General features: G+C 46.3%; 1 protein-coding gene and 1 long non-coding RNA gene across 8 annotated transcripts in view; both read right to left on the bottom strand.

Moving 5' to 3' along the window:
- LOC133075716 (uncharacterized) overlaps positions 1–3,564 on the bottom strand; it is a 7,355-nt gene extending 3,791 nt beyond the window's left edge. Inside the window, exon 1 of the long non-coding RNA XR_009697394.1 lies at positions 3,396–3,564. This is a non-coding gene — a long non-coding RNA (uncharacterized LOC133075716). The remainder of the gene's footprint in view (positions 1–3,395) is intronic.
- Positions 3,565–91,923: 88,359 nt separating this feature from the next.
- ZNF516 (zinc finger protein 516) lies at positions 91,924–205,342 on the bottom strand. Of its 7 annotated transcripts, none has more exons than XM_061169013.1 (7): positions 205,257–205,342; positions 157,543–159,486; positions 111,288–112,688; positions 105,749–105,790; positions 105,351–105,455; positions 104,444–104,511; positions 91,924–96,038 (listed from the first exon to the last, which is right to left on the bottom strand). In XM_061169013.1, exons 2-7 carry the CDS (start codon positions 159,314–159,316, stop codon positions 95,979–95,981), a joined length of 3,450 nt encoding a protein of 1,149 aa, XP_061024996.1. In that variant the 5' UTR covers positions 159,317–159,486; positions 205,257–205,342; the 3' UTR covers positions 91,924–95,978. The 7 variants fall into 7 exon arrangements, with proteins under 7 accessions (XP_061024996.1, XP_061024994.1, XP_061024995.1 ...); XM_061169011.1 differs by lacking the exon at positions 205,257–205,342 and adding an exon at positions 204,860–204,944; XM_061169012.1 differs by lacking the exon at positions 205,257–205,342 and adding an exon at positions 201,673–201,738.
- Positions 205,343–288,358: the final 83,016 nt, after the last annotated feature.

Below are 288,358 nucleotides of genomic sequence, written 5' to 3'. Positions count from 1 at the left end.
ACAAAGGCCTATACAGTATATTGCCTTTATGCTATTTATAGAGAAGCACATCCTATTTATAAAAGCAATGCAGTGAAACTGAAAGGGGTATAATAGCCACTCTGTATTATAAAGCTCTTCTGTTGAGAGAGCTGGACAAAGTGCCTTGGGTGATTTGATTTCTTTCTTCCTCTCCTGATGACGGTCACAGCGTTTGGCACTCTACGCGATGACAACAATGAACACTTCGTGGTGTGATGACCTCCCCAGGAACCAGACGCTCAGAGGTTTTACTTTTGTTCACTCATTTAATTACCAACCCTTCATTATACCTGCACTCAGACATAGAAACTTCAGTTAACCTGTACGTTCAAATGGGACAGATCTTCAATTTGCCTACATCAGAGGAAGACTCCTCTGAATTGTAATTTCTGCACAAAGTCGTCTGTAATTTCTGCACAAAGTCGTAAGGATCATTCTTTATTCCCCTGAGAGCTTGTGCAATAATACAATGCAAACTTTGACAAGAGAGAATAAGGGGCAAGCATGTGGGGTTTGGTATGAAAGGACCCGGGTTCGAGCGTCTGCCCAGCCTCTTGTTAACTGGGAGAAGTCTTAACTCCTGTTTCCTCTGCTTTAAAATTAGAATAGGAAGATGCTGGGCCTACCATAGGAGGGGCTGGAGAAAATCCAATAGACAATGTATATAAAACACTCTGTGAACTGCAGAATGCTATACACAGGTTCTCTCTTTTAAAAAAATTTTAAGTAGTTTATCTAGATGAAAGCAAATTCCAGAAATAATAACAGAATAAAGTTGTGTTAAATCTCAAAAACTTAGTGAGAAGGGGAAAAAAGCCAATAAACCTTAAAATTGTAATGCTTCTGGCCTTACAGAATCTAAGTTTTATAAAATCCCCAGTTATTTAAGCCTTCTGTCTTGTCAAAGCCATTTCATTTACGTCATTCTTTCAATTTGCAAAGGAATGGTGAAAATATCCCTTGAGATTTACAGCAGTGAGAACTGGATAATGGAAGTCACGTGGTGAGTTGACTATTGTTTTGTTGGTAACAGGAAACATACTCCTGACAGAGATGTATTTGGGGAGAAATTGCATAAACTTATAAAATCAGCCCATTTCTTTTTTTTTAATTGAAATACGGTAGATTTACAATGTTGCATTAATGGCTGCTGTACAGCAAAGTGATTCAGTTATACAGGTACATACACTCCTTTTTATATTCTTTTCCATTATGGTTTATCACAGGATATTGAATATAATTCCGTGTGCTATACATTAGGACCTTGTTGTTTATCCATTCTGTATACACTAGTTTGCATCTGCTGACCCCAAATTCCCACTCCCTCCCTCCACCCTCCTCCCCCTTGGCAACCACAAGTCTGTTCTCTATGTCTATGAGTCTGTTTCTGTTTCGTAGGTAAGTTCATTGGTGTCATATGTTAGATTCCACATGTAAGTGATATCATATGGTATTTGTCTCTCTGTGTCTGACTTCCTTCACTTTAGTACGATAATCTCTAAGTCCATCCATGTTGCTACAAATGGCATTATTTCATTCTTTTTTATGGCTGAATAGTCTTCCATTGCATTTATATAACACATCTTCTTTATCCATTCATCTGCCGATGGACATTTAGGTTGTTTCTATGTCTTGGCTGTTGTGACTAGTGCTGCTATGAACATAAGGGTGCATGTATCTTTTTGAATTAGAGTTTTGTCTGGAAAATGAGCCCATTTCTTAAACACACAAAAATAGTGGAGCTAATAAAATTCCTAAGGTCAATTAAAAGGTCCCATTATTTCCTTGTGTGTCTGGTTTCAAGTCAGATTTATTGAGGTATCATTTCACCATTATCAAGTGTGATACACACATGCAGTCATGGACCTCCCACCAGAGTCAAAGTATAAAGCATGTCCATCACCCTTAATCCCCTCTGTAGCCAGTCTTCCCCCACCCTGATGACTTCGACCACCACCACCCCAGTCCCTAGCAACCACTGCCTCATTTCACATCTCCATGGTCCTGCCTTTTCCAAAGTTTCATATAAACGGAATCAGAGTATGTACACTTTGAGTCTGGCCTCTTTCACTCCGAATGATCCACTGGGGAGCCTTCCATGTGTCATGTGAATCAGTAGCTCAATTTTTTTTACCTGTTAGTAGTATCGCTCAGGTATCCCACGGTCTGTTTATTTACCAGTTGATGGATGTTTGGATTGTTTCTAGATTTTGTCAATTATGAATAAAGCAGCACACCTTCGTCTTAGCCCTACACATCTGCAGCTCCAGAGTATTTTGTCCCCTCATACTCAACACAGGCAGGCTTTTCTATGAATGTATATTTTCATTTCTCCTAGATAAAAACCTGGGAGTCAGATGGTGGGTAATATATAGTGGATATCTCCTTTCGGAAGAATCTGTTAAATTGTTTTCCAAAGTAGCTGTACCGCTTTGCATCCCCCCCAGCAATGTATGAGACTCGGGGAGTTGCTCTGCATCCTTGACAGCACCTGATGTGCTTTTGTAGCCATCGTAGTGGGTGTGTACTAGTATCTCATCATGGTTTTGATTTGTATTTCTCTAGTGACCGATGATGTTGAACATCTTTTCATGTGCTAATTTGCCATCTGTATAGCTTATGCGATGAAGGCTTTTTCAAATCTCCTGCCCATGTTTTTTATTGAGATGTTTCTCATATTATTGAGCCTTGAGAAGCTTTTATCTAGTCTAGATCCCAACACTTTATCAGATACGTGTGTTAAGGATATTCTCTTCTAGTGTGTGCCTTGTCTTCTTTTTTCTAACAGTGTCTTCTGAAGATGTTTTTAACTTTGATAGAGTCCAGTTTATCAATTTGTATGTTATGACTCATTCTTGTTGAGAGATTTTTAGGATGCAAATGACTTAGAAAGACTCATTCACCAATTAGGGGATCCTCCTCAAACAAACAAACAAACAAAATTGATCACGAGAACACCTCAATACAACATCTTCCATTCTTTTTAATGAACTTGTGAAATTCAAAGACCCACATGAGGAATGTGGCCTGATTGGGCTCCAGTAGGGTAACTGGTGGTTTAGGGCCTAAGATTCATAGGCTGATGAGGCTAATCCTTACCTAATTATTAAGTGTTTGGAATTTGGTGAATTTAACAGTAAAACGACTGTAGGCAACTTGGTTTTTCTGCTTTCTCAGTTCCGAAGGTTCCTTAATGCATCGGTCCCCAACATTTTTGGCACCAGGGACAGGTTTCATGGAAGACAATTTCTCCACGGACCCGGGGTCGGGGAGCTGTGTGGTTTCGGGACGATTCAAGCTCATTACATTTATTGTGTACTTTATTTCTATTATTATTACATTGTAATATATAATGAAATAATTATACAACTCACCATAATGCTGACAGGAAGTGGAGCTCAGGTGGTAATGCGAGCGATGGGGAGTGGCTGTAAATACAGCTGAAGCTTCACTGGTTTGTCCACCACTCACCTCCTGCTGTGCGGCCCGGTTCCGAACAGGCCACGGACCGCTATCGGTCTGTGGCCCAGGGGTTGGGGACCCCTGCCTTAATGGACTCTGAAAAAAAAGAAATCGATTATAAAGAATTTTTTTAAACTCTGTGAATGACTAATAGACATATTTAATGAACAATTAGGTTATGTGCATATACGACTCCTTAATGTATAGAACAAGTATCTCTTTTTATTTGTTTAACTGCTCTTTTTTTTTTCACTTTGGAGGGGGCAGGTTGTAAGATTCTTCTTAATTAACATGTCGGAATCATCTTTGAAACACAGACGGGCAGATCCCTGTCTCCGTGTGAGATGTTGTCTTTGGCATCTTCTATTTCTTGGACTTCCCCTGCCCTCAATGGCTTGATCACCACCTGTATTGCTGGAATTTTCTAGAACTGTGTTGGTTTGAAAGTTCTTGGCCTTTTGGCGTCAGATCTCTGTTTCCATTCCTGCCATTGTTCCCATGCTGTTGCTTGCAGCATTTCCCTTCCATATCTTTATGCTTTTCATGACACCTGTAAGTAGACACTTTCCTCTGACCACTCAGAAAATAAATGGAGTTTTTCTTTGAATCCATTAGCGATTCTGCCTTTTCAGCACCCACACAAATCCTAGCTCAGCTCCGGTTTCTCAAGCCACAGCGCCCACTGGGCTCCGGGCCTCTGGTATTTTCTCCAGTTTCTCCCAGCCAGCCTTCTCACCAAGGACTGGGCAACGTGTATCTGCTGTGTGTTCTCCAGGCCTGGGCATAACCACGTCTCTGGCCTCTCCTCTGCCTCGTGACTCAGGAACTCATCTGCTCTCTGCATCTCCAGCAGATGCCACAGAGGGCAAACCCAAGAAGCCCCTGATGTCTCTGGCCTACGATCTAAACCCCTATTGTCCTTTCATCCCAACACTGAAGGCTGTTCAGTGGGGGACCCCTGACCCCATTCCTCGGACAGATGTGCGCTTCTCAGTGGACACCTGTGGTTCCAGAGAAAAGCCCGCCAGACTCCCTGATCCACTGTGAGTGGCATGAAACCAGCTCCTCAGGATTCAAGGCTCTGGTACAGGAAAGGGGATGGAGGCTGCCGCGAGGCCAGGTGGGCTCACGTGCACGGCCAGGCTGGACCAGCCTGTGTGGCTGCGGAGGATTCACCAGATGGGCTCGGTCATCTCATGCTCAGCAAGACTCAGCCCCAGCTCCTCTAGTGGAAGGGGATCGGGGAGAACTGGAAATGTTCAGAATGACTGACCAAAATGGTTTCGCAATTTCTAGACCAAGGGCCATTAATCTGAAAACAGTTCTGAGTCTATCTGATTTCAATAGAAAGAAAAGACTCCTCTCGAAATAGACAGCGACAGCCAAGTTCAGAGATAACAGACTGGCAATGACAAGGCTGTACTTCTGAAAACAAACAGCAGAAAACCTTTCCTAGCTGGTTTGGAGAGCGTCGCTCAGTTGGTTTTTCAGGCCATCATGAGAGGGGCTCGTGTGCCCCTCCCCAGTGGCTCCCCTGCCCTCTGAACTCACCCTCCTGGGGAAGCGAGGCCAGGCTGATGCAACAGGGCAGAGGGGCGTGGGGCCTGGAGGGCAGGAAGATGGGGGGATCAACACAACAGGACCAGACAGGTGTCCCCCATGCCAGTCTCCCTCCACACCCTCCACGTGCAACAGAAAGAAAACATTGCGTGAAAAAGGGCGATGCAACACAAAGCAAGGAAGGATGGTGAAATAAAATGATATATTGACCCTAAGGAGAAGTGTGTGTGTGTGTGTGCGCACACACACCTGTGTTTTAGCACCAACGTTTGGACGATTGCTAGAAGGACAATGGGACAAGGTCATGGGAAAACGCTCCTTTGAATCACTCTTAAGCAGGCCAAGGAATTAGGACTGATTTATGAATGTATTTCCACAATTTACTTGAAAATTTGTAACGTCTGTGCAGCCTGGCAAGGAAAGAAAGGGGCGGCTACTGTGAAGGAACGCTTCTGTTCCACTTTATTGTAAAATTATCCCATTCTACCTGCTCTAATCCCCTGAAAACAAATTAAATCCTCACTAAGCTGACTTTAAATCAATAGTTTCATTTAAGAATAGTGTGACTTAATAAAAATAAAAAACTAACTGGTCCAGCCAATTTAAGAGGGAAATAAATCATTGCCCAAGGAAAAATAGCAGATTTGACTTGTATATGGCCCAGGCTCTGTTTAGTGGGGAGAGCCTGTGTCTAATTTAACTCTGGCCACAGATGAAACTCATCGACCCCATTCAGAAACCTGCTTCACTATGGGCACCCCAAGAGCTGGGATGCCTGCCACCCCCAAAAGGAGAAGCAGTATTGCAGTCTGTATTCTGAAAAAAATAATCACTAAAAAAATGCAAGATGACACTCCATGGAATCCCTCTTCAGCAACCCTGTCTTAACAGTCCGGGGACACCATGTGTGGACTAAGAAATACATTCTTGATTCCGGCAGAGACAGAAAGGTTCCTGGTGAAGATGTGTTGGTTAAGTTGATACTTTCCTCAACCATCCAGGACAAATGTAATAGGGGCTGAGGATTAACATCATTAATTGTAGCAGATGAGCAATCTATTTGCAAATCTTCTTCTAAAAAATCTAAGGGTTAAGTAGACTTTTTTGGGTGCAGTATACAAGAGGTATGTTGCCATTTTATGAAAAAAGAAAGTCATCCAGAAATAAAGACTAAAAATTTACTCAAGAGGTCTTTGCAAGCGGTTACAGAGAAAACTCTGCAATATGGTAATTCTGAACTAGTACTTTATCCATGTAATGGAGTACTGGTTTACTAATCATATAAATGAGAAAAATGCCGGGGACTCAATGCTTGCCTACTTAATTTATTATTATGTACTGGGGACACATAAACATTAAAGTGAGTGCTTTCAGACCATGACACATCAATATTATCAGTGCCACTATTACCACATGAACATTTTTAAATTTTCATAATTATAAAATGTCAATGCCAGTTACTTACTGATGTTCGTTGCCGATAGGGTGCTTTTATTTATCATGTTGACACTGACAAATAAGAAAGCATATTCTTTCCAATGTAAGATTTAAACCCAAAACGCCCAGCAAGACCACTTGTTCCTCCCCATAGTCCCACTCTTGGGGACTAAATTTAATTTGTTGACTAGAAAAACACTTGGCCAAATACCTAAAGAAATCAGTTTCTTAAGGCAGCATAATTTGCAGGGAAACAGCACTTGGGCTCAGATCAGGCTTACATTATGCTCCCATGTCTATAATTCTAGGTCATCTATCTAGTTATTTGACGTTCCGGCCTCAGTTTTATCATCCATAAAATGGGAGTGATAATACCTGCACAGTTTATAGAGTTATTAAGAGGCCCTGACTAGGCAATGATACTTAAAGGTAAGGAATGACTGGGCCTCCTCTCTCTCCAAAGAAGAGCTTAGAGATTCATTCCAACACAGAAAATATTGGCTTTCCTGTGGCATTTAAGTACATCTATCCGATGTGTGGAAAAAATCCCATAATCACCCTGTGGATGCGGGTTCTAGGATGGAAATACAGCAACTAACTGAAGAGCTTGTGATCCCAGGGCTAACTACGGGGTCCTCGTAACTGTGTCCTTTTTAAGCCAAGTCCGCAGTTCGGAGTAGAGAGCCCCTGCCTCAGGAGACCTGGAAGGGATTTCTCCAAATGTGTTCAAATTTGAACAGTGGGGGAGGTGAATCAGTGTCTGTTTCATGGCCCCGGGCTTGACCCCCTGCAAGCAAGTGACCTGACAGCTACAAACGAACAATGTATTTGTTTCTATTTGTGGTAAATTAGGAGTGTTTTCCTTTCCAGGAAGGTCAATCCTTTGTTTTCAATACCCACTCAAGTGAAAACTTCACTATTATGAAGCAATTCTACAGCAGGCTCTCCTTGAAAAGTGCTTTAAAATCATTCTGTGAATGACTCCTCTCCATTACCCTGGGAGGCAGGTGGGCGCTTTACAAATGGACAAACATAGAATGAGCAGGAAGACCTGCCAGACCGCAGGCAAACGACAGCATGGCCCAAAGAAGGGTTCATTATGCCTTTTTGCGATTCCCGAACATCCAGCCTGTGGTCCGAAGTCTCTGCAGTGTAGACCCAGCACCCGTCAGCCCAGAGCAACGTCACCACTATGAGAGCCAGCCTGGGAGTATGTTACCTAGTCTTCAGGTAAAATTCTACTACACTGCTGGGCTGAACAATGGTTGCAGAGCAGCCCAATCTCATGGTCCCCATTTGCCCTTTAAGAAGCCCTCGCCTGTTCTGAGCCTATGATCGTGGCCGAGTGACTCAGAAAATGCCTTCTGAGACAGAGAGTCGCCCATCTTCTCCTGCCAATCAAGCTGAGCCGACATCTGCGGCTGTACCAGGTCTGGAGGACCCACATCCTCACATCCTAAGTGGAGCTCCATGAGTTCTGGGCCCTCAGCCAGAACATCTGAACCCCGGCTTGGCAATTTCGAAGGCAGAGGCCGTTAGAGAAGGGCCCGGGCTCTCCCCGCCCTGCCTGGGAATCCAGGGACGCGGGTCAGGTCCTGGAAGCTGAAGCTTGCCTCGGGTTTCTCAAACTTCCTGGTGACAAGGATTCCAGGGCCTCTGGTAAGCACCCAGACCCTCAGGTGCCTGCCCTGGAGATTCTGTTGTTGCCCTGGGATGGGGCGCAGGGCTCTGCAGTGGGCACGGGCACCCAGGCCATTCTATTCACCAGAAAAGTTTGGGAAATAATAACCAATAAACCTGATTGGAAGCCAATGTTACAACCTGGGCAGGAAGTGAGCAAGTCATCAGACCTCTTGCAGCAAGATTTGCATACGTGCTGAGCCCCTTCCTTGCCCCAGGGACTGGGCCACAAACACTCTCAAAATACCTGCACCACCACCCAGCGTCCCAGGGAGCTCCACGGGGCTGTCAAAGACTCCTAGGGCAAAATGTTTCAAGATAGAACAATTGCAACTAAAGGAAAAGGTTTGCCTACGAGGAAACGGAGACTTAGTGTTAGTGCATACTTGGTATAGCTTAGGCTCAGCCAGGCAGCCCGAGTGTGGTACCCGCATCAGCAGGCGTGTGTCAGCGCCCCGCTCAGGGGAGAGGGTGGTAAAAGGTTGATGAGGAAGTGCATCTGTTTCTTGAACAAAGACGGCCTCACATCCTACAATCTGGTGACCCCTAGTTTCTGGAGCTTGTTAAACTTCTGAACGAAGCTTCCCACCCAAACTGTACACACGTTTGTTTTGATAAGTGACAAGAACACAAGCTTATCTTCATGGATAATTCTGAAATAATGCTAATGTGTCCTTATTATGCATAGTTTGCCTACTTCCAAAAATATTTTCAGGGAGCTTACAACTGAAATATATATATATATATATATACTCGTGAAAATTTTTGAAAAAAGTATTTAAGATGGAAGTCAGGTAAAAATGTAAAAGTTAAGTTTAAACAATGTAAAGTGAGTAAATAATTATACAAGCAGCCAGGGGTTTGATATTTACCCTAACTGAGTTCTGAACTTGGCTCTGAGCTTCCTGGCAGTCAAGGCAAAAAGTGAAACCTGCTATATTCTAAGGATATTAGAGTTGTCAAGAAAGACAAATATTTTCCCAGTTGTAAAGTTCTACACTTAATTTACGAAGCAGACACTTAACATAAAAGACACTGAATAGGACTTCCCTGGTGGTGCAGTGGTTAAGAATCCGCCTGCCAATGCAGGGGACGCGGGTTCGAGCCCTGGTCCGGGAAGATCCCACATGCCTCAGAGCAACTAAGCCTGTGCGCCACAACTACTGAGCCTGCACTCTATAGCCTGTGAGCCACAACTACTGAGCCCACATGCCACAACTACTGAAACCCTCACGCCTAGAGCCCGAATTCCGCAACAAGAGAAGCCACCGCAATGAGAAGCCTGCACACCGCAACGAAGAGTAGTCCCCACTCGCCGCAACTAGAGAAAGCCCGCGCGTAGCAATGAAGACCCAACGCGGCCAAAAATTTTTTTTAATTTTAAAATAAATTAAATTAAAAAAAAAAAAAAGACTGAGTGGATATAGAAAGCTGCAGGAGGTTGGCAGAAAGGGAATCCAAAAAGGAACGCAAACTCACCTTAGGATTTTGCCAAATCTGGCTTGGTTTTGATGGGTTTACACCTAAGGTTTTCAAAAAGAGCTGTGGTTCCTAAAGAATCAGTTATTACAGTGATGCAAACCTAGGGTTTGGTTTCCTCTCTGTGAAAATGACAAAGTCCCTTAAAAATATATGTATGTAATTAACCCTATTTACAATCCTGACCAAACATTCAGCTCTCCTTGCACATTTGCAAATTAGTACAGACCCAGAGTGAGACAGATACACAACTAAGCCTAAAGATTTCAGATAACCAAACATTTTAGTAAAAACATAAAGTAAAATCTGGACCTTCCTATTGGTATTGCTTTGGGACTATATTCCAGGTCCAGGTTAAAACAAATTTGCATTTGGTACACTTTCTAAAACCATTTCTTTTAGGATCAAGCCAACCAGCAAAATGCATCACTTTCCTGCTGACAAAAGTTTAAAGATCTTGACTTTTCAAGTTGCCAAAAAACCTTCATACATCTTCCACTCACTCGTACATCGTGTGCCCAAATTTCATATTTTGCAATGGCAGGATACTATTATTTGAAATATTTTGCTATTTATTTTTTCTGGTAATTCATTGCTTTCCTTTGTGTTTACCCTATTCAAGCACCTATGCTGTTCTGTGTTTATTGCCTCAGGGGAAGAATTCCACAAAGGAAGAAGAAAAGAATCTGTGAATGTCTTCTGGCTCACTTGCTCCGAAAACGTAGTCCCTCAGAGGAACAAATAAGCAAGCCAAGACACACAGAAGATTTGGAAAAGAGGTGGGAGGTAGGCGTCTCTCCCCAATCATCCACTGCAGCACACCCTTAGACTGGATAAAATTTTACTAGCTTGTAGGGAAAGAGAAGAAAGATGGACAAGAAAAGATGAGAGTACAGTTGCAGGTAGGTTCCTGGGAGGCTGTAAAGCCTGAAAGAAGTTTGTAAGATGCAGAGTTTCCAGACACCTAAGGTAGGTCGTCAGGACAAGACTCCAGAGGGAGCGTATGCAAAGCAAGTCTGGGTCAGCAGGTCCATGGTGCCCCACAGAGATTCCTGTCCTCTGGTACGTGGCAAAAGCAAGGAAGAAAGATTCCTGTGCCCTAAAGTGCCATGGGAGTCACAGCAGAGAGAGACCATCAAGGGGAGCCCCAGATGGGACCACGGCCAGCACAGCTGCTCCCAAGCGGGCGGGTGGCTCCAGATAGAGGACGGAGAGGACCACAGGCTTTCCTCAACATCTGGGCGATGCTGTGAAGAACGGTGGGGTGGGTTCAAGGGGCCAAGTGACTCTTACTAAGTTTCTGCCGCTACCAGAGAAAGGGCAGTTGACTTGGAAACTTAATCAGTTACTAAAAACTAAAGACTTTTCTATCTCTTGGCCAAGATTTTGGGAACCAAGAGTTGTACCTCCTACAAGTAACAGTCAACAGCATCGAACCTGCTGGAGGCAACTCATCGTGACCAGTGAGTTTCAGTTTCATTTCTGGGCAGAACAATCCACAAATTCAAGTGTCCCTTAGCTGACAAGGCCAATGCTCTCAGACCAGAACGTCCCGTTCCTCATACTTGAACCGCCAGACCCACATCCACTTACTTGCTTTCTGTGTATTTTGTGGTCTGGTGCCTAGAGCAAGAAGTGCAGACACGGAGGGCAGGGGTCACACCTGCATCCAAACACCAGCTCCCCTCGGAGCCCTGTTTTAATCCTCTTCAGCGTTCATTTTCCCTTCACAATGGTTTTATTAATAGTTACCTCTAGGACTTAACTGGACATTAAACAATGTCATGGAGAGATCTCTGGGGAGGGATAGCTTCCGGAAGATCTCCTTCCTAAGCCAAGAATTCTTGGAGCGGGAAAGGGCAGCTCTTTCTCTCTTACAAACCCACTGTTCCATTCCAGCTGGGAAGCAGCGTCTTCTTCAGGATGTGCTTCTCGGGTGATGGATGGCCGGCCACCTCCGAGGTAGGGATTGAGAGTTCTAAGCAAATGTGATCTCTTAATCCGCATACTGAAAACCTCCTGCTTCCCCTTTGGAAATGGCACACGAGGTATCCCAAGAGCACTGGGGAGACGGAAGAGAGGATGAAAATTTCCAGGAGAATCACAACCGAAAACCAGCTTGGAGGTGCTGGTCCTCACCAGTGCTTTCTTCAGAAAATTATTTGGGTAAATCACAAAGCCAGACACGTGGATTGATTTTGTTGGTTGTCGTACTTTTCTTTCCATGCTCATTATTATCCTTCAAGTCATCACTGCCTGATCATTTCCTCTTACAATAATCATCGTCCACATTGAATTGGTAGGAAGTGAAGATTTGTTTCCTTCTGGTCATAGCCCGTCAGTGCCGGTCTTCTTGCCTGTTCACGTATCCTACCCCCTCCTTCTACTCCCAGCGCCGTCCGACTAATCATCTCAAACCTGGATCCAGTAACAACTCATCTGCCTCCCTCCAGCCCCCTCTGCATCCGATCCGCTCTGCTTTCAACTCCGAGGTCACTCTCCTCTAATCACTGCCTGATCTCACCACTCGTGATTGCCTGCCATAAGTAAATCAAGATTTTAGGCCAAGAGACCTCTTATGTCCCTTTATGAATGCTCTGCTCCAACCAGACTAGTCGACGTGCTAGTTGACTAGCACCTGGAGACTCTCATCTCCCTCTCTCCCCCAGGGTCACAGAGCAAACACTGGGGAGGCTAACAAGAGTCTCCAGGTGGCTCCCCCAGGACACCTCATGGCTTGAGGCAAGTGGCAGATCCTCCTTGGGTGTTCTCTAAGACCTGTTTCCATTGCAAAGCTGTAAGTCCCCCTGCCATGCCTCTGCTCATGCAAATTTCCCATCTGAATGTTCCCCTGCCTCAGTTTCCTCATCTACAGAATGGGTATCATAACAGCACCACCTTGAAAATTGACCAGACTTCAACAAAACTATTCATATCAAGCATTTAGAACAGTGCCTGGGTCATAGTAGGATCTCAGCAAATGATAGCTTTATTATTGTTATTATTATTATTATCTCACTATCACTTCCTTCAAACACCAGCCCACCCACACCACTTCCGGGAAGTCTCCCACGACAACTGTCATCTATGGTAATCTCTGCTTCTCAGGAGCCAACAGCATCAGTTGCATCTTCCTTTCACTTGACAGGCAATCATGCACACTCTTCAAAGGCTATTCTGGTACCCGGATGCTATCTAACTTGTGATGTAATCCCTCTAACCAGATCCTGGAGGGCGCCCCAGGCTGGACTGTTCTGTAAGCACCGTAGTACCTTCCATGATGCTGCATCCATTGCTGCACAGCTGGAGTTACACATACTTGAAACTCTCAAGGGAATGTCAAGTGTCCCACTGTGCCCAGAAATGGGCACCTCAGGTGAGCTGTGAGCTGAAAACCAAGAAATTGACTTCAGAGAAGGTAAAATGGTCACTGACACACCCACTTCCTGGGGGCTGTTCTGTGAGCAGAGGGTCCCCTTGGCTGCTTGATCCACTTATGGGGGAATAAAGCCTGGAGACTTGGGGGAACTTCAGGTTTGGGGGCCTTCTTTAAATTCTGCATGCTATTCATGGTTTCCCTTCTCTAACCAGTGAATTCTGTATCATCTGTCAATAGCGACCCATCTCAACATATAATGTGCTTGAAAGAAAGAAGGAGGGAGAGAAAGAGACCAGAGTGCGAGGGTGGTGGTCATTCCTGGAGTTGAATGCGACTCAAACACTCGGTGCTCAGTGTGTCCTCAGGGAAACATCAGTCTTAAAAGAATGACAGGGACTTCCCTGGCGGCGCAGTGGTCAAGACTCCGCGCTCCCAATGCAGGGGGCCCGGTTCGATCCGTGGTCAGGGAAGTAGATCCCACATGCCGCAACTAAGAGTTCGCATGCCACAACTAAGGAGCCCGCCTGCCACAACTAAGACCCGGTGCAACCAAATAAATTAATTAAATTAAATTAAAAGAATTACATCAGTCTCAGAAGACACCACTGCCAGGAAGAAGCACACCATAGCAGCCAGCCAGCAGGCTGGTTCTACTTACCTGAGAAGATCAAACGCACAGAAACACGTGAATCATCCACCCAGATCTTCTACTGAGCAGAGCCTTGTGGGAAGACTGACAAGTCTGAAGCCCAAGGTTCTTTGTCCATAAAAGTTGAATAAGAACGGCAGCTTCTGCTTCTCTTGACCTCAATTCTGCTTTAGCAGAAACAGCTTAAAGAAAAACACCTGACACTAATATTTTCCATAAGCAGCCAGAAGTCCTTTGTAAAACCTGCTGCAAAAAAAAGAAGGAGCCGTTTACCTCCCGGGACATGCATGGCGTAAACACCTTTCAGACAATACATGTCAGAGCCCACAGGTAAGCACCAGATTATCCCAGGAGAAAGCCCCCTTTCTCAGGGTCTTCATTTTGGTCAATTTTCTGGTGGATCTTTCCAGATGATCATGTCTTTACTCTATAGTGATCTTAGGAAGTTGGAAGCCTTAGTGCTTTAAAATGGAAAGAAATGATCATCCCAGCAACAATATACTGTCACAATAGGTGGTCCATTGTAGTAATAACCCATTGAACTTGGGATAAAAAGAGGACTCTGCTTTTCCACTATGGTGATGGATTTTCTGAAGCCCTGTTGGGGAAAACAGTATAAAGTTTTGCTGTAGCTTTCTGGGGGAAAGCCTTTGGCCATAACAAAAGTAAAAACAACGAAAAACAACAAAAACAAAAACAAAACACAGCCCATGTGAGATCTCCTTATCCAGCAGAGCTAACCAAGGACCTTTCAGAAGAGCCGACACAGATATTCTGAAGACAGAATGTTCTCAGTGGTCCTGGAAGATTAAGTCCTTGACAGTGAGATCAATGGCTTGCAAAGGAGCCCCTCAGTCAGGATTCCTCAGTCTTGGCACTCTTGACACACTGAACTGGCTGATTCCTTGTGTGAGGGCTGTCCTGTGCATTGTAGGAGGTTTATCAGCAGCCCGGGCTTCAACCCACCAGATAGAGTAGCGCCTCCTAGTGGTGACAACCAAAAGCGTCCACAGCGCTTGCCAAATGTCCTCCGAGGGGCAAAATGGGCCACCTGTTGGGAACCACTGCCTTAAATTAACAGGAAGATCTCCTTCCTTTGTGACACCAGACTTCAGCCAATGCCTGTCACCTGACTAAATGAAGCAGCACTTTTTACCACTATCACACTTTGGCTTTGGGTAAAGGGGATGGAAAGACTATCCCCTTATGTTCTTCCAAGAGACTTTCCAACAGAACTTCCTAATAAACCGGTGATCCCATGGGTTCCAGGCCTCCTCATGTTTCATGCATGGGACGTGGCCCAATGGCACTCGATCCCGCCTTGTGAATAACTCTTTCATCCTCCCCAGGGAACAAATCCTCTGGCTTTTGAAGGACACCCAGACAGGTTGCTTAATGATCATTGGGACATTGTGGCCCAGATTTTTTAAATGAAACACACATAAATATCCTGAATCTGGGGGTTATTTCTCTCTAGTCCTGGTGGCCTCTCTCATCTTAAAATAATTTACAGGAATTCTGCAACGATAGTAGGGCCGGGGTTGTTTTTCCTCTCACCACTTTACAGAGATACTTATCAAAAGCCCAAACAAGGAGCCATAAATCGCTGGCTTCCCTGGTCAGCGCACAGCATTCTGAGTCCCATGTGGTCCATCAAAGGGTCACTTGGTGAGAGGCCAAGCTGCCAGACATCCTCCCTCATCCCTTTTTTAATTTCCTCTCTTCCTTCCTTTATTCTCAGAGATGCTACGTCTTTAAATAAAAGGCCATGCACGACTTTACAGGGGATTTCATTTTAAATAAAATATTCCTGAATTTAAAGAGGAAGAAAAAGAAGGAAAGGGCGGAAAGGGGGCGGGGAAGAGGAGAAAAAGCAAAGCCTTTTCCTGATACCTTGCCTGGATTCTCGGCTCGGGCGTTGGCCGGGTTCCCACTCCGTTAGTCTGCACAATCGGTGACTTCAGACACCTCGTCAGTGGCACCAACGCCAAACAGAAGGGGACGGGCTCACTGGCTGTTTTCTGGAGGCCTTGCTGTTTCCAGGAGACGCGTTGCTTCTGCCTTTCGAGGGCTCTCCTCGTTTGATGGCTGGCATCTTCCAGGAGAACCACTCTCCCTCTGGAGCCGCCTCCAAGTGCGGGGCGCAGGTGGCCGAGGACACATCCCCGAGGCGTCCCCCTCCCCCTCCAGAAGCTCTCTCTCCTCCAGCTACTTCACAATCTATTGTGTCCAAGGCCGAGGACAGCCCAGGCCCCTGAGGATAACTCCTTCACCTTGAACACCTGAAGCCCCGTCAGTAGGAATCAAAACCTTCTGCCTGACAGATGACCTGGTTGAAATTTCATCTCCTTTTTCGGATTTATGAAGAATCAGGCATCTCATGGCTTCCTATGAAAGCAACCTGATACGGAGATGTCATTCCTTCTTTAGACACACATTGCTGGACCAGGAACTCTTGGTCTTCTCACTTCTACCATCTGTGATGTTGCGACCTGGTGGGTAGATGAACCCGTAAATGGCTGCTATGGAAATTCTGAGCAAGAACATTTTATTTTAAGACACCAAGTGATCCCACATGTGTGCTGGGGTTCTGTTTTCTACAGAGTGCAGTTTCCCTGAGGACAAGGACTTACATGGAGTTCTTTATCCTTTTTTACGGTGTTATTGGTGCGCTATGTCTATATTTCTTTTCCCTTCAATTGGGATGTGGGTGATAAGTTTCCACTCCTAGTCTGAATCAGGTTCACAATGTACAGTAGTCCCTACAGGGTGGTCCTTCAGTCCGTGGCTTCAACCATGTCTGTAGGAATGCCTCTCACACGGGCAGAGGACAATCTGTCCCCAGTCCATGGTCGTGACGAGATATGACTGAAGTGAGGAAGGAATTTATGTCCAAAACTAATATGGACTCCTCCCCTGTTTGTTAAAACACTGTCAATAGTGTACAGAATTTTGGCAGAGAGAATATAATGATGTAAGCTTTTTTTTTTTTAATGAAGTAAATTGTTTTTGCCTTTTTTCCCCTTTATTTATTTTTTAATTGAAGTACAGGTTTTTGGTTTTGTTTTTGTTTCTTTTTGCACGGCTTGCAGGATCTTAGTTCTCCTACCAGGGATTGAACCCAGGCTCCTGCAATGAAAGCACCAAGTCCTAACGACTGGACCACCAGAGAATTCCCAGTACTGATGTAAGCCTGAATTAAAACCCAAGAAAGTAATTATGAAGTGACTGGAAAATTCAAGGAATGAAAAGATGGGCCATAAATCTGGGTGAAAGGAGAGAAATCGGAGGGCACCTTATTAAAATCCTACTTGCCTGATCTTACTTACTGTTACCAGCAATAAACTCAGTACTACAGTCACCTCCTATTGCACTCAGCTAATCTTATCCCTGGGACAAAACAAGTATGAATTCTACATCTAAAAGTAGCTCATTTCTCGTAGGAAGGAAGACATGAGACAGAGGGGGGTATCTGTGCTTTACTGAAGGGTGATGTGAATGAGGTGATGACAAAAGGAAATGCTGAACATGAAAGCTGCTGGGATTGTCAACACAAAAATAGAGTCAAAAGCAATCAATCATCCTCAAAAACAACAGCAAAAGGTTTCTTGATTTAGAAAGTGATCATTTCATCAAAACTTGTCTCTCTTTTTTTATTTAGGGCTCTCCAGCCTCACGCTAAGAAAGTATAGGGTAGATCCAGATTCTTCCAAACCAGATGAAATCACTGGGATACGAACTTTTCACAGGATTTAGGAAAACGCAAACATTTTAACTCCGAAAAAAAATTTTAAACAATTTTATTAGTATCTGCTGTTATTACCTGTTATTAAATTCTTTTTGAAAATCAAAAGAAGCAGGAGGAATTAAGGAAATTGAGGGACAATGGGGAAGAAGTAACGAAGGGAAGGAGGACAGAAGAAAACAAGGAAGGAAGGAAGGAAGGAAGGGAGGGAGGGACGAAATCGCCTTCTAAGCTGCTTACAAGGACGGGATTCTGTTGATCTGGAAGCATGACAAAAGGAACAGATAATGTAATAACATGCTCAACCCTTTTAAAAATTACTCTAGACACTTACACTTCCAGAAAGATGGAGTAGACATAATTTTTACTGTTCCTCCTGCTAACGACACCTAAAATCCCTGCACATTATCCCTAGAACAAACATAAGAAGACTCTAAAAGTTAGAGAGGAGAAAGCAGACCAGCGGGACCTGGGAACCCAAAGAAACACACAGTGGTATCATTTTTTAATTTTGTGTGTGTGTCTGTCTTGAATATACTAAACTGAGTATTAGACTAGAGAAGCCAGGAACCCAGAAATACCCATAAGCACAGACGAAAAAAGGGACCAAAAGAAGCCTGTTCTCACTAGACAAAGGGGCAGTTTAGTAAAAGTGAACACTTTTAACAAAACTCATTCTACTCCAGCCAAACACCTCAGTAAATAACTGTACTCACCCTCACCACTGCCAGCAAATGGGGAGTGTAGATTCCCACCATCACTAGGCTATCACAAGGCATCCCAGCCTCCCCCGCAGTGTTGTCAAAGGCCCCATGGTGAGGCCTAGACTTCCAGCTCACCCCAGCCACCCCTCCCCACCAGGGTGTATCAGAGGTGAACAGTATAAACAAGGTCACCATGCCATGATGTCAGTGAAGGCCATGTAGGGAGAGTGACAAGGCACCCTGCCCCTTGGTACCAGCAGAGGCCAAGTGGGGTGTCTGAGCTCCTCACTCCATTCTGCAGTGATAAGGGGCCCCCACCTCCCTGTCTTCCTATATCAACAGAGACTGAGTGGGGGGCAGAGACTTCCACCCAAGCTGGTATAACAAATGGCATCCCTACCTCTGTTACTCTGCCAGAGCAGCATTAGATGAGGCTTGCCAAGTAGAAGGCTTGAATATGATCCGGAGACTCATAACATCATACAAAACATGCCCAGGTCTCAATCAATAATCATTCATCATAGAAAGAAACAGAAAAAATCTCAACTTCAATGAGAAAATACAATCAATAGACACCAACATTGAGATGATAAAGATGCTAGAAGTATCTAGCAAGGATTTTAAAGCAGTCATCGTAAAAATACTTCAATGAGAAGTTACAAACATGCTTGAAAAAGATAAGAATAGAAAGTCTCAGCAAAGCAATAGAACATATAAAAAAGAACCAAGTGAAAATTTTAGGACTAAAAAAAACATAGTAACTGAAATTAAAAACTGAATAGATAGGGTCAACCGAAGAATGGAGGGGACAGAGGAAAGAGTCAGTGCACTTGAAGATAGAACATTAGAAATTATCCAACCTAAACAATAGAGAGAAGTAGATTGAAAAAAAAAATCAACAACAACAAACAGAGCCTTTTGGCTGTGACAAAATATCTGACATTCTTCGCAAAGCCTGAGAAGGAGAGAAGTTAAGATTGAAAAACTATTCAAAGGTTAATGACTGAAAATATCCCAAATTTAGACAAAGGCATAAACCTACAGAATCATGAAGCAGAGAAAACCCCAGACAAGATAAACCCAAAGAAATCCTTGACTAGATACATCATAGTCAAATCCTGAAACTTAAAGAAAAAAAAAATATCTTGAAGTAGCAAGAGTGAAATGACATCTCACCTAAAGGAGAAAAACAATTAGAATGATAGCAGATTTCTGATAAGAAACCCTGGAGGCCAGAAGAACTGCCGTGACGTTTTTCAAGTTCTGAAAGAACAGAACTGTCAACCCATAATTCTATATCCAGGAATGAAGGAGAAACCAAATATTTTCACATAAAGGAGATCAGCTTGGTGCTTTGTGACCACCTAGAGGGGTGGGGTAGGGAGGGTGGGAGGGAGACGCAAGAGGGAGGAGATATGGGGATATATGTGTATGTATAGCTGATTCACTTTGTTATAAAGCAGAAAATAACACACACATAATTGTAAAGCAATTACACTCCAATAAAGATGTTAAAAAAAAAAAAAGTAAAGTGATAGACTTGCAACCTAACACACCAAGGATTATATTAGATGCAAATGGTCTAAGTATCCCAACTAAGACTGAGATTTCCAAGATGGATTAAAATACATGACTCAACTACATGATATCAACAACAAATTCACATCAACTCTAAGAATATAGGCAGGTTGAAAGTAAAAGAATGATAAAAGATATGCCCTGCAAAACTTGATCAAAAGAAAGCAGGAGTGTCTATTAACACCATACAAAGTAGCCTTCAAGGACATTATATAATGATAAAGTACTGACCAACCAAAAAAAGATAACAATCCTAAATGTGTATGTACCAAATAACAGCTGCAAAATACGTGAAGCAAAAACTAATAAAATTGAAAGCAGGCATAGACAAATTCAAAATTATAATTGGAGACTTCACTACTCCACTCTCAAAAGTTGATAGAAAAACTAGAGAGAAACGCAGCGGGAATATAGACGAACTTTGCAACATCATCAACCAATAGGATCTAATTTACATTTCTAGAACACTCCACCCAACAACAACAAAACACACATTCTTACCAAGATGGAGTATATCCTGAGCCATAAAAGAAATCTTGCCGAATTTAAAAGAATTTAAATCTTAAGGCATATGTTTTCCAATCACACTCAAACTAGAAACTAGAATCAAATTAGAAATCAATAACAGAACAATAACAGGAAAGACTCCAAACATTTGGAAACTAATCAAAAAACTTCTAAATAATCTATAGGTCAAAAGTAAAGTCTCAAGGGAAAATTTTAAATACATAGAACTAAATGAAGATGGAAATATATCAAAATTGGTGAGATGCAGCTAAAGCAGTACAGTACAGTAAACGTATAGCACTAAATGCTTACATTAGAGAAGAGAAAAATTCTAAAATCCATAAACTAAGGGGCCATGTCAAGAATCCAGAAAACCAAAGAGCAAAATAACCCAGATCAAGCAGAAGGAAGGAAATAATAAAGACAAGAGCAAAAATTAATGAGATTAAAAGTAGAAAAACAATAGAGAAATTCAATAAAACAAAGAGGTAGTTCTTTGAAAAGATCAACGAAAAATGACAAACTATTCCTATTACATTACTAATATTATTAATGGAACAGGGCCTTTCACTGTAGACCCTGCAGACATAAAAATAATAAGGGAATACCACAAACATCACTACAACATAAATTTGACAACTCATGAAATGACCAATTCCTCAAAAAGTACAAACATCATATTTAGTGATGAAATATTGAATGCATTCTCCCCTAAGATTGGGAGTAAAGCAAGGACGTCTGCTCTCCCCACTACTGTTCAACCCTGTGCTGGAGTTCTGGTCAGCTCAGGAAGTCAAGAAAAGAAAATAACAGACATGCAGGTTGAAAAAGAAAAAATAAATTATCCCTATTTACAGATTTTCTATGTAGAAATCCCATGGTATCTACAAAAAGAACTCCTATAACTAGTAAGTCTTGGTTTTCCCCTTAAACTTACCCTGTAGCACCTGAAATCCTCCTGCTCATTAAAAGCCTTCCACCCAATTACTCAAGAAAAACGGGGCTGCGTCCCCCAAATATTTCTCACATGTGCCCTCTTCTCTCCATCTGCATTCCTTCCACCTCAACAAAAACTGCACAAGTCCTTAAACGCTAATAAACCCTGCCACCTACCTCAATCCATTCTCTACACAGCTGTGAAAGTTACCTTTTTTAAAACACAAACTCGTAAATGGGATCGAATCACTTCTTGTTCAAAGTCCTTTGATGATTCTTCTTTGTGCTTCCTTCCTCAAGTTCCCCAGCCTCCCTCTCACCCACTGTATTCTTTTCCTGTGGCTGCCATGACAAACAAAAATGACAAACAAGATGGCCTGAAACAGCAGAAACGTATTCTCTCACGGTCGGTCCTGGTTGTTAGAAGTTCAAAGTAAAAGGGCGGGCAGAGCCACGCTCCCTCCGAAGGCTCTAGGGGAGAATCCTCTTGGCTCTTCCAGCTTCTGGGGGTTCCCAGCAGCCTTGGCTTTCCTTGGCTTGCAGCTGCATCACTCCAGTCTCTGCCTCTGTCATCACATGGCCTTTTCCCTGTGTCTCCTGTCTGTGTTCAGGTTTCCTTCTTTTAAGGACACCAGTCACTGGATTATATCCCCCCGACTCCAGTGGGACCTCATCTTAGTTTGATGACATGTGCAAAGATCCTACTTCTAGATAAAGGCCACATTCATAGGTACCAGGGGTTGACTTGAGCATATCTTTTAGAGGGGGCACAATTCTACCCACTACATGTGTCTCCCCAACTTCTCCATACAGGCATCTCCTCCTCACCCACTGGCTTTCCCTAAAAGCACCCAGCTCTGTCCTACTGATGGCCCTTTGGGCATCTTCCCTCCTTGCCCTGGAATGTTTTCCCCACCTCCCAGTCTCCATGTGGCTAGCTCCAACTCCTCTTTTGGGTCTCAGCTCACACACCCTGAGTAAGTAAGCCCGCTCTGATACGTTCTGTCTCAGCCTCCTGTTAGTTTTTGTTATGGAACTTATTACGTCTTGAATTAACATTTCACTTGGGGATTGATTGGTTTGCTATGTAATGAGAAAGGGAAATGCCTTTTAAGAAACCCCATACCCCAGTACAGGTGCTCAGAGCTGTGGCCCAAAGTAGGTGCTGATGGACAGATGTTCACACTGGAACCCTCACCTCAGTGACAGCCTGAAACAGTGCATTTCAGAGTTGAAATAAAAGCCAACCATCGAGCCTGCCTTGCTGGCCAAGTGAGTCACTCGATCCTATATTCCAGTTTCTTTCTTCCTGCCAAGGAGATTCTCACACAGTGGCCCATAACCACATGGTCCTAAAGCCCAGGAGGAAACCCCAAATTAAGCAGCGGGTGTGGGAGGATAAATCATACCTTGTGGACCAACACCAAGGTCCCTGTGCCCGGACCCCCAGGGCACTCCAGCAGGAGGGGCAGAGCTCTAGGCTGGAGGGCGGACTTCTCACCACACGCCTGATGCCTTTCGCACCTTACCCACTGAACTCCAAATTACTGTATTTTTCACTGGAGTTTAATAAGGTTTCCTACTGTTGTGACACCTGACAGGCACTGCTTATGTTGGTGGGGGATCCAGATGTGAGCAATTCATTGTTGATGGTAACAAATCCCTGTCAATTTCAGACTGACAATTTCTACTTATGTTAAATGGCAGGAGAAAAAGATATAACACCCTCCCCTATGATGTTATGAAAAGAAATAAGGAAATATTTGATATGTGCTTTTACAGTTTTGAACAAAATCTCAAGCTTTAGCTTTCATACATTCTGAAAACAAAAAAAGAAGAAAAATGACTACAACAGAACTGACATAATATCAGACTGACGATTGCCTCACAAGGTTTTCTCTTCACACAGATACACATAGGTCCACATATTACATATGAACTGAGATTCCATCACATCGAAATGAAAAAAAAACTAGACCTCTTTACCAATAAAGTGAATTAGGAAAATGTTTCTGGCTCCAAAAGTCTCTGCTTCTTAAAATGAACGTAATTATAAGGGCTATAAACTTCTAAATCATTTCCTTGAACGTGTGCAAGTGCATACCTGGTGAATCTCTTCCACAGGAAACACTAGCCCTCTTCCTAATGGTACATTTTCTTAATGGCTTTGCTGTTCCTGAGTTCATTTCATTGCACTGCTACTTGTTATATCTGACATGAGTTAATATTGTACTTAAAAATACGGAAATGCATTTCTCCACCACATCAACTCTCTCCACCTGCAGGGGAAGAAGGAGAGGATAAGACCAATAGAAAGGAGACCCATCGGATCCAAATTTCCCGGAAGGACATTTAAAACTTGAATTGGAGGAAAGGGATGAGATACAGCAGGCTGCTAGAATAAATATCTCTCAACACATGAATGAGAAATAGCTCTCCCCTGCAAAAAATATACTGTAAATGTAAATAGGGAAATAAGATACCCACAGTGCTGGACAGAAAGATTAATGCTAGGGGGCCCTACATGTGCAGCCCCCTGCAGCCCCTCCAATAGTGCCTGAAAAGCGGAAGCCTGGGAGCCCACTTTGTAACCATCTCTCCCAAGACAGAAGCCCAATACTGAGAGGTGCGTTTTGCAAATATCCTGACGACCACAAGCCAACTCCACAAATTCCTTTTTTTGCATTAATGACCTTTTTTGCATTAATAATCTGGCTCTGTTGTCTATGACAGATTCACTAATTACATACCCATTCACTTAAATGTTACCAAGTGGATGCCTGACCTTATAAAAGGTGCCACAAAACGGAGAAATACTATGGGATGCATCCCTGGGGGTCGTCTAGACCTACACCCTAGTCTACCACAGATCTAGAGATGAAAAAGCCAAGGTCAGAGCTGTGCCTTCTTAAGGTCACACCATCAGTCCCTGTGAAACCCTAAACCAGTTCCTAAAGCCAAGGCCTCCTAACCCAGTCGGATCATTGTCCCATGACAGTGTATGGTAACTCTCATCTGATGGAAAACAGAAATATTTAGAAGGTCCTTGGAGGGTCTTATTTCTTGAATGGAAAGTGAAGACTTGACGTTCTTTAAGACTGCCGGCCCACTCCGGACAAGCCGTATTAAATCATGAAGTGGGAACAGGGCCTGTGAAAAAAATCGACTGGTAAGAAAAAAAAAAAAACTTTTTTCAAACAAATTGTGTAGATTTCAAAGCACTTAGAATTACTATTTTCCTTTGATATCCGTGGCTCCTTCTTGGATTCTGGTCCTGTTCAAATGTTAGTTTTACTGGAGTGTTTTACTGAGGCCAAACTAACATCCAAACTGGAATTAATGCTCACCTTGGTTCTGCCGACTCAAGACTCCCAGATGTCATTCAGGTGTGAACACATTTTAACACTCAAGAATATTTCACACCAGAAAAACGCATCGATTTACCAAGAGGCAGGAACCTCAAACTTTTAAACCCTAACCCATCTTGGCTGCTAGGCAGGGGTTCCCCCCACCCGCCCCTGCTTTCTCCCTGCTTGGGTGTTTCTTGTGTTTTGTGTTATCCTGAGCACGAGGGACAGGAGGACCAGGGTCTTTCCTACAACACTGTAATCCCTCAAACACTGCTACCTTCTTTATGTTCAGCTCCCTGGCAGAAAGAGGGAGATAAATCTTGTTCCCTGCGGGTTGTCACGTCGACGGGCGAGCTGGGGCCTCCACTGGCGGCCTCTGGGCATCTGAGTGCCAAGGCTCACCAGGGCTGAGTCCAGGGATCCCTTCCATCCTGGCAGAGACAGGGACTTCCCTCTGATAAATCAACATCGTTTCATCTCATTTTGACACCTTAGTGTCTTTTCCGTACACCTGCTCTGACGTTCTCGGGAAATCACTGCATCCCAATCAGCTTTGTGACACCACGAAGCATTCTGGAAAAAGTGGGTTATTTTTTGTATCTAAATATCTCGCCCTCATTTGCCTCTTAGGAGAGATAAATTCAAGATGGAACACCCTGCAAATTTAAAAGCTTGAAATACACCTATTTGATTTTACAATCCATGTACAACGTGTACCGTGCATAGCTGGATTCACACCTGGGCAAATGGCTAAATGTATAAAATAAATCAAATCGAGGACTTTCATAGAAAAGAAATGTTCCCATGTTTCAGCATTTTAAAAGTAAGAAATACTTCTCAATTGCCATTCCTGAAATTTCATATTAGAATAATTATTGTTGTTGTCATTAATTTAATGATAATATTCCTTGTTTTTGAAATGCTTTCACACACCTCCTACCGTGCATAGCACAAAAACTCCAGCATGATTTGTTTATTACTGGCTTAAATTTACAGGCAGAAAACTGATGTGAAGAGATGGTGTATGTAGCGTTGAAGACCCCAAATCTAATTAATGGTGGCGGGTGAGGAAGGATAAAATTTCAGTCTTTTGACTTCCAAACCATCATACCACAAAGAACATTGTGGGAACACCGTTTTTAGTGCATGCAGCACTCTGCATGCTGCTATTTCTAATCGTTTCTAAAATGAATTTCTAAATCCTTGAGTTTTTGCTTTATTTTTTTAATCAGTGTCATTTTGTGATCCAAGAAATAGCTAACCTAAATCATCCACGTGTGGGCTATGTGTAGTTAATTGAATGTTTAGAAAGGCCCACGCTGGATAATTTTTGTGTGTGTCAAATAATGTTGCTACAGAATTGGATGGTGTGGAAAGACTTTTTAAGTGAAGTCTCAAACTGTAGTGCCCCCTGTGTGTATCGGCCAGGAAACGTCTACAGTTTACCGATAAAGAAAAATGTAAAGCAAACATAATGGAAATTGTTTTCATCAGTGTAAAATGGCAGAGGTAGTTCTTTAGTTTGGCGGTGCAAAAACGCAATTTTAACGTAGTTGAAAGTAGTGTTTCTCTGCCTAAAATGCCTCATTACTTTCCACTGTCTCCTCATCCACCTCGAATACTTCTACTCATCCTACAAGAACTTAGCCAAAGCCCTTTTTTTCTACTGAGTCTTCCAAATGAAACTAATAATTATTAACCTTTCATGAATCCATTTTCACCAAACACATTAACTATTATACTTAATTCAGTTTATTGATTTCTGTATTCATGTCAATTTCCCATCCTCTTCACTCCCAAAATTTTGCCTGTAAAATCCTCCACGGCAGGAATCATATGTTATGATTTTCAAATCTCCAGTGATGAGCACGTGGAAAACCTTGTTAAATTTTACAGCAGCCTTCCAAAACTAAACATCACCTTCCCCGCTTCTGAATGATCTCCCAAGCTATATATTATGCAGGCAAAAAAAAAGCATGAAATCAGTATATATCTAAATAAATTCAACAAATATTGATTTCTGCATCTTGTTTAGGGATGCAATGTGATGCACAGAGCTCCATTTACCACCACCTTTTGCTAGTGGTGTGATCGTGTTTAAGCAATTAAAATATTTTAAGATATTTACCTATTTTGGAAACAAGTTCCTATGGGTGCATCTGCAGTTTAAATATAAGAAATTCTACATAGAATCCAGGAGCAGGAGGTGAATTCATTCTCCAAAGATCATTCCAACCTTAGTTTCTTCTCCAAGCCCAATTAGTGGCATTTTCTGGAGTTTAAGGTATGAACACTCACAAGGAGAATACACACAGGGAATTTTACTTCATTTTGCTCCTAACCCCTTTCAGGGCTATTTGCTCTACTGAGCTGTTAACTTCTCATACCTCTGGTAGTTCTAATGGGTGTAAACTTGATAGAATAAATGATATTTTTGTGGTGATTGTACATGGTTTAGCCTTCTCATAGTTTGCCATAAATAGTAAAGGGCTGAAGGAAGGATGATTTTTTTTTTCTTTAGGTGCTAGACTTTTTTAACTGTGGACATTGAAAACAAAGTGTTTAAGCAACAGAGATCATGGACCATTCTACCTAATTCCAGGGAGGTTATTTGTGTGGGCAATGGGTTGGGGGTGTCAGGAAGCACCCACAGACCCGTATAACCTGCACTTTCCTGGACGAGTGATGAGAAGGTTGATCCGTAGCTGATTTCCCAGGTGACGTCAGGTGTCACCTTGTCCATAAATATCCCAGTCTGGCCCAGTCCACCCAGGGCCCCGGTGTGGGAGGGACTCCCCCAGTCTCAGGCTCCACCCTGAGACTCCACCCTGCTCTAGGTTCTGATGCCACAGGAGGGAAAATGGGGTCCCTGACAAGCACCCAACAAAGCGAAATGCCCTACATGGCAAGCTCCTCACAGCTGCAATCATCAGCCAGGCCTCTTTTCAGGCTTGATCCCCTTTTGTTAGAAGCCAGAAGGTCAGTTTCCCCAGAAGTAAGCCCACCAGAGAGTCAAAGCTCCAGCCTCATCTCCACCCACCCCACCACGTGCTTCGAGTGGGCCGTGACATCTAGGCAGGATCCCAACCCCAGTAGAAGTAACGGAGCCAGTTTCCGAGGCATTAGAGCAGTGGTAGATAAACAACAGGCCGCAGACAACAGATGAAACCTCACCGGAGTTCCAATTCCCCTGCAGAGCGATGGCCGTTAGGCTTCTCGCCTCGACTGGGGTTTCCATTTTCATGTGTCTGAGCGATAATCTAGGCTTTTAAATTCCAAAGAGTTGGCAGGGGATGACGTTTGGCTTTTCAGCGACGTGAGCTTCTCCGCATGCGCGCTCGTAAAACATCAAATGAGAAACACACGTGTAGAGAATGACGAAGTGAGAAAACTGAAAACAGAACAACTTCAAACGCGAATGCTCCCAGAGCGTTTCTAAGTGGCTTCATTCGGGAGCCTCAGGTCTTCCTCCCTCACAAGGTGCCCCCCACCCCGGGCCATGTGCAAACCCAGCACTCCATCCAGGGCAAGGGCTGGGTTTCATCGTCAGTATCTAATGAACAAAACAATAAAAGTGAGATGAATTGTGGCCGGTCCTGACCCTGTTATCCCCCCTGGATATAGCAGGACGCATGTCTCGGGGGTTCCCATCTGGCTCAGCTGGGGACCACTTCCTTCCTGGCGTTCCGGAGAGAATACACGTTCGTCCTCTGAGGCTGCTGTTTATCCCAAATCTCATCAGTCTATTCATTGGAAATTCCAAGCATCAAATCGGCCCAATGACAGATAAATATCGGCTTGGTGTCAATTTGTTTGAGCCGAATTCTTCATAAGTGGAGGTGTCGTTGGTTTCTTTGGAGCCCTCCCAGCCACAGCTTCCTCACAGGTATCTGATGGTGAGACCAGAAATGGGCACAGTTGCCATCCCCCTCTGTTCTGGCTGCTTCGTGAGCCCAAAGCTGGGGGGCGATCAGGGCCTCCTGAAGACCATGAATGAGGAAGCTGCGTAGAACGATTCTGTCCACAGTTTCGGCTCTTTCATCTTGAAGACTGACAATGCAAGGTCGCTGCCCCGGGATAAGTCCTCTGATAACTGGCATTTGTTCATTATTCAGACCCTTTGCTGGCTGGTCATTGTTCAGCCAAGAGGCTAGCTGTGTAAGGAACGTGAGAGAGAGAGAGGGACAGAGAGAGGCCAGATTTGGAAACCATTTCACACCCTAAACGTGAACAGATTTGCAGGGGGATATCTTGGAACCATATGAGGTAAACAAGCTCTAAATTCCCTGCTTTGGGAAGGTAAGTGCTCGCGGTTCTGTAAGCTAAATGCACACTGCTGAAATTTGATTGAAAACTTCGTGATGTGAAGACTGAAAATCCCAAGAAGGAGGCTGGCAGCATTTAATCTTGTGTTGGATGACAATTCCAGATAGACTGATGGAGATCCTTCCCTCCTGATACCCTAGTCAATACTGTAGATGGTAGATATTCCAGGAAACAGACAACTCGGAAAGGGCCGGGGGGGTGGGGACCAGGGCATTCCTAGGTTGTCATCCAGCTCTCAGCTCCTTGCTAAGAAAGGTGAGACCTGTAACTTACTGTATTATGCTATCATACACCAGACCCCAAAACATCTAAATCCTTCCAGATAGAACATTCTTTTTTTTAAATTTAATTTTCATTTTATATTGGAGAGTAGTGGATTTACAATGTTGTGTTAATTTCTGCTGTACAGCGAAGTGATTCAGTTATACATATACATGTATCCATTGTAGAACATTCTAACCTTGTACATATATACTCTTCAGCCATGACGTTTGTCCGTTATGGACGATACATGTTAATCTATCCTAAATGGAGCAGAGAGTGGTCTTTGAAAGAAATCTCCCTACCTCAAGGAAAGCCAAATTTTCAGGCAGGGAATTTTCTAGTTAGTCTGTGCTTAAAATTCTTATTTTTTTTAATGCTCAGGCGGGAATCTACACACAAACACTCACAAAAGAATCAGAGAAATGGCTGTTTTAGCCAAAGGACTAGAATATACACATCTGCAGTGGATAAAACAAGATAAGGGTGCGTCTAGAGTTTTCTACTGTGTGTCAGGTGTGGGCAAGCGTGCGCCTGCAATGCTTACATATATGTGCCAGCTGCTGGTGGTACATTTATTGCTGCACTTATCTGAAGGAAATTTGAGAAGATATCTTTCAACATGGTTTTCTTAATGGATTTTATTTATTAAATAATTCACCAGGCTCCTCTTCCGGAAAAAAATTTCCAACTGAAACAGAAAGACAGCCAAGAGAGAAGAAGGTTTCTAGCAAGGAAGGGCTCTGCAATATATTTGCTCTGGATTCTTTATTAGGTAAAACTATGTCGCACCACCATTCCTGTTGGAAACTATTCATTTAATTTCCCTCTTTTGTAGCTATTTTGTTTTCCCTGAAATGTCAGGGCTTGCTGGGAGAAAAAATATATTCTACATTGTTTCTTTTTGAGCTTCTTGCTGTCTGCCCCCATCTGCTGGAAAGAAGCAGGCATTTTTGTTAAGTGCAGCTACAGAGGTGGATATTCAGGAATGTCTATTTTCATATAGACATTATAAACACAGACAACAGATGTTTACCTGTAAACATCCCATGTAAATTAAATATTATGCATCAACCTACCACAAAATTGCACAATCGAGGTATTTTACTAAATGTAGTTTGGATTGAAAATAACTTCATTTTAGGGAAAAGAGACTTTATGTTGATGCAAGTAATCCAGAGTAGTTATTGAAATGTAGTCAAAGGTGAAACATACATCGTGGCATCAAACTTCTGAATGTTAACAAATTCTCTCCATTTCCCAAGTGGCAGCGTATCATTTGTATCAGCAATTAAAAAAGAAGCTGGGGACTTCCCTGGTGGCGCAGTGGTTAAGAATCCGCCTGCCAATGCGGGGGACACGGGTTCGAGCCCTGGTCCGGGAAGATCCCACATGCCGCGGAGCAACTAAGCCCATGTGCCACAACTACTGAGCCTGTACTCTAGAGCCTGCGAGCCACAACTACTGAGGCCCGCACACCTAGAGCCCGTGCTCCGCAACAAGAGAAGCCACCGCAGTGAGAAGCCCGTGCACCGCAACAAAGAGTAGCCCCCGCTCGCCGCAACTAGAGAAAACCCACGCACAGCAACAGAAAGACCCAACGCAGCCAAAAATAAAAATAAATAAATAAATTTATTTTTTAAAAAACACGCTGCACAGGGGTCTACACGGAATGTCTGTTTTACACAATAGTACATTCTGATAGGTACCCATGCTCTGTGGCATGTGTATAAATTCAAAGAATTCATATAGTTCACCTGATAGATCAGGAGCCATTACAGTTGGCTGTGTAAATTCATATTTTGGCACTCTTTAAAAAGTGGATTATTATTGACCCAATAGACCATAACAGTTCCAAAGAAGCCATTACTGTCTGTTGTGTAAATCCTTCAGGGCATGTGTTTTATTGACCCTTTGGAGTCATCAGGGCCTGGTCTGTCAGTCCAGCTGCCACGTACGTGTACCAAATGCATGTGCTAAAGACGCCTCGGAAATTGAAGCCGTAGGTAATTTACCCTTGCTCGTATCCAACAAGCCACAGTGTAAAACTGGGTATTTCTACTGCATCTTTCTCCGCCTCCAGAATTTTATTTCCCTGCATTTATAAAGAGGTTGGAAATTTGAAATGTGGAAAAGTGGTCATTTGACTTCAAAATTTAAAAAAGAAAAGGAAAGAAGGCACGGAAAACACGGAAGACAATTTTTGCTTTGCGTGAAAAAACATCTCAAAGACTGCATACATTTGCCAGCCGCATCGGGAGCTTGGCAAAGACAGTGAGATTTCTCTACTTGGAGCCTTTTGGAACCCAGATGAGATCTTTATTTTATTGTCTCCATGCTTATTTTGTGTTTCTCCACCTGCCTGTCCTCTTCTTACATTAAAGAAAAATGCACACAGGAATATTTTGCCAGGAAAAGCTCTTAGCTATTTGTACCTTCAGGAAAAATAAAATGAGATAACTGCAGGGTAGGGCCTTGCTGTGCTCCTGGGCCGCTGACAGGTCTGAACTAAGCTGTCCTCACGCCCTCAGAGCGCAGACCAGCGCCTTTGAGGTGAGGATTAAGCTGTTATTCCTCTTCGCCAAAATTGCCAGAAATATGCAAATCAGCATGGATTCCCCATCTTCAGAGATAGGAAATATTCTAGAAATCAAGCTATGAACAACTGTACCGGCTGATACTACCCCCAGGAGATTGAGGCTTGATGTCTTTAGATATACATCCTTCCCTTCTGGCCTGAAGCAAACGGGTTGGGACGTTTTTGAAGGTAGACAATATTTATGGAATGACGGTTTCAAAACATACGATCAGCAAACAGACTTGCTAAAGAGACCAATATTCTTTCGCATTATAGAAGAGAAAAAAGAATAGAAAGGTGAAATTAAGTGCTGGGAAACTTTATTCTTTGCCCTAAGAAAGAGTGAACACACACGGTTTTACACTGTGTTGTTTCCACCTGTCATTGTTATCACTGATAGCTTAAAATCCTGAAGTTCAACGGTAAGGTGACAAAAGGAGGACAGAGAGAGTGACCTGGGTGGGCTGGATCTTGAGTCAGAGGAATGGGCAGAGCGTCAAGACCCGCAGATTCATAAGGCATCTCTGGTGGGATCCTCTTGGGAAAATCCCATTTATTTTCATGTTGCAAATATGTGCTAAGCACCGCGTTGCATCGCGTACGTGCCCAAGAAGAAAGAGCAAAGCCCCTGTCCCTGAGGCTGTGGAGAAAGCATGAGAAGCTCTTCCTGGAGCCAAGGCACAGCCACGGTGAATCCCCGACGGTCACCCAGCTTCATCTGGGAGAATATCCATTTGAACTCGTCCTGGGAGCTGGCTCTACCCCTGGAGGTCTCCAAGGGCTAAGATGGGGACGCAGCCCTGTCACACGAGCAGCGACACAGGTTGGCAGCCACCACAAAGCTGGAGCTGTACCACTGTGGCCCTCGTGAGGGAATCCCGACGCTTCCTGGCGTCCACTGGGGCCTGTGCAGCCGGCAGCTTGGGCAGGAGAGGGTTAACGCGGGGCTGCGGCCTGGCAGGGACCAGCTGAGACAGATCAGCTTCTGCGTGAATACATTAACCCTCCAAAACCATCCCGAGACCCTGGACAGATGACAGCCAGCCCTACTGCGTCTCCGATTCACTTATTCAGGACACACACACACACACACACACACACACACACACGGCTCCTCCTGCCCTGTGATCCCTTCACCTCTTGCCCTGATTTGAATAGGAAGTTCTACTTCCCAACGCAGTGTTTTCTTTCTAACAGGACTATTTTTGTAATACGGCATGCCAAGTTGCTGCCTTTTTTATAAAAAAATATTTGCACACACACACCAGCGTGGTGACCTCATGTGATGGTGATCCTACGTCTTGCCAAGGGAATCCCTGGGAAAACATCGCCCTGGGAGAGAAAATACCCTCTGGTTTTGCAGGTCTGGCCAGCCTGGCCGCAGCAGGGCTGAGGTCACGGATGACCCAGCAGGACAAGGTTCTCAGCTCAGCTGCCAGCAGGGCACCCGCCCCCTTATGAACACGGCTCTCCAAGCTCACAAGGGTAAATATTTACTCACCTGTTTACCAACAGAAAGCAAAATTCCACTGCTCTGTCACTTGGAAAGAAGAGGGTGGAAACCGGAAATTAATTATTTGAAATAAAACGTAACTCCAGGAGAATTAACATTTTTTCAGATCTCCTTTCTTTCCCTGTTTTTTGTTTGAATTCGAGTCTGGCTCGCACACAAGGAAACTGGCACTCTTGGTCCCCAACAAGCACTGGGGTGTTTGGCAAAGTTAGGATTTGGGTTCCTTCCCCGACAGCTGAATAAAAGAGTTACAGACCAGAAGTAAAGCAAGACATCCTAAAGGCAGTCACATCACACACATTTCCAAGGGTTTCTGTGCCTGGGGTGTTTCCTGCAGGGCGCATCCTCCCGCTGCACAAACGTGCTTGCACCATCAATAAGTCATATTTCTAACACTGCACTAATTACAGGGGCAACATGCATGTAATAAAATGTTGACGCCCGTCGCTGCTCTGGGAACGGCGGGGCGCATTCCCGATCTCTGGTTGTGAAGACGGCCGTCCAAAACGCACCTTCGGTTTAACGTCAGACACGAAACACATCTTCAGAAACCAGAGAGGCAGCATCCTTTCAGAGCACTTCAAGTCAGATCTGACTTTCTCCTCTCAGTTTTATTAGTCACTGTATTTCAGGCCCAGAGGTTGAGATTGATAGAAGCTGGAACTTGGCTGGAGAAGAGCACTGGGGGAGCCCTCCCGCCCCTTGCAGGAGAGGAAAGGGCCCGCGGTGATGTTTCTCACCAAGAACCTGTGATTCGGGCCGCGTAGAAATGGGCCCGCGTGCGCACTGCCACTCGGTCACTGCCAACTCCGCCACCCCACCCCACGAGGGAGAGGATCCCTTAACACCTCGAACGAGGAGGGCGCCCCGGGACCCCCGCTCCACACTTGCGCGCCAGAAGCCAAGGCGGGCACTGCCCTCCTCTCTCAGCCCTGCCTTTTCAGGTTTATGTTCAGAAGTTGTCTTGTGAATGATGGATGTGGACAGCGGAGACTTTTTGTTCAAAAGGAATTTTAAAAGAGAGGAAACACTTGGGATCTTAGAATAAGAATCTTGATTTTTCTCGTCTCGGTATCTGTAAGTGTGTGAAGGGTGTCCAAGCATGCGGAGCGTTCACCTTGTCCAGAGAGGAGAGAAACAAGCAAGTGTCTTCTGCATGGCCCTGTTCTGCCTGTTTAAGACGAAGCTGGTCTCTCCTGGGATGGGGGAAAGGAGGAGGAGGAGTCTCAGCAGGGTGGAGGCCTCCGCACGGCTCAGACGGCCACTCAGGGCACCAGGAGCGCACGTCGCTGGTCAGAAAGCAAGGAAACCAGCCCCGTTTCTGGAATTCTCTGTGCATTTTGTAGAGGCCAGCTGAAGCAAAGGGAGAGAGGGAAGCAGAGCCAGCCACGCGTCGCCAAACACACCCACACCTGCTGCTGCTGGGACCCAGGAAACCCTAGAGGTCTGTCAACCTTGACCCCAAGGTCAAGAGCAGAATGCAACAACGAACTGGTCTCCCAGGGCTGGGCCCTTACTTGGCAAGTGGGAGTGGATGAGGGACCCTGTTCACAGCCAGAGCCATGAGGGGCTGGTCCATGTCACAGGCATCCGTATTTTAAGTTCATGTATTGCCTTGCTGAGATAAGGGCTCTCGGGGAGAGCCTTCAAAAAGCCTGCCCTGCACAAGACAAAGGGTCTCAACCCTTTCTGAGGCCGATGGAATTTTTAAGGGTCCCAGAAGTGGAGACACTCAACCCCAGCTCTCCGTGGAGGTGAGGGTCTTGGGTGTGGCCTCTCCCCCAGGCACCCAGGAAGTTGCCTGTAAGCAAGCACCCGAGCGAGGATGACTTCCTGTTTCTCCACAACAGGGGGCATCATTTATGACCCATTGTGTGATGACACAGGCCTTACAAACGGAAAAAAATGTCTTCTACGATGTTGTCCGTAAACATTTGCGGAGAACAAACAGGGGCCAAGGAAAGGCTGGGGGAGGGAATATTACTCTGGTTCTGAGTTCCTCTCTTTTCTCAAGGTATTAACAGTAGGCCCTGATTCTAAGGAAGGAAAGGGGTAGAAGCAGGCAGAAAAGGGAAGGGGAGGTGGTGGGAGAAGGCAGATACCCCCCACCCCCCGACGCCGGTCCTCTGGCCAGGACAGAAGTCACCGACTTTGGGGGCAGACCTTTCCTCCACAGTTCATCTCAAACCTTCCAAACAGGTTAATTATCTACCTTACGGCTTCCTTAAATGAAGATTCCAATCCCTTCTCCTTACACCATGCACTTCTAAATGAAGCCAGCAGACAAACGGTACAATTTATAACGTCTCTGCTCAAATTCCCTGTGACCTCTCTTGCTTTTAGCCTGAATCTCTAACCTATTTTCAATGTGCCATTCCCGTCCCCAGCCCCCCACATTAGGAGAAGGGATCCTTTTTTCTCTTTCTGTCTCCTTCCCCTCAGTAGATGAACTTTCCGTGCAATCCTGTGCTCATCCTGGCTGACCCCCTGCCGGGAGTCATTGTCTCGAGGAGAATAGGGAATCCAAGAGCCTTTGTGCAAGGGAACAGAGAAGACAGACATTATTATGATTTCGTATTGGAAGCTCTCGTCTTTTCTTTCTTTCCTTTTAGTTTTTTCCCCTGGATCTAACAGCTGTTTCCCATCACAACTGGTGTTTGAAAGACATTGCAAAAATGAGTGTATCAGTATCACAATTAGTTTCACAGGCGGCTAATAACTTACTTGCCATCCATGCTTGATTTCATCAGGATGGCCCTGATTTATGGTTGTTTGTCCCCGTGGCCGCCGGTGCTACGGGGAGGGGCCTGCTGGCCCGCGGTGCCCTTGGGGTGCAGGGGTGGGACGCCCGCCAGTGGCTGGAGCTCCCCACGCCCGGCCTCCGTGGACACCACGCCAGCACCTGCCCCCCCCACCACCGGCTCCCTCCTTCCAGCTTATGGCCAGAGATACTTCCAGGCTTCACATTAGTCCAGACATGAAAGCACCGCACTTCGGTGTGGAGGCAGCTGTCACTGGTGCCAAACTATGCGTGTCTAGTTTTGGTGATGTGATCTACTACCATTCGTTAGGGACCGGGCTGAGACCATCGACGCATTTTTCTTGGGCCACCCCGGCCCCCCGAGCAGGTCTGCAGGGAGTCCCAGCGCCGGGAGGCCGCCCCATCCTTTGCTCACTCAGCAATTTGGCTCTTTGGATTTTTTTTTTTTTAATGAAAAATTTTCATGCAAAAGAGCGGAACCAGGCCTTTAACACAGAGTGAAAGGCTCCCATCTTGCCCAGATGGAGGGCGGGGATCTAGTGGAAGCAGTGAGGACTCAGAAACACTTACAAGTCTGTACTGGCGGGTCAGGGGGCCTCCAGGCGCCTCAGCTGGGCCTTAATGACACTCATAAAAAACAAGGCCAGGGACATAGCACACTTTGGGACTTTGGAATTCGCACTGAATTGTACGGAGCACCTCACGAAGGCCGTGCAGACCCAACGAACAGGTCAGGGCCTCCTCTCTTTGGTAAACGTGGGAGATTTGTGCGGAGAGTTAGGAAAGTCGCAAGCACCAGGCTAAAAGTAAGCCTTCCCGTTTCTCGGTGACCAAGAATGGACAAAGGAGACTCAAGGAAACCAGTGAATAATGCCAATGGAGCAATAACTAGGGGGTGGGGAGGCTGACCCCCGACTCCGGGCCCTCCAGCTGCCACGTCCCACCTTACAGCTCCCAGGGGCAGAGAGGTGACGTCATCAGGGCAGAGGAGGACACGCGGGGAGGACCGGAGGGGGCTGGCCTGGGCCCTATGAATCAACCGGGGCTCTCTAAGCCCCCATCTCCCCTCCCTTTCCCCACAGGGAGCCCCCTCCTCAGCCTTCCAATTCTGGGGAGCAGACGTCCTGGCCCAGGATCTAGAGAGTGAAGTTCCCAGGCCGCCAGGCAGGCCGGGACCAGAACACGCAGGGCCCCCGGAGGCCCTGGGGAGCAGGCACCGCCATCAACTTCCAGAAAGCCTTTTGATTCCAGCACAGCCACACACACCGAGCGCCCCCAGCTCCAGATGAGGCCCCGCTGGAACAAAGGTGGAAACCAACAGAGGCCCTCACGCCCCAGACGAGCCCCCAACAGCCACTTCACCTCCACCGAGCGAGGAAGGTGCCGGCTGTTTTACAGATTAAAAGAAAACCATAAAACCCCCGAAAACATGCCCTCAGGTGGTGACGGTGTAGACAGCTGCTGTTCCCCCAACTAGCACACAGTGACTTTCATGTGCACAAGCTTGGCAGGCACAAACGTAAAGAAGCAAAAACCCGAGTCGCCAGCATAATCAAAATCTGTTTGCAATTACCGAAAAAAGGAAAAAAAAAAAAAGATCTGAAAGATCTGTCCTCACAGTGTTCAACGGTGCTCTGCAGTTTTATATCTGTGCTGTTGATTATCCCAGATTTGGGGAGAAACTATAACAGAAACCGGCAAAGACTTCAACTTCCATTTGCTTTGTGTTTTTGTTATGTGTCACTTTTGCGGCGCGATTCCGGTGACTGGGACGTCGGTCGGTCGTTCCCTTGTTTGTTGGGAGGGGAGCCGAGCAGAAGCAGGTTTCACAAATGACGTAAAGAGAGAAAAGCCAGAACGCCATCAAATGCCGAAGGAAATGCAACTTTGAGGTGGCCTCACGGGACATTAGTTCTCCATTTTTCCGCACACTTTTTTTCTGCGCGTGCAAGAGACAGGCTGAGTTTGGCCAAGTCAGGGAAGCCCTGCGTCCTTGGTTACTGCAGTCAAAGAGGAGAAGATGAGAGAGAAAAGTGACAGCCCATCCATCTCACTCCGCATGTTTACATGTTCTGTTACCCCCCAAAAAAAAACTGTTTACAAAATGGAGTGTCAGGAACATTGTGTAAAAGAACACTTATCTGGGAGACTTTGATCTTTGTCTGAAGCACCATTAGGACACTGAAAGGATGATGGCTCTGTAGTGGGGGGTTGGGGGGAGGGAGGGAGTTTTCCCAGAAAAAAAGCTTATTGTCCTGCCTCCTGCTTGCATTTAAGACAAAAATCCTACGAGATCCCATGGGACCAGCTGGAGGCGGGCCAACGCGGGTAATGCCAGCGCCCAGGCGCACAGCACATGGGGAGCAGGCCGGCACCCCAGGCTGCGGGCAGCCCCGCTCACGGGGCTAATCGACCTGTCAGTGCCATGGAGGGAACCGGCCCTGGTGCCGGAGAATTAGAGCCAGAGGGCACTCCAGCCCTCCACCCCAGCGGTGAGGACACCGCCCACTAGGCTCCTCACAAGGGGGTCGGGAAATCAGAGACTTGTGAATTTCCGGGGATTGTCTATTTCATCTCCATCCGCTAAAACAGGCACAAAAAGAAAGAAGGCAAAAAAAGGGAGGAAGGGAGGGAGGAGGGGGCCAAGGAGTAGCGGGAAGACGGGAGGTCCGGGGGAGGAAACACTCCATGATTAGGATTTCCATACCCTCTTTGTTTTGTTTTGTTTTGGCTGCGTTGGGTCTTCGTTGCTGTGCGCGGGCTTTCTCTAGTTGCGGTGAGCGGGGGCTACTCTTCGTTGCGGTGCGCGGGCTTCTCACTGCGGTGGCTTCTCTTGCTGCGGAGCACGGCCTCTAGGTGCCTGGGCTTCAGTAGTTGTGGCTCACGGGCTCTAGAGTACAGGCTCAGTAGTTATGCACATGGGCTTAGTTGCTCCGCGGCATATGGGATCTTCCCGGGCCAGGGCACGAACCCGTGTCCCCTGCATTGGCAGGTGGATTCTTAACCACTGCGCCACCAGGGAAGCCCTCCATGCCCACTTTTTTTTTTTTTTTTTTTAAATGAAAGCTTCTTTATTTATTTATTTATTTATTTATGGCTGTGTTGGGTCTTCGTTTCTGTGCGAGGGCTTTCTCTAGTTGCAGCAAGCAGGGGCCACTCTTCATCACGGTGCGCGGGCCTCTCACTGTCGCGGCCTCTCTTGTTGCGGTGCACAAGCTCCAGACGCGCAGGCTCAGTAGTTGTGGCTCACGGGCCTAGTTGCTCCGCGGCATGTGGGATCTTCCCAGACCAGGGCTCGAACCCATGTCGCCTGCATTGGCAGGCAGATTCTCAACCACTGCGCCACCAGGGAAGCCCCATACCCACTTTTATTCTTTATCTTTTTATTGGAGTATAGTTGATTTACAGTGTTATGTTAGTTTTAGGTGTACAGCAAAGTGATTCAGGGATAGATGGATAGATCGATATTGATATATACACATAAATATATATATATATATACATATATCCTTTTTCAGATTATTTTCCATTACAGTTTTTTACAAGATATTAAATATAGTTCCCTGTGTTATACAGTAGGACCTCGTTTATCTAGTTTATATGTAGTAGTTTGTATCTGCTAATCCCATATTCCCAATTTATCCCTCCCCACCCCCCTTTCCCCTTTGGTAATGGTAAATTTGCTTTCTATGTCTGTGAGTCTGTTTCTGTCTTGCAAATAAGTCCGTTTGTATCATTTTTTAGATTCCACATGTAAGTGATATCATATGATATTTGTCTTTCTCTGTCTGACTGACTTCACTTGGTATGATCATCTCTAGATCCATCCATGTTGGTGCAACACTTTTATTCTTTATTTTTTACCTGTAAAGAGACAAACAAAAGTGAACCCAGAAAGGAAATTTTAGTTTGTACTATGAATGTTCCAGCTGGAAAAATTCAAGTAAGAGTAATTCTGCGGCCAGAGAGAATAATTCATGAGAAGGGTTTGGGCCAGATGTCCTCGCAGCTCACAGAGAACTTCGGAGCTTCCCAGTGAGTTTCTTCTTCATAAAATGATGCAGGTGACACTCATTTGCATGACTAGTATCACTCCTAAAAGTGCCGTGGAGGATTAGGACGCCCTTGGATCTGAGTTCTTCAGATGTTACTGATTATTTCGCCCAGTAAGACAATCTTGATTATGACCTTTGGGAAAGTGGTTCCGTCATGAACCATCTTCCATCAGGTCCTTGCCCGTCAACCTGCATCAGGGGGCATCTCAATTCCTCATGAAACCTCCACACCCCTGGAGAAGGCTCAGCACACTGGGCAAGATCAGAGGTTCAGTATGAGGTCCCTGACCTCACGGAAAAGGGTTTACTAAGCACCTACAACTATGGGTCAAAGGGGCTTAACCACAGAGACCCATGGAAATATAGGGCACAGTCCCTGCCCCCAAAACAAAGAACATTCTAGATAGAGGTCCAAACAAACCTCATGAACCAGGAAGAAATAATCCCATACAATAAACTGCAAACAATGTGGCCCATACAATTAAAACTGGGAGCCGATGGTGCCAGTTGGAAGCGAAATAAAAGAATCATGAAGGGGTGCCTTGGATGATGAGAAAGTCCAGATCCAGTGGGCAGCCCTGCCCTGGGCTCTCCGTGCACCTCTGGCCACACACACATCTAAGACCTGGGGTACACAAACGGAGGAAAATAAGGGCCCACTGAGGAAATAAACTCAGAAAGCCACCTGGCACAGCTGAAGGGTACACACCTTGACCTGGTAGGAGATTGGGGAAAATGGGTGTGTTCCTCCGAGCTTCTGTTGTCGACTGTGATGGGAATTCTAGCATCTTCCCCACTTACCTCAAAGGTGTGGTATAAACACAAAGTGACAAACGGTGGCTATTCTGGTTAGCGCCTCTTTGCGCTCTGCTGGAAGGCAGGCCGCCGCCTGTCTGAGCAACTCCAAGCAGCCCAGCGCGGTCAATATTTTCAACACAAGCCACAGAGAGCTAACTACGTTGCGCGAGGTCCACCAGCTACAGGGAACCAAGGACTTGAATGTGTTGTGTCCAAATTCTACGTTCCTTTTGCTACATTCTTCCATCAGTGATTCTTATGTCTTTTTATATCTTTTTCTAAATTTTATTGAAGTATAGTTGATTTACTATGTTAATTTCTACTGTACAGCAAAGTGATTCAGTTATACACATATATATTCTTTTTCATATTCTTTTCCATTCTGGTTTCTCACAGGATATTGAGTATAGTTCCCTGTGTTGTACAGTAGGACCTTGTTGTTTATCCATTCTATATATGAAAGCTTCTATCTGCTAATCCCAAACTCCCAATCTATCCCTCCCCCACTCTCCCCCCTCGGCAAGGAAGTCTGTTCTCTCTGTCTGTGGGTCTGTTTCTGTTTTGTAGATAGGTTCATTTGTATTAACAATTCTTAGACTTGAACAAGAGTTCAAACAACTAACGTCCTAAGATGTTACTTTTGAAAAACAGTCAGAGCATCTAATAGATTTCACCCCATTTCATCCTGGTGGCAAGTGGATGAGGGGGCAGTGCTAGCTGCTCTCACGAAGGATGAAATTAAGGTACAGAATCTTCAGCAAATCACCCAAAACTGCACATCCAGAAAAGAGCCAGAGTTCAAAGCCAGGTCTATCAGCCCCCAGAGCCCAACACTCATCCTCCTGTCACGACCCTGAGGACGTGGAGCTTTGCCCGTAGGGAGCAGGAAACCACAGCTGCCCCGGCACGCACGAGCTGTGTCGTGGTCATGGGCAAGGCATTCAGAATCCCTGATTCCTCATCTATGAAATGGGGACACGAATACTACCTACCTAAAGCTGCATGTGAATTAAATTAAAATGTTGAAATTTAACTTTTTAATAAAAATTAAATTAATTAAAGCTTAATTTAGTTAATTAAATTAATTTAGATTGGTTAGATTACATTAAAATCAAATTAAGCTGATATGAAAATACAGCTCACCTAAGCTATATGTGAATTAAATGAAATAATACAAGTACAGGTCTTAGAACAGTTTAAGCAGTTCAAGGCCCGTTCCTGTCATTCATGATGCTTGTAGGTACCAATGGTGTCGTTACCACCATCATCGCTATCATCATTTTCATCATAATTTTGCTTGTGGCCAGGAGACTTCACTCAGGTTCACACTTTTGGTCTGAAGAATATTCTGTGTAGCTTGTATACAGCGGTCAACATGAACAGGATTTTGAAATCATTTCTTTCAATGTCCTATGAATTTGACGTACATTTTCTATCTGTGAGTATTTAGCAAAATGATCGAAGTTTATCATCTGCCCTCAGGACCACTCATAGTTGTTCCAAATCCATCAACTCAACCCATTTCCAAGGTCATCATGTCTTGTTTGCACACTCACCTGTGGCTTTTGCCCTGAACACCCCTTCTTTCAAAATCTGACCATGTCCAGGGCCTGATAAATTGATTAATCAACTTGAATAAATACACAAGGAACTAGAAAAGGTTGCTTTGGGTTAGAAGGTAAACTGGAAAATGTCGAGCACGTGTCCAGAGCACGTCCCTTCCTTCCACACCTCCCTGACCCCCCTCATTTCCTCACCCCCCCAAGTCTTTCCTGTCACTCATGATTCGGCTCGTGCACCAGCCCCTCAGGGATTTTCTAACATTCTGCAGAGCTGAGCTAGGAGTTTCTCTGCTATGGAGAAACCGTGCAAAGTCTATCACCACGTGTTCCACACTCGGTTGAAATACTGGTTACTTGTTCCCTACTAGACTAGAAGCTTTTCCAGAGTGAGAATTATCTCTAAGTCATATTAGCATAAATGCATCCAAACACTCAACAAATATTCATTGGACATCTGCCATATCCCAGCGCTATGACAGATGGTCCATTCCTAACGCTGCATGGAACTAGCCACGTAGAAGGGAGAACTAACCAGACAAATCAAACTTAATGAGTATTGAAAGAATCTCAGGCATTGGTCATTTCCAAATAGCTTGTCAATCTAGAATTAAACTATTTCAATTTATCAATATTTTGATGCCCTCCTGCATGCATGTGACATGCTTTAGGGAACGCAAAGTAGAAAATGTACATATTCTGCCCTCAAAGACCTTTTAATCTCATAGAGATAAGATACAGGGAAGACATAAATATAATCGAATGCAGAACACACACGCTATGAGGAAAGTTCAGTGTCCTGAGGGAATTTAGAGAAGAGGAATTCTTCAGCATATGTAAGATCAGAGAAGGCTTCACAGAGGAGGCTTTTGAGATGGAGCTCGAATGATGGATGGGATTTTGGCAGGAGGAGAGGTGATGGGGCAGAAAGAGGAGGCAGAGGAAGGTTGCTTGGGGGGGCAGTGTGGAGCCCGGCCAGGGAACCTGATGGACCTGGGTTTCATGAGAGCGTAATGTATGTATAATGGGGTGTATTCCTTTGCTGGAGCTGCTGGAACAAACTACCAAAAGCCAGGTGACTTAAAACAGCAGAAACTTATTGTCTCATCCTTCTGGAGACCAGAAGTCCAAAATCAAGGTGTGGGCCTGCTCCTTCCAAAGGCCCGGGTGGAAGATCCTTCCTTGCTTCTTCAGCACCTAGTGGTTTGAGGCCACCTTCAGAGTACCACTCCGAGGTGTCAGCATCACTCCAGTCTCTGCCTCTGCCTTCCATGGCCACCCTCCCTCTGCGTGTCTCTGTCCAAACTGTCTTTTTCTTAGAAGCATTAGGGCCCACCCTACTCAGTTATGGCCTCATCTTAATCTGATTACGTCTGCAAAGACCCTATTTCCAAACAAGGTCACGTCCATAGGGAATCAGAACTTCAACAAATCTTTTTGGCGAGTACAATTCAACCCACAAGAAGGACCATCAGGAAACAGGGATAGAAAGGAAGTTTGGGGCCCTGCTGTGCAAGGTTGTGAATGACTTGGAGGGACATCACTGTTTACATAACATACAAGACTGAGGTCCCCATCCATCGTGAGAACCTAGAGTCCTTACGGGCTTTATCACGCTGCCCTTGGGAAAAGGGTGGCCCTGAAGAGGGGCCCATGTGACAATGCATCACCTTCTTCTGGGACACTAACACTTCTGGTTGCACTGTACATACTTCGGGGAAACCTCCAGGCCACAGCTGTACTCTGTAGCTCTGTGAAGCAATGAATCACAGAACGACTCAGCAGTGGCCCGAGGGTCTTGCTGCCCGTGGTGAGGATGGCCATCCTGACAAGACAAGGCCCACCATGACCTTGACAGATACTCGCGGGGTATTTGATCACCCAAATCCATAGAGGCCAAGAAAAATCCCGTGTGCTATTACAGGCAGACCTCAGAGATGTTGTGGGTTCAGTTCCAGACCACGCAACAAAGCAAATATCACAATAAAGCCAGTCACACAAGTTTTGGGGGTTCCTAGTGCAAATAAAAGTTACGTTCATAATGTCTATTAAAATGTGAAATAGCATTATGTCTACAAAAAAGGGCATACTTTAATTTAAAAATACTTTATTGCTAAAAAAATGCTAACCAACATCTGAGCCTTCAATGAGTCATAGTAGTAACAGCAAAGATCACTGATCAGAGACCACCATGACGAGTATAATAATAATGAAAAAGTTTAAAATATCATGAGAATTACTGAAATGTGACACAGAGGCATGAAATGAGCAAATGTTGCTGAAAAAAATGGTGCTGATAGAAATGCTCAATGCGGGGTGGTCACAAACCTTCAATTTGGAAAAAAAAATCACAATACCTGTGAAATGCAATACAGCAGAGCACAATAAAACGAGGTCTGCCTGGATGGTATGTTCAGTATTTTATTGTGCTTTTACTGTATACTCACTAGTCACGGTTCCTCCATCAAAGTACATGTACATTAGGCCTAAAAATATCCAATAGGGTGTTAAAAAATTGGATAACTGTCATGCAGAACGAACCCCAATCCACTTCTAATCAGGGCTGAACCACTCAGAAGAGGCAATGTGGCGCCAGGTGCACCACTGAACAACTGTCTCTTCAGGATGCATGCAAACCTTCAGAAAAGAAGAAACGTAACTACGCAGAAACTGATTTTGAACCCCTGATAGTTTGGTCAGAGTAAGAATACGCTGCTTAAAGATTTAACCCACAAAATATACGTTGTTTTGTAATTTTATTATATTATTTTCGATGTACACACTTTTAATAGCACCTCCCTCACCGCTCCCCATTTGGAAGGACACCATTCTGCACCCTGACACTGTGTCTGGTGTCCTATCCTCCTGCCATATAACTGTGTGAGCCCCTATGCCCCCTTTCCTGGGGAGACAGACAGATAAGCCTGCAGCCATTTTTTTCAAAAGTTTATCTATCCTGTCAAGGTGATCGGTTTAAAAGACAGGCTTGGTTTTAAGTGTGAAAGAAGATCCTGCCGCTTTGGGGAGCGTGATTTACAGCGGAGAGAAGGAAATAACCAGGAGACGGATCTCTGGCGGCCAAGGCCTCCATCACGAGGGTGGGGCCCCCTGTGCTGAGACCAGGAGGCCACCTGCCGGGACCACAAGTCTCACACTCAAGTCCCCATGAACTGCACAGCTCTGGGGCCGCAAAATCGCCCTTCTGCACTTCCCAGGAAAACTGGGCTTGAACAATTGTCCTTCTTGGGTGAGATGAATAAAATGTCTGTTATTCCCGGAGCCAGACTCCCCTGCTGGGTGGGGAGGAGAAGGAGGAAGAGAGGCCCCAGGAAGAAGGGCAAAGACACAGGGCCCCGGCCTGGGCGGCATGTCTAAAGGAGGGAAGGTTCTGGCACTTAGAAGCATGACTCGGAGCCCCGTTGTGTTTGTTATGTTTGCATTGAGATCCAGTACACGTGCAATGCTGACACCTAATTTGCCACCCTCTGATGGGACAAAACGTCCAGCCCTTGTTAACCCTCTGACCACCTAAACACCCCTAACATTTGAAGGTCACCAGGGAAGACACACTTGCATAGACCTTATTCACCAAAATGTAATAGAAGTTGTCGAATCCTACTCCTGGGACCAAAAGCCTCTCCACACACGTGTACAGTTGACCCTTGAATAACAGTGGGGATGCAGAGCCCCTCCCTTCCCTGCCCGGTCCTGCCAGCTCTGCCTCTGAAACAAAGGAATTGATGATAAATGACTCACCCGAGCACAGGAAGCCAAAACAGACCGGACAGAACCAGGACTCAAGCCCCAGTTCTTTTGATCCCAACATAGCGTGATCTCTAATCGAACACGATTTCTCCCCACACGTACTTAATGGAAAGATCTGTAAAATGAAAAGACAGGTGCTGTATTTATTGAACACAAATCCTCCTGTAAAGGGACTGGTGCTGCTCAAACCCGTGTAGTTCAGGATCAGTGTGTGTATTTGCTCCGTTTTGGTGCAGGTCACTATTTGCTGACACCGATTCATACTGCCCGTCGTTACAGCCCCTGCTGCGTTTCCAGGGTACCATACCGCGGAATTCCTAAATGATGTAGCGATTTACATGGATGTAGACAGGAAGAGTTCCCCCGCCCTCCGCCTGCACCCTGTGCCTCACCTCCAGTAAAGATGCCGGAGAGCCGAGCCGTGTACCCAGAAATTAAAGGCACCGCTGATCCCGGGAGCAGGACACGCGGTGACGCCGGTGGACACCGAGCGGTGTAGCGACACCTTGTGGCCGGAGCCGGCGACAGCGCTCCTCACGCCCTCTCCGTGTCATTACTCAGGGGCGAGGGGGCAGCTGGGCTTGGAGAGCAGCCGCCGGGACCCCCTCCTGCACCCGCTGGAACTTTCCCGCTTTCCCACTGGCCGAGCCTCACCATCCCCGGGTCTGCCAGCCCCTCTCCCACCAAAAGCCCTAGAACTGGGGGGATGATTTGTTTGCTGTTCAATCATAGTTATATACTCATTACTCACATTTTATTAAAATGATTTTGAGATTTTTTTTTTTAAAGCAGTGAGTTCTGGCTCTGGATAATTTTTGAGTTATTGACACTCAGAAAAACAAAGCATTATTTAATTAAAGCAAATGGTATAATAATGTGTTTCTTTTAAAGAAACCACATCTCACGTTCCAAGCCCACTAAGATACTGAACACAAATGAATCCGCTTCACTTCGAGTACATACTCTCTTTTACATCTGATCTACCAAACACACCGCATTGGAGTTCATTATTTCCAAAGATGATTATTTCAGCATTTCATCTTGACTGTACCAGTTTTACCATTCCAGGCGTTTTCATAACTATTGTTTAATTTACCATTCGATTTGCACAGCTGACATCCTGTGGTCTTGACACACAAGCAGTCCAAAATGGTATCACTGCTTTTTTTCTTCCAGAAACTCAGAGGCCTGGGAGGTTTGCAGGAGCATATTAGGAGTACTGTCAGACGAGCTTTACAGCTTTGACCTGAGTGGCTTTGCATATTTACAACAGACCCTGAAGTTAGTTGGGGGTTTAATTTCTACGACTCCCTGGATATGAATTTACTGATAACCTGGAACCTCTTGCTGGGATGAAGGGCTTTGAGCAGCACGTGGCCTGGTTTCTTCCCAGACAGCACTCTCCCGGCATCTACTGTGTGTGCAGAGAGATTCCCAGGCCTTCAACTTGAAGTCTGGGATAACTGCGCTGACCAGAATCCCTCCTGGAAACAGAATATTCATTTTTCTAACTAAAAGGATTCAGTTCAAATGTCAGCTGAGTCATCTGCTGATAGATAACTAATCTAACATTACAAAGAAACCGTTTTCAGTAAATAATTTGAATTTCTCTGTTCTGCTACAGTTCCAGTCAAGATGGCCACTTAAGAAAAATCACGTTTCACTCTCATGCACCCAAATCATCTGTTCTTCTCCATGTGTTGGTATCACTTATTCAGTCCCTGCTCTGGGCAGATGCTGTGCTGGGTGCAAAAATACTGACCAAGATAGAGAGGACACAGTCATGGCTCTTAACAGGCTTAAAATCAAGAGGAAGACAAGAGACACATGAAGATTTCACCTAGGATGGACAGTGAAAAGTGGGCCTCACCGGGATGTGTAGCAACAGAATACATCACCATGACTGAATATGGAAATGCAGCACTTCAGAGACCTGGAGAACTAACCCTGCCTCACCCCATCTCCCCACCCTGCCCTGCCCACTGAAAGACATGATGCTTCTCCCAGGCTGGTGGGGAAAGAAAGGGGAGCATGAAAAACAGAAGCTAAAGGAACCTAACCAAGCTCTTTATCTGCACATTTTAGATAAAAGACAAATCTATTTTCTTCCTTCAAATCAAGGTAAATGTGAAAAGAAATGATTTCTAGAGTTGGATGCTGACCCCCTCCACTCCCCATCTCGGTGTGCTCCATTTCATAAAGCATCACTAACCCAATGATAAATGATAAAGTCACTTGGGCAGTAGCCAGTAGCTCTCTCCTTCTGTTCTGAGACCTGCATCCAAATTTGAGCCTGTGAAATGGCTTGGGTGATCTTAATTTGACAGTTGTCAACATTTCAAAATCATTGCCAAGTTCAACCAAATGGAAGTCTTTGATCAAGCCTGGCTCTGTGTGTGTGTGTGCGTGCGTGCATGTGTGTGCCTGTGTTGTGTGTATCAGAGGGTTGCCAATCTGAGCCCGTATAATACACCTGTGCACCCTTCCCCAGTCATGTCTCATTAGCATCCTCTCTACATGACGAGTTCTGTGGGAGGGGGAGAGAAAATGGCACTTCACCTTCAGTAAGTTTGGTCCAAGAAGGAACAAAATTCGTAGATGAAAATTTTGGAGAGTGGATTCAGTTAATGAAACATTAAAATCTAAGAAAATTGTTGCACAGAATATAAACTTCTACATAAAAAAGAAGAGGATATAATTGTGGGCAAAAGGGTTCATAGTAAGCATTCCTTTTTCAGTGCATATATTTTTCAGCACAAACATCTCAGTCTAAGCGAGACTTGAGAACAATTTAACTGATTCCATGTCAACAGAAAAGCAACAGTGAAAGTAATGAAAATAATCAGGAAAATAACGAGACTTTTCTGAGATTTGCCATGTACGAGATACCTTATTTGAAAATGAAACTATTGGCACAGTAAACATGGACTCATCAGAGGGAAGTTATTGAAATAAAAATGCAAAGATATCTAAACCCTCCGTGTAGGGAACCCAGCTCTGAGCTGAGGAATCTTTCCCCTTTATTCTGTAATGTTTACTCGTGCAGAACCTAAAGGTCATTTCTATTAGTGCCAAATATCATGAAAGCATGAACAGAAGAGAAAGAATATGTTTTTGAGACCTTCTTTCCCTTTTTTCTTGTTTCAATATATTGGGATGACTGTTTGCCAAAAATTAAAGGCTTCCATGAAAGTGTAGATGCAAAAATACAAGGCCTTGCCTGATAATAGTGGGTGAGAATAACATAAGTATCAAATAAATGTTTGTGAAATAAATCAGTGGATGGTCAGGGGCCATAAACAAATCCATATTGTTCCATAAAATGAAATAATATTGTTAAAAGCTGAGGGTTTTTAAATTTCTGGTTAATACTGTATTTCCAAAACCATCACCAGCTAAATTGTGTTGAATCCTTATGTCATATAGATGTGTCAATTGCCTTTAATTTCCTGTAATCAGCTTGTTGTAACAGTAACTAAGCAAAAGTCTGTGGAAGGTTCTTGATCCTGTGGCAGAATCATATTTAGAGCCTTGAAGAACTCAGTCTCTCTGGTCACACACTTTGTTGCATAGGTGTGTTGACCTCACTGGGGTCCATGTGTCGAGACAGCTTAGAGTTTCCCCCACTGCCTTTTATATGTGGCCTTACATAGGTGGGCTAGAGGTGAGCGATTCTCTTTAGAATCGCTCCATGATGGCTGTGTGCTCCTACCCCGTGCTTCCATTGCGAGGGTCAAATCGGGTTCTGTGGAGGAAGAGAAGCCCATGAATTGTCTCAACAGTTTAGAGAAACACAGAGGTCTCTTCACAACCATTGCCCCATATTTCCTATTGGGGATAAGTGTTCATTTGAGTGCCTGCAGCCATGACTGGTTTCAAAAATGTCCATCAGCAACAAGAAAGGTTGGTCCCCAAATGGCCAACGAACTCTGGGCGGAAGAGAGACCACTTTCCCTGTGCTAGAAGCTCTGTGTGTCAGAAGTAGAAGGAACCTCGGACCTTCTATTGCTAATCATACAAATTGGTATACCCATACTTCTGTTGTTGTTGTTTTTAATTAAGCTTGTTATTGTGAGATCATTGTTAATTTGCATGCAGTTATAAGAAATACTACAGAGATCCCATGTACCCTTTACCCAGTTTCCCCCAATGGTAACATCTTACAAAATGATGGTACAATAAGCTCAAACAGGATACTGGCATGGATTCAGTCAAGACACAGGACGAGTCCATCCCCACATCCCCCCATGTCGTGGCCCTTTTATCTACAACCAGGTTTCTGCAGCCCCACCCGCTCTTTTACTCCTGGCAAACCCTAATCTGCTCTCCATTTCTATGATTTTCTCACATCAAGAATTTATGTAAATGATGCACACGATTACAGATGCAAACGATTATTATAGAATGGATAAACAACAAGGTCCTACTGTATAGCACAGGGAACTACATTCAATATCCCGAGATAAACCATAAGGGAAAAGAAGATTAAAAAATGTATATATATGTATAATTAAATCACCTTGCTATACAGCAGAAATTAACACAACATTGTAACTATACTTCAATTTAAAAAAAGAATTCATGTAAATGAAATCAAACACGTACGTAACTTTTGGGATTGCCTTTTTTGACTCAACAGAATTCTCTGGAGATTCATGCAGGTAGTTGCATCAACAAAATCCCATTTTATTCCTGAATAATGTCGCATTGTGTGGGTGGACCACAGCTTGCATAACTCTTCAGCCACTGACAGACACCCGGTCCCAGTTTGGGATTATTACAAATAAAGCTACTCTGCACATCCATGTGTAACAGGTAAGAGCAAACCTGACTCCGCACTGGATCATTTCCTTTGCTGTAACCTTTGTATTCTATTGCTTTAGCTACAAGTTAATCACTAAAGGAATGTTGCCTATGGCTCAAAGTATACATAATAGCCCATCTCCAGGAACCCTGCCTCCCATGCCTGTGCCTCAAGCTAAAATACCTTTGTTTAGCTCACAGGAAACATCCTGACCAGGCCCACCTGTGAATGGCTGCAGGAAAGAAGAAATGAACACATCCCCTCCGGAGTCTGGCCAAAACCAGGAAATATTTTAAGAAAATGTAGAAAGAGACTTACAGATAATTTTTAATGTTGACAACTAATCAAAACTCTTTAAAAATACTGGTTTAAAGAAACTTCCGTGTCTTTTAAAAGAATTGAAAATAGGGACAAAAAATTCAAGTTGGCACAGGTTCATAGCAGCTCTATGCAAAACAGCCGAACTGAAATAGCACAAGTGTCCATCTATAGATGAATGGTCCATCCATACAATATTATCCCACAATAAAAAACGAAGTGCTAACACACGCAAAAATGTGGGTGAACTTGCATCGGCCTACCAAAACCACTGCGCGGCCAGGAGTGGAGACCCCAGAGCAGAGCCCACCCCCCCCCCAGACTCCCAGGGCCACCGGAAGAAGCCTGGGAGCCTCGGGTGGAGGCGAGCATGGAGCCCACTGTTTACTGCTGTGCCCATAGTTTGACTCCCAGGCTGGTGTAAACCGGGAAACAGACGCCACATCAGCTTGCTCTTTTGTGCAGGAATTGGCTCACGTGTCCGCTCCAGGCCCCTCCCTGAAGCCTGGGGGTCACTGGAAAGAGCGGAAGCGCTTCTTAGGCTCATTATCAAAAGCCAATGTTAGCACAGCATTCTCCAGAGATTGGAGAAAGGGGCAGAGGAGGTGAGGGGCTGCAGGAGCTGAGGATGCCTGGCTTGGAGCTCAGCATTCCCCTCTCGGATCTGCTGCCTCTTTGGGGCTTCAGTTTGAAGCCACATTAAATGAAATGAGTTCAATGCTCCCAGAACTCGTCAGGCTATGCATTTGGTCTCTCCTATCCCTCTTTCCAAAGACGGCTAAACTACAACTACTAGACCAACTGTCCCAGATGTACAAGAAGGTACAGTGTTTTCAAAATCTCCTCAGAGAGGGGTGTTCTATCATTTCCCAATCTTACTAACACTCAGTATTTCCACAATTATTTTCCTGTGTCTCCTTCTTTAACTAATAGTTTTCATATACCTGTTTGTTTCATTTCTCAAGATCTTTTATCATTATGGGAAAACTTTGCAATGATCCCAGCCAGCTCACAAAATAAGTTATCTTAGGTTACTCTCAAAACAATTGACCCAACTGTCATTCATAAAGAGTCTTCATGCCATTAGCCCATGATCAAGTATCTTTGAAGTAGGTAGAGTGAAAACTATTTTAATAGCCTCTAAGAGAGGAAACTTAGGAAACTGGGGTTGTAGAAATGAAGGGTAGATTTCCTTTCCCTACAAATAACTGTTTGTGTACACATCCTTCAAATAGCAGAGCCAGATATGTAAATAATTGCACCTGTGAGAGGTTATTTACAGAAAAACATCTGTTCTATCTGGGGTCAAGATACAGAAGAAAAGTTAATTCACTTCCTAGTCTTTGTACAGAGCAAAAATATATCATTTCCGAGGTCTCTTATATCCTACGTGCTTTACTTGCCATCTTTAGTTCTCACAATAACCTTATAAATTAGTCGGTTTTGATCCCGTTTTACAGGGAAACTGGGGCTGAGAACTTGCTCAAGGTCACATAACTTGTCATTGTCTCTCTGCCTAACCCAGGACCTGGGTGGCACGATGCCCTTTGATTGACAGGCAAATGTACCAGTTAGCTATGCCCCAGGGAGGACCACACATTGATAATAGTGTGGATTACTCTATCTGAATCTGAAAATTTTAACATTTTTTCTTATATGAGACTTCTACTTAGTTACCTCGACCTTTCCTAGAGAAAGTGTGTGAGTGTGTGTGTGTGTGTGTGTGTGTGATCTTATTTTCTATAATCACTCAAAGTGAATGTTTGTTCAAGACCAGAAAAACCAAGTGACCTGGTACTAAGCCTCCTTCAGGTTTAATTTCATATTTCTTTGTTTTGATTCCCAAACTGGCTGTATGTTAGAATCACTTAAGGTACTGAAAAACACAATGCCTGGGCACATTCCCCAGAAATTTTAATTCAGTATAAAACAATGTAGAAGAATTGCTTATGAAGCAAAAATAGTTTTCAAAAATGAACTTAAAGGCATTTATTCTTGTTCTGTATACCTGCATGACAGGAAATGCCAAATAAATTTTCAGGCTGAAGATAAATGACACCAGAAGGAAAAAATTGCACTAGAAATGATATATGTTACTATAAAAAGTTATAATTTTATTTTTAAATTCATTCGAGACATGTGACTATTTAAAGCCAATATTATAGCAAGTATTATAGGGATAATGACATATGTAGTTGTAATATATAATAACTATGGCACAAAGTTACAATACGTAACAATAGTGTAGTGTAGAAAGCTATGCTATTGTACATTTCTTACTTATTATGTAAAATAGTATAATATTAACTCTAAGCACAATGTTAGTAAAGATGCATTGTCGTCTCTAGAACAACCACTAATAAATGATGCAAAGTGCTATAGTCAAAAAGCCAATTGAAGAGTTACATAACCCAAAATAAGACAGAAATGAAGGAATAAAGAGGAAAAAACCTCAGAAAACCAAAAACAAAAGAGTAAACCTAAACCACATAATATTAGTAATTACACTGGATGTAAATGGATTAACACTCCAGGTAAAAGGCAGAGATTCTGAGACTGGATTAAAAAATAAATAAATAAGACCCAACTCTGTTCTGGCTACTAGAGATATCCATAAATATAAAACGAAATATAAACATACAAGCTGAAAGTAAGAGGATGGAATATATGTTATTATCAAAATCAGCTGCAATGGCTATATTGATATCAGAAAAAAAAATAGACTTTGAGACAAGGAGTATTTTCAGGATAAAATACCTTTTCATAATGATAAAAGGATCAATTTATCAGGAAGACAAAATAACCATAAATATGCACACGCTGAATAAAAGAGCTTCAAAATACCTGAAGCGAAAACTGGCAGAGCTAAATGGAAAAATAGATGCAAGTACAATCATAGTTGGGGATTTTATCACCACTTTCTTAGTAATTTATTGCACAATTAGATAACACGGTCAACCACACAGTAACTATAAACTGCACACTCTTTGAACTGTACATGGATAGTTCATCAGGATAAACCATATGCTGGGCTGTAAAACACGTCTCAGCACATTTAAAGGGATCAAAATCTCATAGAGCATGTTCTGTTACCACAATGTGGTTAAATTAAAAGTCAGTAAAGTAACTGCAAAGCTCTGATTTTGGAAAGCAAGTGTGATGGCTAATTTTATGTGTCAACTTGTCTGGGCCATGGTGCCCAGATATTTGGTCAAACCTTATTCTGGATGTTTCTGTGAGGATATTTTTGGTTGAGATTTACATTTAAATTGGTGGACTTTGAGTAAAGCAAAGTGCCCTCCATCATGTATATGCCTCATCTGTCAGTTGAAGACCTGAATAGAACAGGTTGACCACTCCCGAGCATGGGATAGTCCTCTAGTAGATGGTCTTCAGACTTCATCTGCAACATCAGTTCCTCCTGGTTCTAGAGCACACAGCCTGTGGACTCAAATCACAGCTCTCTCCTTGTTACCGAGTCCAAGCTCGCTCTGGTAGCCACACAACAGGCCAATGAATCGGAGACGAGGTGTTGAGGCCAGGAATACGACTTTATTCGGAAAGCCGGCAGACCGAGAAGATGGCAGACTAGCGTCTCTGAAAAACCATCTTATTGGGGTTTGGATGCCGGTTTCTTTTATAGCACAGAGATGGGGAGGAGATGAGGAAGTAAAGTAAAAAGGTCATAAGTTTTGCAAATGTCCCCTGGAATGGCCAGTCTTGGGGAGGGGATGTGTTAATTTCTTCTTTCTTGCATCCATCCACAGGTGGACAGGGTCAGGAGGTACAAAGGCTCTTTGGTTTAATATTCAGGTAGTGGGGCAGGGTTCCCTGAGGCAGGCCATTATGTATGATTATACAACAAAAGCAACGAAAAGCAAAGGTTAAAGTCAAAGACACAGACCGAACATGGAGTCCGATTTAGCTCTTTCCTGTTACATCCCCACTCTCCAGCCTGCCGACCCTGCCCATCAGATTTTTGGACTCACCAAAATCATTTATAAGCCATGATGTGAGATATATATATATATATATATATATATATATATATATATATATATATATATATATATAAATATCCTGTTTCTCTGGAGAACCTTGACTAATACAGCAGGTGACACATGTCAATACATTTTAAAATAATAATAAGACTCAATATAAAGGAAATTAGAAAATATTTTGAACTGAATGATAATAAAAAGTATAATTAATTTGCTAGAGTGGCTCACAGAACTCTGGAAACAGTTTACTTGCTATTTACCAGTTTTTCATAAAAGGATGTGATGAAGGATGTGGATGACCATCCAGAAGGAAGAAACACATAGGGATGCTAAGTGGAAAGGGGCGGAGCTTCCAATACCTTTCTGGGCTAGCCACCCTCTCGACACCTCCACATGTTCACCCTCCTGGAATCTAATCAAATCCCACACTTTGGGGATTTTTATGTGGGCTTCATCACATAGGCATGATCAATCATGGATTCATTTCCAGCCACTCTCCCCTCTATGGAGAAAGGGGGGCTGGGCTGAAAATTCCAAGCTTCTAATCTCGGATTGGTCTTTCTGGTGACCGACCCCCATCCAGGAGCCCACCAAAACTCACCTCCTTAGAACCAAAGACACTGTTATCACCCAGATTAGTCTAAGGATTTAGGAACTCGGTGTCAGAAACCAGGATCAAAGACCAAATATTAGGATAAAAGATTCTCCTAGTGGTCTTATCACTTAGGAATTTACAAGGGTTTTAGGACCCCTTGCCAGGAATCGGAGGCATATATATATATATATATATATATTCTATTACCTCAAATTATCAAAACTTCTCATAAAGAAAATCTCAAGCCCACATTTTTTCACCGGTCAGTTCTATCAAATATTTACAAAAAATTTTAAACCAATTTTATATAAGCTCTTTCAGAAATACAGGATAGATCATTTCCCAAAGCATTTTATGAGGCCAAGATAATTATCATAACAAAACTTTTAAAGACATGAGAAAAGAAAATTATAGATTAATATCTCACATGGACACAAAAATTATTAATACAATTGAGCAAATTAAATCCAGAAATACGTAAAAAGTAGAGACATGCAATGTTCATGAGTTAGAATCCTCCGTATTGTTAAGAGATCAATTTTCCACAAATTCATATATAGATTTAGTTCATTCCAAATCATAATCTCACCATGTTTTTCAATAGAAATTCACAAACTGCTCCTAAAATGTATACAGAAATGCAAAGAACCCAAACAGTTATTAAAAAAAAAAATCTTGAAAAAAAAAAAAAAAAAGGAACAAACCTGATTCTCACACTACCTGACTTCAAATATTATTATAAAGCTACAGTAATCAAGAGGGTATAGTGTTGGCATAAAGAGAGGAAAAAGGGTTTCTTTAAAAATATATAGATTGGGCTTCCCTGGTGGCACAGTGGTTGAGAACCTGCCTGCCAATGCAGGGGACACGGGTTCGAGCCCTCAGCTGGGAAGATCCCACATGCCGCGGAGCAACTGGGCCCATGAGCCACAACTACTGAGCCTGCACGTCTGGAGCCTGTGTTCCGCAACGAGAGGCCGCGACAGTGAGAGGCCCGCGCACCGCGATGAAGAGTGGCCCCCACTCGCCGCAACTGGAGAAAGCCCTCGCACAGAAACGAAGACCCAACACAGCCAAAAATAAATAAATTAATTTTTTAAAAAAAAGCCTCCCTTTAAAAAAAAAAAAAAAATATATATATATATATAGATTCCCAAAAGAGACCCACACTTCTGTAATCAAATAGTTTTGAAAAGGACATTCGAATAATTAAATGGGGAAAAGAAAAGTCTTTTTTCAATGGTTCTGCAAAAATTGGGGAAAAAAAATTGTTGGAAAAAATAAGGACCCTCAACCTTATGCCTTACACGATACACAAAAATTAATTTGAGAAGCAGCATGTACCTAGGACACTAGAAAGTGATAACTATAAAGGAGAAACAAGATAAATTAGCCTTCAGCAAAACTGAAAACTTCTGCTCATCAAGGGGTGGAGGGAGGTCCAAGAGGGAGGGGATATAGGTATACATATAGCTGATTCACTTCCTTGTACAGCACAAACTAACACAACATTGTAAAGCAATTATACTCCAATAAAAAAATTGAAACTATAAAAAAAAATCACCATTAAGAAAACATATAGGCTAGAAGAAAAGACTTAAAAACAAATGTCTGATGATGTATTTGTCTCCAGAACATATAAATAACTCTTTCAAGTTAATAATGAGACAAATACACTTTCTTTAATTCTTTAATCATACTTTCCTTCAATCTTTAGACATGATTTCCTTTAGTTCTTTGAACTTACTTGTAACAGCTAATTTAAAATCTTTGCCTAGTAAGTCCAATATCTGGGCCCCTTCAAGAACCTTTTTTTTTTTCCTTTATATGGGCCACATTTTCCTGTATCTTTGCATGTCTTCTGAAATTTCATTGAAAGTGGATATTTTGGGACTTCCCTGGTGATCCAATGGTAAAGAATCCGCCTTACAATACAGGGGACGTGGGTTCAATCCCTGGTCAGGGAACTAAGATCCCACATGCCATGGGGCAACTAAGCCCATGTGCCACAACTACTGAGCTCGAGCACCTCAACTAGAGAGCCTGCATGCTGGAAACTACAGAGCCCACGCACTCTGGAACCCATGCGCCACAACTACAGAGCCCACGCACCCTGGAGCCCGTGCACCACAACTAGAGAGAAGCCTGCGCGCTGAAACAAAGAGCCCACATGCCTCAACGAAGATCCCACACCCTGCCACTAAGACCCGACACAGCCAAAAATAAATAAAATAAAATAAATAAATGATAAATAAATCTTAAAAAAAAAGTGGATATTTTACATAATGTTATATAACAACTGTAAAAATCAGAATGCACACACACACACTTTTTGTTGTTTTGCTTTTCTTTGTTTGCATAGTGATTCCTGGGCTAATTCTTTAAAATCTGTATCCCTTTTAGTGTGTGGCCAATGGAGTGTCTGCTCTGTTAGCTTAGTAGTCAGTTAATAATTGGTAATTGGTAATAATTGGTTTCTTTAGGTGCCTTAAACCATAAGGTTCCACCGTTTGACAAGGAGCTCTGCACAGGTTGGGGCATGATTTCAAGGCTCAAGCTGTGGAGGGGCTTGTCTTAGCCTTTACTTACTGCTTGCATATGAGCTCAGGGTCATTCAGAGGTCAAAGGCTGGGTGGCTCTCAGGTCTTCCCTGGTGGTGCACACAGCCCTGCACATGTGTGTGACCTTGTAGTTTACCAAGAATATAACAGCTTTCCAAAGCCCCCATGGACATTTCATACCAAGGATCTTCCTTCCGCCAAATGGTATCACAGCCTTAGGCAACTATGTCATTAAACAGTTACAGCTGATTGTTTTTTCAACAAATGCCCTGGGGACAGAGCTTTTCCTGCAGGGTGAGCTCTGAGTCAACTCAAATGGTAACAATGTGTTCATGGGCTTTTCCAGGGAGCTGTGGGGCCAGTCGAGTAGTGGCAATGAATTCCAAACTTGCTTGGTCTCCTTTGATAGCTACCAGGCTGCTGGTTTCCACAGCAACCATGGTTGCATGGCTTCTGGTGTTCAAGGCTACTATGGGTTTCGGGAGATTTACAGGAGGAGGACATGTTCTACCACAAACCCCATCATTCTAACTGAGTCTCAGTCGTTTTTCTTTAATACATGCCTCTCAGATTGTTGCAAGCCCTTGGTTAATTTCTAGAGTTCTGAAGAAGTTTATTTTGACCATTTTGCATGCCCCCCCACCTTTTTTTTTTTTTTTGCTTTTATAGAGGAGTGGCATATTACTTTCCCATTGCTGTAAATTAGCACAAATGAGGTGGCTTAAAACCACGCAAATATATGATCATAGTTCTGAAGACCAAAAGTCTGAAAGGAGTCTTTCAGGACTAAAATCAAGATGTTAGTAAGGTTGAATTCATTCTGCAGGCTCTAGGGGAAAAATCTGTTTTCTAGAATTTTCTAGCTTCTAGAAGCTACACACATTCCTTGGATGGTGGCCACTTCCATGTTCACAGCCACCAATCACACCTCTGCAACGTCTGTTTCCACCGTCACATCTCTTTCTCAGATTCTGACACCCCTGTCTCCCTCTTCCACACTTACATGACTTGTGATTATACTGTCCCCCTCCCCAGAGAATCAGGATCATCCCTCAACTCAAGATCCTTGACTTAATCATATCTGCAAAACCCATTTTGCCATGTAAAGTAACATATTCACAGATTCCAGGAATTAGGACATGACCATCTTTGGGGAGCCATTATTCTGTCTGCTACAAACAAATCTAAGGAGGTCTTCAGTCTGTCCTTCCAGAAGTCCTGCCCCTATCTCTCCATTCTTAACCACATAATTCCATAGAGTTGATTCTATCCTCTGACTCATGGAAGAGCATGTGCCTCAGGCCTGTGCTAAGTGTATCAGTCAGCTCTTACTTGGTCATTCCTCATAACAAATGATCCCAAAGATTACAGCTGCTTACAGCAACAGTGGTTTATTCCTGTCCATGTTATATGTTATGATGGGTCTACTGTAGTTCTACTGGTCTCTGCTCAGCTGTCTTCTTTATTCCGTCATCCCAGCTAAAAAGAATTTCTCACCTGGGCCATGTCAGAAATGTCATTTTTCCTTGATCTAAGATAGTAATTCTCAATCAGAGGTTATTTTGTCACCCAGATTCAAAATTTGACTACAAGTGCATATGTGTAGGGAGGACCTTTTGCATCTCTGAATAAAATTATAATCTGCTCTGGTTCTGGATGATAAATTTAGAAAAAAACTGTAACAACCAAGATGAAGCTTCTTTCCAGTTGACCCATTCAGCATTTTGTTCACATGATTGAGATCTTCCAGCACCACAACAAGTAGATACAATTATAATGAAGAAAGAATTGAAGGGAAGATACAAATCTGAAACATCTATTGTCTCCAGTTACTTCTTTAGTTATAAGAAAATAAACTATATGAATGTTTGAATTAAGGAGGAACAGAAAGAACACTGTTTCAACAAATGTGAGCACAGGAGGATAAATGGATTATTTGGACAGAATAGTCTAAATTTCTTATGCAAAAAGAATTTACCAAGCCCATATATTTGCTCAATTCATGGATTCTTCAAACACTTAGGAAGATCCATGCCCATAATCCCAAATTATTTGCCCTGAGGTTGTATTATACAGATTTTGTAGCACATTTGCTATCAAAGTGAAGTTCTGTTCAAGCTAATGGTAAAGTTTTCTTGCATTATTCCAAAGCAAAAACCCCAGATGATAAAACCTCAGGCTGGGATGAGCATTGTACTGTGTAGGGTCCACAGAAATGGTCTGCATGTGCAGAGGTAGAACTTGAATGTAATTTATTTTCTCAAGACACAGTCTCAGATTGAAATATTGTGCAGCCTCACATATGTAAGTGTGGAATATTATGTATGTATCATTATGTTCCACCAATAAATTCAAGTTTAAAAAATGGAACAAATAAAACACAAAGATTAATTCACTATGAAAGACTAAGGGTAAATCAAGGTGTAAACCTTTTCTTAGCATGATTTTGGTGATGGCTATTTTTCTCCATCCAAAGGATCAAGAATCTAGCTTTATTGGGGGCAAGAGGTTCATTCCTTGCCTGCTTCAAGGTGCCTGGTCTGGTGTCAGCCAGGCTCGAGTCACGCTATAAATGCTTACTGAATCTAAACACAGGTCTACACAAGGAGCACGGAGCCTACACAGTAGACTAAACGTTCGCTTCTCCCTAAGGACGTGGGTTGTGGAGGATTGAGGCCAACGTGGCTGTTTTCGTCGAAATGTCTAACAGAGGAGTCCTGTCCTTGAAAAATGGAAGGAACAACATAAAGAAACTTGTGTGATTCACTCCTAATCTGACCAAAGGAAATGCCTTCCCTCTCTCTCCTCACCTATATTTCATTGGTCCTGTAGTGTACATGGAAGAGTTCTCTTTAGGGTAAGAAGGTGATTCCATGTGGGTTGCAGGTTGAAACCAAGCAGGGCCCCGTGGGGCTCCTGGGCACAAAAGCCTTTCTGTGTACCCGGTTTCTTGATTATAGGAAATAGGCTTCATTCAGCCTCCAAGACCTTCCCTGAGCTCCAATGGGCAGGTTCAAAGAGTTGCTAATTAGGGAAGGGAGGGGATGCAGAGACCAGCGAGGAGCAGTCAGGAAACAATAGCGCAGCCTAGGGGAGGGTCCTGGTCCCCCCTCAAGGGATACACAGAACAACATCTTCAAGCTGTTTTTCAGCTACTGAAACCCCCGCCAGGTGGGAGGAGTTAACTCTTTGCTGCCCACAAGCACGTAGACCCCAGACCAGCTGGAACCAGAAGGTTGATGATGCGGACTCCCACTTACCTCACTATCAACCAGTCAGGAGAACGTCCACGAGCTGATCACGTCCTCTTTGAACCATGACTATGAAACCCCACCACCTCCTCCAAGTCAGGACACACAGCTTTGCGGGCATGAGCCAGCTGTGGTCCCCTTTGCCTGGCAAAGCAATAAAGCTATTCTTTTCTACTTCATCCAAAACTCTGTCTCCGAGATTTAATTCAATGTCAGGGAACAGAAGTCAGATTCGGCTTCAAGGTCAGCCGTTATTCACACTCCAAGGCCCGGAAGGAATGATTCTGACCTAAAAGGCCAGGAGGGGTTTCTCCATTAAAAGTCAAACTGCTCAGCGAGTGCCTTGATTTCAGAGGTACAGCCTAGAGAATCCAACTGTGAGCTTGCTTCTTCCCATACACCCCGGATCTCAGGTCAGGTTTTAAATCCAAATCCAAAGGCCCGGGGTCACTACCCAAAGCCCACAGCACTGCCACCCCAAATAGAGTCACAGACCCTGTGCCTAGAGGGGAGGTTTGAGGCAGGGAAACTAGATGTGGTGTTTTTGTAAATACCTAAAAGAAGACCACTGAACTTCAAGGGGTAACATTTTCCCAAGGGTAGCTCAAAGAAGCAGCTTTGTGGAGGTGAGAAGTGCACAGACAAATCGCAGCCTCAGAAAGAGGCTGAGTGGAGGAAAACTCACAGATGACCAGCAAAAAGGGGAAGAGTTTCTGGGAAAATGAAAACCTAGAGCCACACAAGCATCCAAAAATACTAAAACAGCACATACCTGAGACTTGGAAAGAAATCATGAGATAAAATTCAAAGAGATCTAACTGGTAGTAGCCTGATTTCAATTTTGGAAAGAAAAATTTTGGCCAAACACCACGAGATGTTTCCTCTGAAACCTCCTAACATAATCACGGCCGTGGGCCTGACACAGCTTCACGTCTGGGGAGGCCTGACAAAGCACTGGTCAAATGTTTTGAGCAAAAAAAAAAAAAGGCAAATAGAATGGATCTTTGACCAGATTTAAAAGATAAAATACAGAAAAACCCTGTCCCATTGGGGAAGAGGAGGAGCTCTCCATCACTTAAGGAGAGATATTACTTTTGGGATCCAGCTGAAATCTGGGAAAATAACAGAACTTTCTGTGCCCGTGAAAGCAGCCCCAAGGGGATTCTAAGCTGCTGAAACACCCTTATCCCCTGCAAGAGACACAGATCTGACAGGGTAAAGGTCATGGGCTCTCAGAGCAAGAAAGGTTTTATCAGCATTCCAAGACGGCATCCCTACCCTCCAACGGAACGGATTCTTTAGGAAATGAAACACTTGTTTTAACACCTTCGCACATGTTTGTACTTCTTTCCCTTTTCCTTGGAGCTCCTTGGGAAGCCCCCAAAACGAAAGAGAATAAATTGCCCTCTGCGATCAGTTCTGTGCTCCACCATCTTCCGGAATGGAAGCCAAGACTCATGCAAGACTTTCCTGTGTTTAGGTGTAAATAACACTGCCCGAGTAGGAGGCTCCTCCTTTCCCGTTCATTACTGTCACAGGTTTGAAAAGAAAAAAGCAGAGGTCATTTATTAGAGGTTATTTTTCATGCAAAACACCCCGTGTTAGCTGTCATTCAACAGGATGTAGTCTACGCCTTCACTCAGATATTAACAGAGCTTTGGGTCATAACCTTTTATGGCATTTGGAATTCCAGAACCTCTGATTAGTGCAATATTTACATATCCTTCAGTAAAAGTGTTCCTCCATAGAAATGCATGAAGTGCTGTAAATTCGTTTGGCCTTTAGTCTAGACTCTGCATGAACTCTGAATTCAAAGCAGGGTGCGTTAAACCATATGACTTTGTCTCGTGATGGTGTTTCCATTAATGGGACGCCAGTTAACTCCTTAAAGATGGGCAAGTCATTCAAACCAGTAACATCAACCCAGGGAGGTCTTTTCAATAAAATTAATAGTTGCCACTTACCCGAACTACCTTGACCATCTGACCCCATTTATATGTTACTGTATAAGAGAAATATTTATGTCCAAATCAGCCTTGATTTAATGGCCTCAATAGGGTTTGAACCGGTGGAAATTTACTGGAAGTTTTAAGAACATCGTTGAATTATTGCATCATTGTATAGGAAGAGATCACCAGTCAGGACTCTGGGATGTTCGATAATAACGGAGCATCTCCTGTTTATGTGGCATGATCAATGTATGCTTTTTTTTTTTTTTTTAATTTGCCAAATCACATTGTTCCACTAGCTGAGAGAGCTGTGCTGAGTCTTCGGCTGGCTTGTTGCTGCTGCGTAGACTCTTGAAGCCTGCCATACTCCAGTATTGAAACAGTGGCCCAACAGATCTATCCACTCCAGGTTACTTTGCTGAGTCATTTTTTTTAAAATAAAATTTAACCTAGAAAAGGTGTCCATGAGGTACGGCAGAGGTCTCCCAAGAAACAGAGCATCGAATTCCTCTACCAGTGAAACGGAGGAATCTCCTGGACTTCGTCAGAAACAGAGTTTAGAAATCTCCCTTAATCTGCTGCTCGAGCTGCACTGTGGTTTTGAAAAGACAGATATGTTATTGTTATCTTCTTCCCAAAATGGTCTCTCTCCCGGGACATTCACACGTGTGGATGCCTAGTGGAACTTCACATTTCAAGAAGGATTTTCTCTCTCACGTATCTTAATTCCCACCTGAAGCTTTTGAGCATCGTTTAAAATATGTTTGGTTCAATAGAGAAACAAGGGTATTTTTAAATTTTATGTTTTGAAGCTGTCCAGTCTGCCCTGGATGATGAAAGTGGGAATCTGTCTCCCACCCGTAAAAATGACAGGGCTGGTAGACACACAGGGGAAAGAAGCAGGACAGAGTTGAGAAGATCAGAAGTGGGTGTGTCCTGTGGACATTTACAACACTCCTTCCAGACACAGGAGGGCTGACATCCTTCCCCTACTTCCTCTTCAGATCTTTACTCATAACCTGCTTCTATTCTTTCACCTAATATTCCTTCTTATTCCCATTTTCCAACACTATTCCTCTCTTTTCTCAAAACCTTTTTCCATCTTTCTGATTGTCCACCCAGAACCTTGTAAACAAAGTATATGTATCTAATAGAGCTATGTTTTCAAAACACCTGAGATAGTAAATGAGTAAATGATATCATATTATACTTCAATCCATAAAATCAAAGAATATCATCTTTGCATTTTATTAGTTAGAAAATATATTTTTAAAAAGTAATGCTTTCTCCCTAGCTTCTAGAAAAATATGTTAATTTTTTAGCTTGGTTAGAGAAACAAGTATGGTTAAAATAATACACATTTTCTCGGCAAGGAATCTTCACTTTAGCCTAAGAAGCATTCAGGCTTTTTCGTTTTGACTCCTGCATATTTGTTGCAGACAGGAAGCTGGTTTGCGAAGTAAAATGATCATTTATTAAGCCCTTACTATATGCCAATATTGGTGCTACCTAAGTTATTTCCACCGTATTACTTAAGACTCACTGTTATAACCTCTATAGAGCTGGGAATTTTATTCTCAGCTGGGGACCCTGAGATTCAGAGAGGGAAATTAACTTGTCTAAAATCACGGCTGGGTTGGTGATGGCAAGAAAGAGATTTGAACTTGGGTCTGACCCCAGGCCGTTGCTTTTGACCACGAGGTCATTACAGGTGTGTATTTCCTCTCCCTTCATTGGTTTCATGCCTTGTATCTCAGTTGTGATGGACAGGACACAAGGAGGTGACCGCCTCATTGAAGAGCCCCTTGTTCTGAAAATATCTGATCCAAAAGAGTTTAATGTCCCTCCCCAAACCGAGAATGAAGGGGGCAATAAATTGTGTCCGAATGACAAAATACAGTGAAAAAGCTGATTCTCGCCACTTTCAGAAACAGACTGGCCATATCCAGCTTTGTTACGGGTTGTGTAGTCTTCTTGGCTCTTATTACAATGCAGGTACAAACACGCCTTCCCAAAACAGACGCAAATGGCTTGAGGATTATTCACAGTTTGGGGTTATCCACTCCGAGGCACGCTTTTATTGCTATGGGGAGTCACAGAGTCTGCCAAAGTCAAAAGCGTTCATGCAAAGGAGAAGAATAAATATCTGACCAAAAGAGCAGACCTAGATCTTGCAAATGGGGCCGTTCTCAGCACCGCCCTCAGACCTCAGCTCACGTCGGCGGCAGCTGAGCATTCAGTAAACCTCTGGGAACAACTCAAGCCTCCCCAGAATCAACGGGCTGTGAACACAGTATCTGAGAGGAAAGGGAGAACACCCGGAAGTCCACAAGTACTAGCATCATTCCGTTAAAACAGGCACGTCCAATGGACTTCAGCACTGCGCTCTGTCCTCTCTTTCGAGGGCACGAACACGACTCTGATAGGCATCCACGAGCGTTTTAACATAGATTCCAAGTCCCAACAGCTCACTGTGTGTGCACATGGGCAGAGAGTTGGGTTACTTTGCTTCCTTATTCATAACAGTGAATCCTAACATTTTATTTAAAAGAAAACAAACACTCATCATTTCTGTAGAAGGATTTTACCTCCATCTCGGTCATTAAAGGCCACATGAGCGGGGAGCTTGCAGAGGAAAAGGGGAAGAAGCAGGTGTGTGCAGAGCTCCAAGCCAGGCGGTTTGGAAGATTCTGGACGCGAAGGAGGGGACAGGCTGAGCAGCGCTGTGCTGTGCTCAGCGTCTTGACGGCATCTTCTGCCTGATGTGACCACATCCCTCCCCTTTCGACAGCAAAGGCGGGAAGCCTGGAACCCATCACCCCGGCTCCTTCACCCACCCGGTGCCTTGAATTCTCGGTCGCCTTGCCTTCGGATGAAAAGTGGGGCTTCCTATGCAGCCCATGGATTTGACGAAGGTGCCTGGGTGCTGATGTAAAAGGGGAGGAGGACTTATTTATTTCACACAGCAGATAAGACTCCAGGTCAGAGCAACTCTCAAAAACACTCCACGCTGTAGCACAGCTTTGCCTTGACTTTGCTCCTTACGGCAGAGAGGGCTAAGTTTGGTTGAGCTTTAGAAACGTGTATTTCTCTTTTTCAAGGGAATATTCGTTTGACTGATCCCTGACAGTTTCGGAAACAGATACAAATGCTTTTGCTTCAGAAAACAAAGCTGCACACGACACTTAATCCATTACACTGATGGAGCGCTTGGCCGGTGTGGCTCTTGGCCGTGTGCACTGAAGGAAGGCCCGTGTGCACAGACTTCGGTTTTCGACCAACACTTGGTCTTCCCTTCAAAATATTCCCATCAAAGACCAGGCCCCGAGTCCGAGGGGAAAATGCCTGCGCAAGAACCACCCTGCCACACAGACGTGTGTCAGGCCGATTTTTAAAATTAAGTGCAAATACACATTCTTTTCTCTACGTGGTGACTGCGGTAAACACCCAGCGAAGGGCAGCCTCTCTCTGAGTTCACGTGTGCTCGGCTGTTTGCTCGACCAGGGTAACCACAGTGACAACACACAATTACACTCTTCTACCCAAATACACCCTGTTCCTCAACACTTATCTTCTTCCCCCTTCTCTAGAAAACACTCCTACCCGGTGAGAAAATCACCAAGGCGCTGAAGTTCAAAACGATTGTATAAAAAGTCAGGCATGTACGAGGGGCCCGGAGGTAAAGGGTGAGAGATTTGAGATGGTGACAGAACACACGGCAAGAAGTTACACTCAGAGACCAAATCCAGGAGTGACAAAAGCAGACTCGGGAAATATTAGCTTTTATACCTACACTCTGAACCAGGGTCACTACTGCAAACCCTTCAAAGTGGTAAGTGGTTTGTGATTAGATCATGAATCGAAGTGCAGCACAGATTTAGAAATTCAGAGTTATAAGAAACCCAGTGCCCTCACTTTACCATCGAGAAAAGCAAGGCCTAAGGACAGCGTGACTTGCCCACGATGGTGGAGAGCAGGCTTTTCAATCACTTATTTTTCTTACCAGCTGTGTCCTCATAAAAACACGAGGCCTTGACAACACTCTATCAAAAAAAAATAGTTGAAAATGTTAAGGGCAGAAAAATAATAGATAATCAACAAGTGTCAGTGTGTTATGTGTGTGAAATATGTTAATAAGCATATAAAGAAATGCACATAATGATATTTATATACACTGTGGTATTTATATATTTTTGTAGGTATTGTACCAGGCAGAACAACACACCACCCCCCCAGAGATGACCACATCCTCATCCTAGAACCTTTGACTATGTCACCTTACCTGGCAAAATGGACTTTGCAGATGTGATGAAGTTAAGGGTCTTGAGGGGGGAAGATGATCCAAGGTTGTCCTGGAGGGACCAGTGTCATCACAAGGGTCCTTATAAGGGAAAGAAGGAGGCGGGAGGGTCAGAGATGCGAAGTCGGAAGCAGCTGCGAAGAGCAGCTGGAAGGTGATAGGCCCCTGGCTTTGAGATGGAGGAAGGGGCCGCCATCCAAGGATGCAGGGGCCTCTGGGAGTTGGGAAGGCAAAGACACAGGTTCTTCCCCAGAACCTTTGGAAGGAGTACAGCTCTGCCAGCGCCTTAACCATAGCCTGTGAGACCCATCTCAGATTCTGACCTCCAGGACTGTAAGATAAAATTTGTGTTGTTTTAAACCATCAACTTTGTGGTACTTTGTTCCAGCAGCAACAGGAAACTGGAATATATATACATACATATGGATTTCAATCATTTAAATATATGTATATGTAGTTCCTCTTCCTCACCGACTTTATTTCTTCCTTTCCATTTTCTTCCTTTATATGAGGTCAATCCAGTTTAACTAATCCTTTACCCAACTAAATTTTCAGTTGCATGAACCATTGCTTTCACCACATAGAAGAGGCCTAAATAATATATTTTAAAATTGCACTTTATAGATTGTCTCAGTGAATAGGTTCCACTTTAGACTCCTCTCTGAGGTCAGACAGCCCTGGGGGGGATTCCCGGCCACACTACTAACTCGAGACTCAGGCGATCAGCTCTGGCTCCAAAGGCACGGTTTCCTCATCAATATGACCGGCATCATAGGCCGTGCTTTATGAAATTGTTGTGAGGGTTAATGAGCTTATGCACAGGAAGGGCTTCCCATCACATGTCACCACTGTTTCCAACACAGTAGCTGAGTCATGGGATAAATTATAGAAACTGCTCTATACCTGAATCCCTAATACCTTGCCAGGGTCACCCCCCTTCCCCGCCTCCCTCCTTCACGGTTTTGCAAACTCCCAGTGTCACTCCCCACCCACCCAGTGACGTCCTCAATTCTCCCATTTCCAAAGGAAAATTAACCCCTTCTGCAGCATTTTCTTTATAGACACAGAACGTACTCATATTATGTGAACGATGGTCGTGTCTCCGTTTCTAACAATGTGGCTCGTACCCAGCGCTCAAAAACCGTGTAAAACCTACTTGTGTCCTTTGGGGCTCATGGCTGGTAACCCTCTCTGGAAAGGCAGGCAAAGACTTTGTCTTGGCCGTGGTTGTTTACAGCAGTGTGACAACAAAGCTTGCTGGTAAGTATCACTACGTAGCCGTATGCAACCAATTCTGACTGTGCTGTGGATGCATGAGGCTTCTCCTTGGCAACAGCAAAGTCTCCTGGTAATAATGGAGGAGAACTCACGGGGCCTTCTCATAGCACGGTAGCCGGCGTCTCCATTTCTTGGCCATAAAAATTCTCAGAGACACACTTTAGGTGAAACGGAGACATTCAAGATGTGTGCAAAGGAGAACGTTCAACATGAAAATTACAGCACACGGGGAGTCCTTTTTTTGTTTGGAAAGCTCACACTCATTTTGCCAAGTGACTAATCGGGTCAAATGCTATTGCATCTATGATAAATTTACCCAAACCTTCCACGGAAGCACCTCTTTCTTAAGAGGTTAAATGTTGCCTGGAGCACACAACGCAGAGGCTGATACAGCTGGGTTTACGACTTGGGTGGAAAAGTTTGACGAGATGACCTAGATGATGCTACGTAACTAATCACAAAGTAACTGATGTGTGTATGATGGCCAAGAGAAAGTCTGGTTAACTGTACATTTTTAAAAGCGTAATTATCTACAAGTCCTCAATTCAGAACCAATCTCAACAACTTTTAAAAGATGTCCCCCTGTTTATTAGGAAAATTTTAAAAGGCAAGTTTTTACAGCTCTGTTGTCTTAAGAAACATAACGAGTGAGTACACTGGCACATTTTTAAACACTCACGGGAAAATATTTTTGCCTTTTGAATGTTCCAGGGGAAGATACAGAGAGGCAGTCCTTTGTGTTAAGCTGTATTAACCTGCTTATTTAAAAAATAACTCCATGTTTGTCAGGCTACTCTGTCTTTAAAGTAAAATATTCAGAGAGTTCATAAAAAAACAGAGAGAAAACTGAAACCTTCCAAGAGGAATATCTCAATTTCTACCAAGCTACACAATTTAATTCAAGCCTTTCTCTAATGGCCTGGATTTATTCAAAAGTGGTCTAATGCAACGGCCCTGTAATTACTGTACCCTCCACACTGATCCAGGGCTGATTACCGCTCAGGATCTTAAATCTCAGTAATCTATTTGAAACATTATTAAATATTAGGGATTCGTGTGATTTGCTTTGTCATCACTCTACTTGTAACTTCTCTGCCACTCACTGCCAAGAGATTATGAACAAGAGCTGCTACTTTAATCTCAATTTGTTACACTAAAAATGCAAAATTAAAGAAAAATGGGGAACGTGTAATATTACCAGGGAATGTGATTGATAACATTGTGTCACGTTATGAGCTTTAATATTATAAACTGAGTTTTATGTTACTCACTTGTAATAGTGACATATTTAACATTTTAAGACTGGATATAATAATTTTATGGGGTAAAATGGATATTATTAGATGATTATACTGTAGTATTTTGTCAAATTCTTGTATATTAAATACAAAAAAACTACAATAAAAATAAGAGGAAGTTCTGCCTTCAGCTGAGTGAAAAAAGACGATTCATACTTGATTCTCTTCTTTGCTCAAGTGTTACCCTGGCCCATCTTAAGGATCTGAATCATGTCATTTCCATGGCATCGGATAAAGGCCACGAATGGTATTTTATCCCCATAAATAATTTAAAATCATTTGTTGCTGGTATCGTGGCTGTGTCTTCAGTTTTATTCTCAGGCAGCAGTCCCCCACCCTGATCTCATTCCTATCTTGGAATGCATTCTCAAAAGTCATAAAGAGCAGAGTGTATATGGCCAGTTTAAGAAAGGCCGCCAGATGACATTGCAGACCCTAGGATGCTGAACTTCTAGAAGAGTCTCTTCAAGCAATGCTGCGTAAACCTCTGAAATTACAGTGAAAGGCAGATCAAACTTCTGTAGACACCTACAACAGAGGAGCAGTTTTCTTTGGGGTCAAAGATTTCACATACTGCACACGGCAGGTATGTGTAAGACCTGATCAGGTGAGAGCCACAGAGGTGAGAAGAGAAAAGGGGAGGAATCAGGCTTTGCGCTCCCCACTGAGATTTCGGGAAATTCTAGCCTTTCCAACCAAACACGGACCACACAGGGGGGTCTGGCGGTGGACACTGAGACCAGCAGCAGCGTTGTTTTTATGCCGTTGATACCCACTCTCTTAGCCTTTCCATGTGCTGGGTAGAGCCGACATTTCAAACATATTTGCACTCATCTCCACACTGTTTTAAGGGATGTGGCGCTACTACTCCTTTGTGGATTAAGGCACATCTCTCTCTTCCTCGCCTCCCTTTCCCAATACACAGACTCCTGACTCACCGCTCCCCTTGGGGCAGGAGCTCACGGTCTCATCCCAAAGGCTTTACTCTCCTCGATGATCCTGGACTAGGCAAGTGGCAGTCGATCTTTTTGCTTCCTTTTTCTTTTTGAGAAAAAAGGGAGGAAGAGGAAATTAAGAAGGTGAGGATGCCAGGAGAAAAAGCAGAAAATAAACCCAGGTCTTCCTACTCATCAGTTCTCACACGAGCTTAAGATTTGTCACAAGCCTGAGGGTGTGACAGGGCGTGATCTAAGAAGTGAACCCAGCTGTCTTCTCAGTGTGGTGCAGTTGGTTACCTGGATAAAGGCACTGAGAAGTCCTGTTCGCCTTCACCTCGGGAGGGAGCAGGGCTGTGTCCAGGTGAGGACACAGAGAATCACTAAGGTTTCTCCACACCAGCTCACCTGTCAGTGACTCTCCACAAACCACTGTTGGTGCAGAGGCTTTGGGTCACCCCTGAATTCACATCCATCATTTTCTGAAAACAGGAAAAGTGAAAAGCAAAAATTTCCCTTCACTTTCCTTTTTTAAAAAATACATTTATTTATTTATTTATTTATTTATTTATTTATTTTTGGCTGCGTTGGGTCTTTGTTGCTGTGCACGGGCTTTCTCTAGCAGCGGCGAGCGGGGACTACTCTTCGTTGCAGTGCGCGGGCTTCTCATCGCGGTGGCTTCTCTTGTTGCAGAGCACGGGCTCTAGGCACGTGGACTTCAGTAGTTGTGGCACGTGGTCTCAGTAGTTGTGGCTCGCGGGCTCTAGAGCACAGGCTCAGTAGTTGTGGTGCACGGGCTTAGTTGCTCTGTGGCATGTGGGATCTTCCTGGACCAGGGATCAAGTCCATGTCCCTTGCATTGGCAGGCGGATTCTTAACCACTGTGCCAGCAGGGAAGCTCCGACCTTTACTTTCAAATGCTAAAAACACAATTACATCCCAAACACCTTATGACTGTCTCCTCCCGGCTTTCTTTTACTCTCGAACACATATATTCTGAATATTAATACAGATCTAAATACAATATGATTTGGATTTAGATACAAATCCCATACAGGTAAAGGCATAGATAGAGATTTAGGTGTAAATTTTATCGATAGAGATATATGTGGTTACCTTTCTGCTAGCTTCATAATTTAAATATCTGTGGTCATAGTAGCAAGCCTAGTAAAAAAAAAAAAAAGATCCAGTAGAGATATGTCAAAAAATAAGAATACCCACCATAGGTCTGCTTGGCTCACCTTACGTCTTCTCAGCCCATTTGAGAGGAAAACAAGGCCCAGCAATGTCTCATCATTATCGTTCACTCAGAACACGTATGATAAAAGCAGGCCCTGCAATGTCTAAAAATTTCCCTCTGTTCTGATAGTAAAGCACAAAATAGGAGTGAATCCAAGGTCCAGTCTATGTGGAAAAATTCCTGTCAGGAGGTGCACATGTTAAACCTCATTTCCAGTCCAAAAGACAGATTTCTAGTATGATTTATTACTTCAATAATTCAAGTTCCCTGACTCCCCTGATTAGAACTTAAAAGAAATCCAAGCAGCCTCCAGGACCCAAGCCCAGGGCCTCACGAAGATCTGGCATTGGAATTAAAAGGTGGTGATGTAACCACCTGGTCTCTTTTTTTCCTGTCATATTTGGCTTTTATGAGGCACAATGTCGGTCAAAGTTGTCCATATAACCTTTCAAGACCAGCGTCTTTTTCCTTTTAGGCTGATGATCAGAAAAGGGGGCTTAAGGATGGACATTCGTCAGGATGGGAAGGAAGGGTATTCAACAGAGTGTGGTCCAGGGATGGGAATTTGACCCAGGGCAGCAAAATGTTTGTAGAGCAGTTTTGTTTGAAAATTATCTGGAAGGCTGTATGTATGTGTTTTTCCTTCTAAAATCTTGTTAGTATAGAACTTTTCCCTTTACCTATATGGGAAAAAGACAGTCAACATGGGTCCAGCTCAAGGATCCTGGATTAACCCCAGAGTTTTGACCAAAGCATCAAGACATATATGAATTTGAAGAAAAGTTTACTTACAGTGTTCTTTATTAAAGAAACCCAATCAACCTACCACACAAAGAACAAAAGATAGAAGCCAGAACTTCGCCTGAAAACTTTTATCGATATTTTCTAAAGACTAAAACAGTTAGACTAACTTCTTCGTTATACAGGTCTACTCAAAATTTAACTATTTAAAGCTTTCAAATGGCTGAATTTAGTAATCATAAGAGTAAACAAATTTGCATTTGTGCACTGGCTTCATCAGAGGCTCAGACTCATCTCGCTGGAGTGTAGGTTTTACAAGGTGGGCCCTGTGGTTTCTTCAGGCTGTGGACCTGGGTGGGAAGAGCTGGAACCCCTGATTCAATCCCTTTCCAGTCTCCCTCGCCTCTCAAGTCTCGGCCCGGGAACCAGGGATCCCTTCTTGGGAAGCCCTCCCAGAGAGCTCAGCTGACCCTCAGGACACCTGCCCTCCCGTCCACTCACGTATCACAACGTGTGTGTCAGTGCAGCCCGCGTGTCCGTCTGGGTGCCGGGCTTCCGGAGCCAGAAACCACATCTGTCTTGTCCAGGTGTGATCAGCCTCTTAATAATGAACGGGGCCACCTTTCCATCACGTGCAGGTGACCGACACCTGTAACTGCGCAATGCTGGCTGTGTGGCCTGTGACACGAGCTCACAGAACATGCTGGCAAAGTGGACAAGGCGTATGGCGGCTGCATTTATTAACAATGACTTTGAGTTCCAAGAAAGCAGCACGCACATTGTGTAAAATGCTCCCTGTGACCCCAGGTGCTCTGTAGCGGTGGACAAGACCCCAGCTGTCTTTAAGTTGTCGAGTCTGAGGCCCCCAGAGCATTAAAGCAGCAAAGCTCCAGAGCGAAGCAAACAGTCAGTCTTTGGAACTAGACAGATGCAAGTTCCAATCCTGGTTCTGCCACTTTTCATGGGGCGACATTTGATAAGTTAATTAACCTCTCTGAGCCCCAGAGTGGTGATATTAATAGCTCTGAATCTCCAAAGTGCAAATAATAAAATCATCCTTAAGAGGCAGATATAAATAAGACGTGTATATGAAGAACACAACAATATATTTTAGATGAAAATAACTCATTAAACTGCCATGAAACGCCAGAGTGAGTGGGAAGAGGAGAGAATGAAAGGCTGGCTTCGAACTTGGCGAGAGAAAAAAAAATTGAGAAGACATTTAGTGATTCAGCTGCACTATTATTAATGTTATTATTTATAAAGCATGTTAAATGAGCAAGACATTTTACCAAACACAGACAATAACATGGTCTCTATTTTTACTTAACCATCACAAAGACGTAAAACCAGCCTCCTAATTGTGTCAGTCAGATGTTTCGGTGGTGTTTTAAAGTAAATGTAGAGTTCATGGTGCTATTGTAATGCTGTGTGTGATTTATGTCTGCAAAGTACACCATCACACACACCCTCCAGAACACGTGGAGAAATGTGGGGAAAAAAGAGAAGGAGGCTTACTGTTGGCTGTATCTTTATCCCATAACTTTAAAGTTTTTGTTTTTTTTTAAAATTTATTTATTTAGTTATTTTATTTTTGGCTGCTTTGGGTCTTCGTTTCTGTGCAAGGGGTTTCTCTAGTTGTGGCGAGCAGGGGCCACTCTTCGTTGCGGTGCGCGGGCCTCTCACTGTCGTGGCCTCTCTTGTTGCGGAGCACAGGCTCCAGACGCGCAGGCTCAGTAGTTGTGGCGCACAGGCCCAGTTGCTCCGTGGCATGTGGGATCTTCCCAGGCCAGGGCTCGAACCCGTGTCCCCTGCATTGGCAGGCAGATTCTCAACCACTGCACCACCAGGGAAGCCCTTTAAAGTTTTTTAATAAAAAAAAAAAACCGGATTCCAACCAAAGCTAGAATGGCACCAGAAATGTCGAGAAATATGAAAAATAATTACTCTTCGGGAAGAAATTACTAGAAATACCAGTGAGTGTATATTTTAGATCTGATTCCAAGCCTGGGCCAAAAGATGGAGGATGTAGAGAGTCAAAGTTGTCTTCCATTGATGTTCCGTGTAGCAGAATCCATCCCCTGACTCGTGACAGATGGATGATGGCGTCAGAGGCCCTGACAGGAGTGGTGCTTCCTTGTTTGACCCAACTGCTGTTTCTGTGCACTTTTTGCCTAAACTCTTCTGGGGGTTCTCTACCCACCGCTGCTTGTGAGAGATGGAGATGGGGGCTTCTCTTGCCCTCCCCCCCACTGAAACCCAAGAAGCATCCATCTCATAAATGAGGGTGTTTGTAGAGAGCGCTTTGGTTGAGTTTCAAATTGTCCAAAATTATCAAGCAGCCATTTTCTAAGTCATAGCACCACCGAGCTAATTGCAGGGACCATTTTATATTATGACATGTTATGGCACAGCACGAGGGTGGCACGTGGACTTGTCAAAACAAATAAACCTCTTGTTTTTTTAAATGAAATCTATTGCACAAAGAGCTAAACAAATTACAGGGTAGAGGCAAATCTACCTCCCCATCAGCATTTACTACCTGGAGAAAAACAGTGGAAACGTTCAGGAATTGACTGAAAAATTAACTGAGCACAGATGAAAGGTGAGCACGAGGGCAGTCAGGATAACACCCTCCTTTATCATTCAGGGACCCAGGGGCCCACCCCACAGGCCTAGACGCAACTCACCGCTGAGACCGCAGGGGACTCTGTGCAGAGGCCCAGGAGAGGTGTCAAGGCCCTGGGGTGGCACAGAGAAGGGAAAGGAGATACTTCTCAGGTTACAGGAGTGGGTCCCTCCCTGGTCCCTGAAAGACAGAGACTGGTTTAGCATCTGAATCTCCACCTTCTTGTTTTTAACCAGAGATGAGAGAATTGGCCCTAAACGAGAATGGCAAATAGACAAGAACGAGGTAGTCAATAAAAATAAAATTTAGAAGAAAGGGGCCTGCTTTAAAACAAAATGAATGCAAATGTTTAGGTTGGGGGGCAAAGGAGCCAGAGCAGAGGAGAACCGATAGAGCCTGTCTGGATGGTCATTGACAAAATGTTTCAATTGCTTTTTCAGATCAGGGTACAAGAAAGACTGGAACAGTGCCCAGAGATGGGTGAGCCAAGGATGCTTATCAGAGCTTTCCGTATATTAACTTTTTTCAAAAATAGAAGATAATCTATAGGCCCATCAAAACAAAACTGGTTAAGTAAATAATACATCCACAAAACAGTTGGCTTTGCAACCACTAAAAAGGATATTGTAGACAAAAATTTATTAGCATGGAAGATGTTCACATGATAGATTAAATAAACAGGTTATAGAACACATGTAAAATATAATCTCATTTTGGAGAACATAGGCTACTCTATCCTATTATATTAGCTATCGTATCATATACAAAAACTCTTTGGAGACATAGTGACCAAAATGCTAACAGCGGTGGTTATCTCTTCACTGTGGGATTTCAGATAGTTGCTTTTTCTTTTTGAGAACCAGTCTTTTCTAATTTTTTAAAATATTAACGTGTTTAGTCTAATTTTTTTTTATAGATTTATTTTATTTATTTTTTGGCTGCGTTGGGTCTTCGTTGCTGTGTGCAGGCTTTCTCTAGTTGTGGCGAGCAGGGGATACTCTTCGTTGTGGTGTGTGGGCTTCTCATTGCGGTGGCTTCTCTTGTTGTGGAATAGGGTCTCTAGGCGCACAGGCTTCAGTAGTTGTGGCATGCGGGTTCAGTAGTTGTGGCATGCGGGCTTAGTAGTTGTGGCATGTGGGCTCAGTACTTGTGGCTCGCAGACTCAGTAGTTGTGGTGCACGGGCTTAGTTGCTCCGTGGCATGTGGGATCTTCCCGGACCAGGGTTCGAACCCATGTCCCCTGTGTTGGCAGGCGGATTCTTAACCACTGTGCCACCAGGGAAGCCCTAGTCTAATATTAAAGGGGAACTATTTGGAATTTTTTAAAAAGTAAAGTGAAAAGGAAGAAATAGCCAGCCATAGTACATACTTAAAAAATAAAGAACGAAAATAAAAGAAAAAGAAAAAGCCCACAAGCACACAGCAGAGGAGGCAGGGTGATACAGAAATGCAGCTGCTGTTGCTACAGACAGACAGGCTTCCTTCCTTCTGTCTATGATCAGCCCCATCCATTTGTTTCTAAAGTGTGAGACCAAGCACTAGTCGTGGTCTCTTTCTCTGTTTCTGAACGTAATAGAAACAAAGCCTGCAAAACCAGCCCCGGGTGACGCCAGAAGATGCCTGGCTTTCCGAAGCACATTCCAAGTTTAATTGTCCATCATTAGCTAGAGACACAGCACACATAATACTCTACCCGTTGACTTTTTTTTCCTACTAATTCATTTAAAAGAATAGCGTCAGTAAATCCAAAATCAGGCAAGGCTGCCCGGACAATAGTCATTCATTAGACAGGTGACGTGTCTTTAAAATAAACATGGGTGTGTGATGCGGAAGCAGACACACACACAGATCTATAATAAGACCGTCGCTGGCAGGACGAGGGAGATGTTTGGATAAGTGATGCCAGCAGCGTTATCCACCGAGGGACAGAAAGGGACACACCGCACGCAGTGGTGGGCAGGTGCTTGGAGATGGTGGCCGCTTCGGATGGAAAAGATGCCCCTCTCCTGGGGAGCCTGGGGGCACAGGTGAGGGAGAGCCGAAGCTCAGACCACCCGGTCCCAGGACCACAGCCCCCCACAGAGAACACTGCAGCCTCGCAATCACTTCCACTCCTCGTCAATATTGAGGCCATTCCCATGGCATGTCCTGGGTGAAAAGCATTTCTTTCATTAACCTCATTTCTACGGTGAAGTCAAGCTCATTGCAAGCTGGCTGGATCTTGTATGGCTTTCTCCAGACCAGATTACTGGAAATGCCCTTTTTTTTTTTTTTTCAAATAATTTGCATGGTTTTGGTGTTGCTGCCAAGACAAACCTATAAAAGGGTCATTTTCCAAAAGAGACAGGATGTGAATGACTGTAACAATGACATAGGTTTGCTTCCTGGGTCAACGCCCCTGAGAGCAAGCACCACCTCTTACAGATCAGCCGGAGTTCTCCCCTTGAACCCCACGCGACGGGGCTTCATCGTGCTGCTCTGCACCACCTGAGCGTGTTCTCCTGGGCGTCAGCCAAGGACACACACCACGTCCCTGAAAGAATCAGCCCAGCTTCGCCCTGAGCCTATGGCTGGAGAGATTTCCGGCTGCGAACGTGGCACAAAATCATTTGCACATAGGGAAAAGGACCAAGCAACTTACAACGACACGTGAAGGGCATGCGTCATTTTAATGCAAAGCACAGAAGGGCTATAAGTAGCTCTTCACCTCCACTCTTACTTTTTGGTTATCTGAGACTGCGTTCAGGTGAGTGTCTCACAGGGACACACGCTCTCCGAAGAATCCCAAACGTCATCCAAGCTTTTAGGCAACCTCGCTTTCCAGGCTGTGCTGTTTCCAGCTCTGTAGGTGAAGGACGCCCCGGGAGAACATTTATACAAGGAGAGGGACACAAAGGTTAAACAATACAAGCGCATAATGTGTCCGTTTCTGGGTGAGGTGGGCAGACAACGTGGCACCCTCTTTACCCAGTCTCGTTTGCTCGTAAATCCCTAGGGAACCCAGCAGAGACCACCAGGTTCATCCTAGAACCCCGGGGAAAACGGCACACTTGAGGTTTAAAGCAGACGCGCGGTAAAGAAGAAAGAGCCGAGCCTGAAGGAGAGAACCTGGGAACCGGCCAGTTCCAGCTCCAGCTCATCACAAGGGGCTATACCACAGAGCACGCCCTTCCGTGCTCCAGGTTTCCAAACTATGAAACAGAGACAAAAGTATTGCACTGACATCCCTCCCAAAGGCCCCAACCCTCAGTGTGAGAGCACAGGACAGAGCCATCGAGTGTCCGATGCTATTCACTCTGCTTCGGTGTGTCCACAGGAACGCACAAAGGCCATGACATTAGAAGATGGAGAGTTCCAGAAGCTTTCTTATTGGAACGGTCTGCCTTAATTAATTCGCGTCCTCTGGGAGCTCCACCTCCCCAGCCCGCTTTAGGAAAGGGCGTCGACAGGTACCTGGATCATTTGGCCAATGCAGTGGGTCCTCCTCCCCTGGGGGAGGAGCTTTGGTGTGATGAGTAAAAGAGATCAAAGCTTTTTGTCCTTCACGTGCTTTTCCTTCTTTCCTTCTCCACATTAGAGCAGTAAGGTGATGTTTACGGGATGGGGAGGGGAGCCTGCAGTCCGCGAAGATTCTGTTTGGGAGTCTCCCTTGGGATGAGTCAGCAAAGGGCCAGGAGCAAGGTGTTTTGTCCCCACACTGTGGGCCATGGGGGTCCTTTCTCACCCCCTTCAGCATTTGTCCCCTGCACATTTGACTTCCGCGTCTTCTCCGTCTTCGTGGGAGTTGTTCAGATGGATACGGAAGAGCTCGGAGCCCGAGGCAGCCCCACACAAATGATGGCGTCCACTCAGCTCCACTATGCGTGGCTCAAGCCTGACCCTTGCCCTCCCTCCAGGCACCTGCTCCTCCTTCACTGACTCCCCCGCTCAGAAAAGGGCCCCGCGGGCTTCTCCTCCAGGAAATCTGGGAGCAGATTCACACTCCCTCATCCGGCCCCCTCCCGTCCAAAGCATCACGAGATGCTGCCACTTCTGCCCCCCAGCACACATTGGTGTTGGCCTTCCTCACCTCCACCCTGGGTCACAACATCTTCCTCTCCCCGCCTCTTTCAGTCCACTCCTCACCCAACAGCCATGACGAGCCTTCAGAAACACAGTTCAGATCACGTCATCATCTGCTCTTGAGAGCCATCGGTGTCTCAGGTTTTCACTTAAAATCAGGACCGGAAGTCCCGGCCCTGGCACAGCAACAGGTCCTGCCTTTCTGGCCGCTCCACATCCTGACTCTTCCCACATCTGCACCCTTTCGTTTCCCTACTAAGCCATGCTTCTCCCTTTGCAAGCTCTTCCCCCGCCTTCCCTGGCGCCTCCCTGCTCGTCCTTCAGGATTCAGCCTCCACAGCCCTTCAGCTGAGAGTTCCCTGACCCCTCCTCCAAATCCGGATCAGGTCCCGCATTTTAAAAATATCAATTTGGGGGCTTCCCTGGTGGTGCAGTGGTTAAGAATCCGCCTGCCAATGCAGGGGACACGGGTTCAAGCCCTGGTCCGGGAAGATCCCACATGCCGCGGAGCAACTGAGCCTGTGCGCCACAACTGCTGAGCCCGCACGCCACAACTACTGAGCCCGCGTGCCACAACTACTGAAGCCCTCGCGCCTAGAGCCTGTGCTCCGCAACAAGAGGAGCCACCGCAATGAGAAGCCCGCGCACCGCAACGAAGAGTAGCCCCCAGAGTGGCTGCAACTAGAGAAAGCCCGCATGCAGCAACAAAGACCCAACACGGCCAAAAATAAATAAATAAAATAAATAAATTTTAAAAAATATCAATTTGTCATTATAAATATATTTGCATAGGGGTTCATTAAATATCTTTTGAGTGAACAAGTAAATAACTCATGAAGAGGTCTTTTCATTTGTACATATGTCCGGGTCATATTTTTCACTTTTCTGCAAGAAGAGCTGGTCAAATCCCTTGCTGCAGTCCAGATATATGATTTCTCTCTTAATTTGTTCATTTACTAATGTTTTTAAAGCTTTCAAAGGAGGAAATGCGGTTAGACTCAGCATGAGTGTTTCAATAATTTGTATTTATTCAATAGACATTTCCAGAATACAATGATATGTCAGCCCTGGGCCGGGAGGGGATGATGTGGAGGGACCAGTGGCACAGTTCTCAGTGAATTGCTTCCTCTTCCAGGTGCTCTCAGACCATCTCCTTAACGCCGTCTTCCAGAAAACTGCTCAAGCAAACCGGTATGGACTGTGTGAATCTACCATCTTATTATTTTAAAAACCTAGAGCGACATTTGTCTCTTTCTTGGCACTTGCTCAATTTTCACAATCCCTCTAAGGTCACCGACAGTGCTCTCATCTGCAACTTCTTTCCACGTCTTCAGATGGAATTGATCCAGTACAGGACATTCAAAGGAATTTCAAATATCTTGGAAACACTTCTTTTTAACCCCACAAATTCTTTTGAACCCCTCTCTTTTCCCTCCCATCTTTCATCAAAGTGGCAGTCACAGTGTAAGGTATCAGACACATAAACATGTCCCTGCCCTTGAGAAACGTTTTACAATATATCGGCTCATGGTTACATAATCTAGAATTTATCTGAAAATAATAAACAGCTTTATTGATGCCAGACATTTTATATCATAGTCACTTATCTATTTGCCTTGCAAATCATTTTAATGAGAAAGTATTCCAGTGACATTGTAAGTTCATCACAGTAGTTCCTGCAGTAAGTTCACTCTTTTTCTCCCCTGAAGTCTTACATTATAACAGATGCTTCCTCCTGGCTTCCTGAAGTGATACTATGATAAAAGAAATGGTCTGAGAATCTCCAATGACCACTTTCTTCCATTTAATAGTTATGTAACTGATTTACGTGGCTTCTAAATGTTTTCTATTAATAGTGCAAGTTTAAATTCTAGTTCTCCAAGCAAACATGTCAAAAGAGGCTCCTTAATTTGGTTCATTACAAACCCGGCAGGTGTCCGGCCAAGGGCCAGACTTGTACGTCTTCTGAGGAGCAAAGGCATTTGGGTGGCAGAAGTTCTGCCATGTCTGGCGCCGTGAAAGGTGCGCCCTGCACTCTGAACTCTGTCTCCACACTCCCCAGAAAGCCCACCCTCCCCATCCACAAAGGCGGGCTTCTTTCAAAGCACGGCAGCCTCTTCATGATCCGTGTTTGCCTTGATCTCACTCAGGCATGAAATGCTCCCCGTCCCGGCAGCTCTATGTCTGACCCTTAACTGGCTACAGTTCCTCCACCTTCATTCCTCCAGAAGCATCATCACCTAGCAGTACTTTGATCTCTTTTTCATTTTTATTTTTTCTTTAAAGAGAACACATATTTTCCCGGTTTTTGCCAAGAGTGACTAATTGCATACAAATTTTTATTTTCAATCTTACTCCCTAAATCTTAGGTCTATGTCTCCAGCTATTTTATTTTATTCCAGGACGCTGTCATTTACATATGAGGATAATGGTAATGGTGAGGATGGTGGTGATCAGAATGGTGATGGTGATGATGGTGATGGTGATGATGACATCCTCAGAACCTCACTCTTGCCCTGGATGGAATCCCTGCCTCTGGAAAAGATGGTCATTCAGAAGAATAATTTAGAGAGAGAGAAAGAAGAACAACCTAGTCTAATAAATCTGCAGGTCCCTGAAAGATCAAGACACTCCAGTGTGTGAGACAAATAAACAAAAACAAACATATGTATATACACATATACGACACATAGTGACAAGTACCATGAAGAAAAACAGAGCAGAGAAGTGCATAGAGAATAAGGAGGATGGTTCCATTTAGATAAGACAGCGTGGGAGGGGAGGCTGCTCTGAGAAGGGGTGGAATGAAGTGAGGGAACAAGTCAAGCAAAGATCTAGGGAAAGAGCCTCCAAGAAGCACAAAGGTTTTGTCAAGGACAATAATATTTATCCTCCACAACGTGTAGCCCACTCCCTGGGATGCAGATAACGCTGCATATTTGTTCACCAGAATGTGGAAAAGCATAGTGTGTATATTGGGCTTTAGTGATATTTCCAAATGTTGACCAAAAAAATTAGATATGAGTCCTTCCCCAAACCAGAAGTATTTCCAGCATTAGTGAAACTAATGGTATTTATAGGTGGACTCACTGACAAGTTTGATCTAGAAAAATGCTTAAATCTGCAAATCTAGAAAGACCTTACAAGTCTACTCACCTACATTTCACTTGCCAAGCGCTGTTTTCCAGAATCTTCCCAGTATTTTTAGTAAAGTAGGAAAGCCCAGGGTCATTTGGAGTCATTCATGGCAGACGAATGGGCCAGTTCCAAGGAGGGGGCTGTGCCCTGCCTGGGCCCCCAGCTCGTGTCCTGGGATGTGGCCTTGGACCGGGAGCCATGCTTCTCGCTTCATCTTTGCCAAATTCCGGGATTTACGCTCCCCTCGCCAGGTCTGCACACCTGGATCCCGGTGGTCAGCAGGAGCTGCGCAGATGGGGCCAGTGGTGGGGGGAGTTACTGTGTGACCCACGCTGGGCCTGGCCTGGTGTGGCCTCAAAGACCCCCCGGGTGCCCGCGCTTCTTCCCCACCCACCTTCTCCACAGTCAGCACCGTCTTCCCACCTTTAAGACAATTCACTCACTCGCGAGCCCCGGAGCCCTGAGACAAGTGCGCCACCGACCCACCAAGGCCACATCGGAGCTCCGCGCAGAGGGCCCAGTTGCCTAACGCCACCCCCAAGCCCCGCTGGGCCTTTATTCTCGTCCCCGGGACCCGAAGGCCTGAGGGCAGAGCTCACCACCTACACCCGCTCGGTCCAGCCTTTGGCAGAGCGGGTCCTCGGAGGGCTGACCCCAGGCATGATGGGGGCGGCTTTCTCCGTCTCCCCTCGCCTTGTCCCCGGACGCTGTGTCCAAATGGCCATCCCCTTCTCCTCCTGCGTCTCCCCCGCCCGCCCGCCCTCTCTCCCTGGGCTCCTCTCGGGGAGATGTTCACTGTTATGGACCGCATTGCATCCCCCGACATCCACTGGTGATGCCTAACCCCCAACGTGACTATGTCTGGAGATGGGGCCCTAGGGGCATGACTGCGGGAGGTCCAACAGGACTTGTGCCATTCTAAAAACTAAAGGAGACCCCAAGACCTCTCTCTCTCTCTCTGCCGTGCGGGAACACAGCGAGGAGACAGCCGTCCACGAGCCAAGGAGAGAGGCCTCCCGAGAAATCAGTCCTGCGGACGCCCTGCTCTTGGACGTCCGGCCCCCAGACTGTGAGACAATGTATTTCTCTTGTTTAAGCTGCCCAGTCTGTGGTGCTCTGTGACGACAGCCTGAGCGGACAGATGCGTTCAGTATTCCGTTTATATTACAAAAAGATGGACAATTTTATTCCCCGAATAAAAGAGTCTGCGTCCTCTGAAGTCACACCTCCTGCACTCCTTGCCCCGGAAGAACGTGGCATCCCAAGCCCTCGCCATCCTGCCCGCCCCCGCCAGCCTCGGCCCATCTCCTGTCTCCCCACGCCGGGCTCCGTCCGTCCTGTCCTTCCTTCCGCTCACGCAGCCACACCGCCCGGCCGTTCTCCCTGCGGGGCGGGCGGCCTCTTTCCCCTCATCCCGTGAGAATGTTTGAACCGTGGGCCCTTCCCAGTGCCCTCCAGGCAGAGCTGCCAGCCCGGTTCCCCTTCCCTCCTCAGCTCTCTCTCTGGAGCGTCCCCCGGGCTCTGGACCGGAGATGTTGTGTAGACGCTGGCTGCCCCCGCTCTGCAGCCCAGCGCTCCTCTCCTGCGCCCGGCGCAGACCACGGGGGTAGCTGCCCTGGCCTGTTCCCGAACCTCTAAGGATGCGAGGTCCCGGCCCCGCCGTGTTAGTAAAGAGCGCCGTGCACATGCCCCGAGACCCAGGCCCCCGTGGAGGCCTCAGGCCCGGCACAGCCCTGGTCGGGGCCCGGGAAGCAGGACGTCCCGGGAGCCTGGGGTGTGTCCGCCCTACAGCCTGTCTGTCCTTCCTCCACGCTCGGGATCCGGGACCCCAGTCCTCGCCCGGTCTGCTCCGAGCCCGAGGACAGGGTCCTTCATTTCCACGACCCAAAGGCTTCCCGCAGGCACGATCGTCCACTCCGCCAACAGCAAAGCGAGCGGCCTTCGACAAACAGGAGGGAGGTCACGCCTGCCCACAGCGACCCCCGCCCTCCAGGGTCCCGCGGCTCCGCCCCCGGCCGCTCCTCTGGCTCCGCCCCCGCCGGCCTGAGCTCCTGCAGCCCTGCCTCCCGCGGCTGCGCCGGCCTCGCGGGCCTCCTTGGCTGCGCACACCACGTGGTTTCCCCTCCAGCCCTTTGTCCTTCTCGCCCTCGGCCTGGATGTGACATTTGTCCTTCTGGAGGAGGGTACACGTCCGCAGAGGCCCTGCCGGCCACCGGCAGTCCTCTTCACGACTCCCGGCCTTTCTCTGTTTACCGCACTCATCTCCTTCCGAAAGCTGTGCATTTGTCCTTTTGACCACTGAGTGTACCCCCAGGAGAACGTAAACGCCCTTGAGAGACGAGCGCTCGGCGTCCGATGCACCGCCCGCATCCCAGGTGCCTGGATCCCAGCGGGAGTCCAGCAGGTGCTCACTTCGGGGACAGCGGAAGGAATGCCATCGCCGCCGACGGCCAAGGCCTGCGCGCCCCCAGCGCCTTCATATGTCTTCATCTTGGCAGTGCCCTCACCAGGCAGTAAGCCCACTGTCTGGCATGCAGTAGGTGCTCAATACTTGTTTGCTGACAAAAGTGATGAATAAAATGAGTGAGTTTGAAATGGGGGTTCCTTTGCATTCTAGTGTGACCCCCATCTGCCATCTAGTGGTGAGAGCGGGCAACTTCAGGACGACAAGCTTGGGAGAAGCAGTGAGGGAGCTGAACAGGGATGAAGGCCTATGGGTACCAGGGGGACGGCGGGGTTCCCCTCACCACCATCCTCCCGTCTGTAGGAGGAGACCTGAGAATCCCGCTGTGGAGCCAAATCTTGCACGTTACTGCGGAGTTGGGTGGGTAACACGTTGAAACCCCAGCAAAGTAAATGATGCAAAGGAAAAGGAGCCCCAGATAAATGCACATTAAGCTTCCAGTGGTCCCACAGGTAAGACTGTGCGAATATTCGTGGTTGTGTTTGACGCTCCAGCGGGACGATCTGCTTTTCTCCCGACTTTGGGGGGATCAGATCCGTACGGAGTTTTGACTGAAAAGTACAGCAACACTGCTTTCCGAGTTTCCTTGGGGAACCTACAGACAGTGGGGGAACATTCAAGTGAACTGAGAAGGAAGGATGAGAATGAGGGAAAGGTGAAGAAAGTACCGGTTAGGAATCACAGAGATGCCCGAACGCCACACACTCAGTACATAAGATTACAAAAATGCAGTAAGACTGCAAACTCCAGGTACCTGTGGGTGCGGGGGAGTCACGTGACCCCTCTGGACCCCAGCTTCCTTCGTATAAACAAGAATTTTGGAAGACGTGGTCTCTGGGGGTTTTACAACCTTCAAGTTTCCTAGGCAGATCCCTAACTAAAACCTTAATGTACATTCATGACAGGTGTGAACTTTTCAAATATTTCCTTGAATAGTGGTTTGTTATGTTTCTGTAGGGTTCACCTCAAACTGAAGGGTGCTGATCCCAGATGAAATGTTACATGATTCATTAGTACATTAGCCTGCGCCTCGGTTATGTGGAACCCTAACAAGGCTTCAAGAAAGCTGAAAAGACACGGGATTGAGGAGATGGGGGTGGGCCTGCCACTCTGGAGCCGTGGCCTCCCCGGCACGGGGCGAGTCAGGCCACATAGGTGGCCAAACACAGCATCATAAACAGTCACCGAGAATCGCTGTCCGTGATGATCCACCAGCAGGCGTTTTAATAAATCCCAGGCATTACTTGACCACAGGCTACACAGACAACCGTGGGATGGGCGCCAATCTTATTCTTGAGGAAATTAGCCAAGAAGCCCTGGGGGTTCGGAAGTGGCAGCCCCTCCCTCCCCACCCCCACCCCCCCCCCCCCCGCCATGCCCACACCCTCCCACACTCTCAGTGCACAGCCTAATCGCTCCCAGGTGTGGTGGTACCTGCGGGGCACCGCAGACCACCTTCCACGCCAGACGGGCACTCAAACCATCCCAGGGCGTGAGCCAAGGCCCCCCTGCCCCCTTGCCCCCCTGCCCCATATCCGGCCCCCGTCCACCACCCAGCCCCCCGCCCCCGCCCCCCTGCCCCATATCCGGCCCCCGTCCACCACCCAGCCCCCCGCCCCCCGCCCCATATCCAGCCCCCGTCCACCACCCAGCCCCCGTCCACCACCCAGCCCCCCGCCCCCCACCCCCTGCCCCATATCCGGCCCCCGTCCACCACCCAGCCCCCCGCCCCCCACCCCATATCCAGCCCCCTGTCCACCACCCAGCTCCCCGCCCCCCACCCCCTGCCCCATATCCGGCTCCCGTCCACCACCCAGCCCCCCGCCCCCCTGCCCCATATCCGGCCCCCATCCACCACCCAGCCCCCCACCCCCCTGCCCCATATCCGGCCCCCGTCCACCACCCAGCCCCCAAGCAGAGCGTGCCCAGCAAGCATCCACCACCTCAGTCCTGAGACTGAGACTTGGGACCAAGACCCAGACACTGGGTGATGGAAAACCAAGCGAGGAGCGCGGTTTGAGAAGAAACTCCACGGAAGGCTCAAAGAATATAAGGAATGCGACATTCCTGTTATTGTGGTTTTTAAAAATACATCCCTCGGAGATGCACAGTGACATATTTACAGTTGAAATGTCATGACGTCTGGGAATTACTTAAATGATTCCAAGTCAAAACAACCACGACAAAGTAAAAGATACCAACAAATCTTGGCAAAATGTTGTCATTGTTGGAATCTGGATGATGAATATGAGTGAGAGTGTGTGTGTAATTTTCCATCAAGAAAAAGTTAGAATAAATGTAGAATAGAAGGGAAAAGTAATCACAATACATGACTATAAGGGCCTTGATAACTTAGTTTTAGGAAAGCAGATGTCTGGAGCATGAAGGAAAGAACCAAGAGAGAAGGAAAGACTGAGTCTGGGCAAGATTGGCCAATGGTTCACTATAGGACCCACCTGGAATGCACACTCAGAAACCGCAGTCAGTGTTTTTATCTCTATGTATGTTAGTTCTTAACTTACAGAAGGTCAGCCGAGAGAAACTTCGATATGAAACTCTGAAATATGAACTCAGAAATCCAAAATGTCTTGTTCTGATCCAGTGATGGTCCTCCGCCCATCTCTTGACGGGCCATGGTATGTACACTCCTTACCCGGCGGATGGCTGCAGGGACCCACGGGATGATGGGTGTCAGTGCTTCGGAAAGCGGTAGCACGTCCCGTGAAGATCATCATCGTTACTAGGCTGCATGCAGGGCATCAAGGCAGAACAGAGCAGGGGGCTCGCAAGCCCAACACAACTGGGCTCTGATGGTGTGGCCGCAAGTTACTGGCTGTGTCACTTTGACTAGGCTGTAGCTCCTTCTCTGACCTTCTATTTTCTTTGCTTATAAAATGGAGCTAATAATGCCTGCTTTGAAGAGTGCTGTGAGGCTTAAATGAGTTAAAATAGATGAAAACTCTCTACCTCAGTCCTTTAAAACATTAGCTATAGTTGTTGCTATTGTCCTGAATGTACCTCAAGACTGAAAGTTGTACCACCTAGACCTAGACTAAGACAATTCACTGTGCAACACGGTCTGACCCATGTCCTTCCTGGCCTTTGTCTTTCTTACCTAAAAGGTCTCACCTTCTCTGTCTCACGTTCAAGCTTCCCCTTGACCCCTGGATTGTCCACCCCTGGCTTGTCTCTAGTCCTTGAGCGACGACAGACACACACAGGAACTCAGCACAGATGCACGAAATCTACACAAAGGCAGGCTATTGTGCTGATGCTGGGTTTTGTCACAGCAACTTCCCCACTGATACATGTTGTGGATCTTTGCCTGAAGCCTCACTTTGAGTTAATGTCATCAAGGGATAATTGACAATGATCTCCACCCCTTTCCTCTGTCAGATGTGACAATTCAAAATATGTTCTAAATGTACCGAGGGGCATTTCGCAGAATACGTTTCCTTAGGCTCTTCCTCACGGAAACTCACATGTCACTTTTCTCTCTCATATCAAGATCTTCTTACAGATGATCCAAGTCAACTAAGGTTTGATGCCAGATGCAGATTCTGTTTTAATTCCAAGTCATTACCCCAAGCATTTTATAAAATTGTTTCCAAAATTTCAGGCGGGTGCCACCCGGTCCTGGGGACACGTGGGCATCTGGTTGATTTTCCGAGCTCCTTGACCTCTCTCCCCAGGTGGACCCCATCCCTCTTCCATCTACACCCCCAGAGCTTGTAGCCCTCTGGCTCAGAACTCGTGTTGACGTCTGCCTTCCTCCCCGACTGTGAGAGCGCCAAGGGCATGTGCTATTTTGTTCCTCTTTCTATCCTGGTGTCCAGGCCTGCCTGTACTTAGCCACGGCAGGCGCCCAGAATTTGCTGAATGAACGTATAATGTCAACGTTTCTGCACAATTTCAGAGAAGCCTGAAGTATTTTGATGAGACTTGCGTGTTCATCTGGTTCCAACTGCCCTCTCCGCGCAGGGGCCCTGATACTGATCCCCTCACACGTGAACATCGAGCTTCTGTTTGACCTCTCCAGGGTCAGGGACGCTGTTGTCCTACTGCTGAATGGCCTGACTCTCAGGTCATCCTGTCTGTTAAGCCGAAGTCAGCCTGTACCTTCCGCCCACTAGTCCCAGGTCTGCAATGCAAAACATCGGCAAGTTCTGACTTGCTGTTTCTCAGGGCAGACCTCCAATCACCTCGTAACTGCTCACCTGTCTCATGTGACACCTGTCTTCTCTGAAAGAAACCCCCTCTTTTGGTTTCTGTTACCCCATCCTGGAAATGTTTCTAGTTTGTCTTAACCACTCTCTAGATGTCATGCCCAAAACTGAACAGAACATGACACGACACAAGGAGACTCGTGGAGCACAAAGTCAAGTGGGAATGACCCTCCTTGTGACCTGAATGCTGCTCTTCTGTTGGCAAATCCCAGGACGATAAAAGGCCAGCTTCCTCTTGCCCTTACAAGATTGCAACTGTTGGCAGCAAAGCTAAGGGTTCACTCCGATGCCCTGCTCTTAGCTTGGCACGTGCACACATCTGACATCCCGTTAGGAGAGGGGGCTTGGAATGGGTCTCTCCATTATGTCTTCTTTAGTTGAAAAAAGAAAGAGAGAGGGAGAATGAAAGAAAGAGGAAGGAAAAAAGGAAGGAAGGAAGGGAGGGAGGGAGGAGGGGGGAAGGAAGGGAAAGAGAGAAAGAGAAGAAGGAAGGAAGGAAGGAAATATTCTCAGTGCAATCTTCATTTCACTGCATCTTTCCTCTTCCCATAAAGGAAACTGACCGGAGAGGGGTGTGTGACCATCACGTGCCTCCAGATTCCTGCAGGACTTCCCCGATCTTGAAGCCCGCCAGGGCTGGTGCAGCAGTTGGCAGAAAGGAAGTCAGACATTCCAAGAACTCGTCACAGAGGCAAAGACCAGGGCATTTCACATTTTGTTTCAATAATCTTGCTGATCTCTCGAAGAACACGTCGCCTTTTTAAAAGGTAAGACTGAGAACATGAGTAGCACAGATCAGGAATGCACCGCTGTTGTTTTCAAACAGCAAGACAGCGAGGGGGAAAGAGAGGTGCCATCACAAGCGGAGTGATTTGTTTTGTGTGCGCAGCTCGGCCAGATTGCCTCCAGCAGGGCAAGGGGTAGATGACAGCCACAGCGAACGTTCAGGCGCCGTCTGCCACCTAAGTCCCACCGCCAAGGATGACATCGCATGGGCATGCGGCAGGACATCTTCACCGCTCTTTGGTGACCAGTGGACGGACAGAGAGAAAGGACAGCCCGCTTTCCTGAAGGAAGGAGCATGGTCACCGTAGGACACCCCAGAACCGGGGGAAGTGTCTGTCTGGGGTTTGACTCCACGAACATCCCACGCCTGTGTTCCCTGGAGGGAATCCCCCACACCTGGTGACACACACAGAGACCTGGGCCTGTTTTGGTTGTGTCGCACACCAAGAGTGCTACCAGGCTGGCGCTGCCCCTTCCTCATTTAGAATCAGCCACCCGGGGAGAGAGAGATTCTAGATAAACTGAGGCATAAACCTCCCCCGTGCCAGGTTGGTTCTGCAGTTTACAAAACTCACAAGGCCTTCCACAAACTCCTCAAATCGGCATTTGCATCCAAGAATGGAGGGGCATGAAGGGGCCACCAGTGACCCAGGCCTGGATGCTCTATTTCCTGCACCGACACAACGTGAAAGCCACGTTCAGGTCCTTACCCCATCCCTTCCTTTTCCTGCCAATTGGGACACAGATCTTTTAACTTCGAAGCACGTGTTATCTTTTTACATTAAAATTCTGTTAGTGCATCTGAGGCCCCCAAGTCCTGTTTCTGCCATCTAAGCAGTAAATCTACTGCAAGTCTCAGAACAGTGTGTGTATTTGGCATCAGGAAATGAGAGGTGCCCGGGGAAAATGAGAAATACAGAGTTACCTTTAAAAAAGAAAAAAAGTGTGCGTGTCCTGGAGTCCACAAAAGACTTGAAAAAAATACCGTGGCCACCTTGGCATCTTTTTTTTAGATGAACTATCTTGTGAATCATCCAAAAAACTCTTCTGCTTATACAAATACAGAGCACTAACACTTGGGTTTGTGTTCAGCCAACAAAAATTTTCAAACCACAGATCCAGATGGGCTGTCAAAGGATTTAAGCCACCTCCTGAAATAGGGGAAAAAGGTCTTACAAATCTCAAGAACTCCAACATGTTTTTATTGATTTCAGTTTCCAATAGAATGAATATGTTTTCTCTAAATATTTTTTATCACACAACTGAAACATTGAATTATTTTTTCAGAAATAGAGTTAAATACATCAATCTAGTTACAAATTCTAATATAAAGAGTACAAAATATAATGTTATAAATTGTATTTTAAAAAAGAAATACAAACTCTATGGTCTTTTGCATTTTACTGCCTCAAAGCATAATTAGCAAAATTGAAGAATGAACATTTTCCCTCAGTCACTCCACACAGACACACCTAAACCATCACTTGAAGTCCTGGCCTGTGATTTTTTCATCCTCTTTCTTTTTGCTCAGTGTATAAAATGTCCTGCGATTAGAACACACCCGAGTTAAAAGCAGTGAAACCGCATACGCTACTTCAGACACGGAGACATTTTCAAAGTGGAAAAGTAAAGTTGTACAAACGCAGCTGTTTTTTTGTGCATCGATCACACCCCCCAGGGGGTGATGTGCCTGTTTTCAAGACGGCATGTTGGTAAAGAGAATCTGGCCGTGAAAACCCAGGAGGTGCGCTGCGTTCCAGGCACAGACCGAGAACTGCCAGTCACCTTCTGTGACCCTGTGGGCTACACTCTATCTCCTGGTGGAAAGAAGGTGCAGCCACCTGAGCCAGGTGCCTGGGAGACAGCGGGGAGGTGTCACCTGCGACCTGCTGGGTCCAAGGCCGCATCCCAGAGGCCTGCCGAATGATGACCCTGCGTGTGCACGTGCCCCCGTGTACTGTTTGCCTGCCACTGTACAACGTGTGACAGAGCGGCCAGATCTGAAGATGGTTCTCGACATCCTGGGCAAAACCAATGCTCCCTAAGCTCACCAAAGTGGCATATATATGTCATCCCCGGGGCCATTTCCTGGAGCACCTTCAAGAAACTAGTGTCTTTCTTGGGTTTAAAAAATAAATAAGTAAATATTGGGAAGCATCTCTTAAAGCACTGAATACTTTTCAAAACCAAAGAGGCAAAATCCACTTGGTTTGAAAATCTGTACTGTGCCATGACCAAGGTGAAACGCATCCATCTGAGATGGCCCCAAGGCCTTCCAGGAACCAGGGGAGAAAAGTGACAGAACGGCTGACGAATGCCCGGAGAGGATGCTTGAACAGCTGAATTTTTCAGAGAATTTAAATGTTCATTCTTCAAATTAAGGAATATGAGTGAATAACCTGAAAGAGTCTCTAAGCTCGTTATTTGTGTTACAACAATGAGGACGAGGGTGAGGAGGGGAGGAGAGTGAGACCAGCAGCAGGAGTGTGCAAGCAGGGGCCGGGAGACACACGGAGAAGCTGCAGTGTAGACAACCAAACCCTTTATTGTCTAAGTTACATTGACGCCAACACTGTCAAATCCTGTTAAGAAACAAGGAAACAGCAGATTGGTAGAGGTAGTAGAAAGTCTGTAACAGTCAGAGGGTGACTTACAGGAGAGACCATGCGGAAATTATCAATCGAAAAAAAGTGAATCAAAACACATTGGCTAAATAAATAAGAAAAACACAAATCGTATTAAATACTATGGTCAAACTGACACAAACACATGAACAAACCAATACAATACTGATGCTCAGTGGAAGAAAGGAAGTACAGTCGGGCCCCCGGACGGCTTGCCTTGGAGGGTGGTGTTCTTGGACGCCCCCCCCACCGCCCCGACCCCCGTCTGCTGAATTAAGGGAAAACCTTATTTCTGTGCTCCGGGCAGAAACAAGTATTCCAACTGGCTCGGGCTGCGTGTCCGGCCAATGGGACCCCGGGACGCGCCCCTCTCCACCACGCCCCCCGCAAAGGGGTCTCCCGGGATGACACCTGCGGCTCTGAAGGCCGCCTCTGAAACGGTAAGAACGTACATGACTCCTCCGTGTCGCTTTGGGTACAGAATTCCTCTGAATAACTAAAACACAGAGAAACAGACCGAATCACGAGCCCCTGTGTGTTCCTGAACTGTCACCCTTCACTGTCAGCCACGAAAATAAAAGCCAGAAAATGCAGAAACGATCACTGTGAGGAGACTACGGAAATGATCAAACGTAAGTCAACAGAAAGGCATGCTGATTTCTAGGGTGAACAGAGGAATGTATCTCTGAAACTTTGCTCAAAATAACTTTAGAGGACAGTCACTGAATCGTATCTGCAAGGACATTCCTAATGACACCAACACGACAGATCATTCTGGTACATGTCCGGTGTAAGAATATCAGGAAAAAATAAGTAAAAAAGTTATATATATATACACACACATATATGCAGCTATATGTGTGTGTATATACATGTATATATATATTTATAGATATAAGCTAGCCAGTTACATTGCATTGTTTGCAAAAGTTGCAAAGTAACCTGAACCGTCAAGTAATTTAAATTCAGTAACAAGTAGAATCCAGAACCAAACATTAACTAAGAACAACAACAACAATAACAATAATAATAATAATATAATTCAACAAATCATTAGAACAGGAAAACCACACTTTAGGGGGTGTGTGTGTGTGTGTGTGTTTAAACAAGTCTTTGTATCAGAAGCCCATTTTCTACAAAAACTGCACTAATCCATTACTGTATTAAGTAAACTGTTGCTCTCACCAGTATTAAAGATTAGGATAATTTCTGTACATGTAAAATTATTGCTTTTTTGAAAAATATATTTAGCATGCTCATTTTAATCCATTTCCTGCCTTTACAAAATTTCACAATTAAAAAAAACCTAGTAAAGCTTTTGCAAAAAATTTCACAGAACATTTTCATTCAAGGCAGCAGTAACTTTTGATAATGCATAAAATCATTATGTGCAAAAATCTGAAACTCTCAGAAACATTACCATCACACATGGTGTCATGGTAATAGGAAAAGAAAATATTTATATCTGTGGAATACAATTTTAACTGCGTACACTGCAAGGTTTAAGACCCTTTGTTAAGGCCCTTAACTCCCCACCGCTAAAACTGGCATCTGCGTGACTGAGGAAGAGGTATATAAAGCTGCCCGACCCACGGGCCGGGCGGCCTCCACGCTCCGGGAATGAAGGGACTCGTCCCATGGAGGCCCCCCCCCCCCCCCGCCCAAGAAGGAAAGACGCCTACTTGCTGGGACAGACGGACGGGAAGGCAGGGAGGGAGGGGGGCGCAGGAGGCCCCAGAGCACCAGGACCCCGGCGACCTGGGCCCCCCACGGGCTCAGGGATCCTCCCACTATGACTAAAAGGGTCCAAATCGAGGGGGGTTCAGTGGCCAGATAATTTGTTAAGACGGGCAGTCTTCCGTTGTAAGCAGTTTGCAGAATGTAGCCCTGTTACCAAAAGGTCCTGAGAATAAACAAAGAAGCCTGCTTTTCTTAGTGTTCAACTAGCTCTCTTTTCCGAAGCACAATAAAAGCCTTCCCACGGATGTGTTTCCTCTGCCGGATTCACTGAGCACAGATGGGAGAGAGGGACACACCTGGGAAACGCAGAGGGCCCCCAAGGGGATGCGATGGGACCACTGAGGAAGGAGGACCTCGTCACCCACCCGCCCCCCATTGAGCCTGTTTCCACAGCACCTCGACGCCCATCCTTCCTCTTTTATTCACTATTTTAAATACCCACTAAGACAAGGAGAGGCCAGAGCGTCAAAACTCCGTCAACCTGGACCCCTCCGCTGTCTGTCCTGACGTCACCTCCAACAGGCCTCTGAGCATCGGCGGCGGCTTCTGTTACAGTGCTTGGCTGCTTCACTCTGTCCGACACACACGAGCACCTTTCTTCCAGTGTCTCAAACCTGTCTTGAACGATATCGATGCTTTGTGCTCCTACCGTGCCTCCCACCTCCACCGTTTATTATAAGAAAATACGGACTATGGTCGCTGAGCACGTATATGTATAGAATATCTACATGGAATTCTAAGTCGAGCATCTTCGTTGATGTTTAATGTGTAACAAGGAGACGCCCTCCCTTCAGCTTCCGCCCCGCCCAGCGGCTGCAGGATCTGAGGTGTCCGGTCGGGAGCTCTTCCACGGGGCGGTCAGGGTCACGGTCGGGACATCCACAAGGGAACTGCGGACGCTGTCCCGGGGCACCGGGGATGGTGAAAGCGTGTCTCTAGGTTCCCTTTCTGAGAGGCACTGTTTGGACAGTATCTGCATTAGAATGGTCTCTCCCCTGGGGAAAAAAGAGACAAGAGAAAAGCTCATTTCTGCCTTTGGTTTCCAAGGGCATTTTTCCTATTAATTTTCTTAGCAACGCCCAAAGCACAAACAGCAACCTTCACAGAGCCACTGAGTCAGGGCGGCAGAGACCCCTGGCTTCAGCTTTAACTCACTGCACACGAGCAGGGTATGTTTGCACTGTGCCTTCCTGCCTTCCAAGGCAGCTTGAGAAAATCACCCCCAACGATCTACAGAGGATCATTAGCCGTCTCTGTTCCGCATGTAAGAACAGCAAATCATAGTGCCTGAACCAGCTCCGGAGGAAAGGTTAAAAAGACAGCCAGATGGGACCGGAGGAGGATTCAAGACAACAATGCACCGTGAGTAATACAAAGCGGGGTTCACACGTGAATGGCAGTGCCAGAACAGGGTTGAATCTGGGGGCCATACGAACCAGAAGTACAGCACTCCCATAGGTCTGTCAGCACCTGAGGAAGCTTCCACCCATTTCCGTAAATAATTACCACGTTGGAAAAATAGAAGGGGTATTCTAAAGTCAAGGGAACTGCAAGATGAAAATGAGAATGAAGGAGAGCCGAAGCTTTCAGAGAAGGCTCTCGCACGACACGTGAAGCATCACTGTTTGAACAATGGAGTTTACAATCTGAGGACACAACAGGGCAAGATTATTCTTACTTAACTGCATTAACCTTCAGCTAAAGTCTCCATGAAGTAAAACCAACAGCTTGAAATTAACATGCACACATAAAATGCAGCACTCGTTGTGAAATTCCAACTGGTTTCCAGCTATGCCTGCAGGAACCCTAGAAGTAAGTGTGTGTTGGGGGGGTCTGGTTGACATAATGAATTAAGTGCCTCTCTTTAGTTAATAGTTTCAGAAAACTCCTACGTAAAACTAGCTCTGCATTCACGACACCTACCAGTCGACATCTAGCGGAAGTCAGAAAGATACTCAACAAAATTTTATGGGGGGCTGGGGGAGTGGGCACAGTGGTACCGACAGTAGTTTATTTGAAATGTAGGAAACAGTAACGGAATGAGAGAGGTGATAAAACTTCCTTAAGTAGACGGTGAATTTCCTGCCGTAAACTGAGAAGGATGTTCTGCATTTTTGCACAGCGACATCACACCGTGGGGAGATCCATCATCGACAGGGCTCATTTGGAACTGGTTCCAGATACATTCGAGGACGGAAAATGGCCTTTGTGTTTACGGACAGAAAAACAGGAGTTATTGTTAGCTGTTAGGTGGCTGGCCTTGAACGTTTGGAGGAAGTATGTAGCAAACAGACTTGCTGGGGATTCCATAAATGGGCAAAGAATGTGTATGAACACGTGTGTTGTGTGTGTCTACGTTCTGTATACACAATCCAGGCATCTCCTTGGATTTCCCTTCCTTTGGACCAGAATACACAGACTTGTATTGGAAGAAGGAAAAAGGATGGTTAGAGAAGAAGCATGAAGATGGCCCTCTGTCCGTAAAGGACTGAAGTTTTACACTGCAGGCTCAGAAAGTTTTAAAGCTATTTATTTTAGAGGGACTGCAAAATCTGGCTAACCCGAATAACCAGGTTGTTTAATTCAGTCCACAAATCTAGAGGCACAGATGCCAAGTTTCTCTTTATAAATGAGGGGATGTGTTCAAACAGCATCTCACTTTTAAGAGAGTTGTTTTCACTTCCGATTCGTTGGGACCAACACCTTATTCCTCAATACAGCAGTCTTATATAGGGTTTTTAAGAAATGACTGAAATTCATCTGCGAAATCAGACCCAGGGGAAAATGCAGCCATGGAAGAAAGGAGTCACAGAAATACTTAAATTAAGTGGACACATGATATCTGAGCACAAACAAGTTGCTTTTATTCTCCCACAAAGAAAGAGTCATCAGAAAACGAGAAACACGCTTTTAGAAAATTTGGCTTTTCTTTATTGCAGCTGTGTGAATTGTGGACTCTTCAGTAAAACGGAACGATATTTATTCAGAAATAAATATTATCCTTCTTTAAGGCGTTTCAGTGTTCCAGGGATGAACACTGACTTCTGGAACTTGATGAGGCCTACTCTTTCTTCCCCTTTTGTCTTATAAGGTAAAGGAATGCATATGTGCTCATGCGTGGAGTAAGTGACCTACACACACAAAAGCCTGTATCCCCTGGGACACACACGAGTCTCTCGGCCTCCGTGGACCAAGGCCTGCGTTAGACATGCATGGTGATGCTAAATGTTTAACGATGTACAGGGAACATCTTACTGACAAGGACCTTGCCCAACAAGCCAACAGTTAGCTGGGACTCGCGTTATTACAGGTCATTTTGGATAAATCACTAGTTACATTCACGACTTTTCACGTTATGTTATACTGAGTGGGAAAATGGATACTGTGTTTCAAGACATTTGGTTTACATGGGTAAGAAAATTACTGAGACAAACCAGCTGAATTTTGAAATGCGATCTGTGATACTGAGAATCTAAAAGTGATACTGAAAACAGATCATACATAGATTCAAATATACCAGCCTATGGGATTTCTCCATCGTTTGCATTCTAATCTCCATAGCTAAAAATGAGACAAAATAGGTTGCCATTTTTCTTCTCATTTCCCTTTATTTTGATTAATGGAATTATTTCTCCAGCTTAACTATTTTAAAATAACATTTAGAATAATAAGAAATAAACTATTAATCATAGTCTATAAATTTTGGCAAGGAATCCAAACAAATCATAACACCAGATTTCATATTTCAGCAAAAGACGGTCTGGTCTTTTAAATCCCAAAACCAGGGGAATGGAGGGAGAGAGGGTTAATTTTTCTTGGTTTTAGAAAGACCATTATTTAATTTCTAACATTTAACGAACAATACAATTGGAAAATTACAATTTCTCCACAACATTAAAGAAACCCCCTACTTTTTTCTCTAACATCCAGAGCGCAGTGATACCAATATTTTAAAAAGCATATTATTTTCAAAAAATGTTCTTTCTAATGATGAATTTTGATGACTACTAGAAATGAAATGTTCAGTTGTGTTAAATCTATGGCAAAGCATCTTGAAAATGATGATATACATGAATTTCTCCTCTTATGTAGAGTTTTGCTTGGAATATTAGCTTCTCTTATTTATAATCAGAATTATCTTCCTAATACAACAAGCACCAGCAACAGGTGCCTTTATTCCCGAGGGCTGGAAGATTCATCCCCACAGCTAGGGAAGCTCCACTAATGAAGAGGGCTCCTCGCTGCCAGGGCTCAAACCCTTTTACAATAAATGCAAAGGAACGGGATGCCTACAGAATAGATACCGTGCCTAGGAACAAACTATCTGATACCCTACTATTACCTAATCCAGACCTTTAACTTCCAACGAGTCAGTAATCCTTTCCACCCCACCCATCAGAGGGATGTGCTGATAAAGAAACTGCTCCGGGATCTCTGAGTTCAAGCTCAAGCCTGTAACACAGAAGGGGCTTCACCAGTGTGCGTGCAGAAAAGAGACCACGACCAAAAACACATCAAAACGAAACTCTTTGGGGGAGGGATGGATTGGGAGTTTGGGATTAGCAGATGCAAACTAGTATATATAGGATGGATAAACAACAAGGTCCTAATGTATAGCACAGGGAACTACAGTCAATATCCTGTAATAAACCATAATGGAAAACAAAAAATAAATAAACTGCACGTATGACCTTATAAACACAAAAACAAAAAAGGAAACTCTTTTATTCCTCCTCAAGTAACTAAATTAACTGAATTAAATCCACTCCAACATATGTATATTATGACATTAGGATTATCCCACATAGAAAATTCAGATATTAATACAGTAAAGTAAGGGCAGCTGCCATATGGCTGTGGGTACAGACATGGCATCTGCCCACCAGTGTGATGTCGTCTGAACAAAAGGCAGCAAACTAGGGAATTACATTTATGTTGACAACACTTTTCTCAAGCTAAGAGCTCTCCTATCCTCCCTTCAAGGCACAACTAACAACTAGACTGTAAAACAAAACAAGACAAAACCAGGGTGTTTACAAGCACACGACCAGGTTCTGACAAAGCAGGGAGATGCTGAGGAGAGGGAGTGGCCGTGACGACTGAGCACAATGGTCTACGGTGGGCACATCCACACAGGCATCAACACGTGCGTCTACCTGTTTACACGCATGTGCACCGTACATATACACGGCACCCGAGTCTCCCCAGCTGTTCAGGACAACTGTTCACTCTTGGTTAGAATAACTGACAACAGCTAACGTGCTGGACGTCTGGTCTCTGCCAGGCTCAGTCCACCGTCCTCGTTAATCTTCCCAGCAAGCACAGAAGTATGTGTTGCTGTTGTCATCATTTTACAAATGAGGAAGCTCAGGTGAAGTTCACCTGCCTGAGCTGAGGTCTAGGTTAGAAGCCTCCTACTCAATAACCCAACATCTTAATAATTCAGGTTATTGAGTCCCTTGGAGTATTACTGGCTGATCTTGGCTGATCTTCAACATTGAGAGCTATTAAATATTTATATGTTCTCCACCAGGATCAAACCCACTTCAAACCCACATATTCGCCTGCCAAGAGGCATCACAAACTTGACTTGAAGGTCAGCTGGAACTGGTTTTGTCCGGTTTTGTCTGGCTCCTCCTGCCACGTTCCAGGCTCCAGGAATGGCTCCTCCCGAGAGCTGGAGCCTGAAGCCAGAACCCGGGTCCACTCCATCCCTTCCCCTCCCTCCCATCCTGCATCCAACCCCCAAGTTCTTCCTGCTGCCAAACATCCCCACACCCATCTGCTCTCCGCAGCCCCACTCCAGCTTGGGCCGCCTCTGGGTCTCGCTGGGATGACCCCAAGCACCTCCAGAGCGGGGCTCAGCTGACTATCCGCAACCTCCGCAATCCATCCCCGACCCAGACCAACCCGACTCTCCTACAGACACAACACTGGTGACGTCATCCCCGGCTCAGGGTCCCCACTGCCCTCAGGATGGAATTCCCACGTCTCAGCGCTGGTACCCAACGGCGGTGTGTCTCCCCAGGCTCATGTCCTGAGCGCCTGGCCACCCGCCCAGCTCTCCCCCCATACGATTCCTCCAACGAGACATCTCTTCCACCTCCGGGGTTGGGGTCGGGGGGTATCGGCGGGGGCATCTGCCGGCTACCCGCACCCTGGCACAGTCTTCTCAACGCCCCAAGCCTGGTTCCAGGACCCTCACCCTATCACAGCGCTGCACCTCTCTGCCCTGTGTTCTTCTCTAAACCACCCACTGGACCTCAGGAACCATGAAAGCAGGAAAATTATTTACCTTGTCTCCCAACATCCTCGTTATCTCCACCAATATGACAGAGCCTGGCACACAGGAGGTGCGCAATAAATACTGTTAATGAGTGAATAATGATTATTGCAAAACTGAATTCCCAAATACTGTTTCAGTTAGATAATTTAACATCTATTATGTATATCTATAGAAGTCCATCAACTGTTAGTGTTACATCAATTTATGCGTGAATACAGTGTTGTGTGATTTTAAAAACTCCCCTGATCCACAGCTTCTAAAGCCCACAGGAAAAGAATGATTTAAATATTAATTAGTTAATGTTTGTAAAGCACACTAAACATGAAAAAGAACATGGATGATAAGTATAATGAGTCCCGTTCTAGACATAAATAACCACAGAATTGTCCTATGAATCTATATCGTATTCTAAATCTAAGACAGCAGTTGTGATTTTTGTAAACAATGAGAACTCCAGAATAAGAAAGAACAGTAAGATATAAGCCGATACCTACTACTGCTATGTTTTTCACTTATCCTGGCAGAGACATCTCTATGAGAATTCTTAAATTCCAAAGTACGTTAAAGAAAACAGAATTTCCTTCAAGAACCAAAATGTTCAGTGATTAATCAACAAAAGCTACTTTTAATGTAACAGAGGACAATAAGTACTTCCAGAGGCCATATCTCGAATATGCCAGCACGAGAGGTGTATAAATCCAGCTCAGTTTTGGTGTCACGGGCCTGACAACCACGGTCAGGAGACTGAAAAGCAGGACAGCTGACCCACGGAGGCCTGGCAACAGAAGTAAATAGTTCCTAAGACCACAGTATTGAGTCACTGTACATGTGAAACTAAGAGGTTGGCTGGTAATAAGTACAAAATTGCAGAACTTGGGTTTACAGAGACAAAGACAAAAATATAGATACATCTTTTCTCTTTCATCACCAAGAATGGGTAACAGCTGTGATGAATTCCCAGCATAACTATAGGTAACATAGAACTCATTTAAAATAGTCTTAGTGATTTGCTTTGTTGATCTATTTCTCCCTGTACCAGAAGCCTTTTAAAGAGGCTTAGGTAGAATCCATGTGCACCAGATAAACTGATGTATATTCCTGAAGAATCTCACTATGTTATTCAGAGACCTGCCTGGTGCTTCCCGGCCCTGTCAAACACTCTTCTGGAAAAGCCGCGTCTTAGGTGGATTGAATGGGTCACTGTGTCTGCAGGAATGCTCTGGATTGACTTCACTTGTACTGTCAGTATGTAATTCTCCAATTACGGCACGACCTCGCTGCTACTACAACCCACAGACACATCACAGTGTGCCTTGTCGAAAGGGGGTTTTACTTCTGTTTAAAAGGAGAGTGCTGCCTAATTCGAGCTGAGGTCACATGTGTCCAGAAATCTTTTAATTCTGCGTTCAGTGAGATGTTATTTTTTTCATCAATTGTCACAGCATCGTGAAATAACAGCTTTCATTCTAAAACTATGGGTTTTATTAAGAGAGAAGTCACTTACTAAAAAACTATAACAAAGGGCAAGGCATTCTGTCCATGATATATGAAGAAAAGGCTTTTAACAAAAAACAGGGATTCTGAAAATTCGATAAAAAACAAAACCAAAGCCTCTGATCAGGTACCATCCATCGTAAGGCCAGCTCAACCATTAATTAGCAGCAGGCTCTGGGCAGTGTTTTTATCGCTCACTATTCTCTTCTAGAGAAACGGACTGGAATTTCTGGAGGTTCTTCTGACATCTATGTCACCATCATCATTGTCAATGACCGTGAATCCCACACGTGTCCTGCCAAGGTGTGCTAACTGGATCTGGCCACCTGGACTGGATCCTGGATGTTTATTCTGGCAGCAAGGAAACCCCTCTTCATTTACAAGGGGGAGAGGCTGCAGTTACAGAACCTTCTACGGCAACCAATCAGAAAGCAAGAAGGTTACGGAGAAAATGCTTGTGGGAGAACGAGGACGGGTGTGACATGCCGTCAGGGGCAGAAAGGAAGAAGAGCTCTGAAACATCTTAGCCCAGGATGATGGGACAGACCACTTAGGACGGCGTGCACCCCCTTACTTCAGAGCTACAGACCGAATCCCACAGTCACTCGTGCCCAGAAGCTGGCCACCTTTTGTGGATTGAACGCACTAAGGCCACACATCTACGGTGACCCGCGTTCTATGTACACGCACACGGGTATCTTACGCATTATGGCCGAGCCGGTGGTGTGCGTTAGACAGAGAATCAAATCAGGACAAAGACGAGGCCCTGAGACACCAAACTCAGCAGAACGCTTCTTATGGAGTGATTCAAAAATACAGTTCTGAAATAATGCCATGTGCAGCGACATGGATGGACCTAGAGATTGTCATACAGAGTGAAGTAAGTCAGACAAAGATAAATATTAATCGTATAATATCGCTTATATGTGGAATCTAGAAAAATGGTAGAGATGAACTTATTTGCAAAGCGGTAATAGAGTCACAGATGCAGAGAACCAACTTATGGTTACCAAGGGGAGGGACAAATTGGGAGATTGGGATTGACAAACACACACTACTATATATAAAATAGACAACTAATGAGAACCTACTGCATAGCACAGGGAACTCCACTCAAAACTCTGTAATGGCCTATATGGGAAAAGAATCTAAACAAAGAGTGGATATATGTATACGTGATACACTCTGCTGTACACCTGAAACTAACACAACAATGTAAATCAACTCTACTCCAATAAAAATTTTTAAAAACACAGTTCTGAAGACAAGAGACAAAGCCTAACTTGTTCTCAAGCTAACCTCCAAGCAAAACATCTTGAGTGGAAAAGTATGACTTTCTGGTGTTTTCTGTCACCACCGGTCTCTACCAATTCCGTCACCCGCAACAAGACCCAACGCAGCTGCATCGACCCCGACCGTGTCGTTCACGGCCTGAGCCGCCTTCAGTGATGATCAGGCACCCACAGACTGTCCCGCAGGAGTGGGCTCCGATCCGCAGCAACGAAAAGCTACGTACACAGCTGGTAAAACACCACGTGGTACCCTTGTGATGACCATCGTGACACCCCTCTTCCCAGCTACCACGTGAAAACCCACACACCCGTGAGTCGGGAGACCTACTTGTTTGGGGGCGTCTGCGGAGGTGGCGTGGGCTTCAGCACCTCGGAGGCCGTTAGACTCAAACAGCACTGTCAGAACAAGGTGTGCGTTAGCAGGAGGACGGACACTAGCTTCCCGACGCCCCGTGACACGTGCCCCTCACAGATTAAGCACTTGCACAAAAACAAAAAAGACCCAGCGCCCAGCCTGTGGCCGGAAAATACCAGTTTACCATGACACTTACTCTAAGAGACTGAGAATGCTGCCTGGGGCCGGTGCCCTTTTTAATTCAGGCTTCGTCGCCAAAGAGACCCATCAGTGACAACATTAATTAGCCAGGCGCGTGCAGAGGGCCCCTCCTTCTGCGTCACTTACCGTTTGGCCCCTGTCACTTTGCATCAGACCCGACCCGGGTACGGATGCATCCTTCACGCTTGGGATGAAGCACCCCCGGCCCCGCCTCGCCCTGGCTGTGTGGTGTTCCCACCACACACACACTGCGTCCCCCTGATTCCATCTCAGGCAAGCTCTTGACAAACAAGGCCGAGGAATTCTGCCACTCAGCACCCACCGGTCCACAGAGGCCAGCTGGTGCCGATGAGGAAAGCAGGCAGCCGGGTGTCATGCCGATGGGGGACTTGGGTTTCAGTGCGTCCTTGTGGCAGCATAACTCATTACCCCGTGCACTTCTGAGGAGTCCACTCTAATTAAAGTGGAGCATTTGCAAAACAGGCTTATCTCAGATTAAACCACACGGCGCTTGGATGCAAAGAAAAAATCATCGCAGGTGCAGGTGCCGGATGGGACAGCCTAGAGTGTAATCCCAGGAGAGAAGGCCTGACCCCTCACCTCACCCGGGAGAAATCTAAATACGTCACCAACTGCGGGAAAGAGAGACTGCCCCCCTCGGGGCCCCCCGGGCAGGTACCTGTGTGAGCCCGCGTGTGGGCCCGGAGGTGGCTGGGCTGGTGGAAGCACTTTCCACACTCCACGCAGACGAAGTCTCCCTGGTGGGCCGGCGTCCGGAGTGTCCCTGGGCGGCGGTGCAGGGGTGGGGGAGGGAGGAAGGGGGCGAGAGGAAAACATCGTCAGTCCCTCTGCTGTGTCCTGATGGCAGGCACCTCCAGGCCCCCGGACAGCCCGCACGCGCAGGACCGCGAGGGAGCACAGAGTAGAGAGGATTAAATTCCACTCCCATGACGCGCCCTCAGGTGTGTGGGACCCGGGCAGCTGGTGGCCCGCATCCGGCCGATGGAGTGATGCGGCCAGACCAAGTGAGGGACCAGGGTGCGCCATCCCCACCTTCCCCCCCTGCCGGCCCCTTACCTGTGTGTCCTGCACATCCCGGGCAGAGCACAGTCGGGACACCTAGGAAGGAGGCCGGTCTTAGAGCGCCGACCTCCTGTTCCCTCCTGACCCTAAAAGATGTCCGGCTTTTGCTAGAAAAGGGACGCAGAAGACGCGTACTTGTCTGTCTGCCTTTTCTGGATGAGGGCATCTCTCTGAAGAAAAGCCTAATTTTTCATGTAACAGTAGCTCTGAAATGACTTTCCTGAGCCTGATCTTCCCATCAGGCTCAATGGTAGCTCAACTCAGTGGGAAAACAAAAATCAAAAATACTAACTAGAAAAAGGTATGTCTATCACAATAAATTTTTATAAACGATGTTCCCTGAGCTGAGTATTTACACACCTAAAGTCTGACATTTGAATGTAAAAGGGGAGTGAAAGGATGACCAAGGGTCTTAGCCACAACAGCTGAAACCAAATCATTCTCTTGTCCTAATTCAGAAGCCACAACACATAAAAATAATATAAAATTGTTTCTACATTACAGGTAATGTTTATGGAGACAATAGCCAAAGAAATGCACGTATTGTAGGGCAGATCTTGGTGGATTTCTCGTTGGACAAGTCATGAATGTGAGTCTCCGAGAAAGAGAAGAATCTGCCCACAAAGTTCTCAGCTTCCTTAGCACCTCCTTCAGGGATGCGAGGAGAATGATAAGACACATTTTAACCCACTCGTGCCCTGTCATTAGTAAAAGATCAGGGTGTCAGGTTCCCGGTAAAACACGGGAAGTGTCACCCGGCCACGCGACCCCAGGAGCCGCGGGCTCATGGGCTGAGACCACCCGCCTCCTCTTTCCTGGAGTTCTGACCAGGCCGTGTCGGGGGAAGGAAAAGCTGAGGAGGGCGTCCCTGGATGACTGACCGATGGGCCCAAGAGGGGGGCCGGGGCTCCTGAGTGCGCCGGACACCCCAGTTCTTCTGATAACAGGCAGCCAGCATGAAGACGGCTTCTATCAACAGCTAATATACTCAGCCGTTCAGGGCGGTCCCTCCCTCCTTTGATTCTGGTCCAGGAAAATCTCAACTTTATCCTCACTTCTGTTCCTCCCTCCTTTTCACTGTGAGCACCATTCAGCTGGGCTCCTAAGACGACCCTCTCTGACAGCAGCTGTGGTTGCCTGGATTGTCCCAAGAATAATGGGGCTGCATCTAAATGTAGGTAGGTCCTAAGGATGCCTCCAGGACACCCACCGATGATGACAACTCCCCCATGTGGTCTTTGCATCTAATGGTCACAACATGCAAAACTAAGCCATTATCATACTTTTTTTTCTAAGTAATTCCCATCCAAACTAGCAGCAGAAAAAGCACAGCCCTTGTATCCACTCACCCATTCTGATTTCCTTGAATTCAGTATGCATCAGCACACATGCACACACACACACGTGCACACAGACACACACACACTGTCTTCCCATGCATTCTATCATATCATTTTCTCCCTACTTTTTAAAGAAAAGACCCTTGCCCTTTACGGTCAATAATATCATGCCCAAGCTACTCCAAAATTCTGAGCTAGTGAGAAAGGTTACAAACTTCATTTGAATTGAAGGCTACCTGGTGAGCAAGCAGCTCTGACACTCTGACCTCAAAAGTAAAGTTGTGTATAGAAAGCGGGCTCAGAAAGGAAAGGAAGAGGCCTGGCGGGTCTTTGGGGGCACCTGCAGACTCTCCTCCAAAGCCCTGCCAACACTCATTCAGCTTCATTATGCTGCGAGAGGTCCTCCCCGCCCCCGCCAGGGGAGGAAGGAAACTGAAGGATCCTGCAAAGATTCTACCGAGATTCACACAAAGGAAGTACAAATCTTCTGTCATCATCCTATTAATATGTCTTGGGCATACAAGATTTTTTTAAAGTTCCAACAAGAAAAACCTTATATATTATCCTATCCAGAATTACCCTGTTCTTTTATTTTCGATTTTTTTAATTCTAAAATCCATATCATCCTCTACTACAGGCTGGACACAAATTCTGGAAACACAGATAGTTTACTATTTTATGACTGTTCTATCAACAAACCACTCACGTTACATTCATACCTGTTTCCAGCCTTGGGATCTACACAGCAGAATGATCACAGGAAATGTAGCTTTTTTTTTTTTATCCTTAAAGGATTAGGCTTCGAGCCCCTAAGGGAAGTGACGATGATCGTTTCCAAGTAACATCTTTTCTCTTTTGGCAGCGTTTCCAGACTATTCATTTCTACACAAACATCATTCGGTCAAAACACAAGTGAGGAAAAAAGCTCTCTGAGAATTCTCTCTCTTAACCTCATAAAACCTTGATGTCTCAGAGGCATCGCCCGAGAGCACCTCCTCTGTCTCAAGACAATACCTCCCTTGAGACTCACAGGATCACACCTCCAACACCACAGGGATCTCGTGTCCACAACAGGTGAGTGCCTCTTCTTTTACAAGATTCCCTTCTGCACGTTTCTGCCTTCCTACCGCAATACGTGTCACCCACGGCCCGCGTGGGGAGGCTGCGATCTTCACTCGCAGACGACACCCCTCGGGGAAACACAGCAAGACTGCATCAGAGGACAGCGTGAGCCCCCAAAGTGCTGACAGACTCGTGGAACAGGACAGTCACAGAGATTATTTGGAATGGAGATGAATTAGCTCAGATTCTAGACTCTAGACTCCTGATGCCAAAGTCAACCACATAGGTACTCGAGAAAAAAATGGGTGCTCAGCACGGAGCAGAAACCAAAACCTTGAGAGTTTAGTTACTGCAAATTCAGTAACATGTCGGGAATGTAATTTTTGGGAGGGAGCTGCACATCGTTCCTAGGCTGCAATAGTAGATGTAGAGTCTCCGTAACAGGAAACATCACTTCTCTGGTTCACCTCTCAAATAGACTTCGCCACACCTGCTGGGTTTCCCTGCAGCTACAACACTTTCAAAGCATCATAAACAAACACTCAAAGGAGAAAGGAACCAGCGAAGGCCCCCCGTAGGCCAAGCAGGGACTGATACCCGTCCGCCGCTGGACCAGGAAAGGGATGCAGGAGAGGCAAAGGACAGGGTTTGAAGACGCGATGGGCCGGGGATGAGAAGAGCTCTGGGCTTGCTCTGAACCACCCCCAAGTCCAGACCAGGAGCCAAACCGAGTCCATGAGGGAGAGAAGGGGCCATCGGGGAGGAGCAATTCTCCCCTGGGGGGGGGGCATTCAAGGTAAACTGAGGCAGGCCGACCAGGATTTACACAGCTGACCTCAGTTCTTCCCTAAACCCAAGAGCTTCGGTTCTCAAACCTCACCTATGAACTCACACATCAAGGCCAAAAAATTTTAAGCACTTCCCCTAAGAAACCCAAACCAGGGTGAGGGAAAACACCATAAATCTGCAGACTTACACCTGACATGAGAAGAGTAAATCATCCAAGAACAGCACACACGCTTTGAGGACGATTTAGCATTTTTCACATTTAATAGATAAATATCTAACCTCTGTTTAAGGGGAGGGGGGTGCCTTAGAACCATTTATTTAAAAAATCTTAAGGAAATGGAAAACATTTCAGGCTACCTGTACTTCAAAGTCTGTCATCTGAAATTCTCTAAACCTTAACTTAAAACTCACTTCTACTTTTTTGGGAAAAAAAGCAACAACAAGGCAGGTCCACACGCAGCACAGAGAGCCTTTAGGAAGTGGGCATGTGGGCCGCTTACTAGGTGCGAACTGTCAGGTTCAGAGCTGTGATCGGGCAGGCCGTGGGTTGTAACAAATGAAGTTCAAGTTGGGTTTACTAAGTGGAAGTTATCCAAACACTGGTGCAGACGCCACTTGCTCTGCAGCCGGGTATAGACTCCGGGAAGCACTGGAGAAGGTGACCAGGAGCACGGCACCCAAGAAACTCACCATCATCTATATCCAAGCGCTCTCTGCTTTAGGGTCCACGAAAACCTATATCTAGAGAACTGAGGTTGGCATGAGATCCAAAAGGCCAACCAATATACGTTTATTCCATCTCAGAGCAAATAACCTGCACAACTGGGAAACACTGCTGAGAACATGGAAAGCTCACTAAACTTAACAACATCCAAAAAGGTGGAAACGCTAAGCTACGTGGTAGCAGCCTTTCCCCACCTACCAAGGGCCGTGCGCCCAGAGCACCTGAAGCACAGGGGAGGGGATGAGAGTCTTAACCAGGACATGCCCTGTGCACCACATCTTATGAAAGCCTCCACCACCTCCGGGCAGCCAGGCCTCCGCTTCATTCTAGAAATTCTCAAGAAGCTCTGTCTCTGAGCCACAGCCCCAGAAACACCCGGGGTAAGGACCCCACTGGCAAAATCTCTAAGCCTGTGGAACGCCTGAGTTTTCTGCTAGTCGAAAAACACCTTCGTTTTTCTCTAAGGGTCAACATGGACCAAAGGCCTCCTCGTCACACCAACGTGGCACCAGCGATGGAGCTGGCCAGGTTCCAAGTCACAGGAGGAGACCAGGAACTGAGAGACGCCCATCCGTCTGCCACCAGGCATCCCACACAGCGGATCGGGTGCCTCTGTGCAAGTGACTCCCCCGATCTGAACTCTGTCCCCCAAAGGTGCTTCTGAGCTCCTGGAATTTGAGGGACTGGATCTCACAATTCATCTGAAATGGTACCCTACTTTAATAAATTACAGATGCTTGATGTACAGTTGTATCCAAAGAAGGGTTAGGACCACCCAGGTAAGGTAACTGAGAGCCAGAGCCCCATAGGGGTTTTTGTCTATTTATTTTTTAATGGAAATACTTAGATTTCCCAGTGTTCTGGATATTAACTGAGAGCTACCTTCAATTTACAATTAAGAACGAGGGCATCAAATCCCATGCAGGCATTCAACGGAGCCTGTGGAAATTTGTTGACAATTCCTAATTATTATCCCTATTAGGTATTAATACCGAGGTACTGGGAGGAAAGGAACATAATGATCTGAGGTATAATTTTTTCCAGAATTTTAAGCATGAGTCAGTTCTCCAAACCTGGTAAGGGACATTCACATTCTGCAAAGGCTCTGCTAACGAATGCTGCAGTACTGATGCACGCTTTTAAAATTATATACGTGTAAAGATAAAACTTAAGTAACCACTTCAAATGCACATCTTGTCTTTGGAGAGGCATGAGACAATGCACATCTACTGATTCTTGTTTAAAATAACCAAACGGAGGGACTTCCCTGGCAGTCTAGTGGTTAGGACTCGGCGCTTTCACTGCAGAGGGCCTGCGTTTGACCCCTGGTCGGGGAACTAAGATCCCACAAGCTGTGGGGTGCGGCCACAAAAATAATAAGAATAAAAATAAGATAAAATGACCAAGTGGAGAAGTGCCACGGAGGCAGCCTCCTCAGTGTGGAGGGGACGTGACTGGGTGTGCTGGGGACGTCACCAGGAGGCCGGGCCCAGCAGCCAGGGCGCTGCGTCGGGGCTCAGACACAGCCAGTGGGCACGCTGTGCCCTTCTAAGGAGGGGCGCCCCCGTGAGGTCCCAGAGCCCCCAGGGCAGGCGGGGAGAGGGCCCGCAGCCCTTACCTCTGTGCTCGAGCGCAGGGCCGTTGCCGCCCCAGCTCTGGTAGAGAGAAGCAAAGTCCTTTGGAATGTACGTCTTAAAGATATTGAGGATGTCCAGGCGTTTCTCGGGGCCCTCGGACGCAGGCTCTTGCTTGATGCTGTGTAGGACGGGCTGGGCCTGCGAGGCCGCAGTCCCTCTGGAGCCGACCTTGGCGGGGGGCTCTCGGGGAGGTAGAGGGGGGCCCCCGTCACCTTTCCCATGCGGCTGACCCTGAGGCTGAGGGCTGAATTTGGCTTTGGGCGGGTCCAGGGCACTGTGCTTATTTGGGGGACCGAGGCCGGCCCCCGCTGGGGGGAAGCCATACTTGTCCCCCTGCCTGCTGTTGGCCGGGGGCTGGGGAGCCGCCCGGGTGATGACGGTGGGCGTCGGTGTGGCACTTCTGCTGAAGCCCCCGCTGCCCGCCGCGGGCCCGGCTCTGGGGCCGGCCTCCTGCTTGGGCTTGGACGGGGGCGGCGGAGCCCCGGGCTGCTCGGGGCCGGGCTTGGTCTGCCGATGCCCGTCGGCGCCGGCCGCCCAGAGCGCGCAGGGCCCGCCGGGGTGGCTCTCCTTGCTCCTGGGCAAGCCGGCGGCTTTCGTGGGCATCCCCAGGGGCGAGGGGCTCCCTTTGGGGCCCGGCGCCCCGCCCGGCACCTGAGTGCGGGTGAACCGGGAGATGGGCAGCGGCTGGCACTCTTTGCCCCCGAGGGCAGGCGGGGGGCCCGTGCGTCCGCTCCGGGTGAGGAAAACCAAGTTGTTTCTGATGCTTTTGTAACCGTTGGGCTGAATCCACTGGGGGGCCACGGAGTGGCAGCTGACCCTGTGCCAGATGCGCTTGTGCATCCACAGCACCTCGGGGTAGTAGGTCTTATGGCTGCAGTAAGGACACGGGTGGACGGCCAGAGCAGCTTGCAGGGAGGAGGCCAGCTCCTTGTGGCTGGGGTCAGCCCGAGTCGACCGCTCACTCAGGTCCAGCGGGATCAGGTCGGGGGCTGGCACCCTCTTCCCTCCCCCGGAATGCTCCGTGTTGTGCAAATCGGACAGCTTCTCTTGCGGGTGGGTGGCCTGGCTCTCAGAGGGGAGCTGCAGATCCGCAGTCTGAGGGGGACGTGAAGGGAGGTCTGCAGTATCCCTGGAGCCGGGGCCTTCTTGCTTGGGGTGAAATGCTGGCATCTTTAAGTCCACAGAAAACCTAGGCTGTTCTGCTCTCTTGGAAGTGTCTCTGCTACTGCTTTCAAGTACGGACACAGAAGCTGCGATCCCCGCGCCGGGCTCCCTGGCAGCTCTTCCCGATGGGTTATTTCCAAGTGTGTGACTTTGATCTCCATTGGAGAGCGCAGTGGAGGCTACTTCTTCAGGAAAGCAGCAGCGGTGTGGCTTTGTCCCTGGAGGATCGAAATGGAAAACGTGACGTTACCATTTCTCTTCAGAACAGAAGACAGAGAAGCACACCCAAACCGCCACGTGCACACGTGGAGGGAAGCGTGTGGGTCTCAGGAACAGTGCGATCCAGGAGCTGGATCAGTAAGCTCTGTTAAGAGCGGATCAAACTTGAGGGCAAAATGGCGCTATTTGGGGTGAGGCTTCTCTTCCAATTAGATGACTCAGTAGACTACAGGGGAAAATAACATAGCTGCCTATCTAGTGACATACAACTACACTGTTACTAGTTAACAGAGGGGGACTAGTTCTATCAAAAACCAGTAAAAAAGACTTAATTCTTTATAACAGCATAAGGCTTTCCGTGACTTTCAAAGAACCCCTCAGCCCGTGGTCACAGAGAGGCAGGGCTGGAAAAGTGTGCTCTACCCCCAGGGATCCTGCAGCTGCCTCAGAAACTACGGGCCGATTCAGGATGGGCCCCCGTGACTGCCTACTAAAGTCCAACATTCAGCTCCAAAACCTGGATACCAACAGTTTCCTTTGGAGGCATGAGAGGGAAGGGGGTGAGTCACACTCTTCATCCCCGCGCCTCCCAGGGGGGAATGCCCGGGAGAAACGGGGCTCCCTGGGTGGGACGCCCACTGCCGCTCCTGTGGGGTCTGCCTGGAGCCTTCTACAGGAGAGCTGGCCGGGCACGGGTTCCCTGCCACGGGGCGGCCTCGCACCCTCCCGGGTGAGTGCCAGCGACATCACCCCAAGTGCAGCCAGGCTTCCTGAGCTTGGGCACCGAGGCTGCAAAGCTTCTCCCAGACCGGACTGCACTGCAAGTGGATTCGACATGATTTAACAAAAAACCCACTTGAAGTCTGCACTGACGACCTTGGGTTTATTTCAGTTAGAAGGTGCACAAACGTTTGTGGATGTCTTAAACCTTTCCGAACTACAGAGCATGGATTCTTTCCATCAGTACGAGCTCGGAGGTGTTTCTTCTCATTACAGGTGTCATAGCGGGGATGGACTAAAATCTTAGGTTTTCTTTTATGAGAAAGCCCAATACTGTTGGTTTTTAAATAAGTTTTTAGAGATTTTAACATTCTCATGGAATGTAGGTATCTGTTTACATAGAATGTTCTTTAAAATTTTTCTATACTCAATGTTTTACTATATTTCTAAAGTTAGTATTTTACTATACTCAAGATTTTGTAATAACCTATAAGGGAAAAGAATCTGAAAATACATATATATACACACACACACACACACACACACACACATATAACTGAATCACTGTGCTGTACACCTGAAACTAACACGATATTGTAAATCAACTATACTTCAATAAAAAACAAAAAAATAAAAATAAAATTTTTCTAAGTATATTTTTGGAGTTAAGACAGTAATCACATCAAATTGGTGAAAAAAGAAAGAAAAAAAAGTGTATTCCAAAGGGATCTTCAGGAAAGCAGGAAAGTGTCCTTCACAGAAGGCATTACCAGAGACCTGAAGGAACACAGTGAACAAATATTCAGTGAACACCTGAATGAACAAATATTCATTTTCAATTAGTAGGTAGTTAGAGAGCCACTTATAAGCAACTTTAAAGGATTACGTCCACATAAGAAATGTTACCAGTATGTAGTGATCGGCAGAATTGGTCAGGAAACAAGACAAAGGAGGAATACGTTTTCTGATCCTATAAGCTCTGAAAAGCTAACATTTAAATAGTTAGATATACCTGCCTGTCATGTGGGTACCTAGCGTTACTCAGAAAGCAAACCAGGTGGCCCTGGAAAGCTCTGATGATAAAAAGGGCATTTAACCTGGAATTAAATGCAGGGGACCGTCTTGGCCTTTGTTTAATTCAGGCTGAGGCTCAGTCTGTCAAATTCACTTTTACACTTTCAAAAAGAGTCAGAACGGCGGCTTGGGGGACCTAGTTTTTCCTGCATTAAAGGCATATGGATTTATGAGAACACACGCCAAAGCCTATTAGTTGAAACAACAGGGCCGCTGTACCTGACACTACACATCTGCAGGTGTTCAGAGCACATCTGTCAGAGCCCCCAAAGGTTATGTGCTCCCACAAAGGATTTCAAACATCACGAGAATCTCCAGTACCTCTGACCAAGACACCAAGTGAAAAATCACAGCAGGCCCTCCATCACAGTAACGGAATTCAGAGACACGGCTCCGAGGATCCCCACACCTCACGGTGGGCCAGCACGCCTGCGTGAGGGTTCCGAAACGCCTTCCTTAGCTCCTCACCTCAGTGCATGGGTCTTAAACTGCACTGAGTAGCAAAGGAAGCAGTTTGTAGCAATGTTAGCGCAGATCAAAACACACTTTTCAATTGCCCAGCTGAGAAAGCAGATTAGATCCATTCTGTGAGCCTTGGTATTCGGGTTTATAAAATAAGTACCGTTTCAAAATATTTTATCTCTGGTTTAGGGGATAAAAAGCAAGAGCACCGTAAAAGCCCATGATTCCCTCTTTTAAGAGGCTTACCACACTGGTCATTTAGGGGACAGAAGGACACATGGACCTGGTGCCTCCTGACGGTCTTGGGCACAAGATGAAATGTGGCTGGACAACAAGGTAGACTGGGAGCTGACCCGACCCCCCCGCCCAGAATCCACAGGGAGGAAGGTCTCCTAAGGACGCTACAGCCTCGGTCCTCCCACAGCCCCACCATCACCAAAAAAAAAAAAAAAAAGACAGAGATTCCAAAGTTTTTAACAGGATGGAACAAAGGCTCAAAACTAACAGAAGAAACAAAGTGCAGGAGTGAAAGGTCTGGCTTAAGGGCTGTGCTGTGAAAAAGAGTCCAGGCTCCTAGGGGACCACAAGCTCAGTGTGAGTCTCCATGGCCCAGGGTTTTATTGATATATCAAGGTAAAGCCACAGCCACAACCAGGGAGGCAAGGGCACCGACAGTGCTCACCTAGCTGGAGGAGCCCAGTCTCGGCTCTGAGCCCCATACTAAGAAGAGCCAAAAGCATATCCAGGACAGGCTCATGGAGGGAGGTCTCTGGAAACCAAGTAATGTGGAGAATGACTGCAGGAACTTGGACTGTGCCACCTAAAACAGAGGGCTGCTGGCTGGACCACCACAAACTTTGACATTCAGTCCCTGTGTCCTGAAGGGAGGGAGGGAGGGCTAGTTCATCCACAGCAGCATTCTGGCTGCCCCCTGGAATCATCTGCAAAGGACGTGAACCATCACTGAAAGAAAGACCCAAGGCCAGTGCCTAGACCAAAAACCAGCCTTTTGGGAAGAAGGGTCTGCACATTTTTTGAAAAAACCTTTGGGTGATTCTAACTGTGGCCACGATCAAGGCACGCTGGGGTCGACAGAGGACAAATAATTGGGAGTCACGGAGAACCGGATTTCAGGAGAGGCCGAGACAGACAAAGAGCTGCCATGGGGCTGGAGGTCAGCTCCCAGCAGGTGCGGGGTGGGGGGGCCGGCCTTCCGGGGTCCACAGGCTGTCTCTCTCTCCCTTCAACTCCAGGGCTGGGAGGATTATGCAGAAGGGACCAACGACCACCAGAAATGAATCGTCGGCTTCACAGGTGCCTCAATGGCCTCACAGCTTTTCTTTCAATTCAGTGGACTCAGATGTGGTGGATTCTGCACAGGTATGTCTGAGTGATGTAAGGGGGAAACACTTCTTTTTTGAGAAAACGCTCTGTCATTGCTTCATGTATAACTTTAAAAGTAGCAAGTTAGCACTTCACTGTGGGAGCGCGTGTGCAGCCATCAAACGTAAACTTGGGATGTGCCACAGGGAACGGTTTCAAGTTTGGGGACTGAAGGCGCTTTTACAAGAAGAGCCTCATTTCTAAACCTCGGTTATCATATATCACCTCATCAGGTCATCTTGGTTTAGTCTGTCCACTTAGCATATGACTGTGGCTCTTTGCCTCTCTTTTTATGTTTATTATTATTTCTTCGCTTCCCACCCTTGGTTAAAACAAAAAACAAAACAGAAACTAATGCAGCACAGAACCCTGCATGCCTTTACCTTACGGTGGGCCTTCCCCTGGCACGAGTGTCCCAACGGACCCTTCAGTAAACCTACAGTCACTGCAGGCAGCTGTGTCCTGGGTATGGAGGGAGGAGCTTTATAGACCGACTTGTCCCCGCCGTCAACTGATTCCTGACCAGTCTTCCCAGTTTCTCACCCCAGTTAGTTACGCTGTGAACTCAGGTGACTCATTCTGATAGGAGCCTAAGCAAATCTCAGAGGATGTTATCAGCTACTAACATCTATGACGGGATCGAGAGGAAGCAAGAGCAATGTGGATCACCAGTCCCGCCTGCCGAGACGCGGCTCTACGTCACCAGGGAGGGTCAACTGCTGGTGGCCAGACTTGGTCCCCGGCGCCCACCGGCCTGGTTCCCCTAGGCGAGCAGGATGTGGTGCCAGATGCCGGCAGCGGTACCCCGGTCATGGCTGACCACACCATCTGGCCAGCATCGCCCAGCCTCGTCTAGGGGTGGCATGGCCCTGATGGGGTCCCCAGGCAGCGAGGGCCTGGCTCGCAGAAGGAACCACGCAGACGTTCGCTGTTGCCCTTAAGGGGAAGGAGGCGTCTTGGTTCCCGCTGGTGAGCTGCCGTCCAGCCGGGAGCACCCAGTGCGGGGCTGGGAGGAGGACTCCCCCTTCCCCAGGAGCCAGAACCCCAGCGGAGCCGTCTACACCCGCTATCACCTCTCTCAACACATTCAGGAGGTAATGCTGCTCTCCCCCGCGTTGCAGGTAAGGAAACTGGGGCAGAGAGCAGCTTCCAGAAGGCCTCGCTGTGGCTGGTGGAGCCCGATCCCTACCCTGGCCGTCCGGCCCTCACCCACCCGCTGCGTCCACGGCTGGGGAGCGTCCGCAGTGATGGAGGTGACCCTATCCAGTAACTGCTGGGGGAAAATCAGATGCTATGGGGGAAACCTAACTTGACTTTTCCAAAAACTTACCCATATTTGGGCTGGGTGCTCGTAAGGTGAAGTACTGAGCCTCACGTGTGCAGCAAGTTTCTAGAACTTTTCATATTGGACCCCAAATGACTTCAGGTCCTGCAATTCTAGAAGACAAACTTTCCATATTGGACCCCAAATGACTTCAGGTCCTGCAATTCTAGAAGACGAACTTTCTCTCCAAAATAGGATGCACAAGCACATGGTAATGCAGGAAAACTCAAAATGGCAGCCAGATAAAGCAGTTCGCAAAGTACTGATCGACCCTGGTCACGCGGGAGAGGGCCGCCTGGCCGCCTCCCAGGGCCCAGAGGTTTCAGAGCCACGGCCTCCCTGCCCCCAGCGCCTCATGCCACCCGGCCACAGGACCAGCGCGTGGCCCCAGGAAGTGTGCAAGCTGCAGAGGAAATAGGAAGAGATGCTCTCTCCTGCGGCCCCCCCTCCTGCCCCAGGAGGTGATCTGGGAACAACCTGAGTATGAGATTCCATCAGCAGCCCCGTCCCTGAATTAAAACCCAGATGTAACATCTGTAGTGATGACCGCAAACGGCAGCTGGCGCTCAAGGCTGAGAGCAGTCTGCATATTCAGATAATTGGTTCTCCCAACCCCAGTGGCTGTGACCATGAGATTGTCTTCATGCCCCTTCCTAGCCGTTCCTCTTCGTTGAGAAGAAAGATCCACCAAACTAATTCCACACACAAGTGTATGAAGGGGGAGTGGGGTTGAGTAGGTTCTCGAGATAGAAAATAGTCTAAACCCAAATTATTCTTGTGATTTGAGCCTTATATGGGACAAACAATAACCCTCTCCCCAAAGATACAATATCCCAAGTACTGTAAGCCTGAAGAATTCTCACAATTAAGAACTCCCGGATTAAAAGCAATTTTGAGATTTCAGAGATTATTTTTAATATTTGTGAGTTCCTAGTAACTTGTATAACAAATATTACCAGTTACTGAAAACTTGCTGTGACACCAAGAACATCCGTTTTTAAATAATGTTTCTCAGAAGACCCTTCTTTTCTAATTTTTTTTACCCTGTCTTAAAAAGGGACAGCTGGGCCCCTTCCCTAGTGGTGCAGTGGTTAAGAATCCGCCTGCCAATGCAGGGGACACAGGTTTGAGCCCTGGTCTGGGAAGATCGCACATGCCGCGGAGCAACTAAGCCTGTGCGCCACAACTACTGAGCCTGCGCTCTAGAGCCCACAAGCCACAACTACTGAGCCCACGTGCCACAGCTACTGAAGCCCGCGCTCTGCAACAAGAGAAGCCACCGCAGTGAGAAGCCCGCGCACCACGATGAAGAGTAGCCCCCGCTCGCTGCAACTGGAGAAAGCCCATGAGCAGCAACGAAGACCCAAGGCAGCCAAAAATAAAAAATTTTAAAAATTTAAAAATTAAAGAAAAGGGAAAGCTGGTAACAAAAATAGATACAGGGCAGAATAAAAGGCATGATGTTTTGAGAGAAATGAGAGCCATTATGCATCCAGATTTAGCTGAAACTTGAGAGTTAACTGAGACAATTAAAACGCAAGAAATTAACAAAGAGAAAACTGCATAGGTGTCTGGGGGTGGAAAGAGTCCCTGGAAAGATATTTCAGATAAAAGAATCTCAGAAACACTGAATCTTATTGAAATGTGATAAAGAGGATTATTATTATCATAGGATGTCTTGGATACAATGTAGAAATGACTTAAGAAAATGTTTTAGCTGCAATATCGATGGGGCTTTTCGATTAACAAACACGGTTTAATAAGCTTTCTGTGCAAGTGAAGCAAAGGAAACGCTGAGAAACACTGCCCCGGGCTGGTTCAATCTGGAAGTTCTCCTTCTGGGAAAATAAAGGAAAATAACCAAGGGGCAAAGACACGCTTATTATTGGTCGTATACAGAGGGGTATCCAGAAAAGCACGTGACCAAGTGACCTACTTGCGAGGCTGCTTTAAGGAGGGGTTACAGCAAACAAGGAAATCACCAGGGCTTCCAGGCCCAGGAACAACACCAGCACCAAAGTGAAAGTCCCAGCTCTGCCCCACTTCACCCTTTGTGAAAGGACAGGCTTTGTTTCCATAGAGAATAATACAGAAACTGCTTCTAATGGCCCAGTATCCATCAAGGACTATTCAGCTCTATGGTCAGAAAGTCTCTTTAAAAGAAGTGTTTCAAAGCTCTCTCACTCATTACACATACAATGTGAACTATAATAATTAATAATAATAATAATAACAATAAAGTCTCAGTAAGGAAACCAGATAGACCTAGAACAATGAGTGACAACTGAATAATCATGTTTTAAAATTTTTATAAATGAACCAATATTTTATTCCCTAAATCGTTCCTGCTTGTTTTTCTGTCTGTCTGCATACAGTACAGGAGTTTTCATTTTAAGTAATTAATCTATTCACATAAATAACTCACAAAACTGTAATTTATTTGCGTTAATGGAAAAATATGTAAATATCTTAGCACTTTGGAAGCCGGATTTTGATTTCTGAAGAAAAACAGTTACAGATTAAATACAGGACTTCTGACTAAACAGTGTAACCACCGTTCCACAAGGACACTTAAAGCCTGAAATCTGGGAAATAATGTTTTCCAGAACATTCCTATTCAGAGAGTACAAAACCAACATTTTAAAGGTTAATCAAATACCTCGCGTTTCCACCCAAGCTTCCAGTAACTAGAGGGAAGTCCGTCCTGCCATAAAACATAATCACATTCTAGAAATCTAGAACTTACTAACTGCTTCCTCACTGACGCAACCATAAAAATGCGTCACTCGGGTCATTTGTGTGTGTGTTTTTTAAAATCGAATCCATACTGAAGTGAACAGACTTCAAGTCTATTTTCATGGCTGCTGTCCATTTTATACACCCTCCTTCACCCCCCCAAATCCTAACAGAAAGTATAAACTCGTCCACGTGACAAAATTCAAATGTAAAAATGAAAAGAAACCATTAAACAAAACTTTACAAACCACGCTCTGAAGAGTAATGAACATTTCCACTTTACAAAGGCAAAGAGAAAGTAAATCGAATGTTTTAAAGAAGTATGTTGAAGCCGAAGTAATTGTTGAAAGAAGGTATTTATATGGCTTTTAGATTTTAAAATGTCATTAAAAAGGTGCAGTAAGGAACAGCCCAGGGAAGCTTAGCACATGATGCTTCTTTTGGGTCCGTCATCCTCCAGCCCTGCTGCTTCCTAACGGGCAGGACGGGTACACCAGCTCCTAAACCGCCACAAAGAACGCACGTCCCTTAAACCGCCTTCGTTTCTTCTTCCACAGGCTGCGTTTTAAGAGACCAAGCTCCGAGCAAGACTTCGGCAGAGAAGTCACCCTGTAAATCTCCAACATAAAAACAACTACAACAGACACAAACTAGCGTTCACGTGGTTGAAAAGTTTGCTGCTTAATTATCCCGAGATACAAAACCAGAGTTCTGTGTATTTACAAACAAATTATAATGACCCTTTTTAAAGAAACTGGGACTCTTTATCAGGACAATCTTTCAGATGTAAAACCAAGCACGTGCTGACCTGCAGAACAAAGGCCACTCTGGGGCACACTGCTGGCCGGGCTGTCCCTGGAGCCGCGGCTTCCGGCGCCGTGTGCGGACCTCACCACTAGATGGCGCCCGCTCCCAACGCGAGACCCCCGCTGCCGGTGCCCGTGCTCCGCGTGGCGTCCCGGGTTTCAGAAACGGACCGAGGAGGCATATGACTTTTAACAACAGGTACGTGTCAGCCAAAGAGGTACACCGACAACTTGCTTTACGTGTGCGTCAGTACAGTTGTGCATATTTCCTCTGAAAGGGCTTCGCCAGTACCGAATGTATCTGAAATGGGTAAGAGTAGTTCATCAAAAGCTCTTGAAGTGCCTTACATTTTTATGTGTCTGTTCATCAGCATTTTCAGAGGTTAAAATGTGGAGAGCTGTAAACTAGTGATATACTTGGATGACCTGGCTAACTCAGGTGAAATGATCTGTCTATGCCATTAGACCGTGAGGGTTAGATTACAGGCAGCACCTACAAAAGTCCAATTTTTGGACAGAAACACACAGAAACCGGGGTGCTTCAAAGCGGAATGGGCCCAAGACAGGCACGACATGGCCTGATGTCCTTCCACACAGAACTTTGTCTACATGAAAACCAAACTTCTTTTCATTCGTGGGGCACTGTCATATGTGCCTTCAGATTGCGGGTGGGCAAAATGTTCTGGGGACACAATTTCTGAGCACTTGGCATCTACATGCCCGCAAAGTTAAACCTTTATTATTTCACGAAGCTGACCGTATACAATAAGCATCCCATCTTGCCTAGTCCAGCATCCCTCCTCCTAGGGCGCCAGGTGATGTGTAACAAGGATGGTCCTGACCTCACACGGCGTTAACTGTGAACTAGGAAGCCGTGAGCCTGGGAAGGAACCACGGAGAATGTTAACTAAGCAGCAGCAGCTTGTTTGCCTCGTCATCTCATCCCCACCAGAAGCTGATTCTCTAGCCTTTTATGGTTATAAATGTATAAGTGAGTATAAAATACAGAGATTTTCTGTATTGCTCACATAAAGAGTTCAAACTATTTTATAAATATCATATCTCAGATGTTTCACTCCCCCAGAGACACTTAGGGGCAAGAATTATTTTATATTTTACTTAATAATTTAAGCAAATATTCCCAAATCACATCACTAAACTGTTTCTGGACTCTTCGGCAGGCTGCCCAGGCCTGCTGTACAAGGGGTTGTAGTTATACTGTTTTCCATTAAAATGCAAAAACAAAGCATACGTTTCTTCTTCATGAACTTCATTCTTTGGTTTTCACTTTCTCCCTTTTTTTTTAATAAAGAGGAAATAGCTGTATTCCTCTTTCTTGCATATCTTTGGTTTTTCTCCTGATAGCTCACCTTCAATTTATCCAGTTTTTTAAAAGTCTAGACAAAGAATTACAACCCCGATGGAGCAATGCCACACAGAAAAATCGCAGGAAAGCCCCAATTACTAACGTTTATTTTTTCAATCCTTTAGTCATATTTCTATTTTGAGAAGCAGTTGCAATATCGTATTTCTGTGACTGTTTTCCAGGAGCTCGTTGGCTAAGTGGGAGCTGTGAATCTATGAATTAAAAATGTTTACAGCTAAGTAGAGGGTTTTCCGTCAAATTCTATCAGCTGAACTCAAAAGGGAAGGCCCTCCACCCAGTCCCTCTGCTTCCATGGGCTTGGCATCCCATCCGAGGCCGTCTAAGGGGACCTGCAGCTGTGGGATCCCGCCCGCCCAGCCCGAAGTAACTCGCCCACCCGCGTGGAGAGATATGGGGGGAGGGGAGGGGGGGGCGGGGCGGGAATCAGCAAACACACTGGTCACCACTGTCATTCAGCCCACGACAGGCCCTGCTGCACTCAGGCGTGCTCAGCATTCTCTGTGCACCGGCTGAGTGTGGGCAGCTCCTTGACAGTGATGTGTGCACGTGCATGTGTGCACGTGTGCCTGTGCGTGTGTGCACGCGTGGGAGGGGGCGGTGGCCACCCCAGGGGGTGGGGACGGCTCTCGGAGGACATACTCTGAGGACACAAGTCACGTCTCAGCCCCGTGTCTTCCACTCGCTAAAGGTGCCATCTTGGTCAATACTAATTAACTTGTTCGCTCTTTGTATAAAACCCAGGCGTGACTGCGATGCTTCTCGCTGGACTCAGTAGTGAGCTGAGCACACACGTGGCCTCACGAGAGCTCCCCCAGCGAGAGGGCTGCTGCTAATCAAACCGCCAGCGAACAAGCGGACTCGCGGTGACGAAGGCAGCGGCCCGGCCACGCGCCAGGGTCCGGAAGGTTCCCCCACGTCCTCTGCTCTGCCCGCCCTACCATGCCTGTGATCTGCGTTCTCCCTCCGCACCCACCTCCCGAGGCCCCTTGGGGACAGGGACCCGGATCCTCCCCAGAACACTGAGTTTGGCCTGGACAACAGCAGGACGTAAGATGGGAAGTGATCTCAAAAGTCACCACTGGTCTGAACGTCTAGATTCTGTGACCTAAACCCAACTTTTTAAAAACGGCAGCCACTGACGCTCTCTCTTCTCTCTGACCTAAAAAACACCCTCACCAGGCTGCTGGGGTTCTAGCCCCCTTAATCTATAGCCTCCACGTCTCTCCACATGCCGGCAGCTTACAGTTTTATACAGGACTGAAAAGATGTACTGATCCTGGCGGTAGAGCTGAAGCCATAATAAAGCACATTCAAAGATGCAGCGTGTTCATGAACGTGATCTATCGGCAGAGCTGCCAAGTCATCCCGGGGCTACACTGGGAACCACCAGGCCCAGCCGGCACACCCTCTCCTGTCTGTGTCCGTCCGTCCTGATCCTTCCCTCCTCACAGGCACAAAGGGGACTCACGTGCAGGCAGTCACGTGGCCACACACACTCACAGTCACGTGTGTGCAGATGCACGCACAGCCACAGGCATGTACGCAGTGCACACACAGGCTCACACGCACACGCGGTTTCCCACAAGGGAACGGCAGTGTGTCTGGGCTGGAGGACCGCCGGCGGCAGCTACTATCCAACCAGATAATTGCCCACGTGACCCCGAGTCCTGAGAACTCGCTCCCTTTCCCACAGCCAGACAATTACAAAGTCCAGAATTCAAAACCCAATGAATACACCATTCTTTAAAAGGAGAAAATGTGTGTGTGTGCGTTGGGGCTATTTTTAAAAGCTGAGCGCATCAATCCATACCCTGAAAACCTTCAAGTGTCCAAGCTCAGCACCACCACAAGCCACACAAGCAAGAACCCAGGGTCCCCGCTTCTTTCTTCCACTCAGACTTCGATCAACTTCTCGATTTCTAGAAAACACATTCACCAAACCTAAGACACGTAACTGCAAAACACGAAATGGCTATTATCTTTAGGAACTGGGAAAAAATTACACAGCCACTCGCCCTGGTCGCTGTGTCTTCAGAACCACAGCTCCATGGCGACACATCCACACGGGTCACCTCGGGTCCCTGCGTACCAGTCAAGGCTACCGCTCGGCCTGTGTGCCACGAGTTCCCTGGACGCACCCGGGGCACCAGCCCTGGGGCCGAAATCGCCCCATTTCCGCTCTGTGGGGGCAGGTGGCCAGGGCGAGGACCTCGGCTTTCCACTCCTGCCCAGCAGCTTCTGCAAAGCACCCAGCAGGCATGGACCGACTTCTGGGCCTGAGCTAGACGGCAACACAGCTCAGCAAACGCCATGAGCAAAGCAGGGACCGCGGAGGCCAACCGCTTCTTCTGCCTCGCTGCCAGCTGGGCACGGGGGATGCTCCATGTACGGCCTCACCGCCGCTCCAGGGGACCCTCGGTCACCGTCCCTACTACCCCCTCAAGCCCCGGTGACCCCGTGATCACCCCCGTGTGCATGTGCACATGCATGTGTGTGCCCCTGGGTACATGCATGTGCACCGTGGTCCCCAGGAGACCACAGAATCTGTTAAGCCATAGGAGACGGTGCATCCACCCTCATGGTCCCCAGCAGCGAACTCTGCGGTACACACCTGCCCCTTGCTCCTCGCAAATCTTCCAAGGCCACAGCTCAGGCGGGAACAGGGTCAGCGGATATGAACTTTCCTTGGAAGCGCCTGGTGAAACGGCTTCCCGGCGCCAGGGCAATGGCGCAACCCATCAGGCAACAGGGGACACAGTCGCCCACAGGGGCAGGGTCTGCAAAGGCACCACGATCAAAGGCAGCCCCGCGCGGCCCCTCACGCTGGACCCCCCTCGGACGCTCACACAACGTCCAACCGATCAGCAGCCCAGAGGCTGCAACGCGCCCCCAGCGCCCAGGACACGAAGCGATGCGGCCAGCGTCACACACAGGGGCTGAGAGGCCCCGGCCACATGTGGAGCCGCTGCAGCCCTGTCTGCAGGGCAGGAAACCCAGGAAAGGCTCAGAGGTACGACACGGATGGGTCTGGAGATGAGGAGGGGCGGGACGCCGCCGGACGGGCAGGAGACGTCGTGGGGGGGTGACGAGGACAGCCTCTCGTCCCCTTTGCCTTCCGGACGCTCAAGGCTGTTGTGTCCTCCGAGTGGCTCTGCTCACGGTTAATTTAAAAACCACAATGAAGCGTCCACCCATTACGGACAACCCCAGTCATGAATCCTTCCATATTTTTACATATTGGTCTGTGAGTCTGTGACTCACCCACACGGCACACGAGAAACACGTGTCGCTTTATCTGCAGAGCCTTATTACTGGGTTCACGGAGGAAAAGGCCTGTCGCGTCCCTGGGGTCGAAAGGCCGTTCCCCGTGGCTTGGAATCCCACCTGCAGTCCCCTGGGGCGGCGGGCACGCGGCGAGCCTGGTACTGCACCAGGCCAGGGATCTGCTGACCGCCAGGGGTCCATCAGGATGACCGGCTTCCACGCCAGCCAGCCGGCACAGCGCCACGCCACGCCCTGCCACGGAACGTCCACAGGAGAGGCGTGCTGACATCAGCGGAGCAGGCCACGGAACAGCAGCGTCCTCAGGGGCAGCACGGCCTCTGGGACCTCTAAGCCAGCCTCTCCTTCAGGGCCCACATCCCTGGCCGCCACATCCCCATCTCGGTCATCGTGAGGAAGCATCCCTGCCCGTGGACACCGGACTCCTTCGCCACTGGGTACCGCCTGCCTGCTTCTGCACCTGAGGCCTTACTGTTAATCTAATTCTTCTTCTTAAAACAAACAGCAGAGCCTGTGAAAGCAGCTTTCACGTCTCGCCAAGGCCTTCCCTTTCCAGGCTAACCCTTCACGGTTTTGCTGACCTGTCGGCATGGGTGAGGATTTCTGGGCTTCTGCTGAAACTTTTTCGTCGACCCAAGAGATGTACAGATGCCCAGGTGTCAGGAACACCCCCTTTTTCACCATCAGCGGCGGGTCCCACCCGAATCCACGGACGATCCTGAAACAGACAGGGTGTCTCTTTCTCAGAGTCAGAGTCGCGGAGCTCTAAGTGTGCAGGTGAGACTGCAGCCCGGCCGCCTCCCTGCCCCGACCTGGCCCCTGCCTGGGCAGCCTCGGACACCCAAGCCTGGGAGGGTCCCCCCGCAGTGAGACCCACCTGTCGGAACCCAGGCTCTCCTGGTTCCAAGCAAGGGTGCACAGGTGTGAACTCGGAGCTGCACTCCCCCCTCTATCAAATGGGCTGACACCTCCGTTGTGAGGGGCTGAGCCCCGAATCAACAGGACACGAGCCCCTGACGGCCGTCCCCTCACAGGGCAGCGGACACCAGCCGAGCCACCTGTCTACCGTGCCATCCCAGACAACACCTCCATCCCCCCGAACTCTTTGAGCCTTTTTATAGTAAAATAAATCAGAGATTCTGAAAATACACAAAACCAGTTCACGGTTCAATAAGTTACTCTAAGGCGATCGCTCTCATAACCACACCCAGGTCAAGAAACAGGCACTGCCACCCCCCAAAGCCCCAACCGTGCCCCCTGCACACACGCACGGAGCCTCCGCCCCGGGCTCTGCGGCGCTCGCTCCCGCGCTACCACGTGCCTCTGCAGGTCAGGCCCGCGCCACCGGGAACCGGCCTGGCCACACCTGTTCTTACGGATGTGTCTTTCCAGGCCCTCTGGCCCCCAGCTGTCCCCACCCCGCCCTCCTCCTACCCCGTTTCTACCAGAACACCCCGACCTGCGGGCGGTCAGCGCGCTCTCCCATCCTCGGCGTTGGTGCCACGTTGGCCTGGTCACCTTTCCCACGAATTCACGGGGTGACGAGGACGGAGGAGTGTCACCAGAACTGAGACGAGGCCTCATGTTCCGGGGGGCGAGGAGCGGTCTGGGTCCTGGGGGACAAAACTGGTAGCAGGGGAAAATACGCTCCGTTTCGGATCACGCGTCACGATGACCTTGCTGTCATCGTCAGGACGTGCGTCCCTAACCACACACTGCTGTCCGAAGCGGATGGCAGCTCCCGGCAGAGCTGTGAGCCGGTGACCGGGAGCCACTCCGACTCCCAGCCGCTTCCCGGGACCCTGGGAGGACCCAGGACCGAGGGTGACTCAGCTCACCCTGAGATTTAAAGGGTGGCGTCAAAGAACCCAGAAAGGGGAAAACGCCTCACGATGGGAGGTACGGACGGCCGCTGTCACCATGAGGAAGCCCACAGGGCACTGGTCACGAAGCTACATCAACGTTATCCCCAAAACCCAGAGGGACCAAGGCAGCCGGGCAGGGGACAAGAGAAGTCTGAGAAGAGGCTTCAAAGCTGACAGCTGTGCGTGTTTCCAGGCTGACTGTCTCTGTTCTCTAATTGCTATAAAACAACCTCTACAGGGCTGTCCTGGGTAGCCCTGTAAGGGGCTACCTCGGCGGACAAGTTTTCCTATGAAAGATTCACCATCAGCGTTTAATAATCTATCTCCTTAACACCTGGAAATAAGGTCACCATGAACACTGGGACCCAAAGCATTGAGAGTAGCTCCGCTAAACAAGGCCCAGCCACCCATTCACAAGCCAAGGCAAAATGCATGAACAGAGACAGACATCCTTATCTGTCTAACCTTCAGAAAAGAGAGCGCTGTGAAATACTAAAATTCAATTAGAATCCCAATTTGGAATTTGAGATTAACATACACACACTACTATATATAAAACAGATAAACAACAAGGTCCTACTGTACAGCACAGGGAACTCTATTCAGTATCTTGTAATGACCTATAATGGAAAAGAATCCGAAGAAGAAGATGTACATATATATCTATATCTATATATACACACACACACGCGTGACAATCAATTTGCTGTACGGCTGAAACACTGTAAATCAACTATACTTCAGTAAAAAAGTAAACATTAAAAAAAATCGTGACACATTAAATAAGAATTTTTTTGGCCACTGACCCTGTGTTTTACAATTTCCCATATTCTGTAGTTATATCTTTTCACAATAAGTGGACAAACATAAATTATAGTGACCATTAAAAAAATAATTTAAAAAATTCATATAAGTTATAATTTCAGAGGAATACACAGCAAGTGAGTAGAGATACATATATATATGTCTACTTCCAATTTAAGCAAATACAAACAAATACACAGCCTGAAGAGGAGCATACAGAGAGAAAAGATTTCAGGACAATTAGGTTGAAACTTTCCTTAATGGGGCAGTTCACCCAGTTTCCTCTGCATGGGTATGCACTGTATAAAAATTCTATTTTTTGTAGATCAAGGATACTAGAGAAGAACTCCGATGACCAAATTTTCATTACCGAATTTAATGACAAAAATTTCATTATCAAAATTAATAAAATTCTATTTCTTAACCTTGCCCTCAAAAGACTACAGTAAATGCTACCACTGGCACAACTCGTTTGCCAATTGAAATTAAAAAGAAAAAAACTCTAAGAAGATAATTTTGAAGTTAACAGTATTTTGAGGGGGGAAAAAAAAGGCAGGCACTTGAATACCACCTGAGGAGAAATTAGTTTTCTGGTAGGAACAGTACCATTCACACCAGAGTGAATTACACCCAATATGACACCAAAAACACCACCAATGGCCAGTCTCCAAGAGCCACACGGCCCTGCAGCCGCGTTTGATGTTCCAGGTCCCCAAATGAGAGGCCCCGGCGGATCTGGAGCCAGGCTCGGCCCACGGGGGGGCATCTTTCTTCCAGCAGAGACAATCCTGGAATGTCTGGGAGCCATTGCAGGAGGCCCAGCCTAGACCAGCCCCTCAGCCCACCCAAGGATCCTGTGACTCCCTGTACTGGATGCCTTCCTGCTTGAAATACCTGGGGCGGTTTCTATGCCCTGCACTGAGCCCTAACAGGTAAAACTGCCTTGCTTTGTGGAGGGAGGGAGAAACCTATGACTCTGAAAACTTCAAGTCATTTTGACACAAGGGAAACTTTTCTCTTGCAAATTAATTTCTGGAGTCAAAGATACCATCATCCACCTGTAGGCAGCAGTTTGTGAGTCAGGACGGAGGAGGAGGAGAAATCCTCAACTCAGATTCTTACACAGGCTTCATCTCCCCCAATTCACCATGTCTCAAGGCATGCAGCTCACACCCAAGCAGCAAACACCTCCCAGAGGAGGTGATTACAAGTTCAGGTTGTATCCATTTAAGTACATCAAAGAGCAAACATCCATCCACCCAACCCTCTAGGGACTACACTGCTCCAGCGTGCTCATCTCACCTCCAACGACGCAAACCTGGGATCCTAAAAGGAGAAAAAACTTTCAGGGCTCAAACAAGAAATAAGAGTAGCTGGAATTCCAAGACAGTGTCTGGATTTTAGAGGCCGTGTCCCTGAGACAATTGAGAAGCACGTGGAATCCCTCAGGCCAGCACCGTCCAACGGAACTTCTCCAATGATGCAAAGGCCCGATCTGTCTTCCCATCCTGCACAGCAGGCTCACGTGGCTGGGGGATCAGCATATGGGACCAAGCAGCCTTAGGGGTCACGCGCCCTCAGGATAAAATCTCAAGCTCAGCCACCTTCCTAATACGCCCAAGACAGACATCCCCCAGCACACCGGCCGCGGCCAGGGCCTCTTTGCTGCCTGATTCTAGACAAATCTCCCCCCAAATCCAAATACAACAGACTTGCATCAAACACCACTTATTTCAGGCAAGAAAACTTCCAAAGAGTTAAGCAAGTGGGACATAGCTTAAACTAAATATTCCTTAATCAAAAGACTCATACTAAATTCAAATCTTCATTTAGGACCATGATATCAGAGTTTAGAAACAAGGAAGGCCATGATCCCCGACATTAGGAGACCAGCAGCAAAAGTAAGGAGATGAGGCAAAATCATCACTGTTGAACACACGTCACCCACTGTTAACCCCCTGACATGATGGAAATTAGAAGTGTTAGGAACTCCAAAAGCAATGACAAAATACAAAAACCAAAATCACCAAACTCAGCAAGTTCTGAAGTTGTACCTTAGCCACAAAGAAAGGGCCGCTCTGGACTCAGGAGGCCTGCAACCCAGTGTTAACCTTCCATCCATAAAAGGAGAAGACAGCTCCAGAGCTCTGAATCTCCTGTCGGCTCTGAGGATGTGAGGTGGTGGCCCTCCTGTAACGTCCAGGTGTCGTCTGCACTCAGGCAAAGTGGAAACCCATCTGCACACCTGTGCCACCTCCAGCATAAAATGTTTTTAAAAATATGTTAGGTATCACTTTTTATTATCAGATACTTAGATAACAAAGCTAGCAAAGCAGGTAGGTCATCTTAACCTTAAAAGAACCTGAAAAATCCCTTAAGATGAAAGTGTCTGAGACCCAAGGAAGTCAAACCCAAGCAGGTCGGAGACAACAAAACACACTGTAGCCCAGAGGTGCCAGGCGGAGTGGCAGATGGGCACCGTTGCAGCGGTGTCACCAATCGTTTTCAGAGTGAATGACACCGAGGTTCACTGTCCCCTGATGGGGCCCCATTCCTGAGAGCGGGAAAAGGGAGCCAAAGTCCTCACAGCTCCCAGTGCCTGCAGGGCAGGGAACTCTACCTCCACGTGGTGGGTGGAAGACATGGGGGGAGGGGGAGGGGCAGGGGGCCTCGAGGGACACCCCAACGGGACAGGAGGAGGGCCACCGTGCCCAGCCACTGCCTGCACTCCAGGACTGTCACCCCACCGTCCACAGCACGTGTGTGGCCTGGCAACCTCGCCTCGATCTTCAGGAGAACTGGACTCCACAATCTGACCTGGTGACCCATAGGGTCAGCCCGGGCGAGAAAGGGGCCACGGATTTTAAACTCCTGTTGCCAGAGCTGCTGTATGACGGATTTAATAAGGGGATGAAAGAGGGGGACCGGCCGACAACAGGGAGGGCGTGGCCCTTGAGGAGAAGGCGAGAGGCCAGCCCACTGCCAAGATGCAGCCGCAACGACAGAGGTGACCAGTGGCACCTTGGTCACTCTCGACCCTTCCACCTCAAAGTCTTCTGAACATAGTTGCAGGCAAGTGTGGAGGCCTAAAGCACACTCAGTTCACTCGTATTCCAAGAACCTGGGTTTCTTTCTCAGCCTTCTTTCTCATGGTGTCTTAAAAACCCCAAGTCCACCCCTCCTTATCCCCACGCGTCCCCAGCCCGGAGTGCCATCCCACCAGTGACACCAGCGGTCAAGCCCGGGTCAAGCCCGGTGGCCCCCGCCGTGTACCCCTCCTTGCAGAGTCCCTCCTCTGACACCAGATTCCACATCTGGGAAGAAAGAACCTGGAAACCCAGTCTTCGTCCGTGAAGAACCGAAGGCAGAAGCCAAGTGCGGTGGTTTGGAAACATGACGTGCTGTGTAAATGACCACAAACAAGGCAGGTTCAGACTCAGAAGGAAAGCCTTTCTGTCTCTGAAGTTGGCTCCGTTCTCCGCCCTCCCCCAACCCCAAGCACCCAAACCTGGCCAAAAAAATGTAAAGTTGTCTCTGGAGCACCTGAAGTGGAATTTAGTACCTAAATCTTACCAGTACAGGACTTTAAAATTATATATACGTATACACATACCAGATGTACATAACATACATTGTGTATTTATGTCTGGACGCACACGCATGTGTGTCTGTGTGTAAAATTTGTGGATAAATACTGACATATCCCTAAATTCTGAACATGCTGAATAGAAATATACTAAATATCCTTCTCTGCAAGACCATTACACTCCTTAACAATAAGCATCCGATGTTATTGGTCTTTAATTCCTTGCAGCCCCACAGCCAATAAACGTTTGTTGAATGAATAAATCAATCGAAAGACAGATACCAGGACTAAAGAAATAAAAGAACCCATGTTTTCTATGCAACCACATAGGAATCAACCAACTAAGCCCATTTTTTAGAACTGTATGAATAAAGGGGGAAGGGTAAGCTGGGACAATGTGAGAGAGTGGCATGGACATATATACACTACCAAATGTAAAACAGATAGCTAGTGGGAAGCAACCGCATAGCACAGGGAGATCAGCTCGGTGCTTTGTGACCACCTAGAGGGGTGGGATAGGGAGGGTGGGAGGGAGACGCAAGAGGGAGGGGATATGGGGATATATGTATATGTATAGCTGATTCAGTTTGTTATACAGCAGAAACTAACACACCATTGTAAAGCAATTATACTCCAATAAAGATGTTAAAAAAAAAGAAAGAAAATGCTACATGCTTGATATGGATTATAGCATGACTTTGATATTCTAAATAAAATATTCTCTAGCCAAATTTTGAAAAAAAAAAGAATTTATGAATAAGATAAACTGCAAATTTCTAAAAAAAATTAAATTGTACAGTACTGGAATTTCTAATTGCCTAGCTTTTTCCTCTTATTTTCTACTATTTTTGAGGCATTCCTACGTTGTTTATTCTATCATACGACCACGATCTGATTTTATTCTCTCAAATAATCAGGCCCCCAGACGCTCCCCCCCTGCCCCCCCATGGTGTCACCCCACAGAAACTGATTTTATGCTAAGATAGAAAATGTTTTCTTAATCTAACCCACTTCTGGCATGGGTTAAGTGTAACTGGATAAAACTAAAACTGAAACGGGTCTTTAAAGAATGATGTAATATTAGTGAACGATTTAAAAATCTTCATGAAATCCCATGAACGAAAATGTTCCAACACAACATTTATGTATGCAAAATTAGTGAACATCTGTTCATTTAAAAGGTTTTGTCAAATGTTTTCTCAAATTGATACACTATTTAAACAGCTTATATAACTACCAAGTAGCTTAAGGAATTTTACTTAACTTTTATTTTTAAAAAAATTAAATATTTGAACAAAAAGGTTTTTTGGAGAAACTGATACCACCAAAAAACCACATTATCCTCTGCCCTTACTCTGAACAAATTCACTTTAAAATTGTACTTCTAATAGAATCTGAAAGACTTCCACGGACATATACACACATACATTCCTAAGTACTTAAATAAACTACATCATTTATGACTGCTTGGCTTTTGGCATTACTATTGCTCACAATCTCACTGTGGGGAAAAAACCCTATTTCTTCTGAAACGAGGCATTTCCCTTTTTTTTCATGAATAGCACATTAGCATGTACTTAAGTAAGACTTCATTGAAAAAAATAATCTTAGGTAAAGCTGGCATACCAGCTATGATTTTCTTCATTCAGGGAGCTTTTTAAAAGTCTGCACACCCCTCAAGTTTAATGTGAGGTTTTAAGAGTCAGCTGATCAGAGGCAGGTACCCTAGCAGGGGATGGCGCAAGGTGGGCACCCAACAGCCTTCCTGGGTCTGGTGACTTTTTTAAAGCTCAGTGTTTGAGCCCCAACCTATATTCTGATCTATTCAGAACTGTCAGTCAAAGTTACCTTTTCTTAGGTTTTCTTAGACTGTCTTCACCAAAAATAAGGTTTACCTACTTCATTAGCACCGAAGCTTGTTAAAGCGCTCTTCATCTTGCCAAACTGGCTTAGAATCATTTAATTATGTGAAAGGTAAAATAAGTCAGTAAATTCTAGTTTTGTTCCTAAATAACGGTGTTAATTTTTTTAATGGCGGGTCACGAGAAGGATGATATAAACGTGCGTGTGCCATTCCTGTTCCCACTAAACATTTGACACTAAACACACAGTGAGTCCGGCCTTGAATCCTTTTCTCAAAAGAAGCGATACACGTACACACACACAGATGTACACGCACACAAGCACTCACACACAGACACACACCAGTCACACTCACAAATGCACACATTGCACACCCCATACACGCACCGCGTGAGCGCATCCTGAAGACAGAGCTGGTTTCGGAGCTTCTCACCCCAGTCCCTCAACAAAGCACTGCTGGAGAGTCAGCATCAGCCCGACTGTAAAAGGTAAGGTCTTCGCAGCCGTTTCGGTTCCAACCAGCAAGGAGCTCGGTTTGCAAAGGAGTAAATGCGCTGTTAGCAACCTTCTCCAACACCTGGGAATTCCTTCGCTAACTTCCACGAACAGCGTGAGCTGCGCCAGCAATAATCCCTCCATACTAGACATACGGATACTGTGAAGGAAAGACTGACTTCCCATACCTCGTGCTGAATCACTGCATCTCACTGAGAGGGAAGGCCAGGCCCACAGAAAAGACAGACAAAACTTTAAGGATGGAAACCGCAGGGCACTAAGACATTTTATGAAAGGGATGAAAGCTTCATAGTTGGAACACACTTCAGTCCCTCTGGAGGAGGCCAGCTCCACAGGGAGAGAGGTTCCCTGTGTGTCACACACATCACAGAAGACGCACGGCCTTCTCTCTTTCAGGCGGAGCTGGGAAGCCCCCCGGGCCCAGCTCCGTGGGCACCTGGACAGTCGGTCTGGGAAGATGGCACATGCTTCAGACCATGTCAACGGCCCTGAATTTGCCCATCAGTGACCAAAGCCAAGATCTGCAAGTTTTCCAAACTTACTGTTTGGGGCTTTTTGGTCTTTAGTCAAATATATAATCCCATTTCAAATCTTAAGATGTAACCCAAGCCCAAATATCAGATTAGGAAATTGCGATTTATATTCTCTATAGGCCTTAAGAAACAGAAGGCAACAGTTCCTAGAATACTTACCCTGAGACTTCATCTGAAACATCTTTGAACAGTCAATGTAGAGCCATCTTTGATGGGAAGTAACTACACACCGAACCTCCACGGTAGTGGAGACCAAGGCTTACAGAGTCATAGGAAGGAAAACTTGGGGAAAGTCTTCATCTTTGGCACAAAGTATTTCTGAAGATACACGTTTCCCTCCGTCTTAAATACTGCCTCCTTCCCAAGTTGAGTCTAGATAAAAAAACATGTACTCCATTTCTCCACTCTCCCTCCTCCAAGTTAATCTCCAGTTTCGGCTGCTGTTAATCAGCAAGCAAAGAGGAAAGAAGGATGCAGGCAGGGATGTCCAGCCATTCCCATGCTTGGCCAACATAGCCCCAAAGACCTCCATAAAGAACCTGGAGAACACAGGGTCAGGACGGCCTGGGATACTGAGAAATAAACAGATTTTCACAATGCTTCGCAGCTTGCGACCATTTGATGGTTGCTGTAAAGTTTTGAAATGAAACTTGGCAAAGGGTCTCCGCGAGATGCCTTTGAACTCTGAATGCTTCCACTCTGTAACAACTTACCCAGTGGTTCATCTGGCCCCTGATTCCTGACTTCAAAGAACAGGCTGTCCCCGTCCCCGGCAAGGGCAGAGAGCTGGGAGCACAGTTTCAGCCTTAAACGTTTTACTTCACGATCCTCTCAGCTCTTTCCGCATTTTATTAACCCATGAAAACGTGGAAACCAAAGCCATCAGGACAACTCCAGGAATCCTGAACGTTCAAAATCTGAAAACTTTTCTGCCTTCACCCAATTTGAAAACATTTCATGAGTTTTTGTCTTTACCGAGGATATCTGCAAGCAGTGCATCGATTTCTCTAACTCACGCTTTGTTAAATATTTAAATAAGTGCATAATCCAAGGACAATTTTTTATGACTTTAACCTATCCCATTAAGTAATCCTCATTAAAAACCTGTTATCTCAGAATTCACATCTGACACTTTTCTGCTATTTAAAGCCAAGCAGTAATAAAACTTGAAGGAATTTTTTAATCCCTTTTTTTGATGTAATTAATTATATTAACTTGGTAGCTTTCAATGAGAGAAAATACTGCATAGGAGATTTTATTATTCCTAAAAAAGAAAGAAATGCATAGTTCCTTTTATGGAATTACTGCTGCCACTAAGTTTCTGCATACATTTCAGAAGTTCCTAGGTCAATATTTACATCTCTAAAGAGAAATGCTATTTAAATACTCAAAGAACTAAACGGTGCTCACCTATTAAATGTGAAATCCTACAACTTTGCTAGTTTTCAAGTTGCAAGTTTCTTCGCTTAGGGGTCAAATACAACTGTGAATTTTTAAAAGTAAATTATAAGCAGTCTGTTGGTATCAATAAAATAAGTGTGTCAGTAAAATACAGTCTTTCAGAATTTCTCTTTCCCAATGCTTTTGGGGTCCCCAATACATGGTTTCACCGCTGAGAAGGGCATCCTCCATCAACAGTAACTCACTCAGATCCCCGCCTGAAATAAACTGGCCTCATATGTGGAAAACAAAAAAAGGAAAAAGAAGATTGTGTTTCTTGGACCAGCCTTACATGTGAGAGTTAAGGCGAAAACAAAAACGCTTTAGCAAAACTTTCATTCAAAATGTAATTAATCTCTATTTTCTCTTGAAAACCTGTAATACAGTGCTAAGCAAGAGAAAAAGGAACCATCGCTTTAAAAATATAAAGAATTTAGTTGTGCGTCAAAAGCTGAACAAATAATGACAGACCCAGTTTGCTACTAAGTGAAGATACAAATGTCTTTCTGCTTGAGGCAACTACAGAAATGCCACACAGAAGAAGCAAGGGCTGCGGAGAGGGGATCTGGATGGGACCCGAGGCCTCGTTTCCCAGGTAAGAAAAGAGACACAAAAAATCTGTGGAGAGCCGGTGTCCAGGAGGGGCTGGAACCCCGTTTCGACAGGGCTCCTGTGTATCTCACGCGGTCTCACAAATAGAGCCCGTCAGCTGGGAGAAGACCCGTTAAGTCACAGGCTGCCCCCTCAGTCTCCGAATGCCAGGAATGAGTTACATCTCCAGCTTCCGAGACCCCGCGGGCACCAACTGTCCAGAATTGTACATTAAACTGTACACAAAAGCTAATAATATATTAAGTTTTCAAAAATGGGTTAACAGAACTATTATTTGTCAGATGTGTGCAAGTGTATGTGTATACGCACTCACGTAAGATATAAATGTGTTCGTGCATAAAGAGTGTAGCCAAAGGAGACACACAAGAAGGCACAGCTGAACCAAAAGCTCAACCATCGCTGCCTCTGAGTAAGGATGTCACTTTTTTTTCCTTTTTCCTCATCTGCATTTTCTACAATGATTACACTGTACGTAACGTAACAATCCAGGAATGTTCATCAGAATATACGTACTAAAAATACGAATCATCTCATAACCATCATCTTTTTCCATTTGTTTATGCCCAAATGCCAAGGAGTCGGGGCTGTGCGAGGCCCCGTGGACCAACAGTCCAGTCTCCTGGTGCCCAAGCCTGGCAGAGACAACAACCCCGGCCAGGTCAGCACGATGGCAGCCAGGTACCGCGGTGGCTCTGACGCCGCCAACAGCTCCAGGGGCGAGGATGCTTTTTGTTTCATATTTGTCTAATACCTGCGTTTCTGTAGTTTTTCATTCTTAGGAGTTGCTTATTGCTGCTCTCGTTTCCTTAAGATCTCTGCTCGGCTTGAGATTTAAGGAAGCTGCGCATCCCATCTCCAACCACAACTGCTCAGCTGTCTGAAGCTGTGAAGTCCTTCAAAGCACCTCTTACCTATGGCCCCCCTCCTATCACCATCCCACCCCCTCATCTCGGTACAGGGCACCTTACCACATACCGGAGTCCCAGAAAAGTAACCTGTCAAACTGCTAGAATCGGTGAAATACTAGACGTGGGAGAAAACCCAACCAGCTGAAGCTATGGTCATGTAGATTTCTCATTTAATTTAAGGGCATATACACTATTTGGGGAACTATTTACATGTGGGGAAGGCGGAGGCAGGGGCAAGGGTTACATTATTTTATGGAAAACAGCAGATACCTAAAGAAAACAATTTCTAAATCTGAGAAATGATCAAAAGAACTTGGGCACAAAAGCAATTCCTGTAGCTATAAAAGTTTATGCTTCACATGCCTTTATGCCGCCTTAAAATGCTGGGGGGTACACCCCCTGAAAGTGTTATATTCTAAAAAACAAAGTACGTATAAACCACTTGTTCAAAAATAAAATTGCATTTTTTTCTCAAAAAATTTTATGTTGGGCAGTTAAATTCCCAGACTCTCCCCCAAACAGGTACTTGACCCGACAGTCGCTGAAGGTTACTGAACTTCCACAGACTATGGCGATCTTTTGAAGACACTAATAACAGACCCAAAAAATTTTGGTGATTCCCCGCCCCCCACAAGAAAAAGGATAAACAGAAGAGAACGAAGAGGCAGGAGACTTCTGAATTCTGAAGGTCAAGTGAAACACGCCCAAGGTCACTGAAACACTATTCTCACGTGTATTTCCCACCGTCAAGGGAGACCACTGACTCAGAAACGTTCAAAAGTGGTGACAGGGCTTCCCTGGTGGTGCAGTGGTTGAGAGTCTGCCTGCCAATGCGGGGGACACGGGTTCGAGCCCTGGTCTGGGAAGATCCCACATGCCGCGGAGCGGCTGGGCCCGTGAGCCACAACTACTGAGCCTGCGCGTCTGGAGCCTGGGCTCCGCAACAAGAGAGGCCGCGATAGTGAGAGGCCCGCGCACTGCGATGAAGAGTGGCCCCCGCTTGCTGCTACTGGAGAAAGCCCTCGCACAGAAACAAGGACCCAACACAGCCATAAATTAAAAAAAAAAAAAAAAAGTGGTGACAGCTTAGGAGTCACCCTGAGTTTAGGCTGAGGCACGTCGGAAAGGGGGACGGAGACGTAGCTTGAGGTGTCATTCAGGGTGCCATAAGCCCTGAGACAAAGGAGGGGTCAAACCCCCCAAAGAGCACAGCTCTGGCCCAGCTGCTGCTGCTTTCCTGGCCGCCCAGGCGGATGGCCTGGCCCACGTGCCGGCTGCACAGGAGCAGGAAGTGGGGTGATGGACACAAATCTGGCAGGTCCCAGGTCAAGGCTTCCTGATTTAAGGGACAGGTCACACGTCCGGGGCACGTCCTGAGCCCTCGGGCTCCACCCTGTCTCAGAGCTGAACAGAATCCAGCCCGAGCCCCTGGTGAGGTCTGTTCTGGCAAAGCTGCCACCTCGTCTCTCCCTCTGCCCTCACAGAAACCTGCTGGACAGCTCAAGGCAAGGGCTGGCTTGAAGGACACACGGGGCACTGGAGTTCCCTACTCTCCCAACAGCCAGTGTCTTTTCAAAACACCTGAGCAGGACCGATGGGTGCACATCATCCTAAAATAAATCCGATGAAACTTTCCCAAGCCCACGATGGAGTTATTATACTAAGAACTACTCTAAACTACACAGAGGGATGCCTATATTTTGGCAACACTTCACATTTCTTTGGTCTTACTTACAGTAAAAAAGTATATACATTGTGCCACAGAATATGTATTTTCAAGAGAAAAAGGAGTTTTTGAAGACATTTCCATAGATCTTACATCACCAGGCAGGTCTGGCACCCAAGCCATCATGGGTCTTTCTGTCTCATGCATGGATCAATCTGTATAACTTTGGCCATTTTAAGGCAGGGTTTTTTTTTTTTTTACTCTTAATTGATTAATGCACCAGACAGTCAATGATTATTATTGTTATTTTAAGTAAAAGTACGGCTACTTGAGCAATTTAAAGTAAGTCCCAACCAGACTGACATATATACACTGCTATGTATAAAATAGATAACTAATGCGAACCTGCTGTAGAGCACAGAGAACTCCACTCAGTGCCCTGTGGTGACCTAAATGGGAAGGAAATCCAAAAAAGAGGGGATATATGTATACGCAGAGCTGATTCACTTGGCTGCACAGCAGAAACTAACACAACATTGTAAAGCAACTACACGCCAATAAAAATTAATAAAAAAAACAGAAATGCATGAAGAATATGCTCTTTCAAGAGAAAAAAAAGCCATCAGCCATAGGGAAGCAAGGATATGCATTTCTTTGGGCATCTGTGACAAGACTGCCAGTATCCTGACCTCCTATGGATTAACCCTATCAAATTGATCATTGAATACTTTTTTCTTCAAAAGAGAAAAATTCATAAACCACAGAATTTTAAAATTAAAAAAAAAAAAATAAAGTAAATCCCAGGCAAATTCAGCCGAGTTATTATACATGCTAATCATGCCAACCTGGTCTTTGGTGGCGTGGATCAGAACCCAGTAAGTCACTGCTGTTAGCTGCGGGTGTGGAGGATACGGCCTAAGTGAGGCCGAGGCGGACACTTGGTGGAGAGAAGCCAGGGGACAAGGCCATCCTGACCCCCAAAGGGCTGCGGCTCCAGGTGGCAGGTCTCAGCATCCTCCCTTTCAGGAGTCAAGGGTGAAGCACACGCCCTCCCCCCGCTCAGCCCTCAGGGCCCGGCTGTGGACCCAGGCAGACGCTGGGGAGCAGACACAAGCAGGGCTGTCCCTGAGACCGTGAGACTGGGGACTAACTTTCTGGAAACCGAGGAATCAGACGTGCAGGTCAATGCAACAGTCGAAACAAGTATGGTCTCGAATTGAAAGAACTAAGTACGAGGCAGTTCTAAGACTACAGGAGAAGTGTCTCCATGTTTACGGCGAGGTGAGGACAGGAGACACCCAGACAGCGACTAAACGGAAAGGAGTCGTGGACCAGACACACCTGTGCGCACAGACCACAGCGAGGAGGGTGAGGAGGACAAGCAGGGTGACCTTAGGGAGAGGAGAGGTGTGTTTCCAATTCTGCCAAGAAAAGGACAAGCTGAAGAGTTTAAATTACAGGCAGTAAAGGCAAGAAGGAAATCTCAGATTATAAAATACGTCAAACTGGAAAAATAAAACCATCTAACATAATTCTCCTCTGCACAAATCTTGAAGATATGCAAAGATAATTCATGTTTGTAATTGGCTGGTTGAGTTTTACCTAATGAAAGAACACAAACAGTCCTCTCAAAATCGTATGCAGTCCTGCAACCAAATGTTGCATCATCTTGCAGACTGGCGTCGGCATGGAAACCCTGTGCTGAGCACATCTCAAGGCTTAGACTGGGATACACTCAGAGATGCCAGGAGTCTGCCCAGCAGCAAGCAGCCCTCCCGAAAAGGTCAGCCAAAACAGGTCACCACACCAGGGTTCACGGGCGGTCTTTCCAAGGGAAGAAGCCCCAGAAGGAAAACACCCACAAGCCCTTTTACGGGCTGGAAAAGGAGAAGTTACAGGGATCACACTCTGCAGTTCTGAAGTCCCTCAGGGAGAGAGATGCAGCCCAGTCCTTCCTGCACGGTCCCACAAATGCTCCCCTGATGTGACCCGGAAGGACCTCGCCTCAAACACCAGGTAAGCGACAAGACAGGACGAGACATCTGTTGGCAGGAGATAACGCTCACCTCTGAACCGCATTCAGGTGGAGTCAGGACCTTCCACTGACTCAGGAAGGCCTCATCTCAAGGTGACACCAGACTCCAGAACCTTCCATTTCAATTACAGACCAATCTTTTAAAATGAACTCGAGAGCCCTCTGTATACTCTGTGATGTCAGAGGGGTGGGAGGAGCCCACTGCTTTGGGGACGTTTCCATGTGCATCGTGGAATCTACAACTGATAAGTCAGTAATCCTTCAACAGTTCAAACCAGGGACAAAGGACTCCCAAAGCAGTAGTGATTTGCCAGATTTTGTCTCACATATTTACGGAATATTTTCTTAACCAAAACTAAATAAGGGTAGATCACACACAGGCAAAATCAATTCAGAATCAGAAGAAATACATCCAGTAAATAAACCACTTCAGGACTAGAACTGAATTCCTTATGCTGGTCTGGAGGAGGGGTAGTCAGTCGTCGGTCATTATTGACTATCATTTGTGAAAATCACAGGCTACAGATCACGGGCCACTGAGATTACAAGACACATCTCTACATCTGGGCAGCCCAGGTCTAGAGTAGGATCTAAAGGAGCCTTGGGTCTCTTTTTATTTTGAATTAAGGAGATAGGCCCGTGTGTGTGAGCTAAGTTTCAGCGGTTAAGGCTGGAGTCTTCTATTTTTACACCTTGACTCTTAGCAGATTCTTTGGGGCATCTGCAAGGGTCCCACAAAGTCAGGGCAAAGCTGTGACCCCAATACTACACCCACCACGGAATAGTGACACCCCACCACGGAACAGCACTGACCCAAGAGACAACAGCAAGCTTCAGCCCAGAAGCTACCAAATTCCAAACAGAATGGAACTTTCCGTTCTGATGACTGACATCTGCACCAGAGAAGCAAACCCTGCAGTATTATTCTCTAGGACGGGTTTCAGTAGCTGTCAGCAACACGGTTCCCTCGTGCTGTGTGGTGCACTCAAATGTGTCACGTCGTTCTGGCTCCAGGTGCTTTGTTGAGCATTTTCTGTGTTAGAAAATGCTAAGATTTTTTTTCATCACGCAAACAGACTAAAGGCAATTGTTGTTTTCTCTTGAATCTCTTTTTCCACCAGCATTGTTCTGACCCTCAACAGAGCTAATGCACGTGTTTACAGTATTAACGCGTGTAAACAATAGAAAGAGAGGTATCTCTACCAGAAGGCCCTCCCCTTTTCTTCCTCAGCTAATTATCCTTCGAACATTCACAGCCTGAGGTCCCAGCATCTCCATCTAGTAGTAAACAGAGCTGCTAAACAGGCCTTAGTCAGCCAACGAGCAGGCCAGGAAACAAGACCAGACGTTTCCCGGGTGCCCTGAAATAACCACCTGCCAGAAGATTCACCCAGAGACAGGCACCAGGTAACACACAGGCTAGCCAGGTAATCTGAATTTCACACCGAGGACAAGTAACTTTTAGCATATGTCTCAAACATTTCATGGGACGTGCCTATACTAAAAAAAAAAAAAAAAAGTATTCGATGTTTATCTGAAATTTAACAGGCACCCTGTATTTTTTATTTACTAAACCTCTAACGTGTTCTCAACTAAACAAATACATTATTTACAAGAATGACTTCAAAGGAAACACTGTGTGAATTAGACGCACGGTCCAAAAACAATGTGTGAACGCTGATGGAAACACCAACGTTCTGTATCACGAAGAAAATCACTTTTCATCTAGACGCAGTATCGAGAAGAGCTGAATGTATTCATGGAAAACAGAGGAGAAGCCAGTATTACCTTCAAAGGACCCAAACCACAGGGCAGGCACTTAACTAATGACTAGTCTCTCCTGTGATGGGGCCTCTCGGAGCCTCAGTGACTCCAGTGGTCCCTCCCGTGCAAGTGAGGGCCTACCTGCAGCCCCTCATTCCTGCACCTTCTCTGGGCAGGTTACCAAGACATCCCACCCCCGGTCCCCAGCCCGAGGCCCTGCTGCTGGGCTGGGCTTTGGGGCAGAGCACAGCTGGGAAGGGGAAGATCAGGACTGTCCAAGAGCCAAGGAGAGAACAGGCACGACTCTAGCAGGTGCAAGGTAGTCCCCCACCAGCTCCTCCTCAGTCCCCCCTACCTGCCTCTGCCCAGCCAGTGCAAGCAGCGTAACAGAAAAAGCTCTTGACCTTTGGAGTCACTTGGCTTTAACACTTATAACTGGTACAATCTGGAGAAAGCGTCCTTGAACCTCTAAACCTCAGATTCCCCACTAACACCCACACCCCACTGCGTTAGGATGGTTTACCAAGCCTTCAGATGCTGGGTGAAGAAGCTAGCACATGGACATTCATGTGTAATAAGGATATTTCAAGCCAGTGGAGGAAAGACTGATGATAGAACAAATTATGTTGGAAAAACTGGAGAGCAATATGGAAAAAATGTGAAAACGTCTCACAGAACACATTACAAGTCCCACGTGGTGAGCACAATGTGTAATAAGGTAAATGTAATCAGGCAAACTAGCTTTATTCAATGAAAATATTTTAACAGTAGGGTAGGGGGTGCCTTTCTAAGTGGCGTGTAAAACTGAAGAACCATAAAGGAAAAAGACTGCCAATTCTGACTTTTTAGAACTTCTGCAATAAAAGACTTCATAAAAAAGTCTTTTATTAAACTAGGAGACAGTATTTAAGGCAAACAAAGATTCATATCCACAATATATGAAGTGCTCCTATAACATAATAAGAAAAGGACAAACACATTATAAAAATGGGCAAAGTGCATGAACAGGTAAATCACACAAGAAATACAAATGACCAACAAACATGAAAACATGCTTATTCTCACAGAAACTATGAAAACAGAGATGAAAGCAATAAACATATATATAACATTTTTCCTTTGGGGCAGCAACTGTAGTACATTTATAACACCCAGAATTGTTGAAGGTCTGGGACAATGGACCCAACTCATAAACTGTTGGTGGATGTAAGGATATTACAACCTATCTGGCAAAATCTTCTGAAATATGAAATGTGCAAACCCCTCAAACCAGCAACTTCATTAAAGAAATCGATCATGAAATTCTCTTAAGTGTTCTCAGCACATTTACTGCAGGCTCTACTTGTAATGAAAACTGGGAAAAAACTTCCACGTCCATCCAAAGGCAAATAAATTACGATCACGTTCCGTTTGACGCAGGTCAGGAGACACTCCATGGATGTGGCCGATTCCCAAGACATGCTGTTTGCTAGAAAAGCAAATCGCGCAACAAAACAAATAAAATGATCTTATTACGTATCAAAACAAGAAAAAGATTTGCGCACGTGTATGCACTGCATATGTAAATATTCTTTAAAGACCTGAGGGTACAAAATAAACATCTCCTGAGTGGCTGAGGTGGGGAAGCACGGCTGCAGAATGTGGATTGTTCACCACGTATTCACCAAAGACTTGTCCGTTTTGCAAAGAATGAACAGAATTCTAACATCAGTTGCACGTGCCAGCCGGGACCCGGCCCGTGAAATGTTAGCCCTTGCTCGTCCACCTCCATCACTGCCCCCGTGACCCATGGGGGCCGGGGACACAGGCTCTGGAGGAAAGAAGCAGAGAAGAGTCAGTCGTCAGCCTTGGGCACGGGGCTGGACAAAGGCAGCCTTGGCCGCTCCCCTCCTCACCGGGGGGCAGGAGAGCGGGGGTGGCGGGAGGAGCAGTCCTCAGGCAAGAAGACCAGGTCTGGGGGACCCTAACCTTGCCCTGGAAGGCCTCCCCCCACCAAAGGCATCTGAGGGAGCTGCGAAGTGACACGCCCCCTGCAGCCAGGGCAGAGGGACAGGGTTGGGGGCGGGGGGGGGGGATGGCAGTGGAGGTTCCCAGAAGAAGGCCTGTGGGAATGACAAGGGCAGGGTCACAGCGATCCATTCCGGGCACACTGGTCACAGTCTGGGATTCTGTCTCTGGCTTGGGACACAGACAAGACAACAAGCACAGCATCCTCTGAGGCTGGACAGACTTGCCACGTGGGCCCCCTGCTCCGCTCCATCAAGCCTGGTCGTGCATGCCGAGCACTGGGTGTGAGCTGACGTCCTGTTTCCTCCCATTTCCTTACTGCGCTTTGCCCGTCTGGTAGGAAGAGGAGCGAGGGGGAGGAGCAAAGGGCCTGAACAGGATGAAGCTGACCAGCGGCCAGCTGGGCGGGCATGGCTGACGGTGGACCAACAGATGGCAGGAAGGAAAGACCAGCCCCTCACCTGCCCTGTGCACCTGCTCTGGGAGGCTTCCAGATGTGGCACTGCTCCGAAAACTTCTACAAACTTCTACTACACCCCCCATACACCAGACCTTTAAACTCAGAGGAAAAGATCTTCAACACAAGAAAGAAAAACCCAAGAAATTCGGACCCAGAACGGAAAAGAAATGTGGACATTTAAAAAGGGATCCAAGAATCACGTCTGCCCAGTGCTATCCAGCTCACCAGGCAGCTCTGTGTAAGCGATTTCATCTCTTCCCAGCTAACTTTCAAGCACGATGCCCTTTTGTAACTGGGGTTTCAAAACAATATCAAGAATTTGTTTCTGAGTTGTGAGTAGGCTGTCACCATGGAAACTGCAGAGACTCTTTTCTCTCGTTGGTGTTAACACACAACCTGTCCAGAACCTCGTGTTCAGAGTTTCCAAAATTTCCCAAGTCAGGACTTTGCAATCCCTTTCTTCACACCTGAAATTCAGGAACTCTGTAAGTCACCTCCAGGTGACACATTTTAACTGCACTGTGAGGCCAGTACTGACACTCCTCTGCCAGCCAAGGAGCTTTACAAGAAAAACGGCTTTTAAGGGTTTAATGCTTGTTTTCAACCTCATGGCCCTACCCTACCAAATTTCATCATTTCTGAAAAAACAGCCCCAAATCATATTTCTTAAAGATGAAAATGTTCAGGGCTTCCCTGGTGGTGCAGTGGTTGAGAATCTGCCTGCCAATGCAGGGGACACGGGTTCGAGCCCTGGTCTGGGAAGATCCCACATGCCGTGGAGCGACTAGGCCCGTGAGCCACAATTGCTGAGCCTGCGCGTCTAGAGCCTGTGCTCTGCAACAAGAGAGGCCGCGATAGTGAGAGGCCCGCGCACCGCGATGAAGAGTGGCCCCCACTTGCCGCAACTAGAGGAAGCCCTCGCGCAGAAACGAAGACCCAACACAGCCATAAATAAATAAATAAATAAATAAAATTTAAAAAAAAAAAAAAAAAGATGAAAATGTTCATTCCACCCCATCACTATGCATTTCAAGTCCAACACTGGAATAATCTGTATAAATCACATCTCATGAATTCTGCAGAAATCAATTTTAAAAAACCAAGAACATCACAGACAAGTTTTAAATCAAAGCAATTAGAGTACCTAGGAGTCACACTGGGACACTGACCATCATTCCAACATCAAAAATGATGTTCTCCAACGGGCCAGTCCATTGATGAACTCTTCATTCACTGGATTATTGTCTGCAGGAACAACCTGACTTCATGATTCTGGAGGAAGCTGCCATTCCCCAGCAGGTTTCAGATATTAGGTTTAGGCACACACGGCATTTTCTATAGGATGACCAACCCGTCATCAAAAGGTACCACTGTGTTATCACTTTAAATGATATATTTCAGTAACCAATCAGGTTATTAAATGAAAAGAGTAGTCAAAGTAAAACTGGAATACAGTTTAGTCCCAGTGCTGAAAGTAATTATTCTGGAGTTCTCAAAAAGAACATGAGTAATACTCAGATCTGACACATTGTTAGGGGAATATATTTGGCAGCCAGCAGTCAGCCCAAATGTCTTACTAATCTGTGAAAAAACTTCTCTCAAATCAGTGGCTGCCTTTGTAAATAAAACAGAAGACAAGGCATCCTTTAAGTGGATATGACTACACCGACCGCACACACAGATACCGGTAAAATTCCAGTAATGAAGGTGTGACCTTCTAATCTTTAATCCAGAGAAGACTATCCCTAGCTTTTTCAATTCTAGTAAAATATAGATCTGAAACCACAATCTGTTTTAATACGCAAAGGCTTAGACAAACCGTGTATGCAAATACTGGATCATATCAGCAGCCTACAAAGGTTTCATGAAAAACCAGCCTCAGATTAGGTCAGGCACACAGGAAATTAAGAACTTAAAAAAAAAAACAACTTAAACTTACAAATGAAAACTTAAGAACTTGTGCCAGAGACATGTACACGACAAAAACACTTATCGAATAAAAACTAAATGCTTGAGAAAAGAGAATCTCAGCTAACTAAATGATTCACTGTACCCACAATGAACATGCAGACCAAGGATGATACAAATCGAATAGCACCCACGGTACAGATCTGGCTGAGCCAGAACGTGCCACGGGAAGGACAGTATATCCTGAAAGAAGGGGCCGCCTGAGCTCTGGGTGGGTCTGCTTCCGAGGTCACGGGCACTGCCTGTGAACTTCAGACTCCCAGTGGGCTGGGCCAAGGCAGGAGCAGGAAAGGGATGCTTTTCTCAGCAGGGCCGGGGCGAGGGCACAGGGTCGGTGCAGCTTCGCAGCATCTGCACATCGAGGATTCCCCCAAGGGCTCCAAGTCCCAGCGCCCCACACGATCCCTAGACAGTCCCGCAGCTTCTCACTGTGCCTCGGTCTTGGGCCCTCGAGCGCCAAAGCTGTGTCCGCCACCGACTGCGCACCAGGCCTACCCTGCGGCCACAGCCCCAGCCCGAGTCAGGGGTCAGCCCAAGCGCACGTGTGGCACGCGGACCCTGAGCCCCAGGGCAGTCAGGTGGGCGAGGCGTCCAGAGCCCCAGGCCCCGCTCCCGATCCTTCTATGGCCGCCAGGCACGGGGATCCTGGCAGTGAGGTGGGAAACGCTCGGGGACCTGAGTCACCGCATCCTGGGAAGCCAGCCATGACCGTGAGCGAGGTCGGAGCTGAGCGCACGCACACCAGCTGCCATGCACGCGGCCATCCAGCGCTGGAAACGCGGAGCCCGCTTCAGCTCCTCCAGTGATAAAGGTTCACAAAGAGCCCGGGACGCAGACCCCAATCACGGCACCGACAGGAAACACGCAGGATCAGAAGTCGTGAGAGAGGCTCCTCGCAGAATACCGAACTCACCAAAAATCACCCCAAACCTGACTAACTCCAGCCCATCCAACAAGCCCACGATATTATTTCACGTTGAAGCAGCTCTTTGAACTTAAAAACTTTGCGGGATCACAAGAAGTTCATGTTAAACACTGTTGGTTAAGCCATGGCTACTATTACTAGCCGTTGCTACTGTTACAGACGCGTGGCGACTAGACAACTGGGTGAGCATCCCCGCTGCTCCAGGGCACAGTCCCTCCCAGGAACACCCCACACCTCTCCTGGGAGTTCACCGCGGACGGAGGATGGACCTGACCGACCCCTCCCGGCGGGGCTGCCGACCACTGCGCGGTCAAGATCACCGCGGGGCGCCAGGACGAACAACTGGGCCCTGCCCGCCGAGAGCACAGTTCCAGGAGAGGGACATGCCCATCTTGTGGGGCACGAGGCTGACACCACGAAACTGCAGAGACGCAGAAATTCCAGGAACACAGCGGGTCAGGGTTGGAAGTGAGAGTCCGGGCGGGAGAGACTTCCAGCCTCCAATGTGCTCGCTGGGGAAACGGGATGCTCGGGCCCCCAGAGGGTAAGTGGGGAGCTCTGGGCAGGGCATTCGGGGCGCAGAGAAGGTGCAGCGGGGGAGACGGGGAGGCAGGCCAGGGCCACGGCTGTGGTCCCAGGAAGCCGGGGTCACGAGCGGGAACCCCTCGGCTTGCAATGACAGAATCAAAGGGCTGAGCAGATCAGCCACCTGAGCACTTTCAACCAACGGTACGAAGAAGGGGTGCTGTCAGGTGCGCCCCATCACAGGCCCAGACAAACGTTATGGTCACGCTTCTGAGCACAAACACAGGCAGGGGTGTCAGTGCTGGCTGGAATGACGTGCCTAAAACAGCTGGGACAAGGCACCGTCTCGGGGGTGACACCCCGGCTCAGCAGGTGTGAACCTCACTTCCAAAGCCCAGGGTCATTCCCCTGCAGAGCTGACCGGGACACTCCCCCCCCCACCCCACCCACTGATCAGCAACTGATGGTTCAGAAGCAAAATCAGTTCAATCCACCTCTTCACATGTGAGGCCACATCTCAGGGGACTGGGGTGAAAGACCCAAATTCAGTTGTTTCTGCTCACTACTGATGGGTCACATCTACCAAGAGGGGTCTCATGCTTCACATCAGAAGTCACAAGCTCCTGTCTGAACTGGAGGAGACCAAGCTCCTCTTCATGACACGTGAACCACAGGGAAAGAGCCGAAAATCATAGCCAGCATCATCCATACCGCAGACTGGGGAAAACTAAGTCCAGCAGGGCAACAGGACAGAAATAACAGGATTTAGGATGTGAAGCAGAGACGGAAAAGACTGAAAAGCAGTCACATCAAACAAGACTCCGTAAACACAGTGCAGGCATTTTTCCTGGAATCCAGGAACATCGTTAATTTTGCCTTCAGACAACGCCCACTCGACGTTTACCGCAGGCAGGCAGCCTCCTGGTGACAGGGTGAAGCCGGCACCCCACGCCGCCAAGCACGGGCTTCCACAGAGCTCGGCAGGGCTACCTCCATCTCCGTCACCTCCAGGGTGGGTGGGAGTGGAGACTGGGGATCTGGAGCCCCGGACGGGGCCTGAGCCATCCTGGGACCACACGCTTCTGCCCCTCAAGTGACAAGCCAGGACACACACCCTCTCCTAGGCTGGGAGACGGACCCTGCGGACCCTGATTCTGGTTCTAACTCTTGTACCAACAAGAGCCGTGTGGACAGGATGTGCAGGCTATGCTGGGCACCAAACAGGGACACGGTGGCAACAACCCCACTGGTGGCGATCCAAGCCCCCATAGCGCCACCCAGGAAGCCAGACACCCAGGGGTTCAGGACTGAAGACACACAGCTACTTCGTGTGAAAGGAGTACCACAACCTCGGCGACCCCGCTCACGTGCCTTCCACCACCCACGCTGTCCTCGGGCAACAGACACACCTGGCGGCTCTGGGCAAATTACAATGATTCCCCTTATGCCTTGGCTTCCTCTCTGTTAAAATGTGGGGGGCAGACCAACATCCCTCAGTTTCTTCCCAGCTCTAAAATTCTATGATTCTATCTCGTGTGAAAGAGAGAGATGGAGACAGAGAGACAACGAATCAAGTGTTTGAACTTTGCTAACAAACAAAAGGGTCTGCATGGTGTCGGCTTAACGACGCTGAGGACTGTGCATCCCACGTGTGTGTCTCAGTGGCAGGAAGAAAATCCAGAATATAATCTCCAGAGTCTAACGCGTTTCACAGCATAATAAATTCATTCTGGAAGGTCGGGGATGCAGTGTTGTGTTCCAGCAAATATGAGCATGCACGCCATGCACAGATGACCAACATTTGAAGAATCAGAATACAATAAGCACACTTCTAAGGCACTATTCTCATCATAACGCAATCTTCCTGGGATAATTCAGAGGCATATCAGGGGACCACAGGGCCAGTGAATAATTACCGTCGTCTCCGTGCGCATCCTGACAGAGATGCTTCTGGTTGCTAAGATGCTGACTAAACCACAGGGCATTCTGCAGTCGGCTGTCAAGTGCATCTGGATATTTTTCGTAAAGAACTTCACTGCACTTTCCTACTGAATAAGAATTTAAAAGGAGGGTTTTCAAGTCTCACTTTATTCCCAACTAAGTAAATTCCTCGATGTTCAGGACAGTAGAAAACACTAAGGGTGGTGTCACCCTCACATCTGGCTGAAAAGCATCTGTCTGCATTTTACAGTCCCCTTTCTGTAATCTGGAATCAACCAGCTCTTCCTCGATCTCCATCTCTGCCGTCCGGATTCTCCTTGTCACCGGTCCCCACCCTGGTGCCGTGCTCTGGCCGCTCGCTGGCACATGGCAGAGAGCATCCCAAGCTCTGTGGCCTGGCACCTGCGGCAGCATCACCACGGCCGGGGCACTTCCAGAGTGGCCGACCAGCCTGCGTATGGACATTTATTAGGTATCGCTCAAGATGCCTGTGTGATGAGGAAACTGGGCCCGGCGAGCTGGACTGAACAGTGTCCGAGGAGAGCTGACCTCCTGATTTCACTTGTACCAATTCCGCAGGCTCCTATTTAATGGGGGGCCCCGGTACCACGTAGGACTGACGCCGCTCAGGATCACAGGGTTTGTAATTGTACAGGGTTGTTCCCAAATGTGCCTGCCACTTTCCCCCGGTTACACGCATTCTATTTCCCATCCTCTCACTTTATTCATGTTCTCTCCTCCTTGGTCTCCTACCCCTTGTTCTTTGTGGTGTCATTTTTAGCCTCTTGGGCGGCGGGGAGGCACGGATGAAGCCCTGCGTTAAGACAAAAGTCATTGCCGGGCTTCCCTGGTGGCGCAGTGGTTGAGAATCTGCCTGCTAATGCAAGGGACACAGGTTCGAGCCCTGGTCTGGGAAGATCCCACATGCCGCGGAGCAACTGGGCCCGTGAGCCACAACTACTGAGCCTGCGCGTCTGGAGCCTGTGCTCCGCAACAAGAGAGGCCGCGATAGTGAGAGGCCCACGCACCGCGATGAAGAGTGGCCCCCGCTTGCCGCAACTAGAGAAAGCCCTCACACAGAAACGAAGACCCAACACAGCCAAAAATAAATTAATTAATTAATTAAAAAAAGAATCCTCAATGTCTGATCATTGTTTAAAAAAAAAAGTCCTTCCCGATCACTGAGCATCGGAGATGGGAACCGGGCGGGGCTGCAAACAGGTCCCAGCTTCCCTGCTCAGAACATGCACGACCTGCGCCAGAAGGACGATGGGGAGAATCCGTCCCCTTGGAGCTCCTTCTGCTTTAGCGCCAAGTAAAGGCTAAGAATAGGTAACAATAAAAGCCTCCTGTCCCAGCAGGCCCGGCCGCCACTGCAATCACCCCTCCCAGGCCCACCTCACACTCCACACTCTGACCTTTGTCCCTTGATTCCCCCTAAATCCTGCTTCAATGGGACGACGTGTAATGACATTTCCTCCCTAAGCTGTTCTGATGACCGTCCATGGTCTATCAAAAAAAAAAAAGAAGAAGATTGGCTGGTTAACCTTTTGGAGAGCTGCATGACCACAGCCTGACCCGCCTGACCCGCCACGCACCAACGTGGACAGTCGGTCAGTCTCAAAGCACGTGCTCAACATTTTATAATCAAAACACTGTGGCTCTTCTCGCAATGACGACAGAAAGAAGATGAGCTCTAACATCCGAGACTTTGGCCTGGTGGCAGCAAGCGGAGAGATATGAGAAAGTGGAGGCTTTCTGAAATAAACCCATGTCTTCCTTCTAATTATCTTTTCTTCCCTTGACTATATTTTTTAATTCTGAAAACTCTCTCCTTACTTCTTCCAACTACATGTAACACTATGGCGCTTGCTCTAAGAACTTTTTATTCTATTAGGTTGAGCCACAGGGTTTGTCAGTCAAAAACAATCAAATATTTGCAATTTCATATTTGCAATTTCAAAACTTGGGGTTTTACTATCAATTAAGTTACAATCAGTATCCAAAGATATAGAGAGAGGGTGGGCTCAACAGACTATACGCTTGATGCGACAGAAGTTAGAATAACAAAAAACAGTCAAAACCGAGGATATACTGTACAACACAGGGAAACAGAGCCATTATTCTGTAACAACTTTAAATGAAGTATAATCTATAAAAACACTGAATCACTATGTTGTACACCTAAAACTAATATAATATTGTAAAGCAATTATACTTCAATTAAAAAAATACCTGGGGGCTTCCCTGGTGGTGCAGTGGTTGAGAATCTGCCTGCCAATGCAGGGGACACGGGTTCGAGCCCTGGTCTGGGAAGATCCCACATGCCGCGGAGCAATTGGGCCCGTGAGCCACAACTGCTGAGCCTGCGCGTCTGGAGCCTGTGCTCCGCAACAAGAGAGGCTGTGATAGTGAGAGGCCTGCGCACCGCGATGAAGAGTGGCCCCGCTTGCCACAACTAGCGAAAGCCCTTGCACAGAAACGAAGACCCAACACAGCCAAAAATAAATAAATAAATAATTTTTTAAAAAAATAAAAAAAATACCTGGGGTAGTAACCTAAGTTTTAGCTAAAACAGTATGCAGATAAACAGTAGGAATGGGTTCTGCATCAAGGCAAGGCCCCCAGCACCAGGCAAGGCTTCTCCCAAGGGCACCACGTCTTATAGTACAGGGACTTCATGAAGAGAGTCCTTTGAGACACAGTCAGCAGGCTTCTACCACTCCTAAGTCATCCTAACGCTTTCTAAGCAGAATTCCACTTTGGCCTGTTGACCTGTCCTCAGTAATAAATTCTGAACACCATGACTCTGCTTTGTGTTTGAAAATGTTTATTTTTCTGCATTTCAACTATATGCCCTTTCAGAGCTCCTCTTCCCTAATTAAAAGGATTAATTTTTGTGAACTCCAAAAGGGTACTTTCTATCAGTGCCACGTCACTTTCCCAATGAAGATTTAAATCTAGCTCAGTAACACATTTTAAGTTATTGAATTTTATTCACAACTTTGCTCTTAGACTATTTTAAGTCTGTAATGAGGGCTGCTGGGAGCCGGTCTTATGTGGAAATAAAGGTAATGTGACAATCAGAGCTTTCCAAAGGAGTAGACGCAACACTCGACAAAGAATATTTCATGCAAAAAGCAAGTTTCTTTCAATTAATCTGATAATGCAAATTGTCTCTAGATCCAGAAGCAGCATTCAAGTCCACCCCTGGATGTCAGCAAATCTGTGGGGAAAATTATGGCACAACGGGGATTTACTGGAAGGGGCACAAAGGTCTGAACTCTAATGTCAACTTTGCTACTACAAGTAGCCGGATTCACTCTTCTGAGAACTAGTATGATCTTCTGTCCCTCAATTTCTACATGTTTCCTCTAATCATTTTAACCGGTCATCCCATCAAGGTTCTGAGAATTTAGAGTCATGTCACTGTTTAAAGATCTAAGTCATCTTTTAGTGACAAGAAAGGCAAGTATTTTCCAAAGCTGAATGCACTTTTTAACAAGAGAAAGGCTCACTGCAGATCAAAATAGAGGATTCAACATACCCATTTGCTCTTCCAAAGTGGCTGCTTCCAAGGCCTTGCCAATCCCTGCTAATGAGACTGCTTTGTGAGTATTAAATCCATATAATACATCTCTCTCATTAAGGGGCATCTATGAAGCAGCGATTTAATGCCAGCTAGAGCATCAAAGGCCTGCCATGATATAAAGTTTGTGTTTTTGGGAGGAAAGCTACTGTCCTTTGTGGCTACAAAAAGTGACCCGTGCAGACCTACAATGTTCTTCAACATTTTATGCCACTGACATACCATATATTTCTTTTTCTAGTCTCTCAATAAGCTACAATATTCTGTTGTCAACTTGTTACACCCACACCATATATAATCTTGTTATGGAATCACCTGAGGTATCACATTTCTCAAAAAGTTGATTAATACAGAGAAAAGAGATATAATCTCATTAAAAAGTAAATGATAATCTCTAGAATTTAATGAACCTGAGAAAGAACAAAAAGAGTAAATTCCAACTTACAGTGAACGTAATTTGATCTTTCCCACATCTTGACATTAAAAGCACTACTGAATTAGCTTATTACTAATCATTTAACTGCCATCATAACAGATGGGTCTAAGGACAGCTTTTCCAAATATTAAAAATATTTGTCCTCAAAGTAGGAAAACAATTATTGCCAGCTTTAATATTTCATCCAATGTGCTCCAAAAAGTAGCCATAGTACTATTGGAATGTGACCAATAAAATCTATAGTTGTCAACATTTTTTAAAAGGAAAAACAAAAATTAATCTTCAAAAATGCCACCCATGGGGTCACAATTGGGTTCCCCACGTCTTACACGACAAGCTGCTACAAGAACCCAAAAAAGCTCACAGACCTAGCACTGCATTTTCAGAGAACAGTATATTCTACTGCTCCTTCCCAGTTAATGACTAAGAAACGAAATACAAGATATGAGCCCCCGCTCTCCGCAACTAGAGGAAGCCCATGAACAGCAATGAAGACCCAACGCAGCCAAAAATAAATTAATTAATTTTTAAAAAAGGGGGGGCTTCCCTGGTGGCGCAGTGGTTAAGAATCCACCTGCCAATGCAGGGGACACAGATTCAAGCCCGGATCCAGGAAGATCCACATGCCACAGAGCAACTAAGCCCGTGCGCCACAACTACTGAGCCTGCACTCTAGAGCCCACGAGCCACAACTAGAGAAAGCCAGCGAGCAGCAACGAAGACCGTACGTAGCCAAAAATAAATAAATTAAATAAATTAATTATTTTAAAAAACGTTTTATTTTCATTTACCTACATACACATATGTGCAGATTCAGCATAGATCGATTGCCCTTATAGGAGCAAAGAAACAACTTTTTTCTACACTTTTACTGACTCCACATATACTTGAGTGTATCAGATGCTCACACAATACGTTGTATAGACCTGTAATAATTAAACTCTGTTCAGGAGAACTGGCTAAATCTTTAATAAGGGAAAGGTGACATATGTTTGTGGGGTTTTTTAAGACATGCACAGGGGCAGTCTTCCTCACTACAGAATATAAAAAGCCCAGCTGAAACACTTGGATCTCTATCGCCTCTGACCTTTCAGTAAAAGCAACATCCATTAACCAATTTTCAGGAAGAAGAGAAAAACATCTCTGGCTATGCGAGGAAAGTTACAAGTTTGTAACTGAAACATCACCTTACACTTAAAAGAATTACCCAAAACAAAAAATTATGAAGAAAATATCAAAATGTTTAAAAATTTATTTTAAAAAAATAGGAAAACGATGAAAATAAAGTTGGCCAAGCATCTTTAAATATTTACATAGCTACAGTTTGGAAAATAATCTGGTTCCAATTAGCCATCTCTAAACCCACAGGGTTACTTGAATCTAAGGAGATTAATTATAACTGCACACAATCCCAAGTTCCTCTTTCACTCAGCTGTCTGCTGTAAGGAGAGGGGTAGAGGAAAGCATGTGTGCCCCAGCTGATGGCGAGAAGAGAAAGGCACATCTTGGAGGGGCTCTGTCACCTGTTCTTTGCTCAGATATGTCTGATGCCGCAGAGAGACCATCACCTCCATAGCCAAAGGTGCGAATTTATGCAAACGCTATGGGCGGTCAGCAAGCAGGAGCCTCAAGTGGAGCTGGGGGCTCCAAGCACACACTGGGCGCAGACCACCTGAGTACCAGTCTACCAGAGCCTGGGACGCCGGGGAAAAGGCACCAAGCGCAGGATTATCTGGCTGTAGCGCCACCTAAGTAGGAAGCTACCTGAGCACCAAGACTATGTGAGCCTGGGAAACCAGGGAGCCGGGTCACCTGGGGACAGGGCTAATTGAGCCCAGATTCCCTGCCCATGACATCCTGGGCAAGGGTTAGCTGGACCTGGGTCACCCTGGGACAGGGCTACCTGAGCCTCAACTACCTGGGTGAGGCTGATTGGCGAACCAGGACTACCTGGCCTGGGCCACCGGGCGGCGGTCTACTGGGCCTGGACTTCCCCGGCTCAGGGCCATCGGGCACAGAGCTCCCTGAGCCTGGACCACCTGAGCGTGAGCTACCTGGGGGCAAGGGCTTCCTGGACCTGGGCCACCTAGCTATGGGGCGACCCAGACCCAAGGCTACCTGAGCCCCAGCCACCTGGACGTGGGATACGTGGGCAAAGGCGACCCAGGCACAGGGCTACCGGGACCGCCCAAGCCCACCTTACCCGCGCCTGGACCACCCGGGCGCACGCGCTCACCTGGTGCAGGGTGGGCCGCGCCCTCCTCTCCGCTCTCGTAGGCGGCCTCGTCGGCCAGGCCGGAGCCCGGGGAATCGGCGGCGGCGCAGGCCGAGCCGGGGCTGCTGGGCTGCGAGGCCGAGTCGCCCTCGCTGAGCGAGCCGCAGCGGGCGCGGGGCGCGCGGTCCCCGGGGCCGTCGCGGTCACGGTCGCGGCGCGCGCGGCGGTGCACGCGCGAGTGCAGCACCATCTGGTGGTACGTGCGGAAGATCTTGCCGCACTCGAAGCACTCGGACGACTTGCCGTGGCCGGCGGGGGCGGCGGCGCGGCGGCTGGGGCGCGCGGCCGGCCGGGGGTCCGGGGGCCCGGGCGCGGGGTCCCCGGGCGCGCCCGCCCTCTTGCGCGGGGGCCCCTGCGCGCCGGGCTCGGGCTCGCGCTTGCGCTTCTCCTGGCTCACCAGGATGAACTCGCGCCGCTCCTTGTCGAAGGCCACGTCCCCAGCCAGCGCCTCGTCCCACGCCGCGTACTTGAGGTACTCGGCCGGCTCGGCCACCCTGCCCCGCGTGGCCAGCTGCCAGGCCTGGTAGCTGTTGACCGGGTCCAGCTCGGCCACGCGCCGCCCGGCCTGCCCGCGGGCGGGCGCGCCGGCCGCCGGGCGCAGGTTCAGGCACTGAAGGAAGAGCTGCTGGGAGTCGGCGGGGCCGGGCGCCGGGCCCTCCCCGACGGGGGCCCGCGGCCGGCCGGCCTCCACCCGGCGGTGGATAGCGTTGTGCGCGTTCAAGCTGTCCAGGTTCGTAAACAGGTTCCCGCACTTGGTGCAGACTTCGTAGAGGCTCAGGCCGGCCACGATCACCTCCTCCTGCACCACATTGTTGATGGTGGCGATGGGGTCCAGCTCGCTCCGGGGCTTGTTCTTGCTCCCCGCCTTCGGGCCGTGCGCCTTCATATGGTTTTTCAGGAACCACGGCTCCTTGAATCTCCGGCCGCAGATGTGGCAGCCGTGGTCGAAGGAGCCCCTGTGCTTCTTCATGTGCGCCTTCAGGAACCAGGTCTGGCTGAAGGCCTGGCCGCACACCTCGCAGGGGAACTCGCCGGGGGGCAGCTCAGGCTTGCCGTTCTCTGCGAAGGCGTCGCCGCCGCGGGGCCCCTGGGCCGTGATGTGGTCCTTCTCGATGTGGCTGAGCAGGGACTCCTCCCGCAGGGTCACGTAGCTGCACAGCCGGCACTTGAAGGGCTTGTGCGCCTGGTGCACGTGCTGCTCCAGGTCCTTCCTCCGCTCGAACTTGCTCTTGCAGAAGGAGCACTGCCCCGCCGCCGCCGCCGCCGCCGCCGCCTTGGCCTCCGCCGCCACGCACGCCGCCCCCTCCGCCTCCTTCTTGCTGCTCCTCAGCAGGATCTTGCCGCTGTCCACCTGGGTGGCGCCGTTCAGGATCTTGTTGCAGGCCGAGGTGCTCTTCGTGGGGCTGGCGCAGCCGTCCAGGCCCTCGGACACGCGCGTCTCGCCCGCCTCGGGCTCGTGGCCCTGGATCAGAGTCCCCGTGCGGTGGCCGCGGATGTGGATCTTCAGGTTGCCCTTCTGGGAAGCCCGGTGGTCGCAATAGGGGCACTTGTAGGGCTTCTCGCCCGTATGCTTGCGCATGTGCTGGGACAAAGAGCTCTGGAAGGGGAAGCTCTTGCCGCAGATGCAGCAGCTGTGGCTCAGCGCCTTGTCGCCGTCCGCCTCGGGGATCCTGCCGGCCCTGGGTGGGCTGGGGCCCCTTCTCAGCTCCATCTCGGCCTCTCGGGGGCGGTCCATCTCGACGACGAGGGCTCGTCCGGCCGGGGCGGGCACGGCGCTCGGTCACGTGGGCCTGCGTCTTATCTCTCCATGTTCAGGCGAGCCTCCCGCTTGCCGGCTGCAGAAGTGCGCCTGCCCCGCGGAGGGGCATGTCTTACCTGGAGAGCATGGCAGAGGGCAGCAAGCACCTGGAACAGAAAAGACACGGAGATCTTAGGAGCCAGGTTTCCCCGCATAAACAGGGGACCGGTAACATCCGCGGACAGCGATCTGCACGCTCCTTCAGAAAGCCAATCCCGTCCAAATGAAAGAAAGGAAGCACCCACGAAAGTTTAAACAGACGTACGAGCAGCTGCTTCCCTTCAAAAAATCAGTAATTAAACAATTAATGACTGATAATAATTGTGTGCTAAATCGTTAAAATAAATCATTGTAAATGACTGCGCACTAGAATAATTTTTTATCAAAGATATCCAATCTTTAAGGAAAGACTGTGGTGAGGGAGTTCGTGGGAGTGTGAGGAACACGGGCGACGGGACAGGAGCGCGTCTGAGAATGAAGGACAGAGACACAGGCCAGGCGGAGGACGGCAAAACGCGGGGGCACGTGCAGGACACGTGAGCTGCGAGAGAGCGTTCACAGCCGGAAAAGGCGCTTTACAAATGTATCTTTGTGTCTCGGTGAAACATAGATGATTTAGTGAAAGAGAGGCCGCGAAGGGCAGGGGCAGAACTCTGCGGTCCTTCCAGACCTGGGCCTGAATCTGCTGCTCTAGCACCTGGCGGCCCACGCCGGCTGCCCCGACGGACACCACTCCCAGGGGTGTGTGACCACCAGGCCGTTTCCACCGCGACGTTCGGTCTTCGCTGCCTCTTAGATAAAGCCCAGACTCCTCGGCCGGCCTCACACTGCCCCTCCCGACCTGGTCCTGTCCCTTCTTTCCTGCACTGGCCGCGGGGCCAAGTCCTACCCCAGTGCAGACACCCTCCCGACCCCGGCAGGTCCTCACGTGGGAGGTGGGGTCTGAGCCCAGCAGGAGCAGGGGTCACACTGTCGCTCTCATGCTCGTCCAACCCCTGGAGAATGAGGGGCCGGGGCAGCTCCGAGCTGCTCCTCCAGACGCCTGGGCGTCTCCCTCACCGGTGCACCAGCGAAGGGCAAGTGGACGGGGTTGCCCAGCGCTGTGCCTGGCACGCGTCGGGCAACGATCTGGGCTGCAGGGAAGCCAGCCCAGATGCCTGTAAACTGCCAAACAGGCCCAAGACAGTACACACTGACAAGCAGCTATCTCAGGAATTTCCATCTGACTCACGATAAGGAGAATAAAGAAAACAGTCAGCTGACCAGAAGGGATGTGAGAGCTAAAGTGTCCTTCTGGACGGTATTTTGATGGGTATATATATATGTATAACTGAGTCACTTTGCTGTACAGCAGTGATTAACACAACACTGTAATTCAACTATACTTCAATGAAAAAAATTTTTTCAAAAAATCAAGCAGGGGTGGGGCAGTGCGGAGAACAGCCACACACACAGGCCCCTGGGGCCCAGTCTGTTTATCCTTCTTATCTCTCAACAGAAGTAACTGAGTTAATGATTCTGAGGGTCTCCCTACTGGGGGCTCCAGACTTGCACAGAGAGGCGCCCAGATGGACACATTTTCTTTTTAAAAAAAGCTATAACATGTAGAAAGGAAGCCACATTTTTTACAAAGTTTCAATCTCATGCACACTAAGAACTCATGTTTGAAAAGCAACAAGATGTGAAGAAGCCATGTGTTTCTGGTTGTCAAGCAGACATGGTTTGTTCAGAGACGAGGCCAGGCAGCAACGCGTTGTTTGCTCTGGGTGGTCCGACCTGCCATGTTTCCCCCGGAGCCGACTCAGAGAAGGATGCTGACGGTGGAAGGCAGGGGGCAGGAGGGTGTCACCCAAACATCCCCAGGGGTTCCAATAGATGACACTCTATTCCTCCACTCACCACGAGGGACAGACGCCTTCTGAAAAAACAACACACCTCCTGTTCCCCGAATGCCTCCTCCCGGAGACCCACGCCAGAGGCAGAAATCTCATTTAGATGATGTATTCTCAAACTTCTTTCGAGAAAGCCTCATGCTAGCAAGTTTCCCAGGCACCTAATGAAACCAAGTCAGTCTGAGCAACAAACTCTGGAAAGCAGCAGGAAGCACAGCTGCTCACAGAGATTCCTTACTCTTTACACTGATGGGTACAGAGCCACTCCCACACCCCAGGAGACAGGGAGAGAGGTGAGACAGGAAACCCCCAATAAAATAAACAAACAAAATCTCCCCTAAACTTGGATAAACAAATGAGGTGAATAAGAACACTTCTTCATGACAATTTAAGCTACTTTGTTTTTTCGAGCTGTTTTGGTCTTAGACAGCTGCATATTATTCACGATGATTTTATAAGACAAATGATTTGCATGCATCCCCTGCCATCCCAGGGCTTCTTTCAGTCCCCCAAATGTTGAATTTGATATAATATATAAAAATATAAATGAAACATACTATTTACATTTAACTAATCTGGGTACAAAAACCTTCCGGGTTTAAAGAACCGTCTAGAATAAATTTACAGAGGAAAAAACAACCAAAACACCAGAAATTGGTGTCTCTGAAGTATTTTGACAGACTTCACTGGACCACTAAGTTGGTTCATAAAGGATGTTAAATGTCAGAACTTCTCCAGTTCACGGGAATTAAACATCCGAAACCCGGTCACGAAGACAAGATTCACGGAGCATGAACTCTCAGCTAGCTAAGGTTCATAAAACGCAACCTACAAATGCACCTGGAAATAAAATGAAATTGTCAAGTGAGAAGAGTTGTTCAAATCACCAAAAACGCGCTCTGTGTGAGTTTTCCTTCCTTCTCTGCTACTCTCCCTGCCATTTGGGACACTGCCGGGGGCCGTAGAAAGTTAAGGGCTCTCAAAGCCAAGAAGCTGTGCTGGGGATCCGCACAGAGACCCCACCTCCGTGCCGTCCAGGTGTGGTGCAGAGCCCAGCCCGGGAGTCCCGTCCCCCGTTTGCCAGCGTGTGAATTTCAGGAGGTGTCCTTCACACCCAGGCGTGCCCTCACCTGTCAGGTGCCGAGAGGAAGGGACATGAGGAAGCCGTGTGACACCAAAGCCGCTTGCAAGGCACCTCCTCCGAGTGCCACTCAGACCCCCCCCCCGTCTCAGTGCAGAGCGAACAGTCCACGGACAACAGAACACCTGCCCAACGGGGCCTCGCTTCTACTACCAGGTAGCATCCCGGCTGGGCAAGCCCAGAGCACAGTGCAAAGAGGATCAGATGTGAGCACAGCCCCCCCCTTCTTCCCATGGGGGACCTCAGTCTCTTCTGCACATTTAAAAAGGCTTAGCGCTGCCATCTTTGCTACCAGAGAAACCCACATCCCATTTCCTCATTACAGCCTTGATGTGTAAAATTTGATTCCCCAACACCCCCAAATCCCCAGCCAAAGCCTAGACACTTCCCCTCAAGAAACCCAAACACTAGAGAATATATTTTTCATTTCTTATTCGGGCTTCCTGCAAAACTTGCTTAAAAGCTCGCAAAGAAAAAAAAAAAAAAAAAAGCTCGCAAAGGCAGCAGAGCCCTGCAATTTACAGGAAAATTCTCAAGCAAGGGCCTTCAGGGTGCCCATGAATCAGCACTACCAGCTCTTCTTTCTCTTTTGTTTTCCACTTCTCTGCCCACCCCCATCTTTCAACACTGAGCCTTGCTGTCAATCCCTGTGAGAATGACAGGGGATGTCTTTTTAAAGAACTTAAAAATATTTGGAGGGGGAAAATGGAAAACTGGAAAAATACCATAAGGGTAATGACCACTTAAGCTCAAAACACCATTATCTTAAGGAAATCATAACATCAACAAAACTGGCTCCACTTGAAAGAGGCCACTAAGTGGCCCCCTTCCTGAAGCCCCCAGTCGACTGGCAAAGTTTCTTGCAAACCTTTAAAGAAACAGTCAAAAAGGAATTCCCCACAACTGGCTTTCCTTAGTCAGTGGCCAAATCAACAGATCTTCGTGATCATTCTTTTCAGCTGCAGGCAAAAATTCTTTTCCCCAAAAGAACAAGAATGGGGTCCTCAGAACTTCCAATGTGAAAATGCAGCGGGGCAGCCCGCCCCAGTGAGAAGACTTAGGGGAACCTTATTAGCCCCATAACCCATAGCACTAACTGGCTCTGCTATCCTTTAAAAAAAAAAAAGCCCACCAGCCTCTGTGAGCCAGGAGGGTCTCAGATGGTTTGTCAACATTGATTGGGGTCTCTGGTGGTGAGAGGTTCTCATCCAAACACCACCCCGTGATAAAGTGTCACACTACCTGGTTTCAGCCAAATACATTCCGGTACCAAGCTGCCCCTATTTTATTCTCACAGGCAAATGCACGCCGAGTGCGACTTGGTGTTCCAACTTTTCCTGAAACACATTAACCTAAAGATAACTAGCCTTACAAAACGTGTAAGTAAATGCTAGCTTTTTACTCAGACCAGAGCGATTAAAGAAAGTCTTCTAGCAACACAAATATTAGGAGGTAGAGGGGAGAGAAAATCCACACATGTGTGTTTCAGCTGGCATACGACCCATGTACATACACACATAAAGCACAGCCCCATTTGAATCATATTTTGCCCATAATGAACCACAGTTTTGTTGTTATTATATTACAAACTTTTTCCAAGGCTGTAATTGGGAATTTGCCAGACAAGCCTGTAATTTAATTGTTTAGGCATAAAAATGGCTTGCTGATTAGGGTTTTAAAATAGATTTCCAATGCATCTCTGTGTGTGTGTGTGTGTGTGTGTGTGTGTGTGTGTCTCATAGGGATGTGACAAACAGTCTGAAGCTACTTTTTTAAAATGCCTTCCATAATTTTGGAAATGTTTCTTTTTGAAAAATTTAGGTAATTTCATATTACATATTTATATATATTGCCTATATGATTTTATGATAACAATTATAACAACAGGAAAAAGTAAAATGTTTATTACAGAAAATATAAATCTGTATTCATAACATAAAATGCATTATCATGGAGATGGGGGAGGGGTTTAAGAGAGGGCAAAATATAAACGTTTTGAAAATAAAATATGTAGCTAAACTTTAAGACATCATCATGTGAGGGCATAAATAAATAAAGCACCAGGTCTAAATGCATATATGTAAGGGCACTGCCATACCTTAGAGAGATTCTTTCTTTTCGATTCTTTCTTTTCATGCCTGAACAGCACAAATGAAATAAGTTGACTTTCTCAAGATTGCTTACACTCACTGGATTTGGGATACATTTAATCTGTGGGTAAAGGTTTCAACGAATAAATCACTTCTGTAAGTGACGACCCTGGGAACCGAGTCTTGGACCTAACAGAAGGCAGAAAAGTCACTTCCTGCAGCATCCCTGGTGACCTTGTGAAACAGCTCCAAGGACCCGGTTAACTCCACCTGCCAACAGTAACTCCTTTCAGAACAAGCCCTGCAGGGCTGGGATCCAGGACACACACCAGAAGGAGAAGTCCTGTGACGAAGCTGTCAGATCTGTAAGAACCCACGTGGGACCACAGTCCGTCATCGTCCCGCACGCCCTCCCGTGACAGCTCCCACGATGGAAGCCCCACGGCATGGTCGCGGGGCGAGTTCACGAGGGTTTCATCACAATCCCTGAGAGCTACTGGGCGCCAGGCCACTTATGGGGCCTAAGGGCTCAGATAACTAAGCAACAGGCTTGGCTTCGAGGGACCCAGACGTCAGAAAGAAACATGTAACCACACAGAGAACAGCAGCAGAGCAGGGAGGGAAGTGATGACCTGCCCTGGCCGAGGGTGGCCGGGTCTCCCCAGGGAAACCCAGGTGGGTGTGAGCCCAACTAGCCTTTAGAGCAACCCCCAGCCCTCTCACCCACACCCAGGGGTAACCCCATCATCCTGTTGGCTGGACCTCCAATTCACACTTGAATCCACACGCTCCCCTTCATCGCAAACCAAGATCATCTTCCCAAATGCAGAGCTGGGCGACCTCTTTGAGGCTTCAACCCTTCGCAGGCTTTTCACACCCTGAAGATGAGGCCCGAACTCTCCCAAGGGGGCTTCTGAGGCCCTGAACCCCCGTACTGCTGGGGTCCCTGGGTCCCCAGCCAATGGCCGTGCACCTGCCCCGCACCCCAGCTGGATGTCCATTCACTCCCACCTCAGAACCCTCAGGTGTGCGGGTCCCACCCGCCGTCCACCTTCTCAGGTGTGGTCTTTCTAAGAGATCCTTCCTGACCCCCTTCGCCCTGTGACCGGGTCAGGCACACAGTCCCCACTCCCCAGCCTTGGCCCTATCCCAGCTCGTGCCTGGACATGCTTCTATTACCACTTCTTTACCTGGTCACTCGGGTGTGAGGCATCCTACTCTGTGAAGGCAGACCCACCAAGTACCACTGAGTCCTGACACCAGCGCAGGGCCAAGCAGGGAGCAGGCATCACGGCACCATGAGAGGTGGTCCAGACCGTGAGCTCCGAGGTCAGGCTACCCGAGATCCAAACTCAGTTCTGCCACTCCCTGAGATCAGCTGTGTGACCGGGAGCAAGTGTCTCAACCTCTCAGTTTCCCAGTCCATTTCTGCATTTTTAAAATGTAAACGATGGCAATGAGAACTATATTACAGTATTTTTGTGAGATTGAAAGTAATGCATGCAAGGTGCAATGTTGAGCACACAGCAAATGGCCAATATATGGTAGGTATTATTATAAATTAATAATCGCTAAATAAATGAATGAGATGTCAGTGCAGTACCCAAAGATACCTAGTCACTGGCAGTGACACTGTTTGGTTTAATAAATTCAAAAGGAGGAAATAATAGTTTAGGAAGCTATGTTAGAAATGGCTAAATAGTAACCCGTATGTATTCACTGGGCCCTGACAGGTTCACCACAGAGGTTATTTAATACGATTACAAAGTATTCCACAAACAGCTATCATCATCCACAGCACACAAGTTCAAACCTATCCCAGCTCCAGGCTCCATACAAAGTCAACTTTAATATAGACTGGATATTAGACCATATTTGAGAATTACTATTACTTTTGTTAGGTCTGTAACACAGGAAAACTTTCTTAGTTTTTGGAGATATGTAATGAAGTATTTTAGAGATGGTTTACAAAAGAGAGAAGAAGGCAGATATATCATAATGTTAACAACTGCTAGGGCTAGGTGGTGGGTGTATAGATGTTCATTAGTTACTCTTTCCATTTTTATGGGTTTTGGATGTTTTTCACAAAAGAAGTTAAAAAATAACTCCCACTTGCAACTCCAGTAAGTAGCACAATGGGAAGCAGAGCTGCTCTGGGGCAGCCCGATTGGCCCTCCCCCATCCCTCCCCTCCCCTCCCCCTCTCCAGGCCCCCAGGAAGCTCAAAAGTCTCTAAGGAATGCACTTTGGGAAAATTACCTTTTGTTAAATTCTCGTATTTGAAAGTCAAAGAAAGAAAAATCATCTGAATAATATGAAACTGTCCACAGGAAAGCAGTATTTTAAGAGGTTGCTTGCTGGTGTTTCAGAGGCTTGCCCCCCGGAGACATTCAAGGGATCTCCCCAAAGCTCCATGGGGCCCAGCCTTGGTGCTGACGGTGCAAAGTCAGCTATCGCAGCCAAAATGAAGCAGCCATGAAGACATGGGCGCTTGGGAAGATCCTCCCATCGCGTCCCAGGGCAAAAATCCAGTAAGGCTGCTGGGGTTTATCTTCCCTAGTTTAAACAATCATTTTCTGACCAACTAAATGTGGCGTTGTCAGGGGGAAAAGGTAGAACATCCTGTATTTTTACACAGTAAGCATCGCTCTGACTCTACAGGAAATCTTGCCATTTTCTGCTCTGTGAAGTAAACCAACACAAAGCAAAAGCCAAACAGTTTTGTACTGATTCCCTCAAAACCATCGAAATCAGTTCTGTCGAAGTCATATCCTGGAAAAGGAGTCAGAAGGCTGATTTTTTTTTAAATAACCTCTAGTATTTAGAGTAATCTGCATAACAAAACAACTGTGCAAGTTTCTTTAAAGGGACCCAAACCAGACTGCAGACCTCAGGGGGGCACGAGGGGCCGCAGGAAAGCTGGAAGGGGCGTTTCCCACACTGGGTCTGCTGCCCTTCTGTCGACAGAAGCAAAGCCTGATGCGCGTGCTGTTTGTCAAATACGTCTCTTCAATTCTAGTTCATTAATTAACCACATCATGATACTAAGAGATAGTTTGGCTTCCCTGACGCCCTGTGGTCTCTCTCCTTCTCTCTCCCTTGGTCATCGGGGGAGAGGGGGGCTTCCGGGAGTCAGAGGGCTGGGGGCTGAGCCCACGGGGGGGGGGCCACTGTCCGGGGGTGGGGGAGACAGGAGAATTTGGGAAATGTGGGGAATCGGTGCTGTGGGGAAGATGCCCTTACAAAGAAAACAGCTCAGGGCAGATGGAAGGCTCAAGATATTTACAGGATATTCTGGCCCCAGAAGGCAGGTCATAAAATTTAAAAAGTGGCCTCCTGAGGGCGGCCGTGAGGCAGTGAGGCTGCAGGGCCCGTGGGTGCTGCCGTCAGTTTCACATACTGCCCGTTTGTCCTCCAGCAGACAATGCAATGGGCCTTCCCAGTGACACTGTGGTCTTATGAGCCACGAATTAAAATACACCATTAACATCCTGCACAAGCTTATCTACTGCGGAGACAAAAAGCCCATTCTGTGAACAAATGGGGAGACATTCCATAACAACGAGGAGTTCCTCTCCCCACTCGCCAATCTGCCCCGGATTAACAATCCCAGGCTTATAGTCCCCAGACGGGCTCCGAGCCGCCCCGTGAACTGGTGCATTCACTGCCTGGAGAGCCAGGGCGCTGATGGCAGAGCCAATCAATAATCCATTATAGAGCAGACCCCGTTTCCATCTCACAAGGAGAAAGGAACGCGAGCAACCAGAATCGCAACGTTCACAGGGGAGTCCACCCCGCCTCCCTCACGTGGACAGAAGGACACAAACCCGCTGTCCCAGAGTATGGGGGACGCTCAAGTGGACCCGGCAGACCTGTTTCCAAGCAGCCAGAGGACACCGTGCTCGGACTTTTCTGCCAGAAGCACTGGTTTTCAAGGTAAACCTCAAAAACGCTTTGTTCAGGACACAAGGTGATGTGAACAAAGCACGGACACAGCGGTGACAAAAGTCCATCTTCCAAAACAAAGGTTTCCTTTAAATTATTTAGCACCCCCAAATAAATCAACGCGAGTGCCAACATGAGTCCCCAAATGTACCTAACTGTCCATAATAAGGGTTTATTGCGCAAACTCTGCGATCATTCAAAAGCAAGACTCGCTTCCATTCTGTACCTCAGACCACAGCTTTGGAATCATTGCTCCATTTACAGCAGAAATGCAGAGAGGACCTAACCCTTATTCCACAAGTAGGTTATCTTCGATGAAGTTGTTTACCACAATTTGCCAAAAACCCAGTAAATTCCTGGTTGAGCAGAGAGAAGAACATTTCCTCACGGTAAAGACAGTATACCGAGATACTTGCTAAAGAAAATATAAATTAACATTAATATATAAGCTGCCCACACGTCCTTACTAAAATACAAAAAGTCGTAGTCAAATCTGACCTTACAGGGGAACAACAAAAGCAGATGAATACACAAATATAATTCTTGATCACATTCAGCAAAGGCCAAGAATAAACGGGGGAGCGTGCGTTTCCATATCCTGGAAAATCCAAAATGGTTATGGAGACTTAATAAAGAGGCATCCACGTGAAAATAAAGGCAATGGATTTTGTTTAATCTCAAAAGAAAAGAAGCATCCCTTTACTTGCGTTTTCTCCTGCCCTCCAAAATGAATACATTACTGATACTTGTTATTTACTAGTTCCTAAGTCTCATATTAAGTAGTGGCCTTATCAATCTATTTGTCCTTACAAAAGGAAACTTCACAAAGCCAGAAAAAAAGAAAAGTCACAGGAGCAGGGGCTTGCTCTGTAATTTTCTGCAGATAGGTGTCCTGCTGGAGCCCCGGGTCCACCACAAAGAGCTGAGATCTGGCAGTAAATCCAGCTTCCTGGAGGGGCCAGCACTGCCCCGTAGTTAATGATCTTGTCAACATTTCCATTAAGAGCCGCATTTCCAGAAGCTCAGAACTGCATCTCCCCCAAACTGGGCGGCTCCATGAAATCTGTCGTCACCGAGGGGCTTTACAAAAATAGAAGAAAATCACTTGATATTCAGTACGGGAACCACAAAAGCACAAGTTTTTACTTTCACTCTTTTTCCATCCTGCACCAAGATGATGAAAGCCAACATTTCCACTAATTCAGAAACACTGAAAACTCGGGGAACACCAGAGAAAATGAAGACTCATCAATTTCTTTTTTAAAAACAAACATGGAAACACCAGAAGGCCTTAGATAAACAGCAGGGAAAAATCCCGTTTAAAAGTGGCTTATAGGTTTTTACTCAGCCTAACCTCAAACGTGTAGAAACTGCCACCAATTCAGTGTCCAATTTTAATTGTTTTTAATTTTTTTTGTTGTTTAGAAATTACCAGCAGTGAAAACAAAATAGTCATGGGCAGAAACATTGCATTGCATTTCCTATGGAACACTTCCTTGAAATGTGTATTAGCTGATTGTAAATTATATTTTAACTGAAATCTGTTTCTAGAAATAAGCTGTATTTTATTTCATGTAAATCAACAGCAAAGGGCAATATTCACTTGCAACATGCATACACAGACCTGTTTTCCAGCCTCTTACCTAAAGCCAACATTTCTCTCCCAGTATAAGAAAACAGATCGCAATTAACACCTATTAAATAGTATGTCTTTCTTCTGTGCTTTTTGTGAAAGCACCTTGAAGTCCCCACCACCAAGTAAGAGAAAGAATTGTGTCCAAGAATACAGAAGGAGATAATTATGTGCAGTAAACCATAAACCATTCTGTTAAACATTACCCTCCAAGGTAGTTCTGTTTAGCAGAGAACTCAGCCCCCAAAAATCCCTTCATGAAGAGCACACAGCAGATAAATACTTCAAGAATCAATTTTAATAAATTCTAAGCAACAGCTTACCAAACATTTCCTGTAAGAATACAGGAATAGATTGAATTGAATCCATTTTGGTAGGACAGCAGAAAGGTATATCATGCAAGAAGTTATTTAAGACTTTGTTTGCCATTGAACCAACACCAATCAATACTGTAAGAGGATCAAAATTATAAAAGGACAAATTCTTCCCCAAATGCTTTACTAGATAAAGCGCATACACCATAATCAGTTTAAATTTTCCAGATCCCTGACTAGCAATAACTACTGTAACATGACCTGGTTTATCACTAACCCAAGCAGCGCCTTTGAAAGCAGCTGGGTAGTTCAGCCTCTTCAGGAGAGTGATCTATCAGAGGATGTTTACCAAGAGCAATTCTTGACAAGAACATGATATCACATGGCTGTAGGACTTATTCTGCCTTGCTTGTCTAAAAATATATTTTCAAGCACAGTTAATGACACATCACTGCAAGTTCTAAGTTCTGAAGATAAAAGACCATCTATACTTTCCTTGCAAGGATAAAAGAATAAACAAGCAAAATTCCACTTTCAGTCCCCATAATAACATTATTGTGTGACTCAGCTACTAAAGTTAAGAAAATTCTGCACCTGAAGTGATCCTAAATGATCTTGCAAAAAAAGAGGACGGGCTTTTTCTAAGCCACAGCATCTTACCCAGCAACAGCTTTTGGAAACAGTAAATATAAAATACAACCAGGCACATTTCTGAATTCCAAAGCTCCTAGCTCCTGCCCCCTCTGTCCCTGGAGAGAAAAGATATCGAACTTGAAATCGAATTTCTCCGCCGGCAGCCCAGCCTGGATTATTTGGGAAGTGTCGTGCTTTATGAGCACAGGGCAGGCCTGCGGTGAATGGAAAGGGAGCAGTGAGCACATTTTCCAGGAACCCAGAGACCAGGACCCCGCTTCGGCGACCACAGCTGGATCATCCGTCTGGTTCTGGCCCGGAACCAGGGCCATACTGGAGGGTGCTGGGGGTGCCCGCTCCATCACACCGGTGCCCCCTCCCTCCCTTCACTCCCCCACCTCCACGCACTGCTACACATCCAACCCCAGAAGCCCTTCTCGCCCCGTTCCACCAGGTGCTGTGAGCAGCCCTGCAGGCATCGCGGCAACAGACAAGGTGAGGGGCCGCGTGGGCACAGGTGGCGGGGTGAAGGCAGGTGACCCAAAAGCCAGGGCGGCGGCTCTCGTGTTCTCAGGGGCTGTGACATCCAGGTTAGGGACAATTAGTCAGGCCTTAGAGTTCACCGACACAAACCCTGCCAACACCTGTTTGGTGAAAGAGACAGTTACCCATAAACTTCGTGTCGTTTACCCAGGACACAGGTCAACACAAGTCTGTCGCACAACAGGGCCACGTGACTACACACAGGTGTCCCGTGAGCACAGACCTGGGGGGGAAAACAGCGGGACATGCGTGGCCTGCCCACAGAATTCACATGAAACGAAACAAAATGCAATTGCTCTAAAGTATGCGTTTCCAGCTCAATCGTCTGAATGAGCTTCTATTATGTTACTTGATAAATACAGCTGATGATCAGAGGCCGCCTTGACCTCCCGTCTCCCGACCAGAGACCGGGCACGCGGGTCACTGCAGTCCGCTCCTGCCTCACTCGAGGAGGACGCAGGTCCCAGTGACCTGAGATGCCGTCACAGGCCCTCGTTCCTGGAGGAAGATGCTCTGGCTCCCCTCCCCTCCACAGCGGGCTCACAGCCAACAGCACCGCTCCCTTAACTCCCACTCTGAGCCAGCCTCCATCTAGCAAAACCCTTCCGTCCTTCTGGACCTGCGACGAGCAGCTGTACCATTTCAGGGACCATGCTCCAAAGCCGGGTCTGGACCATCGTGTGGGACTCGTAGGCAAGAGGAGCAAAACACATCTGGGGTCTCGTTCAACTACAGGCCCAAAGCTCGAGCCTCTTTCTACCCATAAATAACCGAGTGCAAGCTGGTCAGCGGCAAAATCGAAGGACGATTAGATGTCCAGTGGCGAGTCACGTAAACTGCCAGGTTCCTCAGCTGCCGCCCCAGGCACCACCGCTCCCCTGAACGAGGGACCAGCCCAGGGCCTCGAGACCCTCAGACACACACAGGCACATCGTGACGTCAGCCAGGGGTGCCCCGGCATGTGCAAGCATCTTCACTGGGACCCTCAGAACCATGGACCAGTTATACCCTAGTTACACACCCCCATGCAGTCACCGCTCACTGATTCACTGGGGGGTGGATACATGCTGTGACTTTTTTTGTTTGTTTAATTTGTATTTATTTTTTTTTTTGGCTGTGTTGGGTCTTCGTTGCTGCTGCGCGGACTTTTCTCTAGTTGCAGTGAGCAGGGGCTACTCTTCGTTGCGGTGCGCGGGCTTCTTATTGTGGTGGCTTGTCTTGTTACAGAGCACAGGCTCTAAGTGCAAGGGCTCAGTAGTTGCGGCTCGAGGGCTCTAGAGCACAGGCTTCAGTAGTTGTGGCGCACGGGCTTAGTTGCTCCGCGGCATGTGGGATCTTCCTGGACCAGGGCTCAAACCCGTGTCCCCTGCATTGGCAGGCGGATTCTTTTTTTTTTTTTTTTTTTTGGCAGGCGGATTCTTAACCACTGCGCCACCAGGGAAGTCCTGGGCTGTGACTTCTGAGTCTACAGTACTGCTGGCTTCTCAGCTCTACACTTAAAATCATACGAGCAGGGACTTCCCTGGTGGTGCAGTGGTTGGGAGTCCGCCTGCCAATGCAGGGGACATGGGTTTGATCCCTGGTCCTGGAAGATCCCACATGCCGCAGAGCAGCTGAGCCCGTGTGCCACAACTACTGAGCCTGTGCTCTGGAGCCCACAAGCCACAACTACTGAAGCCCACATGCCTAGAGCTCGTGCTCCGCAATGGGGCAGGCACCGCAATGAGAAGCCCATGTGCAACAAGACCCAACGCAGCCAAAAATAAATAAAATAAATAAATTTATTTAAAAAAAATCATATGAGCAAGTGATTCGTACAGATGTACACCATAAAACTGCTTTCGGTTTGTTTTACATTTACTCTGAGTTTTGTCTTTTATTTTTTTCCAAAACGGGTTTGCCGCACTAAGGGTGCCCAGTTACAGGGGCTGCAAAGGCCACGGGGAGGTAAGCCACCACACTCGGGCCTTAGACTTGTCCTTCCACTGAATTAAGCTGGCAGGGCTCACGGGAAGGTTACGGAGACCTGCCAGTAAGACGCCACACACGCAACAAAAGATGCTTATTTTTAAGAATTCAGAGGTCAGTGCATATTACACCATGGGGTCAGCGGGGCAAAGAAAAAATCTGCATAAGTTCCTTGCATGTTAGAACTTCCTCCTTGGAAAGTTCTCAGTAAGGAGCTGCAGGATTTGTAAACACTTAAGCTTTTTCTCCTTAAACTGAACCTGCCTGCATTTTAGAGAAGCAAACCCTAACTGCTTTCTCGGTTAATGGGAGTTTTCCCAAACTAGTTCTTAAGTCTCTCAAGGGAAACTATACTAAATAAGCTAAGCAAGTGACAGAAGACCCTTCAAAATTAGAACCGAGAGTAAGACCATGCTCTCTTTAAGGCGTGATGTGCAGAAGGAATAATCGACATGTTATGTTTTGTTTTGTTTTAACACAAGGAGGCTCCTTTCACAAGAAGACGCTCATCCCGTCCTGCAATCAATCAGGATAATTCCTTCCCATGTCACGCTCTGAAAACACGGCTTCACTAGGAAACAAACAGGAAATCTCACTTCTCTTCTGAGGAGGTAAACCTCTCACTCACCTTCAAGTCCCAATGTTCAGCACAGCTATTTGTTAGAAAGGATACCCACTGATGGCGGGTCAGTTTCACCCAGCACGTGTGCACACTGCACTTCTCCACGTGTGCAGGACCGTTTGCTCCAGATGCTTCATAATCATAGATCATCTAGCGAATTACCCCTTGTAGCTCTGATTCCTGATGTCACAAGCACTTACGGAAAAGCCACGCCGAAAGAAACTTTCAAAAAGAGCATCTGTGTCGTGCTGAGTTACAAGGGTCCACAGTTTTCTCAGGAGCTCACGTGCTGTCACCGGCTCCCTGCTCCGGGCCCACACCCTCACCCCAGGCACACAGACGCCAGAGGAACCTCTTCCCGCCCCGCCCCCAAGGGCTCCACGTGCAAATCCCACGTCTGCTCCTTCCTTCTCTGACACTGAAAATCCAGTGATTTTCCCCAAATCCAGAAAGAAAACGTTATGAGCTCTCCCTTTCCACCCTATTTTGCATCGTAATATCTTTCATATTAAAATCACATTTAGTATTTTCCTTTGGGCTTCTAAACTTATTTCTCTGAGCGTTTTTGTCCCAGCAGGGCCATCCAGGCTTCCCCGGTGAGCCTGCCGTGGCCACACGGAGTCACAAGACCATGCCTGCCCATCGCCACACCAGGCATCGCGTGGGATCCTCCTGGGGGAGGAATGTCACCTGAGCTTTCCGTTCTTCAAACCCAGAGACTCCTTCGTACAAATTCAAATCAAACCATTTCATGACTTTAATCAAAGGACAATCCACACGATTACTGGAGAAAAGAGGAAAAAGAGTGTCACCACCGAACATCTCCTTATCAGGAACTGCAGGTCCAACATACTCAAGCGTCTAGAATGTCTGTTTAGGTGGAAACACCGAAGCCACAAAGGCATGAGGCCACGCATGTTGGGGCACACAGGGTGCAGAGAAAGACCTACAGCCCTTCTCGTTAAAGACCAGCCATAAAAACCAAAGATGGAAGCAGGAACATCCCAAAGTTTATAAATGATCGCATTATTGCTTTCTGCATGGAGATGGCTCCTCCCAGCAGGGAAAGGTCAGCTCTCTGCATCTCGGAAGCGCTCTGCCCAAAAATACCATCCCAGGAGCAGCAAGCTATGCAAATGTGGGCAAAAAAAAAAAAAAAAAAAAAATCTTACTCCTATGCAAACTAATGTCCTTCAGCAACGCTTTCCCAGATAATAAAAGTGAAAGTCCTCATACGCTCTGCAGATCTGCTTACACAGCTGCCTCTCAGGGAAAAAGTCTTGAAGAGTTTTGCTCAAATTCACTCTATGATCCTTCGGTCCTAATAAAAAGGAGGTGGTGAGAGGGCTTCACAATCAGGTGTTCGTGCTCAGTGATTCTTCTATTTACCATCAAACGCCTTTTAACACGTTTCCAGCTAAGCCGGGAAAAGCGGTCCCACACCAAGGTCAAAGTAGCAACGTGGTGCTTAGCCTGCCCTCAATCCCAGGTCTGCGAAACGGAAGTCCGACGGATTAAATAGGAAGGAATTCTAATGGAACCAAATTTGACTTGCCCTGAACGTGTTCAATGAAGTAATAAGCCCCCTCATCTGACGCTGGTGCTCTCGGGAAGAGACAGGACTCTCCCGGCCTCTCAGAGTCTGAAATGATCAAAAGTTGGTATTACAGTATCAATAATTATCTTTTTAAGAAAAGTTTGTTATTGGTTTTCTTTAAGAAAAATAAACTGCTGCAAATGCACAGGGCCTTTCATTTCATAACCTTGACTGTCCGCCGATGCAGGCTGTCACACATCACCAACAAAGACCCGCTGACGTGCTTTCCTGGGCGACACTGTGCTTCCCTGCAGGTCGAGCCCCACCAGAAACACCGCACCCAGGTGGCGGCTTGTCCTGGACCTCGGATCTCGGGGCATCTCCATACCTCATCCTGCCCTGCTCGTCTGTGTTGACGAAGCAGAGCATCAGATCCGGAGTCTGACTGGGGCGTGCTACTGTCCTCACTGCGTTCAAACGGGCTTCCGTAGATATCTGACAGCGAGCTTTAAAAACAGCACTTGCACACATCTTTTAAAGTCTAAAATGAAGTATTTCTGCTGCATGAGCCACAGGCAGTGCATGTAAGTCGATCTTCTTAACCATAAATTAAACATACTATTTTATAAATGAAAAAAGGCAGGCGAGGATCCCCGGAAATAAGAGCTCCTGGTAATTTCCCTTTCTTTACATGATCACGTAACGTGTTGGCATCTCCAGGCTCAGGAGCGGGAACTCAGACTACATCCCACGAGCTAGCGGCTGGCGTCCAGGAAGGGCTGCTGGGAGGCACCAGGGTCCCCGGGGTCCAGGAGTGCAGAGCCCCGCAGCAGGGTAGGTGATGGGGGGGCCTGCAAGGCCTCTCCTGCACCCCAGGCCTGGTCATTTCACTCGTGAAGAGGTTGAGACGTTTCCTTTCGTTTCTCCCCTTTTAAAGAAATTACTTAGTGGACAAATGTTTTAAGACCTGAGATGTATCTTGGGCCCCTCAGGACGGTGCAGCAGGGCCAGTGAGAAAGGATGATATCGTCCAAGCAGCATCAGCGTGCAGAGAAGCAGCACTGGGTGTAAGAACGACATTCGGTGGTGAATTCACTGCCGCCTCAGCATCAGGGGACCTCGCAGAGGCCCTGGCCCCCACCAGGACCAGGAGGCCCCCTGCCAGGACCAGGCTCTCTAGGTGCCCAAAGGCTCTTCATTATCTCACACCAGCTGGATGACTTGTCTCCAACGTTTGAGTTTTTAAAACTAAGCATGAACTTTTTCCTGACAGTTTTTCCTTGACTGAATATCTCAGAGTCACGTGTGTTCAGAGATAACTCCCTGTTCCTGGACACAGCAGGTGAACAGGGAGAGGAAACATAAAAGATTATACTCTTTGGCTGTGATTCATTAGTCAAGGAAACTCAGAGGCCTTTTAAAAACTCTATTTACTGTTTCCCTTGGGCCAAGGGAGCCAGTCCACATCGAGGACGGCTCTGAGACTGTGATGCCCCATGGCACCTGGGAGGAAAGTTCCAGATTCGGCTGAACACACGGTCAGAGGGGAGAATCTCAGGGCCAGCGCCTTGACGACAGGCGCTTTGTACTCTTATCTGTAGATTCATTAAGCAATAAAAGACAAAGGAAGCAGAGCTGGAAAGACTGTGAAGCATAAGTCAATTTTTAAAAGACTGACCCCTGACGTGATGTGATGTTAAAGCCTCCCCTCCCTGTGGTCTTCCTCCCAAAACCCTCAGCCCAGGTCTAACGGGGAGGAGGAGATCAGAGAAGCCCAATCGGAGGCACAAACTACGAGACACCGGACTGGTCCTCCTGGAAAGTGCCAAGGCCAGGAGAAACAAAGGAGGACCAAGGAACCATCACAACTGGAGAAAAGTAACCACCAGAGGCGGCGGGGAACCGGGCTGGGGCAGAAGGCGGACACGCACGGAACTGTGGATCCCAACAGGGCCCGGAAGTCAGTCCCTAGTGACACACCACTGCAGTTCCTGCAGGCCTGACAAAAGCACTGATGTTGTCTAAGGTGTTGCATCAGGGGAAGCTGGGTGAAGGGGAGATGGGACGCTCTGAACGACTGTTGCAACTTTCTGCAAATCTAGAATTAGTCCAAAATTTAAAATAAAATTACACTGCCTTGCATGCTGTGCAGAAAACCATTTAATCACCCATTAAAATCAAAATAAAACATTTTATCAGAGAGCATATGCTTTTACAAAGGCTGTCTCATTTCAATGAAATGTTGTCTATCTGCAAAACAATAAATAACTGAAACAAAATTACAGAGAGAGTAGAGAGAAGGCCAGCATGTGAGAGGCGGAAGACACAGGTCCCTCCAAACAAAGGAAGATGCGAGCACCCCTGGTGTGGTCCAGCCAACCACACGATGGACCCGCCTCCACGGAGCAACATGAGGGTCCTTGTGGCTTCTTTCCGAGATCTCCCTGCCGGCACCTGAACACCACCCCACGGAGGCTGCCACTCAGTGGACAGGCCACAACAGCTAACATGTTTTGAGGGCTTGCCAGGTGCCAGGCATGAGCTCAACACATATTCCATCTCCCCTGTAAAGTAATTATGGTCATTCTCTCCACTTTACAAATAAGGCAAGTAGGGCACAGAGAAGGCAAGCACATTGCTAACGTCACACAGCACCGAGGGGGCCAGGCAAGGGCTGGGCGGGCAGGGAAGCTGGGGGTCTCGCTCTGACTGGGGAAAAGCAGAGGGTGGAGCTCCACACTTGGATATTTAAGAGGACACCCTGGAAATAAAGACGGCAGAACAGAGAAGATGAAACGGAGAAGACAGATGTGGGTGGGAGGGCGAAGGCCCACGGAGGACCAGGCAGGGAGAAGCTTCTACAGCTGGAGGCGCATGACGAGCCTGAGCAGCGGGGAGGACTGCAGAGACCCGGTGCTGCCCATACTCTCCTGTGCTCACTGCACCCTGGGTTCGAGCTTTAGAAGCACAGAGGCTTTTTGGATTCAAAACTGACCCGGGCTTCCAACCGCTGCTCCTCGGACTTTCCCTGTCCCCTGTGACTCGTCTAAGGCTCGTTGGAAATTGCCGAGGTCCCTTGGGAGCGAATATTAATTCAAGCTCCTTCCATATTCTTGATATGTGACACTGATTACATTAATTGCTGTTAGGGTCCTGCTGAAAGACGGGCACAGGGCTCGTTTGTGTGGCTGCCACCACCCGCCGGGGCCCTGATGCCTCTCGGCTGATTCAGGGGCGGTGACATCACCCGGGGGACACTCCTCCCCTGCGGCTCCAGGGCCTCCTCCACCTCCCGTCACCTCCACGCCCAGTTGGCGCCCGCCCGGCCCAGACCACCCAGTCTCCTGCACGACGGCCACTGTCCACACGCGGACCCTCCTCCTCACACGGGCTTCACCCTACAAGCCCCGGGCAGCGTGAGGAGGACCCGAAGGAGAACCCCGCCCGGTGGGTCAAGTCGGACCTGCATGCTCAGCCCACGGGGAGGGCGGAGGCAGGGCCGTGCATGTGGTCAGTTCCAGGGAAATCAAGACCAAGGCACCAGGGACGGCGGAGGGGCTCCAGCAGATGCACAGAAGGAGACGCGGCGGCAGAGCCAGAGGGCGCAGGGGACCTTTGGGGTGTGCACCCCAAATCTGGGGAACAGAGTTGGCGAGGCGGCCCTGGCAGGGAAGCAGGCCCCAGGGGAGGGGACCATGGCGGGGAACAGGGGGCAAGTTGACAAAGAAGGCAAAGGTGATGAAGGCCCTCACTGCCAGGATGACCTGAAGTCAGACTCTCAAGGACACAGGAAGCTACCACGTGCTGTGGCCATGGGAAGAGGGCCAGGGAACCTGCAGAGCCCGGCCCGTGGACCCTGCAGCGACACGCGAATGGGGCAGACGGGGCAGGGGCCGAGGACTAGATTTCCAAGGAGAAACTAAAACAGAGGCCAGTTCAGGGCCTGCCGGAGGCTCAGACGTGAGGCCTTGGGGTCCGGGATGTAGAGTCCATGAGAAGCAACCTTGGGTCTCGGGGAGCATCACCTGGAACCTGGGGCCGGGAGGAATGTAAGGACCGCTGGTCCCGCTCCTCTCGCCTCAGAGAACAAACAACTTAGGCGAAAGCAAACATCTCCCACCAGTCTCTCTGCCCAGGCCCACCCCTCTGAGCACCGGGGGCAGAAGTGACCCCTCTCCGCCAGGGACTGCAAGTTACAACTGGCTCAGAGAGGGTGCTGGCCAGGGGATGTGAAGCCAGGTCCTGGCCCCGGTGCTGACTGTGACCTTCAGAAAGACACGACACGTCAAATCAATTTAGAGCCCGAGCCTCAAAAATCTTTTGCAATCTGATGGGCAGCCTCGTTTTCAAAGCAGAAGTTTAGTAACTTCCTGCATCTGCAGACATGTTCAAACTGTAAGTACATTCAATTCCTGATTTTTCTGTTACCAGAGAAATGCATTTCCCTGGATAAGGTAACCACACGCATCACAGACCCTCAAGGCAACTACAGAAAAGTATGAATAGATGCAGGGCAGTCTAAGCGCTTCTGGCCACTGCCTGGTCATCTCTAGCTCCCTCTGTCCTGCCGGACAGCCTCTCCCCAAGAGGCACCATAGCCTATTCCAGACTTGAGCTTGAGAACAAGGGGACACCTTGAGTAACTCTGGATGGCCGTAAACGTAGCCCAGCCCGTGCCCATCTGCACACAGAAGCCTCAGCGCCACTTCCAGACATGCTGACAGGCACCTGGAGGAGGTCTCCTGGTGCATATGTGACAACATGACACTGAGACTTGCTCTCGTGGACCAGAAAGGTTGAGAAACGGGCCATCGATCTCTGCTTCCCACTTTCGCAGAAATGTGTTTATTTATCTGAAATTAGAGACAGCAAAACTAAGACTGGCAGTGTCCTTCAGCATTTGTGATTGGGGACAGGCCCACGTCCACTTAATAAGAAAGCCCACCACACTAGGTATTTATGAGACAGAAACTCTCACTCGGGGGGAATAAATGGAAACTTCGATCCACACTCCCCTGTTACCTACCCTGTTTAGACCTCAAAAAAGGGCCTGGGGTGTACAGATTGCATTTAGCAGTGCTTCACATTTTCTATGCTTCCCCAACCATGAAAGATCTTGAACCATCAAAGTATAGCACTGCAAAGAAGGAATACAGCATTGAAAGAAAACTTCCAGGTCTCAAGCCTCCAACCCACCATATCGATTTTAGAGGCATTTAAAGTTCATTCCTGAATAGTTTTTCTTAAATGAAGTTATAGTCTTTCCACAGATTTAGCCCTGTCTGCCTGAATATAAATAGCTGATGTAGTCAAGTCAGGCTGTGCTAAAGTTCCCGTGCCCTGGAGAAAGGTTTTACCTTCTCCCTGCAAAATGTAAAATTAGTAAACTGTGCAGCACAGTGAGGTCACCAGCCCAAAATGACACCCAAACTTATTATTATTAGGGATTTGCTGTCCTGTTTTTATATTACTAAGAAAGCTACACTCATCACATCCTTATATTTAGAGGGCTCTTTAAAAATAAGTTTTAGTACAGATCTATGAATGTATGTATTGTACAGAGCGGACAGTTAAAAGAAAGTACTCATGATTTCAGGTTACATATTTTCCCTTCCACACTGAAATAACCAAAAACCTAGTAATAGTTTCCACTACTGCATTTAGGGTAAAAGTGCTTTCTTTCAAGGTAAAAAGAAATTAAATAAAATTACTGAGTTGGGCCAAGGGAGGAGATTCACTTTTCAGATAAAAGGGATTTTGGTAACTTTAGTCTCCTGACCAGAAACTTTAATATTTTTAAAACTATAATTTTAATGTTGGGCCTAAACAGAGACTTCACTTTCTATTTTTATCTTCTTTTATTCTCAAGCCCTGGAATCTGAAAGGTTAAGTCACACTGTACCTAGAAAAATCACGGTGTTGTCTTATGTTCCTTTCAACTAATATTCACTAATTAAAAAACCAGTGTAGGCACTAACTGTACCTTTAAAAATCGTTACAATGGCAAATGTTACCTTATATATATTTTACCACAATAAAAAGCCAAAACAATGTAGATTTTAACTGCTTAAAATCATTTAAAATGCTTGAATATTGTACTCCCTTAAAGATCATAAGACAAGACATAAGCGAATAATATTTACAGGCCTCATGAGGTCAATAATCAATTGTTAAAATTACTTAAAATATGTTGCTCTGGAAACAGTATTATCTCAAATGAGGATTAGACCTCTAGATGTCGGAGGTCATCACTAGAATCCACCAACTGCTTAAAAAATTTTTTTCTAGATGAGGCAGCCAATTTTCATGGGCCGAATCTGGAACAGCCTGTTTGTAAATTCCCTGTTACACTTCATGCTCTCTGCTGAGTTGTCTGGGCCAAAAACTTACAGAAAAGAGTCCCTTTTTTTCCCCCCAATTTTAACTTAGCTCTGGAGCAAATCAGAAGTTTTCAGAATACAATTCTAATTCGAATATGGAAAGAAGAACCCCATAAAGGGTATATTTCTATCCAGCACAATATGCTTCCCACAGTGACTCTTTTTTGCACTAACGGCTTGAGAAATTCCAAGTTCAAGTTATTTTAGATGCGGCATTTAACTGACACTGTGTAGTGCTCTGATCCAAGAAGCCCTTTTATAAATCAGCTTTGGAATGTCCCACTTCTTCCTGGGCTGGAAATTCCATACGAATCCTCTGCTGTGCTCTCTGGTTTATTCTGAGAATTTTAATCCACTTCATTTTTTGGTAACAAATATTTTGCAACCATCCTCGGCCAAAAGCACTGAAGTTCTGACCTAATTCACATTAAGAACTTCTTCTCTGTGATTTTATGTAAATCCTACATACTGCACGGCTTACCCTTCCCTTGACAATGTTTCCATAAAGTTCAATAAGCCTGATTTTTAGAATTCCTTCTATATTCCTTTCTCCTTCCCAAGTAATTTTCTTAAAAGTATTCTTGCAAGTTGATTAATTAAAAGACAACTTTCAGATGCCTTATTCTACCCACATCAAAGACATGACCTACAGTCTCCCTCACCAACCTGCTGGCCAGAAGAAATTAGAATCAGATAAAAACACTATTGCTATTAAGAACTTTTAAAGAATAATTTTACAAGTATGCACGATGTATCATCAGTTCAGAGGTTATGACAGTAATCAAACCCTCAACCTCCTGAATTCAGAAGGCAGGCATCCTCTGCCACCAGCATCCTGGTGGGACAGGTGAGAAGGCTGGTCTGCATCCCCTCCGACACCTGGCATGAGACAGAAGCATTCCCTTGCAGGGAGCTTTCCTGGGCCTCATCCCCCTTCTCTGTACCAGGATGTGTGGCCTCTGCGTATTTCTCTGGTCCTTACTGTGCCCGTGTGTGGACTGAGTGCTTTGTTACCTGCCCACTTCTGTCGGGGGAGCAGGGAACACAAGTGTTTCTGGGACCGGGAAGGCCCAGGCCACTGCTGTCGAAACATTCCCGCAGGAGCAGTCAGGTCTCTTCCCGAACATTTGATGGCCTCACAGAATTGCATGATGTAACTGGACAGAGATCCTGGCCCAGCGCAGGAGACGCTGCCAGTCTTAGGAAGCTGGACCACACTGTCTGGGTGCAGCCTCTATCAGGGCCAGACCTGGAAGCCCGGGCCCCGCACTCACCACGTCTACCCTGGGCCTCCCTCCATCTCCCACTGGCCCAATCCGTCACCACGTCTCCAGGACCACACCCTCCAATGCCCCTCTCGGGTCCCCCTTCTCCAGTCTCACGGTCACGGGTCTGGCCCCAAGCACCACCCTCCCTCTGCACTGCCCTGCGCCGTCTTCCCTAAACAGCCCCCTCTTCAGTCCCCCCGCCGGCGAGCCCCTTGCTGCAGACCACTGAGGGGTCACCCAGAACCCATCACCTCACCACTGGTGAGAGCCCTCAGGACGCCCACTACCCTGTGCACAGAGCCCAGCATCCTCAAGATCACTCACAGCCCCTAACAATCTCTCAGACGTCACACACGAGCACCTCGAGGCTCTTTTGGGCTCTGCCCATTGCCCACTGCTCAGTCCTTCCCCAGCATCCTCTCCTGCTCAGGGAACTAACTCCAGCAAGGACTCCTGTTCTCCCCAGAACCATCCTTTCCCATCTACTTGTAAAGGGAATCCGGCCAAACAAAAGAAGATTCAAAAAACTCACAGGCAAAAAACTAAAAACGTAAAAAATCTGGTAATGATCACTAAACCCAATAAGCAAAGAAATAAGTGTAAACAGAATCAAGTCTAAGTAACTGTGACATACCTATAAACATGTAATTATTACATTTCTTCCAAGACAGTATATACAATGTAAAAATAATAAATTAACAATAGTAGACTAAAACAACATCCAAAAAAGGAATTACAATACCGTGTGGGGAGAGGGGAAGAGATAAAGAAAGGGAGGAAGGTAACAGAAGCACTCATTTCTTCACCCTTCCCAAAGAGGAAGTCAAATTATATTGTTACTGAAGTTGATAAATTGAGAAACAGGGGTTTAGGCAAAAGTTATAAATATAACCACTAGTAAAACTGAAAACATTGGACTTTCTATCTACCTTCTGATTTCAAGGATTAAAGGAGAGGAAACATAATTCATACACCAATAAACAGAAAACAAAGAAAAAAAGAAGAAAGCATAAAACAAGATAAAAGTTTTTTAAAAAATTAGGAAAGAACACCTAAGAAATCTGTTTCAGCAAAAAATATAAATGGAATCTACTTATTTAAAAGACTCAATGAAAGGGTTAAAAACTAAATCCAACTATTTGCCTCGTACAGAAGACACCCAAAATGAAAGAACTCAGAAAATTTGTACACAGACAAAATATACCAGAAAAATGCAAACAAAAACAACAGTGAAGATAGAAATATCACTAAAAGTTTAATTCATGGTTCAAAAGGCATTCAACTGCACAAAAGTCATACTATAATGATTAAGAGTAAAAAAAAAAAAAAAAAGAAATCACAAAGAATAAGACTGTTCTACACCTTTAAAGTCAAATAACAGAGAACAAAATACACAAAGCAAACACCCCAGTGAATACATGGAAAGATCAAAAGAGAGAAAATGGATCTGGGAGAATTAACAAATCTCTCTTAAACCTGGCAGATTAAAGAGGCAAAAACAATAGAAGACTTGAATTAAAAAGTAGAGTTGAATCTAGTATGTAAGTATCAAACCCCACACCAGCCACTTTGCTAAAGTGACAACAGGAGATAAGGTGGCTGCATGCTGACCACAAAGATGGGCTCTAACAGTTCCTTAAATCAGAAACAGCACAGATCTCCCAAGCTCCATACATAGTACTGTGATACCAAAAATTAACAAGTGAAAGCAAAAACAACACTAACAAAAGTCCACCCATTTGGAAAATTTTAAACTCTCTGTAACAACTCCTGGGGCAGGAGGAGATCACAGGGCAGTTGCAAAACTCTCCTGAAACTCCTCTGTGTCAAAATTTATGGGACACACAGAAAGCTGAAAGTATAACCAGCTGCAGGATTTAAAAGTAAAGAAAATATGTAAGTGAAATATTCAAATCAAAAAGTAACAAAGAAAAATTAAAATCCGTAAATTTGAATTTTAAAAGGTAACCACAAATCAGAAAAAAAGAAAAAAAACAGCAAAACTGATAAATGCAATCCATAACTGGCTCTTTGATAAGCCCAATGAAGGAGAAAAATGACAAGCTGGCCTAATCAAAAGAAAAAAAGGCAGGGGCTGGGGAAAATCACGTCTACTGACCACCAAAGGAAGGAAAATTAAAAGAATACAATGTTCTTCAAAACATTAATAACTGTGATAATATTGAAAGAAATTACTAATTTTCTAGTAAAATATAAATTCCAAAATCCATCCAGGAATCAAGAGAAAAAGTAACCAGAACAATAATCAGGTAAGAAATCAAAAGAACTGTTACACACTCCTTCACCCACTCAAATGCAAAAAAAAAAAAAAATCAGTTTCAGTCACACACCTTTTGAGAAACAACTCAGACGTAGGCTATTTGAATGTTTGGGGAGCAACAACAAAGCACAAAGCTACTGTCCTAATAAACAAAATGTTCTTACAAAGCAACAAATCATGAATAACTCAGTGGAAAAACCGACCAAGTAAGTGAACAGGTGGTTCACAAGAGAAATAATAGTCAACAAACGTTAAGAAATGCTAAATGTGGCTTTACATTTTTAAAACACAATGCGGTGTTTTCCCTATCAAGTTGCCCAAGACTTACACTGATAACACCAAGTGCTGACAAAGAGAAAGCCACAGGTCCCTGACTGCTGCCGGGGCTGTAAAATGGCATTTTGATATCCTGTTGGGAAATGCGTCAATATCCATCAATGAAAATGCCCCTTCCTGCCAAAAATTCCATCTCAGGGAACTAATCCCAAAGAAACATTCTCACACGTGCACAAAATTGTGTATCACAGAGGTTCACTGCACACGAGGAAATGGGTAGCAACACAAAGTCCCCCACGGGGACAAACACAGCGCAGCTTCCCCAGGCGACATCCACCTGGCGGGAGCTGGCCCACTCCCACTGGCTGATGCTCACTCCAAATTCCCTTCCGACGGGTCAGAATGGACCACACTGGGTACTGGGCATTCGGAAACCACAGACAGGGTGTGCAAACATCTGTACTCCACCCATCCCTTAAAGAGTAAGTTGTGAGGTTATGTTAAAAAAAATAAGTTGCAGGGACTTCCCTGGCGGTCCAGTGGTTAGGACGCTGTGCTTCCACTGCAGGGGGCACAGGTTCAATCCCCAGTCGTGGCACTAAGATCCCGCATGCCGTGCAGCGTGGGCAAAAATAATAAATGAAGATTACAAAATAAAACACTTTTTAAAAAAGGACTGGGCTTCCCTGGTGGCGCAGTGGTTGAGAATCTGCCTGCCAATGCAGGGGACATGGGTTCGAGCCGTGGTCTGGGAAGATCCCACATGCCGTGGAGCAACTGGGCCCGTGAGCCACAATTACTGAGCCTGCGCGTCTGGAGCCTGTGCTCCGCAACAAGAGAGGCCGCGATAGTGAGAGGCCCGCGCACCGCGATGAAGAGTGGCCCCCGCTTACCGCAACTAGAGAAAGCCCTCGCACAGAAACGAAGACCCAACACAGCCAAAAATAAATAATAAATAAATAATAATAAATAAAAAATTTAAAAAAAAATAGGACTAATTTGGGAAAATAAAAATTTTTTTTAAAGTTGCAGGAAAACTCACATAACATGGTCAGATTTTAATTTTTAAGTTAAAGTTTATATATGTATATTAAAAATCTACATATATTCATTAAGCTATTATTGAATTTAAATGCCTAATACAGCGACGGGCATCTAGAAGGCATTCAACAAATTGTAGCCTGCATAAAATAAAATTACATTCATGTTGTGGAATCTCTCACACGTTCTTTTTTCTCAAAATGCAATTTCCTCTTTGGATGGTAAATATCTTGCCAGCAAAGATGATGGAGTCTTTGCAGTCTACGAACTTTGCATTTTGTATAATTATCTGAAAAGGAATAGTTTAATTTAGGCAAGTGGAACGCTACCCTAAGTATTTGGCTGTAACTCAATTACTCAAATACGTGGTTGAAAATCAATTAACGTGTTATCTGCCGTGAATTCCACACCACCCACCCCTAACGGAAAAGTGCTGTGTCTTCATAGCATTTTGTGAACTTCTACATAATTTATTTCTGAAAATCTCTACGTCTTCAAAGCGAAGTACTGTGTGTCTTTACCCCCTTACCAAGAGAAATACCGTGTAAGACCTCGGGTCCCAGCTGTCCACGTTTAATTCTGGTTCAGTAGTTAAAATGTATAGCTTCATATTAATTCCCTGGAATAATGACATTCAGATCAACTCCCTTCCAGCAAATGGGATGCTACACAAGAGACAAAGTTAAGGGGTAACGGGAAAGGAACCCCACTTGTGCTCAGCTACTACAATTCCTCTCAGTTAAAAATAGGACAGGGCTTCCCTGGTGGCGCAGTGGTTAACAATCCTCCTGCCAATGCAAGGGACACGGGTTCGAGCCTGGTCCGGGAAGATCCCACATGCCGCGGAGCAACTAAGCCCATGCACCACAACTACTGAACCCGTGAGCCACAACTACTGAGCCCGAGAGCCACAACTACGGAAGCCCGTGTGCCTAGAACCTGTGCTCCGCAACAAGAGAAGCCACGGCAACGAGAACCCCGCGCACTGCAACGAAGAGTAGCCCCCCCTCGCCGCAGCTAGAGAAAGCCCGCACGCAGCAACGAAGACCCAACACAGCCAAAAATAAATAAATAAATAAATTTATTAAAAAAAAATAGGACAGAGCTCATATTCGTAGTTCCAACTTCAGACATCTTAAAGTGAATTAAACAAAGTGACTTTCAAGTGAACAGGAAAGAAATTCTGCCCTGAGTGATTCAATGTAAGCCTGCAGTCCTGTGTCTGTTTTCCACTAACCTCCAAACCCAGCCATGGTTTGTCTAATAAAGGGATGTTTTAATCAGAACACTTGCATTTATTGTCATACTGAAGCCCATCTGACTAGCAGATCCTCAGGCAAATGAATACCCATAAATTTCACGTGACTGGGTAGAAATTGCCTAAGCTCTTGAGTCCCCCAGATGTACGGCCAATTTGGGGTGACTGGCTCTGGGGCCGTCAATCATTCCCTAGATAAGAGCCAACTTATGAAATCTAACTCGTTGAGATGCATGTGAATTTAGAGAACTCTGCAAAGAAAGTCAGGCCCACACACTAAAGAACAGTGATCCTAACACCAGAAGTTCTCATTTCTCCTTTGAGTGGAAGTATCCCTTTGCCTAAACTTGAACACGTCTCCAAAGCACTGTTCTGTTGGGCCAATGAAACAAAAAAAGAGAAACAGTGCTTTTTATCAGAGCTGAACAATGTCGATCTGGACTTTGTTATCCTACCTGCACGCTAGTCGATCTTATTTTTTTTTTAAAGTCCGATAAGTTTCCTGAACACTGATACTAGGAGTCCACAAGCAAGAGAGTAAACAGAATTCTAGTCTGTCTCAACACCATTTAACTATCCAAAGAAGCATTTCAGTGATTGATAGGGCAAGATATGGAACGTGACCTTCAGTCTAAATAATAAACTTGCTGACCTGAACCTGGATTTACAGGCAGAAATAGCAGGTAAACCACAGCATCGTGGCAAACAGCAGGACCAGCCCCAGGATGAGGAAGCAATTTCACCAGGTCTCACCTTCAAAAGGTGACAAAACTTAATAACCAAACGGAACAGCAGTCTTGAGACACATGGGGATACAGACGAGCTTTGCGCCGTCTCCTAAAATGGCAGGGTTTTGTGCCTACCTGTGGCAGGTAATAAATATCCCAACACAATGTGACTCCCTTGCAATTTTATACCTATAAATCCCCTTCCAGCTGGCTGCCAAACCACCACCAAGCATACTCTGCAACACTCACAAAATGGCCCACTGTAAAGTCCTTCAGGGCAGGACCTGTGTCTCTCGCTGTAATTCCTAACAGCACATGAATAATATACAAATCATAGCCAAAAATACTGCTGACATGAAGGAACAAAAATTCATGACACTGCATTTAACCCTCATCTCCTTGAAAGAAGCATCCTTTAAAGGAGATCATTTGCTTTGAGTTACTTACTTTATTCTTCCCTCTGAGAAACACCTTTTCTGAACCATTACTGTTACCCATTTGGGGGGAAAGAATCTTCATTTTTCTTATTATTAATAGTATTACATGGAAATGACCTACTTTAAAAAGACTGATGAAACACACTGGTTCCAGATCTATTTTGAGGAAAAGAAGTTTTGCCTTTCCATCCACACGGCCCTCCTAAGTGAAAACCCCCTACGTCAGCGCTTTCACGAGCTTTGATACAGAGCTCAAAGTGTACTGAGCTCTCATCCAACAACCGTATTTCACATCCCCAGGACCTGGGAGCAGAAATGAGATCGGCACGAGTTCATCCATGAAGAATGCAGGGGGAGGCCCTGCAAAAGCATCATCTCAGAAAAATATTCTGTTCCTCCAACAAAGAGCATTTTGTTGGTGTCCTACCATCATTACAACAACGATGTACAAAATAATCAATGAACTCTGCCCAGGGTTTTCACTCCAGATACACTTTAAGCCCCCAGGCGAAGTTAACAGTTTCTATATTTTATAAAGTTGCTTTTTATATTGTGAGGTTAACAAAGCAAAAAGGTGGCAAATGAGGATAAAACAGGTTTAAGGCTTAATATGCTCAATATAAAGTACATCTATCTAATTGAATTAGACCACAATTCTCACCTCCTTTGTAACATAAACAGGTGTTTTTTTTTAATGTGCAAAAAGTAGGACGAACCAAATGCTTTTTTATGCTGGATGTAAAGTTTATACGTTTACATATTACCACTAGATGTGACAGAGAATAAACTGGAACCATCCTTCTGTGTTCTGAAATTCTCGGGTAAGTGACCTTCATCTGTAATTTAGTCTGCTTTCCGCTCCCTTTCTTTCAGGTACAAGGCACATCGTCCTTTAACCGGCCCTCGGGGGAGGCCAGCATCTCACCCCATTTCACAGATGAACAAGTAAAGGCATACCGGCTCCAGAACTGGCCAAAAGGCACCACGACTGGCTGTTGGATTGGAAGCCAGAGGCTGCCTCTTACACTTCAATTCCTTCCCACACACCTGCAACCCGGGATTAACACTTCTGAGTTTCTGGATGCTACAGCAGAGGCGGGGCTCAGCAGCAGGGAACAGGGAGACAGGAAGGCTCCTGATTCCCAGCGTGCTGGGCCAATTTACCAGGGACTCGCCGAGGGACAGACATGATGCGGCGTCAGGCCCCAGCCTCCCTTCAGCGCCCAGCGCCCCCCAACCCCGGCTCCTGGCTTGAGAGTGGTAAAAAAGAACTTTTTCTCCCTTAATTAAGCTGCTCGGATTCGACTGAGATATTTCCAAAGTATCGTATCTCCCCTTCGAGTCCTTGTCTACAAACAGCTAAACTGGAGGAGTGAAGGTTCCTCATCGACCTCAGCACCAGGCCCTGGCTGACGGCAGGGGCGCCCGCACAGGCAGCACCTCCAGCCCCGCAGCTGTGCCATCTCCACGGGGGCTAAAGGGGCGAGTCCACATCGGGCTGAGCCCTAAGTGTGAGATCCACGCCAGATTTCCGAAGCTTAGTGTGAAATAAAGAGCAAAGACTAACTCAGCAGTAACTTTCATGTCATTTACGTGTTCAAGGAACATTTTGGATCTACCGGGTTAAATAAAACACATTATTAATTTTTCCCACTTCTTTAACCATTTTCCATGGGGTAACTAGAAAATTGAGAACGACAGCAGCATTCTATTTACCAGGCAGCACTGTTTTAGCGTGCCGGTCAGCCTACTGCGGCCCCAAGGCCAAAGCCAGCCTGCCCGCCACCTGTTTTTGTGTGGCTTGTGAGCTGAGGATGGTTTTTACATTCTTAAGTGGCTGGAAAAGAATCAAAGGGAGAAGAGTATTTTGTGACACATGAAATGACATGAAATTCAAGTTTCGGTGTCCACAAATAAAGCTTATTTCCTCACTGATGTGTTGTCTGTGGCTGCTTCTATAACTGCGACAAGGCAGAGTGAATTAGCTCTAACAAGAAGTTCTGGCCCACAGAGCCCAAAATATTTATTATCTGGCCCTTTACCAAAATAAGGCTGCCAGTGGAGAGGGATAAATTGGGAGATTGGGACTGACACATACACACTACCATATATAAAATAGATAACTAATAAGAACCTGATGTACAGTACAGGGAACTCTACTCAATACTCTGTAGTGGCCTATATGGGAAAAGAAGCTAAAAAAAAAAAAAGAGTGGAGATGTATATATACGTATAACTGATTCACCTTGCTATATACCTGAAACTAACACAACATTGTACATCAACTATACTCTAATAAAAATTTAAAAAAAGAAAGAAAGGAAGGGGGGGGAGGGGAAGGAAGGAAGGAAAGGAGGGAGGGAGGGAGAAAAAGGCTGCCGACCCCTGCCCTAGAGATTTGCAAATACAGACCCCAGTTTCCCAAGCTCAGGCCCCTCTGGGCTTTGGTGCAGGCTCCCTAAGCCGACCAGGAGAAGAGGCGGCTGAGGTGGGCCAAGCCCCCCTAGCTGGCTGGACGGCTGGACGCTGATGCAGGAGCTTCCCTGCTTCAAATCCCCAGACCACGCTCTTTCTTGATGGACTGATTACTCTAAGTCTCCGCTCACCTTCACAGCAGACATGGCCATGTGCTGAGCGGGGGCCCACACGCTCAGGTGGCCAGTCCCAGCTCAGGGCACCCTTGACACTGGCTGCCAGCTCCTCCTGGGGGTCCATCAGTAACCCCAGCCACCTAGAAAGGGGGAGGGGTCGGGAGGAGGAACACTGGCCTTCCATGATGTGATCTCCACAGTGACACAATTCCAGATGGTTCAGACCAAGATTCAAAGTCTCTAGGCTTCAATGAGCATGAGGAAGGTCAAACTCAAGGTGACTGCCCAGAAGATGGTCTGCTCAGATAACCCAAGTTCCTTAACCGCGAGAGTCTCAGTGGTTAAGGGAGTGGGGGGCAGGGGACTAGAATGACTTCCTATCTCCTAACTGTTATGAATACTAAACAAAATACACACAGAACGTGGGAGCCTTGCTCACAGCGGGTGTGAGATGGGTGTTTGTGGAAAGGCAATGAGCCTTGGTAGAGCATTTATGAGCTATTTATTTGGGGGGCTGGTTTTTCAGGCATTCACCCAATTTGATTCACGTCTATAAGTCCTTGGTAGTAAAAATTCAACTTCTAATATAGCGAGAAACTGTTAATGCTCAATACCTAGGATCGTATTGTCATGGTGATTCAAAAAATAGCTCTCAACGCGGGGTACTACTGTGTTCTGATGCCCTCGGCTCCTTGTACCAGGGTAGCTCCGAGGAACCACCTTTGGAAAGCCACCGCAGACCTACCCTAAGAGCATCACTGAGGACCGTCTACATGAAAACACATGGCCTGTGAAAAAGGTCAACATACAAATCAACGTGAGAAGTCTCCTTTAGGGTTACAGGCTAGAAAAGGCTTCTCTTTCACAGAACCGGTGAGTTTTGCCCGTATTGTCAATTCGACATATAAACGGCCTTGTTTCACTCTTGTTTTAGTGACCAGAAAGCTCAGATTATAAATTTTGGTCCAAGTATACCCACGGGAGGGAACACGATGATCTGGATATGGAATCCTATTTTCCCCTTGTCAGGACCTATTATTTCATTTCCTTGTTCTTGACTTTTATTTATGTTTTACTCTATATTTAATGTAGACCTCAAGCGTACCTCATACCCTTTATGGAATGGGGATAAACAAGCAAACTCTTCCTACCAACAGACGAATAACAGGATTTCAATCACCAGATTCTCCAACAAGCCTGCCAAAATCCTCACAGAAGGGCATACAGGATGATGTCCGTACACCGATTAAATAAATCTCTACAATCTGAGTTTACATGGGTCATTACGTATTTTGAGAAATTTCTAGAAAGGTAGCAAACTACCTAGGGCATACTGTCAGGAAAATAATGAAAAAGTACTCAGTACTATCTTCTTCAGAGAAGGGAAAACAAATGCAAAATCTGGGTCTCAGTTTACTGATTTTTCCCCTTAAGAGAAAACCTAGAATGTTGGCTATGTTTGCCCACGTGGAGAACGCAAAGGAGACAGGTTTTCTAAGCGGCTCTCGCACGATGAAGACAAATTCACTGCACCCTGGCCCAGCTCCCAATTTGCCGGAGCAGGCAGAGGGAACGGATCCCCTATACAGCATCCAGGAGCAGAGCAAGACCCCGCCAGCCAGGCCCACGGGTGCTGTGGCCACCTGTCTGAACTGCCATCACCAGCAGGGAAAAGGGAAGCGTGGTCTCACCGTGGTCGGCTTGCCCCTCTCCCCCACCTGTCTTCCTCTTCCTTGCCATCTCGTCCCACCTGCACCAAAGATGTGCACAAGGGAAGGCGCCCACCTGCTCTGGTCTCCCCTGTGGCTCTCCCCAACCCACCTGGCAGGCACCTGCTGCATCGCGATGAGAGCCTAGCCCTGCATGGGCCCTGCTCTGCTCCAGCGTGCCCTTCACCTCTGCCGCGGCCTCAGACAGGAGGCCCCCCAGAGACTGCGGGTCTATCTCAGCCATCGCTGGTCCTCGAGGACCCCTTTCCCTGCGATGTTTTGCTGCCGTTTTTCTTCTAGGACTTTCTATCCTCTGCTGGTGATTTGCTTTCTGTATTTACTCTCTTATAAAAAGTGATGAGAGTAGGGTGTTACCATTGGGTTTCCCGAGAAAATCTGTACCCGGGTCCCGTGCTGAGCTGGGAACGGGTGCCCACAGCTGCCAGGTCTTGGGTGACGACGGGGCTTCCCCGTTTCCTCCCAGCCTGAGCTCGGCGATGCTGGGTGGCCTTGAAGTGGGACAGTTTATCCAGTTCTCCCACTAACACGATATCCCCATGGAGAGCTGCAAAAATTTAGTCAACATTTTTTCTTCTCTCTGGAGACAGATGTAAGCATCAGAAAGTGAAACTGAAGTGGAACCCTCTCCCTCCTGTCCTAAATAACCCACCACTTTGCTGGGTCTACACTCGCAGAGCTCGATCAGCCCTGCACCTTCTCGACAAGCTCCTTGTGAACTCAGACGGCGACCTCACTTTCTTCTGTGCGCTCAGCACGGGGTACCAGGAAGAGACCAGACTGCGACTCAGGAAACCTGGGTTTGAGCTCAGCTCCATCACTGCGGCCTCAGCCGAATCACTAAGTCCTTCTGCAGTTCAGTACCTGTAAAATGTCCAGATTCACCCCCAAATCATCTCTAAGTCAGCTGCAAATAACACACATATAACTCTCAGTATGAGCCTTTTTAAACAAGTCCAAATAGAAGTAACATAAATGTACAAAGAAAGGTAAATAACCAGGAAAGTAAATGTTTCCCTTCATGGTCATTCTGTAGAATCAATTGAAAACTCCCGACAGACGTGAAAACCCTACTCTGGAGCAATGCACCCCCGTAACCTGCTCGGGCCACGAAGGTACAGCTCAGTAAGCGTCTAAATGGTGCCTTTGTGGCCCCAAAGATCTAATGCACTTTCCAAAATAGTCTACTATTTCCATGGACACTGGAAAGACCTAATTTAACCGCTGGCTGAAATGCATACTCTCAACTGCCCTCTGAACATTTGTAGCTAAATGAACACGGATGGTCAATGGACTCCCACATGCACAAAAAATCCCAAATTCTAACTGCTGTAACCTCTTTTTTTTAACCAATCCCTACAGATACTTTAAAATGTGTAGCTATTAGAAAAATTAACCTTCCTTTGTAAAGTTCAAATTTTAAGCAGCCCATAATCTTTCATCAACCTAGAAAATAACTGATAAGCCAATCTTCCTGTAAAACCCTTAACAGACTCTGCTTTTCTGTCACCAGGGTAATTTACTGAGGCCAATTTTAATCCTACCACAAAACCACTAATCCCATGACTCTGCAGAATTGTCCCAAGTTTACGTTGCTATGGCAAGTATTTTTACATTAGGAATTCAGTTATTTACTCATAGTTGTGTTTTTCAAGTTGGTTTTAGAAATGAGGTCATCATCCTTGCCTCTTGTTTTAAAAAGTAAAAAGCCATTTCTGAACTAAGGAAGCCACTTGAGCACCTGGCTGGGTCATCACAATAACACTAATTTAAATTACGCTTGGTGTTACTCCAAGGAACAAATTATCACCGTTATGCTAATGGTCATGCTAAAGACACGAAAAGCTCTGGTATGATGAATCTCCATCTGGTGAGACTATGATTATCAATGTGAATGATCATATTTTCTCCAAATGGCACAAAAATCGCCCCAGGTCATTGACGGTGTCAATATAAATGATGTGTCACCCAAAGCAGCCTTCATTCACACCGCTCAGATTCTCTGAGAGGTACCTTCCCATCCACATATGCCCACATACGCTTTACAGGCAACACACATGAATGAGTATAAATGTGTTTACTTCTCTCCTTAAAACAGGAAACACAGTACGATTAAAACTAATGAGACAGATTCAGCAGGAGACTATCTGGACACACATGAGCTTTGGTGGGCAACTCGACAGCCATACGGGACCTTAAAAATGGAGGCAGAGATCTTGATTCTCCACGTCCACAGCTTCCTGAGACGTGGCATCTAGCAGAGGAGCTACCCTTGTGATTAAATCCATGTCTATCTGAAAATTCAAAATAACACGTGTAAACAAAACAAGATGAAAACATCTAGATAATCCCAGAACAGCACCACAAAAGTTTAAACTATGGAAGAGGATCACCCATCTGTCCATTGTTCATCCATCCATTCAAAAATAAAAATAGCTAATTCTTTAAGGGGAAAAAAAAAAACCCACATTTTTTTTTAGCTCTAGGTTAAAGTCACTAGAATAATCAGGAACGAAACAGTGAAAAGTCCTGTCTCACTAGCCCAACTTTCAACCTATTTACAACCAGCAGAAGTTTTAACTACTCACTTTGGGCTGTGTGTCTTCCTGAGTCAACACAATCAGCCAACATTTAATGTCAAACTCTTTCCCACAAAAATTATTTCAGGCAAAAGAAGTGACACTTGCTCACAGCCCTCAAATATCAACAGAATGAGAAGCTGCTAGAGACAGGACAGCCTCTCGGCACATCTCTGGATGCATCCTTCACTGCCCTAACTTTCGAAGAACATTCTGGAATGCTGAAATGAATCAGTACCTCATGCAGCCCAAGTCAGCCCGAGCAACATAGGTTAAACAGTGCCATATGGCAAACACAGGCACATGGTGCCCTTTTCTGAGACAAAGGACAAAAATTCCTAAACAAATATCCCTTCCTTTCACATGGGAAGAGGTGAAGAGGGGAGGGTTTTTCAAGTGAGACCAAATAATGCTGAAAAAAGCTTTCTTCTTTAATTCTTAGTGCCTAAGAAAAAAACTAGAGTTTTACCAGAGAACCTCAGTTTTTCAGAGTCTCCCTTCAACTACGTCCTGAAAGCTAACACCACAAGTTAGCCTAGCTCCCCATCCCCTAAATGAGCAAGAAAATAACAAGACAGCTGCATCCGAGGGCTGAGCTGACAACAGCAATCCTCCGGGTGCCAGAAACGGTGAGAGACAAGCCTACCTGCTTTTCAAGGAATAAAACAACAGCTTACTTTCGTCTTGAAAATAAAATACATTAATATCTCAACCGACTTCCAACACTCCATTGAGTTGGTGTCTGAACCTCACAATCACATAAAATACATGTCTCTTAAAGTCAGTTTTTGGAACGCAATGACTTGATTAAATTCCTGACAGCAAACCATCATCAACAACAACAACAGAACAGAAAGAAAAAGAAAGAAAATCTACCGAATGAACACATATTTGAAATATACAGTAAAACGTATCTAAACCCAATGGAGCTGCTTTGTAAATCGATTTTTTCGACTCACCGGTGTGGTGTTTTACTCATCATTTTACACATATTTACATGTTTGGGTTCTAAAAATAGTTGTGTCTCTAATTACTTCTGCTTTGTAATTTTCAGTACCATTGGCACTGAAGACTAAATGCCAGCTCTCTTTCGGAAAACTACTTTTAAGGGATACTGAAAGCCACAAAATTATACTTCGTTACGATTCCGATGTATGCTACTGGAAAACATTTCATTCTGGACATAAATATGACAGCCAGCACTAGCTTTGGAAAGAAAAGCTTCAGCTGTTCAAATCACGTGTAGCCAGATGCAAGGGATAAAGAATACACAAAACAGACAGTTGCAACTGCTAATTTTTACCAGTCCCTCTAAAATATACTTGATATACCTTAGCAGATAGTGTAAATTTCAAATACAAGCAGCGCATTTATAGTGCCTATATATGTATCCTCCCTATGACTATTTAAGTCATAATCCTCAAATAGTCCTCTCTTGAAGAAAACTAATTTTAAAATAAAGGTGCTTTTAAAAGAACTGGATGAGACATTTTAAATTTATGGTGAAAGTTTTTCTTTATTTTTCCCATAAGGTTTGTTGTATTAAGAAATTCTTCTTAAATAAACATTTGATGTGACTCCTTTCTTAAAATGGGCTCGTGACAATTTGCCGATATTTCTGAAAACTGTAAGGTATTCATAGCTAGAGCCAGAGGATAAAGAGGATGCCCTCCCATAAATCACTGCCCCCTCTAGTGAAAGAGGTAGGGCGGGATCTCAGCTCACTCAGGGCAGAGGTCATCCCTCCATCAAAGAGAAATGTCCCACCTCCCTACCTCCCCCCCCCCCCACAATTCACTTGTTCCTGGGTCCAGAGAGAATGGAGGCAAAGGCTTGAATCTAAAAAATGCTGTCACTCTTGTGGTCCCAAGGTGCATTCAAACCCTAACAGGCTGCTGCCAACATACTGCTGGCCATCAGATGTAAAAGGTTGGGGGTGACATCCCCAAGGAGAAGACAGGAAGGAGAAGAGGGCCACCGTCACCTGTGTGACTCATGCCACCAGTCAGCACCAAGCCCAGCGCAGAACAAGAGTCGAAAAATTGCTGGTACCCAAACTCCAGAGCAGACAGAATGGCAGCCCAGGGAGGCACACCCACACTCCACATTCACATCTGCCTTCTCAAAGCTCCATCCTGCTAGCCTATCTCTATACCACACATGGAGATGGATTCCAAACACCACCTGATCAGACTTCAGAACAAATCCACCTCCTGACACGGCTCTATTCACTTGAAAAATGCAAATCCAAATAAGATGATGTTTCCTACCAAGAGCATAAGGGTCTGGGAGCTAAAGACAGTGATGCAATGAATTCTTCCTGTTTAGACATTAATAATTCCGGAAGAAAAGATCAAAGGTGCCCAGTGCTAAGCAAGCCGAGGCAGGTCCATGTGCTGGGTGCTAGTTCTGCCGTCGGTGTAAGTACAGCGAGGGGGACATAGGCAGCGGGGCCAGGGCAACGCAGCACACAGGCCCACTAGTATCCTCTGGACGGCATTCAGTAAGAAGAGAGTTAATGGAACTTTCCCCACAGCCTCTAGAGCTTTTGAGGGGGAGGGGTTAGGGCAGCAAAGAGATGCATTTTTTGAAAGAATTGATTGTGTCAGAATAAGTCCATCCAAGTGCTAAAAGGTATAAACATTTACAGCATGTAAGATGTCTGCTTTTGAAGAAGGAATGTTACTTCTATGTTCAAATATTTATAACTGCAGATATCTGATCAAATACATTTCACTTTCTTCTGCTTTCTACCATTAGTTCTATGCCTTCAGCTGAAATCTATGCCTATCACTGAGAAAGGTTAGCTGTCTCCAGCTAAATTTGGCCATCAAACACCAATGAAAAAGTTATTTGTTTCCTGCACAACAGAGTTGCTTTATTCAGTTGGAAATCTAGCTACATTATAAGCAAAATATCACTTTTAATGATATAACTAAAACCAATGTTGAAAATGGAATAAAAACCAAAAGAGTGCAGTGTCTTGAACACTGCAAACAAATATATTATGAAAGGAAAGTACACACGTCTGGACAAGCTCCTTCCCGCTGAACAGAATCAGCTTCTATTTCAGTTTCCTATTTCTATGCCATTAAGGTATAATGCAGCTGAAACTCTAAACACAATCTCCAGCCAGACTTACAGCCACTCCCACAAAATTCTTAATAAGAGTCCTTCTGGTAAATTATGAATAAGACCAATACGTATCCTGGAAAATGAATAAATAGAAATCCACAGCATCCCAATAAACTGAGCACTGGTTTTTCAAGAACTATCCATGACTAAACTCTACTTAAATTCCTAGGTCACATTATCATTTTTCCCTGTTTAGTAACGCTGAAAACCATCTGTTAGCGTTTACCCCACTTTGAGTTCTTCTTTAAAGAAGTCTCCTCTTCTTTTTCACATAATTGTTGCTAAACTTAATCTCCCCATTAAATGCTCCACCTGTAAGACTCAAATATCTCCACGTAGGAGCAAGTAAGGTAAATGAAGTTAAAGTTTAATTCACGGAAGTGGAGACAAGGTGATTTCAGCATCGACCTGTTTTCACAGACATCTCCCATTCTATTCACTCTGGGTTGGTCTCTGAGATGTCTCATAAAGTTAGAAATGTGGGACTTCAGAGCCCCAAGGAAACTTTAATCTCTAAATTAGTCAGTCAACTTTTAAAGGTCCTCTACAAATAACAATGGGATTAAGACTAGTGATGAAAACTATTCTCAAGTCATCACTGACTAGTATCAGTTACACATCCAAAAGTTAAAAGTCCTTGATGGAGCAAGTTTCAGTATACTAAGCCATTTGGAAAGATTATGCTGACAAACAAAAGCTTTCGGAAATGAAACGAAGCAAAACTCCTCTCTCTTTTTCCACTGCTGAATCCTGTACCTACCAAATACGCTCCTTGGCTGTTCTGTTTCATTTTACAGACATTCGCATTCTTCTCAGTTAGCTTTATGGCACATCCCTTGGGCTTGTTATTTTTTTAGAATGTTAATGTGCTCTAAACGTTTCATTTTATTCAAATTAGCAAGTTTAACAAAATAAAGCCTTACTAATGAACTAAGACAAATACCAGACATAATATATTTGTACCTTAACACATCAAAATTCTAATTCCATTACCAAAATACTGGAGTCTCGCTCAGAGCTCAGGGTCTCCCAGGGTCCATTCAAGACAGCGTGGGAGTTGCTCTCGTGAAACTGTCCTTCTCCAGGACCCGAACTCTCAGACCCAGGCACGGCCGGCCAGCTCCGCACCCTCCAATTTCGCACACAGGCGCGGAAACTGCGCAGGAGTGGCATGTGGGATAGTTAATTCTGGCCAGTCTGTGTCAATATAAATAACACAGCTATTTTGACGCCACAATCAAAGAATGCAAGAGAAAATGAAGGAGGAACAAACAAATGATAAAACGACCTCTCTTTTTTTGCGCGGCAGTAGAAAGATCCTACCAAATAGCATGCATGCCTAGTTCCTTAAAGTAGCACTTACATTCCTAAACCAAAATACTCCGATCATACTAACAGGAAGGCATGAAAAATAATCTGGCGAAGATCCTGCTGGGGGAATAACCACCCTTGCTTCTCCTCCGGTCAGACCTTTAATGGTATTTATCACACCGCCACGGGGTGGGAGCGCCTCAATGTTTAAGTCATGTTTAATCAAGACTGGAGACCTACGGGCAGGTTCATGGGGGAATTGCCGGTCTGTTGCACGTTTAATGAAGACTTTTGTGACCTGCCGTTAGGTCGGCGCGGTGCGCGGCCCAGGGTCCCGCAGCCCTGCCCTTTGTTACGCGGTGGACCCCGCCGGCAGGCCCGGCCCCCAGCCACGGACACCCCGGGGCTTCCAGCCGCAGCCCAGAGTGCACGCGGGCTCCCCACGGCCGACACGCACCAGGTCCAACGCGCACGACGCAGCAACTCCACGCGCGGCCGCCCCGCACGGGGACGCCCGGGCCCGGTGCCCACCAGCCCCTCGCGCCCAAATCCGCGCGCTGCCCGCGGCCCGGCACCAGGTCAGGTATGAACACTTATGTAATCGCCCGGGGACCACGCCTCTCCCACCGCCCCACCTCCGCCAGGACAAAGTGAAGTTTAAAATAGAAACCAATTACCTGGCCTCCGCCGCGCCTAGGCCCCCGGAGCGCGGTCCGCGCCGCCGCGCACACCCCCGCCCCAGCCGGGGCCCAGCGCAGCCCGCCCCCCGGCCCGGCCCGGCCCGCACTCCCCCGCCCCGCGCAGACCCCGCCCCAGACCAGGCCCTCACCCCCCCGGCCAGGCCCCCCAGTCTCCCGCCCCAGAGCAGCCCCGGGCCCTGCACTCCCCACCCCCAACCTCATCCCCCGCCCCCTCCCGCCGGCCCGTTCCCTCCCCAGTCAGACCCTCTCCGGCCCGCACGGACCCCCGCCTTTGTTACGGTGCGAAGTTGGGCCGTGGGTCCCCGTCTCTTTCACTTCTTGGGTTACAGTGGAGGCGTGTGACGTCCGCTCCACATGACGGGGGCGGGGGGCGGGCGCCGGGGGGCGGGGGCGGGCCGGGCCCTCCCCCACCTCCCGGCCCGCCCGCCCCGCCCCGCCCCGCCCACGGCCCTCCCCCAGTTAGCCGGGCCGCGAGAGGCCGCCGCCCCCGGGGCGGGCAGGTAAATGCCCCCGCCCCCGCCCGGCCCCCGCCTGGCCCCCGCCTCCCCAGGCGCCCCAGGCCCAGCGCCGCACCAGCGGGAGAAACAGAAATAGGAATGATTTAATCTAGCGACGCCTCCCCCTTCTGCCCATTCCTCAATCCGCGAGCTCACAGAGATTGGGGGGCGGGGGGAAGAGAATCGAGTCGTACTCGGATTTAGGGGGCGGAAATGGCCCGGGCGGGAGGCGCGGGGCTCTGGACACCACCTTGTAACCGAGGTAGGATCTTGATGGGAGAGGACGAAGGTCGCCCGGGGTCGCCCGTGGACCCTCCGGCAGACCTCCGCGCGGCTCTGCAGCCGGACACACCGTGCGTGGACCAGGCCGGGTCGCAGGGTGCCTCCCAGGGGTCTCGGGGAAGCAGGGGGCACACGTGGGTCCTTAACCCGTTCCCTGCAGCAGCACCATCCATCCCAGAGCGAAGCAGCACAGCCACTGCCAATACTGAACAGAGATGCTACACGGCTGGTAGCATGTGTCCACACACACCACCACCAGTATTCCTAGGGAAGTTGGTGCCGGGTTAAACCCGTAGGAAACGTGTGGCGGCCCGTGACGCGCTCCGCCCGTGAATGTGCCCATTGTGCGCGGGAGCCACGGCCAGCCCTTCGCATTCATAAGTCGGGTGGGCAGCAGAACTCCGACTGACCATGAGCAGGTCACATTCTAGCCTTTGCCATGGACTAAGTATCAACTGCCAGCGAGAAAATAAAATTTGAAGTTGGAAGGTCCATGCTGCCCTTCACTTTTACAGTTAACACCAGTTTCAACAATCCTCGACCTGGCTACGCTTAGCGCCCGGCGAGTGGGCTCCATCCCTCCGACCCCAAGAGCGCAGGGCGCGCCTGCCGCGTGGGAACGTGACGGAAGGAACCACACATTTCGATTCCCAAGTCTCTGAGAAGCACAATCGCATCACTCCTTTTCTTCCCCGTCTGCAGGTTTCGACTTGAATCCGAAAGCACTTCTTACGCCCATTCTTTACGGGGGGGGGACACTCGGAGGAGGGAGGGTCTCCATTTGGACTGCCACGTGCCCACCTAGCTGCAAAGACTCAGATAAAAGCGTGTCCACGTCTACAGCTCACAACTGTGCAAATCAGGAGCCTGAGGAAGCGCGGGGCTGGTCGGATTTAACAGTGTGCAGACACATGGGCGCATGCACGCGCGCGCGCGTACACACTCACACCCCAAATTACCTCCGGGATGGAGAAAGCCGCTGCGGATTGGCCGGGAGAGCCGTCACTCACACCCAGGGGGCAGGGAGACTTCGCAAGGCTGTTTCCTTTTTTCCCCCTTCCCTACCGTTTCATTTATTGGTAAAACAACAGCAGAGGTCTGAAAGTTAGCCATCTGCGCCGAGAGAGAGTTTGCCTTCGTTAACGAGGGGGGGCGTCAGACAATATCCGTTTAAATATATTTTGTACTTCCTCAATGGATGAAAGGGGAAATTAGCAATCGGGGTGGGGGAGGACAGGGAGAGCGCAGTGAAAAGGAGGGGGTCATCCGGGAGGGGATGGACGCAGGGTGAAGCTGTTCTCAACACCCAAAAGGGACTTTGACCTTTCATTGATCTCGAAATTAAAAAATGTTCTTCACAGGTCAGATTAGAACAAACGCTTGTCCTAATTTATGAACTCATTATTTTAATTTTATTATTTAAGCATGCGCCAGCACTCGTGTTTCCTTAAGAAAGAACTGACCTATTTTTGGCTGGAGATAAACGATCATGTTAACAGATGTTAATCTTGTAATCTGTTTTTCCTGTAAGCACTTTACATACCCGGGTTTCAGACCTTAAAAATAACATCTTTTCCAAAAAGACCTGACGTCACAATTCACTCCCTGAAAAATCACTCCCCCTCTCCAGTTTTTTTCCTCCGCAATGATCTCAAAGACATTAAATCTTTTCCACTTTATAAACGCTGATTTGTTCTGCCTCGACTCCCACAGGCTTTTATTTGCATTTCAAATTCCACAGGTTACACCAGTCGCCTTTTCAAAAAATGTAAACCAACAATGAAGCAGCAAATGGCTTTTTGTGCATCTGGATTAAATAAGGCACAGAATGAATATATTTTAAAAGAGGGCTGAGCAAGTTGATCTTTGCACACCCGGAGACCAAGTAGTTCTTTATCAGTAAGCCCAGCGGAATGAGTAAAACACAGACACACAACCCCAGAAGCCCCTGGTCACATCCCGGTCTGCTGAGGGGAGCTTATTAACGCTGATAATAAGCGAGGCTGACTTACAGACCCACATTTTTCGGGTAAAAGGCTCGGTCTCTCGGGTCCCTAATAGCAAGGCTCCACCGGCTCCCCAGCCCACCAGGGCTGATTGTCACCGCACACCAACCTTCCTTCATGAACCAACTCGGCTGTCTTTTAACAAACTTATTCATACAAAGTTTCTTTAAAACTCGACGAGGCGGTTCAATCTAAATACTGATCGTAACTCTTCAGTAGGTTAGCTCCCCCTGGAAATGGCAGAGGAGGCGCTTTTGCACCCCCCCCCAACACACACCCCAAGTATTCTTTTCTAGTATACACGCGGGTATACAGCGCGATCACTACCTCCTCCGCCCCCAGCCACGCCAGGCTGGGTGCCTCTCCGAGGAGCCCCTGCCACGCAGACCCCCTCTCCCCACCCCGCCTCAGTCACTGCGAGAACCCTCGTCCCCAACCCCACCCCGGCCCTAACTTCCCTTCCGGGCTCTCACTTCTTTAATGTTAGGGTCACTTATGAGCTCCCAGCTGATGGGCACGCAGCCAGGGGAGGGGGGGGGAACAACGCCCCTCCCCGCAAGCACGTCCCCGAGGCAGCAGCGCTCGGTGCCCACTGGCATCGACCCCATCAACCAAACCCTTAATAACTGAAGCGGCTCCTCGGGCCCCGAGGCCCCATCACCCACCTTCATTAGCCGGAGCGTTTTACTTTAAAGTAAGGCAATTTGCTCTTTGTCTCCTAATGGATGGAGAGCGCATCCGAGCTCCCCTCCTCCCGCGTCGCCTTTGACGAAGTGTACAAAGCCGGAGCCTCCTCCGCGCTCCCACCCCGCCCCTCCACTGCGGTAAAAGCCACCTCCCGGGCGCTCGCTGGGCCGCCCGAAGTTGCATCTTCCCTCTCCCGGAATTGCGGAGCGGAGCAACTAGCCAGCGGGAAAGCGAACCGCCCTCCCCGCGCCCTGGAGTCCCTTCCCGGAGCCCCGACCCCCGCGGCGCACGCCGGGTCCCCCACACGTCGAGGCCTGGTCCCAGCGCCCCCCCGCCCTCCCGCGGGCCCCGCCGCGCCGCCACCCCGGCCCCTACCTTGGCGGGGAGGCGGACGGCCCGGGGAGGAGGACGCGCACGCCCCGCGCCTCTGAAGGTGAAGCCGAGCGCCCGAGGCGCGGAGCCGAGCGCTGCACTAGACCGACCGCGCCAGCTGCGCCCGGGCGCGGGGGACGCGCGAGGGCGCGCGGGGCCCACCACGCGCCCGGCCCCCTCCCCGCGCCGCCCGCGCGCGCCCCGGACGCGCCCGCCCCGCGGGGACCCCGGCGCCGGCCGGGCTCCGGGGGTTGCGCGGCGCGGGGAGGGGACCGGGCCCCAGCGGCCCGGCGCAGGCCCGCGGCTTCCCCCAGCCCCGGAATGGTCTGCCCTGTAGGAAACGCACACGCTCCACTATTGTCTCATCAGCACAAAGTTCTGCCACACTGCGGGGAAAGTCTGGAGGCTCGCGATGACTCAGACACTGATAATTCTTCCCCTCATAGCACTGAATCCCGATCCCAGCGGCTAGTTGTCGCCCCTTATTCCCAAGGACTAGCGCTGCCGCAGATCCAGTTACGGGAAGCTGTTTACGCGCACACACGGATACACACACAGGCACGCATCCATACGTGCAGGCGTGCTGGGAATGCATGTTCAGCCGGCTTGGGCACCTGAGCACTAAGCCTGGAATCCAGATTTATAGGCGGGTATCCTTCCGGTGGTCCCAGCCGCGCGTGCTTTACAAACCGCTTAGGGTGTGCGTTTCACCTAACTTCCTGATAAAGGTGCTGGGGGTATTCAGACACAGGGTATCTGCAGATGAAGTCCGGAATCAAGATGGGGTCCCACTGGAAAGACTTCAGAACAAGGATTCTGCTTTCTGGCAATTTTAAAATGCCTGTTGTTTTTTATTTTTATCCTTGAAAAGTTCCACTTTAATTTTTGTTTTTCAAACTCCACTTTCTCACCCCAATTACTACTCTCCGTGGGCCGTAGTTAGTTGCACTAAGTCGAGTCTGAGAATGGAAATCCCAATTTGACTCCAGAAAGCTTTCACGGGGGGTGGGTGGCTGCAGAGGAGAAGGGGCGGGAGGGGGCAGATGGAGGGGAAGGAAGAGAGGTGAAGGGGGGAGGCTGTGGGAGCGGGAGACACCCCCCCCCCCGCACGCGCGAGCCGGGGGTGACGTAGATCCAGGGAGCGGTGGCCTGCGCGGAGTAACGTTGCCCTCTCCCACCAGGCTCCTGGCCGTGGTCTGCTCACCTCGTGACAATCCGCAGTGGAGATGGATTCCATCCAAGATACGGCCGTGGCTCTGCTGTGGAGGCCGCGCTACAGTCCAGGCCTTACCTTCCGCGGTGGCATTTCTCTCGGAGCCTAACGTTCGCTAATGTTCACGGCTGCTGCAGCTCGGGGGCCCGCTCCAGCTCAGGGCATTTACAACAGAAACCACTACGGACCAGCGCCCAGGAAGGGACTTGTGCCTGCAAAGCTGGACTCTCAGCCAGTGGGGCATTCTGCATGTGTGCAACGTGAGTGCAGGGTGTGTGATGTTTGTGCGTGTGTGCGTGTGTGTGCATGTGCGTGCGTTTCCACGAAGCAAGGGAGTGGGGGGTAGAGAGACAGGGAGGGAGCAAGACGGCTGAGAACCTTTGCGAGAAGGATCCCTGGTCATAAAATATGATTAATGATCTGCACTAATGCGGAGAGCAGGCATGGTAAAGGTCGTTGACGATTGTTGCTGGTTTCAGCCTGAATGCCTAAGTGCGATGTATTCTTGAACCATCAAATTTAAGCGCGATTCACAGAAAAGTATTGAAGTGCCCACAATTCTTTACAATGCAGAGTAAAAATGCACAAATAAAAGTATCCCCCCGTTGCAACTGATTACATGGATATAAATGTCATATAGAGACGTACTATCACGTATATATGTATGCACCCCCAAAGAGATTAAAATTTGCCTATTGAAACTTTAATACTTTTTGTAGTATTTTGGAATGGATTTGAGTCCATGGTAAAAATTCTTAGGTCTATTTAAGACTACAGGATTGCACTAATAACTTACACGTGTGGAAAATTGACAAGTTAGACCAACAATCGGTGAGCAAAACTGCCACACTCCTCCACATAAAATTGTGATTTTCATGACTTGCCTTCTTTCTCCAGCCTGCTTATCACCCACATGTGATTTCACTCAGGGCCACGCGGGTTCTACAATAATAGTGTGCTTTTCTTCCCTGTTTCTCTACAATGCATGCAGAATTTGAGAATGTAACTTGAGAGGCCGCAAGAGTTACATCCTGGAAAATGGCAGCTTGAGGCGGTTTTGTTACTGGTGAGAGCGCCATTCGTGAGCCGAATGTGTTTACATTACTGTTCATTTGTCAACACACTATTTTAAAAATGGTATCAAAACAAAATATATGAGTTCTCATACTACTCCTATAACATATTCAGCATTGTCAAAATTTCAACTGTTTAATATCTTCAAACATTTAAAGTCCCCATTAGAGATTAAGGACACTGCATCTGCACAAAATATACATCCCTGAAATACCCCAAAAGAAGTCCTCCTATTTTGAAATGTTTAGGTAAATTACAATATTTGGGTGGAGAGAAGTCAGCAAGACTGATGGATTAATGGTTGGATATACATTGGTTATTTATAATTTTATAACAGACAAGAATTCTGGTTAATGAAATAGATGGAGAAAAAAATACTTATTTTCCCTTGTTATGGTCTAATGAATTATTTGTTCAGGATTTGGGACTCTGTCCCTTCAAGCTAAGGAAAATGGCATTTTAATGAAACAGTGTTGAATGGCTTGTCTGCATAAGTCAGGCAATGGTGTGTGATTATTGGGCATTTAGATCAGAAAGGTTCCTAAGAGATTCCATTAAAGAATAGTTAAAAGTGAAAAACAGACAGATACCAAAATAAAAAGAACTTCCTAAAAGGCCTTGTCCGTCTGAAAGCTGGAAGTGAAACTCTCTAAACTATAGTGTGAAATCTAAGACAAACTAAAAATATTGATTAAATATGCATGCTCAAAATTTTAAGTGCACTACTTATTAGTAAATATTTAATGTTAAGTCTTTGTGTGAATTTCTTAGGATTTTCTAAATTATATCTGAGAAAGGAGAATGACATCATATATCTAAGTCCAGGTATAAAATATTTAGCTCTCTGAACTAACTTAAATTTAGAGATTTCAGAGTGGATTAGGGATAAATTTGATTTAAATTGTCAACAAGTATTCCTAGGTAAAGGCTGTTTTAAGAGCAGTACAGCTGCTGCCTGCCTTTATACTGTTTGGAGTAGGTGGTAATTTCACGTATAAATGGAAATTGGCTATTTATTCAGTCACTGATGGTTTCAAAAACATTACCGCAATCCTAACTTGCTGTTCTTTCCTAAAATCTTTCCCTTCCGTAGAACCTGGAGACTCAGAGAATCCGCTGTATTTAGATTACGGAGGAAGGGAAAACAGCCATCAGCATGAGTGATTCAGTATGGAATTTAACATATGGTGACCCCCTGCCCTGATGAGAGGCAAAGTTGTGATTATATTTTAAATAGTCTTTACAAAATGGTTTCAGGCTGCTTGAATCTGAAGTTAACCAACAGAATATTTTTAATCGTGGTGTAGGAAACTATCTCAGTTGTTTCTTAAATTTTAATTCTTATGGAAGGTGATGAATACTGTAGTAGTGAAATAGACACTATACGTTTCTTCTAAACACACACACACACGCACACACCATTACCTCTAATGTGATCCATGCCCAGATTCTCCTAGCTTCTCACTGAGCAGCTTTCTCTGGTGCTGTCTTTTGTGTAAATTTGACAATTTGGGTCAGTCTTTCTGGGCTTTAGGCTTAGTCAGTCATGGTGGAAACCTGCGTGTTGCTTGAAAGACTTCTGTGACGATTTCTTCACCTCTCCGTGGTGTCCGAGTCTGAATACACCTTAAAAGCCATACCTGAATTTTTCAATAGTTTAATAATCAGCAAAGTGTCTCTTCCAGATCTGTGCAAAATGGACCCATATGCGCGACACAGAGTATGGTTTCCTCATTTTTCCCCACGGCAGAAACCCTAACCTTCCCAGGGAATCAGCCGTTTTAACAATCTGTCCTGGTTTTCTGCTCAGAGGAAAATTCCATGATGACCCCTACTCCTATTCTTAATGCAGCACGGGTTCTCTTTTACTCTTGTGCGCCGATTTTGGTTAATGACAAAGATATCTTTAATAACTTTCGGTCAGAGCGTTCCTGCAGATTCAGAATTGAGGCGAAAGCATCATAGAAAATATACTAACAGTACCAGGGATTTGCAGGCACGTTTTCTCACCATTTGCAGTTTGGGGTAACTACATCAGGACCTCACAGCAGGTAGAGGGCCCTCAAATCTGTTCTTAATGTCAACTTAAGTAAAAGAGTCTCGGCAGCAGCTGGCTGCAGAAGAGCTGATACGGAATTCCACAGATGCGGTTCATAATGGCTTGAAGAATAAAAGGAAGTAGGCCGCAGAGCAGAATTCATTTAAGGAAAGACAAATTCAGGAAGGATTCCTCTTTGGAAAGATTTCCCATGTTCCGGAAGGGAAGGAGTGTTTTTCTTATCACACGATCCCACAGTATGTTAATTACTTAACAGATAGGTTGTTACTGACACCATACTTCTTACAACAGCAAAACCAATGACTTTTTCTGCCCCCAAATCTCATTATGTTTCCCCATGCATAACTGATTACATGTGCATGTTGATGCAAACTTTTCTAAGAGAACTGAAAATAAAATAAGGGAACCAGCAACATCTCTTTCACTGTGGGTAGGCAGATATACTTGTAATGAAACCGAGGAGGGAATAAATGCTCAGAAACCTTCGCGTGAGATCTCATTTGACACATCACAGAAGACAGGTTGAAGGAAAGCAGAATTTGGCCTTTAGGTGGTTTGATGATATTAGAATCAGAACAATGAGAAAAGAAGTGGTCAGGATACGGATGAGTCATTGTCATAATTAAGGAGTCAAGACATTTTGTTGATGAGGAAGGCTGGGTACAATTTTTTTTTATTAATTTTTATTGGAGTATAGCTGCTTTACAATGTTGTGTTAGTTTCTACTGTACAGCAAAGTGAATCAGCTCTGCGTATACATATATCCCCTCTTTTTTGGATTTCCTTCCTATTTAGGTCACCACAGGGCACTGAGTGGAGTTCCCTGTGCTGTACACAGGGAACTGTGTAGGTTCTCATTAGTTATCTATTTTATACATAGCAGTGTATAAATGTCAATCCCAATCTCCCAGTTCATCCCTCTCCCTCCCAGCCCCCGGTGTCCATACGTCCGTTCTCCACATCTGTGTCTCTATTTCTGCTTTGCAAATAAGTTCATCTGTATCATTTTTCTAGATTCCACATGTGAGTGATATGATACGATATTTATTTTTCTCTTTCTGACCTACTTCACTCTGTATGACAGCCTCCAGGTCCATCCACGTCTCTGCAAATTGCACAATTTCGTTCCTTTTTATGGCTGAATAAGATTGGGTACAATTTTTTTAGTGACTTTTTATTGCACTAAAAGAGACATAACACAAAATTTACCATTTTAATTATTTTTAGGTGTACGGTACAATGGCGTTGAGTACATTCACAATGTTGTACAACCATCGCCACTGTCCATCTGCAGAACTCTCTTCATCTTGTAAAAGGGGAACTCTGTTCCCATCAACAACTCCGCATCCCCTCCACCCCGCAGCCCCGGACTACCACCATTCTACTTTCTGTGTCTGTGAATTCGACTACTTGAGGGAACCTCATCTAAGTGGGATCTCAGAATATTTGTTTTTTTGTGTCAGGCTTATTTCACTGAGCATAATGTCCCAAAGGTCCATCCACGCTGTAGCATGTAACTAGGTGCGATTTTGCCTTCTTTATAAAAGATGTAGCAGTTATATATACAGGCAGGCAAGAACTTTGCCAAATAAACTGATTAACAAAGTAACTACAATCTCAATAAAAACAATTCTCAAGAATTTATCTTCTCTTATGATGATCTTATCTGGCTGTCTTTGCTTGTCTTGGCCTCCTTATAAGTTTCAGGAGAAATATGAGAAAACGCCCCATCTTCTTCCCAAATGGAAACCAGTGCAGCTGAAACTACACAGAGCAAACCTAACGTCAAATTTGAGTTACCTGCTCTCTGGTTAGTAGTTTCACGGCTAATTGATGTCTTATAACCAAACTACGTCCCCCCAAAGTGGAGGAAGCATATTAAAAATCAGAAAATTAAAAATTAAAATCAATAAAAAGGAACAGTGAAGTTAACCTACCTGGCGCCTGAGATGTGTTCACGAATGCAGCCAGGCACTAAGGCAACCCCAGGCTTCTGGCCCCAAGGAAAACCTTTGGTTAAGAGGGTCTGTCTTTCTGGGGATGGAACCAGGGCACATGTGTGTCTCTGGGGCCTCACTGGCGGGCAATGAGCAGACGCTCCATTCTAGGGTACGTGGAGGTGTTTTGGTGTGCCCCCAATAGATAGTGAATCCATGGCATGCAATTTAACCTGGGGGCCAAAATGGAATTTTTGAAAGAGACAAGTGGCTGGATCTCTACAACTGAGTCACTAAATTGTACTAATTGAGTCACCGAAAAGCTTTCGTTCTTCATGTCAGCATCACGGTGGCCAGGTTGAGTTGGGAATGTGAGGGAGTCACGTTAGATCACGGAAACATGTAGTACAATGAACAATTTAAAAAATACTTCAAGTAGGCAGTCATCATTTAAAGCACACGATGACGAAAGTTCAAAAAAATTTTAAATCCTAATTTTTCACAACTGTGCATTCCTTCGTTCATTCATTCCACATTTACTACTCCTAAGCCAGGCAGTAGATTAAGCGCTCATTTAAAAAAGAATATTTATTACATAAGAGCTTACATTTTATGTCATTTAATCCTCCCAATAACCCCACGAGGTAGGCGTCACTATCGTCCCATTTTACAGATGCTCAAGTTCAGCGTTCATGGCCCCATCCAGCGGGCAGAGCTGGCAAGTGCCAGGGAGGGGGTGGGAAGGCAGAGGCCCTGGAACGCGTCACTAACCCTTACGTCAGCCCATCCACCAGCCAAAGCACATGGCCTCGGCTACTTTAAAGATGATTCTAAGGTGGGCAAAACCAAATCTGTGTCTCCTCATAATAGCTTTAGGAACTTGGCATGAGCTCCAGTACCCAGTTCTGGCTCTGTGTATTGGTGTTTGCACGTGCATAAGTTACATCACATCCTCTGCACTCACACCATGTGTGTCACCCCGGTCGGCATACGTCACTCACCTCGAAGCACTGTTGTCTTCTGGACGCCTGACGTGTGCTACATATTCGTGCGGGAAAACGTGCTCACTGGTGGATAGAGAACCTCTATGAAAAAATCTTTAGTGTCTCAAAGGATTTGAATTGGTTTTATAAGACATATAAAATACAAAAGGAAAGCGTAAGCAGTGGGAGGAATTGGGTTAGGAAAAACAAGAAAAACAATGAAATCAGGGTCAAGATCAGCTCACCAGGCTTAAGATGAGCACACGTTGATCGCACATGCTGTCAGACGTAGCAGAATTTTCCTCCGAGCTTCCTAGCATCCAAAACAAAGAGGAAAGTACTGTTCTTTACAAGATTTGCACTATCTGAAAAATGAGAAGTCCATTTTTCCACCGAAAAACATTATGTCCTAATACTGGTATCTAAGTGAAATTTCTCCTACAATTTCTCAAAAAGAAGCGATTGTAGTCTGTAACAGACTGCATTTGCAACGATATTTTTACCAAACAAACAAACAAACAAAATCCAGTGTTCCTCACTGTAGTTTGGAGGTGAAACTATCAACCTACAATTTAGTAAGAATTTACATTGATTACCTTATCTGCAAAATGGGAATTGCACTTCGAGTTATTAGGAACAAGAAAAGTGAAAATGTGTAATCACTTGACATTGTTTTAATAGTGTATTTTTTTTAATTAATTAATTTATTTATTTTTATTTTTGGCTGTGTTGGGTCCTCGTTTCTGTGCGAGGGCTTTCCCTAGTTGTGGCGAGTGGGGGCCACTCTTCATCACGGTGCGCGGGCCTCTCACTGTCGCGGCCTCTCTTGTTGCGGAGCACAGGCTCCAGACGCGCAGGCTCAGTAGTTGTGGCTCACGGGCCCAGTTGCTCCGTGGCATGTGGGATCTTCCCAGACCAGGGATCCAACCCGTGTCCCCTGCATTGACAGGCAGATTCTCAACCACTGCGCCACCAGGGAAGCCCCTTTAATAGTGTATTTATGTGGACAAATGTAAGTTCTTTTCTGAATATGCAGGTTACCCCTTACCATATAGGGATGTAATCAATATTATAAAATTATATGTTCATTTAATATGTTGTTTTAAAACAGCTGAAGGCATCAGAAATGTTATCCCAAATTGTATTAGTACTCTTGAAATGGGGATCATTTCTAGAACCATTTGATTTTTCCTTATTGATTTTCTTTTTTTTCAATTGTGTAAGTCACTTTATTTTGTTGTTGTTGAAGTATAGTTGATTTACAAAGTTGTGTGAATTTCTGCTGTACAGCAAAGTGACTCAGTTATACATATACATATTCTTTTTTATATTCTTTTCTATTATGGCTTATCCCAGGATATTGGATATAGTTCCCTGTGCTATGCAGTAGGACCTTGTTGTTTATCCATTCTGTATGTATTGATAATGGTTTGCATCTACTAACCCCCTCCTCACTGATTTTCAAACTCTTGTTTGTTTTCATAAAATGCCACTGGTGTGGTCAAGCCTAAGCGAATCTGGTATTCACACCCCAAACTGCAAATGTTTAAGAACTGTTTCCATTCAATACCTGATCTAGATGTTCCCCAGTATGATGGGAAACGTAGGTTCCTCCCCCGCCAGGCACCCTGCCCACTCCCCAGGGCAGAGAAAGATCGGATTCCCTGGGACCACAGACCCAGAACTTGTCAGCTCTTGGCTTCTCCCGGGCAAAAACCGAGCTAACCGGCCCTCACCTCCTGCAACAAGCGAGGCCTCCGGACTGCCCTGGGTTTGCCGAAACTTCTGGGGTGTGGACATCAGGGCAGTTGAGTAACATGCAGCATTGGCAGGTCTGGACACACACTTACTTCTTTATTTCCTACAGCTTAAGCCCTTTGGCTTCTAGAAAGCCTTTATTTAAAATAAATACAGAAAAGGTGTGTTACACTGTGAGTTACAATACAATACAATCATCCATTAAGTGCCAAACTCTGTTCAAACAAAGTTCATGGACGGACTGACAAATTTACAAAAGCGAGGAAATTCAAAGAGGAGGGGCTGCCACTCAACCTGGGGTCTCCCCGTCGTGCGGGCAAAGTGGGCCGACAGAAGGAGCGGCTGGTGGCTTTTCTCTTTCTCTCTCTAGTTTGCTTCTGAGTTATCATAACTCAGTAAAGTAGGGTATGGGTAAAAATAAAGCAATCCTTAAAAATGAAGTGATTTTCTATATGTCTTTTTTTTTTTTTTTTTTTTAGCAAATAAATTACCCCATACTTATTGGCTGGAAAACAATATTCCACTTTCCAACCTCTCCCCAACACCACTTTTTTTTTTTTTTTTTTTTTTTGCAGTTGAGGTTATCCAGTTGTTTATAATGGGACTTCCTAGACTGAAGCATAGAAGTAACTTTTAGGCAAACTGATCATAAACTTCCATCCTAGAGCTTGCGTTCTTCAGGACACATTACTAAAACATGATTTTACAAATATTTCTCACAGTAAAGAACATTTCTTTAGAACAATACAAAAAAGCCTAAGGGGGAAAAAAAACCAAAACTGTATTCGTGAAGTATTACATAGATAACTGTTAAACTACTCTTACCCTTTCAAGCTGGGAAATTTCATCTTTTTTTTAAATCTTATTTTTAAACGCGGTGATGTGCTCACATGTACCCCCAACTGAAAATTTGTTGAAACTTTCTTTCAATCACCAACAACACAAAAGGATTCCAAAAATTAAGCTCTGCTCTAGAAGAAGCTATAATGATATTATTTCCGTTGACTGATGTCTTTCTGTCCCCCATCACACAACATCATGCAATCTTACTTCACCCTCCCTTGCTGTGCAAAATTACAGGGACGATAATGGTGCAAATACCCTACTTACTCATTTCGGTACCATTTTAGTCTTGATTAACCAAACAGGGAATAAATACTGAACATCTATACAAGGGATTGTAAAAAGTTTGGTTGTCTCACGCTCTGAGAAAAAGCATAGAAACCAAGTAAAAAACAAATTTTGTTCAATGAACACTGCACGGAACACTTATTTCCAAAATGTGATGGGAGTTTCGTAGGTATTGGTCTTGTACACGTTAGGGTGGAGTCATAAAAGCCACACAACTACTTCTCTCTGTTGTGTGTGGAGATACCTATTTTCTGACTCAAAGTTAACAGCTAGAGGACGCCACAGATATGAAGGCAGGAACTATGAATTATAGATGGTTCTTTACAAGTGAAAAAAAAGAGTGCATTAATTGTGGAACGTCTAATCTTCCAGAGACCGAGGCACTGTTGTTTTTGTGAGTCTCTGTGTCCCTACACCAGCTGTGATCAGAACAGATGACCATTCTATTCCTTCTGAAATAGAAGTAAAGGGTTTGTCCTATGGAATCATAATAACTACACATGCTACATTTTGTATAGTTTATTTCATTTAGTTTAATTCTGCTCATAACAGCAAAGTGAAATGGCTCAAAATTATTAACTCCTTTAAAACTTGAAAACTCAAAGTGGTCGTGTTTCCTTTGTGGTGCAGTCATTTAGAAGCCAAATTATTTTGAATTCATACGATGTTTTTAAGAATTACGTGTCTAAGGGCACAGCTCTTAAAATCCATTTGTCCCACGTACTACAGGAAGGACTTTCCTCCTTGTTGTGTGAGTGTCACTCTGCCCTGTTATGAAATTTGAAGTTGGAACAATGCCCTTGTTCTATTCTGTATAATTTCTACACTCCCTGGTATACGGACGCTGAGAAATTTTAATAAGAATGGTGATACTTTCTCTAGCCAAGATTTTCTCCCAAAATGTAGCAGTCAATGAGGTGCTGCAAATTTGGGATAATTCCTGGATAGACTCAACTCTATCCGCCAACGTCAACTGCACATATGATGATAAAAAAAGTCTTCAATAATAATGTTATAAGTCATAATCCTAGTTATTACTTTAAAATGTATATCTCAGAAATAACTAAAAAAAAAAAAAAAGTCTTCAAAAAAAAGAAAAAAATGAATGATGTTAAACAAAATTTAAGAGGCTAAAGGAATACAAGGAACATCTGACTTTAAATGTACACAGTATCAGTAAAACCACACGCAAGTCATAAAGCCTAAAATGTCCGTTGTGATTTCCGTCACGGCACTTGACATTATCACAATGATAATAACATATTAAACACAGAAGATGAGCAGAAACAGAGGCGTCATTCACTCAACTCATATGTATTGAATTCACGTTCGTGGTGAGGAACCACGCTCGGCCTTGAGTCTCCAGCTGTGAGGACACTTCTCGGGCTGCAAGTCGCTCAGGGGTTTTGACAGAGATGTTGCACCAGGATGGAGCCTGGGAGCCTTCGCTCTCGGGGAGACACCCAAGCACGTGTTCCCACGGCGCTCTGTCCTCGCCGCCCTCCTGCTGGTTCCAATATTTGTTGCAGACTCTGCTGGTTCCCCACCAGCAATCACTCCAGCCCCTTCCTCTACCCTGAGTGCTGTCCAGCCCATGCTCGGGCAATGCTGCCCGGGAAGACGGTTTGGTCTAAGCCGACACAGTGGCCCTATTCCCCCGGCTGGGGTTTGGTTTCCATATGTCCAGGTGATGCCACTGCTGGCCGGGGGCCATGACTGGGAGTTGGCTGGGATGGGTGTGGAGGGGCTTCTAGCCAAGGGCCTTCTCGTAGATGAAAGGAATCACAGAGGTGGAGAAAAGTTCTCCTCCTCGTCCCTCAAGGCGGTCACCTGGAGCAGGGGTACCTTGGGGCCACCTCCCACCCTGGAGGAGTGGGCAGCCTCTGATTCCACCAGGCTTGGAGCAGACACCCTAGCCTGGACTTGAACAAATGAGTGTCCCTTTTTGTTTCAGCCTTGGGCCAGGGATTTCTGTTGCTCTTAGTTGAAAGCAGCCTGAATCTGGTTTGGAACTGGCTGTTTGCTTTGCGAGCCCCTCCCTGGTCTGTGAGCCCAGAGTGGCCGAGGACGTACCCGGGCTGAGCAAAGGAAGGCAGACTTCACTGAAGGTGCCTGGTGGCCACCAAAGCACTTTAACCAGGAGAAGGACACGATCAGATATGGTTTTTTTAATTAATTAATTTATTATTTTATTTTTGGCTGCGTTGGGTCTTCGTTACTGCGCGCAGGCTTTCTCTAGTTGTGGTGAGCAGGGGCTACTCTTCGTTGCAGTGCGCGGGCTTCTCATTGCGGTGGCTTCTCTTGTTGTGGCTCGCGGGCTCTAGAGCGCAGGCTCAGTAGTTGTGGCGCACGGGCTCAGTAGTTGTGGCGCACGGGCTTAGTTGCTCCACGGCATGTGGGATCTTCCCGGACCAGGGCTCCAACCCGTGTCCCCTGCATTGGCAGGCGGATTCCTAACCACTGCACCACCAGGGAAACCCCCAGATTCATTTTTAAAGGTGGCTCTGACTGCAATGAGGAGGAAGGTTTGGTGGCTGAGAAGTCAAGTAAGAGGTAAGGTCTCACTGAACTTGAAGATCAAAATCCCGAGGCCTCTCACACTGGGCAGAAGACGGGGGTCCTGGATGGAGGTTGAGAAGGGCAAAGAAAGGCCGGTGGAGTACCCAGCAGGTGCCGTTCTGTCCTGGAGGTGGAAGAGGCCATCTGAGAAAGAGAGAAGGGCCAAGGGTGTCAGACACCACTGCGCCCCCGTCGGATTCGGGAACCTCGCAGATGCTGCCATGGCGAGAGGCTGGCCGTGAGACCAGCTGGCTTCAGCCCGTACTTGGAAGGGTCTTCGGGTCAAGCCAGAGGCCTTTCTATCACTGTGGTTCATCGGACGGCAGGACAGAGGTAAGCGTGTTGGATGGGATGCCAATGTGTCCTAAGTGAAGGCACGGATTCTGGAGGCTGGGAAACACCACGTGGCACCAGGCGTCTGGGACACGACCCTCGGCTCCCAGCCGGTGGGGCCCCTTGACTGGCCACAGCCTATAAACAGGGGCTGCTTGGCGTGTGTGCGGGGAGCACCAGCCCAGGTCTCTGCGGGCCGGCTGCCCCGCTGGAAACAGGAGCACCTCCTGGACCTCTTCTCGAAGGGCTTATTCTGAGGCCCTGCACGTCTTGGCTGTCAGGGCACCTACCCCAGCAGCTGCCCTCCTGTCCTTCAGGCCCAAGGCCCGTCTTGACGCTGATTCTAGACATTACGTCTCATTACGTATCTACTGTCTCCCTTATGAAAATCCCCTCAAAATGTAGAATTGGAACTTTATGTTTTCCCCTCACCAAGTTTTGGCCAACCTCAGGGCCTGGATTCTTCTTCTGAACTGCAGACTAAAGGAAATTGGAAATAAAAAATAAATTTAAAAGAAGACAAGGGACAGAAGAAGCAGGGGTGAGTGAAGAAATCAGGAAAAAAAAAAACAAAAACAAAACCATGTTGCTGCATTGAAGTAAGTGTTGATTATAAGAAATATAAAAATAACTATCTGGAATAATAATTCCCCCAAATCTCAAGACCACAGGAGATAGAAAAAAAACATGGTGTGATTTCCCTGGAGGTCCAGTGGTTAGGACTCGGTGCTCTCGCTGCTGGGGGCCCAGGTTCAATCCCTGGTCCGGGAATTAAGATCCCGCAAGCCACACGGCTCAGCCAAAAAAGAAAAAAGAATAAAAAACATGGTAAGATTTTTGTTTGTGTTGGGTGGAAAAAAGAAAGGTTCAATATATGTGTTCAAAATTTATGAGTAACAACTAGAAAAGAAATCAGAAGGAGGAAAATTTGTTAAAAACTAACAGAAACGTGGAGAAATCATGGTAAATCGAAAATACACAGTGTAAAATGAGTTAAAATGTATTAGGAATGAAAATAAATGAGAAGTGAGACTCTAAGATTGGTCTTAAAATCTAGTTATATGCTATTCATGGGAGACAACCGTAAACAAAACAAGAAGGTTCAGTATAAAAGGACGGACATCAGGCAAGTATTAATAAAAATAAATTAAATGTAATAATAGATGCAACAGATGAAATAGAATTCATGATGAAAAGAAATAAAAGGGATAGTTCAAACTGGTAAAAGTTATAAGAAGAGTAAAGTCATGGACATTTAGATACCTAACACAAGAGCTTCATATAAAGCAAGCACTAGAAAATATCAAGAAAATAGATAAATCATCCATTTTATTAAGGGACTCAACACACGTCTAACAGACATCACAGATTAAAGAAACAAACATAGTTGAGAATAACACAATCAATAAGGTTGAGCTAATAAAATATGGAATACTCTAGCTAATGAAGAGAGAATATACCCTCTCTGCAAATAGTTAGGAAATAGTCATTGTAAAGAAAAAAAAAAGCCACAAGGAACTACGGATAAATTCCAAAGTGCAGAAATCATAAAGACATTCTTCTGAGCCACCATGCAAACAACTTGAAATTAACAATACAGAAATAGCCAACCACCTGCTAGAAAAAAAAAGTAATTAAAAATGGAACAAAAATTTAAAACACCATATATAAGTAATATAATATAAATTTAAAGATTTTAAAGAGAAAAACCAATTGGAAATTACTACTTAGAGAAAAAAAGAAGAGACAGCTCTACATATCAAAGTCTTAAATAAGAATACATTTATTATAAACTACATGAAGTAAGATTTCAACTCAGAAAGTTGTCCAAAAAAATGAAATAAAATCCACCTAAAAAAAGTAGAAGAAAAAAAATCAGTAAAAGTCAAACAACTTAATGAAATAGATAAAAATAATAATAATAATTGAGTTGAACAGTAACACTACAAAAAAAAATCAGTAGTCAGATAAACATTGCCAAGTCTAATCAAGAGACAAAAAGAAAATACACATAATCAACCATTAGGAATAAAAGATATGAAAATATTTTTAATTTTAAAAGAGTAATTATATCAATGTGTATATATCAATAACTTAAATAATCCAAAAGAAACAAACTTTCTAAAATTTTTTAAGGAATATAAATTACCAAAATTGACTTAAAGAATAAGTAGCATCCTTAAATAAACAAAATAATTTCAGAAGAATTTGAAAATAAAGTTGGATATTTTTTAAAAAAATGCACCGGAACCAGATTAAATGGTTTATGTGGGTTATTTAAAATTTTTTAATTTTTAAATTACAGAAGTAATACATGCTCATTTTAAATGAAATATTAAAACATATGTAGGTGTATACAGTAAAAAGATTATCTCCCCCCACCCCTTATCCAAACTCCAATGCCTGGGATTAACCCTCTTAACTACAAACAGGCAAATATACATGTATATACATATATATATTTACAAAAAAGAGATCTTGCAGCTTACATTGTTCTACACGTACTTTTTAACTTCAACCACATATCATGACATCATTCCATGTGAACAATATGATAGATGCACAGAATTCATTTGTATGGATGTACCACAATATATTGTAGGATACTTAGGTTCAATCTTCCTGGCTTCAAAGAAATAAACACCCATAGACAACCTTTTAACAACCTGCAAAAATCCCTTCCACCAGACTACTGGGGAAAAGTCTTCAAATGAAACAAGAGAACAAGTTACTTCTGCTAGCTTCCCACCAGCACTGAGGAAATGATCAGTTCTAGTGTGACAGAATAATAATGAAAACCAAAGTTCGCAGTAAAAACTTTCCAGATTAGCCTGACCATTTAAAAAATATATGCATATCCCAAAAAACCCCACCTTTTTTTCAGTAAAAAGAATTGCTAATCATGTTTCTCCTTCAGGTCAGGAACGACCTGCACTTCCTGTCGGGAGGAATTAAGCAAGTTTTCTCCCTCAAGCATCTACCATGATGCTCCAAGAACTCATTTAGTCCTTCTGCGTGTTCGTTTCCCCCAAGTAATTCACTGAAGTGAAAATACCTACAGGACTTCCCTGGTGGCACGGTGGTTAAGAATCCACCTACCAGTGCAGGGGACGCTCGTTCAAGCCCTGGTCCAGGAAGATCCCATATGCCGTGAAGCAACTAAGCCCGTGCGCCACAACTACTGAGCCTGCGTGCTGCAACTACTGAAGCCCGTGCGCCTAGAGCCCGTGCTCCGCAACAAGAGAAGCCACCGCAATGAGAAGCCCACGCACCACAACGACAGCAATGAAGACTGAACACAGCCAAAAATAAATAAATAAATAAAAAGAAAGAAAGAAAGAAAAAGAAAATACCTACAGAGTGTCCATCCAAATCTTGATGAGCCATTATCCCTTTCTGAGGCTGTGAGCTGAGAACTGGAAAGAATGAGACCGTTTCCTGGAAGGACACAATGTGGAAAAGAAAGATATCAAAAATGGAAAGTGAGAATAAGTCTAAGGTCACCCTACTTAAACTGCCAGGATTCTGTCAGGCTATCTACGGGAGCTCATGAATCACAGAGTCATAGGCTGCAGAAAAGCTAAGATTAGGACCAATTAAGAGACCAGTTAGTTAGTGTAAAGTTTTTTACATTGTTTTTACAATACCCCAGATTTTTTAAAGGGATATAAATAGTGTGTGACAACTGTAGTATTGTTCCTACTTCAGATCTACATTCTCTTCCTTTAACATTTTATTGGAGGGAATTCCCTGGTGGTCCAATGGTTAGGACTTGGAGCTTTCACTGCCTGGGCCAGGTTCAATTCCTGGTCAGGGAACTAAGATCCCGCAAGCCACAAAGCATGGACAAAAAAAAAAAAAAACGCAAAAAAAACAAAACCACAAAACCCCCCGCGCGCACACACACACACACACACACACACACACAAAAACATCTTATTGAAATCATCTAAAAGTCATGCTTCCCTGCTTCATATTAAAAATTGCAGGGTCTTTTCAACAAATGGTGGTAGGACAATTAGACACACACATTAAAAAAAATGAAAAGGTCTAATTCAAAAGAATTAAACCTCTTCCTCACAACACACCCAAAAATTAACTCAAAATGGATCATAGACCATTTAGTATTTAGTAAGTGCTAAAACTATAAAACTCTCAGAAGGAAATATATATTAAATCATCATGAACTTGAATACGGGCAAAGTCTTCTTAGATATGACACCACATGCAAAAAAGAAAGCAGATAAATCAGACCCAATCAAAGTGACAAAGGCCACTATCAAGAAAGTGAAAAGCACTCACAGAATGGGAGAAAATATTTGCAAATCTTATATCCTACTGATAAGGGACCTGTATCTGGTATATATAAAGAACGCTGACAATTCAATAATTCAAAGACCAATAACCCAATTTAAAAATGGGTAAAGTATCTGACTAGATATTTCTCCAAAGAAAATATGCAAATGGCCAATAAACATAAGAAAAGCGGCTCAACATCATTAGACATTAGGGAAATGCATATCAAAGCCACAGTGAGATACCACTCATTCCCACTAGGATGGCGAGAATCAAAAGATAGATAATGACAAGTGTGGGTAAGGATGTGGTGAAATCCGCATACAATGCTGGTGGGAATGTAAAATGAGGCAGTCGCTTTGGAAGACAGTCAGGCAGTCCCCCAAAAGGTTAAGCACAGAGTTACCATGTGACCCAGACATTCCACTCCCAGGTATATACTCAAGAGGAATGAAAACATACGCCCACACAAAAACTTATACATGGATGTTCATAGAGACATTATTCATAACAGCCAAAAAGTGGAAACAGCCAAATGCGTACCCCCTGATGAATGGATAAACAGTATGTGATATATGGGAATTCCCTGGTGGCCCAGTGGTTAGGACTCTGCACTCCCACTGCAGGGGACATGAGTTTGATCCCTGGTCAGGGAAATAAGATACCGAATACTGCGCAGTGCAGCCAAAAGAATTTAAAAAACAAAAAAACCAGTATGTGGTATAAGCACCCAATGGAAAACTATTCAGCCATAAAAAAAGGAATGAAGTTGTCATACACGCTACAGCCTGGATGATCCTCTGAGAAGAGTATGCTGAGAGAAGGAATCCAGGCACAAAAGGCCACATATTGTAAGATTCCACTCACATGAAATGTCCAAAAGAGGCAAATCCATAGAGACAGACAGTAGATGAGTGGTTTCCAGGGGTGGGGGACTTGGGAGAAAATGGGGAGGGACTGCTGATGGATGTGGGGTGATGGAAGTGTTTGGGTCCTAGATTGAGGTGACGGCTACACACCACTGTGTATATGACAAAAGCCACTGAATGTACAGTTGAAATAAGTGAGGTATGTGATATGTGAATTATATCTCAAGAAAGCTGCTATTAAAAAATGGCGGGGTCATTACCAATGGTCTTGGTCTGTTATGCACAAAAAGGGGATTTAATGGTCTGAAAGACAATGCATCTTCCTAGGTATTACATTATATTACAAGTTATTTTTTCTCAAGTATGCCCTACTTCCCTGGTCTTCTGGTCATTTAGAGAAGGGCCAATGTGAAGAGTGACAGCTTGGCATTTGAAGGAGAGAGATGGAAGGAATAGCTTCTTGCCCTGACTTTGCCATGATTAGCTGTGTGACCTTTGGCAAGTCACTTAACTTCTCTGGGCCTTAGCTCATCTGAAAAATGAGAAGTCAGAACTACATAAATTCTCCCACTTTAGAATTCTGTGATTCAGATTTAAAATGGCATATGTAAATATTAACATAATTATGAAAACATATTGTATTTGTTTATTTTTTTAATATGTAACAAAATGTGAATCAGTGGTTGTCTTGTATGACAGGTGATTAGTGTTTTACCCTCATATGTTTCTCAATTCTTCCATAACACAAGCATATTTAATTTTATATTTGAAAAAAAAATCTTTTAAGTGTTGTATTGCATATGTTAAAATGTGATAACTTCATTGAAATACAAGTCTGTTAAATCTATAAATACAGATGCAAGACATTTGTAATTTTCCAGTGATGAGTGGAGATATTACAACTCCTGGGAGTTTTTAAAGTTGGAATTCTTCTATACAGAATTGTTTTCTTTGTTTAAATGTGGTCTTGGTTTTCAGATTGAATATAGTCCTTGGCATACAGCTTTGATTCTCATAATGTATGTGCCTGTGCTAACTTAATTCACACAGACTCTGAGGAAAAGAGGGGGCCCTTAGTGCATCGTTCCCAATAAAAGGGAATACAGGAATCAGCAAGATACTTAATCCTACACTTTCATATGCAAAACTTGATTACATACAATAGATCCGCGCTAATGACAAGATGAAAGCTGTGGTAAAATAATTTATAATATATGTTCAGTAATGTTCCAATGAAGGAAGTAATAAAACAATGAAGATTCCTTTTAGTTTAGATTTCCAAACCAGGAAACTGTGATCTACACGAGGCAGAGAGCACTTTAATTTAATGGAAAACGTTTCCTTTAACTGAAGTATTTTTAGTGTGTACATTTGAAATGACATTATATCTCTGTGAGCTAGAAACAGAAGTCATGTATTTTAACCTTAGGTAGAAAAGAGGAAAAAGACATGTCGAAATAACCAATGTTTTCCTAATTAAAGACCAACTGACTTGCAAAAAAAAAAAAGTTATGTATTTTAAGAAGTGAATGAATATATGGTTGAAGGTCTAAAAATTGTTAAATACGGCAAGAGTCCTGGTGGATTTGGGAGGGACATGAAACATCTGCCCACATGTGCCTCCATGTGCTTGTTCATTATGATGGGAAAACTGATCTGGAGGTCATAGTGGACCTCAGAAGCACGTGAGCAATGGGGCCACAAGTGGCTTTTCCTCTGGGAGGCAAAGAGCCCCTTGCAACGTAAACAGGCCCAGATAAACACTGGTTCCTTGCCTATTACTGTGTGCAGTTATAGGCAATCACTAGTCTAAAGATGTCCTTGTGTGTGCTAATTATTTCTGCAACTCAGAACACGTAGAGATGGGATTAGGAAAGGAAGAAATGCACATGTGATGTCAGGGGTGCCGTAGTTTTGCCTGGCTTCTTCATTGTCTTTGTTATTTAAATATCCTGTTGTGTAAGTATGAAGACAGGAAGTGAGTTATACAAAACCTTACACCGACAGCAGTATTGAGTTTCAGATGAGCAGATGTGTCTAGTGTTTTGGAAGCTGACATATATTTCGTTTTTCGAAAACACTAAAAAGTACTCCATTTTCTCTGGGAACATTTTCAATATTTCAAAAGAAGCTTTGACAGTACTGCATAAATATTCTCTAGTTAATAATTGCCGCTTGGGCCTGTAACAGCAGACTTTAATTATTTAGCTTCTGCTTTGTGTTTCTTTGAAAAACACTAAAATCTTGTCTTCAACGGTGAGAGAGAGAAAGAGGTGGAATAAATGAGCAACACGAAATACACTGTGCATTGTTTCTGCCCCGGCTCTGCTGGGTTTTCATGCTGATGAGAATCTCTGGGCGGACAAGGAGAGAGATCTTCTTACTTGGTCCACCCACCACTGCTGGCTTTCCTGCCAAAAACGGCCGCTGGTGTGGGAGCGTTTCCTCTGGTGCTCGGAACCCTCAACTTAGAGAGAATTGTTGAGAAAAGCTCCTTCCTCTTTTAGAGTCAGAATCAGAATAGCCCCCATCTGAGTCTTTTTCTGTTTGTTTGTTTTTCCATTTAAATGTCCTCGGTGGCATCTTGAATTTCAGATGTTAGAAATCTATACCTTTTCTTACGTGGAGGAGTGTGAAATAATTTTGGTTGAGAGTACAAGTTAGAAACACCTACAGAATTGAGCTTCTCGACTCTCGTCTTTCTAAGATAAACTGGACGAGATGTAGTGAAATGGCGTTTGGCGGGGTTCGAGATGTGATTGATTTTGTTAACACACAAAATGGAAACGGTGCTCTTAATTTACAAGGTATGAAAGCGGCTCTTCGCATTGTCCCAGATGAAAACTTGGACTTGAGAAGAGGATTTAGAAGGAGAGTTTTTAGGCGTTTCCCTTAGTTTCTGAGTGAGCTCTCCCACTCCCACCCCCTCCTTCCATGGGGTAAGGAGATAGGGTCCATTTTCTGCTGCTAAAAATGCTGGAGCCTCATTACACCCTATGCTTCATCTCTGCAGCCAACTCAGTGATGGATAACCGTGTGTCCCTGGCTTTAACACAGCGAATGTAACTTAAGCTTAAACAAATAACCTGTTTCCTTTCAAGTGTCTCTTAGAAAGATCAGAAAATTCTGTTGAGATTTAAAAGAATGTAAAATCCAGTGTTGGAGGTGGAGGGCATTGGCTACATTTTGCTGTCCTGAGTTCAGGCCGACCATTTGCATTCAGCCAATAATTAGTTTGTCAACAAGCTTTATTTAGGACCTACTATCTTTTAAAAGTCATTTTAAGATTTGAGGAACAGATCCAAATGTTCTATTTCAAAACAAAATCAACTGCCTAATTCCTTGTCACTGGTTCCACTGCCCTTTTCCTTTCCTTTTTTTTTTGTGTTACAGGGTATGAAGACTGTTATTTTGAAAGCCGTGTGCACATCTATGAACAAATCATTTCAAACAGCCATTTGTATGAAACGTAAACTTAATAAGCTTAAGGAGAGCATTGTCCCGTATTTGGCTTGGGAGCGGCCCACCCCCGCTTCAAGTGGCATTAGTGAAGCCCAGCTTTAAAAGCTTAATGAGCAGGCCGGTCACCCACAGTAGGTAGCCTTGTTAGAGACTACAATTTGGTCCAAAGACAGCTTTTTTATTTATCTGATTTGCTGCTTTCTCAGAATTACGTAAGCTGTTGCTGGTCATATTGATTTCATGTTAGAATCACTTGAAAACATCGTTTGGCTAGCTGTGTTCCAGGCATCTTAGCTGGATCTCTGTTTCTGGGTTTTCTCAAACATAGAAAAAAACAAATCAATGGTCCTTTGGCCACTTGAAATCTTATCTTTATTTCGCTTCAATAACATGAAGCTGCAGACAGACCCTGCAACACTAGAGCATGTGAAGGTGAGTATAGATGTGGAGGTATTACGTTTATAATTGGATTTTAATAAACACCGTCTTCCAGTTATGAGTCTACTTTGGTTACAATTTGTTCTAGGATTCCTACCCTTAGTCTTAATGTGATAACAAATTTATTCTCCAAGTATTAGTTACTGGTCTTTAGGTCTGATACAGAAACTCTTCTTACATCCATTCATGGGCTTTGCAACAGAAGTCTAGTTTATCCCTAGAACTGTCAGACTCGTCAGAAAATAATACCTCTTGACATTTGCAGAGTTAAAATATGGGATTAATGATCAGCTTTTAACATGCAAATTAAGTATTCAGTATAAGAGTATTCGGTGGTCCTTTTACCCATCTTATTTAACTCAAATTCTCCATTAAAATTAGAAGGGCAGGTTGAGTCTTTCCCTCACTCGACGGGGGTCACATTAGGACGGTGCTTCTAACTAGACTTTGCCGGTAAAATGGGAAATTACAAGGAAGGCTACTTGGAAAAGTAGCATATTTGTAGTTCCACTGAAATGCCCTCAAGACTTCAGAGAAGTTAATGATTAACTTTAAGAACTGCAAGTCCCAAATCTGAATCCCTCCTCGCCGCTGTTGGGCCCCAGCCTCTGAAATGAGAGAGGAGGGGAAATCTATGGCCTCCACATCCCAGGAAAAAGAGATCATCTTCCCTTTGTTCTGAGTAAAACTGGAAAAGATGATTTTTCCTGAAAACCTCAGCGTGGTTGCCTGCTTTCTTGAAATGCTTAATGACATTCTCTGTCGGCAGCGCTTCACAATTATGTAATAGTTTTCACTCATGGCAACCTATTAAGAGGCTACTTATACACACCAAATTATACGGTTAAAAACTGCCATATACTTTTGTAACTGGAAAAAGCATTTTAAACTCTAAGGCTAAAAAGAGCTATGTGTCTATTGTCTCTGCCACAAGAGGGGACATTTCTTTTGCAAGAGGTCTTTGCATTGCAAAAGACAAGTTTCACAGCTGCATTTCTCCTACAAAATAAAGTCCCTTTTTTACTTGAAACAGATGATTTGCTATGTTCCAACCACCACCTCCTTCCTGCCATTTTGGTGGGTTTTAGGCTTCTTCGGCCGATTTCTTTGCTATAATGTACACAGTTGATCCCTAAAGCTTAATTTTTAATTGCTTATTGTCTCAAATGGTATCATGGGTTTATTGGGCACCTCTGTCCTGGAACGAGAGCACTCGAGGGGGTCCCCTGAACTGCACACCGTGAGGCAGGGTGCACACACCACTGGCCCTGGCAGGACGGCAGCAGCATGAGACACACGCTGTATCATGCACACACCCCCCACTCGCAACCAGCACAGTGTTTGGGTCATTCTCTCCATCACAGTGTACAGGCTCCCAGGAAAAGTACAATTAAACTACCCTGAATTTTGGTCCTAACAAACTGCTTCTAAATGGCTCCCAGGGGATTTCTTTTGTTACTTCGATAACAATGCCAATTTCAAAGGATACCACCGATTTCTAAGAATCCGAAGCCATTTCTTGTTAATAGCCTTTGAGAAAGGTCAGCCACGTATAAGCTGACCTCACCGAGTCTCTTTTCGGGGCCTTGAGATACTCGGCCACGGAGGCCAGGTTTTCGTGGAAGCCTTCACCAAGTGACACCAGGTCATTAACCCGGAGACACACACGTGAACCTTCAGACCTCACCCTTGACTTTCACCAGTAAAACCCTCGCAAGTGTTTGAACAAAGACAAGGCTGCTTTTAGTGAACATTCAGCCAGAGTTCTCTGTGTGCTGATGGGCCAGGGGAGTTTGGGGGGAGCGGGAGAAAGTAGAGGTTTGGGTGCAAAAGAGGCAGCCTTTTGAGCGTTTCGGGGTCCACAGCGTTTCCTGCTGAATCGGAGGCCTTTCCACTCACAGAGCTGCTTCAGAGCTAAGTGGAAATTGCATTCAGCACGGCACCAGGTAAGAGCTCCTGGTCAGTAGTCGGGAGGTTTTTTTCCCCCATTTGTTTTGAAAGCAAGCAAATTCCTAGAATATTACGTCTGGGAACACAGGTGGGATAGGCCAAATCCAGGAGGCCACATCATACGTACATAAAATGCTTATCAGAAACCCTTATGAATGTTATAGAGATCATTTAAAAATTACATTATTGACAGTAATGAAAATAATTATTTCATAAGGGCCATAATGACAGAAAACGGAAGGATTATGGCATATCCATTTTCTTAATCTATATTCTTATTTTCTGTAATGCATATCTTACCAAAAAAAAAAAAAACCCACCAAGAGTAGAGATGGGGCTTTCCTGTTTGCTAGGAAACAGGTGTTTAAACTGTGTAGATGAATATTTGTCAAATATTAGTAATTTTGACTACCCTTTCTGCATCTCTCTTCTCCCCAAAATCCCCAACTGATGACCACCTGCAGTAATATTATGATATGTCACCAAGACCATGCAGAGAAGTTTCTATTGAGGCTTCCTTTCGTGTATAAATAGATCTCCAAGCATGTCAGTTTTGCACTGTCAAAAGCCCTGAAATGATTTCGGGGAAGTTGGTATTTTAAAAGCCCATTTAAAAGAACCAGGTTTGACATCGGGATGAGGATCTTACCAGGAGAAACTTGGTCTTCACACGGAAGGGGAAAGACTTAACGTGAAAGAATTAACTATGTTGCATTTAGAAAAGGAAAATTAAGTGGACTTTAGCATGTTTTTTACTGTGATCTCTGTTACCCGGAAACAAGTTCTAAGGGACGTTAAAGTCACTTTAGTTCTTTAAAATGAAAGTCGAAAATGGGGGTAAAAAACAGTCTTTGGGCATGAGAAAAACTGCTGTCTTAAAAAAAAATCCAATATCTAAAATTATATTGAATAAATACCAAAAAATACTCAGTGATTGTCAAGACTAACAGACCAATTCGTATCACTTTTAAAAGGCATTGGATGGCCTGATATAAGACACCAGGACCTCGGCCCCCATGTCTTGTTGACTTGAGATCGCTGGAGACAGCTTAGGATTTACACACCTTAAATCAAATAGAAATGAAAAGTTGGTAAGAGCACAGCAATGTGCACACACGATATAAAAGTGACAATGCACACAGAATTCAATTACATTGTGCAAGAAAAGTGACTGAGACATGTCACAAAAGTGGGATGAGGAAGAGAGAATTTCGCAACTACCGTCATAGTTTCTATGTCAGACTGTTATCAGTTCATATTTACCAAAGTAACAGACTAAATAATTAATCCTTAGATGCTACTGTAGATTTTTTGCATTTAGGAAATCTTTGCAGATTGCCAACCTAAAAAATAAAATCACGGATGCCTTTAAATGAAAATGCCCATTTACTTCCTCATCAGAGATTTATGTCTTCCAGTTTTTTTTCATGTCCCTCAGAGACTGATCAGTGATGCTTCCACCAAAATCCAATATATCATTAAAAAGAAATGCAAATAAAAGAAACAAATACTGTTGAGAAAAGCAAAACCTAGGAGGCTGTTTATCTGATCCTCAGATGGTTGCACAGGCAGTTTTCTTATTTTAGAAACCATAGTAAAGAACCATCTATTAATTAGTTAATTCTTGAAAGAAACTGCCCGCGCGAGTGCCTGCTTGCGGTGTTGGTGAGAGCAGGGTTATTATTCACCCACACAGGACAATATGGATCGTCTGTTCGAGCAGGCTTCTCCTGGAGTCCCCACTGCTGGGCTCTGTTTCTTCATGCACTGGGAAGACCTCGACGTGGGCTTCAGGACAGCCATATCTTCACAAAAGGAGCCTTAAACCCTCCACGTTTTCACCACCAGCTCCGGGGTCTTCTGCAGAGTAACGTGTCTGCTGTGCCTTTAAAAGAGCAGCTGCGTCCTCTCCTCTCTAGTGTTTGCACTTTTACCTGTAATCTGATTGTGGGGAGGAAAGGAAAACCTGGGCACCCCTCCCCGGCACCCTGGCACCATGATCGTTTGTTTAGTTAGTAATTCTACCTAGCAGGGACTTTTCCCTTCTCTGGGCTTGCTGTGCTCCATCCACAGAACTGCATCTCCATGGCAATGGAAAAACACGATGCTGGAGAGACAGAGAGGGCCCAGAAACCCTGCCCTCGGCTCCCCGCCTCGCGGGAGGGGCTGGGCTAATTTATATGTCACGTTTAGGGGTGTTGGGATTCAGAGATCAAAGGAGGTCAAAAGGGGGCTGTTGGAATGGGAGATATTTATTGTGTTTAATATAAATACAAATGTGTCCAAGGAGAGAAACTGAAACCTTGGAAGTCCCATGGATTGTGGTGAATAAACATAAACACCACGTCTGAAAATGGGCAGCATGCTAAAACGAGCTGGCACTTTGAAAAGCTGTCTTATTCTAAACGGGGGTAAATTAAGACAATGACCCTCTCAATGCAAAGTGAAAATACAAATCAGTTGAAAACATTGGTTAAGATTTCTAACTCTGCTTCAGATCCGCTGTGTAGTACCTTCTGGCTGTAAACGCCAGGATGACCCAGAGCGCTTGAGAAATTTCTGGTTATACTACTTAGCAACATATGTTTTCTTATCAAGAACATTTGTTTCATACTATTAACTATACAGTTAACTTTGTGCCCGTTAAACAACGTTAATTTGACAAATTGTGGGCTGGGGGTATGGGTGCCAGTTAGAGAAAGGGGCTTTGTGCTTGGGGGTCTCCATTAGTCAAACAAGAAATAAGCCCCTAGTTAAACTGATATGATGGGGAATGACTTCTATTCAGTTAACTCAATTATTAGTGCTAATTGGGGGCCAGGTGAAGCATGGATAATTGAAATTCACAGATAATCCAAAAACCTCTATTTAACCAAGAACTTCAAAATTCTTCCCCATTTACCAATTACCGGAGGACCTAACAAATAGAAAACATGGATTAAACTGAATTTCACTTCCCCAAAGATTCCCACTATGATGTCTTTTTATCGATGAATTCAGGACAAAAGCCAAAGATTGACTATATTCCAGAGACTAAATTACAGACGGTCCTCAACAATGAAAAAGGAAAGGATTTTATTCCGAAAGTTTGTTTGTAAATCAGCTATTTGAAACTCGAAACAATGTGATTTATTCACTGTCGTTGGATTCCAAGGCAGCCCAGAGAGGCCGACTGGTAACCTAATGACACAGGAAATATATTTAGAATTCTAAGTCCCTTAATCAATCCCTTTTGAATCCTAAACCCTTAGCCTCCAACCCCTAAATCTCTCTGAGCCTTAAATCTAAGGGTTTTTTTTTAAATTGAAGTAAAATTCACATAACATAAAATGAACCATTTTAAAGGAACAGTTCAGTGACATTTAGTGCGTTCACGGTATTGTACAGCCATCACCTCTATCTACTTTCTAAACATTTTCACTGCTCCCAAAAGAAACACCCTTTAGATCCATTAGCAATCCTTCCCCACTCTCCCATCACCTCAGTCCCTGGAAACCACCAATCTACTTTCAGCCCCTATGGATTTCCTGTGGTGGACATTTTATATAAATGGAGTCATACATGCGGTCTTTTGTGTCTGGCTTCTTTCACTAACATCATATATTTAAGGTTCATTCATGCTGTATCATGTGTCAGTACTTCATTCATTTTTACTGCCAAATAACATTCCATCGTATGGATGAACCACATTTTATGGATCCATTCACCAGTTGAGGGACAATTGGGTTGCCTCTATCTGTGTCTGTGTGACTAAGGGCACCATTACCCCTCAGATTCCATCCTGATACTCTCTGCTCCGTGAGGAATTGGGCCGTGGAATGGATGAAGGAGGGACTGAAGCTTGGGAAGAGGGGCACTCCCGTGGCAGAGCGCAGGGGGGGTCTCCTTCAACGTGCCCTGGGCTATGGTGCACAGGTATCTGAGCAGTCAGGGCCCCTCCCATGAGGGGTGATGTCGGCAGGGGACATTTCTCAAGAAGTGCCAGCAGTAAGGGATAACTCAAGACAGGAACAACCGTGGTGGAGGAAGGGGCAGGGGAGACAGGAAGAGTCTTCAGAAGAATGGTACCTCCCTCAGATTCAAGTCCTGCTGGGCCCTAGAATGAGAGCAGAACGGGACTGACCCAGCAAGAAATCTGGCAAATATTCTTGGTCCGTTTCCCACTTTTTTGAAAACATAGGTGCCAGAAGAGGTTTCCATGACAGCCACCAAATTCAATACTAAATTCCACCCTGCAGAGAATTCTGTCACTGCTGGAGTGGCCTGTGCCCACAGAATCCACACCTCGGCGCAAAATCCTCCTGCCTTGAAGCTTCACCCCCTCCGCATCACACCCCACACCCTCATGCCCTCTGCACCTGCATCCTTGCAAGGATGGGAGGGGCCGGCCCACTGCTGGGGAACATTCCAGAACTCCAGATGCAGGTCCTCCCTTGCTTCCATGGTGCCCATTTGGCACTTTGAATAGCTTCTGTTGGTCAGAGTTCCTTACAATGGAACCAGATGAGCTCCATAATTTCTGGTTGTGTAATTTGCTGCATGTCTATGTGTGTTATGTGTGTGTATGCACGTATATGTTATGTCTACATACAATGAGTATATGTATATACCGATGAAATGAGTTATATTTATCCCTGTTTTATTTATTCCATAAAGTTCATTATTAATTCAATAAACAAAATTCGTCCAAAATCCAACTATATCCTACTAACACATTAACATTTAGTTTTCCCCATATTCCCTTATCATTCTTGTTATAGAATATTGTTTTGTATTTTGCCTTTTCCACTATTTTATCACTTTTCTCAGTGTTTCATAATTTAATTTAATTGGCAGCATTTGTGCTTCAAGACTTGAAAGGCGGCTGGTCCTTACCTGACCCGCTTGGTCTGGTCTGGAAAGCCCCTGAAGGTGGCTTCCGTAAAAGCGCCCCGGTCTTTGGGTTCCCGGTGGGGTGAGTCATGCGCTTTGCAGATGCAAGGGGTCCCCAGTTTTATGAAGACCTGGGAGGGTCGCAGAGGCCAGGCTGGTGGGAGAGCCTGAGGGGCACTCAGGGAGGGAAAGTCACTTCTGTGTCTCCCTCCCCTTCCTGGACGCAGACCTGCCCCTCCTGCTGCAGGGTCGGGGAGGCCCCAGTGCGAGGATGCCTGTATTTCTCCAAAACCAGATAGAAAAGGAAGACGACGCGAAGAAGAGGGAAGAGTAAAAGAGTAAAAGTTGCTTCAATTTTTTAAAAAATTGGTGCATTTCTTTTTAACAAATTAAAATGTTTTTATTGAGGTGAAATTCACATAACATACAACTAACCTTTTAAAATGTAGAATTCAGTGGTATTTGCTGTATTCACAGTGATGTACAAACACCAGCTCTCTAGTTTCAAAACCTTTTCTTGACCCCATAAAAATGCCCTGTACCCACTCTGCCCACCCCGCGGCCCCTGGTGACCTCGAATCTGTTTTGGTCCCTATGATTCACCTGTCCTACAATACAGGGGTCCCCAACCCCTTGGCCACGGACCGGTACCAGTCAGTGGCCTGTTAGGAACTGGGCCGCACAGCAGGAGGTGAGTGGTGAGCTAGCGAAGCTCCATCTGTATTTACAGCCACTCCCCATAGCTCACATTACCACCTGAGCTCCGCCTCCTGTCAGATCAGCAGCGACATTAGATTCTCATGGGGGATGAACGCTGCGGGGAACTGAGCATGCGAGGGGTCTAGGTTGCACTCTCCTTATGAGAATCTAATGCCTGATGATCTGAGGTGGAGCTGAGGCGGTGATGCTAGCGCTGGGGAGCGGCTGCAAATACAGATTATCATTAGCAGGGAGGTTTGGCTGCACAGAGACCGTAATAAATCAATGGCTCGCAGACTCATATCAAAACCTTATCAGTGAGTGGCAAGTGAAAACAAGCTCAGGGCTCCCGCTGATTCTGCATTATGGTGAGTGGTATAATTATTTCATTATATATTACAATGTAATAATAATAGAAATAGAGTACACAATAAATGTAATGCGCTTGAATCATCCTGAAACCATCCCCCACCCCAGTCTGTGGAAAAATTGTCTTCCAGGAAACCAGTCCCTGGTGCCAAAAAGGTTGGGGACCACTGCTACAAGAAGAATCCTGCACTATGTGTCCTTTTGTGTCTGACTTCTTTCACTGATTGTAATTTGTCAAGGTTTGTTTTGGTCTGAATGTTTACATCCCCCTCAGGTGCAGATGTTGAAAACTTAACCCCTAATGGTATTAGGTTGGGGGGGCTTTGGGAGGTGATTAGGTCATGAGGGTGGAGCCTCCGTGATGGAATTAGTGCCCTTATAAGAAGAGGAACAGACTGGGGGATCTCTCTTTTTGCTCTCCACCATGTGAGGCCACAAGGAGAAGATGGCCGTCTACAAGCCAGGAGGAGGGCCCTCAACAGATGCTGGATCTGCCAGCACCTTGGTGTTGGACTTCCAACCTCCAGAACTGTGAGAAATAAATGTCTGTTGTTTAAGCCCCCCAGTCTGCATTTTTATGCCCAGTTTATTGGTAAATAAACCGAAATGGCATAAAAACATAGTTACTGAGAGCATGTGTGTGTTTGCTGGTTTTCTTTAAGGAGTGGATCGTCCTCTGAGAGGGGGCTTATGGAGTTGCAAGGGGATCCCAGATGTCACCTGCTGCCTAAAACCTGGCAAAGGAGGTAAGCCAACCATGAGAGAGAAGCCCTCAAGAAAAATCGGGTTTTATGATGCTGGTAGATCCACTGTACCTGTTTATTGCTTCTTTGTTTTCCCATTAGGGATTATGTTCAGTGGTGCTAATGGCAGGATTGAAAGTGGAAAAAGACGTTTGTCTCCAAAACGCAAACCTCTGTGACAGTGAAAATAAGGTGGCCTCAGATCCCTCCACACCTGACTTGTGGGGCAGGTGGCTGCATCCCCGTGTCCACTGGCTCATGATCAGCCCTTTTCAGAGCCTTCCCTTCTCTCCACCCTATGACCACGTGCTATTCTTGTAGAAAGTGGGACATGTTTGTATGACACCCAGTAGCTTGCCAAATCTGTTTCTTCCCATCCCAAATGGTAGTGATCCAGATGTATGATTTTTCATGGCTAACCATTGTGGCTGGAGTCACTAAGATATTCCACTGGAATGAAGAGTGATGATCTAGTCTTAGTTAATTCGTGGGATACTATTTGATTGAATTCATCTGTAATACTAAAGACTCAGAATATCTCCCAGGACAATACTAATATCTAAATGAACATTTTCAGACTTTGTCAATCCACACAAAAGCAACATTAGAATTTCACGCAAAGCACCCCAAAGGAAGGTTTCTCCAGCAATGACTGTGGCATCACCTTGGCCATGGATTTTGATTTGACTACTGGTCACCTATGAGGAGTCCTTGCTGAAATGCAATCAGTGTGGCATTCTAGCTGGCACTGTAGGTGGACCTGTCTAGAATGGTTACTCTATAACGTTCAACAACAGTACACAAAGCCCAAGTTCAAGGACTCACCAAGGACTTGGGGATCTTTACAGAGTCAACCAACACTTCCAGGGGCAGGGACGCATAGTAAATAAGAAGATTGTCCCTCTCTCACAGAGCCGGCCACCAGGAGGGGAGACAGACATCAGGACACAGACACTGGTCACGAGGAAGGTGATGCTGTCAGGAGGCAAGGGAGCAGGAGTGGTCCAGAGGCAGAGTCGTGCTGTGTGGGAGAGCAGGAGGCTTCCCCAGACAAAGCGGTCAGGCAGCTCCCATCCTGATGATTATAGGTATTCATGCAAATGGGTCAGCGTCCCAACAGTGAGAGGAAGGCGGACCTGTGGGGGAGTTGGGGGGGTTGGCCGGAGAGGATTGGTTTCCCTGGCCAAGGGGAGAGGGGCAGGGCTGACAGCCGAGCACGCACTGGATGTCCGGCAGGGCTCTGTCAGGCAGGGAAGGGAAAGCTCCAGCAGCTGGGTTCCTCTCCGTCCCCCTCTCTCCTCTTCTGCCCCAAGGCCACTGTCCTCACCCCGTGAGTTCTCTTCCCTAGTCAATACAGAGCCAGAATTCATAACCGGCCAAGTTTCTGAGCGCTTCTTCTGTGCCATCCACGGCGTTATTTAGATTTATATACACATATAAAATATCATTTCATTTAACCCTCAGATGTGCTAAGTAGGGTTATTTTAAACCTTCGGTCAACCAGCGAAAATTTGAAATATCATCTGTTTAGTTTCCCTTCTCCAGCCTTCGCCCGCCAATAATGAAATATGTTTATATTCACTTTGCCTCTGCCTCTGTGTGAACTTTTGTACAACTTCAAGAAATAGCCATCTTTTAGGGTTGTCTTTATATCACACAAATATCTGAAAACTCCAGATGATTATAATAATGCACAACCTCATATAGGAGCATTTAAAACAAATGCATTTAAAAATAAACAAATGCATTTGTGTGTCTGAGTGCAGATTAACAGTGAACTAAATAAATAAGTTACTCTTCTGTGGAGCAAAATTTAGCCACGATTTCCCCCTTTCATCTTACCTATTTTCTAGGAATTAGAAAACTATATGGCAAATAATGTAGAAGTTGAAAAGAAATAATAGGGAGTGAAGAAAATGGTTCCAAAAATAAATAGATCTGACATGTTCAGTACATTGATAAGAACAGACAGTTTGACTTTTTACCATTTCTTTATCTTTGCACTCTGAACCCTGGGAGAGCAAAGTCAGAGTCTATGTTGGCAGAGGGAAACGTTTTACTTGAAAATCCTGTAAAAAGATGACATCCTCATCTTCAAAAACATGACGCACGCAGACCTAGTGGATTCTGTGAAACTCCTGGACAACGGGCATTTCTGAGTCACGTGATAAGTGGCATAGACGTAAGCAGGTGAAATTTCTCCCAGAATGTGGTTTAAATAATCTTCTTTTGAGCGAGTATCTTTGTTTTCTCTGCATTTGGAGTGAGTTTTAGACACATCGGAGAGAGCCAGATAGAAATAACACCTACGGCAAAAAACCGGGATGGAACTCAGTTTCGTCAACAGTGGAGCTGTCGAGGTGCTGTTTTTATTTGATTTGATACGTGGCTGCACGACTGCAAAGTGAACTGAGTCAGAATCACATCCCAGTGGGATGCCTTCAGCTTCCCAAAGGCCTTGACAGCAAATTCCCGAGGCCTCATCCCAGCCTGTTGGCACCTCCCGCCCCAGGATCTGTGGCTCCCCGCTCCTTGCATTGAGGGCGGACCATCCCCTCCAGGTGCAACCCTCCTGCTTCTGCCTCTGCTTCCAAGTTCTCTGGTCCCCAGACGTTTCAGAAGGTCCCTTTGTGTCCCTGTTTCTCCTCACAGCTTCCTTCCTGTTATGTGTTTCCTAGTCTTCAGTTGATTTGCTCAGAGACTGATCTCTCCTTAACCTGGAGAAATATTACTTTATGGGCTTGGGGCTGGAGGGGGCAGGTGAGGATGCAGCTGAGGCGGCTGGACTGGTGGTGTTCTCATTCTTAAGCGGAGCAGTAGAGACGCAGAGGCCATTCTTTATTCTTTCATATTTGTATACCTTTATGTGTGTGTATGTATATATATACATATATATATATAATTTACATGTAAGAAACATCTCAGGACAATTTTGTAATTTTAAATTTTAATGAATCCTAGATTCATTTAATGTCCTATTTCCCCCCCATATCCTAGGGAGTTCTTCACTGAACACTTGTCTCTTTTCCTCCTTAAAAGTCTAGTTCAAGATGAAGAGTCAGGAAAGACACCCAGCCCAGGGTGCAGAATTCCGTAGTTCTGACGTCTGTGTTTGCACACTTAGCTCAGTGTGGATCCCTGGCGGCCTCGCACGCGTGTCAAGTCACTGCAGGGCTTGTGGAAACGTGATCACCGCCCCCCTCCAGCGGGCAGAGCTGGTTCAGCAGATCTGGGGCTGCTTGAGAATTTGTTTTCCATCAAGTTCCGCAGTGATGCTGGTGCCCCTGGTCTGCGTGTCACCCTTGGAGATCCGAGGGTGCAGAGGAAGGGCTGCAGGTACAGCCGTGCAGGGTGACCGCCAGGTGCCTCTGAGGCCAGAGCAGGTGCAGGTGTGAAGAGGAGGTGATAGACCTCTGGACTTGGAATTTCTCACAGGACTTAACAGACTTATGACTTAATACATTTCTTCTGTATTTGAATTTTTTAGGCTGAGAATATATTGCTTGGGAAATGGTATTTTTAATAATAATTTTTTTCATGAACCCCTATACTACTCTTGCCATGAAGAAGACTAACGATACCATCTGGGCTCGAGCCATGTTCCTTCCCTCCAGCCCTCGGGTCTTAGCAGATGAGCTTACGACATAGTTCAGAAGTTGTAAATGATGTGCCTACATGAACTTGGCTTAGTCTTTGAAAATCAAATAAAAATTAGTTTTAAAAAACTGATTAGAATTTTTTAAAAAAACAGTAAGCTAATCCGGCACATTTTTTTTTAATAAATTTATTTATTTTATCTATTTATTTTTGGCTGCGTTGGGTCTTTGTTGCTGCGTGTGGGCTTTCTCTAGTTGCGGTGAGCGGGGGCCACTCTTCGTTGTGGTGCGTGGGCTTCTCAATGCAGTGGCTTCTCTTGTTGCGGAGCACGGGCTCTAGGCGCGCGGGCTTCAGTAGTTGTGGCATGTGGGCTCAGTAGTTGTGGCTCGCGGGCTCTAGAGCACAGGCTCAGTAGCTGTGGTGCACGGGCTTAGTTGCTCCGCGGTATGTGGGATATTCCCGGACCAGGGATCGAACCCGTGTCCCCTGCATTGGCAGGCAGATTCCCAACCACTGCATCACCAGGGAAGCCCCACATTTTTTATTGATATGCATAATTGTTACCAGTTTGTCTGAAAATCAGGCAATAAAGGTAAAGAAAGCAACTAATAGGTGTTTTTTTCTTTTACATAGCCCGAACAATTTTTTTTATAGTTTCGCTATCCTTTTGCTACCCTGCTTCTCCAGTGTGTATTACCACCAGCACCACTGCTCGCAGTATTGTCTTAGTAATGCGATGTTTAATCCGCATCACCCACCACCCTACAAAATACACACATCACATTCTTCCAACGCTCAGAGCTCGAGACTGAGGCCCATTATGCCTTTCTGGGCTTTCCCAACAAAAGGCCATGTTGATGAAAACAGTGAAGAAGCTGGTTAAGCTGGTGAGGACGGTAATGAGGTCCATCATACTGGCCACTTCTTCAGTGCTGGGCCCTGTCCTGGGTCCTTGGGACAGGTTATCTTATTTAGTCTTGTTGATAACCACACACTGTAAGATCATCACCCCATTTCATAGATGAAGAAAGGGTCACTTGGCCAATGTCCAGCGCTAGAACAGAAAGGGCATAGGATTTGATGCCAAGGATCTCTTTCTCCACAGCGAGAGCAAGAGAAAGGTCACCTTTGCCCCTGGAGGCGACTCCCACCGGCAGCGGCCGCCAGCCCTGGATTGGCCCGCATGTTGGCCGGCAGGAGCGGCCATTCTTTGGCCTGTCTGCCCAGCTTCCTGCCCCTCCCTGCCTTCATGGCCACACGTCCACGTCTGGCTCAGCATTCAAGGTCCAGTCCTAATGCCCTCTACTTCTTTAAGCCTCTCCCAAGGAGCCTTCTTTCTGCTGGCCACCTCCACACCCAAAACATGCCCAAACCGTTGTAAACGTCACGGCAAAGTTTTTACCATCCACCGTAAACAAATGAATGTTGCAATGCATCAGATAGGTACGTGCGATTCAATGCAGAGACAATATTTTAAGTCTTGTATAAACCGGTGTCCAGGGTCAGTTTCCCACTCCCAAGGGTCCACAGCGCTTCGTTGGTACCTAAGTTTCCCAGGACTCTGCTTCTCGGTCAAGCTGCACTTCATTTCCCCAGAAGGCTTCAAACGCAAGGATCCACGCACGAACAGGTCACCTTGACATTTCCCACCGAGCGTAGCACTGAAGGAACACCAGAATATAATTTGCTGAATAAATGTTACATTCACCACGCCAGTCCAATCACACAAACTCTTAGCGGTTTTCTATCGAACTCCTTCATGGAGCCTCATCTCCTTTATAATTCTTCTTTGTCCCCAGGTCTCAGTAACTGTTGTCTTTACAGTTGCAGAGGTTAATAGTCCCTTTCTACCTTTATCACATCCCTTTGCGGCAAATCAACATGGGCAACTGGATCCTGGATCCTTAAAGTTGGCGTTTTGCCAAGTTATCATATTTTTCTCTGATGGAAATTTACTGTCCCTTTGACAGAATCCATGTTATTGAGACACTTCCAGGAAGCCCTGTGATGGAGAGGGAGGCCTGCCTCCATTCTCAGGGGAATCTTCCTGGAGCAGAAGTTTTGGGGCTTATGCAGTGAGGTCTTCAGGTTGGCCAAGAATGCCCAGGAAGGGACTCCCAGGAGGTGACGCCCGGAGCCAGTGCTCTACCAGCTCTGTTGGCTCCGAGATGACACCAGAGGCCATAAGAAGGACAGCAATCCATCTGCCATGCGACAGTTCTGTCTGGACGTGGGTCCTTCACGTGTGGACGTGAGGACCTCAAACCCTCCAGCTTGGATGTGATAAATGGCTGTTGGTATTCACTTGTTGGGCAGCCGGCGGAGGGGCGAGAGCGAGGCCTCTGGAGTCCTGAGGTCTGGGTTTGAACCCAGGCACCACCCGGGGTCGGGGCAGACGCCCTAACTCCCCTGGGCCTCAGTTTCTTCTTTGTAACCCTGGGATGGAGCCATCACCCACTTCTTAAGGGTGATTAAATACAACACATAAGAGCTGCTTCAGACAATGCAACACTCTGCAATGTGGTCTGATTATTTAATGGGTAGAGGCTAAGGAAAGGAAAAATCTTCATTCTATTCATTTTTTTCAGGTATAAAATGAAAAGTGTGAAAAGTCAGAGTGGGTATGTTTTATGATACATTCTTTTTCTTTTCTCAGTGTTCACTGTAGCTCTCCACAGAATTTTTAAAAATCGCATTATATCTGAAATCACGTCTTAAAGTGAATCCTTTTAAAAGAGACAATATTAGGTTGACCCACATGAAGTTGCCTTTTGTGATGTCAAAGATGGTCAAAAATCAGTAGTTTCCTGGGGTGTAGCTGAATGTTTTTCTCAAACCATGTTTTTAGTTGGAGGCTGTATTCCTTTAAAAACATTGGCACCAAATAAATGATATGTCCATGATTAACATGATGTCATAAAAGCACAGCCGCAATGATTATGGATGCCTACGCTAATCTTAAATAGTCAAATTACGCTCCGAGTCGTTGCATTCTGGGGTTGAAAAGTACCTTAGAGATCATTAATCTAACATCATTTTTAAGATATGGAAATTGAGTCTCAAAGAGGTTAATCACGCACCCAGGACTGGGCTTCCTATTTCCCGATTTCCAGTTCAGCCCCGCACCCGAGTCCATAGGCCTCCGTCCCTGATCCAACATGCACGAGGAGCAGCTTATGTGAACAGAGCCCAGTATTGGGTCAGATTTGCATATAACAAGATAAGAAATCTGTTGTAGCATAAATAAGGCCTAAAGGAAAATATTAGCTGTTAAAATATGAAGCATTTACTGATACCCTTTACACCTGGGACACATCTCCTTTACACTTGACTTACAGGGACCCGTCTCCACCTGGTCTCTGGGGGGGGGCTGCCCGCCCTCCTGCCCCACCGCGTCTGCCCTCCCTCCCACCCCACCGCCAGATAAAGGAGGGACAAGAGGATCCGGGCTCTTTGCGTGACATCCCCGATCTACCTCCTGCCTTGCTCCTCCTCTAAAACGAGCAGGCTGGTGCTGCCCACAGGTAGCAGGGGAACAGGTGTAAGCGGGACAGCGGAGGGGCCTGTGATGCCCCCTCCTTGGGAGGAATTGAAATCTGAACAGGACAATCTCATTTCTGCATTTGTGGGTGCACCCAGCCCCCCAGGCAAGGACCAACGTGCGGGGCCGTCCCCTTGGCAGTTGCAGGGGGCGAAAGGTCGGGGGGAAGGTACCAGGCTCGCACAAGGCGGGGCTCCCGCAGAGTTGTCTGGCCCTTTGTGTGATGATGCAGCCCATGGCCTCGGTGAATGCACCGTCACCCAGAGTTGGAGAAACCCTCCAAGGCAAGTCAAGAGGACACAGGCAGCCAGCCCAGACCTGAGGCTGGAATCACAGAAGCGAAGATGCATCAGGCTCGGGTTCGCTGAGCAGAGCTTGGAGGGGAGGCCTGTACGTCCGTGCTCAGCAGGGAACACCCCTGTGGTTTGCTGGCTTCCTGAGGCGCCCTGCGATTTCAACCTGGAGAGCACCTGACGTCTTTAACGGTGTACATCTCCGCTCCACCCTTCTGACTGGGGGACTCTTCTGCACAGGTACGTCGTACATTTTTACCTCTGCAGCCTGTCCTCAGGACACTGAGACACTCATTACGTGTTTGTTGAGTGAATGAGCAACCGTGTGTGTTTTCTAACCAGGACTGTTTCATGAATAGGCAGCGGCATCTGCGAAATATACAAATCCAGTGGCTCATCTGCCACTGATTTGTGAAATTACATTATTAAACACTCAGTCATTTGGATGAAAGGATTATTCTATGCTGGCAGGCACTTTTGAAATGTAGCCCTGCAGGGGTGGGGTGGGCAACCTCAGAAATCATGACCGCCGTTAGCAGCTGAGCATGAACTGGCTTCTCAGTTCACTTCCCTCCCTCTGTGGTTCTGGAAGCAGGCCTGGCAGGCTGCTGGGTCTGGGCTGGAGGAGGATTTGGGGGCTGAAATAAATGTAAGGGAAGGACGTCCTGAGAGAAGCGAGTGAGCTTGGAGGGAATGGTGTCTCCAGCAAACTTCTCCCAACTTTTCCAGGAAGCCTGACCTGGGCCTTGAGCAGGTGAAGGACCCTGACACCCACCCCCCCAAGGCCAAGGGCATTCATCATGTGTGTTCATTTGCTTATCCACTTACTCTCTTCAAAGAAACGGATGAAAGAGGTCAAAAGGTACAAACTTCTAGTTATAAAATAAATAAGTCGTGGGGATGTAATGTACAGCATGGTGACCATAGTTAAAAACACTGTATTGCATATTCTAAACTTGTTAAGAAAATAAATCTTACAAGCTCTTATCACAAGAAAAAAATTCTGTAACTATGTATGGTGACAGACGTTAACTAGACTTATTGTGATGATCATTTCACAATATATGCAAATATCGTGTTGTATGCCTGAAACTAATATAATGCACGTCGATCAATCATACCTCAGTAAAACATTTTTTAACTGAAAAGAAAAATTATCCATCAAGTGCTTGGCAGGTGCCTAGTGCACAGAACACTCAGTGAATGTTGTAAAGCAGTAAAATGTGACAAGCGTGGCTTTGCAAACTGCCCCCCCGTCAATGGTACCATTGATGGTACCAATGGTAGGGCCACCAGCCTCCTCTCCCGGGTCCCCACTTCCTTGTGGGCCAAATGGGGACAGTAGATCCACCTCACAGCTTCCACCTGCCCCCGAGAACGAGCTGAAGTCACTACAAGTTTAAAAACCTTAAACAGCTTTGGGGCCTAGAGACTCCATGTGTGTGCATGAGTGTGAATGTGTGCGTGCGTGCGTGTGCACGTGTGCATGTGTATGTGCGCGTGTTTGTGTGTGTGAGTGTGTGTGCCTGTGTGTATGTGTGTCTGTGCGCGTGTGTGACTGTGTGTGAGTGTGTGTGAGTGTGAGAGTGTGTGTGTGTGTGTATGCTAAGAATCGATTACGTAAAAATTTAGGGTTATGATCAGTATCAAGGCAATGCTTTTGAATAGTTGAGTCTGACTTGCGGAAACCATTTTAAGAAAGAAAGAAATGGTTTTGTGACGACCCCTAAGTTAAAAAGAGACCTGGATCTGGAAGAGAAGGGACCATGTGCCCGTTTTCCTCTGGAGATGCTGTATAAACATCTGACCTGCAGGTGCACTCCTAACTTATCCCGGAGACCCCAGCCCAGGGCAGGCCCCCTGTGCTTTTGTGTCCCCAGCCCCTGTCTGAACACCAGAGCCACTTGAAACCCTGCAGGGTACAGTTAGCCGTCCATCAGCTCAACCCATCTTCCGAGGGTCCAACCCAGGACATCCAGGAGACGGCGTGTCTTCCCAGCGAGTCTGGACCCTGAGCCACGGAGCAAGCAGGGGTTCGCCCTGGGAAACGTGTCCCTGGGAAAGGCCTCAGGTAGGACATGAGGGTCCCTCGTCACCGAGTCTGGGCAGAAGGTACAGAATCTCAGGCTCCATTTCCGCTTTGGGACCGGGCGTCTGCGGGTTGCTAAACTTATTCTGTCTATAGCAGCCTGTGTTTTTCCTCAGAGAGCTGGGAGGTGCTGCGGTCACGGAGGGATGTCCTGCGGCCCCGTGAGGGTCAGAGTGCGTTGTGGTTTGTAGTCTGTCCCGCCTGCAGGAGGGGACACAGCGCTGCTCAGATGCCTCGTCCTGTAGCCGTGAGACCCTCACAGAGGCCCAGGACTCATCCTAACGTCACGACCCCTTTCTCCACGCGCCGGGGGTGCCCCCATCACAATATATTGTCACATCCGAGCAGGAAGGACCTGTCACATCTCCCATGAGTCCTAGTCAAACACCCCAAGGAGGTTGGGGGTGAGGTCAGGGGTCCCCCCCGGAAAAGAACTGCTCGGTGAGAGAGAACAAGTAAATTTCACAAGTGACTGTCTTTGCTGCTTCCTGTTGCCACGTCTCAAACATAAAGACTTCCAAAGAAGCAGACAGCAGGGACCAGAAAGAGGCACGTTTCCTTTTGTTTCAAAATGTGTCAGGAACCAGGAACTCGGAGACCTGCTTCAGCTGGAAATGATTCGGGGCCCCTCCTTATTTTATTCACTGGCTTCTCTCCCAACGCTGTGCTCTTCCTGCTGAAAATAACCAAGCAAGCGGTACGTAAATATGCACCTTGCATCTGTCCTGTCATCGTCGTGTTTCACTGGACAGAAACAGGGAGGCTGAAAGACACATGTACCTCAGGTGAAGAGGCAGGGACAATGTGGCCTCGTGTCGAGTTGCTCTGTTTTGTTCATCTTTCTAAATACAGAATCAGTTGTGAATCTGATTCTTTCCTTTCTTTTGCCTTTTTTTGGTGGCCTTGTTTTATGAGGGTTTCCACGCTGTCATCCTTGGGGCACCACCTTCTTCTAACAATGGGCAGGGAGAAAGGCTGGGAGGAAAAAGGTTTCCTGGAAGTAATTATGAGGCTGCTGCAGAAATCAGGAGATTGGGTGGTAGAGAATTGTATTTTATTCTGTCTCTCTGCCCTTGAGTCTCAAGTATGCCTCGTAAAACTATGCAATTAATCTTGACATGTAGAGATTGGCCAGAATTCTAAACCTCAGAAAACACACCTCAGCAAAATTCTACATGATGTTATCATTAAAAGCATGAGAAGGAAGGGACTTTAAATTATTAAGAATAGTGGTAGTGTATTTTTACTGCTTCCATCCGTCCCATGTTGGCTTATGGAGCCTTGTTGCCTTAACTCAGCTCTGTCTGCATTGGGTTTGTTTTATTTTATTTTATTTTACTTTTTAAAAATAAATTTATTTATTTATTTTTTGGCTGCATTGGGTCTTCATTGCTGCACACGGGCTTTCTCTAGTTGTGGCGAGCGGGGGCTACTCTTTGTTGTGGTGCGCGGGCTTCTCATTGCGGTGGCTTCTCTTGTTGTGGAGCACAGGCTCTAGGCGTGAGGGCTTCAGTAGTTGTGGCACGCAGGCTCAGTAGTTGTGGCTCACGGGCTTAGTTGCTCCACGGTATGTGGGATCTTCCCGGACCAGGGCTCGAACCTGTGTCCCCTGAATTGGCAGGCGGATTCTTAACCACTGCGCCACCAGGGAAGTCCCGGGTTTGTTTTATTTTTTTCTCCACCATCTTTTCTTTTAGGCGCTTCCAAGAATGGAGCGTACAGTCTCCTCCAGGAATTCACTGAGACTTAACTGCGCTCGGTGCTAGAACACGTCTCCTAGCTGCTATCCAAACATCTCCTGAGCTGTTTACTCTGCTCCGTGCCAAGCCCTCTTCGGAATGACATTACTCCAAGAGTGAGGCCCCCTCATTCGCCTGGGAAATTGGCAACGCATTGTCTGGTGCATCTCATCCTCTAAGAGATACTGATAGAAATGGATTTGAACCTTTACCACCCGTATTAATTACACACTTGAGATTTCAATAGCTGGCGAACAAAAATGTCACTAATATGCTGTAATCAGGCAGAGGGAGATAGCGGCGCATAAATTGTAAATTTATGTAAAGCTACGTATAGGGGAGAAATTACCCAGCGTGTGTGTGCGAAGGGTGAAAATATTCGTTTGTGTGAGTGGGCGCCAGCTAGGAAGCTTGACGCTGCCACTAAGCCTCTTGGGGGTGGATGGAGACCATGAGGGCAGTCCTCCGAGGTTTGTTAGGGATGGCAGACTCGCAGGATGGGAGTTTCTTAGACATTAAATAGTAGCTTTTCTGACGCTTTTACTGTAACGGGTGATTCATCCTTACATTTGAGAAAACTGTGTGTGAGAGCAAACCAAACCCTGTCCATCACGGGTTAAAGGTCCTCATAAAGATGCATGATCTCAGGGCACAGAACGTGTGTCCTTTGCTTTATCCCCAGACCCTCAGATCTCTGCCCCGCCCCTCCTCCACCCGCGAGTGTCTTCCCCTCCCTGCCTGCTTTAGCAAGTGTCCCATTCATTCCGTTCTCCTGCAGTGAATGAAATGTACACAGAAAATATCTTCAGGATTTACTTTATGAAACACACTTGAAGTGGAAGGTATGTGCATATACATAGTATCTGACAGAGGGTTGAGTTAACTGTATTTTCCTCCTCAGATGCACAGCCCCCAGTGGGCTGGGCTGGGTCTCATCCTTGTTTCAGTAATTAATTAATTAATGACCACACTTCCTTATTCCTTAAAAACAATTTCACTTACAGTAGCATCAACAAGAAATACTTAGGGATAAATTTAACAACAGAAGTGCAAGACTTGTACGCTGAAAACTATGAAACATTGTTGAGAAAAGTTAAAGAAGACCGAATAAATAGAAAGACACCCTATGTCCATGGATTGGAAGACTTGATAGTAAAATGAAAATACTCCCTAAATTCATCTACAGCTTCAATGCAATCCCTAGTGTGACTGCATTTGGAGGTGGGGCCTTTAGAGAGGTAATTAAGGTAATTAATGAGGTCAGAAGGGTGGGACCCTGATCTGGTCGGACTGGTGTCCTTATAAGAAGGGGAGAAGGCACTCCACGTGCACGCGCCGAGGACAGGCCACGTGAGGACACGGTGAGAAGGTGGCGTCTGCAGCAGAGGGACCAGCAGGGGGGCCCTTCAGCTGGCACCTTGGCATTGGGTTTTCAGCCTCCAGAACCTTGAGAAATGAATGCCTGCCATCCGGCTCACCCAGCCCATGGGGTTTATCACGGCCGCCTGAGCAGGCTCAACACCCCCGCCCCGCTCTGCCACGCACGGTGTGCTGGCTGTTCTCCTGGTGGACGCCCCGGGTCCCCTCATCCTGTCTGGACTCCGGTTCCCACCTGCCACCCAGACACACCGTCTCCCACCCCCGAACCAGGCTGTGTCCGGAGCACGTGGTTCAGAACTTACCCCACAGGGAGAGGCGGGCGGTGCCGTCCGGACACAGGGCAGGTGTGCTCCAGAGTCCCCAGGCACCTGCACCAGGTAAGGTGTCAGCAGAGGCAATGAGGCCTCGGGCTGCGCGTGCACACGGGAAGACCAGCGGTGCTTCTGGACTTAAGGAATCCACTGGCGTTCACTGCTGCCCGGTCATGATCGGATCCCAGTTTTCTTTGCAGTAAAAGGTTACTTATGGGTAAGTGAGGAGCCCACTCGGGGACGACAGGAAGGACAGAACACCTCAGAGACCATGCTGCCCGCTGGAAGGGACCTGCTTTCTGTGGCCTGTGCCCTCATGGCCGGGGCTTCGTACCCTAAATCCATCAATTGTATGCTTCCCTTTTAAATGAAAATGACAGTATAAAAATAATTCATCTATGGAACTAGAGCATCAGATGAGAATTTTCCCCAGAATATTTTCCAAAAATCCTTAGAAAATGTGAATTTACGAATAGACTTTTAGAACGGATAGAACTGAGAAGACTTTGGGTATCGCCTCCTCAAGGTTGAACTTTCTTTAGAGATCATGGAGTTTCAAGTACAGTCATCTAAGCTCAGATTCCTGCTGCCTGATCTTAAGTGAATCATTTGACGTATCTGAACCTAAGTTTCCTCATTCGCAAAATGAGAAAAATGACTCATACCTGCTGTGTACAGCTGGGAAGAATTCTTACAACAATCAATGTGGAAACACATGGCAGGACACTCTGTAAACTGTGTCATGTGGGAAAACAGTGTCTCAAAGCAGTAGTGACCCACTCTGGGCGGGTAGCCCTTTCATTTATGTGGTCACCGGCCGTGCAATATTCAGGAAGGATAAAATGAGAAAGTATTTTTGTCTGTGGTCCTTAATTCCTTCCCAACGGTGAAAACAATACTGGCAGTTTATTTCACGAATAATGAAAAAGCAATTTGTCATTGATATGTAGTTACTTAATGTTTTAAAGAAGATGGTCTTGGTCATAGTTGAAATGAAAGAGGCTTGGTTAGAATTCCATCCGTGCCGCTTCCTAGCTCTGTTATCTTGGGCAAATTACTTAGCCCTTCTGAGCCTCCATTTCTGCATCTGTAAAATGGACACCATCTTTCCTATTATTTGTCAGGGTTCCTGTGGGGAATGGATCAGATCACTTACGTGCAGCCTCCTAACAAGATCCGCCAGGCGCCTGACGCCCAGCTGGTGCCTGGTCTGCGATCTTGATATCTTCTGCCACTCAGAGTTGCACCTGTGCACGGGCTTCTCGTCTTGCTCTCAAACCTTGATGTTAGGTGTCAGGAAGGCGTTAGCCTTTCCAGAGCTGGAAGGTTGCCTTCTAAATTTTCAAAAGCTTTGGCAGCAGTAGGAAGCTAAAGATAGGCTTTAGCTTGAATGATAGGTCAATTTCACTAAAACTGAAGGCTTGAAAAAACAACTTGCTGATTCATTATGTTTGCAGAATATGCAGACTTTTAGTGTTTTTGTGCCCAAGAAGGTTTATTTAATATTTTATCATTTGATTAAAGAAATCGTTCATATTCAACATGTGTGTGTTCCAAATGGTCCGTTTGTCTCCCTGTACTTTCTACAAGATCCCTTTCTTGGGAGAAATTGTTTGTGTGCAGGCAGCATTTCTGAGATGGTCTTTCTCTGGAGTGTGACTTGTGGATATTTATGCCGGGAACTCAAGTTTCAGGTAGTGGGCGGGGAGGCTGCTCGGCCAATCGGAAGGGAGATCTGCTCAGGTCATTTGCAAGTCGCAGCCCACTTTTCCACAGTGCCACCAGGCCGGTGAAATATATCCTTGGGGGATGTCACAGCTCTGGTTAAGATTTCCTTTTACTCCTTGGCTAGAGCAATCTGAAGATAACTATTTCACATGTGCTTACGGCGTTCAGGTGGGTGGAGCTGTCAGAAGACTGTAAAATCTTGCCCATCTTGCGATTGCACCTGAGGAAGACGAGGAACGACTGCTTCCTCAGCACCGTAGACTTACTTTGCCCATTAATACCCTGATCTATGGCTTGGTGTTTTCCTTTGTCTCAACGCGACATTAGCACCTACAAAAAGGCAAACGTGTGAGAGAGAATGCTTGTAAAGCAAAACCCATTTTTGCAAAGGTAGTGATGTTCTAAAATTGGAAAAAGTGCAACTCAGGCAGAGAAAAAAAATGAAATAAACCCTACAATGACTGAGCTCTTCTTCGTGGCTTTTCAGAGTAGTAAAGATTTTCTCGATGTGCTATCAGATTGGTTCCATTATTTAAAAATATTTTTCACACAGGAAAAAGCTAACGTTTCCTATTTTCTGTTTTGCAGTGTGACCTGATCATCTGCTGTTCCAGATACTGGCTCTCACTCTGCATTCAGGCTTGTGGTTTAAAATGGATCCTCTCTAAGGATTCATTCCCAAGTCCTGAAAATAGTGCCCGGCTGAGCGAGGGACTTGTGTATTGCCCCAGGAACATTACACAGACGTGCACTGGACTTGGGCACTGCCGAATTCAGAGGGCGATGCTAGCTGGGAGTAATAGTGAGATGTTGATATTTGTATAAATGAAGCTGTCCGGGGGGAAAAAAACCTAGAAGAAAACACTCAGATATAGTTGTAATTTGTGCCAGACCCACCCAAGCAGGCAGCGGGGAGCCGTCCAAGAGGGCTGCCTGGGCTGCTGTCTCTGTGCGCCTTGAAGAGCGTATGTCTATGTGAAGATGCCAGGAAGAAAAACCTGCTGCTCCCTCCAGGTGTGAACGGTCTCTCAACAAGTATGGGGTCTGTGTGCACTCACATGCCTGGGCCCCGCCTCGGGGAGGACAGGGAGGGTGGTGTGAGACATAGAGGGTTTCTAAGTACCAGCAAAGAAGAAACAGGGGAATATTCTCCTTGGGGACTTGAGGAGTGGCAGAGGTGACCACTGGCCTGAGAAATTAGTCAGTGAGGGCTTCAGGGCACAGCTTGGAGCTGACGGGACACAAAATCCCACCCGTGCCAGGACTAAAGAGGGAGAACCTGCCTGAGGCCAAATTCGCTGCAGCCAACGAAGGGCCAGCAGGCAGGGCGGGTGTGTCTCTAACCAGCTGCCTCTCCTGGAGAGCGACCCGCGTCCTTTCGCTGTCCCTGGGCCCACTTGGGAGGGACTCTCCTTCCCTCTGGCTTTCCTGCTGGCCCCAGGCCCCAGGACGAGACCTCTGTCTTCCCGTCCTCTGGCAGGACCCCTCTCCTTGCCTATATGATGCGAGTCCGTGTCTCTGCCGTGGCCGCTGGTTGGATGGGTGCTGGGTACCACTAAGGGGAGGTGGCCGGGGACAGTGCATGCCCACCCGGGCCAGCGACGCACAGGCTCCCCGCGTGCTGAGGGAGCCCCCTTCTGGATGAGCTTCCTGGGGCTGCTGTAACAAAGGGCCTCAGGCTGCGGGGCTCACACGGCAGGGATCCGTCCTCTCACAGCCCTGGAGGCTGGAAGTCCAGATCCCGGTTCCTTCCGACTGTGGCAGGGACTCTGCTCCTGGCCTCTGCCCGGGCTGCTGGTGGCTTCTGGCAATCTTTGGGTTCCTTGGCTTGTAGACGCATCACTGTGAGCTCTGCCTCTACCTTCACCTGATGTGCTCCCCGTGCGTGTCTGTCTCTGTGTCCAAATGCACCCTCTCTATAAGGGCACAGACACACCGGGTTAGGTCTGCTCTAATGACCTCATCCTAACTTAATCTCTGCAAAGACCCTAATTCCAAAGGAAGTCCATTCACAGGTACGGGGTGGGGGGGGGGCGAAGACTTCAACATCTTTTGTGGGGACCCAATTCGGCCCCGAATAACAGTCAGGACAATTACTCTGAGCCTGGCTCTTCGGTAGGGGCTCTGAAACGCCGGTCATTTGCCACCTGGGCCGCGAGCAGAACGGGAATGCACCCATCGCTGATCCCTGAACTGCCTTCCGATCCTGGGAGCCCCGCAGGCGTTCCCCGTGCACACCTCACACTGCGCATGTGTCCGCAGCCTTGTCGTGAGGGTCCGTCTGCCGGGGCAGATGAGAGAGGCTCAGGTGAAAGATGTGCCCGCCCCCTGGCCAGGATGCTGGGGGCGGCTCAGTGAAGGAGGGGGAGGGGCTGCGGGCTTTAAAAAGGTCAGGGACTTCCGAGAGCCCACACTCTGCCCCAAGAGGGCAGCTCTGGGAGGGCTTGTAAGTTCAAGGACAGAGCCACACGGTAGCAACAGATGCACCGAGATGAGCTTCCCGATGTAGGTACATTTCCTGTTAGTTATGGGCTCCAAGCCATGCACTGGGATTGGGAAGATTCAGAGTAGAGCATCGTGTATAAATGTATACAGTAGTAAACGTTTATACAAGCACAGAATAACATATAGTCTAAAAGTATAGTCTTGACACCCAGAGGAAACATTCTTCTGTCTGGGTCAGCTGAGACTAGAGAGATTTCAGTAGTACTTTCCCGCACGAGGCCGTCTTTTTCAATCAGGGGAGGGAGTGGGAGGCATGGAAAGTAGACGTCTGCATCCTAACCACCTTCCGGAACGTTCTGTCCAAGGGAGGTGGCACTTTCTCAGCTGGAGAGCAGCAGGGCCCTCCCACACCTCTGCCGGGGCTGCGTCTCTGTTGTGGATTCCGGCTGGTGCCCTTTGTCTCAGGGGCTGCAGGGGAAATCCAGGGTTGCTCTGGTCTTCAGAAATGACACAGCATTTTAATTTTGGTGGCAAGTTAGTGAATAAGAAAACTGAAGAGAGCTTTAATATCTACACATGAGAGATTCCTGTTTGTTTGTTTTGGCCTCAGAGCTTATTGGAGGAATAGACGATTAACATTTTATAATACGGAGTTTGGACAAATGGGGCTCATGGGGGAAAAAAAAAGGAGAGGGATTTTGAGTGACACACCTCCTCCCAGGCTCTTTCCTGATTGTTTCGCTTTTCTGCATCTTTCTCCCCCAGTGAGGTCGGAGCGGTTGGTCTCTAGCCGTGGGATCACCCATACTCCTCTCTTGCAGGCTTTGTGGGGCTAAGCCAGGTCAGGCAGCAGGCAATGGCAACTTCTAACGAGAATTAGCGTGAGGGACACCTCCGTAAATCACTTTTAATTTGTCAGCCGAGAGCAGTGCTCCTGTTTTGTGATGACTTGATTTGTGAAAAGATGTCAAGGCAAGCAGATCTTGATGTCGTTAATAAATCCTTTTGCAAGGTGGGCATGAGGAGAATTTCCAGATCTGCCTGGTGGGCTGATTCTGTGCGTGGTCGTCACCATCATCATCTGGGTCCAGGCCTCACCTCTGGCTTTGTGCATTAGGACGAAAGTGGTCTGAGTCACCCTGGGCTGCCATGTAGGGCACCATAGCCTGGGGGCTTAAAAAACAGACATTTGCTTCTCACATTCTGGAGGCTGGACATCCAGGATGAGATGCTGGCAGGTTGGGTGTCTGGTGAGAGCCCATTTCCTGGTTCCCAGAGGGCAACCTTCTCGCTATGTCCTCACGTGGCAGAGAGAGCAAGCTCTGGTCTCCTCCTATTCTCATAAGAGCACTCATCTCACCACGGGGCCCCACCCTCATGATCTCATCACCTCCAAATTCCATCACATTGAGGGGTAGGGCTTCAATAAAAGAATTTGGGGGGACACAATTCAGTTCACAGCACAAGTCATGAGTCCCGGGTGTGGGTTGGCTGCAGGACGCACCAACCTGCCAGTAAGCCAGCACCTGAGTTTATGCCCTTTGGGCTCAGCATCCTGAGAGCAAGGATAACTTTGCCTGGGACAAAGAACGGTGGGGGGATCCAATGAGAGGAAAACAGGTGGTGACAAGTATCATTTGAAATAAACGCACTTCCGCAGAGAAATGATGCCAAGAAGAGCTTTGCGTGCTCAGAGGCATTGGGCTGAGCCCTCAGGGCGGGTCCTGTCATGGGGGGAGGACCTGACTGGAAACGCAGTTGCAACCGAGGCCTCTGCTGATTCCGTGGGGGATTTGGAGCTGGGATGGCCCTTCAGATTAGTCCTCACTGAGGCAGGGGGCAGGGCTGTACCCCACGGGCACCGCCCAGGGGAACAGGTGCCTCTTCTGCCTGAGGGCAGGGGTGGCAGGTCTGTGTGGATCATGTCAAACAAGGCTGTGGGTCTCACAGGCAATCTGGGATTCCACAAGTCGATGCAGGTGATGTCAGAGAGCAGCTCCAGACGTTCCCATGGCCTCGGCCCCGCCTCTCATGACAACCCGCAATTACAAAAAAGTCATTGTGACGGCGTCCGGCACGATAGCATGAAAGGACCTGCGTTTACACACCCAGTGATGAAAGAGACCTCTGGGGAAAATGGGGCAGCCCTGGAATCGCTTTGTGAAAATGCCTTTTTGTGAGATGGTGCTGGAAGTTGAAAGATCCTGCGAGCATACAGTCTTATTGGAAAAATTGTGCCAGAAAAACAGTAACGCTAGAAGAATTTGTTGTGGAGTTTAAGGATTATTGAGTAATTGTAATTATAACTTAAATTTTTGTATAGAATAAATTAAAATTAATTTGGTTTCTTTTTTTTCAAAATAAAAAATCCACTGAGCTCTTCTTTTCACTATTTACTCTGAAATTTTCATTCTCTCTTTTTTTTTTTAATTCATTTATTATTTTTGGCTGTATTGGGTCTTTGTTGCTGTGTGCAGGCTTTCCCTAGTTGCGGTGAGCAGCGGCTACTCTTCGTTGCGGTGCACGGTCTTCTCATTGTGGTGGCTTCTCTTGTTGCGGAGCATGGGCTCTAGGCACGTGGGCTTCAGTAGTTGTGGCTCGTGGGCTCTAGAGCACAGGTTCAGTAGTTGTGGCGCAGGGGCTTAGTTGCTCCGAGGCATGTGGGATCTTCCTGGACCAGGGATCGAACCTGTGTCCCCTGCATTGGCAGGCGGATTCCTAATCACTGCGCCACCAGGGAAGCCCTTCATTCTCTTTTAAGTGGATTTTCCTTAGCCAGGCTTTCCTGGGAACAACTGTCCTCAGATGACACCGATCTCCAGTCTCTCCTGGCTTGAACTCAATCCCCTCCAAGGACAGCAGTGCATGTGGCATCTGGATGAGAATACAGGACACCCCGGGGAAGTTTTGGTCTTGGTATCCCATGGTAATAGTTGGTGTCTAGGTGGGACGGATGTCTCATGGCACTGAGGACAGATGTAGAGTGATCCCATAGACTGCAGTGAGAGATGGCTGTCTTCATGAGCTCTTTCTATCGGGAAATCTGCACACACGAAGGTGAGAGGAAGAGGGCAGAGTCTAGATACCCAAAGCTTGGGAACTGTAATCCCAGCTTAGATTTTTGACATTTCCTCGGTTGTTCCACCAAAGAAATGGGGAGAGGGAGAGAGGGAGGGATAAATTAGAAGTTTGGGATTAACATACACACACTACTATATATAAAATAGATAACTAATAAGGGCCTACTGTATATCACAGGGAACTCTACTCAATATTCTGTAATAACCTGTATGGGAAAAGAATCTGAAAAAGAATAAATATATGTATATGTATAACTGATTCACTTTGCTGTACACCTGAAGCTAACATGGCATTGTAAATCAACTATACTCCAATAAAATTTTTTAAAAAGAAAAAGAAATGGGGGGGCGGGGAAAGCCAATGTAACAGTCTCTTGTTACAAATAGTACAAAAATTAAAATAACTACAAGGTAGTTTCTGAAAACATCAAGATCCTAAGGTAAAAACTTAAGCCACTGAGATGATGGGGGAGAGGTCGTACCCAGAGGGCAGGAGACCATTGTCACCAGGCGGCTCTCAAGGGGTGGCGAAAACACGCTTCATTCACACGGGTGGTTCACCTTTGGGACCCGGTTACTCTGAATAAAAGCTTGCGTATCTGTGTGCAGGGGGGTTGAGGGCAGGGAAAGCGGAGAGCAAAGAGGTAAAGCAGACTTGATGAGTCGTGAAATCCCTCCAGGGACCCATGCAAAATACCCCGGTACCATTTAGGAAGTCCATGGGGGCAGGCCTTTCCGCAGAAGTCACGTGAAACTGAAAAATTCTGTATAGGGTTGGGGGAGGTGGGTGTGGATGAATTCAGGCCTAGCTCTTTTGGTTTTGTGTCGGTGACACTGATCAGTGAATCTCAGCCTAGAATTCTGGTTGACCAGAACTGTTTTTACACACACGTACTGAACAGAGGCTCCAAATATATTTTGTTTCATTGGTGTAAACACCATAAACAACCAGAATGAGCTGGTTTTCAAAGAAGTGGGGCAGGAGGACGGGCTCTGGGGCTGGCAGTTTAGATTTGGGGCCAAGATTTTCCTTCCAGAAACTTCAGACATAACTGACAAGTTTCAGGAACTGAATGGCTAGGGCGTCCTCGGACTCTACGGCTGTAAGTGGATTGTTTCTCTCTTCTTGACAGACATTTTTCCTCTCTCCCTACCTGGGTAGCTGTTTCTGTCTGACCCACGTTCACCACGTTGCTCCCTATTTCTAACCTTCTATTTTGCCAAGGCCCCAGCTGGAGACATTTAAGCAACCACCACCGAGCAGGACAGAAATCAATACACACTTCAGAGCCCGTGCCAAGAGGCTGAAGAATTTGGGGGCAAAAGTGAGCCCAGCTAACTTACTTTCTTCTGACTACTTTCTTGCAGCCAAACTGCATAGCTGGCTGTGCTGGTTGGGAATGACTTCAGCCTGCTGTCCTCCTAATGAAGGACTCGGCTGGTGCTTAATTTACCATCCGTCACATGCCCAGAACAGGCAACGTTTCCGTGGATCTCCGCTATGACTCTCCTTCCATGTGAAGCAGCAGGGAAATATCTTCTATGACTGCGAAGTCCCAAATGATACCGACCTCAGGCTGGCCCTTCTGAGGGGTTGACGAGGATGGCACCCCAGCTTTGGACGGGCACTCTTGCGACCTTCCTGAGTGTCCCCCAGAGGTTCCCGCACACCTGACATGTGCGGTGCCTTATGTAACTGCCCCAGATGCACAAGCTCTCAGAAAACTGGAGGAGAATGAGGGAGAGTCTTTGCCCCTGTTTGGATCCAAGGAGGATTCCCTGGGCCTCAGGCTGAAAGCAGTTTACGTCAAGTCAATTGTTCTCCCTCCAGATCCCTCCCATGTTGGCAGGACCAGGCCGGGGACCGCGAGAGAACCGGCCCTGCCCTCCCCTTGTCCGCATCTGTGCTGCCCAGGGCGGCCCCCATCTGGTCTCCGTCTTGCTTCCAGGACAGGCGTGAGGAGCCCTGGCACAGACGATGCCCAGTGGGTCCTTCCAACCACGCGATTCCACGCACGGAGGCTGAGCTGAGCCCCCGGCCCAGCGGCTCCTGCTGGTAAAGTCGTGCTTCAGTGGAACCTTTCAACCTTCCTCCCAACAGGGTAACTGCCCGAGTCATGTTCTAAATACACCCTCTTCCCGGGGAGCCTTCGAGGTGTCAGGACGTCTCCCCTGGCACCGGAAGACTGGGCAGAGCAGGCCCTCCAGCTGGACCTGGGGGCTGGACTCTGGGATTTGGAATCAGGAGCTTCCCGCGGGACCCGTGCTGGGCAGGGTGCTGGTGGCCGGCCCGGGGCTCGGGACACACGCGGTTGGTCTGGCCACCCCGTCCAGGGTCTGCTGCAGAGCGGTGGGTGCAGGTGAGGGCGCTGATGGGCACACCCCCCGCTCCCCCTCCCGTGGGATGGTCTGCAGATGCTCACAAAGCACAAGGGTCCCACCTGGGACTGGGGGGCGACCAGGGGTTGAAGGGCAGCTGGATGGCCGTGTGTGAACTGTGACCCGGAAAGGACACGGCCAGGCGAACGCAGCGGGGAGTTCCGCCAGGCGGCGAGGTCCTCTGGGGTCACCAAGAGCTTCACGTGGACGGTGGGCCTGGCGGAGGGAGACCCCGGGCACAGGGGTCCTACCTGTCTTCTCTGTTTACATCCCAGAGCCCAGCGGGCCAGTGAGCCCAGGGCCAGGGCCCTGGGCCAGGGCCAGAGTGCAGGAGCTTCAGCTGGTAACCTTTCAGGTTAGTTACAAATGTCCTCATTCACACGGCGGGGGGTGGGGGGAGGGGGCTTTAGCCTTCCGTGGACTCTGGGAAGTTCGGACAACGGACTAGATCAGTGGAGACAGTTTTCACTCCTTTCATTTGTCTCAGTTAACACTGAGTATCTCTTCTGCGGAAACGCTAAAACACGTTATCCCTGTGACGGTCGTGCACACGGATGCCCCCTTGCATTTATCCATTGGCTAGCTGGTCATTTGCATTTGTTACCGGGCTGCCAAACGTGGGAATTTCCACCTTTGGAAGAGGCTGTGGACTTTTAGAAAGTCTAAGATTAGGGACAATGGTGGTGTCCCTAGAAACTGGGGTACACGCGGCTTAAGGAGACACACAGTTCCTTCCACGTTGACCCTGTGCAGTGCACTCTGCACCTCGTCTCGGGGATACAGCCTGGGCTCCCCCGGCAGGTCTCCTTAGACGTGGGCGGGAGTGAGGGGCGCTTGCATTTCGCCACTTTCTGCATCTTCTTCCTCGGGCAAACCCTCTTTTCTCTGTGCTCCTCCCTGCGTTTGGTTTTTCTTGCTGTCTCTTTCTTCTCAGTGTACCTGCGAGGGCAGGGTGGAAACCACAGAAGAGAGACGCAGCCTTTGATCACCGGCAGGAGGCAGTCCCTCAGACTAGGTGTGATTTCTTCTTTTTCTGTCAAGAGAGCACAGGACAATTCAGAGATGGCATTGAAGGTGGAGCTAAGACCGGCCTCCTGCAGGGAGCCCTCCATGATTACTCCCAGCTCACTATCGTCAACGTTCTGTTAACTGTCCTCTTATGTCTACAGGATTCAATTTGTGTATTTGGTGCTTCATAGGTTGTCAATGGAAATATGAGTTCACATCCTGAGTTTCAGTTTTTTTTTTTTTTTTTTTTTGGCTGTGCCGCGCAGCTTTCAGGATCTCAGTTCCCCGACCAGGGACTGAACCCGGGCCACGGCAGTGAACTCCCCACATTCTGGGTTTCAACCGCATAGCACAGGGAGATCAGCTCGGTGCTTTGTGACCATCTAGAGGGGTGGGATAGGGAGGGTGGGAGGGTGGGAGACGCAAGAGGGAAGAGATATGGGAACATATGTATATGTATAACTGATCCACTTTGTTATAAAGCAGAAACTAACACAACACTGTAAAGCAATTATACTCCAATAAAGATGTTAAAAAAAAAAAAAAACCAAAATGTCACACACTTTCTTAAAGGTAGAATGAATAGTTCCGAGGACCTGGGTGCTTGATCCCCTACCACCTTCCCTTTTCATTCCAGGAACCCCTCAGAAGTTACTGAGTCCACTTGAAAATCAATTTCAGACCATTTCATGTATGTCTGTATTCATGTATTTCATTCTTTCCAAATCGACCACTCCTAACTCCCAACTTGAAGGCAGAAATTATTCACGTATTTTTATGTCATCCCCCCATATTGCTGGTGAAATGCATAGAACTCTGGACAGAAATAAACTTCATTAAGACAGAGTCCTGGAAATGGGAAATTAGTTTTGTCTCTTCTGATAACCAACCGGAATAATAACAGCTGGAGGTGTTCTTAGATTCTTTATTACGTTAGAAGGAATTTGTTAAGGATGCCTGAAAACAACTCACAAGACTCATATGTAGGTAGTCAGACATATTTATATAAGACAAATAATAAAATATATAGACTCATTAGGAAAACAGTGATAAGTGATCTGGAATTAGTTACCTGGGTCCTGACCTTGTCTCTGCTGGTCACTAGCTTAGCTGATCAGGAACGTCACTTTTTGGCTTTCAGTTTCCTCATCCTTCAAAGAAGGGCATAGACGTAGGAAGGCTTTGGTCCAATGAAATAAACCTCACACTTAGAATCATAGCAGGTTCTCAGTAAGTATTTGTGGAGTAAGGGAATGAGTTTAGGTTTGAGTCTCTGTGTGTCTTATGAGGAGTGAGAAGCACATGACTTAGTTCCTCAAGAATCTCAGCTTCTCCTCTACCCAGTGGAAACAATACCTCCTGCTTATAAGGTGGTGGGAAATGTTATAAGGGGTGGGAGATGAGAGAGCAGATGAGAGCTGTCCATGATATAGTACATAGTGAGTGTTCAATCAATGATAACGATGGATTGATTCATCAGTACCAAAATTCTAAATATCTGTTGATGGATTACAGATACTGGCCCTTAGTAGATTCTCGGGAGATGGTCGCTGAGGTGGGGGTGTGGGGATATTGTAGATGTGAAAGACCATCTCCAGGAAGCCAGTACACTCATGCGGGGCAGGGGGCAGCTCTAGATGTCACCCTGTGGACAATCAGAGCTCATTCTAAGACATCTGAAGTGTCACCCCACTTCCTGGAATGCTTGTCTGCTATCGGGTGTGATGTCGCTTCATTCCCAGAGCAGTGGAGGCCATCGGGAGTATCTCTTATTTGCCGAAAGTCTCCAAATAGGGCGGCCCTGATTATTTAGGGTCCAGCTCCCTTTGCTTAAGATCACCGCACTGACTCAGCCTCAATGTCTCCATGCTCCCACGAGAGCCCTGCCCCTGCTCTGTGATGGGCCTCAGGCACGCACATCTCTGCTTCCGTCTCCAGTCTGCCTCCAGGCGAAAGGGAAGACGCTGTCTCTGAAGCTGAAAGGCCAACTTCAGAGACAGGATGGAGAGACTCTGATGCCCAGATTAGAGAAGATCCTAATTTTGTGTGTATTTGTTCAAGTCGAAGCTGTGGAAAACCAGAAAGTGGAACTTGCAGGAGTATATAAATGGATATAAGTTAGAGGTGGATTTGATGTCACAGAAAAAGACAAGAATCATTTAGTTAGGAGGTATTGGGTTGGCCAAAAAGTTCGTTCGGGTTTTTCCCTAAGCTGTTACTTACATATTTTCATGTATGCCTGTTCTAAAAGCAATTTTATAGCAGTGTGGGTCTTTTTTTGGCTAATATGATGCTAGTCTACTGTTTTGCATGTCATAGAATCTCTGCACCTTGTACGGTTATCAAATTTCTTTCCAATCTGTCTGCTTAGCTAATGACCATCCATCTTTTGCTGAGATCACAGGACCTCTCTCTGACAATCGGGAAGACAGACCCACCTCCCATTCCTGTGGCTGTGCCGTGCTTCTCTAACAAACTGGAATTAGCTTACCTTTTCCTCTTCCATTCGTCAGGTACATACTGTGCTTCTCTACATTTTATTTCTATTTGGAGAGTTTTCAGTTAAGCTAATGAATATTTTTTCACAGTTCTTATTGGTAACACATATTGTTAGTCACCTCCACCCAGGGCCACTTTCTGTCAGTGACAGTTCTCAGGCCTGAAAGAACTGGGCCCCGTGTACACCTAGCAGCCCTAGAGGGAGGAAAGTGCCATCTCAACATCCATCCACTAAGGAGGAGACTTATGGCCACCACTTAGCGCCCAGGGGTACGTGTTCAGGGCAGCTTTGGCAAAGGCAAGGAGGCTGGTGGTTGAGGCAAAGTTGGGGTCTTGCAAGGGGTGCAGTCAGCACTCCCCAGACACGCCTCTGTTATATCACAGAAATGTTTCGTGATTCCTCCTTGAAGTAGCAGAGTTTCCTAATACGTGCTCAGGGCCCCTCCACCTGTGACATTCGGGTAAATGTATCTTCTCATCCTTTCCTGTTTCCATCTGATTTCAAAGGCCCCCTTCTAGTCAGAGAAATAAAAGCACTGTCGAATCACATTTTGCCCCTGTGTAACGTAACCCTACATGTTACAAAACAGCTTTGGATTGGGAGTCAGGAACTGGGAGCCCCACCCTGGGCTCTGCGGAGAAGGCTGTTAGCCCCCTGCCCAAGTCCGTTTAGATTCTCTGAATCTCACTTTTATGCTCTTCAAAGGTGATAGAAATGCCCGATTTTCCTACCACCTGAGGTTATTTTAAGGGTCAAGATAAAAAAAAAGTGAGGGGTTCCACATATAAGTGGTATTACATGGTATTTGTCTTTCTCTGTCTGACTTACTTCACGTAGTATAATCATCTCTATGTCCATCCATGTTGCTGCAAATGGCATTATTTCATTCTTTTTGACGAAACAAAAACAAACTCACAGATACTGAGAACAGACTTGTGGTTGCCAAGGGGTAGGGGGGTAGGGGAGGGAAGGATTGGGAGTTTGGGGTTAGCAGATGCAAACTGTTATATAGAGAATGGATAAACAACAAGATCCTACTGTATAGCACAGGGAACTATATTCAGTATCCTGTGACAAACCATAATGGAAAAGAATATAAAAAGGAGTGTATGTACATGTATAACTGAATCACTTTGCTGTACAGAAGAAATTAACACAACATTGTAAATCATATATACTTCAATAAAATTTTTTTAAAGGCGAAAAAAAAGAAAGTAAGGGGGAAAAGTGCTTTGTAAAGTTTACAAGCCATGTAAATATAAAGTATTATCTCCTTTTTTTTATATCGGCTTATACTGAAATTTCTACTTCTACTTTTTAATTGGAGAAGTCTCAGAAACTGATCGAATTTTATTTATGTGGCAAATGAAGTTTAATTTTATGCAATCACAGGGGGAGCGCCGGCCGACTGCTTCTCCTAGGATGTTTACTTACCTGGCTGGCATTTGCATCCCAGATAATCTGGGGCAAATGCTTTTCTTGTCCTGCCACATAGAGGCCTCCCTGGGAAAGGTTATATATGGACCTGAAGGCCATTAGCGTCAATTATACTTATTTTGGCTTCACTGAGCCATTAGTTAATCTGCTCTGGTTCATCCTTCTGAGCAGAGAATCTGAAATGCTTCTGCTTGGGCTCTGAAGCTGGCCTTCTCTAACAAAATCGTTATGACGTGGGACAGAGGCTCATCAAAAAAAGCCACTTGTTCACAAAACAAATTGTTTTCAATGAAGCTGTAAGTTTTGTTTACTTTTAGCAAGCAAGTACCATATTTTTTTTCTGCATCGAACTATATAGTTTTGTTTTGGGGTTTTTTGGGGGAGTAGTTCTGTTCAGGCAAGTTAACTGTTAATATCTGACCACTTATACTGTCTATATCTACATACAGGTTTGAATAAATCTTTTTGTTGCTGTTTAAAATAACATTTGGTTATCTCTAGTTTCTCTAAATATTTTACTTTACAAACTGTTTTTCTTAAGATTGTTCGTGAAAAAATTGTACATGTGCCAATCTTACAAGTATTGAGTGACATGAACCTCTCTTTTCCAACTGTGAAGATGTATATTGTGTTTTTCTTTTAACTAAACTCAAGCTACTTGGGAAGGAGAAGGAGTCTTTGCTTATTTTAACCTAAATGCTCTTATTTAAGAGCATCTGACCATATGATATTTGTATTGGTCAGCGTTCTCCAGAGAAACATACAAACAGAGACACAGACAGATTTAAGGGATTGGCTCACAGGATGGTGTGGGGCTGAAGTCTTTGGAATCTGTGCAGGCTGGCAGGCTGGAGCCCAGTGGAGACTGCAGTCCTGAGTCTGAATTCCACAGGGCAGCAGGCTGCAAACTCAGGAAGGGTTTCTGTGTTGGAGTGTTGAGAATTCATTCTTTGGGAGACCTCTGTCTGGGCTCTTAAGCCCTTCAACTGATTAGATGAGGCCCACTATGGAGAGTGATCGGCTTTACCCAGACTACTGATTTCATGTTAATCACACCTAAGAACACACCTTCACGGGAACATCTAGACTGGTGTTTGGCCAAGCAACTGGGCGTGACAGCCTAGCCAAGTTGACACACAGAATTAACCACCACAAATTCTAAAACAGCTCTTAAAAAACTTGATCACATAAACCAGACTCTCCATGACTAAAGGTCTAAAGGGCATCTTCATTACAAGACAACTACCTGTTTGTTTGTCCCTAAAGGAAAAAAAATAATCACATTGTGCTTGTATGTGCCAGTAACAATTTGAACTGGCTCCCCATAATCTCATTTTGGAGGACTTGCTGAGGTCACGTACTAGGATTATGCAATGAAGCACTGACTGTCATTTTAGAGCCTGAAATAAACGCTTTTATTGTCCTTTTTTTACTTTAATTATGTGCAACACAAGCATCTTGTCCATGTAGAGGCTTCATGAATAATGAATAGCCCCATCACTAATGAAAACGAAAAGTCTCTCAACCCAGAACTAGTTCACTTCCCCCAAATGTCAGGCTGCTTTTAGGAAACTATAAAAATGAAACAAAATACCCTGAAACCCCAAACCGAAAAAACTCCCAAATCTAATCAAAGTGTTTTATCTGTAAAAATCGTGTCAAAATATTAAACTGGTCAATTCTAAAATCCAGCCAAACTTTCGAACCAGTTCTGGGAGATTTGGACAGTTTCAGCCGTATGTTCTGATCTTGCCAAGGGGTTTATGCTTGGATGGTCGCTGAGTGCTAATGGAACCTAGGGGAATAAGTCCTCCCCCGTTGAGATAGGGTTACACAGATAAGGATCAAAACAGAACCCTATCTGGGAACACTTTGGATTTACTCAAAGAGCCCCCTCTTTGTCCTCAGAGGCGTTCTCACACACAAATCCTTCCCCATCAAGATAAGGAGCTGCCCCTAGAAACCCCAGGCTGGTGGGAAGCTGTAGGGTCCTTCACGGGCGCAGAAAAGGCTTAAGTCTAAGAAGTAGTCTTGGGCTTGAAAACAGAGTCTGCGGAAGCAGCAGAGGCATCACAGTAAGAGTGACCGTCCCTGGGCTCAGCTGCCACGCTGGTTTGAAACGGAGTTGGCCAGGGTAAAGGGACAGTGGGGCTTGGGAGTCTCTGCGGCTTCCCGTCCTAATCCCACTTTATGGACATTAAGGACCCAGGGCTCCCACCGCCTGCTTCCGGCCGGCCGCTGACTCCCAGGACACGGGGAAAATCTGAGACAACAAACCACGGAGGAATGTGCACAGAGCCAGCGACAGAATTTGAAATGATTTCCTTATTCTTCTCTAAAAATGATCCCTGTCTCCAAGTTTTATGCAGTTAAATCTTTTAAAATGACCCAAAGGCGTGTGATTGATTGCCTGTGTGAACTCTGTGAAAGCGAGAACAATTGCTTGAAACTGTTACCCGGGAGGTGTGTGTCTTTCCTAAAATCACAGGTTTTGTGAAACATGTGCTTTCTCCCTACTTCGGCCTCTCTCCAGCCGTGCACTGAATACAAGAAACAAAGAATCCTCTATGATCTGTCCCTGAATTTCACCACGCTTTTTTTTTTTTTTTCAAATCCTGAAACGAAATTGGTTTCCAACTACCTAATAATCAAAATTTATGTCTTAACATGCGGCTGGCACCATGTTAGGGTGTAGTGTGGAAAGAAGAGGAAAGTATGGGGAAATTATAAAGTACAGTTTTCCTCTCTCGAAGAGTATATAATATTATAGTTTAGATCGGGAGATGGGGGAGGGAAGCCACACACACACACACACACACACACACACACACACACACACGAGACAATTAGGGAACAAAGTAAGAGAACAGTAATTATGCACTAAACTGTGTGGCACAGATTATTCGTGCTTTAAAGGGTTCAGAGAAAAAAGGGCTCAGTGTGGGCTAAAGCCATTTGAGATGATTTCATCATGGCCTCAGAGCCATTTTTAAATGCAAATAATAAACTGGTAAGAAGTGCTCTCTTGAGGGTCCGGCCTCAGAAGGAGTTGTGTTGGGGAGGAAGAGGAATGCTAACAGTTACGCGGACGGTCACCCCCAACGGGAGCCAAGGAAAGGTCAAGCTCTGGTAAAATAAGAAACTTCCTGTAGGTGGGGCTTAGTTTGCAAATTTCAGCCAAGGACACAGTGCCCCCGGGATTGGAGCCTGCAAGGTGTTTACCAGCACGCAAGCCCCATTCCGAATCTCTTTCCTTTGCTCCTTGAGGCATATTAATTCCTTTCTAAAGCTATTAAAAGGGGTCTGTTGAGCTTCTTAGGAAGACTCACAACCACCAGTCTTATAAATAGCCGAGCTTCTGGCAAGCTCCATCACGCTCACCCGGTCCTTCCTTTTCCAGCGCTGCCCAGCAAAGCCAGGATCCCGCAAGCAGTCTCCCCAGAACTTACATTTGCTAGAGGAGGAATAGACTCGAATAATTCGGTCCAGGAAAAGTGCTGAAATCGTGAGCAGTAAAACGCAGTGGGAAACCCTCAGGCTCTAACGCCCTGGTTCCTGCCGCCCAGGGGTAGACCTGCCCAGCCCCCGAGGCCGTGGTGCAGCTGGGCGCTGGGAGGGGCTTCCGTAACATCCCCTTCCCCTCCAGGGCGCACGCTTCTATGGGCTGACCCCCAAACTCTAATTGCTCCAGTAGCACATCCTTGATTTCTTCCCCCCTCGTTCTTTTTAAGCTTGTCTTTAAATTTAATTTAGAGCAGGTTGCAGTCACGGCCTCCTGGTGGAATCTTCTCGGAGACCCGGCTGCCCCATCTGTCTCCACAGGAAGGTCTTTCCCAGGGCCCAGCGGTCCCCACTTCCCTCCAGACGGCAGGGCCTTTCCCAGGGCAGGATGGCTGGGCGATGGGGCATTTGCATTCTAGTGGTCAGGGTGCAGCAAGGTCCAGAACCCCCCAGGGAGCCCCGCACATCCTGAGGCCGAGGATCTTCCTCTCCTGCGGCGGGCTCGTTGAGGGCAAGCCCATCAGATGGCAGGATGGAGGCTCAGAGCACAGGGTCCGGGGTCAGATTCCTGTGGCCTGATCACTTGACTTCCTCACCAGGAAGATGGGGCTGCCTGGAGACTTTCTGAAAACAGTGATACACATGAAATACCCAACACATGACCTAAATACTCATAGTGACATTCTTCTCAACGGCCGAAAGGGGGCGACAACCCAAATGTCCACCAGCAGACGACGGAAAAACAAAATGTGTTGCAGCCACACGGTGGAATATTATTGGGCCGTAAAAAGGACTAAAGTTCTGAGGCACGTTACACCATGAATGAGCTTTGTAGAAAGCATTCTAAGTAAAAGAAGCCAGTCACAAAAGGCAACAAACTATATGAGATCATTTCTCTGATATCCAGAATAGAGACGGAAAGTAGATGGGAGGCTCCAGGGGGTGGGGGAAGGTTGGGGAGAGACTGCTTAGCGGCCTAGGGTGCTTTTAATGGGGTGACAAAGAAGTTCCAGAAAGAGATAGTGTGACGGCTGCACAACATCATGAATGGACCAAAGGCCACTGAATTGTGTGCTTTAAAATGGTTAATTTTGTGTTTTGCCAGTTTTATCTCAATTTAAAAAATTGAAAAAACCCCACGTTTGGCAGGCTGTGTGGTGTAGGTTAAGAGCTCAGGGAATGAGAGTTGAAGATACTTCTGATTTCTGCAGCTCCTTGGGTGTCTACTTATAACCAGTGTCGCTTTTCTCCACCTTCCCCCATGAAGCATCAAGAACAGAATCACAGGGGAACACGACTGTCAGGCCTATTTTTAAACCACTTCTCCATTAACCTCTCAGCGGCAGCCAGCACCCTCCTACTGCAACGAGCTGCGAGGCGCTTGGATTCCTGCCCCTTTGAGACAAGCCCAGTTGGTGCTGCTTTTTGCATCGCCCCCTTTCTTCCTTCCGGGCCACTGTCGTCTCTTCGCCGCTCCCTACCAGCTATTCTGGGGGCCGCTGTGCCTGCCTCGGTTCCCCCCGCCCAAGCCCGGCCGTGGGACTAGCCTTCTGGACATAGTGACCCTGTTTTCGTTGCCTGGATCTCGGGGATCCCCACTGCTCTACAGAAAGCCCCGAGGTCTCCATGCAAGACCCACCTCCCTGAGAACCTGGCCTGGCGTTCTTGGGGTTTGCTTTTCACCCTTGACTCAGAACTCAAAACTGTGAGGAATTTTATAGAGAACTGGTTTCCGATGCCTCATTTCCCAAAGGTGGGAATTGTGTCCCAGAGCAATGTTACCGGGTCCCAGAGGCCCAGGTAGGGGGCAGCCCCGTGGGTTGGCGTGAGCTCCCCAAGGCCCCGCGGCTGGCACATTTGGTGCCGACTGGGCCGGTTTCCTGAAGCTCCCCACTCTGGGCTTGTTTGCCGTCAACTTCAGGCCTCCGCCTGGATGAGGTCTGGGGTCCCAGCTGCGAGGGCTGTTTCCTACCGGACCTACGAGTGCTCATCCCTCAACCTCATCTCTAAATCAATCTTAAAGCTCCATACAGAGAGACCAGCCACCAGAGCGACTTATTCTGAGAGGAGAAACCTGCCCCCGCTCTCCGCCAGGCTACCAAATGCAAGGAACACACCTTCTGGTACCCTCAGCCTTTTCCAAGCCCCTTTTGACCACGCCTTCCTAAGGGCCCATGTCCTCTCTGATGACCAGAGCCACCGTGGTGAATCCTTTCTGTCCCCCAAATTCCACGGGTGGTCTGGAATTTATTCGTAATTTTAGTTTGGTTCACCTACTGTGTTCTGCAAAGTGCCTTGGACTGAGAGCTGGTAGAAGTTAAAGATCCTGCTTTCAGCCTTGCTACCACGTCCTGTATCAGGAGGACGGCCACCGTCTTTATCCAGCTTTTCCATGTGTGCTCATTTCTTTGTCTGTAAATAGGAACGGCCCGTTTGTTCTCCGAGCTATCTTGAGGATTAATTTAACGAAACCTGCAAGGAGGGTGGACAGACTGTAGGAAGACGGGCATCATTAGGGTTTTCTCACAGAGGTTTGCCTTTTCCCCTGCAAAACCATTAGGTAAACAGGAAATGAGCTGCAAGACAAAGCAGTTCCCGCATCTCACAGAGGCAGCCCTGGGGGCTCAGAGGGTGGCCTCTGGGCCCCAATTGGTGTTAATTCCCAGGCAAGATAAGAACAAACCACCTTCAGGTCCCCAGTGCAGGAGACCTGTGCATCCAGAGACAGAGAGCTTTCTGCCCCCAGGTGAGGGCTACGGGATGCAATCACTGCAGAACCTCTGTTTGTCCAGAAGTCCTGGCAGCTGGAGACCCGTGGGCCAGGAATACTGCGCTTTGTCCACACAGAAATCACCAACACAGCCAAAGACTGTGTTTACCTCCCACCTGATTCTGTGGCCCCTGGAACATTCCGGACTGTTGCCAAATGAAAATGCTTGGGAGCTCTGTCCCCTGATTTAATGGTCCAAATTGCCATAAAACTGTTTGCCCTTATTGTCAGACTATTTGCTCTCTGCTCCAGGAAGGGAGCATTTTTTTCCCCCATTGAGATGGTGAAATACACAGAAAGGAAAGACGCAGCCCGTTTGGGAGCAGAATGGAGAAACGGTGCAGCTTCAGCTCTGGGGACACGGAGGACTGACTGATGGTGGAAGCCCACTTGCTCATTTCTACCGAGACTTGCCTTTTAAAGGAAATGGAGACCCATTTCCTCTTCTCAGCCACCACAAATCTTTCTCCTGTCATCTTCTCCCTTCCATACTTTTCCAGAGTCCGGGCTCTTGTGCAAATGTTTTCTGGTTTAAAGAAGATACTTTCTTTGAACAAGAGGTCGTCTTGCTTCTTAAATGAAATCTTATCAGCTCAGATCTCCCACCTCGATCTTATCTTTTAGCATTTTTCTTCTTCTTTTAGTTAAGGAATCTCAAGACGCAATTATTGGAGCAGGTGTTTTTATGGGATGCATTTGAGGAAGAAAATAATTAACATTGTTTTGTCCTTTAGTATTTTTAATAAAACTGGGAAATACCTAACATAGTATTTGCTATGTGCCAGAAACTTTTTTGTGTTTATATGATTATATTAGGATGTTTGATCCTTGCAGCTGATAAGTGGGAACCCTGAGGCACAGAGAGGTTGTGGGATTTGGCCATGGTCACAAGCCCGCAGCCGGAATAAGAACTGGGCCGCCCACTCTCACATCCCTACACTGTTTTATGGGAAGCTTGGAAAATGAAAAGGAAGCAGACAGTCTATAATCCCAAGAGATCATGTCATGGGCGCCCTTCTTTTTCACACTTGCCTTGTTTACAGGATTAAAATTATAACACACATTCACCTTTGTGTCCTGAATCCTCTGTTTTAGCATGTAGTTTACATGCTTGACAATAGCTGCATGGTCCTCTCGCAAACAACCCAGGTCATTTATAGAGCGACTCCCCTATTGTTGATTATTGAGTTTGCTTTCAATTTTTCACTAATAGAAATAATGCTTCAATGAACAGCTTTGTGGTGTGCATTTTCCTATTATTTCTATAGGATAAACGGGAAAATTACTGAAAGCCATACAAAATGAAAAAATTATCAAAGATCTACCTAGTAGTTTTAAAGGAAAATTCTATTATATAAACCCAAGGAACAGGGATTTCCTCGGTTATTTAAATAATCTCAGAGCAGAACAATTCATTACAAGTACATACCGTATAAAGACATTTCAAACAGAGATTAAAATGAACAAACAAAAAACAGAGAGAACACTTCAGATCAATATCTCTTATGAAAATTAATGTAAAAATTTTAATTTAAAATACGAGCCAAACAAATCTGCAATGTATTTAAAAAAACAATATCCCGTAACCAAGGCGGTTTCATTCTTGGAAAGCAATAGTAATTCACTACATATATAGATTAAAGGAAATAAATGTTATGATCCTTTAGATAGATGTTAAAATAACAGTTAAAAATTTCACAGCCATTCCTGATGAAGACCTTTATTCATTAAAATTAGAAAGAAATTTCTAGAAAGTGATTGAAGATTCAAGAGAGAAACAGACAACAGAGCCTAGTAGTATTATTTTGATCTGTTTTGGAGGTTCAGTTATTATGACAAGAAAAAAATAATGTGAAAATACTGAAAATTAAAAGTTAATATTATCTTTTTGAGTAGATTATATGCTTGTAGACTTAGGAAAGGCCAAAAATTTAGTCAAAGTATAATATTAAATGTTTAGAAAAGTGGCTAAGGTATATAAAAATTATCTTTTTTTACATACATATAAATACATAAAATTCTATCGTATTTTTTATATATAATGATTCACAAGAGCGGTAAGGACTATGTCACAGCTGACATTGATATAATAAGAAATGTATATGCCATAAACTAAATGATTACACTGGAAAATAAAAGCCTGAAAAAAATGAAGAGCTATAGCTTGTGCTTACATGAGAAAATTCAATATTTCGAAAAGTCCATTCTCCCCAAATTAACCTCTAACTGCAAGTTCAATTCAAATCTCATTTTTGTGTTGAAAAGTCCTCAGTCAATTTGAAAGTGAGAATGTCCTGCAGCTAAGACAAGTGTGAGAGCAAAAGGTATGCAGGCCTTGGGAAGCCCAGCTCCAGGGGGTCAGCTGTGACAGAGCCGCTCCAATGGACAGAGAGACAGATGATTCAGGGAACAAAATAAATGGTACAGAAATAAGCCCGTGCACATTTTTAGGTTTTATAACTACATGATAAAGATTAGATTTCAAATCAAAGGAGTGAAGCTTGATTAATAAACAGTAAAAATATTGGATAATCTTTAGGGGAAGAGGAAAAGTTGGCTTGCTACCTTACAACACTCAAAAGAAATTATATATATATTTTTTTAATTTTTATTATTTTTTTAATTTTTGGGTGTGTTGGGTCTTCGTTGCTGCACGCGGGCTTTCTCTAGTTGCGGCGAGGTGGGGCTACTCTTCGTTGCGGTGCGCGGGCTTCTCATTGCGGTGGCTTCTCTTGTTGCCGAGCAAGGGCTCTAGGCGTGCGGGCTTCAGTAGTTGTGGCTCGTGGGCTCAGTAGTTGTGGCTCGCGGGCTCTTGTGGTGCACGGGCTTAATTGCTCCGCAGCATGTGAGATCTTCCTGGACCAGGGATCGAGCCCGTGTCCCCTGCATTGGCAGGCGGATTCTTAACCACTGTGCCACCAGGGAAGTCCCAAGAATTTATATTGATAGGTTAATATATATTAGAAAATAAAAATGTAAAGTAGAGGAGAATACCTTAATCTGACGGGTGGAGAAGGTTTTATTGCTGTTGCTTGAAGCAAGACCAAGAAAATATAAAGGAAAAAATAATTAATTTGGCCAAAGATATCATAAAAAACAAATGGGAAAAAATGTGTAATTTATCCAGATAAAGTATTAATCTCTCTAATATGTAAAGGTCAAAAGATTAAGAAGAAAAAGGCAACTTGAGAGAGAGATGCAAAACACACCAACAACTAGTCCCTAGAAATAGACACTCAAATCACCAATGAGGTTTAAGGACAATGAAAGAAATACAAAGTAAGAGAACTGGATATTAATTTTCACGTATCAGACTGGCAAAGACTAAAATAATAATACGACTGTTTGATGAACATGTAAATAAGAACATGTAAACATGTAGTGTATGTGACACTACACTTTTGGGAGGAAAACTAACAGTATCTATGAGAATGTTAAAAATGCACCTTTGATTTGGCAATTCCACTTTCAGGAATTTATTTTTAAAAACACTCAACACATGACAAGAGTCTTATTTTCATTACATGTATGTCTAATAATATCTCTTGCAGAATTTTTTTAACAGTACAATTTTTGAGAAAAATCTAAATTTCCATCAGAAAGAAGTTAGATAAATAAACTATACTATTGTCATAGAGTGAAATTTTATGCAATGTTGCAAATAAAAGTGAGGTGGCTCTATACTGTACTGACACACACGAGTGTCCATAACATATTTTTAAGTCACAGAGCAGGATGTAGACGAACCCTTTTCCGTTTAAATAAGACACTACATGTGTAAGTATCACACATACCTCTATATACTACTATACACATGCACGTGATACACTATTAGCCATACAAATGTATATACATACTTAAACATGCAAAGAGCTGTTTCCAAACGGGAGGACATACAAAAAACTTGTAACTGTGAATCTATGGGAATTAGAGAAAGCTTCACTTTCATTTTCTACTCTTTTTACTTTTGCATTGCTTGAAATATTTTCAGGTATTCAATAGATATACCTCTTATAATGTGCAAATATATATAATGTGCAAACTGTGCAAATATTTAAAAGTTAAGATGAAAAGGCCCAAGGAACTGAACGTTTTTTATGGCATGGGCACATGGGGCCAAATTGCTTCCAAACGTGTGGGACCAGTTCGCTGAAGCAGAGTTCCACACCGACCACAGCCCCTCATCCTCTTACGAGGCTCACCTCCAGGGCTGGAGTTCTCAGGACACGGCAGGGTAGTAGCTCGGTGTGCAGAGTTAGCCTCTCAATCTGTGATTTACCCTGAATTCTTCTCCTCTTTGCCTGCTGTCTACTGAAACTCGTGTTGACCTACAGCAAGTGCATGGGAAGAAAACCCAACAGCAGCAAAACCCAATAGCAGCAATTCCACTGCATCAGCTTTGCTCTTTATTTGGGCCACTCTTAGTAAGTTTAGTGACAGAGTGTTGAGACCAATGACTAGCATCAATCAAGGGAAGTGTGAAAGTTCTAGGGGTTCCGAATCCACAGAATTCCCTGCAAGAGGACCCATGGAGTCCTCATCCTCTCCATCCATCCGCCCTACCTGTCATGCCTTCTCCACACCTGCACCCCCGCGCACTGGTTCCTCCTTCATTCCTTTCTCACCGCTCTTCTAACACAATGTAGTTTACTTGTTCTCTACAACTACTGAGCATCGTCTACGTCCTCCTATTAGGATGTAAGACCCAAAAGATCGAGGATGTTTGTCTGTTCTGTTCACAGATGTAATCCAAGCGGCCAGAACAACGTATGGCACATAGTAGGTCCTTGATAACTGTCTAATGGATGAATGCACAGCTACTTTTCTCCCCACGGTAAAATGATTGATGGCCAACAGTCTTTCCAAATGGCCACCCTTAACTCAAGAGCCAACGTGAAACTTTTAATGGACAGCAGGTCTTGAGCGTAAGATATCAAGTTGAAAAGATTAGCATCTTTCTTTGCTCACAGTTCAGATTCCTGGGATCTCAAGATTGGGAGCCCAAGTAACCCAAACATAGATCAAAGGCTTTCCTGTGTTCTGCAGCCCCACCAAGTACTCCCCGGCCTGGACTTAATCAAGTCCAGTGACAGAACTCTCCAGGCCACTGGAAACAAGCTTCAACTTAAAAGTCTTTCTTTTTAAAAATTTGAACATACGTTAATCTGAAACCAACCTCACCGTGACTTCCATCCGTATCCTCATCCTTCTCCCCCAGCCCCCAGGCCAGAGCTTGTATAATAAGTCAGATTTCCTTCCCATGTGGAGGGATGACCTCGAATTTGCCATCGCGATGCCCCTCAGACCTTTCCCTTTCCAGGCTGACCACCTTCAGACCTTCAGGTCGTGACCTTTTCCAATCTTCCTCCATCTTTGCCTCTGACTTCTGGAAACGGTCCAGCTTGCTGACGCCCAGGTCTCATCCCAAGGTGAGAGCTCTCAGATGCGCCCCCCTTCTATAAACGCAGTCACAGGTGACACCCCTTTTTAGTTTTGTCTGTAGTTTGTCACTGACTTCATGACACTCTTCACTCATTCTCAGTGTGAAAATAACCGTTTTCACGATAGCCCGGGCTTGAGCGCTAGCTTGGAAAGACTTCTTTTTCTCACCTTTGATGCCAGAGGGAGTCTTGATGTGGAGGAGACTGACTGACATTCAAAGAGGGAGACAGCGCTTGAGCCCTCCCATGAAATGGGTGGGGACTCCAAGGTTGTGAGCGAAGGGTACGGTGGAGAGCTTGAGTGAGAGAAACTCAGGCTCTAACCCACGCTGCCCCTTGTGAGGTGAAGGCACCTGGGTTCCACTTCTTCACCTTTAAAGTTGAGTTAATCTGACGTGATAATATCATTTAAGGGCTTAATTTATAAGTCCTCCAATTTATTGAACAATGTCTTATTCAATAAATAATGGTTACAATGATTTCATTTGATTTAAACAAGTGTCTGAGATAGGCATGTTGATATTCAAAATATTTAATAACCTGTACAGGTAACAACGAACCAGAATAATATGGATATGGACGATGGATGTGGCCATGGCCACGGCAGCCGCAGGCCAGGTGAATATCCGTCAGCCTTGGAAGTAGGGATTATTGCCATTTTACAAACAGGGAGATAGACTCAGAGAGTTAATTGTGCCAAATAAATTTCCATGTATCTGAAATATGAGGACAGTTTGAGCATTTGGGAGAGATGGAATTTCGTTCGCTGTGCGTTGGATATTTGTGTTGGCGTACCGTGTTGAAAATTTTCCACGTCCAGTGTCCAATGTCCAATCTTTGCAAAGGTTCAGTGTGAAGTCTATCTCTTAACAGGCTTTAAGGAGCAGCATCGCATTTTCTAAGTGTGCACGTGCCTTGTGACCTGCAACATTACGTAACAAAAAAATATCTGACCCTCTGTATCGTCACCACTGACACACAATTTCAGCAGGGTCGGACGTGGCTGCCGTTTAGGCTGAGCAAGAGAGGAAAGGAAGACGATGAGGACAGACGGAAGTGTAATAAACGCATGCCCGACACCGTGCTTGTCTCATGGAGAATGACCCAGAGAAGATGCTGAAAATATACTGTGCATCCATGAATGTTTTGAGGATAAATGTTGAAGCTATAGCTTGAATCATACACACTGGTGTTAAAGTCATCAGCTTCAGGGAATATGTTTCTGAAATGCACAGAATTCATAAGCTACCCTGTAATTCTAGTGATTCATATTGAACGTACACCTATGCGTTTTTTAAATTTAAATGTACAAAATGTGCTGAGCCCCTAGGCATTTGTATTGAAATACATTTCTGTTCTCCTGACGTGCATGCCCTCGCGATTACTGATGGAAACAGACTATGGGATTTCTGAGTAATTTCCATTCATATTGTATTAAAATGTTCAAGATGCTTTTTCTGTCAAAGAAAGTATCATTTCATAAAATTATTCACTCTTCCTCTATATGGAAATGTCAGACATTGCTAATATAATCCTCAAATTATTGCAGAGCATCTTTAGGCTAAGAGACGTATTTCCTACGCTGTGGTACAGAATGCCTTGTTCAGTCTATTCTTGGGTAACCAGTCTGAGTTTTGTTTGTTTTCAGTCCATGCTTATGGGGTGTCATCCCTAGTGAGAGACTTCTTCTTCCTTTTTCTGTTTCTCTTAGTTACCCTATGGCGTAGAAATCAAAAGCATAATAAAAATATAGAAGATGTCTTATTTCCTTTATATTGTAACACTACTTATGAGTGATTTTCAACTTTGCTATGCATAGAGAGTTTCTGAAAATGCACATTCCTGGACCCTGCTGTACAATTCTAACTTAGAAGAGTATCCCAGGAGTCTGCATTTTGACAAATGCCCCAATCTTTTTTTACATACGTAGTGTATAGGTCATGCTTTGAGAACTGTTGCTAAGTACATTGAATAACTCTATATTCAATGTAAATTTCCTTTCCATTTGTAAGCTGCCACTGATCAATCAAGTCTGATAGGTTTCATTCCTCTTCCAACCTGTCCCGGTGCATCCATCCATCCCTCCATCCATTTACCCATCCATCCCTCCACCCATCCATCCATCTATCTATCCATACATCCTTTTGTTCATCCATCCATCCATCCATATTTTAAACGTTTTTGAAGGGTCATCCTGTATCTTGGGATTTGGGATAAAGGAAAGACACAAGCCTTGTCTTGAAGGGGCTCACAGACTTAAAAATAATTCATAACTACCCATGTTGTTTTCTCCTCTGATCCATTACTGAAACTCTAATGCCTGCTCTGAAAGGCCCCCTCGCAGCCCAGTGCTTGCACTAATAAACCACAACATCTTACCCCCAATCACCTTCTTTGTTTTATCATCTTGGGATAGATAAATCTAGTTTGGTAAAGAATTTGTGCAAAATAGCTTACATAGAGTATCAATTTTAATGTTAAAGTCAAGTATATGCATCTTTTTTTGCATGTGGATAAACAAGAATATATCTTTTAATTAGGAAAGATAAAGCCTAAAAAAATATTTTAACAAAAATAATAAGCCTAGATCCATTAATACTTTGAAAAGCTTAACTACATGGGAATTCATTTGTGTCTAATAGAGTTTTAATTCTACCATTTGCATAACAACTTTTGTCTTCAAAGTAACTTCTTATATATTAAATTGCTATAAGTGCATCTGAAGAGTTAAAATATATTCAGTTATTACATATAATTTCTAAGGAGGTCTAAAATCTACATTTTCCCCCTAAATCAGGAAGTTAAATAAAGTTGACCACAAAAGCAGATTTTAAATGTGATTTTGGAAAAGATTTCTACTTTCTTAAAATGTTGCTTTTTAGCAAGTTCTCCCAAATCACAAAATACATCAGGAAACTGCTGTCGGAATGCCTCCCCACTAGATCCAACGTGGTATATATGTATATTTTTTCCATTGTTACCATTGTTATGTAGTACTGATTGAATTCTTGTGAACTGTTTAAAAGATGAAGAAATGGCCTGTTTTGAAAAAACTACAAATACAATTAGTTACGTTCCTTAAAAAGCTCGTCTACCAAGCTGTCTTTGGGCGTCCATCCATTTATCTGTCCACCCATCCATCCATCCTCCCATCCATCTGTCCATATTTTAACCATTTTTTACAATTCCTAATAGCAGGACAAATGGCCATTAACCATGAAACACCCTTTCCTGGTCTTGGTTAGTGTCGGTGTTGAACTGCCATTTGAAAACCAAAGGTCGATTTCTTTTTCACCCACCAGGTTACATCGCTGCACACAGTGGGTGGTGTACGGCCACAGCAAGGCCTTACGCGGGTGGATTTTGTTCTCCAAGCAAATTCTGTGTTTTCTAAAATCCTCATGCATACACTCAATGGAAGGAAGGATTGGTCCCATTTTAGCCTTTTCAGTAATGTCCACATACGCAAATAGCAGTCACATTCACAAGGAGCATCTTTAATATAAACTCGTAGAAAAGGCCTCCATAAACGCCCAGGAATGTGAAGCGGAGAATTATAATCAGTACACTCTCTCCTCTATTCAGATGTTCATCTTCACTTTCTTCACTAGTAATGGAGACTTTGCCAGGATCTATGGAGAATGTCATGGTATCTAGTAGAATATTTCAATTATGTAAGTTTAAACATCTAAGCACTCTTAGCAAACTCTTTTTCTGCTTCTTGTTGGAAGAGAGTTGGTGGAAGGAGTGAAAATAGATCTCTGATATTCTACGCAGATCTCAGAGAGACGCCGGTCTAGATATACAGACCATGTATCGGATCCCCAGCCCCTCTGGGGGAAGCAAAGCGTCCGCACAATCCCAGTTCCCAACCCTGCCTTTTTAGGACCCTTCGAAGCAATACTGACCAGGTTCAGACACAACTGGCCTTTATTAAGGGCAGCTGTGGGTCACCTGGATGGCATCCTTCAGAGAGAGAGGCACTAGCTGCCCAGGTGATGGGGCAGGTGGAGTCATCCCCCAGGGACTGGGACCAAACACCTGAAACCTTGAGCATCCCTGCCCCAGGGCCACTGGGCAACACAGCCTCACAGACCTTAAAACACAGCAGAAAGAGAAGCACCCTCCACTGGGCAGATACTGCCTTCTGTTGCTTGTTTCCAACCGTGGCACTCAAAGGGCAACTTAGGTTTGTTTGTTTAGGTAAATCAATTCATTTTATTCTTGAATTGTTCTGGGCAAAATAAAGTGATCTCTGTTACGTGCATCTAACAAAATACATGATAACCAACCATACCATTCAGGTTTCCTTTTCTGTTTCTAATTTCAGTTAAGCAAAAAAAAAATACATTTTTTCGATCTCTGGGTGGCTACTTAAAATTTTTTTTCTAGGGTGGCAAGACATATAAACATAAAAGGTGCCATTTTACCTTTTTAAAGTGTACAGTCAGTGACATTAATTACATTCACAACATTGTGAACCATCCGCACTACCCTTTTCCAAAACTTTTTCGTCACTTCAAAGGGCAAATTTGAACGCCACAAATACGTAGTCCTAGACTTAATTAAGCAGATAAAAGAATAAGAAGCAAGCTGTAATGGGTGATCAACATGATACATTTATTACGAACACGAAACTCTTGGGTTTTTGAACTAAGTGACGAAGCTCACAGCTCAAAGCAAAACCCAGAATTAGAGCTTGGGGTCCATGTTCACCTGGACCCACCGACTTCTGAATTTGCCCTATTCTTCTGAATGCTTTTCTATTCATTTGGTCACATCATCTGGAAGCCTTGGCTATTCCGCTTGTATTTAATTCCAGAGGGTCTTAACTTGCCCAGTGTTTGTTGTTTTGTTTTGTTCTGAAATGACTTTTTTCCCAGAGAATACGATACATTGAATACAGAATGACAAGAGTCAGTACAGTGTCACAGCCACGGTGGTGCATTATTTCAAGTCTTGAAAACCACGGCTGCTTTTGCCTTTGGAGGGGAGCACAAGGCCGGCCAAGCGAGGGCTTGCCCGTTGAGCAGAGCCTGGGGGCGGGGGGCATGCCCTGGTTCGAGTCGGGGTCAATTCCTCTGAGTGTGTCACTTTTGCCAACCTCGTACGAGTCCACATTTGCAAGTCCCCTGACGCCCAGCTGCCACCCACTGAAAACAGGGAAGCTGGAGGGGTTGGTTGACTGTGGCCCCTGAATTTTCCCCCTTCCACATGCCCTCCTGTTGACCTGGGGCGACGGAGTGGACGGATCTCTGAGAAGGAGTCTGCCATCCTCGGTGGATCTGTATCTATGGTAACAGTAGGACATTACTGTGAATAACGGAAAAAAAGGTGTTCACGTCTCCCTTTGTAAACTGTCAGTGCATAAGTAATTTCTGGCTTCAAAACATTATTTTTAATGACTACATACTTTTACCATGTAAGCACTCGAGCATCTCTCTTTAGGAGTTGTGTGCTCCCAGGGTGTGTAATGGGAGGTGTTTGGTTTCAGTTACGCACTAGGGAAAAATGCTGTGAGTCAGAGGAAAGAGTAAATTATGCAAGAAAAGCAATGTGTGTGTGCGCGCACATGCCCGTGTGTGGGTCGGTGGAGGGGACTCTCACGGAGTTACTGTTGTCGGGATTTGTATTTTTGCAGCACGGGGACACGTCTAATGCAGGCATCTGGTGCTCAGTGCCAACGTGTCTGAAGCTGCGCCCTCCGGCTGGTGGCCGGTGCCCCTGCGGCCAGTGTTCTCGCGTTCTGGCCAGTCTCGGGCTGTGCTCATTATCCCAGACAAGGGCAGCCACCTGAAACAGAATCCTTTCCTCCATCTGGGATGAGAGAGATTTCCATATTGGTATATGTGGACTAGAGTAGATGATCGTGGGCATTTAATTTGGGTGAAGCAAAGAGAAAAGGAAAGAAGAGGAAGAGAAATGTGAAGATAATGGGAGACCCAGGCAGTGCACCCCCAGGGGCACGGGGAAGGCCCCCTGCCCCCCCGGGGTGCTGCACCCCGCCACAGCTCCCCTCCCAGCCTGACTGCCCAGACAGCTTGACCAAAGCTTTTTCAAAGGAGGCAGGCTCTAAACACAAACAGATTCTTTCACACTTAGATACGTATCCGCCAGAGAAGTGGGGACGTGGAGAGGAAGAGGGTGCCATCCAGCCCCGCCCCAATATTAACACCGATGCCTGTGACGCGCCCGTCACCTGCTCCCAGGAGGGCCCCCTCCGAGCCCAGGGTCATTGCACTGGGGACGCAGAAGGACGGGCAGCCAGGGTGGGCGCAGGCTGGGGGGACCACATGGTGCAGAAAGGGAACTTGACGGTGGCATTTAGCCGCCAAGGCACCGGGGAGGGGCGTTCCTATGTTGCTACAACCAGTGCTCTCCCTCGACCCTGCTAGCTCCCCCCTTAGGAGCTTGCGAAACATTTCAAGTCCTTCTGGAAAAAGCAACTGCGGTAGGGACCGAAGGATGAGCGTCCGCGAGCAGGGTGGTTGTCAGAGAGCGCGATGAAAAGCCCTATCGCTCACGAGTGCCTTCTAAGTGCCCAGAAGCCTGCTGGGGGCAACCGGGCGATGACTGTGCAAGGCAGGTGAGACTCTCCTCTTCTGCTGCCCAACAAACCAAGACTCAAGGAGGGCAGGTAGTGACGGAGCCCCGGCTGCATGCTCGGTCTTTCCACTGTGGCCTGGTACCCAGGTCTCCACGCGATGAGATTTCGCTCATGGCAAAGAGAGGCAGAGCGGAGTCCAGAGCCTGGAGCCTGGTGCCCAGCCATCCAGGATCAGCCCACCTTCCCTCTCACAGCGGGGCCGTCACAGGCAAGCGCATCCATCTGAGTCCGCCGTCTTGTCTGTAAAGGAGAGGGGAAGGCGACCACGGTGCCCCCAGAAAGGCCGTGCCTGGTACCGAGGGACTGCTTACTACGTTGTAGCTGCAGTTATTCCAGAAAATGCACAGCCAACCAGCGGTCATAAGGCAAAGGTGGAGGGCACGGAATCGGAAGACAGATTTGATTTCAAGTCTTGACTCGGCCTCTGTTGAGCTGAGATTGGGGCAAGTACCTTGCCAAGCCTCGGTTTCCCGTTTGTGAAAGAGGACACATGTGCCTGGCCATGGGGGGCGCTGGGCAGTTCTTGGTGAAGATGACGTGCTCCCCCGCCCCATCCCAGGAGGGCTGTCAGGAGGCCTGTGGGAGCAGGAGCTGCTGTGGATGGTGACGTGAGTTCCAGAACAGGAGGCGGGGGGGCGGGGGGGGGGGGGAGACCCAGGACAGGAAAAAAGTGCAGAGGATGCAGAAGGGGACGAAGCAGGGAAGCGGGAAGAGGACGGACCACGAGCGAGGAGTTGGGGATTCTGCCTGGGGTCACAGTGCTGGACCACATTTCAGGTTCAATGCTGAGCATGAGTTTCACCCACAGGCTTTTAAAAGATATCATTCCCGGGCTTCCCTGGTGGCGCAGTGGTTGAGAGTCTGCCTGCTAATGCAGGGGACACGGGTTCGAGCCCTGGTTTGGGAGGATCCCACATGCCACAGAGCAACTAGGCCCATGAGCCACAACTGCTGAGCCTGCGCGTCTGGAGCCTGTGCTCCGCAACAAGAGAGGCCGCCATAGTGAGAGACCCGCGCACCGCGATGAAGAGTGGTCCCCGCTCGCCACAACTAGAGAAAGCCCTGGCACAGAAACGAAGACCCAACACAGCCATAAATAAATTAAAAAAAAAAAAAAAAACGATATCATTCCCTATAAATAAAAGGGAGGGAGTTGAGGAGCACGGAAGCAGGGATTATGACTGGGTGCGTGTGCATCTCTGCAGAGCTCTCCTTCCCGAGTCAGATGTGAGGAGTCTCTGTTTTGCAAAGGAGAGTCTGCACTGCTCCCCAAAGAAAACCACAGCTGACCGGCACTTGCCTGTTTCTGTCTACAGAGCCCACTGGGGGATCCAATGTCTCTCCCCTCTGGATGCAAAAGCAATATCTTGAAGGTCTTTGGAATTATTATTTTATTACTATTCTTTTTTAAAATATTTATTTGGCTGCGCTGGGTCTTAGTTGCGGCATGCGGGATATTTGTTGAGGCATGCGGGATCTTTCAGTTGCGGCATGCAGGATCTAGTTCCCTGACCATGGGTCGAACCTGGGCTCCCTGCATTGGGAGTGCAGAGTCTTAACCGCTGGACCACCAGGGGAGTCCCCACAAAAGCAATTTTGAGGGCTTCCATTCCTGCAGTCACCTGAGCTCTATTTCTTTGTTTTTAATTTAGAAAAAGATATAACAAACAATTCAGCGTTGCTGAGGCAGCTCGCATTCTTCTGTGTAGGAGCAGAGAGAGCCTGCACAATTTTAGGTTAAAAGAAAAGGTATCATCTAAATTTGCAGTGATGGGCAAAAGCAATCTCAAAAAGGAGGGTCTAGAAAACCAGCAACCCACTATGATGAGGTCTAGGGGCCCAAATTTTCCCTTGAAAGTTTTCCCTTGATTTCCCTTGTGTGAAGATAAGGAAGTAAACTAATCAAAACAATCTGAACTTAATTTGATAGTACTGAAACATTAGTAGTTATATATTCTGGTTTCTCTTCTGTCTAAAGTGATCTCTACCCTTGAATTTATACAAATGCCCTCAAAAACGTACAAGAAATCAGTTAGTCCTGCTGGGGTCTTCCTGGCTGGAAGATGAACCAGCAAAAACATTTTGTTTCACTGACATTTTATTTTGTTCTGAGTTCCTTTTTCTCTGTTTCCTCAAGTACATTTTCTGCTAAGATTCTGCAAACAGGCACCAAGATGAGTCAGAACCCATTGAAGTGTCTTGAGCCTCATAGGTTCTGCAATTTCATTACATGCTGCGTGGCTTTTATAAATGGCACACAGTCTCTCTGTGTGTCAGATACCACTAGGCAGTGGTCGCTGTCTCTCTGGGTTTGTTTAGTGACACGTCAGGCCAGCCTCTGCATGCACCAGGATTACGAATCCAAGCACCTTAATATACTTGGTGTAGGAATGTGGAAATAAGATTGGGATCTGGTGATTCCAGGGAGGGGTTTAATGCTCCAATAGTTCCCAAACTAGGGGCTCAATGTACGATGTGAAAGGGTAATGAGGGGAAAATGCCTTTAGCCACAGGTCCAGAGCCTTGGTCCAGGGCTTGTGTTGGAGCTGGGCCCGGGGAAGGGACCCACAGACGTGAATGCAGCAGTCCCTCGGGGAAACCCAAGATGTTGGTTGGTGGGAGGGGTTGAGCTCCGATATGGAGAGCTCGGGCATGGGGGGTTTGCGGCTGTCACCAGGGAGAACCCAGACACCAAAGGTAGACTCAGTCAAGACAGAAAAGGCCAGGGTCTGACCAAGGATAACCTGGCCTTCTGACAGCCCGCGTTCCCAAACACTGTACTAGCGGTTTCAGGACCGAACTTGTGAAGGAAGGTGACACAGCCACGAAGATCTGAGGGACCTGAGGAGTGAAACAGAAGAGAGAGGGTCATCCTTACTCACTCTCGCAGCAGTGATGGAGGAAGGGTAGGTTCCGGGCTGTGTTGGTGAATCCCTCCTCCTCCTCCTGTTGTGGATCTATGCAGTGTTCCCTGCTTCCCTGCACTCAGGGCTGAGAAAACCCGTGGCGCGGTCCCTAGGAGGATCAGCAATGTCCAGGAACATACATAAGGATGGTCAGTGGTGGGGTTGGTTAAAATCACTGGCTGTGACCATCGGTAATGAACGGCGCGACGGCCGTTGGTGGAGAGAAACCCAGAATCAGGTTAAAAGAAAAGGTATCATCTAAATTTGCAGTGATGGGCAAATTTGTCCGGCAAATTTGTCCGGCAAACAAAATACACAATGTGAGCACCTGTGGATGGAAGTGTGTGATGAGGTAGTGGGGCGGCCTCCAGAAGGAGTTTCAAAAGTCTGAAGTGTGGGGAGAGGTCCCAGTGGGGATGTGATGGCCACTGCCCCTCCACGGGCAGTCCTTTTAAGTGACCTGCTCACCAAAGCAAGCGTGGACACCAGGAGATAATAATCGAAGATTTTCCCATTCTACTTTAACAATGTTTATTGTAAAATTAGTCCATCTTATTCTGGAATTCGTAGTGGTGATAGCTGTACACCTTTATGAGTGAACTAAAAACTGCTGAATTTTACACTTCGAAATGGTGAATTTTATGGTATATGAATTGTATTTCACCAGAAGAAAGTGAATCATCATAAGGTGGTCAGAAGCAATTGAAAAAATATTAAATGGTGTAAAGTTAAAATTGAAATCTCTTGGAACTCCCTGGCAGTACAGCGATTAGGACCGCGCTTCCACTGCAGGGGGCCCAGGTTCGATCCCTGAGTCAGGGAACTAAGATCCCGCATGCCACACGGTGAGGCCGAAAAAAAAAAAAAGAAATCTCTTGATCCCTTCACTGACCTACATATTCCTTGTTCTCACTTCCCAAAGGGAAACCACATTACCACCTTCCAGAAATTCTTTCTGACCGTGAAGTCTATATGTGCACATATAGAGGATCAAACTGCAAGTAGTATTCTGCAGCTTGCTTTTCTAATGTAACAATAGATGTCTCCACATTAATACATGTAAAAATCCCTAATTTTTTAATGGGCGCGTAATAGCCTGATGTACTATCATTTCTGTAAGCAGTCCTCTATAAACAGGCATTTGAGTGCTTCTACAATTTTGCCTTGTACTTACGTCTCTGTGCACGTATGAAAGTTTATGTGTGGGATGGATTCCTAGAAGTAAAACTGATAGACAAAGGACATGTGTACTTAAATTTTAATAGCTGTCACCAAATTGCTTTCCAAAAACTGTTCCTAACATCCAGTGGCCCCAGCGGTGCAGGCAGGACCCATTTCCTCACGCTCTCTGGGTCGAAATCTGTGTCCTTTGGAGAAGCTTCAAGGACCACTTGATGGTGGTGGGGAGGGGAGTGCAAGGGAGAAGAGAAGGGACAGCTGGGGAGGGAAGCTGCGTGGCTTGAGCTAGGGAGGCTCTATTTTTATTTGTATATAAACTGTGATTCTGATATAAGGGATTTCGATAAAAGCGTTCAGCTTTAAAAAAAGAGATAACGAAAGGTTTGAAAACTATGAATTAGGTAGTCCTATAAAGCCGTGTTCCCTCCGCCTTCCAGAGGCTCATTTCACCTGCTGGGTCCCCAAATGGCCCTTGACCTACCTTGCCCCTAGGTATCCACGCCCTTGGTAATCCCGCCCACACTGTGTAACTGATATTGCAATGCAGAAACGACATCCTGTGATGTGCCTGGTGTGGTATTTGAAGACACTGCAGCTTCTACCTTGACCTCTGTGATCACTAATTCTGGAGGGAGACAGCCGTCAGTTGTGGGGATGAACGAACAGCCCCGTGCCGACTTCACACCATGGGGGACCAGCTTGCTCCACGTGAGTCAACGGTCCTGGACGTGGCCTTCAGATGACCATGGCCCCAACCAACATCTTGACGCAATCTCTGCAGCAGCTCCGAGCCAGAACACCATCTCAGCCAGTCCTGAATTCCTGACCCATAGAAGCTGTGTGAGACAATAAATGTTTTTCATTGTTTGAAGCCTCTAAGTTTGGGGATATTTTGTTATGCAGCAATAGACAACTAATGTACCTGGGCTTGTGAGGTTTGGTGTCCCAGAGTCTACACTTCTGGTTTTATACCTGGATTTAAACCCCACTTCTGGTTCTGTCCCCTTGGAGGCCCTTGGTATTTCCAGGACACACCACCCCTTCCACAAGGAGGCTGCTTTCAGATGAGTGTCCTGTAGGTGACAGGGGTGGTTAAGGATGGACACAGTGACTTGCCCATTGAACACTAAACCCAAATTAAAACTAAACATAGGCTATTCGGTCACTCTAATCTTTGAGACAGCAATTTTTTTTTTTTTTTGGCTGCGCCGCCTGTCTTGTGAGATCTTAGTTCCCTGACCAGGGATTGAACCCTCAGCAGTGCAAGCACCGAGTCCTAACCACTGGACCGCCAGGGAATTCCCTGAGACAGCAATTTTGTACAAGGACGGAAGGATTCAGTTAGAAGCCAGATTCTAGGGGTCTAAGTCAACAGAGCCGAAGCAGGTTGGAAACTGTTCCCTTCAAGATGTTGGTGGTGAAGGGAAAGGGAAGGTCCTTGTTTGTTTGTTTGTTTGTTTAGGGCTTGGAGACGGTGCTCACTTTGTAGGAAGAAGAGGAACGAGGGCCTGGGATGAAATTAAAAACGACATCTCTGGAGGATAACTGGTGGAGAGAGGGGTAAAAAAGAGAAGGAATTTTGAGCCAGGCTTTAATCACTTCCCTGAACCAGCAGTCAGAGAACTCTGCCTCCTTTGCCCAGGACTGGAGATTCCAGAAACCTGGAGAAAATCGGGGAGGACTGGTGTCAGACGGTCAGACAGTAGAGCCCACCTGTGAGGATGGAGGACCACCCCCCCCGGCCGCAGAGACTCAGGACAGTTGGAAGCGTCAGGGTCCAGGACGCCCTCCCCTGCAGGCTACATGGCTCTGGGACTTGAGCTGAGGGTGAACTAGAGAAAGGGCAGAATGTTTGAGTGGGGTCCCCCCAAGTTGGCAATGGCCAGAGTAAGCATGGAGGAAGGTCAAGGCTGGGTCTCTACGGGGTGATGGGGAGAATCTCGTGGGAACCCAGGAGGTGAACCCAGTCCTGCAGGGGTGAGCCAGGCTGCGACCTGGGACCTGGGACCTGGGACCCTTTGCTGCAGTGCTTGCACCTGGACAAACTTCTCCTCCAGCAACAAAATACAGAGAAACTATAAGGGACTAAAAGTAACTGCGTGCATGGGCAGCTGGGGCAAATTACGAACAAGATACAAAAAGACCAGAAAAGCTCAACTGCCACTTCTGAAGAGCTGGGCACAAGAGCAGGGTCCTGCGCATGCCCCCTGCCCTCAACACCGCCAAAGGGGTGGGCGGACCACCTCAGCCAGCCCTCCAGCCCGACCCCTGGACACACCCCTCTTCTGACCCCGTGCAAGGAGCCAGCTCCGCCCCACTTGAGTGAGCCAGCGAGGGAACCTGTTACTTTTTCTCGCTCCCTCGTGCTGCAGCAGGGGCCCCAATAAAGCCTTGCCTGAATTTCTTGTCTGTCATCTGATCAATTTCTG

This window comes from Eubalaena glacialis, chromosome 15 (genome assembly GCF_028564815.1).
Source record: "Eubalaena glacialis isolate mEubGla1 chromosome 15, mEubGla1.1.hap2.+ XY, whole genome shotgun sequence".
Lineage (NCBI taxonomy): Eukaryota > Metazoa > Chordata > Mammalia > Artiodactyla > Balaenidae > Eubalaena > Eubalaena glacialis.
The sequence above is the reverse complement of the archived record's forward strand: the minus strand, read 5'-3'. Positions and strand labels throughout refer to the sequence as shown.

Bases quoted from the DNA above. Each gene is read 5' to 3' on its own strand.
- ZNF516 (XM_061169013.1), bottom strand. From the start codon at position 159,316: ATGGACCGCCCCCGAGAGGCCGAGATGGAGCTGAGAAGGGGCCCCAGC. The intron at 105,456-105,748 runs GTAAGGGGCCGG...ACCGCCGCCCAG, and splicing joins GGGATGTGCAGGACACACAG to GGACACTCCGGACGCCGGCC. The intron at 96,039-104,443 runs GTAGGTCTCCCG...TTTTTTCCCCAG, and splicing joins CCGCAGACGCCCCCAAACAA to GGGAGAGACCATTCTAATGC.